Raw genomic sequence first — 288358 nt, 5'->3', positions numbered from 1 at the left:
CACCTCTGAACACTCTCTGGATGGTACCCCTTCTCAGGGTCACACACCCCTTTGCCTGCATCATCAACATTTCCTTCTTTTGGGATTGTTCCCATTGGCATAATAATATACCAATATTTTCCTTTAAAAAAAAAAAAAAAGCTTTTATTGTCTGTACCTCATCCCTTTTTCTCCAGCTGCCTACTCGTAACTTGTAACAGGAATCCTGTGAATAGTGCAGGTGAGGGAGAGCTGCCCGTGGTCATGCCATCTGGTTCCTTTCTCTCCGTTCCTTCATAAACAACCTCAGCCATGCCTCTGCTGTCTTCTGGCCCCTAAAAATGCCTTTGCCACGGTACCTGACGGCCTTAGGTTGCCTGATCCAGTGGTGAATTCTGTCTTCTTCCCACTTACCAATGCCCAGAACAAATGGTCATTCCTTCCTTCTTGAAATTCCTCTTTGAGCTTCAGGCTACAATCTTCTTCTGATTTCCTTCCTACAAAAGGGATCATTTTGTTCAACTTTCCCTGGCTTTTCTTCTCACTATGTTGGACTCCCAGAAGTCATTTTACACATATTCGGTGCTAATCCCCTTTCCCTCTCAAGTCACACTTTCCAATGGCCTGCTGTTGTCACCGTGAAATTCATAACAGTGTATCAATGAAAGAACTCAACATTTCCATTTCGCCCTTTGACCCAGAAATTACATAGCCCATCTGGCTACCACCTTGAAGCCAGCAACTAGCAAACTTGCATCTCTAGCCCTAAACTCCCCTAAATTTCTGACCCACACATGCAGCTGCCAACCTGACATCTCTGCATGATTAGGGTCCCCAAGTATCATGTGATCACATAGTCTTTGGATTCACTACTAACTGACCCCTCCTGCTTCCTTCTCAATTCAACAAACAGCAACTACATCTGTCCAGATGCTCAAAGCAAAACCTTGGAGTCACCACTGATTCCTCTTATTCTTTTACACAAATCATCCCCTTTACCAGAGAGACCTATGACCTCTGCCTGAACACATAAGCTTTCCAGCATCTGACACCTTCTCAGCTTTTGCAAAGCCTTCCAGCCAAGTCCCCTGCTTCACTCTTGTCCTCCTCACCATTCATTTTCCACAGAGAAAGCAAACGCTATTTTAAATGAATATTCCATCCTGCCACCCTCCTGCTTGGTCTCTCCAGGCCACACCACTGCACTCAGAGTAAAACCCAAGTCTTCCCCCTGGTCCACACAATGCCACCATGTCCTGCCTGCCTTCCCAATGGCAGCCCCATGGTTCTGCTTTCTGCACCAGCCACAGTTAGTCTCCTCGTGATTACTCCTGTTTGTCCAGGGATTCATGTGGCTGAAAAACTGATCTCTGCATAACTGGCTCGGTGTCATTTGAACCTCCCTTCAACATCCCTTTCTTGTCCCATTGCTTGTTTACTTGTATAATCCAAGTTGCCTGTCTCCTTAACGTTAACAGATTTAATCACTGGAAATTAAATGTGTCAAGAGTAAAGATTCAGGTTGATGTGTTTGCCACGGACTGTGCTGGGCTCAGAGTGATGCTGTGAGCATAGTAAACCCGTAGTCAAGGCTTGTTGTGTCGAGGGAATTTGAGACGCATAAACATGTACCAACTGCCCACTTCCGCTCTCCAGAAGACACTTCTACAATTTCATTATCATATTTCCTAACACTGTAATTCATTAAAACACAAGAAACACTAACTTTGATCTGCCCTCAACTTTCAAAAGTTCTGAACCATCACATCACAGATGACAGCCATCTGTGGGTACACACGCTGTGCCCCTGGGTGGCAGCTTTGCTTTGTGGGTGAGTGCTAGTGCTCAGTGGCTCAGTCACGTCCAACTCTTTGCGACCCCATGGACTATAGCCCATCAGGCTCCTCTGTCCATGGGATTCTCCAGGCAAGAATAGTGGAGTGGATTGCCATGCGTCCTCCAGGGATCTTCCCACCCCAGGGATCAAACCCATGTCTCTTAGATCTCAGCACTGGCATGCAGGTTCTTTAACACCAGCACCACCTTCAGACCTCATCAAAACATTAACTTTACACGTCCAAGTTCTAACTCTGCATGATTTACCCATGCTCAGAAGTTTTCAAGGAGTTGTATATTTCCTTAATAGGACTCAGAATGCAGCTTGTGAGCAGTCATTGTTTTTAGGAAGAAGAAAGAGGCTTTAAAGTAAAGCTAAATGAAAAGTTCTTCTCCACTGTAGAAAATGCTCCAGGTCTTGATGTTGTAACTTTCTCAATCATAAGCCTTGGACCTTTCACAGAGAGCAATTTCAGCCTCTGAAATGATGGCATGCTGTATTTCACACCAAATTCTGAAGAGGGTTGCCAAGTACAGAACCCTGGAGACCAGCCAGCTTCAGTGAAACCCAGCCCTGGGAGGTGTGACAAAGTTCTGCTGAAGTCAGCCTCTGCTTGAGACAAATACTTTGAACACACATTCTCCTTGGCATCATTATTAGGAACAAGAGTAAAGACAAATGGAAAATAGACCAGAAACTGCCCTCTTGGCTCCATCCTTACCTGGAAGACCCAGGCCCAGCCATCATTTGATTCAGAACAACTGACAATTTCACTTCTTTACTGGTAGCCCTGCCCGCCTCTGGATCAGAAGCTCACTTTATTTAATACCTTTTCTTCATTAAAGAAATTTGAAAAATATGGAAATGATAGAGAAGCAAATAAAACTATGCAATCCCACCACTGAAGCATACTCTCAAAGTATTCCTTTCAAGTCTTAATCCAAGGCATGAATTTGGGGGAAGTAATTTTGTTTTTACATACCTGTAAGCATACTCCATATAATTTTGTCTCATTTTTTTACATAATATGATGGTATAAGCATTTTTCATGTTATTTTAAACACTTCATGCTTGGTAATAACAAGCACTTAGTATATAGTTGTGGTGTAAATTAATTAAATAGCTTTAATCCATGTTATCAAGTTACTATGCATAATTTACTCTAATATGACCTGATATCTGGTCCATTGAAAGACTCTCTTTCTTTTTCTTCGATTCTTTCCTCTGTACTTACACTAATTTCTCCTAAAGTGTATTTCCTGAAAGGAACTGCTAAATCAAAGAGAATGATATGGGTATAGATAAATCTTTATACATCTATCTATAGCTTCATCTAGTTCTTGATACATGTAATGAGCCCTCAACATAGGCTGCAAAAGAAGTTTAAGTTGTAAGAAAGAGAAATTAAACTATAAGCAAGGTGAAAAGACAGCCTTCAGAATGGGAGAAAATAATAGCAAATGAAGCAACTGACAAAGAATTAATCTCAAAAATACACAAGCAACTCCTGCAGCTCAATTCCAAAAAACCAAGCGACCCAAATCAAAAAAATGGGCCAAAGAACTAAACAGACATTTCTCCAAAGAAGACATACAGATGGCTACCAAACACATGAAAAGATGTTCAGCATCATTCATTATCAGAGAAATGCAAATCAAAACCACCATGAGGTACCATCTCACGCCATCAGAATGGCTGCTATCAAAAAGTCTACAAAAAATAAACACTGGAGAGGGTGTGGATAAAAAGGAACCCTCTTACACTGTTGGTGGGAATGCAAACTAGTACAGCCACTATGGAGAACAGTGTGGAGATTCCTTAAAAAACTGGAAATAGAACTGCTTTATGACCCAGCAATCCCACTGCTGGGCATACACACTGAGGAAACCAGAATTGAAAGAGACACATGTACCCCAATGTTCATCACAGCACTGTTTACAATAGCCAGGACATGGAAGCAACCTGGATGTCCATTGGCAGACGAATGGATAAGAAAGCTGTGGTACATATACACAATGGAGTATTGCTGCTGCTGCTAAGTCGCTTCAGTCGTGTCCAACTCTGTGCGACCCCATAGACGGCAGCCCATCAGGCTCCGCTGTCCCTGGGATTCTCCAGGCAAGAACACTGGAGCGGGTTGCCATTTCCTTCTCCAATGCATGAAAGTGAAAAGTGAAAGTGAAGTCGCTCAGTCATGTCCGACTCTTAGCGACCCCATGGACTGCAGCCTACCAGGCTCCTGCATCCACGGGATTTTCCAGGCAAGAGTACTGGAGTGGGGTGCCATTGCCTTCTCCGAATGGAGTATTACTCAGCCATTAAAAAGAATGCATTTGAATCAGTTCTAATGAGGTGGATGAAACCGGAGCCTATTATACAGACTGAAGTAAGCCAGAAAGAAAAACACCAATACAGTATACTAACACCTATATATGGAATTTAGAAAAATGGTAACAATGACCCTATATGTGAGACAGCAAAAGAGACACAGATGTAAAGAACAGACTTTTGGACTCTGTGGGAGAAGGCGAGGGTGGAATGATTTGAGAGAATAGTTTTGAAACATGTTTATTATCGTATGTGAAATAGATTGCCAGTCCAGGTTCGATGCATGAGACAGGGTGCTCAGGGCTGGGGCACTGGGATGACCCTGAGAAATGGGATGGGGAGGGAAGTGGAAGGGAGGGTCAGGATAGGGAACACATGTACACCTATGGCTGATTCATATGCTGCTGCTGCTGCTAAGTTGCTTCAGTCGCGTCCGACTCTGTGTGACCCCATAGACGGCAGCCTACCAAGCTCCCCCATCCCTGGGATTCTCCAAGCAAGAACACTGGAGTGGGTGCCATTTCCTTCTCCAGTGCATGAAAGTGAAAAGTGAAAGTGAAGTCGTGTCTGACTCTTAGCGACCCCATGGATTGCAGCCCATCAGGCTCCTCTGTCCATGGGATTTTCCAGGCAAGAGTACTGGAGTGGGGTGCCATTGCCTTCTCCGCTGATTCATATGAATGTATGGCAAAAACCACCACAATATTGTAAAGTAATTAGCCTCCAATTAAAATAAATTTTAAAAAAAGAGAGAGAAATTAAAGTGTGGAGTTAATTTAAGAAATGTCCCACAAACCAGATAGCCCTTGACACCATCTCAACAGCCTGAAATTTTCCAGTAATACTTCCATGCCAGCCAGCATCTTTTCAGCTCTCACCAACCCTACACCACCTCATTGTCCTGTCAACTGCAGGAACGTAATGACACCACCACTCCTGAGACTCAGGGCTTAGCCAGCTCCCACCAAGGTGGTCAGACACCACCTACTTTGTTTATTTTTTCCTCCAAAGCCTGATGCATTGTTTGCTGTTGTGGTTGGACAGGCTGACCTTCAGTAACATCATGTGTCCAAGTGTTCAAACCTAGCTCTTAGTCCAGCTCACACACACACACACGGAACCCCTTCATCCTACTCTTGCCTTTCTAAGGACTTCCATCCTTCCAGGTCTACTTGGAGGAGCTCTGCTCCCGAGACTTGGCTTGCCAGCTGTAGAATAGACCCTTCTCCCTTCCTCTGAGTTCACGATCTGCCTGCCATCTGTCTCTTCCATTAGAACAGTTATAATATGTTTTGAAATGTTACCCACACTTCCCCATGCACTGTCACTCCAGCTAGATTGTAATCTCCAGGAAACCAGAGATTCTGCCTTGATTTTTTCTGTATCTTCCCAGCCCTTAGCTCTCAGTCCAAGGCTATGAAGAAAGATTAATCTCCTCCGAAAGACAAATGAATCTGGTCACACATTTTTCTGCTGTCAGAGATGCAGTCTTGGTGGGAGGGAGCTTTCTTTCTCTGTCTCGCTTTCCCAGAGAGATACCAGCAGGACCCCCTTGGGGCTCCTGGGCACTAAAGCCTGTGTCCCCCATTCCTTCATTATAGGAAATAGGTTTCATTCAATCCCAAAGCCCTTCCCTGAGTTCCAACAGGCAAATTCAAACAGATGCTAATTAGGGAAGGGAGGAGCAGTCTAGATAAACTTGTAGTGCAGCCTGGGGCAGATCCTGGTTCATGCTCAAGGCATCAGATCAGTTCAGTGGCTCAGTTGTGTCCGACTCTTTGCAAACCCATGGATTGCAGCACGCCAGACTTCCCTGTCTGTCACCAACTCCTGGAGATTGTTCAAACTCAAGGGATACACACCATGTATCAAGGGATACATGGCTCAAGCGATACACACAACCAAGTCTTTAAACTGTTTTGCCAATACTGAAACCCCTACCAGGTGGAAGAAGTCAACTGTGTGCTGCCCACAAGCACGAAGCCCCAGAAGGGCTGGAACTGGAAGGATTCCACTGACTCCCACTTACCTCATGCCCTCTTTGAACCATTGCTGTCAGACTCCTCATTTCCCACCCTCCACCCCCCAGTTTGGGACACACAGTTTTGAGGACAGTAGCCCACTGTGGCCCCCTGTTGCCTGACAAAGCTATAAAGGTATTCTTCTCGACCTCACCCAGAACTCAGTCTCAGAGAATTAACTCAGTGTTGGGGTACAGAGGCTGGCTTCAGCTTTAAGAGGAAGACACTCATGAAAACAGCCCTCTGGACTCCCTGCCCTTCCTCCTGCCTGGGGGACCTGATGACAGATCTAGAGGAAGATCTAGGTCTGCCCAACTTCTCTGACTGTGGAAACCAGCTGCCAGCAGGGTTCTGCCCCTCCCTGCCAGGATTCTTAGAGGCAGACCCGCTGGCGTCTGGTCAACGCAGCTCATTTATTATGACGTGGTGGACAAGTCTTCTTAATCTGAAGGTGAAATAGGAACATGACCACTGGCTGAACACCACGGTCCTCAGCAGGTTTTTCACATCTGTATCTGCCCGATTTGATTGCCTGTTTCTAGACTGATTTCAAATTTTCATGGAGAAGAGAGAGATTCATTAGATCCCTTCTGCCTGCTTGACACAACAGTGCCCACCAGCTCTTCCACACCTCTTCTGATCACCACCCCACTGTCAGAACCTCAGGCACCCAGGCCCCAAGGCCCCACGGCCATTCCTGGGTCACAGAGAGCAGAGTCTCAGGCAGGACCCTGCCTCAGGCTCAGCGAGATGAGGAGAATTGTCTCTGGCTGTTCAAGGCTGTAAGAACAGAAGCTCTCAGGAAACCTTTGGGCAGTCCTTGGAATGCTCAAGTGAGGAAACTCCTTCCTAGCCAGGGGTGGGAGTTCTCCAGCCACCACTGCTCCTCTAACTCTTAAAAAACCTCTCATCCAGCTAACTGTCTCTCCCATCTAGCATCACCTTCAGGAAAGACAAATCAATGTTCAAAGCAGCCAACCCAATCCAGAAGCAAATGCCAATGAGCTGGAGAGGGTCATTTTTTAGACTAGTTTCCCAGAACTGGCCACAGTCCTGCCTCCCCAGCTCCCTGTGAGTATCTGGGCTTCAGGAGGAAAGTATAAGACAGAAAGAAAAACTGAAACGCTCTGCAAGTGGGAAACTCTGGAGCAGAGCTCAGTGGAAATGTATCCTCATATATATTTCCTTTAAGTGAGTAAATGTTTTCCCATCGTCTAGAGAAGAAATCCTAGAAACGTCTCCAAGAATAGAGCTGATTATTTTGAAGAAAGTCGTGCAGGAAATTTAAAACAATGATTACATTTAACATCGGAAATTGGCTGCTGTTGTGCACATTTAGATTCTCATTGCATAAGAATGTTCTTTGCATATTTTGTCTAAATAAAGCACACACTGGTATGATCAGCCATTTCAACGAGGGTGAGCACTTGGGGTCTCTAATTTGAAGAACGAGCTTTTCAACATGTTTCTAAAAGTGTGCTTTTCTGGCTAGCAAATAATCTACATTTTTTTATATGTCCCCAAAATGATTTACATTATCCACCTTTTAAAAATATTGTAACTATGTATTGATATGCTAAAGTATGATTCGATTCTAATATCAACTCATATTTCCATGAAGAATATATCCTCCTTTTAAAAAAATGCAAGAAAACACAGGAAATTTACATAAGTTTTACTCTCCATTTGTGCATTTTAACTTAATCCACATATTCATTCTGAAATATAATCAGCTGATAACATACAAAAAACAATCATTACAAAACAAAAAATATATATACCTTTAATTTTACCTCTTCAGTAGTGTCTGCAATTTGGTAAGAATAAGCTTCTTATATGAAGAAACCAGTCAGGCTTTTGCTAAAGGAGGTCATATCCAGAAGGCTTATATCATCGGATTTAAGAAAAATAATAAACTTAAAGTTAGAACAGCTTCAGATTTACAGAAAGGTTGTAAAGATAGTACTGAGTGTTTCCATATGCCTTGTGCACAGATTTTCCCCTAATTAACATCTCACACGGGTATGGTACATTTGTTACAACCAATGAACCAGTATCAATGCATCATTTTAAAGAAGCATCAGTGGTTTAGTTAGATATCCTTAGACTTACCTAGTGTCAGCTTTCTGTTCCAGCATCCCACCCAGGGTACCACGTTATATGTAATCAACCACCCGTGTCTCTTTAGCCTCATCTTAGCTGTGACAGTTTCTCAGATTTTTTTTCTCCTAGACAGTTTCGAGGAGTACCTGGCCAGGTATTTTGTAGCATGTCGCTCATCTGGGTTGGGTCTGATGGCTTCATCATGATTAGACTGGGGTGATGGATTGTACAGGAGCAATAACAGGGGTAATCTTCACTTTATATCATTATTGTTTTATACTCCTGTCTTTGTTACCATTAATGTTATGAATCTAGTGATTAATAGTATCCAAGACTACCAAGACATCTGGTCAAGTAGGAACAGATTGCTGTCCAGGTGGTCCAGTCATTACGAGACTGCTGGTCTCCTCAATGAAGACAAGCTGTCCGAGTCCCGAGGACAGAAGTCACCACAAGCCAATGAGAGCTCTTTGAAGCAAAGATTGCAATTGTTTCCAGTGGTGTGAAAGGGAAAGATTCAGGAGTAGGTGAAGAAGCAAAATGGGGTTAAATGAGTGTTTCATTGTTGTTGTTGCTTAAGTTAGAGCATCGGCATGTTTCCCAACGGAGGAAAGGGATCCAGAGAAAGGGGAAACGTGAGAGAAAAGGAGTCAGAAAGGAATTCAGTGCCCCCAAGGAGAAAAGAAAGGGTCAAAGTGAAAAACCAGAAGAGTTTATCTTGAGCAATAGAGACCTTCACTCTTGATGGTGAAGCAGAAAAAGGAAAGTGACTGTTCCCCACACATACGTTTATAAAGAGAGGGTTTGCAGGTAAATGCTGAGAGAATGAGAAATGTGGCATCTTCTCAGAGACCTGGAGACAGTGATGATGATGATTCAGAATGGTAGTCACAGGGAATGAAGGAGTGAGCTGTTCAAAACAGAATTAGGTGCAGCTCCATAGCACAGAAAACCCAAAACAGCAGCAACCAAATAGCAAATACATTTTGTTGTATTTTGGACTTCCCTGGGGGCTCAGATGGTAAAGAATCTGCCCGCAATGCAGGAGACCTGTGTTTGATCCCTGGTCAGGAACATCCCCTGGAGAAGGGAATGGCAATCCACTCCAGTATTCTTGCCTGTTTACCTCTCATGGAGAAATCAATTGGAAGACACCATCCAAGGCTGGAACAGCAGCTCCATGGTCCACAGTTCTTCTATTTTTAGAAAAGATGGCTTCTGAGATGGGAGTCAGAACACAGGAACAGTCCCGTATAAGTGGTCCATCCGCTGACATTGTAATCCTGAGGGACTTCTCTGCCCCTTCAGTTTCCAATAGTACTTTGAATAGTTCCTTCCCATCCACTGATAGACAGAGCTGCAAGTGATGTTCACGTGTATCCATAGAAGCGACTCATGGTTAGTGCTGGATGTGTCCAGTGAAAATAAGAGCCAGTGTCAAACAGAGGCTAGAAAGAGAGATGCTTCTGAGACATTGTTCTGTATCAGAGGGGGTCTGTACCCTCAGCTCCCTCCTTGGTCTGCCTCACCACTCACTGTCGGGTAAGATCTACTGTCCCAAAAGACAACAATGAAAATGACGCAATTGTCTAAAACACAATGAAACGTGAAATCAGCTACACAAATCCAGAGGCGTACGTTGCAGTTCCATTTGTTCCATGAAACGATGAAAGCCCACATGTTTATCAATAGAGACATGTGTAAAAAGCATTGTTAAATGAGCAGCAGTCCCTGTGAGAAGGGACTCTCAGATGGGATTATGCCTCCCCCCACACCTGCTCCAGTAGTGTTTAGAAGGTCACCAGAAGCACCCACTCCTGCCTCAGAGAAGATGGGTGCTTGTGCACTAAATGACATTCTCTTCATTGTCTAAAAATGAGCTATTTACTTAGCTCTTGTCCCTTGATTTTAATCCAATATCCCATCATCGGTTTCAATTTTTTTGCAAGAATAATAGCTACTATTTATTGATCACATACACTGTGGCCAACAAAATACATACATTATCATCAATCTTAAAATGGTGTCATTAGCAACATTTTCCAGGAAGGCTCAGAGAGATGAAGTAAGTTGCCCAAGGTTACAGGGAAGGGAAGTAATGGAGTTAGGTTAAACCAGGCCTGCCTCTCTCCAAAGTAATTGTTCTACAAAACACAGGTGTGTATGCTGCTGCTGCTGCTGCTGCTGCTGCTGCTACTAAGTCGCTTCAGTCGTGTCTGACTCTGTGCGACCCCATAGACAGCAGCCCACCAGGCTCCCCCGTCCCTGGGATTCTCCAGGCAAGAACACTGGAGTGGGTTGCCATTTCCTTCTCCAATGTATGAAAGTGAAAAGCGAAAGTGAAATCGCTCAGTTGTGTCCGACTCTTCGCGACCCCATGGACTGCAGCCCACCAGGCTCCTCCGTCCAAGGGATTTTCCGGGTGAGAGTACTGGAGTGGGGAGCCATTGGACCTACTCGAAACAACACAACAAAAATAGACCTACTGAAATACAAAGTGGAATAACTTCACAACTGTGGTGCTTGCCAATAAATATAAGCCAAACAGCTTAGAGCATGAGCCAGTTTTGTGGATGTTGCTTATTCCCCATTGTAATTAGAATTTTTCAAAGATGCCCTCTAAATTTACAGCACACCTGTGCCCATGATACAAGTGAAGATATATCAAGATGAGTGGGTATTGACAAAAAATATTTGACATGATATTTATGTGATAATTTTTAAAGTAAATTATTGGAAATGCTGGGCTTAGGGTTCACAGAAAAAATGTTGCCATAAGACAATCAATCTCCTGATTTAGCAAATAAATTGGACCACATTCTGGTCATCTAGATATTTAAGGTCAATGAGATGGATTTCATATAGTATCCTGATTGTTAATCAATCCTAGCTTGTCCTTATTATATGATACTGCTTTGGACTTAATTAGATCAAGCACCTCCCCTTGTGATAAAGAACAGAAAGTCAAAACTTTTCATGTACTCAAATTACATGGTTTTATTATTTCAGACTACAAATTGCCCAACCTACTGATTATTTTTCCAAATTTATTACCAGAAAGAAATGTTCTAAATAAAAATCCTTAAATCAAAAATTTAGTCTTTATAAGTTGTCCAGCTTTTAAAAGGATGCTATTAGTTGTATAAAAGTAATATTTATTCATTATAAAAATCCAAGTAGTGTCAAAGAATAGAAGGACTGTGCCATTGATGGCTCCTGGCGGGATGAAGTCATGAAGAGTCTTCCTCACTCCTGTCCTGCATCCACTTCTGTCCCTGGGTCTTTATCTTGGTCAATCATTGTATTTCATGTGTGGGCTCTTGGCATCCTTTCAGAACACAAATGTGACTCATACACACATGTTATATGTGAGTGCCTGAGGTACATTTTTGGGCATTTAGTTTGCTGGCAGCTTCACATACACAAGTTCATTTAATTCCCACCATAACCCTATGAAGCGAATGGGCTGTGCATTACTTTTTAAAGTCAGGCACACAAAATAAACTTCAAAAGGGAGTAAATAATACTGCTGGTACACTGCCAACTTCAAACTTGAATCAAGGTCTCTGACCACAATTCTAATCTTTTTCTCACCACCCTTCCTCACTCACATGGGAGCACATCTGCAGAAAAGTCTCCCATTCATGACAGATGGAAACTCCAAAGATATGGAATGAGAGACACCAGGAATATCCTTTAATAATAGGAAACAAGCTACACGTAAGAACGTGAATCAAACATCTGATTTTGTATCTTGGCCAGGATTCCAAAAGTTACTGAGATGCATTGAAACTACAAATAATATTCTAAAAAATCAAAAGCTTTCATATAAGCTCTGCTATGGACTCAATGTTTGTGATCTCCAAATATTCATATATTGAAGCACTAAACCCCATCCAAAGTGATGGTGTCAGGAGGGGGGCCTTTGGGAGGTGATTAGGCTGAGGGTGGAGCCCCCATGATGGGATCAGTGCCTTTATAAGATGAGACATCAGAGCACTCCCTCTGTCTCTTATTCTTTCTCTACACCTCACCCCTACCACATGAGGCTATAAGGAGAGCTTGGCCATCTATGGACCAGGAACAGAGCTCTCCCCAGAATCTGACAAGGCTGGCACACTAATCTCAGACCTCCAACCTCTAGAATCATGAGAAACACACTCAGTTTAGTTCAGTCGCTCACTCGTGTCCGACTCTTTGCTACCCCATGAATCACAGCACGCCAGGCCTCCCTGTCCATCACCACCTTCTGGAGTTCACCCAAACTCATGTGCATTGAGTCAGTGATGCCACCCAGCCATCTCATCCTCTGTCATCCCCTTCTCCTCCTGCCCCCAATCCCTCCCAGCATCAGGATCTTTTCCAATGAGTCAACTCTTCACATGAGGTGGCCAAAGTATTGGAGTTTCAGCTTCAGCATCAGTCCTTCAATGAACACCCAAGACTGGTCTCCTTTAGGATGGACTGGTTGGATCTCCTTGCAGTCCAAGGGACTCTCAAGAGTCTTCTCCAGCACCACAGTTCAAAAGAATCAATTCTTTGGTGCTCAGCTTTCTTCACAGTTCAACTCTCACAGCCATTTTCATGGCTGCGATCATCATCTGCAGTGATTTTGGACCCCAGAAAAATAAAGTCTGACACTGTTTCCACTGTTTCCCCACCTATTTCCCATGAAGTGATGGGATTGGATGCCTTGATGTTTCTGAATGTTGAGCTTTAAGCCAACTTTTTCACTCTCCTCTTTCACTTTCATTAAGAGGCTCTTTAGTTCTTCACTTTCTGCCATAAGGGTGGTGTCATCTGCATATCTGAGGTTATTGATATTTCTTCTGGCAATCTTGATTCCAGCGTGTGCTTCTTCCAGCCCAGCATTTCTCATAATGCCCTCTGCATAAAAGTTAAATAAGCAGGGTGACAATATACAGCCTTGACGTACCCCTTTTCCTATTTGGAACCAGTCTGTTATTCCATGTCCAGTTCTAACTGTTGCTTCCTGACCTGCATCTAGGTTTCTCAAGAGGCAGGTCAGGTGGTCTGGTATTCTCATCTCTTTCAGAATTTTCCATACTGTTCTTTATAAACCACCCAATCTGTGGGTCTTTTTCACAGCAGTCCAAACTGAGTAAGACATATTTAACTTAAAATATATGAAGAAAAAGCCCTGATATAGGAAAGAGATTCTTGACCATTGGAAGATATTCTGCCCCCAGGGCCCCTTTTCCACACGACCTTTACACAACCAGGTTGAGGTACCTATCCTCAACCCAGAAAATTAAACTATTAAACTCAGTAGTTTCAAAGGTTTCATGATCTCAGTAGTTACATTAAATTATCTAACATATTCTCTTACCAGTAAATTAGTGATAGCTGAGCCAAGTTTCAAAACCATGGAGAAAATTAGAACTTTTTGGTGACTGTAACTTCAGAGGAATCTTTTATCAGAAAAAAAAAAATAGTGAAATTATGTATGTGACTCTTTCAATATATTTTCCTATTGAATCTATCACAAAGGAAGAGAAAAGGTAGCATTTGTTAAAAGAAAAGAATACTGAGTGTAGATGAAGTCTACTAAATAATGAATTCTGGTCTCCTCGTGTCCTTTTCACTTCCCCGGGAGGACATTAGTTATGGCTTTTCCCTATTATGGGAGATGAGCATGGAGGAGATGACATTAATGCAATCAACATAATTTCATCAGCTTCATTTTTCTTACTTTCAGTACCTGCTGACAAGCACTGAAAGCACTTTGAAAGATTGAGAACTTCTTTGAAAACCTTTTCCAGTTACAAATTCAAAAGAAAAGTTTTTCATTTGTAATGCTTCTCCTTGCCTTGTAAATACACTCTGCCAAGCAGGTAACGTTTTCTCCTATAACACTCAGTATTGATTTTTTTTTTTTTTTTTTTTGGTAGGGGAATGGAATTTGGGTATACCTGCACAGAGTCGGACACGACTGAAGCGACTTAGCAGCAGCAGCAGCTATGAAATCCATAACCCAGTTAGAATGATCCCTTCCTAAGTTAGAAAACAGAGGTCAGGGGACACAGCAGAGCAGGTGAGCTCACAGATTCCTGAGCCCTCACTGCATTCTCATTCTTCTCAACCTTCAGTTCCCCTTGGGTTCTCATCCTTCTCCAAACTAGCCTCTGTGTCACCTTGGGCAGCCACTTCACAATTCCAGACTCAGTTCATCTCATACAAAGCACTGATAACAAAATATAAAAATGAACATTTCAATATTTAAAGAGCTGAGACCTGTGTTTGGCATATACTAAGTGTTATATGTCTTTGCTTAATAAAATGCATAAATAAACAACCAGATTACAGACACAATCACTTCTCAGCATCAGAAGACTCTTTCTACCACACCTCCTTCTCCCATGTAGGTTCATCTTTGGTACCTTCACAGATAATGTTACTTTGACAATCTTAACTCACTGTCATCAAGTAAAATAAAACTATTGCTAGAAGGAGATACAATGAATCACATGGAGAAAAGGCCCAGTAAGAGGATTTTGAAGATGAGCAATAAGGGTGTTTCATTTTAGTGAAATGGCAAACTTGAAATAAATTCTAACTATTCTCTGTGCCGTGCCTTCTGATTCTAGCAGCCTGCAAAAAATAATACAGGAATAATAATTTCAAGATAAAGAAATAAACAATTTCACCACATTGTGAAAGACTTGAGTTATGAAATCGAAGTTCAAAGAAAATGATTTCAGGAGAAAGAATGTAACATTAAGTTAGTTTGACTCTGCTATTGTTAATACATGAAACTACCTGTTGTTCAAACAAAGTATTTCAAGGTGAGGCCTTACATAGGCTCAGTTCTGTTCAGTTCAGTTCAGTCACTCAGTTGTGTTCGACTCTTTGGGACCCCATGAATCACAGCACGCCAGGCCTCCCTGTCCATCACCAACTCCCGGAGTTGACTCAGACTCACGTCCATCAAGTCAGTGACGCCATCCAGCCATCTCATCCTCTGTCGTCCCCTTCTCCTCCTGCCCCCAATCCCTCCCAGCATCAGAGACTTTTCCAGTGAGTCAACTCTTTGCATGAGGTGGCCAAAGTACTGGAGTTTCAGCTTTAGCATCATTCCTTCCAAAGAAATCCCAGGGCTGATCTCCTTCAGAATGGACTGGTTGGATCTCCTTGCAGTCCAAGGGACTCTCAAGAGTCTTCTCCAACACCACAGTTCAAAAACATCAATTCTTTGGCACTCAGCCTTCTTCACAGTCCAACTCTCACATCCATACATGACCACAGGAAAAACCATAGCCTTGACTAGACGGACCTTTGTTGGCAAAGGTCCATAAGTAACAAATTAGTGATGTTCAATTAACAATCTCCAGAACAACTATGATGTTTAATAAAACATACCTGATTTATGCTGGGAATTCTGAGTTCAATGAGCTATTGATAAAGATGTGGCATAGTGCACTTTCAGACAATTCCATATAAGCCAGTAAGGACATAACAAAACTAACTTATATTTGAAGATTTTCCAGAAAGAAGATTCTGATGTTATGTAATTGCTTTCATTTCTGTTTTTTAAGCCTGAGGAGCAAACCAAGAGCCACAGATATATAGATGTGGGATGCTGTGTTGGCAGAAAATTCATCTATATCTGCTAAGAAGTAAAACTAATTCCTCAGGAAATCTTAAGCGAACAGTTGAGAAAAGATTTATGAGTGTCCTCAGAATTATGAGGTAGTCTATTAACTTGCCATAGTTTGTAATTAACACGCATAGATAATCAGTGTGTCCTGGCTGAAGATTCATGTCGAGGACACAAACAATAAAAAAGGAAAGAAATGACTCAACATGACCCGCTCCATCATTCTCCTCCATGAGGTATCGAAGGCTTTCCCAGACATTTTGGACCAACCTAAAACTTATTTCTCTCTCTTATACTTAAGCGCTGTTAACAGATGTCCCTGCACCGAGATGAATCCTTTCAAGGCAAAAAAGGATTTACTAAGTTGAGCCCAGCTGGCTGATAACCTCAGCAGAAGTTCCAAATACACGAATTGCACCAAAAAGGAAAAACTGGGGCAGTGAGAAGGCGAATATCTAGCTCACTCAGTGTGAGGTCTGTATCTGTAGGTAGATGGTATCAACCTTCTATTTTAGAAAAACATGACTTCATCTTAAAGACAGTCTATTTCCAGGCCAAGGGAAGTACAAAACTAAAATAAGTTTGCTTGCAGAACTGAACAACATAAAAGATAAACAATTACCCTGGGGTTAAAGTTGACGCTTATGTTCTGCTTTTTGGCTTTTTGTGTTGTTTCCTCCCAGGGGATTAACACATTTCATTTAGTTTTGAATAAACTCACCAAAATACGGAAACAGGGTAAATTTAAACTTCAAAAATAATTCCTTTTTAAGTTCTAAGGGGGAAATAAGTGGTATAAGATAATAAACCATACAAGATTAAAAAAATAGTAAGAGTGAAACATCAAAACCAATCTGTTTCTTACCTTCATGGAAGAGAAGGCACATCACAGTAAAATCATCCCAGGAAGGTTCCTCAAGTTTCACAGCAGGAAGGAGGCATCTTCCCCTCTTGGTTCCAGCTCAGACACACCCGCCATGATGCCCTGAGAACCCGGAAGTCCTTCCTCAGGAGGAGGGCTCTCCCCACCCCATCCCTGCCCACCCCGCCTGCTAGAACTGGAGATGGAAGACAAGCAGATCCTGGTGCTTGTTCTTCCCATCCATGCTTAGGAAATCTGCTGATGGCAGAAAGCTATACAAAGAGATAACTCCTTCCAGACAATTATTTCTTTCCTTATTTTGAGGCAACATCTTTTTAATAAATTCATTAATGTCTCATAAAGCTGCATACATGAACCTCACAAACCTCATGTGCACATTATACAATTCCATTTACATGAAAGTATAACTACCTGAAGACTAAAGTCATCACAGTGATGTAATTTGTTATTACATATTATATATTGCATATAATTTTGTATATTATAACCTTTACTATTGTATATTATGTAACTATATATTATTTATTGCTAACTTTTTACATATTACTTATGTAATTCTACATATTACATAACTACATATAGTTTATGCATATACTGCATATACATATTATGTGTATATATGCATATATATGTGTACATTCTCAGTTACTCAGTCGCGTCTGACTCTTTGCGACCCCATGGACTGTACCTGCCAGGCTCATCTGTCCATGGAATTTTCCAGGCAAGAACACTGGTCTGGGTTGCCACTTCCCCCTTCAGGGGATCTTCCTGATCCAAGGATTGAATGCAGTTCTCCTGTGTTTCCTGCAATAGCAGTCAGATTCTTTACCACTGCGCCACCTGGGAAGCCCTATCCATACATGACGTGTGTGTGTGTATATAAATATATATGTGTATACACACATACAGAGACACTGGATTTTCACCACTGAATCTTGAGTTGCTTCATGGTTTAATTCATAGACTTGAGGAGCCATAGAGCTACCTAAGTTAGTTCATTCAGTTCAGTTGTTCAGTCTTGTCCAACTCTTTGCAATCCCATGAACCGCAGCATGCCAGGCCTCCCTGTCCAGCGCCAACTCCTGGAGTCCACCCAAACCCATGTCCTTCAAGTCGGTGATGCCATCCAACCATCTCATCCTCTGTCATCTCCTTCTCTTCCTGCCCTCAATCCTTCCCAGCATCAGGGTCTTTTCCAATGAGTCAGATCTTCACATCAGGCGGCCAAAGTACTGGAGTTTCAGCTTCAATATCAATGAACACCCAGGACTGATCTCCTTTAGAATGGACTGGTTGGATCTCCTTGCAGTCCAAAGGACTCTCAAGAGTCTTTTCCAACACCACAGTTCAAAGGCATCAATTCTTCAGCAGTCAGCTTTCTTTATAGTCCAACTCTCACATCCATACATGACCACTGGAAGAACCATAGCCTTGACTAGATGGACCTTTGTTGGCAAAGTAATGTCTCTGCTTTTTAATATGCTGTCTAGGTTGATTATAACTTTCCTTCCAAGGGGTAAGCGTCTTTTAATTTCATGGCTGCAATCACCATCTGCAGTGATTTTAGAGCCCAGAAAAATGAAGTCAGCCACTGTTTCCCCATCTATTTGCCATGAGGTGATGGGCCAGATGCCATGATCTTAGTTTTCTGAATGTTGAGCTTTAAGCCAACTTTTTCACTCTCCTCTTTCACTTTCATCAAGAGGCTCTTTAGTTCTTCTTCACTTTCTGCCATAAGGGTGGTGTCATCTGCATATCTGAGGTTATTGATATTTTTCCCAGCAATCTTGATTCCAGCTTGTGCTTCCTCCAGCCCAGCATTTCTCATGATGTACTCTGCATATAAGTTAAATAAACAGTTAGTTAGCTCTCCTCTATTTATTGAAAATCCAAACATTTCTCATCCATAAATTAAACCTTGATATGAACAAAGACTGAGTGATGAAGGGCACAGCAGGTATAGAACCCTCGCTAAGACTGGAGGTGGTGACAGGGGACCAGGAAGAACAGCGAAAGGAAACAGATGGTAAACACAGTCTGCCACCTGCAAGGTCTGTATCCCTTGCTCAGGTGAGGGAGGGAAAGAAGAAGGCTGAACAGGAAAGAACAGCGGGGCAGAACCGTCCTGCAGAAAGCACCCTCCTGGTTTGTGCCACTCCGAAGCCCTGCCTAATCAGGACGCTTGGAAAGAGGTGTTCTTCCTCCATCTCTGGACAGGAGCTTTGTGAGAAAGAGGTGTTCTTCCTCCATCTCTGGACAGGAGCTTTGTGAGCTTCTCTGCGGGTAATTGCTCCAGATCAGGAAAAGTGTAGCCTCTCCTGGTGCACAGACTCTGTCTTCTGTTCTCATTCATTCCACATTGCCTGGCAGGACCATGAAGAGATAATCAGTAAATTGTTACTGAATTGAGACAAATTCAATCTTTTCACTGCCCAATTATGTCATGAGATCCCTTAAGCCATGTTAGCAAATTTACATTATTCTGCTCATAACGTTCTGTTTATGCATAAAAAACTTTCTTGTAGCTTAGGAGAAAGATCCTTTTCTTAGGCCAACAGTGAAATCAAGAACTTCCTTCTTACCTTTACTGATTCACAACCTTTTCCCAAAACTGACTGTATTTGCCTGCCTTTGCAGATGATGAAACAAGTAATCAGAATAGAGCTATTTCCTAATGAAGAACTCTCCTCTCACTTGTCTATACCTTGCACTGAGATGATGGGACATTTATGAATGGATACAGTTTCCTCATTAGTTACTGTTTTTCTTGAAACTATGGAGTTCACTTTTTCAAATTGTTTTCTTTGGCAAGCACGTATTTGTGCTTGCACAGAGCAAAGAAAGGGGCTTCCCAGGTGGCAGAGTTGTTAAGAACCCCCCTGCCAATGCAGGAGATGCAAGAGACCTGGGTTCAGTCCCTGGGTTGGGAAGACCCCCTAGAGGATGAAATGTCAACCCACTCCAGTATCTTTTCCTAGGAAATGCCATGGACAGAGGAGCTTGCTGGGCTACAGTCCATAGGGTTGCAAAGAGTCCAACGTGACTGAGCACACATGCATAGAAAAGGAAGGAATAAACATTTCTATTTGCAGGTAATACGACTGATCATTGATGAATCCAGACACACACAGACATACCATATTTGCTGTGGGGTTTTTTGCACAGAGGTGTAAATGCAATACAGTGGAGGAAAGATGGCCTTTCAACAAATGACGCTGGGGCACCTGCACAGCCATGAGTGAAAAAAGAAAATGAATACCATCATGTCATCTCAAGTCTCACACTTTATACAATTAACCCAAAGCAGATCACAGATTTAAGTGTAAAGTGCAAAATTATAAAAATTCTTACAGAAAAAGTAGAAAAGATTGGGGAACTTAGAACTAGGCAATGAGTTGTTAGGCTTAACACCAAAGGCACTAAAAAAAAATAATAAATTAGATTTCACTAAAAAAAATGATAAATTAGATTTCATCAAGATTAGAAGTGTTTACTCTGCAAAAGACCCTGTTAAGAGGATGAAAAGACAAACTACAGATGGCAAGTAAGTACAGGGAAAGATGTTCAACTTTATTAGCCATTAGCAAAGTCATCCTAAAACCACAGCGATATCACTGCACTAAACCACTATCTGAATAGCTTAAAACTATGTAGTAACAGCATCAAATACTGGCAGAGTGAAGGGAATAAGTGGTTCCCTCAGACACCATGGCAGGAAAGTAGAATGGTATGGCCACTCGGAAAACCAGTGTCTCAGAAAATGACACCTGGAACTATGACCCAGCAATTATATTCTTGGGCATTTATCCCAGGAAAATTGAAACATGTTCACAAAATTATCCATACAGAAATGTTTACATTAACTTGATTCATAGTAGCCAAACACTGAACACAATCCAAATGTCCTTCAACGGGTAAACAGTTCAACAAAATCAGTGGGTGTGTATCACAGGATCCTCCTCAGCAATAAAAAGGAATGAACCGTTGATACACACAACTTGATCTCCAGAGAACTCTGCTGGATGGAAAAAAGCCAATTCCAAGGCTTATGAATTAATTCCATTTATATAACATTCTTGAAATGGAGATCTGATTAGTCGTTTCCAGGAGTTAAAGATGGGGCGAGGTAGTGAGAGTAGAAGTAGATGATTTAATAAATCATGGGACAAGGGGCCCACATGGTGATGGAAAAGTCCTGTATCTTGACTGTGAGACAGATACACAAACCATGCACACAATAAAACTTCATGGAACTAAATACATACATCTGTAAATAAGTACTAGCTTCCCAGGTGGCTCAGTGATAAAGAATCTGCCTGCTAATGCAGGAGATATGGGTTTGATCCCTGGGTTGGGAAGATCCCCTGGAGGGGAAATAGAAACCCACTCCAGTATTTCTGCCTGGAGAAGTCCATGGACAGAGAAGCCTGGTGGGCTACAGTCCAAGGGGTCACAAAGAGTCGGACATGACTCAGCCCTGCATGCACGCACACATAATTAAGTACAAGTATAAATGAGGGAAATGTGAACAAGATTAGTTGATCATATTAATGCCAGTCTACTTGTTGTGCTATTACATCATGACTTTGCTCAGTGTTCTCAGTGAAGGACTCTCTGTGAAACGCATATGGGATTTCTGTTTTATTTATTACATATGCACATGAATCTATAATTATCTCAAAATAAAAAGTTGAATTGAAACAGTTTTTTAAGTATTTTCAGACAGAGCCAAAGATCTCAGATAGAGGCATATGCCAGGTAGGGATGGATGGACGGATTCCTGGCAGCTGTTGGAGTCCTGCTCCTGTAGGCTGCAGTACCGCTACAATGCGTCTCTACCCCGTGTACTTTCTACTTGGCTACATGACAGCTTGGGCTGGGGATGTGCACATGGTCTGTGCAAACGACTGTATTATGTCTCATTAAGGATCATAAATGCCAATCAACCTAGTCACAAAAGTACCATTTCTGTGTTCATATGGCTGTTTAATCTGGACGACGGTGACAAAGAGGAAGAATCTTATTCTGTTAATCACTGCATTTACTGCTGTGGAGGATGGGAGTGCATCCCTTTTGCTGTTTTGAATGTCACATCTGAAATTTTGCGTGTGAGATTTCTTTAAAAAGAGGAAACAGAGGAGAAAAGAGAGGGAGGAAGAGGGGGAGAAAGAAGAAAAGAGGGAGGGAGGGGGGAGGGGAGGGAAGGGGAGGGAGGGGGAGGGAGGGGGCGGGAAGAAAAAGCTGTCCTTCAGAAATAGAAACAAGATAAAGACTTCCCCTTTCAAACAAAAGTTGAAGGAGTTCATCACCACTAGACCTGCCTTACAAGAAATGCTGAAAGTAGTTCTTCAAGCTGAAATGGAAGAACACTAATTGGTAACATGAAGACACAAAAACACACAACACAGTGGCAAAGGTGAGTATACAGTCAAATTCAAAATACTCCAACAACATAACATGGTGATGTGTTAACCACTTAATTCTAATACAAAGGGTAAAGAACAAGAGTATTAAAATAACTACAGCTGCAATCATTTGTTGATGAGAATACAAAAGAAAAATAGGTAAATCATGACCTCAAAAGAAATGGTAATTACACGGCATTTTAGCGGTGTTAGCTAACTGCCAATGGTGATTATATTACATTGTAAAATGTATAAAACCAGCACACTGTAACATCGTAAACTTGCATAATGATATATGTCAATATGCCTCATTTTTTAAAAAGGGCATGAAAAAATAAATAAAGACTGGAATCTTTGTATGTGACCAAAGTTAATTTGTTAACAGTATAAAATGGACTGTTACATCTATATGCTCACTTGCTCAGTCTTTCCCGACTCTTTGTGATCCCATGGACTGTAATCCATCAAGTTCCTCTGTTTACGAGATTCTCCAGGCAAGAATACTAGAGTGGGTTGCCATTTCCTTCTCCAGAGGATCTTCCTGACCTAAGTATTGAACCTGGGTCCTTGGTGTCTCCTGCATTGGCAGGTGGATTCTTTACCACTAAACATCATGGTTCAGTTCAGTTCAGTCCCTTAGTCCTGTCCGACTCTTTGTGACCCCATGAATTGCAGCACGCCAGACCTCCCTGTCCATCACCAACTCCCGGAGTTCACTCAAACACACGTCCATGGAGTGGGTGATGCAATCCAGCCATCTCATCCTCTGTCGTCCCCTTCTCCTCCTGCCCCCAATCCCTCCCAGCATCAGAGTCTTTTCCAATGAGTCAACTCTTCGCATGAGGTGGCCAAAGTACTGGAGTTTCAGCTTTAGCATCATTCCTTCCAAAGAACACCCAGGGCTGATCTCCTTTAGGATAGACTGGTTGGACCTCCTTGCAGTTCATGGGACTCTCAAGAGTCTTCTCCAACACCACAGTTATAAAGCATCAATTCTTCGGCGCTCAGCTTTCTTCACAGTCCAACTCTCACATCCATACATGATCACTGGAAAAACCATCATGGTATCTATCCACAAAACAAAATCCTAAAATAGATTCCCCCCAAAAAATATATGTAAACAAAAGAAAATCAAAGCTATCACCAACTCCCAAAGGAAGACAGTGATAAAGAGAGAGAAGGAAAGAGAAAATGAAGGAACTACAAACAGCAAGAAAACACTTAGATGCCAATAGTAGGTGCTTACTAATCGGTAACTACTTTACATATAAATGGACTAAATGCTCCAAGCAGAAGACATAGGATAGCTGAATGGACTGAAAAACAAAAGACCCAACTGTGTGCTGCCCAAAATGGACTTACTTCAGTCTTGAGGGCACATATAGACTCAAAGTGCAGGGATGGAAAAAGATACTCTAGATGTTCTTCATCAACTGTGACCAAGGAGAGCTCGAGTAGTTTTATGTACATCAGACAAAGTAGACTTTAAGTCAAAACTATAACCAGATTTTTGGGGACTGAGTCTGTCATCTCCCCAGATTGCTTTCATTCTAATTAAAAGCAATTTTTCTTTCTACCAACAAAAGGAAAACAAACAAACCAAAAAAAAAAAAAAAACTCTACACAGAGATAAAGAAGGTCATTGCTGCATCACTTCAGTCGTGTCCGACTCTGTGCAACCCCATAGACGGCAGCCCACCAGGCTCCCCCGTCCCTGGGATTCTCCAGGCAAGAACACTGGAGTGGGTTGCCATTTCCTTCTCCAATGCATGAAAGTGAAAAGTGAAAGTGAAGTCGCTCAGTCGTGTCCAACTCTTAGCGACCCCATGGACTGCAGCCTACCAGGCTCCTCCGTCCATGGGATTTTCCAGGCAAGAGTACTGGAGTGGGGTGCCAATAAGGATAAAAAGTCGGTTCATCAAGAGATTTTAACAATTATAAATACAAATGCACACCGTCTCTGAGTACCTGAATATATTTAGCAAATACTAACTAGTATAACTCTTGAGAGCACCTTGGACAGCAAGAAGATCAAACCAGTCAATATTAAAGGAAATCAACCCTGAATATTCATTGGAAGGACTGATGTTGAAGCTGAAACTCCAATACTTTGGCCACCTAATGGGAAGAGCTGACTCATTGGAAAAGACCCTGATGTTGGGAAAGATTGAGGGGAGGAGGAAAAGGGGACAACAGAGGATAAGATGGTTGGATGGCATCACCGACTCAATGGATATGAATTTGAGCCAGCTCTGGGAGTTAGTGATGGACAGGGAGGCCTGGTGTGTTGCAGTCCATGGGGTCTCAAAGAGTCAGACACGACTGAGAGACTGAACAAGAACCAGCAGAAGAGGCATTCTTGTAAGTGGGATAAGTCAGACAGAAGTGTCAAATATTGTACGATTTCATCTGTAACATTAAAACATTGAACTCACAGAAACAGAGTCGCTGGGTGGTTGCTGGGGTCTGAGGGGATGGGGAGATGTTAGTCAGAGGGTACAAACATTCAGTTACAAGGTAAATACATCCCAGGGCTCTAAAAGCAGTCCAGTAGTTGGGACTTCACCTTCCACTGGGGGTGGTGCAGGTTCGAGCCTTGGTCGGGGAGCCAGGATCCCACAAGCCTCATGGCCAAAAACCGAAACATAAAACAGAAGCAATATTGTAAGAAATTCAATAAAGACTTTAAAAAGAGTCTACATTAAAAAAAAACTTTTTTTTCAAAAATGTAAAAAAATTTTTTAAAGAAAATGATATTTCTGTATTACATTTCTGTAAGAAATATCAACAAAAGCGTGCATTGTTTTTATGACTGGCTTTAACCAATCAATCAATAGACAGTCATCAGAACCACATTTTCATGCTGTAAAATGAATAATAAGCTCATATAGTTAGCAGGGCTGAGTTTGAACTCCCCTGCTCAAACGTGCAGAGTCTAGCGTGTGACTCATTTTTCCCTCCTGCACATTCATTTTCTCATTTGTAAGATAGAGACAATACCCTTTTTACAGGGTTATCATGAGGATTAAATGTGGCACTGGAAAAAAAAACACTTTGCTAATTATGAAATGCTGTAAAAACACAATGCGTTAGATTAATAAAAGGAACCTGGGCTGCACTTACGCATGACCATGCCTCTTGTTAAAATCTCTTGGAGGCAACTGTCACAATCCAATAGAATGATAGATTAATTTGGCTGGAATGAGTTTTCTAGCTCCTGGCTAGAATAATCATAATAAATATTTAATGTGGCATCTTTATAACTCTTTTTTTTAATTCACCTTTATTCCCCTTGGATCTTTACACATTTTTCTCCTCAGAGCTGCTGGATAACTTAACATTTTTTTCCACAGTCAGACCCGGGATATGAGGAAACTGGGCTTTCTTATTTCCTTTCTCCCACCATCCTTCTCCACTCAGCCTATCATATCTTCATCTACGTCCGCATTCACAACAGACTTGAGCTGTCTCTCACACTGGTCCCTGCTTCTTCTCCAACACATCACTTCCTATTTACCAGGACGACGCTGTAAGTCACATCAGATCCTGCCTCGGATACAGCGGCTTTCACACATCACTGTCAAAGTGCTTTTCATGATAACGCATTTCTCTTACTGCCAGTGACGGGAATGGCTCTTGAAGGATTGCGAGCCTCTTTATGACAGCAACTGCCCTCCAACAAGGAGCCCACACTGTACTGTGGAGCCTAGTCTCCATAAACAGTGACGGTTCTTTGGGTCAATAAACCTATACAGGGCACTTAGCACCACAAGCCACGGCCCCAGAGGAAAAAGTCAGAATTCTTGCCTTCAAGAAACTTAGAGTTTAACAGGAAAAAATAAGAATCAACACAGAAAAGTCTAACAAAGGCAGAACAGACTTCTCAGGAGATGCAAACACAGCATGATAAAAAAAAAGCAAAAAAGAAAAAAAACCTGTCCAACTGGTCCACCCGAACTCAGCTACAAATTTCTTTTCTGCATCTTTTACAAACATTAAGCAAGATCTTTTCTGAGAATAAATTACAAAGAAGTATTAACCCATTTGGATCGCCTGGATTTTTGATAAATCCTCCCATGTTTATTTTTTTTTATTTCCCTTTGAAATAATTTCAATTTAAGTATCTTACCAAGACCCTTAAATTACTTAAATTCAGTTTAAATTACTTACTTAAATTCAGTTCTTGAATCTGTTTTGTTTTTACTGGTAGAAACCCTTAATACTTATAGTATGTTATAATACTTATAATATAGAATATAGTACCTTATAATACTTAAAGCTCTCATTTTATCAGATTCTGGGTTTCTTAATTTTCATCATATTTTTAATATGTGATTGGCTTCTACTTACATAAAGATTATTTTAGCTTATTTTAACTGATTTACTGCGAGCCAATTCATCATCTGGTACAGTTACCATTATTCTTCTTAGACGTCTTTTCCCACTGTACACTGGCACTAAAAAGATTTTCCATCTTTTATTGGAACTCATAGTCTCCCTTTTCCTGGTCCTTTTCTTGTTCCTGAACATATCTTTCACATTGCGATGACCAAGGACAGTAAATTAGCACACACATTCCTATGCCATAGAATTGTTAAAATCTGTTTTCAATTATATCTGTTATTTTCTGGTGATTTTTCACACTTGAATGATATTGTATATATGAGAACACTCCCTCAACTTAAGTACTGCTTACTGTGGGCACCCTCTCCTAAGTCTCCAGGCAAGTATTAAAATTCCCTTGTGCACCCATTCACTTTAGACATGCTTTAACTAAAGAGCTTTTAGTATGATACAGTGTTCAGGAGTGTGATGTCTATGGCATGACTAGACTGTCAGGACTGGTCACTTTCTGTCAGCAGCCTGGTGACTCCCTCTGGAGGCAGCCTCTGCCCTTCCCCATTCACCCTGTGCCTAGCGCTGATCTGCACCCCTTCTCACTGGCCTCCAGTTGGACCTGGAGAAGGAGGCACCTGGAGGAGATGGAAGAAGGAAACGAACAAGGTTGGAGCAATGTCTCTGTCAGCTCCTGCTGCCATAACAGAAATACCGTAGTCTGGGTGGCTTATATAAACAGACATTTGCTTCTCACAGTTCTGGAGGCTGGACAGCCAAGATCAAGGCTTCAGCAGACCCAGTGTCTGGTGAGGACCTTCTTCCTGGTTCACAGCATCTTCTTGCTGTGTCCTCCCTTTAAGGGAGGGACAGGGAGCTTTCTGGTCTCTCTTCTATAAGGACACTGATCCCATCCTGAGAGCTCCACCTCCTGGCGCCATCACCTTGGGGGTCAGGACTCAACATATGAATTTGCAGGGGAACACAGACATTTGGTCCATGGCAAGACTTCATCCTCTTGAGAGGGTAACAGGCAGGAAGGCTAGGGGTCTCCAAATGGAGGAAATAGGCTGCAAGTGTCAGACATTATTTTTTTCTCTCTTAAGCAACAGGAGGAAACAAACTAGTGATATATTTTTTCCCCTTCTCCATACAAATTTACAAAGAGGTTTCTCTTAAAATACTGTGTTGCCATAATGACACCTGATTCCACCTGAACTTAACTCTTCTCAAACCTTGAGCTAGCCAATGCATTTTTCTTATGGAAATGTTTGTCTTAAGCTATGTTAATGTACTATGCATTTACCCCAGACTCTGTCTTCAAGTCGGTTCCTGTAAAGGCTCAGAACTGACTGGACAAACCAGTATGTTATACTCATACAGTGTTCTCTTATCTATGTTAACGAAACTATATATTTGTGTGGAAATCTCCCTTTCTTCAAGATTCATGTCAATTGTTTTATAACCTGGGATGACTCACCTGATGCCAAGATTATCTCAAAATGCATCTTGTGGGTGAGGGGCCTGGTATTATTCTCTGAGTTTTGAGACATTTCCTTCCTTTTGATTAGCAGACTGCTAGTAGCTATATAACATCCAGCTAAAGACTAGCAGGGGGGTATTTTTTCTGCCCCCTTCTGATGTCCATGTCAGAAGCTTTCTCTATCTCCTTTATACTTTAATAAAACTATTACACAAAAGCTCTGAGTGATCAAGCCTCGTCTCTGGCCCCGGATTGAATTCTTCTCCTCTGGAGGCCAAGAATCCCAATGTGTTTCATGGTGCAGCAACAACCTTTCACTCTCCCCTCTATGGGGGAACTTCCTCGCATGCCACAGAGGTTGAGTGGCCTTCTCCCTACAGCTAGACTGACTCCAAGTTAGCTTAACCCTGACCACCAGACCTGTAGATCTAGGGGATCACTGGCTCCATTCTTAAAAGTCTCTGACTGCTTTTTGTTTGATTTTTTCCATTACAATCTGTCCACACTTTTATAAACAGCTCCTTCATTAAATTCTTTCAAATACCCCATTGAGCGTTCCTACTGTCTCTTTTGGGGGACTATTTCTTTTTCTGATAGAACAAGTGACCAGCCCAGTGCCTGACAGGTGGAACTGGCTTATTAGTTGAATGAAATAAATAAAAAGACTCGTAATGTGACCATATTTCCTTGGGAAATGGATATTGAAGAAAAGAGAATAGCGTCTAGAGTCACCCTTCTACAGGATGGGAATAAGGAGATGATAGGGCAAACCAGAATGGTGCCAGATAAGCAACTTAATTGCTAAATTTAGGCCACCATGTTCTCAGAGGCAGAATCCTAAAGTAAAGAGTTGCACAATGGCTCATGCCTCTGACCTCGATTTTGCCTTTTTTAAAAATAAATCTGATCTGGAAAACATATATTTTGAAAAGTGGCCTATTTTATGACCCAGTTGGATTTCCTCAATGAACACATCAAAGACTAGGGTCAAGATAGAGAGTCTCTTCTTGACAGAAAGGGAGGGTGATATGGTCCCCAGCACAGGAGACCTTATAAGGTATTTAAAGGGCTTAATAATACAGGGCATGTCATGTTACTAATTTTAATCAGTAAATGGGTCATTAGCAGATTAAATGGTCTAATTTCACCTTCTTGAGACAAATCCTCTGTTAAGACAAAATGACTCCCACGAAGCCTGGCTGAAATGTCCTTCTCTTGGGAACCAAGGCCTCTAGATGAACAGAGCCAAGTTATTAGGGAGGAAAAAAATCTTTCCCAAGTGGTTTGTCAAGGGTCAAGATAAGAGGGCCAGTCCCATGTCTGTCCCTTGTTAAACAAAACAGTGCTTTTCCTCCCCTGGAGGACAAGGCTTCTGAAATGCACAGACATTTTTGTTTAAATTTTGTCACTTTTTTGGTAGACATTTGAAACCAATGCCATCTGAAGCCAATAGTTTTGCTTAAATAAATTACAAAGTTGTACATGTGCTCTCTTCCTTCTCAAAAACCATATTTATTTTCTCTCCATGAAACAGAGCTGCCTGGAAAGACTTGAACCACAATGGAACACCCAGAGTTATCTTCAGTTCATCCAAGCAAGGTGTCACACCCAGGCTAGAGCCTGGTGACTCTTTAAGAATCCACATATTTCTGATATCACCTGACATGGTCACCCCAACAGACTCTAAACATGTCTGAGAAAGTCAGTCACCCACTTTGAACTTCCATTTCTTCATTTATTAAAGGTTCCAGAAGCTGTGACTACATTACATTGTAGGCAAAGGAGATTCTGGTTCAGATGAAATTAAGGGACTTAATAAACTAACCCTAGATCAGGAGATTCACTTGGATTACCCGGAGAGGGGGGCAAGGATGTGATCACAAGGGTCTTTATACTTGAAAGACAGAGGCAGAGAGTCAGCTTCACCTAGTCCCAGGATCAGTGGCTTTGTTACCTCCCACAACAAAAGGAGGTTGAGGGTGTGGTTAGAGATACAGATCTTCAGATGGGAGATGCCCCTGGGCTACCTAGCAGCCATCTAATTACATGAGCCCTTATAAGCTTTACCATCTGAGCTAGAGTGATGAGACAGAGAAGGAGGAAAGCCTGGAAAGTGAGAAGGACTCGACCTGCTTTGAAGAGGGCCTGGGCCAGAAGTGCCGCAGTCCCTGGAAGTTGGGTGCTGACAGCACTGTGCGTGAAGTCCTAATGACAGCCAGACAGTGCAGTCTCTATTCAGCTGCCCTGACAAAAGGCCCTCTAATAAGGGGCTTTATACACCAGACATTCATCTGTCCCAACTCTGGAGGCTGGACATCCTAGATTAAGGTGCTGGCAGATTCTGTGTCTGGTGCGGATCTGCTTCCTCCTGGTTCACAGATGACATCTTCTCACCATGTCCTCACCTGGAAGAAGGGGCACGGGGGGTCTCTGTGGCTCCCTTGTAAGGACACTAATCCCATCCTGGGGGCTCCAACCCCGTGACTTCGTCACCCCCCCCCCAAAGCCCCTACCTCCTAACACCATCACATCAAGGGTTAGGTGTCAACCTGTGCATGTGGGGGGACACAGACCCTCAGACCGCAGCAAACACGACATACAGTTGTTAGTGGAAGGAGTGACACGTTCGGTGATGACTTCGTGTCTCTTCGGTAGATCACTGTATTTCTGTGACTTAGAACGGCTGACGACGCGTAAACCTGGTAGAGGCCCCTCAGTAGCTAATACTCACCAAAGCTTAAACAGCTGACAGGCAACAAACAGAAAACTTCAAGAGAAAAAACTCTTCAGTACAATAGTGAAGGAGCTGCCCCAAGTCAGATTCACTGTCACGTGAATGAGGCCAGCTGTGAGAGCTCTGTGGGTCCCAGGGACGCACTGTCAGCCACGTCCACAGTAATATTTGCTGAACACCCTGTGCCAACCATCCAAGGTGACCCCTCAACAGGGGTGTGCCATCCTTAGATACAGGACCACCTGACACAACTCTGTGCTGGAGAAAGCTTCTCATTAATCAGGCATTTGTAACTCCCATTCTAGGCTTGTTAACCCTAATAATAGACTCAAAGAAGTGAAGAAATTACTTATATTACCAGGTTCTGTGTGAATCAGTGCTCTCTACGTAAGACTCTTTCCTTCAACATGGTAACTGGGATAAAATAAAAAGAGAAGGAAAGCTGAGTCACTTTCTACTTTAATCAATTTTTAGCAGACTTTTTAAAGATGAATTTCAGCTTTGCTGCTTGGTGCTGAGAGGAGTGGCAGGAGAGGCTGTCGCCATGGAGATGAGGTTTTCAGCTGACTGGGACCACACTGACGTCTCTGATCACTAGGCTGCCATTAGCTTCAGCGGCTGCCTCTTTGCAGCCTTGAATATATATTTATTTATCCTGCTGTCACTTATATTTCAGAAGATCCACCACACTGAGCCTCCTCCATCTCACCCACAAATTTCCCTGAGGGTGGCCTGCCTCCTGTGCTCTGCCAACACTGCCATCGACCCCTCCACACACACACACATACAGACACACACACACACACATACAGACACACATACCCTTTCTTCTCATGTTCCAGTCCATGATAACTATAAACACTGTGTAAGTTTCACGTGTACAACATCATATTTCTACTTCTGTATACGGTACAGCGAGCTCACTAAAAATTTAATTTCCATCCATCACCCTTTGGAGGAGGAAATGGCAACCCACTCCAGTATTCTTGCCTGGGGAATCCCCATAGACAGAGAAACCTGATGGGCTACAGTCCATAGGATTGCAAAGAGGTGGACACTACTGAAGTGACTTAGCATGCTCACTCATCACCCTTTACCCATCTCTCCCTCCCTTGCCATCCCTCCCCTTCTGGTAACTACTACTTTGTTCCCTGTATCAACATGATTGATTTGGTTTTCTCACTTATTTAGGGTGTTTTTTTTTTTCTCTTGGAGCGGGGGGCTTGTTTGTTTATTAGTGTTTTAGATTCCACATGAGTGAAATCATACAGCATTTATCTTTCGCCATCTGTAAAGAATCCTCCTGCAATGCAGGACACCCCAGTTTGATTTCTGGGTTGGGAAGATCCCCTGGAGAAGGGAAAGGCTACCCATTCCAATATCCCTGGGCTTCCCTGGTAGCTCAGCTGGTAAAGAATCTACCTGCAAAGTGGGAGAACTGGGTTCGATCCCTGAGTTGGGAAGATCCCCTGGAGAAGGGAAAGGCTACCCACTGCAATATTCTGGCCTGGAGAACTCCATGGACTGTATAGGCCATGGGGCTGCAAAGAGTCAGACACAACTGAGCGACTTTCACATCTGACTTAGTTCACTTAGCATAATATCCTCAAGGTCTATTCATATTGCTGCTTTTTGTTGCTGAATAATATTGCATTGAATATATATATATATATATGTATAATTTTTACCTATTCATCTGTCAATGGAAGCAGCAACTTAGTTCTGTCAGGAAAGAAAAGACTTCCATTACGTTTATAGTTGAACATTTTTAATATTTCTTATTGATTCCATGATATTTATTTAAAAATATTCATAAATATTCTGTCTTCATTGGAGATGATCAGACTTTTTGCCTTCAACTCTGCTTTTTCCTATTTAACAATGCATTATCTTACTTGCATATTCTTAATATGTATTTGTTAGCTCTTTCATTTTTATCTTCTCTATATTATTTTCTTATATCTCTTTGCAAATAATTATCATGTTTCTTATTCCATATGAGAGATTTTGTCTTTTACTATCATTAAAATGAGTACAGCTGGTATATCAACTGTCGTCATAGTTACAATTTCAGTTTCGCTGTTTTATTTTCTTGCTATAAATTCTCACACTTTTCCTGCAGTCTGACGTGATTCTCAAGGCTTCCTGATATCCTCTTTTTGTTTTTTCCAACTTATTTGAAATTGAATTAAACTGATTTTTATCCTACAAATACATAAAGCATGTTTAAAACTCCATTTTCTACCACATTGATAATAATTGACTACACTCAGGCTCACTCTCTGTGCAGAAAACTTGGTTGTTTTATTATCTATTTCCCAAACACACTTAGAAATCCCATTGGAATAATCGGATTTATTGACCCAGTGATTATCAATATATCTCATAATATATTTATCTTCTTTGAATGATATTTATATTTGCATAAAACTTAAATTTTATGTTTACATAAATGCAATGTGAATTTTAAGATTTATTTATATTTCACACTTTTGTATATATATTTTATATACATGTTATATATTTCATAAATATAATATAAATCAGATCAGATCAGTCGCTCAGTCATGTCTGACTCTTTGCGACCCCATGAATCACAGCACGCCAGGCCTCCCTGTCCATCACCAACTCCCAGAGTTCACTCAGACTCACGTCCATCGAGTCAGTGATGCCATCCAGCCATCACATCCTCTGTCGTCCCCTTCTCCTCCTGCCCCCAATCCCTCCCAGCATCAGAGTCTTTTCCAATGAGTCAACTCTTCGCATGAGGTGGCCAAAGTACTGGAGTTTCAGCTTTAGCATCATTCCTTCCAAAGAAACCCCAGGGCTGATCTCCTTCAGAATGGACTGGTTGGATCTCCTTGCAGTCCAAGGGACTCTCAAGAGTCTTCTCCAACACCACAGTTCAAAAGCATCAATTCTTCGGTGCTCAGCCTTCTTTACAGTCCAACTCTCACGTCCATACATGATTACAGGAAAAACCATAGCCTTGACTAGACGAACCTTTGTTGGCAAAGTAATGTCTCTGCTTTTGAATATGCTATCTAGGTTGGTCATAACTTTCCTTCCAAGGAGTAAGTGTCTTTTAATTTCATGGCTGCAGTCACCATCTGTAGTGATTTTGGAGCCCAGAAAAATAAAGTCTGACACTGTTTCCACTGTTTACCCATCTATTTCCCATGAAGTGGTGGGACCAGATGCCATGATGTTCGTTTTCTGAATGTTGAGCTTTAAGCCCACTTTTTCACTCTCCTCTTTCACTCTCATCAAGAGGCTTTTTAGTTCCTCTTCACTTTCTGCCATAAGGGTGGTATCATCCGCATATCTGAAGTTTTTGATATTTCTCCCGGCAATCTTGATTCCAGCTTGTGTTTCTTCCAGTCCAGCATTTCTCATGATGTACTCTGCATATAAGTTAAATAAGCAGGGTGACAATATACAGCCTTGACGAACTCCTTTTCCTATTTGGAACCAGTCTGTTGTTCCATGTCCAGTTCTAACTGTTGCTTCCTGACCTGCATACAAATTTCTCAAGAGGCAGATCAGGTGGTCTGGTATTCCCATCTCTTTCAGAATTTTCCACAGTTTATTGTGATCCACATAGTCAAATGCTTTGGCAGTCGATAAAGCAGAAATAGATGTTTTTCTGGAACTCTCTTGCTTTTTCCATGATCCAGCGGATGTTGGCAATTTGATCTCTTGTTCCTCTGCCTTTTCTAAAACCAGCTTGACATCAGCAAGTTCACGGTTCACATATTGCTGAAGCCTGGCTTGGGGAATTTTGAGCATTACTTTACTAGTGTGTGAGATGAGTGCAATTGTGCGGTAGTTTGAGCATTCTTTGGGATTGCCTTTCTTTGGGATTGGAACGAAAACTGACCTTTTCCAGTCCTGTGACCACTGCTGAGTTTTCCAAATTTGCTGGCATATTGAGTGCAGCACTTTCACAGCATCATCTTTCAGGATTTGGAATAGCTCAACTGGAATTCCATCACCTCCACTAGCTTTGTTCATAGTGATGCTTTCTAAGGCCCACTTGACTTCACATTCCAGGATGTCTGGCTCTAGGTCAGTGATCACACCATCGTGATTATCTGGATCATAAAAATCTTTTTTGTACAGTTCTTCTGTGTATTCTTGCCATCTCTTCTTAATATCTTCTGCTTCTGTTAGGTCCATACCATTTCTGTCCTTTATCGAGCACATCTTTGCATGAAACGTTCCTTTGGTATCTCTGATTTTCTTGAAGAGATCCCTAGTCTTTCCCATTCTGTTGTTTTCCTCTATTTCTTTGCATTGATTGCTGAAGAAGGCTTTCTTATCTCTTCTTGCTATTCTTTGGAACTACATTACATTTATATTAAAATTCATGAAAGTTCAACAGTATTTTTTTTAGAATAACTTTTGTTTTTATTGGTCAAATATTCGGTGATGTCACTCCTGTATCTCACTCACCCCCAGATGAGCATCGTGATGTGTTGTCTCTGAGACAGCTCAGTGTCCCCATCTCTTATGTTACTTTTGGATCTGAGGATAATTTCCACAGCTGTTTCTTTCTGCAATAAACAATCAGCTGTTTTAATTCAGAAATCAGGTTTTTCTACTGAAAGCAGTATTTACTAAACTTAGTTTGTTCTGTTTTGATAGATGTAATATAATCTCAAAACTGAAGAGACTACAAATCGTACAGTATGCTTTTTTTGCTTCTTTATTTTTCATATTTTCATATTCTGAGGCTATTTTAGTGAGAAAGGGAAAAAAGCAGAAAACAGGGGCCCCAGCCGTCCTCTTACATCTTCGCGTCACATCCTGGGCCTGCCATCAATCAGTCTCCTTTCTCCACGAGTCCCATTATCCTAGGACGTGAACCCCAGTCCTCTCACTGCAGCTCAGATGTTAGTGTGTGCTAGCACTGCGTTTACCGGGCGCCAACTCAGTACAGGCTTTCCTTGGGGCTCAGCTGGTGAAGAATCCATCTGCAATGCAGGAGACCTGGGTTTAATCCCTGGGTCAGGAAGATCACCTGGAGAAGGGAAAGGCTACCCACTGCAGTATTCTGGCCTGGAGAACCCCATGGACTGTATAGTCCATGGGGTTGCGAAGAGTCGGACATGACTGAGCGACTTTCACTTTCATCTCAGTATACAGCCATTTTGTTCTGACCAAGCTGAAGAGCAGCCTCCTGAGTAGCCCTTAGGGCTTTCTCCATGGACTGGACTCCCTCGTCCAAGCAGATGTGGGCATAACTGGTGTAATTGCCTTTCATGTGAACAGTTCAGGGCTGAGTGACCAAATTCCTGTCCCTTCCCAACATGTACAAGTAGATTTTTCTCTCTCTTCTGCTTCTTCCCCTCTCTGGACCAACCCCAGCATGACTGGGGAGCAGCAGAGGGGTCTGGGATTGCCAGTGGAGCGGCTAAGCTTCCAGCCATAGGCGGAGGAAATGCTGCCTGAAGCGCAGAGCACATCAGATGACAGGTGATGCAGACCAAGCAGGACTCCAGTCAAACATCTGCATGAAGAAAGAAGGCAGCAAACAACTGCTCCAGACTCAGGATGGTGTCTAGAGTCTAGAAATGCACAAGATGGGCAGAGGAAGGTCTGAGGAGGACAGGCTGTGCAATGGAAGCGGCTCCAGGCCCAACCCCTCTGTGAAGGCCATGCTCTGCTCCTTCATGGGGCTGCCTTCTTACATTTCCTGCCCACTCCCCACAGATATCCCCTCCTTGCCAAGTCGGGCTGTTAGCGTCTCTGACCCTTGTTCAGACCGTGGCTCTCACTCCCAGGACAGGCTTACACCCTGATTGTGTGAAAGGCAAGAAGGCATTTGTGCCCCGACTCAAGCTTTGATGTCCTATTAAATCCACGTTTGCATTTTTTTTCGCAATCCCTCTCTGTAATACAATGTATTGATCAAAAAAGTGGTTTCTGTCCCTGGAGAGAAATGGAGCTAGGCGTCTGGCTTTTGTTTGTTTCTGTTTCCTAATGTTTTGTACTTTTGCATTATTCATGCACCCAGAGGCTCCACATGACGGCCACATTTTTATAAATCCCCCAAATAAATAAGTAATAGCCTACTTAGGAAGGCTCCTTTGGTTCACCCAGGGCTGTGGCTGCTCATGTCCGATGAGGCACATCTGGCCATGCCAGCCAAAGGACAGGTGACAGCAGTGTCCCCAGGCCTGCTCCAAACATTGAAAGTAAAAATTACAATGTCCCTTCAAGTGTCAGGTGGGTGTGGGCATTGCATGGCACTTGGCTGTCCAGCCTTCCTCCTCTGCTTTTCTGAGATATCCAGCTCACTCATGAATTCTAGACAGCACACGGATAATTGAATGACAAGGGACTTTATAAAGGCTCTTTCATTCAGAAAAAATAAAGAAACATTTTTTAAAAAAGCACTGTTTTTTAACAACTGCTTGTCATATGACCCATGAAGTTAATGGTCAATCCCCTCGAGTACTCTTGCCTGGAAAATCCCATGGATGGATGAGCCTGGTAGGCTGCAGTCCATGGGGTCATGAAGAGTCAGACACGACTGAGTGACTTCACTTTCACTTTTCACTTTCATGCATTGGAGAAAGAAATGGCAACCCACTCCAGTGTTCTTGCCTGGAGAATCCCAGGGACGGGGGAGCCTGGTGGGCTGCTGTTTATAGGGTTGCACAGAGTTGGACACGACTGAAGTGACTTAGCAGCCACAGAGACCTTGCAAGGGTTGATTCACTTTGGCAGACCGAGATAGAAAAGGAACATCATTCTCCTCGTTATGCTTTTGTTATTGAAGAAAGGAACAGAAGACGTGAGTTTGGGTGCAAATCTGATATTAATATAATTCTCTGGGAAATTCCTCAAGTTTCCATCGACTCAGACTCCACTCCATCAACCTGTCACCTTCAGAATGGATGCTTGTATATGGACCACTGCATCCCTTTGCTGTCCACCTGAAAACTATCACAACATTGTTAATCGGCTCCACTCCAGTATAAAATAAAAAGCTAAAGGAAAAAAAAAACAAAAACAAATCTGTCACCCTCCATGGCTGTGTCTCCCCCTGAGACCCAGACCACGGCTCTGATGCCCTTACCCCACGTGACTTGCAATGAATAAAACTCATTTAAAAGGATTCACACTGCATTAAGATATCTCCTTCTCCAAAGTCTATCTTAGTTCTCTAATTGCAAGGGCAAATCTCCATGACAACCAGCTGGGTTGTCAAGAATCCAGGCTATGCCGGATTCCGTGGTTCTTCCTTCACTGGCCCGCCCCAGGAGGGCGCCAGGCTCCTGGGCACTTCCGTCCCACCCCTTCTGGATGCTTCACTTTATAAAGCACATTTTATGCATACGTCCCTCACTCTCTCCTTTGTGGTGAAACGCATTAAACTTTCCCTTAGTTTCACTTTGGCTTAAGATCAATATTTCGACTAAATTCATATCTTTGATATATGGCATTTCACGAGGAGAGTATAAGAAGTCATATATTATTTTGCTCTTAAGAAAAATGGGAATCTGATCTGGAGATTACCTGCTAAGCGGTTGTGAGGATTTATTTGAATTCCCCTAAGAACCTGTTAGTGTATAATTTGCTGCACAGGATTTATGACCCTCCCAGGAGATTTCATTCACCGCGTAAGAACATTTCCCTGACATGTCAGAGATGTGGCACTGTGCCCGGGAGTTTTGTGTATTCACAATGGGGTTGCCGTGGTGCTTCTTGTGAAGACTTGGATACTCCAGGCGCACTTGCTTCAAGGTGGGGACCACACGGCCCTTCCCCACCAGGGAGCCAATCTTCGTCATCAAATTCATCAAATTGTAAAATCCAGCCCAAGTTGGCCCTGATGGTCTTTGTCCTCTCAAATCTCTACAGTGTTCATTACAACAAAAAGGTCTCTGGCAATTGTGTCCAGTGTCAATCCCAAACTCCCCAACTATCCCTCCCTGCTTCCTCCTGGTAATCACACAGTCCTTCTGTAAGTCTGCGAGTCTGTTTCTATTTTGTAAATAAGTTCATTTGTGTCACTTTTTTTTAAGATTCTGCATAGATGACACCACCCTTATGGCAGAAAGTGAAGAGGAACTCAAAAGCCTCTTGACGAAAGTGAAAGAGGAGAGTGAAAAAGTTGGCTTAAAGCTCAACATTCAGAAAACGAAGATCATGGCATCTGGTCCCATCACTTCATGGGAAATAGATGGGGAAACAGTGGAAACAGGGTCAGACTTTATTTTGGGGGGCTCCAAAACCACTGCAGATGGTGACTGCAGCCATGAAATTAAAAGACGCTTACTCCTTGGAAGGAAAGTTATGACCAACCTAGACAGCATATTAAAAAGCAAAGATATTACTTTGCCAACAAAGTCAAGTCTATGTCAAGTCTAGTCAAGGCTATGGTTTTTCCAGTGGTCATGTATGGATGTGAGAGTTGGACTATGAAGAAAGCTAAGTGCCAAAGAAGCACAGTGCTAACTGTGGTGTTGGAGAAGACTCTTGAGAGCCCCTTGGACTGCAAGGAGATCCAACCAGTCCATCCTAAAGGAGATCAGTCCTGGGTGTTCATTGGAAAGACTGATGCTGAAGCTGAAACTCCAATACTTTGGCCACCTCATGTGAAAAGTTGACTCACTGGAAAAGACTCTGATGCTGGGAGGGATTGAGGGCAGGAGGAGAAGGGGACATCAGAGGATGAGGGCATCACTGACTCAATGGACACGAGTTTGGGTAAACTCCAGAAGTTGGTGATGGACAGGTAGGCCTGGTGTGCTGCAATTCATGGGGTCGCAAAGAGTCGGACATGGCTGAGTGACTGAACTGAACTGAACTGAACTGGTAGATGATACTAGATGATATTTCTGAATCGTGGAAATCATGTGAGTTGGGCTCAACTTATTTAAATAATTATCTATTTTTTCATTTTCAAGATACTTCTGGTCTAAATCTATCCAAGGGGGGTTGAATCTAAGCCCCCAATTTGCTTCTTTCTTGCCCCCAGCTACTATGTCTCTGGAGAGTGAGACTGTCAACAGGTGGAATCTCCTGGACGGTGATGAGAAGCCCCACTGGCCTCCACTGGGGGTTCCTTGGAAAGATAAGTTCCAATAGGCCAACAACATGGCGTCAAGTGACAACACTCAAATGAGGCAGGGTCTTGTGTCCCCATGACCTGAGGGTCATGGACTAGATTTCTCCAAACTCTCCAGCAGCTCCAGGGTTAGAGTAGACACCACTCACCTGTGACCCTCTATGGGGCTTCGTGCAAAACCCAGATGTTACATGGTCTTCCTTGGAAAGGAAGCAGCCGTCCTGCCCATCCAGAAACTGCTGTTTCCCTCAGCCTTTCGCTTCTCATCAGGGTGAGAGGGACCAGGGTGCATCCCTCTCAGAAACAACCCCTCACGTTTAGACCAGAAGAAACACTGGGGAATGCGTGGATCACAGACCAGAGTGCTTGATAGACGTGCGGACACACTTGTCCAGATTGGAAAGCGCCCTGAGCTCTGGAAGACTGCCCTTGTGCTGGCCCTCACTCCATGGCCCAGCGGAGCCTCCAGAGCTCTTACTGGACTGTCCTCCTAACAAAGCAAGTGAGAGGAGAGCCGTGAAACCAGGGGAACATCAAGGATTCAGAGAAGTAGGCTCACAGGAACAAGGAAGGGCCAGCAAGACAGAGGCAAGGTCCACTAGGGAGGTGGGGGTCCCCGACCTGCATGCGTGACCCCGGGTCCGGACCCCCATTCCTCCCACGTGAGCCCCCCAGTTGAACCCAGCTGGCCAGGCTGTGATCCTGAGAAACCCAGATGCTTCCTCATGAGAGAGAGAGTACAGGACCACACCCTGTGGCTCTGGCTGCCGTGGCTTGTGCTGCCGTGGCTGCAGGCAGCTCCGTCCACCAGCTCCCGAGGTCCAGCACCGACTGTCTGTCAGGGAGACAGATGGCAGCTCTCTTCTCCACCTCATTTCCAAGTGACTTCTTTTTTTCTGTAATTCATAAATCCTTACTTTCATGTGAAGCTTCTTTATGATACTTTATCAAATGCCTTTTGAAAGCCTCTGTAGAAAATAGAACCTGTGTCCTGGACTTCCTCCTCACAGCTGTTTCCTCAGTAATGGAATCAATTTTTTAAAAGGGAGATGCGCAGCGGGGCAGGACAGCTCTCGGGTACACTGTGCCTCCCCCGTGTGGACCCCAAAGCTCTTCATGCAGACTCTGTGTAATTTACCCTCATCACGTACTCTCTGTGACAGGGAAAGATAAATTCTAGGTTCTTCCTGCCATGAAAACCTCCACTTTCCTGAAACCCTTTAATAGGAACTCTCAAAAATAATCCTACATCCCAAATTGGTAGGAAGCATAAGTTTTCTTCCCGTAATGACAAACGATGGGGCGTCAGGAAAACACCTCTGAGACAGGGGCCCTCCGCAATGTTGGCTTCTGAGTTCTTCTGCTGTCCTGGCCTGTGGAATAAGGGGCTTTCTCTTTTTTCAAAAAATATTATTTTTAAGCAGTTTTAGGTTCACAGCAAAGTTAAACAAAGAGTATGGAAGTTTCCAGGCTTTCCTGGTGGCTTGGTGGTAGAGAGCCCACCTGCCAATGCAGGAGACATAAGAGATGAGGGTTTGATCCCTGGGTAGGGAAGATGCCCTGGAGGAGGAAATGGCAACCCATTCCAGTATTCTTGCCTGGAGAATACCATGGACAGAGGAGCCTGGTGGGCTACAGTCCATGGGGTTGCCAAGAGTCAGACACGACTGAAGCAATGGAGCACCCACGCATGCACACATTGATTTCCACATACCTCCTGCCACCACATGCACACCTCCTGCCATCAACATCCCCACCAGATGGTCCATTTGTTATAACTGATGAACTTACATAGGCACGTCATCATCACCCACATCTTTTCAAGGCTTGATGGCACATTTCTTTTTAATGCTGAATAATGGCCTTTGACTGTGTGGATCACAATAAATTATAGAAAATTCTTAAAGCAATGGGAATACCAGATAACCTTACCTGCGTCCTGAGAAACCTGTATGCAGGTCAAGAAGCAATAGTTAGAACCAGACGTGGAACAACGGACTGGTTCAAAATGGAGAAAGGAGTACGTCTAGGCTGTATATTGTCACCCTGCTTATTTAACTTATATGCAGAGTGCAACATGCAAAATGCCAGGCTGGATGAAGCACAAGTGGGAATCAAGATTGCTGGGAGAGATATCAATAACCTCAGATACACAGATGACATCACCCATATGGCAGAAAGCAAAGAGGAACTAAAGAGCCTCTTGATGAAAGTGAAACAGGAGAGTGAAAAATCTGGTTTAAAACTCAACATTCACAAAACAAAGATCATGGCATCCGGTCCCATCAGTTCAGTTCAGTCGCTCAGTCGTGTCCAGCTCTTTGAGACCCCATAAACTGCAGCACGCCAGGCCTCCCTGTCCACCACCAACTCCCGGAGTTCACCCAGACTCACATCCATCGAGTCAGTGATGCCATCCAGCCATCTTATCCTCTGTCATCCCCTTCTCCTCCTGCCCCCAATCCCTCCCAGCATCAGAGTCTTTTCCAATGAGTCAACTCTTCGCATGAGGTGGCCAAAGTACTGGAGTTTCAGCTTTAGCATCATTCCTTCCAAAGAAATCCCAGGGCTGATCTCCTTCAGAATGGACTGGTTGGATCTCCTTGCGGTCCAATCACTTCATGGTAAATAGATGGGTAAACAGTGGAAACAGTGAGAGGAGAGACTTTATTTTCTTGGGCTCCAAAATCATGGCAGATAGTGACTGCAGCCACGAAATTAAAAGACACTTTCTCCTTGGAAGAAAAACTATGACAAACCTAGACAGCATATTAAAAAGCAGAGACATTACTTTACCAACAAAGGTCCATCTAGTCAAAGCTATGGTTTTTCCAGCAGTCATGTATGGATGTGAGCACTGGTCATGAAGGCTGAGCATCGAAGAATTGATGCTTTTGAACTGTGGTGTTGGAGAAGACTCTTGAGAGTCCCTTGACTGCAAGGAGATCCAACTAGTCCATCCTAAAGGAAATCAACCCTGAATGTTAATTGGAAGGACTGATGCTGAAGCTGAAGCTCCAATATTTTAGCCACCTTATGCGAAAAGCTGACTCTTAGAAAGGACTCTGATGCTAGAAAAGATTGAGGGTGGGAGGAGAAGCGGGTGACAGAGGATGAGATAGTTGGATGGCATCACTGGCAATGAACATGAGTTTAAGCAACCTCTGGGATATGGTGAAGGACAGGGAAGTCTGGCATGCTGCAGTCCATGCGGTCGCAAAAAGATGGACATGACTGAGCGACTGAACAGTAACAACAAATATTCCATTATCTGATGGATCAGTTTATTTCTCCATCACCTACTGAAGGACAACTTGCTTGCCTCCAAATTTGGCAATTATGAATAAAGCTACTGTACACATCTGTGTGCAAATTTAATTGCAGACATAAGTTTTAAGTTTGGATGTGATTGCTGGGTCATGTGGGAAACGTATGCTTATTTTTGTAAGGAACTTCCAAATTGTCTTTCCCAGGGGGTGCTCCATTTCACATTCCCACTAGCAATGAATGAGAGCCCCTGGTGCTCCACACCATCACGTATTTGGTGTTGCCAGTGTTCTGGATATTGGCCATTCTAATAGGTGTGTAGTGTTTTCTCGGTGCTACTTGATTTTGCATTTCCCTGATGACATAAGATGTGGAGCATCTTGTCACGTGCTTATCTGCCATCTTTGTACCCCTGGTGTCAGGGGTCTTCTCTTCACAGACCAGAACCATAACCTGGAGACCACACCCTGCGCCTTGCCTGCTCTGCCTCCTGAACCCTGCCTGCCTCCATCACACCTCCGTCTGGAATTTTAAATACAGCCCTAGGCAAGGAGTGACTCCCACTTGCATCACCAACCAATCGGAAGAATTCCACGAGCTGATCATGCCTTCTTGGAACCGTATACATAAAACTCCTCACTACCCCTTCCCAGGACAGGACTCGCAGTCTTGAGGGCATAAGCCCACTATGGCTACCTTTGTCTGGTATATTCTTTTCTACTTCACCCAAAACTCTGTCTTTTAAATACATTAATAATTCTATGTCAGGGTATAGAGGCTGGATTTGGCTTCAACATTCACACACAAGGAGTCACACAAGTGAGATCTTTCTCCTTAACTGTTCCTACATTGAGTCAGTCCATAGGAAGAAAGAACACTGTCTATATGCCCTAAAAAAGAAAAGCCAAATTCAAATCGAATTCATTTATCTCACACTTTGGGAAGAAATACTAATATTGAGATTCACCTCTTGATAGAGAAACTTGAGAGGATTTTTTGAATAGGCTTCTTTAAGAACAACCTCTACGTTAGCATTTATATGATAAGACCCTGGGACAACAATAGCACAGTGATTTGGGGCCAATTTTCCTTAAATACATCTCCTAGAAGGTACTGAGCCCTTCTGACACGTGGAAGCCTGGGGACTCTGTCCTCTGAAAAGGCTGCATAAATTGAGGAGTGCTCACAATGAGAGCTGATCTGGTGTCTCCCACTCCTGACGTCTCAGTGGCCCATGGTTCTGGCTGATGGGCCGTTCAGCCAGATCCCTGTCACAAAGGCAACTCCACGAGGGGCTGGCCACCTTCCCTTTATCAAAGCCCTTTGTCGGAGCGTTATAATTTAGCTGCAAAAATCAGTGTGATCCGCAGCTCCAGCTATACGAGCTGAGGAGACCTTCTTTAAAAGTCACTTAAATTTCATCTTAAAGTATTGGGAGCTTTGGAAGGTGGAAACTGGCAATGAGAGAAAATAACACTTCATCCCTTGTCTCAATTTTCTTAATCCAGATGTCTGGGAGGAAAGGCCGATATTTTTCTAAAGCGTTTCTGACTCCAGGAAAAATACCTTCTTTCTAAAATTTCAACTGTTTCTTAGGATGAAAACTCATTATTCAGAAGGAAATCCAAAAAAAAAGAGGGGATATATGTACATGTATAGCTGGATTCACTTTGTGGTTCAGTAAGAGCCAGCACAACATTGTAAAGCATCTAGACTCCAATAAAAATTAAAAAAAATTTTTGCTATTTAGAATGTATAATTGTTCATAAAGTGTCTACCCCAGCACTCCCTTATCTTTCTTTCCATTTGACAGTGTCATGACTCAGTGCTTTTGAGAGAGTCCAGGCCCCCTGGGTTGGTGTGACTTGGCCCCATGCAGCCATCAGCAGAGCCTGAGGACTTAGACAGACAGGAGACGGTCCTGACCCATGAGAAGCCCACCACCTCCTTTCATTGTTCCCCAGGGCACCTCAATTCCAGCCCCCACAGCACCCCCCTCAGCCACCTGTATACAAAGGGCTACAGGACTATAAGCTCCCAAATTCATTGCTTATTGAATAAATTATCATAAAAAGCAACAGAACATCAGGAGCCTAACATCCTCTTTACATTGTTGTAAATCAGTTATCTTTGTGCTTATGTTTCTGTCCCCACTCTTAGTTTTATTTATCCTTTTCTTTAATTTAATTTTTCTAACACTAAAAGCGTTTTGTATTGGGGTATAGCCAACTGATAGTGTTGTGATAGCATCAAGTGAACACTGAAGTGACTCAGTCATACACATACATGCGTCCATTGTCCCTCAAGCCCCCCTCTCATCCAGGCTGGCACAGAACAACTGAGCAGAGTTCCATGTCCTATACAGTAGGTATTTGCCCTTTTTTAGAGTTAGAAGGGACCCCAGAGGAAAACTTGATTTTACAAAAATCCACTCTCCACTTCACATAACACACTCCAGCTAAACAGAATAAATAATGAGAAAATATGACTCACAGATGCCGTATCTCCTTCAAGGGTTAGAAAACAGTTCACGCATATCCATTCAGGGATAAAAGTGTCTTGACCACAACTGGCCAAGGTAACATCACCTTGGAGATAATTTCTGGATTAGCAATTCTAGATGAACCTGCTTCTGGTTTGTATCCAGTCAAGTGAGAAAATGGGGTTAACCCTGCAGTCCTGGGGCCTTAGGAGTGGGGAGGCCAAGTGTGCAGTGAGGTCAGGTTTAGTGGATCATTACAGCAGGTCTGGGGGTAGTCAGTATTCAGAATATTCTTTAGAAGTAGAATTTCCTAATTACAGACTCTAGACAAATGACTCTTAGTAAGACTGATATTTAAGAGTTATTCCCCCTCTCCCGCCTTCATTCCAGCATGTCCTGTCTACAGCTGACCCCTGGAAGCAGAGACATTCCTCTGAGTTTAAGTTCTATAATTTGCATTATATTGAAAACAACCGCTAGCTGTGCATTTTTAAACTAAACACCCTTCCTGAGAGGATTTGCACCCCTCCACCCTGTCCCTTCCCAGCTGAGGTGAACAAATTAAACCAGAGATACCGCCCTGGAAACCCCCCATGACTCTGAAAGCCACCAATTAATCCTGCCCACCCAGAGCACTCTTGCTTCAGGAACCCCCCACTAACCACTAGTCACAATAATTTATTGATCCTGTAACCGAAATTTGGGCTCTGTACTCCATACACAAGCACACAGAGTTTCTTCTCCAGTCCCATGAAATGACCTGGAGCCTCATGCTTGTCCAAGGGTTTGGGGGAAAAAAAAAAAGTGTGTGCACCAGAGCAGGAAAAAAAGTGTAACGCTCATGGCAAACAGGAGGGGGAAAAGAGGAAACAGTGACAGATTTTATTTTCTTGGGTTCCAAAATCACTGTGGATGATGACTGCAGCCATGAAATTAGACACTTGCTCATTGAAAGGAAAGCTATGACAAACTTAGACAGTGTGTTAAAAATCAGAGGCATCACCTTGCCAACAAAGGTATGTCTAATCAAAGCTTTGGTTTTTCCAGTAGTCATGTACAGACATGAGAGCTGGACCATGAAGAAGGCTGAGCACTGAAAAATTGATGCTTTCAAACTGTGGTGTTGGAGAAGACTCTTGAGAGTCCCTTGGACTGCAAGGAGATCAAACCAGTCCATCCTAAAGGAGATCAGTCCTGAATATTCCTTGAAAGGACTGATCTAAAGCTGAAGCTCCATTACTATGGCCACCTGATACAAAGATTCGACTTATTGAAACAGACCCTGTTGCTTTGAAGATTGAAGGTGGGAGGAGAAGGGGACAACAGAGGATGAGATGGTTAGATGGCATCATCAACTCGATGGACATGAATTTGAGCAAATTCTGGGAGACAGTGAAGGACAGAGGAACCTGGTGTGTTGCAGATCATGGGATCACAAAGAGTCAGACATGACTTAGGGACTGAACAACGGCAACTGGTTACGAGAAGGTTCTGACCTCATGAACTCCTTTTTCCCCTAAGGAAGATAGGGATGAACTATGGGACAGTGGGGAGACTGGGAGAGAATGAACAGCCTTGATTGTCTCCTGAAGCTCTTGTTTTAGAACTGGAAAATCAAGCCTTCTGTTCTGAGTATGCCTCAGAAACTCCATGTGTCAAGTCGTAGAAAGTAACCTCCTGTGAATTACAAATTCACCACATCTACTCTTTTTGTTGACACAGAAGAGTTTTGTCTTCTACAATCTTAGATGTCTTGTCACTGTGTCCTCGTGGAGGAAGGTGGGAGGGATTCTCTGGGGGCCCTTTTATTTGGACATTAATCCCATCTTGGGAGCTCCACCCTTATGACCTCATCACCCCCAAAGACACCTCCTGACACCTGACCTTGTGGGTCAGGATTCAACACATGAATTTGAGGGGGACACAGAATTCAGTCCACAGCAGGAAATATAAAAGGGAAATAGGGATCTGAGAATATAACATCTGAGTGTAAGGGATACAGTGTTAGAAATAATTTATACTGAAATGTGAACATGTAATTTCACTGAAGTAGATCAGCAGTAGGGAAAAAAAATACTTGCATTTACAGTATTTTCTTTACTTGCTTTTTCCCTCAAAAATATCAACTGTAAAAAAAGTATCCTGTAAAAAATCTGAAAGACAGTGTCTGTGAACTGCGCCCTCTGGCAGCAGAGTCCCATAAATCTGGTGGTTGTTATGGTTCCCAGGAGAGGTTGCCAGGTCAACAGGGAAAAGACAGGACCCAGGGAAATGATGCTTTTGTCAGAACCCTGGTTTCATTGTTGTCAGACCCAGCAGGGTCTATGAGAGCAGAGCGAGCAGCAGTGGACAGTCCTCGGTGCGTGGAGGCCGAGCTCCGTGCTCCTCCGTGACCTGAAATCCTACTGAATTTCTTACTCTGAAAGCTTTCCTTCTTGCTATGTTTCAAATCTACGTCTCTGATTCATCACTGGCTTCAGCCCAAGTCCTCCCATCCACTCCTCAGTGCCAGCAATGGCCACCACGTGCCACCCAAACAGTAGCACACCGCCCCCCCCCCGCCAAGGACGGGCTGGAGATGGGAGCCAAGTGCGTCTTGATCTGGATTCTGTGCAGTTGGCACTTCGGCCTCGCAAGACACACTGTCGGCTTCTCTCTGGTACAGAGCCTAGGAGACGATAGCGATCTACCCAGAAAGGGTTTATCTGTCCTGCCCAGACGGACAAAGCTTTGTCAGTCTCCCCGGGAAAGTTTAATCAGATGTCTTTGAATATGTGAGAAGGAATACAGCCCGCTTAATAAACATGTCTTGCTTAAAAACTCTTTGTAATAGCTCAAGATTTGTTTCCTTTTCTTCCCTTCACTTTTTTTTTTTTGATGCCTTTGAAAGCCGCCATCTGAAGCGTCTGATGTCTGAACTTTCCCTGCTCTGCGTGCACACAGATGAGAAGAAAAGCCGCCTATTGTGAGCCTGCTCTTCTTTTTGGCGTGAGAGATAAGGCTCGGAGAAAGCTGCCACGCCGTCCTGAAATTTAAGAAGACATGCAACCCAGAAGCGCCCGGCGCTAGGCTTTTAGGAATGCTCTTATATTATTTATACGAAGAGACAAAGACACACACACACACACACACACACACACACACACACACAAAATTCCCCTTAGATGGGAGAAAATAGGGCACATCAACACCATGAACAAACTCATCAGCCACCGGGAGAGCATGAAAGTGAAGCAGACACGAGCTTTTTCTGAGGATGAAACTTTCAGGGCACCGGCTGTGTTGAGATGCAGAAAAGAATCATTGCTCTGGTTTGCTTTTGTCCTCCCTCGAAAACTGGAGCTCCATGTTCCCTACAAAGGTTACTGTCGTAAGAATCATGGACTGTTTATAGTCTCCCCCACCCACAAAAATAACGCACATTGTGCTTCAAAACTTCCAACTGCCCGGGTTATCCACACTCACATCCCTAGATGCATGTCATCCACCTAGGACAGCCCCTGGCTTGTGGACAGACATTATCACTGCACAGACATTTCTCGCCATCGTGTCAAAACCATAGTTTCGTGGTCCAGCCAACTTGGACAAATGTGTCATTTCATTTCACACACCTGTGACCTCGGCCTATGGACTTCATTCCTCGGCACCCCGGGCCCTGTCTGCCAACGGAGGACCACTTCACAGACCTGGGTGGATGTAAATGAGATATGAGAAGGAAACAAGAAAGGGCCTGGCACTCACATCACATCCTTCCAAATGGCCATGCGCATCAGCAATATCTTTCCTCCCTACATCCTTCCATAGGCCAAAAGGATTCCTATTTGTCTAACATCTGGCCTGAAATGATTTCTAAACAGACGGGCTCAAATGGTCTGAATAACTTCCTTTGCCACTGTCAGCTCCTCTCTGATTTACAACGCATTCTGACACATTTTTGCATCAATTCACAAATCACCCTCTAAAACAACATTCCCTGGGAAACGGTGAATTTATGAGATGCTATCCCAGGCCAAAACGACTCAGGCCGACAACGTGAAATTAATCGGCCCCCATCCATCTTTATGATAACGTCCTCTACTCACGTGTGAACCTCTGCTCTGTGAACGGAAGCTGGTGATCCTGATGATGTAGGAATGAGCTGTGAGTCCTCACTCATTGAAAAAATAGAGATGCTGGGGCTTCCCTGCTGGTCCAGTGGTTAAGAATCCGCCTGCCACTTCAGGTGACAAAGATTTGATCCCTGGTCCGGGAAGATCCCACGTGCCATGGGACAACGAAGCCCAGGCCCCACACTATGGGGCCCGTCCTCAAGTCCGGGAGCCACCACAAGAGAAGCCACCGCGGTAAGAAGTCCACACACCACACCTAGAGAAAGCCCACACACAGCAACGAAGACCCAGCACAGCCCCAAAATAATGAATGAATGAACACATTTTTTAAAAAAGGGGGTGCTGTTATGTAAAATAGCACCAGGTCTGGGGCAGTGATGTTGCTCTAGAGTGGTGACTCCTGGCCTCGCTCCCACCCCGCAGGTCCTCAGAGCTGATGCCATTCCCCAAGCCGCCCTCACACCCGCAGTGTGACAGGACATGACGCTGCCCAAGGAGACAGCTGAGGTCACACGTGGCCCGTGGTGGTTCATCTCACATGTGGACCTGACTCAGCTGACAGATACCCAGCTGCTGGTAAGGCTACTTCTGGGTGCGTCTGTGAGGGGCTCTGGAAGAGGTCAGCAGATGGAATAAGGACAACCCATCTCAGCAAGAGGGGACCAGCCAGTGCCCTGAGGGCCCAAGTGGATCAAAAAGGCATCAGGGAGTTGGCGCTCTGCCGGAGCTGGGACGGCACTTTCTCCCACCCTCGATCAGCGGAGCTTCTGGTTCTCAGGCCACTGTCAGACTCGACTGAAATCCACGACCCACTCTGCACCTGCATGGGCAATGGCGGGTTCAAGGGAGCGCTCAGTCTCCACTCGTACAACAGCCAGTTCCTGTAAGAGGCTCCTCTGCTGTCTAAGTCTATCAACTATCCACCTCCGACTGGTCTGTTTCTCTGAAGAACCTTGATGGGTACAGGATTCTAGGAAATTCTTCTCTCTCTTTTTTTTTTTTTAATTTTATTTTATTTTTAAACTTTACATAATTGTATTAGTTTTGCCAAATATCAAAATGAATCTGCCACAGGTTGATTCAAGTCAGTTTGGGGTGCTCTCCCTCCCACTTCAGGATTCTCTTGTAACTCAGTTGGTAAAGAATCTGCAATGAATCTGCAAAGAATCTGTAAAGAATCGCCTGCAATGCAGGAGACCCAGGTTGGACTCCTGAGTCAGGAGATCCCCTGGAGGAGGGCATGGCAACCCACGCCAGTATTCTTGCCTGGGAAGTCCCAGGCAAGGGATGGAGGAGCCTGGTGATCTACAGTCCATAGGATCAGACACGACTGAGCAACTAAGCGCAGCTCACACACCCTACCACTTCTGCCTCAAGCGTGGACGGGCAGCCTGCAATGGGTCAGCGTCTGCCAGCCCTGAAATACCAAATATGCACCCGACGTCTGGGGAGGCCTCCCCCACTGGACAGCAAGATCCAGGACACATTTTCGGTGCTGAAATAAGAAATGGGATGCAAAAGCATTTATGGAATTATTGTAGCTGAATACAGAGGTGTCTGTTTTCCCAAGGTGAACAGTCTGCTCTGAAATGTTGACTTACATTAATGTTTTTCTATTAATTAATAAAAGTATTCTTTTTAAACAAAACAAGGATATCCATGTTGCATTTTAGACAGTCTTAAATTCATGAATTTTTTGGTGACCTTGGGAGAGACTTTTGGGGTCAGCTGGGTCATTTACTCTTCTTTTGTTTTGTTATTTTACTAACATTTCATTTCTAAATTCAGTTCAGTTGCTCAGTCGTGTCTGACTCTTTGGGGCCCCATGGGTTTTTTTTTTAATTAGCAAATACAAATACATCATTTCTTATATTCTTAGATTTATGTTATTTTCTTCTATATATAAATGTAGTTAGTAAATTTAGCAGTTATTATGAGGGCTTTCAAAAGTTACTCATTAAATGCTCTTAAATATTTCAAATGGCATTTATGAATGTATTATGGTTTACTTATATTCCCTTCCACGGTCTAGCTTATAAACAAAAACTTCCCACATATTTAACAACTCAAGTAAATGTAATAAACTGAATTTACAAATATAGTGATTCTCAAGTTCTCTTAGACATTCCAGTCCTGTATACAAGTGTTACTAAATTATCTTATGCCTTTCAATTTAAAATAACAAGTCTAAATTTAAGTAAGCAATTACATATTTTAATTTGGAATCATGAGTCTAATCTCTTAAATACTCTGTGTGTCAGATTCTCCTAAATATTACAATTACTTCAAATACCAAATATAAACAGATTGTTCCTAACATCCACAATATGTTGATGCTCTGGGTTGGACTTATTTTATGTTCATAGTCTTCATTCTCGATCTTTACAAGGTTAAAAGCATGTGCCTGTTAATACAGAAATGATACCAGCCCAAGGGAATCAAGCACCCCCTGGCACCCCAGGAGCTGTGATGGAGGAGGAAGCAGAAGGCTGATACCCCAGAAGTTTTTACCGTGACCCCAACTGTCACTGTGAGCCTTTTTTAAAAAGAGTTGCTGCTCCAAAAAGGACTCTCAGACTGTCCCCTCCGATTGGGTGATTTTCCAGCCCTTTTTCCTCCCAATTCAGTTGCTTCTGGCTTGATTCTTCTGAAACCTCTTTCAACACCCTCACCTGAGCTGGGCATTTGAAATCCCGTGACTGTCCCCAGATCAGTGTACCAGTGCCCCAAATTCAATAACCTATTTTCCTCTGATTTTGCAGAGTCTGACCATAGTCTCTTTAATGGCAGAAATGTAATGTTTTAATGAGTTTCTTTTTAATTCCTTCCATGCAGTGAGCTTCATCCTCACTGACATGATTCCCAGGTGATTCCCAGGATGTAAAGGAAAGCTGAACCTGGAGTCTCTTTCACGTTCCCAGATGAGTTCTTCACTTGGAGTTAATTAATTTCAAAAAAGAAAGCAGTCTTTCTTCCTCTACAAAAAACTCCACCACAGTTGAGTGCTGAATAACCTCCTCCAAAATCTCTCTGGCTCCCTGCACACTCAGTGACTTTCAACAGTCCCCTGGACTGACCTCATCTCAAAAGCTGTGAAAAACGGAGTCTCAGAAAGACTACACTGTGGTTCTAAACTGTATCACATCAGTATCATGAAAACAGAACCAGCTGTGTCCCTGGAGTCTCCTACTTAATATGAAGGAGCATCTCTTCTTCTGAGTAGTAAACATCTACCTATCTACATATATATATATATATATATATATATATATATATCTCAAGAGAGAGAGATTTTAAAATATTGACTATGGTTTTAGAAGTTCCAAACTGAAAGTTTTTCCTGCTCCTCTGTAAGCTGAGTGACACACTTTCTCTGAGCTTCAGTTTCCTCATATGTAAAAAGATTAGTCTGCACTAAGGTTTTGCTTTGTTTATTACTTTTTAGTATATTGGATATGTGCTGTGCTGTGTGCTATGCTCAGTGGCTTCAGTTGTGTCTGACTTTTTGCAACCCTATGGACTGTAACCCACCAGGGTCCTCTGTCCATGGGATTTCCCAGGCAAGAATCCTGGAATGGCTTGCCATGCCTTTCTCCAGGGGATCTTCCCAACCCAGGGATAAAACCTGCAGCTCCTGCATTGCAAGTGGATTCTTAACCCCTGAGCCACTGGGTAAGCCCTTATGTTGGATATAGTTGATTCATAATGCTATGTTAATTTCAAGTGCAAAGTGATTCAGTTATACATATACATACATATATTCTTTTTCAGATTCTTTTCCCATGTAGGTTAATACAGACTATTAAGTAGAGTTCCCTGAGCTAAGGTTTCTTCCTTCTAAAAGATCACAAGTTAATGGATTGGCCAGAGAGAGCAAAAAGAACCCAGTAGCAATTATTTTTTATCACAACCATTGTAAGTGGAAAGCCAAAGAAGCTGGAATTTTCCCTTCCAAATCGCTTACTTTACGGTTGCAATATTTTCATAAACGGACCTGAACTTCCTGAGATAAGAAAAAACATGAACTTTCAGTTGACTGAAATGGAATATTGTAAGGGGAAAATACTGTGAAAATTATGCTGAGATTGCTATCCTGATGGAAATTTGGCCAGGTTCTTCTTATCCTGGGGAAGTCACTTATGATCAGACAGTCACAGAAAGAGGAGGGTTTTTTAAAAAGGACACACTACATCATTTCCTAGACTTGCTCCTACATCCAAAGTTTCCAGAGTAAATCCTCGTGTGTGATGGTGCCACAATGCACACTCAAGCAAGAGCTATTCCTCAAGGAGCCATAAGAGAGAGGAACCAGGTTTGTCAATAACAACCAGAAACACAGGCAGTGTCATTACACTGCAAGCACTGTTCTGAGAACATTTGTTGTTGCTGTTGTTTAGTCACTAAGTCATGTCCGACTCTTTTCCACCCCATGAACTGTAGCACACCAGGCTTCCCAGTCCTTCTCTATCTCCAAGAGTTTGCTCAGGTTCATGTCCATTGAGTCGGTGACACCATCCAACCTTCTCATCCTCTGCCAATGCCTTCTCCTCCTGCCCACGATCTTTCTCAGCATCAGGGTCTTTTCCAGTGAGTTGGCTCTCTGCATCAGGTGGCCAAAGTATTAGAGCTTCAGCATCAGTCCTTCCAATGAATATTCAGGGTTGACTTCCTTTAGGGTGGACTGATTGACTGAGCACATTATGAACATCATTTAATAATTCCTATGTCATTATTCCTGTGCTAAAGGCAAGAAATCCTGAGTCCAGAGGTAAAGTCCCTTCTGAGACACCAAGCTAGTAGCTGAGGGATTCAGGAGGGAACTCTCTGAGTTCAGAGTTAGGGAAGGTTTGTGGACCTCTGTTGGAGTGTTCTTCAAATGACCCTTTGAAATCAGATTTTCTCCTTTTTCATACAATGCAAGTGATTGCTTGAGGTGGGTGCTATTTATAATTTCATGAGAACAGTTTAATTCTAGACAGCAACCTACATTTCTGTTACAAAGATTCTTCTTCACCCTGAGCTTCTTTGGAGAAAAATGGGTTATCTGGAGAAAACTGCTTTAAATGTTTGACTGGGTATCTAGGGCAAAGGAGGAGAGAGGGAAGGGGAGTTCACAGAATGAACAAAGAGAGCCTCTAACACACCAGCCAGCAGTAAATAAACCAGGGGAGAAAGTGTAAAGAAAACAAAATGCTTAAATGTCATTAATGTAGAGTTCATTCACATGACTCCACTAACAGAGAAAGCTTTGAGAAAACCTATACCCAAATTTATAGTTTTTCTAATAGTTATGTACAGATATGAGAGTTGGACCATAAAGAAGGCTGAGTGCCAAAAAATTGATGCTTTTGAACTGTGGTGTTGGAGAAAATTCTTAAGAGTCCCTTGGACTGCAAGGAGATCAAACCAGTCAATCCTGAAGGAAATCAGTCCTGAATATTTATCGGAAGGACTGATGCTGAAACTGAAGCTCCAATATTTTGGCCACCTGATGCATAGAATCGACTCATGGGAAAGACCTGATGCTGAGAAAGACTGAAGGCAAAAGGAGAAGAGGGTGGTAGAGGATGAAATGGTTGGATAGCATCACTGACTCAGTGGACATGAGTCTGAGCAAACTCCAGGAGATAGTGAAGGACAGGGGAGCCTGGCATGCTGCAGTCCATGGGGTCACAGAGTCAGACACAACTTAGCAGCTGAACAACAACAAAACTTCCAAGGCTCAATATTTGGCCAAAGTGTGGTGAGTGGACCCATGGCCTTCAGCTTAATGTCTGAGGCTCTGCGAAGAGAGATCTTACAGCTGTCCCTGAATCAAGCTGTTTCTATATTGATTTATAATACAAGACTCTGAACCCATGTTATTTTAAAAAACAAGAACAAAACAGCTTTAAAATAATTTTAAAAGTTGATTTCATCAACCCTTGCTCTGTGACAACCTAGAGGGGTGGGATGGGGTGGGAGATGGGAAGGAGGTTCCAGAGGGAGGAGATATATGTATACCTCTGGCTGATTCATGTTGATATTTGGCAGGAACCAGTCAATATTGTAAAGCAAATATCTTCCAACCAATAAAAAAGGTATTTAAAAAAAATGATTCAAGTGACTGAACATTATATTAACTTTTCCTTCAGGAATTCTGAAAACTTCTGCTTTTCAAGGAAGGGATCATTCATTTTGTAAGATGGGAAGAAATTTTGTTTCATAAAAATAGCCCCTATTCTGCAGACCTGGTTCCCTGAAAATTTTCATAATCACCTTAAACGACACGAGGACCTGGGGAGCAATGGGAGGGGTGGGTCAACCCCTCCCTAACTGTCCTAATTTGCAGTCTGGTTGGCCACTCTTGCTTGACTTGCTCTGTTTCTCACTGTGCATACCTTCCCCTCCATGCACTGCCATGCCCCACCTCTCTAACCACACACACATGTGAGGACTGGGAGCACACGCATTAGCACTTCCACAGCAGACAAGAACTATGCCAATAACACAGGGCACCATCAGACACTTGATGGTAAGTCATTTGGGTGGCTGGGCTCATGGTGACCACAGAGCATTAGGTACCATTATAAACATAATAAGCATTTCAACAACTGGTTTTTTTTTTTTTTCCCACTCTTATTTCAAATCTTATTCTATCCTGAGTGGAAACCATATTTCCCAGAAGCGATTAAATGAGGCCTTCTTTGACCACTATGCCAGACATTTTTACCAACTCTATCTATTTCTATTTTATTAACTATGCCAAAGTCTTTGACTGTGGAGATCGCAATAAACTGTGGAAAATTCTGAAAGAGATGGGAATACCAGACCACCTGACCTGCCACTTGAGAAACCTATATGCAGGTCAGGAAGCAACAGTTAGAACTGGACATGGAACAACAGACTGATTCCAAATAGGAAAAGGAGTACATCAAGGCTATATATTGTCACCCTACTTATTTAACTTAAATGCAGAGTACATCATGAGAAATGCTGGGCTGGATGAAGCACAAGCTGGAGTCAAGATTGCCAGGAGAAATATAAATAACTTCAGATATGCAGATGACACCACCCTTACGACAGAAAGTGAAGAAGAACTAAAGAGCCTCTTGATGAAAGTAAAAGAGGATAGTAAAAAAGTTGGCTTAAAGCTCAACATTCAGAAAACTAAAATCATGGCATCCAGTCTCATCACTTCATGGGAAATAGATGGGTAAACAGTGGAAACAGTGTCAGACTTTATTTTTGGGGGCTCCAAAATCACTGCAGATGATGACTGCAGCCATGAAATTAAGACACTTGCTCCTTGGAAGGAAAGCTATGACCAACCTAGATAGCATATTAAAAAGCAGAGACATTACTTTGCCAACAAAGGTCTATCTAGTCAAGGCTATGGCTTTTCCAGTACTCATGTATGGATGTGAGATTTGGACTATAAAGAAAGCTGAGTGATGAAGAATTGATGCTTTTGAACTGTGGTGTTGGAGAAGACTCTTGAGAGTCCCTTGGACTGCAAGGATATCCAACCAGTCCATCCTAAATGAAATCAGTCCTGAGTGTTCATTGGAAGGACTGATGTTGAAGCTGAAACTCCCATACTTCGGCCACCTGATTCGAGGAGCTGACTCATTTGAAAAGACCCTGATGCTGGGAAAGATTGAAAGCAGGAGGAGAAGGGGACAACAGAGGATGCGATGGTTGGATGGCATCACCGACTCAATGGACATGAGTTTTGGTAGACTCCAGGAGTTGGTGACAGACAGGCAGGCCTGGCATGCTGCAGTCCACAGGGTCACAAAGAGTCAGACATGACTGAGCAACTGAACTAAACTGAGCTGAACCGAAGCTGTCAGTATCCAAAACATGACTGTGTTCCATAGAGAAAACAGCCTAGCTACTGGTGCGCAGCAGAATTGAAGAAGGGAGAAAGGGCATGTTAGGAGGGGAGATTTCATCTTGCTTGACAATAAAATCATCCAGCAGAGCGGCGGGACCCCACTTTGGAAGAAGAGCTACAGATTCATCAAGGTGAGTGTCTTCTGAAGGGACGCTGCACAGGTGAGCTCTCAAAGGACTATGGGAACTGGAGAGGAACCAAGAGAGAGAGGCTCCATGCCTAGGCCTGGGAAGAGTGGGCGAGGCCAGTGGAGTGAACAACAGAAGCCACACCCTCAGCTCCAGGGCAGCGGGTCTCCCTCTAAAGATGGGAGACAGCACACAGGATATCCCAAAACATCATCAGGAGGACTTCTGAACTGGATCCTAATCTCTTCCAGTTTCTGTGCAGATTCTGTGCCGTCACACCACTGGGCTACACAGTGGGTGCTGAACCTGGTGATAGGACCAGAAGGGTCTACATCTTATCTTATTCTCTTTCTGCAGCAACAGAGAACAGCAGTTCTCCAATCCGGCCTCAGTGCATGTATGTGTGTGTCTCGGAATCCCAAAACATGCCCATGAAAACAGAACTCCAAGGCGGGACTGACCATCCATTTGTACTTGTAAAGCTCCCTGACACATGGCTGAGGTCAAGACCCCACGCTCCATGCCGCCTTGGAGATGCAGGTGTGGACCTGGGAGAGTCCGAGGACACTCATGGGTCTAATTGATTAGTCGCACAGTCGTGTGAAGGACTGGAATCCCTCTGAAGGATGGGCACCCTGTGGCACAAACTGGGAAATGGAGGGCGGGTGGCAGGTGCTCCTGATGGCCCTGCAGAGGACACATCTCTTTCTGCCCAGGTGAGCATTACCTGCTCTCCACTGCCAGTGTGTGCAAATGAGAAACCTGCACTTCCGCAGCTCCTTTTGAGCTCCTCGATTTTGAGTCTCATGTTTCGTGAACAACCATAGCAGGAAAATCAGCTACAACCTCCCAAGCAGATGTTCACAATAGAGAAGCCTAGGGTTTTTTCTTTTTTTTTAAGAAGGGGAAGTTAAAGGGCAAATTTTAAGTAAGAAGGAATTTTACCTGGTAATTAGGAAAGAAAAACAGTTTAGAAGCCTGAAGCTAAATCTGATTTCTGCCAAGGTTTCTGACTCCTGGCTCCCAGCTTTCTGAGCCTCCGTGTCAGTTCTTGGGTATGTTCTGAGCATCCTCTTGTGGAAGGAGGAAGTATCGCCTTTGGAAGCTTGCAGAATGCCTTGCTGGGGCTGCACAGCTTGTCCCAAACCTTTGCATTTGGGATGGGAAGCGAGCCGAGGGCTTGCTAACGGGTTAGTCAACAAACACCCAGAACAAAGAACCATCTGCTTCGTTGTTCTCAATTAGGCAATTTTGCAAGAAGATTGAGCAAATTATCAATTTGACACTGCAATTACCAAAAATAACTGAATTCTGTCTTCTCTTCTTCCTACGTCAAATCATTTTAATTTACAAGGGAAAGGGAAGGAGACATTAGCAACTTTTAATTATCAAGACTGCTGATTTGTTTTTTCCCCCGAGAAACTGTGAACCATTAAAAGTCAAGACGCAGCTCAGGTCAGAATGATGGCCGCTCAAGCGGCCCCCTCCATTCAAAAGAGATCGACTTTCATCAGTACCACACTGGAGATATAAGCGCATTACGTATTCATTTCCTTTCCTCCTTAGCCTGGCTGCACTAGGGGTTCAGACTCAGGGACCCAGGGCCTGAGAAGGATGTTTCTCTAAGTGGGAAGTCTGTGTTACTGTTCTGTCTGCATGTGTTGGAAGCCCCACGGCCAGAATGATGCGACCTTGGATACAATTTCTGTCTGGTTCCTTTAAGGGGTTAGATGTTCTTAGGTCCTAAGAAGTGAATCATTTGTTGTTGTTCAATCACCAAGTCGTGTCCAGCTCTTTGCCACCCCATGGACTGCAGCACGCCAGGCCTCTCTGTCCCTCACCATCTCCCGGAGCTTGTTCAAACCTGAGAAAGTAAATCATAATAATTGACTAACCCAGACTGTTGGTTTCTCCATGGATCCCAAACATGTACCTTAAAATTCTCCCACTTGGAATCTTGATGAGTTTGTAGAAGAGACGAAACCAGGGCCTTAGGTATCACATTATTGTGTGTTTATACAATACCATCAGCAGGCTAAGCATTTCATATGCATTATCACAGGTTACCTCAGTGGAAACGTAAGGTGGATTTTACTATTATCCTTGCTTCATAGATGACACATAGAGGTGAGAAGCGGGGAGCATCTTTCCTGAGTGTCAGGAGACAGTGGTGAACGTGGGGCTCTCTTATCTCATACCCAGAGGTCGTCCTCAGTCAATCTGCCTCCTTAGAGTGTTTTCCATGTCAGAGCGCTAGGAAATAGGAGAGCTACAGCCTTAACCTGGACCGTCTGACTCAAAAGGCTAAGCCTTAAGCCCTATTCCTCTAGGGTAGAACCTGCCCACCCTCTGGGTTCTACAGACCTCTGGGATCCTGTATTCCACCCAGGATTCCTGTAAAAGTAAATGGGAAAGAACAACTCATGGTGGTGAAACCACAGCAAGATGAAGCCTGCACCTATGTGGAAAGGCAGAAGGCTGCTCCAGTTTCCTCGACTAGGGGAAGGTGAAGACTTTGGGAGGCTGCCACACAGGTGTCCTTAGTTGGCTGGCCACTGACCTGGCTTTGCTTGAGGTGAAATCGCTAAGTCTGATTCTCTCTCTACCCCCTGTTCTTTAAACTACCATTACATGCATTGTGGCTCACAGCCTCAGTGAAAAGTAGGATTTTCAGAAGAAAGTCTTCAATTTTCCTTTGTACTATTCTGTCCCTCCAGTAATTTGCTCAGTCTGTGTTTAAAGATTTTCCTAATTGAACAGGTGCAGGAAACAAAAGTAGTTGGTGCTGGATTTGTACTAAGTGTTACTACATAGCCATCACTTACAAACAGCTGTTGAGTTGTAAATAGTTATCTCATCTAATAAAACAGGTGTGTGTGTGTGTGTGTGTGTGTGTGTGTGTGTGTGTGAAACCCATGATGTCCTAAGAGAATCATGGTTGGGTAGGGAAGAGGAAGCCCAGTCAGGGACTTCCCTGGTGGTCCAGTAGTTAAGAGTCCACTTTGTGATGCAGGGGACGTGGGTTCGATTCCTGGATGAGGAACTAAGATCCCAGGCGCCATGGAGTAACTAAGCCCACGCCACAACTACTGAGCCTGTGCGCTACAACTAGAGAGTCCAAGCGCAACCAAGATCCCACATGCTGCAACTGAGACCCAATACACCCCAGTAAATAAATATTTTTTAAAATGCTGTAATTTTTTTTATAAAAAGAAAGCCCAGGCAGATGCTGGGCTACTGGCCCTGAAGGTACATGGGGACTCTAGATTAATTGAAAAACAAAGAATATATATATGACAGTATATGTGCCTTGAGTGTGTGGACTGATAAAATATATCATTTCCTAGGCTAGAAATACGACTGTCATGTAAAAATAAAATAAACACATGTCCAAAAAAGTACTTAGCTCATTAATAAATGAAGAAACAAGAGTCCAGTTCAACAGAAACTGAACCATGAAAACATACATAGGCGCTGAGAACGCTGAATGCGTTTGCTAATAGATTCAAAATGGCTAAATGTCCTATAGGCCAATAAAAAGTAATGCTTGTGCTTATACTTTCTATAGAGAGGAAATCAATTGTGTCTCTACCAGGCAAAGTTTATTTGCATTGATGCAGATAAAACTATTTGCATTATTGCCACTTTTCTGCACCAACTGCTGTGCCTGTAGCTCTATAAAATAGCCTGGTCGATAGAAAATGAGTGGAACGAGCCCTGTCCCCCCACAGAATGGGATCCCCAAGGGCCCACCAGGCCACACCCAGCTCTCCCCAGAAAGGATCCTAGCCTACTTCTTCACCTGCCCCCAAGCCTTGGAGGTCATCCCCCTGCAGATGCAGGTGTGCCATGGTCATGGGCAGGGATCCAAAGGACTGAACACTAGAGTCCAGCCATCAAGTGCACATGTCACCTGAAATTCACAACTGGAATCACCACCCCAACCTCCAGTTTGCCAACTGGAATTATTAATCATTCCCATGTGACAAATCCTTGCAGGAAAGCATCTGCTGGACTATGGGGAAAATAGAACTAAGCAGAGGCTTGAGGAGTGCAGTATTAGGACTCCAAGGGGCAGACAGCAGGAGCAGAGGCCAGGCTGCCCAAGTTCATGTCTGATCAGAGCTGACCATGAATGTGTCCAAAAGCTCTTGAACAAGTGAAGCTCTCTGCGGAGGCAGAACGCAAATTGTATTCAATCACCAGAGAAGCACTTATCTCTGATCTGAGTTGGCCACCCCAGCATTCACATCTAGAAACATCAAATCAAGGGAACGCATTTCCTCTCTGGACCATCTTAATGGTCCTGTGCCTCAGATGGAACTCAGCTGCAGATTTCTGGGAATGCCGCTGCTGAGAGACTGACCATCTGTAGGCAGTCATCAAACGTTCCAAGGTGAAAACGATGTTCAAAGATACCACCTAGCCGCAGGCTCTGTGAAAAACACTTTTTCAAGCAACTATTCTAGGCACCTCTTCCTGTTCAATCATTATTTGCTTCCGACTAGAAAAATAAAGCACGCTCATTGCAAAAAGGAACAGAGAAACGGGGGACGGGGTATGAAAGGGGGAGAGAGAGACGGGAAGATTTTCTTCTGTCTCCTGCAATTCCACACGTTCGGCCAGAGGAGCCATTAATAGTAAGGTCTGGGCACCTCTTTAATTCAGTTTTGCTGAAAGAAATGATGATCCAAATTAGCAATGTTCATCACACCTGAATTAACAGAGATTTCCACCAAATTAGGATCATTTTTGCGAGACTGGAATTGTTTCTGCAACGTGTGAGGCTCAGAAATAGAGGCATGACAGCGAATAAAAATCAGGACATCAAACGAATCGCTGGCAGAACACCGCCACTCTTCAGGCTGGGGGCCAGAGGCGGGGGGCGGGGACGAAACGGCCTCAGGAAAACTTGACTCAAAGACTGTCTTTGGGAGGGTGAATTGCACAGGAAGTGGAGACCACCGGAAGTCCCTACCTTCTCAGAGCAGAGGTCAGCACTGCGGGGGCTGATGAGTACCGACCGGCTTGCATCTCCCGCTGGCCCAGTGTGGGTGGGCACTGGCTCTTTCTCAGTCCTAGAGTTCGACTGAAAAGTAGCCCCATGCATTTGGCATCCTGGAAATACAAGCTATTTTCTATAGCATCCAATTTTAAGGGAATCCATGGAATGAATGAGTAGGGAGGGTGTCAGTGGATTTCACATGTATTTTGTATACAAATAAGTTTTTTATCTGTATCTATGTATGTATACATATATATGCAAAATCTCTTTGCAGAAATGCACAATTTTTAAATAGGTTAAAAGGGTGCCAGATAAAGGACGCATTTCTCAAAGTTGGTATGCTGTTAAAAAAAATCTTGACTAGATAGGATGCAACACCTTTCCATCGAGCATAAGTGGTGGTATCTTAAATTAGGCAGGGAAACCACCCTGCTCTGTCTGACTCCTCAGGGGGCTCCAGCCCCACTGACTGTGGGCTGCCTGACTGCGCTGATGCTTCAGACATGAGGGCACAGGTGCTGTCAGCCTAGGAAAAAGGAGCTAACTGCTTCCACTTTGGGGGGAAAAATGGGAATTTACATTATTTTCCCCAAAAAATCTGGGAAGAAAAGAGCTCAAATGTTTTAAAAGACCCTCCCCATAGAAGGTTAATGTGCACTGGAAATTAAAAAAAAATAGTAGCGCTCTGAAATAGTGGAGATAAAACAAATTGGGTGATCCATTGAAGGAATCTTGTTTAATTGTCGTTACTTTCTCGCCCTTTTTCAAAGCATGTTTTTCCACTTGCGTTCACCAATTTGAAATGGACTTGTACTAACAGTGATATATAAAGGAGAAGAAAGCTCTGGAATTGTATATTGGTTCAGTATTTGCAAAACAGCTTACTGCAGGTGTCAGGTACCGGTGTTTTTTTCTGTGTGTACGTGTAAATACATGGAATGCTTTTGTAAACTTTTTTCAAAATGAAAGAAAAGAAGGAAGGAAGGAAAGGAAGGAGGGAGGGAAGGAGGGAGGGGAGGGGAGAGAGGGAGTTCTAAATACAGAACAGTGCCCGACCACAGCTTCAGGTGCATCGGCCCCGGGAACCCCCGAGATGCTCCTGAGCCAGACCCACCCACCAACTCATGGGCAGCCCGCCGCTGCTCTGAGACTGTGTTTGCGTGTTGTCAGAGCAGGCCTTTCACGCGGTGAGACCTTCCAGTGTCCAGGCCCTTAAAGGTGCTCCGCGATGTCCCCCATGTTCTCCCTTTCCTCATGGCTGCTGCCGCTCCGTCCATCACGGCACCAGCTTTCCAAGGACAGTCAGACCTCATCCCCATGGATCCCACATCAGCAGATTCACCCAACCATGGGTCCAAAATGTGGGAGGGAAATTCCTGACAGTTTCAAAAATAAAAACTTGACTTTGCCGCAGGCCAGCAACTACTTACATAGCATTTCCCTGGTGTTAGGTATTGTAAGTCATCTAGAGATGATGAAAGTATACAGGAGGGTGTGCACTGGTGATGGGCAAATCCCACGCCATCTTATACGAGGGACTTGAGTGTCCTCGGATGCTGGTATCCGTGGAGGGTCCTGTGACCAATCCCCAGAGATACCTGAGGATGACTGCAGCCTCCTGGAGTCCATCTCTTTGTCTTTCACCTCAATCCTGTGCACTTGGCCCATATTAATAACCAGACTTTCAGATTTTTTATTCTTTCTCCAAAAATCTTATCTGTTCCTCACCAAATTAAATCTAAATCCATCTTCCCAGATTTTTTTTATCCATGACTTTTCAACTCTCCCTGTGAAATGAAGGTATTATTTTTCACTAATAACAGTTAATAATAAAGACCTTTAAAGTCATAGCAACCATTAACGTTTGTCATTTACAAAACTGATTTCATGCATATTAATTCTTTTGCCCTTTTATTCAACCCAGCATCAAAGATGCTATTTGAAACGAGTAAGATTGCCAGGTGGGGTCTGTTGTATTAAACAGAACTGTGTCATTTGCTGGTGACACAAATACGATGCAAGCTGGCCTGTAAGGGAGGGCAGAGGTATATGGCTGCATCTATAATTCTGTTTCTCTCACTGTCTCTTTTTTCCTTTCCTCTGTGTCTTTTGATCCATCAGCCCAGCTCCAGAAGATGGGAACGATGGTTGCAGGAAGCCCCCAGACTGCCTTTTCAAGGATTTGACAAAAATGAAGCAAGCATCAACCCCCTCCCCCTGACAGCATCCACACAGCTAATCTCCGTGAGAATTCGGGTCCCCACCACTCAGGGGATGTCACTATGAACAAAACAGACCACGTGAACGTGGACTGAGTGGCTGGGGCACAAGCTCATGGCTGTCCGAGGGACGGGCGGAGACCATGAGGGGAAGCCGGCCAGGACCATGGGAGGCAGGGTCCCCAAGGAGAGACAATGCCTCTCCGAGAAGCTGGACAAGCAAGACCAACAGCCACTACCTTCCAAGACCTAGACTCCTCTCTCTAAACTCATGCCCATCCCCCACAACAGCTGAGGTACTCTGACCCTCCCACGTCATCACCAGGGTTGTGTTCTAACTCCAGACCTAGAGGCTGCTGGGGACACTGGTTTGCAAGGCTGAGTATCAGAAGCCGCCTATGCTGTTGTCATCTAGGTGAGCAAAGATGTACCTGCTGCAAAGATGAGGCTACATCTACTCATCTCCATCACTGGCATCCAGAACTGGGTTCCTTGGGACCAGAAGCTTGAACTTGGGCCAGCCACCACTGCCCTGGTTGAGTGAGTCTTAGAGAGTTATTGTTAGTGGAAAATTACTCTACAAAAATAGAAACAGTCTGAAGGATTTCGAGAGGGGTGGACTCAGCTGTTGTCTTTCCTCCCAAGGCGGTTGGTCAACAACATGTGCAGTTGTGGGGAGAGAAAGAATTGGTAAAGAAAATGTCAAACAAATATTCAAGATATTTGTACATTTCTCCCAGAGATCCGAAATGTTTTGCATGACTCAGTTAATAATTCATTAACATGAATCATGTTGAGCACTTCATAGCCTATTATGTACCACCCTCTTGTCTGCCTAAATCCATCCCTTAGTCATGAATGTTTTATGCGAAGGTCACTTTTTCAGTTTGGTTTGATGTCTTACAATTCATGTAAAAAGTAAAATTGCAGAGTCACATGGGTTGATGGGTATAGGTGACTCAGAATCTGTTTTATGTCCCTTCACTATTTACTTTCATTAGTAGGATTTAAGCCTTTTGCTTTTTTTTACACTTCAATGAAATATTCAGCATTACTCTGAGCTGGTGTTATGGGAAAACAAAAGTGAGTGAAATACGGTTCTTGCTTTCAATCAGGTAACAATCTCTAGGTATTAGGACACTCTGGAAAGGGTCGGCCCAATATGCAACTTCTTAGTTGGCATCCTTGAGAGTTGAAAGGATTCTGAACTAAAAGGAATGCAGTGTTGGTATTAAGTGGGAAGAGACCCTGGGAATATTTTGAAATGAGGATTCAAAGAAATGAGCATCTGATTAGAAGTAACAGGAAAGTGCAGAAGTGCAGAAAAAAGGAAAAAGTATGATTCCAAGGTTTAGAACAGTATTTTATAAAGTATGGTCTCATAACCTCCTGCACCAATGAATAGTACCTAAAATTCTCTTTTAAATAGTAAATTCCCAAGCCTCATTACATGCCATCAGAATCTCCATGGTGTAAATTTTGAGAAGGGAATAGAAGATATCAGTTCTGTTTTTAGATATGTGAAGTTTGAGTTGCGAATGACATCAACAACAAGATATATAGCAGAAGTCCATTTTCTGCATATGAATATTTAATTGTTTCCAAACTGTTTATTGTCTCCTCTATTGCAATACTTTTGAATCTTTACCAAAACTTAATGGCGTGTGTGTATGGGTTTACTATTAAACTCTGTAGTATGTTCCATGATCTATTTTTCAATCATTATGCCAATAATAGTTAATATAAGTCCTCCAACCTTATTCATCTTATTCAAAGTTATCTTAGTTCTTCTGGGTCTTCTAAATTTCCAGATGAATTTTAAAATCAGCTTGTGAATTTCTACCAAAAAAGAAAAAAGACCAGGGGGATTTTTACTAGAATTGCATAAATCTATAGATCAATAATGGTAGAACTGACATTTTAGCAATACTGAGTGCTCTGATCCATGAATACAATATATCACCCCATTTGTTTAGTTCTTATCTAATTTCTCTCAGCAACGTTCATAGTTTTCAGTGTACAGATCTTGCGCACCTTTTGGCAGATTTATCAAGTGTCGCATTTTTTTGGTACTGTTGTAAATGCCTTTACTTTTTGAATTTCAATTTCCAGCTACTGGTTATAGATATACTGAAATGAATTAATTTTTGTTTATGGATCTTATGTCCTGCAGTCTGCTAAACTCCCTTATTGGTGAGTTGTTATAACTAGTTCTAGTAGTTTTTAGTAGATTCCTGTGGACTTCCTTTGGACTTTCCAGGTGGCGCTTGCAGTAAAGATACTGCCTGCCAGTGCAGGAGAAGTAAGAGACACGAATTCAATCCTTGGGTCAGGAAAATCCCCTGAAGCAGGAAATGGCAACCCACTCCAGTGTTCTTGCCTGGAGAATCCCATGGGCAGAGGAGCCTGATGGGCTACAGTCCATAGGGTCGCAAAAAGTTGGGCATGGCTGAAGCAACTTCACACACACTCCAGTAGACTTTCAACATGGAAGATTGTGTCATGTGCACCTGTACTTGGAAAATCTTTGTTGAATCAATTAACGATTCTGCAGTTCCAACCAAAGCTAGAAAACCGAATGTAAAAAGTGAAGTGAGGTAACATTTCTAAATAGACCGTAGTGTGAAAAAAGAAGGGAAAGGGGACAGAGAGGGAGCTGCAGCTGAATGTTATTACTGGAGAATCATGTTGGGGATGGGCTTCGAGAGACACAGGATGCTCCAGCATTTTCATTTATTCCTGAGGATCTGTTTCTTTCCTGAGTACGTGTGACTCCCCTGAGCCCTCTGTGCAGCCACGCTTCCATAGACACACAAAACCAGGCAGTGCACTTTCACACGCTATTAACCAGCAGCAGTCGTTTGGACTTGCAAGGAAGTGCAGAAGAAAGAAGTTAGAAATAAGTATCTCAGTAGAAAAAAAATTCTCCAAAACAAAAACATAGGTGGGGAAAAAAACTGATGTTTGAAGGCCATTTTCCAATAAGTTTACGGCTCTATAAGTATGAAAAGAACAACTATGACCTAAAAATTCATCAGGATGCTCCACATGTTCTTGCTATATCACTGTGTGCATTTGTGTGCATTGCTTACGTGTGCATGTGTGTGTCTGAGCATGCAGATGGGTGCACACATGTGTGTGCATGTATGTTCATTGCATATGTGTGTTTGTGTGCATACATGTGTGTGTGGGTGTATACATGCATGTGTCTGTACTTCCATGTGTGTGCAGATGGTTGTGCACACGTGTGTGTTCATTGCATGTGTGTGTGTTGCATATGTGGGGGGTGGTGTACACATGCATGTGTCTGTGCACACGTGTACAGATGGTTGTGTGCATGTGTGTGGATAGGTGTGCATGTGTTTGTGTTCATTGCATGTGTGTGCATATGTATGTGTGTGGGGTGTACACGTGTGTGTGGATGGGTGTGTGCATGTGGATGGTTGTGCACACGTGTGTGTTCTATTGCATTTGTGTATGCATGTGTGTGTGTGTGTGTGCAAATGTGTGTGCATGTGTGTGTGTGCACACATTTGTGTGTTAGTGCATTGTCAGGTGCCCACAAAATGGAGCTCTATTGTCAGAACAATGCTATTCTCACCGCAGGTATTTCTAAAGGCATCAGAAGCAGTAACAGTGTTACTTGTAGAGAAACCCTGAGCAGAAGTAGAATCAAGTATACCATGAGCCCCGGGAGTCTCCAAGCCACAAGACAGAATGAATTGCCTGCAAGTCAACACAGATGGCCAAGCAGGCGACACTCCAGGAGTCTCCCTTCAGTAGATCAGCCTGTAAACCCAAGTTCTTTCCACAGATTTGTCTGTTTCTCTTGTGAAGGAAAATGACCCTGTAGCTGAAATGCAGACTTCATACTGCAAGAAAAACAACATCTGGAGCTTTAGCTGGGGGCAAGGCAGGCTAGGCAATGGGCGAGGTCTGGTGGGGACCGACTGTGGGAGCCGGCGCTGCACCCCGTGTGCCACACCGACAACATATGTTTCCATGCTAATGAACGCCGGGCTCATTTAGAATAAATTTGCATCCATCAAAGTCAAACAGTGAGCGAATGTTCTGTGGTGTGTAAACAGCCCTCAGATGCCCGGGGAGCTTGAACCACATTTCTATCAGACTTCCAGGCACTGTGGAGGGGAGTCGTTGACCACAGTAAGAGCTGGGAGCCGCTTTTCCGGGGCACCTGGAGTGGCCTTGTGACTGATGCAGAGGAGCACTGCTGGGAGAGCCTTTGGAGGGATGGGGAAACCAGGCCGGGGGAGGAGATGGAGAACTGAGGCTGGAACCCCCCACCCAAGGAGGAATGAGGTGCCCTTGCTGGCCCCCCGGGTCAGGTCTCACTCTGCCATGGCTTCTGTGAAGCGAGGAGCAGTTTACTTCGTGTCTCCAAGCTGGTCTCCTCTTCCGTGAATGGAAAGTTCAATTAGAGGAGCATTTAAGCCACCTGCAGCTACCTAGCCCTCTGGTTTGTGGACACAGGAGGCCTCAGGAGGACCCCGCCCTGCCCACACCTCGATCTCAACCTCCAGGACTGGGAGAGAATAGATGTCTGTTGTTTATAAGCTCCCCCGACTGCGGCTTTCTGTCACAGCAGGCAGAATGGACTAAGATAATCCAAAAACTTAACATATATGTTGTTTGTCTAGCACACGTCTCCCACTGGACTGTGACCCTGTAAAGCAGAGGCACAATTAACCAGCTCACCAGTATCGCCCAGGACCTGGCTCCATGCCCACCGTGCAATAGATGCATAGCCATTATTTATCAGATGGACACATAGACAGATGGAAGCCACATTAAACAGTGAGTGGCCTGATGGTCCAGATACCTGAGCTGAACCCAGCTCTTACTAGCTCTTCTCCCCAGTAAGGAAAGAAAGCCCTTACACATCTCACAAGTCCACCTGCCATCTGCAAGTCCGTCCTCCTGGCATGGCCTCTCTGACCTGAAGATGGGCTCTGGTTTGAGCTTCTGCCTCGGTTTCTGAACACAACTGCCTTCTCCCTCCTACACCCAATGGCTCAGAGCTCAGGCTTAATTTCACACCCACAATTAGTAAGATTCATATTCCAGAAGAAAGCTAAATTGTTCATTTGCGTTAACTTTGCACTTGGGACCCATAAGCTCACTGAGAGGAAGCAAAGCCACATTTTGTCTTTTCAGAACGGGCCCTCCGTTTTGCTCCAGGAGGATCTCCCACCCTGGGGACCCAGCTCTCTGCGTCTCACTTAGAAACACAGCATTTTTACGAAAGTCATCTTTCCCGACCAGACATACAGAAATGCAAAGCCATTTTAGCATTGAAATCTTAGGAGGAGAAAAGAAAGGAAAAGTCTATGTATATTTATATAGCTGAATTTTCATTTGATTCTAAGACTGAAATCTATTTCAGCTGAAAATATCTCAGTAAGTCAAATCTCAGAACACACAAGACAGGGCTTCTTTTCTCTGATGAAAATAATTTCTTTGTTCATACTGTTGAACATATAATACTTTTTCTAAAGCAGCAAAAACCAACCTCTCTTCAGAAATGAAGATACTCAAGCTGTAATTCATATGAATAAAAGAAAGAAAAGAAGAAAGGGAGGGAGGAGGATGAGAAAGAGAAAGAAAGAAGGAGAAAGCAAAAAGGAAATAAAGAAAGAGCACAGCCCCAAGTTCTGAAGCACAGCTGCTAGATTTATAGCAAATGCAGCAACACATTCTAGTAGCTGAAATGACAGTCTCGCTCTGCTGTTGGAATCTGTGCATGACCGCTGGCCCTGTGTACTTTTAACAGCAAGTTATAAAGCCATTTGTGCAGCTACCAGACCAGGACTTTCTGCCTCATCAGCGGAGACTGAGCCCAGTGGGAGGTGACATCCTGGCAGGAGTTCTGAGGATGGGGTGGGGGGTGGAGTGTGGAGCGAGGAGTCAGTGCCTGCAATGCTTTTCTGGGATAAGCTGGTCCTTAGGATCATGGATCAATCTCATATGTCCCAGAGCCATGTATTAAAATTGGCTAAAACTCTCAAATCAAATCAAGGCAGCAGGCAGACAGGTAATTCTACACAGGTATCAGTGCGGGAAGGAATTTAAACTCCCTCACAAACCCACATGTGCACAGACACGCACACGTCTCGTCAGATTGCCCATAATGACACCTCGGAAGGGCCTTCGCCTAAAAGTGATTGCAACCGAGCCAGGTAGACGGCAGGATTCAGCAATCATGCCCACATGGCATCAATCGGCATGATGAGTCTTTTACATAATGTGAATCACTGTCTAATTGTGAGTCTGATTGCACCTAACGTCAGCCATCGAAGAAGCAAAGAGTGAAAGGAAATGACAAAAGACCAACCTTTTGTACGTTTTGAAAGGAAAACCATGCCAGCCCCGTGGATTAAGAAGCGGGAAGTTCCCACAGCTCGGCACACGGAGTCCTGACACGACAGAATGAAGGACCTACCAGAAAAGCATCTCATCCACCCAGAAGCACAGACTCTCTAGGAACTGCCACCTGCTGCATGATAGGGTGTGATGGAGACCCCAAGTGTCCACACCCAGCAGACCTGGGTTCCAACCCTGCTCGGTCACCTCCTGCCTTGTTCACCCAGGTGGTCTCATCTCAGTTTGATGTGGAGAATAAAAAGGATTAAATGAGGTCCTACCACAGATCCGAAACAAAGTGTGGGTGGTTGATCCTCAGCAAATATTAATTACAATCCTTGTCCTTTGTGAAAATTAAGTCTATTTATGAATATACTAGTCAGAAGATCAATAATAAGTTCTCAATCCTCCTCACCTCCTCTGCCGTTGAGGAAACCAAAGTCCAGTCTTTCTTTTGGTCTGTTGCAGAGGCAGTAACTTTGGGGCACTATGGCATTTGTGCCCAATTGGCACCACCTTCAGGAACCACTAGTACCTTCAGGAACCTTCAGTACCTTCAGGAACCACCACCAGGCAAACAAGATGCCAGAAGGAGGAGCAACATCATGGGCCACTGGCCAGCACCTCCCATCCCAAGCTAATACCCAATAATGGTGGGTCTGGGCTGGGAGGAAGGTCAGTGGCCATTGTTGTTGGTTCTGATTGTGTCCTGCACCCAAAGATCCACCCCAGTGGGATCTGTAGTGGGTGGAGGAGACACCAGGGGCCTAGGCAACAGCACCAAGTTTCCCACATGGTTGCCATGGAGATTTGCCCTCCAGATCCTTTTTAGGGAGGACTCTATACTCCACTAGAAAAAGTAGGGTCAGCAGGCAGCCTTAGCAATGACCTTTCCCCCAGATCACAGTATCCTGGAGGAGCCTCCATCAGGTGGCAGAGCACCCAGTCACCCAGGAAGCCCTGGGTCAAGCCAAGTAATTTGGTGTGCACTTGCTGGCCAGGCACTATTCAAGCACCAGCCAGCCACAGCAGCCGTGCATCACTGACTTGATGGCAATAATTGCACAGGAGTCCACATGCTTCATCAGGTTTTGAGAGTGTGAGTCACCTGAAGCCCAACATGGGTCAAGACCCCTGTGCTCCACACACCTGTGGGAGTCACCAAAAGAGAAATTCGATTACATACAAACAATCCACCTGATTATGTGGGTGACTTGGGTAAGATTTTGCAGGTCTTATGAGATTAAATATATATTGTTCTGGGGACTTCCCTGGCAGTCCAGTGACTAAGACTCCATGCTCCCAGTGCAGGGGGCTTAGATTCCATTCCTGCTCAGGAAACTAGATCCCACGTGCTGCAACTAAAGATCCCATATGCAAAACAAGACCTGGCACAGCAGATAAATAAAAATAAATATTTAAATTTTTTAAAAAGTATATGTCATCCTATGCTTCTGTTTCCACAGAAACATACTAAATAGCAGGATTGTGTACAGTGGTGTGTATGGGATTAGGTAACAGTGTACTAGCTGTGTTGGTGTGTATCTCAGGCATCTGGGGCTGTTGTAACACGATGCCACAGTCTGGGGGCTCATACAACAGAAGTCTGAGGCTGGGGTCAGCAGGGCTGGATCCTGATAAGATCACTCTTCCTGGTGTACCTGGCCTCCTCTTTACTGAGTCTTCAGAAGGTTGAGAGAGAAAACCAGCTATCGGTATCTTCTCTTATAAGGACACTAACCCTATTGGGCTGGGGCCCCACCCTTGTGACTTCATTCAGCCTTAGAGGCCTCAACTCCAGATACAGCCACAGGATTAGGGCTTCAGTATATGAACTGAGGTGGTGGCGGAAGGACGGGGTGGGACACGAAGCTTCAGTCCATACAGTCTATGACCTGTATAAGCTGGAACAGACAAGTTAATACCTTCAGGCTTTTGTCAAAGCTGCCACAATGTCATTTGTCTGCCTCGTAGGGTTTCTGTGAGGATCAAGTAAATATACATGAAGGTGACATTGTAACCTATTAGAATCCACAAATATCTCCTAAGTAACAATGAAAGAAGGGCTTCCCAGGTGGCGCTAGTGGTAAAGAATCTGCCTGTAATGCGGGAGACATAAGAGAACTGGGTTTGATCCCTGGGTAGGGAAGCTCCCCTGGAGGAGTGCATGGCAACCCACTCCAGTCTTCTTGCCTGGAGAATCCCATGGACAGAGGAGCCTGGAGGGCTACAGTCCATAGAGTCGCAAAGAGTTGGACACGACTGAAGCAACCGAGCACACACACAAGAACAAAAGGAACTGTCAGCTAGATACACGATGTGAGCAGCTCAGCCATGCTGGACCAGATCATTTATTAGTCAGAGTCTTTCTGCCCTTCTAAGAAGAAAGCAAATGGCTATAGAAGAAAAATCGTTTTGTTTTTTTTTAAAAAGCCAGGATAACAGCACGAACCCTCCCTCATTAGTTTCCCACATTTCCTTCCAGACAATGAGAAACAAGGCCAGACGCCCATTAAAATTCTAACAATGACAACAAAGTTCACTTGAGGAAGAGCGGCCGGAGTCGTTTCAGGAGCTTCACAACCTACATTGAGAAAAGAGGAGCTTCCATCTAATGAGGACACACAGCTAATCCCATGTCTCTGACGCTCCGCTGAGATTTGGTTATAAATACTTTGCATGTTTGTGAAGGGCAAGATCTGCAGACAGTGCTTTTGAGATCACCTCTGTGAGCATAACCTTTTTTGGGAAGTGGCTGCTTCTCAGACGTGCCCCTATCTGTCCCAGGGATTCCTCCCAGTGTCACCTGATTTGTGCATTTAGACGAGATCAGGCCTGTTTCTCACCCACGGGGCTCCATGTTCCCTGCTACAGAAAATGACTGATGGATCCCAGGAGCAAAAGGAAGCCACTGTCCTAAACCAGATTCCAGGAACTTCGGCTCAGTCTGTCAACAAGCCCAGCAACGCAGAGAGCGGGGCGGAGAGTTGGGCAGAGATCCCGGGCTACGTGCACATCTGACCCTTAAATCTGAGTCCCCTGCCTGTGCTGTGCCGGCCGCTCCCGAAAAACTCAGAGAAACTGTCCTGGTTGTTTTTCACTAACATGGAGCACCGGCTTACTTAAACAGAGTGTTACTGAACTAAGGCCCTGAAAGTAGCTGTGTTTCCCACTCAAACTCATTAGAAAGCTAAATAATTTATAAGTTATGTTAACTTTTTTTCCTGTTCATGATAATTTAATCATATTAAGAAGAAATAAGCTGGGTCCCCTATGGAACCTCTATGGAGGTTCTATGGAAGCTCTATGCCCCGCATAGAATAGATGGCATTTCGGGTTTTAGAAGCAGAGAGCAAGTTCCCATGATCCTGAACACTTGGAAATGGTATTGACTTGGGGTTCAATTTCAGTTTCAGTGAGGAAATGGGGGAGCCACGTGCAGGAGCCTCTCTCAGTCTTCAGGGCCCTGATGATAGAGGACAGAAAGGGACCTCCACTCCCCTCCCCTGCAGCCCCTGGCCCCATGGGATGAAGCTCCCTCATGGGTGCCCCAAGACCCTGGTCATCAGGATGGGTAACATTTTCACACAATGTTTTTAAAATATTTCAAAATTCAAGCAAAAATGTCCATGATGAACAAAAAAAATCAAAACTGTAAGTAAAAATAGGATCTGACAGTGCTGTTCTGAGTCGAACGGAAGGCAGAGGCAACAAGACATGAGCCCCTGTGTGTGAGTGTGTGTGTGTGTGTGTGTGTGTGCTCGCACATGTGTATGTGTTGTCAGGAATTTTTTCGGTGGTTGATTTTTTTCCAGAACCTTAAGGTAATTGAAAGCTATTGAAAAATTGAAAAGTGTGTGTGTTAAATCTCACAGCATTATGTGAAGTTTAAATGTTTTATTTACATAAGAAAAAAATGTACTAGAATTTTTACTTTCCTGCCATGAATGGAGGGCTGCCAGTGCAGGAGACCCAGGTTCAATCCCTGGGTCAGGAAGATCCCCTGTAGAAGGGAATGAAACTCATTTCAGTTTTCTTGCATGGAAAAGTCCATGAAAGAGGTGCCTGGCTGGCTACAGTCCATGAGGTCACAAAAAGTCGGACACAACTGAGCAACTAACACACATGAATGGAAGCAAGTGCATCAGTCATATTTTCAAAATTGCTTCTTTGCTTCTCTCATTCTCAATTGAGAGAATTGCCTTGTTGCCAGTTTCTCTGGACCAGGTAATAATTCCACATTTCCTTAAGCTGACTTTCATTTATTAAACTTCTTTTCCATTTCTTGAGTTAGGGTTCCACCGTGAATCATTTTGTGAAAAAAAAATTTTTTTTTTCTGAATACCGCTTCCAAATTTAGATCAGATTTTACAGGGCAGGATTCACAAATGAGTTTTAGAAGATCCAAGCATGATGCTGGTTTTATATTACAAATTATCGGCAAGGCAGGCTGCTGAAAACCAATGATTTCTGATGAAATCTGTCCAGGATTTAGCCTGTCAAGATATTCAGAGGTGAGACAGTGTCTACTTTTTGAAAATCAGATGTATTCAAGCAGAACAACTTATTTATAGTTAAAAATTCAAAATCCGAAGATAGTTGGTTTAATTTTGCATTTCTCCATTTCAATGTGAAATGAGGACATTTTATAATCTCCCAAATTTCGATTTGATAACCACGTTTCCTGTAATAATTGATGCCCTCATCTGATGAATCATACATTTCCAATCTCTTTCCTTTGCATTTATTTTCAAATGCAGGAAGAATATTCATGTCTTTTACTAAAGTTTTCAATTCATCAAACATACTTTCAAAGTCTCATTTGGTTTTATTTACACAACTCACTGGAAATGAGGTCCGAAAAGAAGTCAATTTTGATGACTTTGCTTTCATTAACACCAAGAGGTGGTGGTGGTTTAGTTGCTAAGGCTTGGTGAGATTCACACCAACAAGGGGAAACTATAATAAATTCTGGCTTGGGTATAAATAAAATATGCAAATTAAAATAATGATGTGAGTCTTGATGCTCTTAATTTTCAATATATTTTCACCTACTTTATTATTGGGGGAAAAAATTAATCGTTAAAAAAATGTATAACTCCCACGATATAAATTTCTCTTGTTGATGAATACAGCTTATTCTAATCCAACTCTCCCTGAATATTTCAGACTTAACCTATTATCCCACCTAAATGTAAGTGATGTGCTTTTACATCCTAAGGAATGAATCTCTAATGGTGTAATTTCATGCTCCATGACCCTTTTCCCCTGCCCCCCGAGTGGAAGAGAGTGTTTCCTGGGACATTCCTCGAATCCAACTCTTTATTCTAAATAATGAAGGGAAAAGGTGCTCAGTGACCTGGGGAGGTCTTGCTGGGGCAAGGACTGGAAGGAGTATTAATTTACACCACTGTATTAGTTCCCTAGGGCTGCTGTAACAAACTATACAGACTAGTAGTAGCTTATATGGAAAAGGCAATGGCACCCCACTCCAGTACTCTTGCCTGGAAAATCCCATGGACGGAGGAGCCTGGAAGGCTGCAGTCCATGGGGTCGCTGAGGGTTGGACACGACTGAGCGACTTCACTTTCACTTTCCACTTTCATGCATTGGAGAAGGAAATGGCAACCTACTCCAGTGTTCTTGCCTGGAGAATCCCAAGGATGGGGGAGCCTGGTGGGCTGCTGTCTATGGGGTCTCACAGAGTCGGACACGACTGAAGTGACTTAGCAGTCGTAGCTTATAACACCAGACACTGATGCTGTCACAGGTCCACAAACTAGAAGCCCTAAATCCTGCTGTCTGCAGTGCTGGCTCCTTCTGGAGGCTCTCAGGGAGGCTTCTTGCTGCCTCTTGCAGCTTCTGGCAGCTCCAGACATCTTTTGGCTTACAGATATATTCCTCTATTTCTGCCTCTGCCTTCACATGGCTTTTCCTCATGTGTCTGTGTGTCTGCTTTTCTGTCTCTCTTGAGAGCACCTGTCACTAGCAAGTCCTTAGGAAAGATGGCACTGGAAAGAGTCTTACATTATAGTTAAAAGGCTATCTATGCAGGGCTAGTATCTATGGTGTTCCCGCTGAGTTGGAAAGTAAGGAGAGGTGTCCACTTCTGGGCAAAATCAGTGCATTACTTTGGAAAATTATGAGCAGGAGCACGAAAATAAGAAATATTAAAGGGGTTTCCTGGTGGTCCAGTGGTTAAGAATCTGCCTGCCAATGCAGGAGATACGGGTTTGATACCTGATCTGGGAAGATCCCACATGTCGTGGAGCAGCTAAGTCTGTGCACTCCAACTACTGAGCCTGCGCCCTAGGGTCCAGGAGCCCCAGCTACTGAAGCCCATGCACCCAAGGGCTCATGCTCCACAAGAGAAGCCACTGCAATGAGAAGCCCATGAACCACAGCTAGAGAATAGCCCCACCCTCCACAAGTAAAGTCCACACGTAGCAGTTAACACTCAGCACAGACAAAAATAAATTAAAAATTTTTTGATCTTATTGTTTTAAAAAAAGGAAGCATTAAAGGCCAGTTCATGCACCACCTATGAAATACTCTTGTTAAAACGTTGGACCTGAATATGCCCAAGATGCTATGAAGCACCATCCAATGGTGCTTTCTGCAGAGAGGGAAACGGTCCACATCTGTGTGCCAGCGGAGCAGCCACTGGATTGTGTGGTTAAAGCACTTGAAATGTGGCTGAAGAACAGAATTCTTAATGGTATCTACTTTTAGTTCATTTAAATTCAGATAGCTACCTGTGGCTGGCAGCCCTCAAGCAAGCTCCCACTGATGCGAAGTATGAGGACACAGGAGCCATCAAAGGGCACAGCAAGGAAGCAGAAAGACACAGCCAGACTGCAGGTGCACCAAGGCTCTCCAGAAAGACAGAACCCAGAGGATGCGCCTCTCTAGGAGAGAGATGCGTGTTAGGAGATTGGCCCATGTGATTAAGAGGGCTAGGAATTCTGAAACCTTCAGGGTAAGCTCGCTGGAGAACCAGGGAAGAGCCACGCTGCAGTTCACATCTGAAGGGCACCAGCTGGCAGAATGCCCTTTTGTTCCAGAAAGTGAAAGTGTTCGTTACTCAGTCGCATTCAACTCTGTGACCCCGTGGACTGTAGCCGGCCAGGTTCCTCTGTCCATAGGATTCTCCAGGCAAGAATACTGGAGTGGGTTGCCATTCCATTCTCCAGGAGATCTTCCCAACCCAGGGATCAAACCCAGGTCTCCTGCATTACAGGTGGATTCCTTAACATCTAAGGGAAGCCCAGGAAGGCCTATCTTTTTCTTCCACTCAGGCCTTCAGCTGATTAGATGAGGCCTACCCAGTTTAGATTTAAATCTTAGTCTAATCCTAAAAGCACCTTCACAATAATGTCTTGATTTTAGTACATGTCAAGAGTCATTTGCATTGATAAGTGTGGAGCTAACAATTAGTTTAGAATTTTAGTTAATATTCCTTCTATCTGTTGTCCTTTTGCTCTTGTAGCATCAACAGAGACAGAACCAAATGAAGTGATTTGGCAATTCAGTAGACATTGTACAGATATGAGGCTGGCAAATAATTTAAGTGGGACTAAATATCCAGGGGTATAATTTATCTTAGAATATTCTTAATAAGCTAAATAGAAAAGCAAATGTTTGAATCTATTGAGGAAAAAGAAAACAATAAAATTGAATAAAAGCTTTAAAAAAACTCCCTCACAGACTACCCAGAATAATATTTGACCAACTATCTGGGTCCCCCATAGCCCAGCCAAGTTTACACATGAAATTAACCACTACTGGGGTCTTCTTCAGGCCAGCGGCAGGGAGGAAAAGGCAGAACTGGGCAGGTACAATTCTGGATTCAGAGAACCTTGGTGGATATATGGGTCTGGTCAGATCCTGATCAAAGAGGTCCACTGCAATAGGATACTGCTGGGACAGTGGAGGAAACTGGATTGTGGCCTGGGCATTAAGTAACAACAAGAAGCATCCTTAATTGTGTTAAGCATGTAATAGCATCAGCAGAGAATGTCCATATTGTTTAAAGATGCAGAGTAAAGTAGGAGGTGTCGTAATGATCTTCCATCAGAATTTCATTAAAATAATCCCATAAGGAATAAAACAGATAAATGAAGCAAATATGGCAAAAAGGCTTCCCAAGGGGCACTAGCAGTGAAGAACCCACCTGCTAATGCAGGAGACATAAAAGATGCAGGCTCAATCCCTGGGTGGGGAAGATCCCCTGAAGGAAGGCATGGCAACTCACTCCAGTATTCATGCCTGGAGAATTCCATGGACAGAGGAGCCTGGGGGGCTACAGTCCTTGGGGTTACAAGGAGTCAGACATGACTGAGCAACTTAGCATGCATGCACATAGCAAAACCTGGAAATCTGTTGAGATTCTGTGATGGTCTGTGAGGCTGCATGACACTCTCCTCTCTGCTTTGGGTATCCTTGCAAATTCACATAACACATTTTCAGAAGGTCATTTGAAGTGTTATTTGGACCCTGTGGTAAGAGGATCCACACTGAGCATAAATGTATTTGCTAAACTAGTGCTTTTTATCAATATCTTCATGGATCCTCTCACTGTTCTTTTTTTCTATCTGAAATTCATGACTGGAAATAGCAAGCCTGTTTTCTCTCTCTCACCACATAAAAGCAATCGGATTTGGAATTATGTTAATACAGTTTGCCCGAGTTGGAGGGAAAGCATTTGCAAATTCCCACTGTGAGAATATCTCTAAATATTAGTAAAACATTAGGTGGCCACAGAACACACGTGGAGGATTTTGAAGTGTGTTAACGGCGGGCTCATGAGCAACTGGCTACTTTGGCTGAAAGATGTTCCGGGGATATTTTTTCATCTTCATTTGTGTTTTATTCAGAACTCCAAGAATAAAAAAGCAGCACTATATGTAAATCCTGGAACACTTGGTCCTTCCCCTGAACACACCATCATTTTGGCAATCTGAAAGGGAAGTCACAGTCCTAAAGTTTCACATGGAACTGTGAGCATGAAATTTATTTTAATGTTTCTAAGTAGCATGTGTACAAATGAGGTTTGCAATTAGGGATGCTCATATTTTCCCCAAACCTCTCATTCATATATGTGGGTTTTTTTTAATGTTTTCTAATACTCTAAAAGGAAAAAAGAGAGATATTTTTCTTTAAAATCAAAGTCTCTTCTCAGTAATAAATTTTCACTTTAGAACTCAGTAGGGTTTCTCATGAAAGGAAATGAAACAGTTTTGTCTTTCTGTCTTAGTGAACAGAAGATTTCCCAAAGAGTCTACAAGTCATAATTAAACCAGTAAAAACCCGACAGTGGAAATCTATGTATACACATATCCCTGTGTTTGATCCAAGCCAAAGTTCACCAGTTAGGTGGTTGTCTAGACGTAAATGTTCTTTGTGTGGCATCATTGCATCTGGAAGAAAAACGAAAACTCTAGCTAGAGCCTGCCCAAGCAGAGGCAACTGCAATGATACTCCAACTGAGGAAGTGACACCAAAGACCCTGGGAGACACAGCCCTTGTTCCCCTCCACCCGACCCTCCACACCTAGCTGGTGACTCTTCTTTGATTGCTGCCACGTCTGGACACGGACCTGCAGTGCCTGTCTTGTTTGCATGTGGAGTAGTAATTGCTGATAACATCGCTGCAGCTGGTGAAGAGCTCAGAATTGATCACTGCCATGCCGATCCAGGCCAGTGTCCTGTTCACGATGGGCTCTGCCCCCCAGGCTGGCTCCCCAGTCTCAGAACTCAGCCTCTCCTGTGGGATGGGACTCCCTCTACGCTCTGGGGGCTTTCTTTGTTAATGGAAATGAATGCCAAACCGCTGAAAAGAGGGCCTTGTGGCATAACTCCTGGCACAGTCTGATTTCAAACTTCTAGAGAATTCCTATTGAAAACTTCTGGCAAATACCTATTGACAACTTCTAGCAAATTCCTTTTTCAAGCGGTCAGAAATCCCCTTTCGGCAGGTAATGCAGACACCTCAACCAGGTTGATGCCAGCTGCACGGAGTCCGTGAAGAACATTTAACCAGCAGAGTCAGAAAATGAAACTGAGAAGAATCAGGTCTTTCATTTGGAACACATTCCTCCTGTCGGATGGATTTTCAAACATGCGGTCATTTTTCATCAGGCCAATTTCCACAACAGGCAAAACAGATTCAGCGCCCACCTGGGGATGTTGCTGAGTTGTCCAAGAATATGTGTATGTCATTTGTAGCCTCCAGCAACGAACAGACCACTTCACTTGCTCTCCTGGTGCCTGCTGGAGGACCAGTAGAGTGAAGCAAGCAGGCTGTGCCTTGATCATCGTCCTGACAACATGCGTGGGGGAAACCAGAGCTCTCTCCCCGAGTGAGAATCGGTGGTCTGAGGAGCAGAGGCCTGCACACCTAGCAGACACAGAGGCCCAAGCACTGCTGGACTAACAGCAAGATGGAGAGTAACCTGGGTTTTAAAGCAAACCCATTGGTGCTGCTGTTGTTGTTCAGCCGCTCAGTCATGTCCAACCCGTTGCAAACCTGTAGACTGCAGCATACCAAGCTTTCCTGTCCTTCACTATCTCCCAGAGTTTGCTCAAACTTGTCCATTGATTCGGTGATGCCATCCACTCATCTCATCCTCTGTCGTCCCCTTCTCCTCCCGCCTTCAATATTTCCCAGCATCAGGGTCTTTTCCAATGAGTCAGTTGTTCACATCAGGTGGCCAGAGTATTGGAACTTTAAGCTTCAGCTGACCTCTTTCCAAAAACAAAACTGTTGGGTCACAAGCTGCCCTTTTAAAAACATGGAAACGCCATGTGCGGGTCATTCAGTCCTAGGACATGGAGTGAAGCCTGAATCGTGAGGTGTGCTAAATGGACTGCCTCTCATCACCACCCTGCTAGCAAGGCCGCGTTCCTGTAGGTGGCTGGTGTGTCACACAGAGTTAAGGGTTAAAGGTAAGGACACGTTAGGAGGAGGAGCATCAGAACAGGCGCAGGTCTGTAGTCATGGGACACACGAGCGAGGACTCCTCGCTCCCTCCCCCGGCTCTGGTTCCTCCTGAGCCAAGGCTGGTCCACCCGGGGTGCAATTGGTCCAGAGCCCAGGGCAGGACGGACAGGAGGCTGAAATGGGATCTGGACTGGGAACCACAGGGGTGCCTCAGCTCCCAGCCATCAGTTTCCAGTAAATAAAAATAAAATGTAAAGTCCTACTCCCACTTTTATGTACTCTCAAGAGCTTTCTTTTTACGGTTTTGCTTCCATCAGTGTGTGTGTGTGTGTGTGTGTGTGTGTGTGTGTGCGAGCGAGCGCGCACGCGTGTGAGACTGGAGTGTGTGAAGACAGAGATTAATGGCTCTCCTGCAGATCAAGGCCCCGCTATTAGCTCGCCTGCGCCCGAGCCACCACATCACTCATCTAAAACACCTTATAATAGTCTGATTGAATGGGAGGGTGATTTTTATGATGTGAGTTAAATGGAAATTAGGGTGATTTTTGAAACTCTAACATATGGCCCCTACTGATTACTTTTCCCAACAAATTTTTCATGTGGTCATAATCGAAATTTAAATAAGAGTCTTTGGGGGGAAAAAGCCGGTGTATGAACGCCCTGTGCCCTCAGGCCTCCTAGGAGGACAATAAAAACCAAATTTCCTGAAGTCGAAGGAAAATGCGAGGCAAGTGGAAAATTAATGGTCAGGAAAAAAACACCTCCAGAAAAAAAAAAAAAAAAAAACTCCCTGCAAATGTCTTTCCTAACAAGAGTTTTCAGCCAGAATTGACAAGAGAGAGTGGAGATTTTCTGATAAGGCCGCAACCAGATCTGCAGAGCTTTGTGAGGCAATCAGCCCAAACACTGACATAAAACGGCTTTAATTGAGGGCACGTCCCTTCTAGATCATGCCTCCTGATACAATGCATGTGGTGAAAATGTTCCTAAACCATCTACACGGTCTTTCTCAGTCTAAAACCACCTCTTTTTAAATTACAAAAGAAACACGTGCACACTGTGGGCATTTTTGAAAACGCACAAAAGTATAGAAGAAAAGATAAAAAATAGAGATATATTAATAAAATCCCAAGACCCAGAGGTACAAGCTGTGAGTAGCTATTACCATCTTCATACTCTCTAGTCCTTTTTTTAAAAAAAAATATGCCTTCCAAAAAAAAAAATATGCCTTCCTAATCTAAAGTATTTGAGATTGTGCTGCTCGTCAATGTAGTCTGCTCCTTCTCACTTAATTTCATAGGCTCCACATTTTCCAATGCTGTTAAAGACTCTTCATAAAATCCTTTGTAAAACCATAACAACACATGACTGTCCACAGTGTACACCGTCTGCACGGGTGCCACGCTTTCACGATTGCATTTGTAATTTCCCTTCTCTACCACCAAATACCTAGGACTAATTTAACAAAATATGAAAATGAAAGTTAGTCACTTAGTTGTGTCCGACTTTTGGGGACACCAAAGACTGTAGCCCACCAGGCTTCTCTGTCCATGGGGATTCTCCAGGCCAGAATTCAGGAACACATTGATTAAAGAATTTGTATTCTTTTTCTTAAGATCAGAAGCAGTTTGGTAGCTGTTACTTAAATGCCCAAATACTGGAAGGGATGGAAATTTTCAGTGTCTTTGGAGGAAGACAGGGGTCGAACACCAGGAAGTAAGTCTTAGTTTCAGGTGTGCAGCAACATGATTCAGAATATATATCTTCTTTTTCAGACTCTTATCCATTATAGGTTATCACAAAATTTTGAATACAGTTTCCTGTGCTATATAGTAGGTCCTTGTTGTTAAATCAAATACACTGTAATTTTTAAAAAATGAAAGGAAAGAAATTGTCTTTTCAAGCTATTTGGGAAGGTTTGATCACTTTAATATAGCACATTCCCAGGGATTTTAATAGATCACTTATGTAATGTGTTTTACCTGTGAAAAGAAAGATACCTTCTGTGACCAAGGCAGGGAAAGGGTCCGCGTGTGTTAGGATCCTGGAGACTGTTCTTGAGTAGGGGTTGGGGGCGAGGTGGGAGTAAGGTGCAGGGTTGGCCCCTTACTCCTCCTCAGTGACTGGGGTTTTAAAGGGCCACAGGGACCATGCAAAGGCTGAGTATCTTGCTCATCACAGGAGGTGCTCCGGACAGTCCTGCTGCTGTGGTTACAGCTGCCAATAACAAGCCTAGCACCTATCCACCACAGTGCAATGTAGTTGTTATAATAACATAGTCAATGATGGTACAGCTGCTGCTAAAAATATAGTTATTACAATACTATAGTTATTAGTGATACAATGCTAATAATAATGTCAATATTATAACATAGCTATTAATAGTATACTATAATACATAATATGCCGCTGCTGAGTCGCTCAGTCATGTCTGACTCTTTGTGACCCCATGGACTGCAGCACACCAAGCTTCCCTGTCCAGCACCAGCTCCCAAAGCTTGCTCAAACTCATGTCCATCGAGTCGGTGATGACATCCAACCATCTCATGCTCTGTTGTTCCTGTCTCCTCCTGCCTTCAATCTTTCCCAGCATCAGGGGCTTTTCTAACAAGTCAGTTCTTCATATCAGGTGGCCAAAGTATTGGAGCTTAGTTAGCAACATTTCTTGTCAATGGTGCTGTACAGGAAACAAAATGGCATTAACATTCTAAAGATTTGATTACACCTGTTCATTTTCATATGTGTGTATACATGTATACCTGTTCATATATGTGTATTAGAAATTAGATATGTGGGTGTATAAACTAGACTCCTTAGGGGAAAAAACTAGCTTTGAAAGGACGTTGGAGAATTTTTAACTCAAGATGATTTGGGAAAAGTAAGGGTGGCTTTTTTTCTAAATGTTGATGCCAAAATTGGCTATCCAGGTTGGGACAGCAATTGCAGGAAAGATCTCAGAGTAGAGGGAATGGTTTTAGTCCTGGGTAGTCTGGGAATGGAAGATGGTAAAGAGGGCTTAGGAGGAGATATAAACTAGGAGGGCCAGATCCTAGAAGGGAGCCCGAAGAAATTAATTTTGTTGGAAGGAAACAGAGAATGGGTTTCTCTAGAGGGACAAGGTCTCAGTTGCAGGTCACCAGGTCCGGAGACCCTTCCGTCACCTCCTCAGGCTGAGCATCTGCCTCCCTGCCTCCAGAAGGGAGAGAATTCTGCCATCTAAGCATCCTCATGGAGCCTTATTCAGTGAGACTCAAGCCACTGCCATATCCGACCCAGTGCTGAGACCAACACAGTAACTATTGTTTGAATCAACTTTATACCTGGAGGAAGTTTCAGGAGGAACACGTGAACCCCAAAAAAGAAGTAGAGAAAGAAAGCTGACGTAAGAAGGTGGGTGAGTCCCACTGAGACATCGCAGGGAGGCAAAGGCCACCCACCGGACCCAGAACTGGCCCGCGGGAAAGGCTCCATTTCAGCCCATTACCTGCAGGTGAGTGTTTAAGAAACCAAAGAAAAACAAAACACCACTTTCACTGGGGTTCATAATAAATCTAAACGCTTCGCTAATTGCCTGTCACCACTACAAATAATTCATGTTTTCGGGGAGTTTTTATTTTTTTAAAGCCCTGGAAATAAAACAGAACTTTTAATTCATTTGAAGACATGGAGAAAACAGAGGGGGCAGTGCTCAAGGATAACCGGGAGATCTGGAGCTTTATCTGAAAAGTGCAACTGAGAGAGGTAAAGACGAAAGCACAATGGAAAGCCAGCCAGAAACAAGCCTCCCAGACGATGGAAGTGCTGATCGTTTACGTACCATCTCTTCTAATCTGAAGATCCGGGGTAGCACTTGGGCTGAGGGAAGGGAGGTTGGAGGATGAGACAAGGGGTCGGGGGCAGCGGTTCCCAGAAGGAGTGGAGGTGAGACACCCCACCTTCTCTGCAGGCCTGTGGGACCTGCAGGTGTATGTTTACACGCTGGTTTCTTCAGCACCTCCAGATGTCACTTGTGGCTTCATGACACTTCTGTTTTTTCTCAAATGTAGAATTTAATACAGTATCAAATTACATCACTCACTGTGCCTGGAAATCACCTCTTAACTTCCACCAACCGACCAACAGAGACGGCGTGGCATCACAGGGGACGTGTCGCCAGAACATGTTTGCTGCCAGTGCACTGCTGACTTCTTCCAAGAACGGTCGTATTCAAATAAAATGTTAGGAAATGTGAATGCAGAGCTTTGATCCATGTACCGATAATAATTATCACAGCAAACTTGCTGTGGTGAATCCCCTTAGGGTTTTAACAAGAAAAATATCAAACTGAGATATAAAGTTTTAGGCTAGAAATCTAGAGCAAATTATTAGGGATGACTAGATGGAGCATAGAGGATTTTTAGGGTGGAAAAAACACCCTGTGTGACACTATAATGATGAATACATGTCACTAAACATTTGTCCAATCCCACAGAACCAAGAGGGATCCCTGATGTCAGTGTGGACTCTGATGATGATGCATCCATGTAGGTTCATCAGTTGTAACACAGGGACCACCTGGTGGGGATGTTGATGGTGGGGAAGAAAGTAAAGGGAGGGGGCAGACAGAAACCTCTGCTCCTTCTGCTCAATTTTGCTGTGAATCCAAAACAGTTCTAAGAAATTATTGTGGTTATTGCTCAGTAAGTCAGACTAAGTCGTGTCTGACTCTGTGACCCCGTGGACTGCAGCATGCCAGGCTTCCCTGTCCATCACCAGCTCCCGAAGCTTGCTCAAACTCATGTCCATGGAGTTGGTGATGCCATCCAACCATTTATCCTAAAAAATAAAGTATATTAAAAAAAATCTATAGCAAATTATTGATCAAGGCTATTAAACTTCATTCAGAATCAAACTGAGACATTCTTTTTTTTTTTTCCAATGCGACTGTGAATTGCTTTAAACTAGAAGACCTTGTATGTTTACCTGAGAAGGAAAAAGGACGTGCAAGTCCCTGCCACGGGGAGAGAGTTCGAGAGGAAGAGGTGGAGGAAGTCTGAGTCTGCCCCAGACTGCATGTCCAGCCCTTACAGAGCGGGAAGCAGACTTCCTGCTGCCTCCCACTCCGGGGCCATAGGGACCCTGTCTCAGCTTCCCCTGGCTTTCCCACCCTCTCCTCCACCAGGTCACCACAATCAAATCTTGGTGGTGGAGGACTTCTGGGGTCAAGGACCACACTCAGCCACACGGCCATCTGGATGCTGACAGGCACAGGCATCGAATCAGGACTTCGCTGATCCTGGAGCTCTCAGATGGTATTTTTGAAACATGTCAAAGCCATGCCTTCCTGGGAACTGCAGAGAGAAATACCAGGGTCTCGAACTTGGCCCACCCCCTCTCATTCATTCCTGGATTAACAGTGTTGACGTTTTTCCACAAAGCCAAAGCCTGGAGGATTTGGGACCTTAATTATTTGTCGGTGAAAATAATTAAAGGAAGGTGACATTGCATCCTGCTGTTTCATTTACAACGTGGTTTTCCAGGATCGCTGCATCAACCCTCGCAACCACACTACCCCATAAGCAGTGCTATTACTTCCTTTATATATGAGGAGACAAAGGCTCAGAAAAGCTGAGTAACACTTGAGGTCACAGGGATAAGGGGGAGGGGGAAGGTGGGGGCCTCAGATTCGACTCCCAGGGCCTTTCTTTGGCACTAAGAGCACCCCTGTTACTCTCTTCGGTTCTAGGAGCTCTGACTGCTGGAAAACGGGAATCATCTTGTTCGTAATAGGAAAACTTTTGTTTACGTATATACATAAATATATAACACATATATATAAATATATATATAAATATATAACATATATTTTAGAAAGCTTATGCATTTTTGAATAGCTAAAAAATTTGTGACATTTTAATTCCACTTGTTTGACTTAGTATGAATAGAATGCTAGATTTCTAATTTATAATCATTCAAAATTGTGATATAGTTGAATGTATTTTGGCATCTAGGATTATTGCCAAAAGTCTAGAAAATTTATTATCTTTGTGAGTAAAAAAAAATTTGAATAAGCCTTGAAATTTCTAATCCAATTCTGAGAACACAAATAAATATTATGTTTAACAAAAACAGGAAATTAACATGATATAGTATTATTAATTAAAGTAAAATTTTAAAAAGGAATGTTGGCTCCAGGTAACTAAAGTAACATCACCAATATCGCAATTAAAATGAAAAGAAGGATAAAAAAAAGAATCGTCTCTTTTTTAGATCCAATCACATCCCACAACTGAAGAACCCGTGGGACAGCACAGTCATTCCAGTATTTGAGTCCTCATTAGAGCCAATACAGGTTTAGGTTTAGCTAATAACATAATAATCAGCAGTTAACAGGCTTCCGGGGCTGATTGACCACATGTGAGTGAGTGTAACACAGATCCAGTCTGAGATTGTGTTTGTAGGTTTTGCTTACACCCACAGCCAAAAACAAAATTAATTCTCTCTTGTTATTTATTATGGAAGCATGGTAGTCATGTAAAAAAACAATAGGAAGACAGGCGGAGGCAGCAAATTTGTGGAAATAGAATTGAGGATCCACTGCCTGCATGGAAATAAAAGCCTTTCGAGCAAAACGGTGTATAAATAAAAGACAAGTAACTAGCACATGTTATAAACGATGCCTTTCCTGCCCTGTGTGTCGTAAAATGCTTCCTGAAATTTTAGAAAGTCCAGCCTGGCTAGAATGTAATGAGGAGGAAAGTAACCAGCATCAGGGGGACGTGGGGATCATGTGGCCACTGGAAATGACCAGGCTTCTGGCCTCGTGGCAGCCCTTGATCCTTAATAAATAGCATGGTAGTAAACCCAGTTAGGATATAATCTGTGCAGCAGGACGAAAATTAGTACCATGCCATCTCTCACTGCTGATTTCATCACACTGTGTATGGTGGGGGGGTGACTTTCTTACATGAGGATGAGTTTTTATGAAATATGTACTTTTCCTGACATTTTAAGGGGAGAAAAAGATGTGCCGTGAGAGGCAACGTATTTATTTAAGGAGTAAATGCCTGAATTTTTCAGTGAGATGGAGCTAAATGAAAGAAGGCTGGAGCAAGCGGGCCATTAATATGACAAGCAGCTGGGTGTCCACAACCTGAGCACCCATCGCCCGGCAGCAGCGCAGAAAGAGGAGCCTTACAGGTAGGGCCTGGGACTCACTTCTGTTCACGCTTGATGGATTTACTGATAATTCACATTAAGACTCAGGCTTCCCAAGAAAGCAGAAAAGAAAAGGAAAAGGCTTTGTCGCATTTCAATAAAGATAAATGATTCGGAGGTCAAAAAACTGGCAGAAATGGGAAATGAGAAAGCTGCTCTGTGAATTACTGGGAGACCTCTTTTAAGTACCTCCTAACTGTGTTCTCAATTTAGCCCCCATTCATTTGTCTTCCTTTCGAAAATACTGTAACAAATGCAGAATTCCTTAGGAGAATGCTTTCAACTAGAAATACAAGCAAGCACATTGGAAATTTTTAATTTTCTAAAGCACGTTGCAAAGGTAAAAGAAAACAATGAAAATAATTTTGATAACATATTTTATGTGGGTAACATATAAATATGCTTTTTGATAACATATTTTATGTGGGTATTTTAGTTTGGGTAAACTCTGGGAGTTGGTGATATGCAGGGAGGCCTGGTGTGTGGCAGTCCATGGGGTCGAAAAGAGTCAGACACGACGGAGCAACTGAACTGAACTGAACTGATTTTATGTGGCCCAATACAACTAGAATTTTAATTCAACCAGCCATTGATACAAAAATGATGTTGATGAGGTCATCACACTCTTTTTGTGACACAGAGTCCTCAAATCCGGTGTGTGTTCCACCACACGGTGTGTGGGCCACATTCCAAGCCTCCGGTGGTTTTATGTGGCCAGGAGCTGCCCTGCTGGACAGCAGAGACTCCAGATATCTGGCTTAACCAGGTTCTAGAAATTGGATGCTCTAAATAGAATTCTAATTTTGTTATAAAACATATTCGATGCTACAGCATGATTTTCTTGGCAATTAAGACGGTTTTGAAAAGAGAACAATGTTGTGGGCATTAAGTCAGATTTAAGCATATTTAAAGAGACATTCCGTGTTCCTACGTGTCTTGACTGGATGACCTCCTACAGATGAAGTGAGTCGTAGTTTTCATCATTTAGGAGTTTGGGAAGAGCTGAAGGATTATTAGTGCAATAATTCCAATCTGCTTTTAACAAGAAATGGAAGCTTTTAAAAAGCTGAAATTCATAGTATTAATAAGACAATAATTAGTGAATATAATAAAATAAAAACAGACTCACGGACATGGAGAACAGACTAGTGGTTTCCAGTAGAGAGAGACAAGGTAAAGGTAGGGGATACAAACTACTATGTTTAAAACAAATAAGCTACAAGGATGTATTTACAGCACAGGGAATACAACCTACATTTCATGATGACTTTAAATAGAGTGTAACCTTTAAAAATTGGGAATCACTGTGGTATACACCTGAAACATATAATATTGTACATCAACTACACCACAACAAAAAGTAAGATCTAAAAAAATAATAACAACAGCATAGAGCAGACCCTAGATGTTAAATCCATGGTTGTACAGTCCTCAAAAGTCTATGAAATGAGTACTATTACTAACCTTATTTTAATACTTTTTTAATTGACCCTTGGAGAAATAAATACTCTACTTAAGGTCACAGAGTAGGAGCTGTGTGGAACCTGCAGCCCCTCGACCCCCTCAGTGGGCACATGGGGGGCCCGGGCCACCTCTAGGGCAATGCCCCAACACACTGGTGGCCACATCCCCTCCCTCCAATGTCTCCGAGGCTGTGCTGTTGCCTGGGATGTGATTCCAGGTTGCCTGTGCATCCTGATGACCTCAGAGGGAAGCATTTTCTGGCAGAACAAAGAATTCAAGAAACGTAGAAAGGAAACAAAGCTCCTAAGAATCACTTTTGATCAACTTACTAAATGTTTCCAATGGTATTCAGGTATTCACGAACCAAAACCAGCCACTGCGATTAGAATATGTAATTTGGGTCCATCATGGTGAAAGTGGGCTTGCTCCCTGAATCTCTTTGTTCCCTGGATTCACAAAGCAGGAATTCTCTTAGGAACATTTAGGAAGATTGCCAAGATGAGGGAAGATGATGCACCAGAGAGACATAGGCAAGGAGGAAGGAAGAGGCGGGAAAGGGAGAAAAAAAACAGAAGGAATCAAAAAAGGACAGGATCACAGAGAAGCTTTCGGTTTTGTGTTTGCTGTTTTCCCTCTTGCTCAAGACCTGAGGAGGCTTAGTTCAGTCCGGTGCTTCCCTCTCGTGACTGAAAGGCAGAATGCACTCGTCATGCTCTGAAAAAGATTCGAAAGTCATAAACTCAGACCCTTCCGCCTGACCTGCACAGAAGTGGGTTCTTCCTCCATCCTGTGCTAGGAGTCCAGCCCCTGGACAGCCAGGCCAGGTTCTGCTCCTTCCCTGAACCAAAGACCCCCCATTGCTTCTGAAATTCCTCAAAACAAATTATCACAAAGATCCTTGAATGCAGAATCCTTCCAGACTTTTTAAAATTTCTCAGTCATATATGGGCATCTCCATGCATCAGATTCAACCGTGTGTTTTACTCTTTTTTAAAATATATTCAAGCAAAGCTTCCTGGAGAGAAGACGTCTCACCCATTCTTTCTGATCTCATGTTTCATGGGTTTACCTACTATTTAGTGAGATGACAGCATTTTCTACTATTTAGAAACTAGGCCTTATCTAATATTTAGTAAAACTTTGAAATTGTGGATTACCTAATCCTTAGCTAAATTTTGAAATGATATCAAAACAGAAGACACCAACTTGGAACCAAGTAGTAATGAATACATTGGTTGAGGCAGCATCAATGGGTGCCCAGCGAGCCATGAGCATCGGTCAGTGCAGCTTGGGCCCTGGTTGGTGCGTCTGTGCTAAGTTGCTTCAGTTGTATTCCGACTCTTTGCAACCCCATGGACCGTAGCCCACCAGGATTCTCTGCCCATGGGATTTTCCAGGTAAGAATACTTCAGTGGGTTGCCTTGCCCTCCTCCAGGGATCTTCCCAACCCAGGGATCAAACCTGTGTCTCCCATGTCTCCTGCATTGGCAGGTGGTTCTTTACCACTGCGCCACCAGGGAAGCCCCTGACAAGTGCAGCCTATCACATAGGCAGAATCTGAGAAGACAAGGTCCCCCAGGGTCTGTTGGTACTGCCTCACCCCTCCGCCAACCCTGCAGTTCAAAGGGCCTAATGCTGCTGCTGCTGCTGCTGCTGCTAAGTCGCTTCAGTCGTGTCAGACTCTGTGCGACCCCATAGACGGCAGCCCACCAGGCTCCCCCATCCCTGGGATTCTCCAGGCAAGAATACTGGAGTAGGTTGCCATTTCCTTCTCCAATGCATGAAAGTGAAAAGTGAAAGTGAAGTTGCTCAGTAGTGTCCGACCCTCAGCTACCCCCATGGACTGCAGCCTTCCAGGCTCCTCTGTCCATGGGATTTTCCAGGCAAGAGTACTGGAGTGGGGTGCCATTGCCTCCTCTGAAGAGCCTAATGGGAACCTGGCTATTATAGTCGTGTTAACCTATGATATCCCATGACCTTACCCAGGTGAACGTTCAGGAGATGGCCATTTGAATAATAATGTTATGAATAATAATGTTAATAACCCTGAACCTCTTCCTGAGTAATGGGCAGCCCATCAGATGAATCGGAGAAGGCAATGGCACCCCACTCCAGTACTCCTGCCTGGAGAATCCCATAGATGGAGAAGCCCGGTGGGCTGCAATCCATGGGGTCGCTGAGGGTCGGACACGACTTGAGCAACTTCACTTTCACTTTTCCCTTTCATGCATTGGAGAAGGAAATTGCAACCCACTCCAGTGTTCTTGCCTGGAGAATCCCAGGGACGGGGGGAGCCTGGTGGGCCTCCATCTATGGGGTCACACAGAGTCGGACACGACTGAAGTGACTTAGCAGCAGCAGCAGCATCAGATAAATGCTCTTTTTCAAGATAGAAATAGACAGGGTTGTTTCTCACTGTGTCTTATGTCCACTGAACTTGTCAGAGTATCAGGGGAATCCACAAAATATTGAACCTCTGCTTTAGAAAAAGCAAAGATGATAGATTTCCTGAATTTCAGGAGGCAGAAGCCACAAAATAACCAGCGTTTGCCAGTTCTCAGTACCAATCATTCTACGGGCTTTTGGTCTGCACGAGGTTATATCTTCACAAGGTCCTTAGCTTAATCACCCTATGTCTACATGTTTTTATGCTGAAGACTGTTTTCAAGTGTTTGAGCATCCAGTTGAAAAAGGACTCTGAGATACATTTAATGAGCTTCAGGTTTTGCCCCGTCATTATATAAATAATAACTCTTGTTATTTTTAAAATCAACTTGGGAATAAGGATGGGAGATTCTAATCCTTTATTATTTGTTGCTGTGTCATCTCACCACATCTGCTGTCAGGCCGCCAGCCCGAGGCAATGCTTGTCACAGGACTTGGGTGTGGGGTGAAGGAATTCCTTTTCGCTGATTGCCTTTTCATCAGGAGGGCTGGCCTGGCCAAGGACACCTATGACGTCCTGGCCTCCAGGGAGCAGGGTGCAGGCTCTTCCCTTTGGGGGTGGCCTGCTGGGCAAGGAGGCGGGTCTCCTGGTGACTGGTCCTGTGTTCCAGCTCCAGGCCTTGAGCCACACCACCCACTGCCCTTCCTGGGCCCCCAGCTCGCAGATGGCAGGGCAGGGCAGGGCAGGGCAGCTCAGGGCCTGCCCAGCCTCCATGACAGCCTGCCGGCCACTCACAGTAAACCTGCCTCCGCCTCCTGTCAGTCTGTTTCTCCTGCCCCTCCCTCCTCCCAAACCCCTACCTCCCACCCCAGCCCCTTCTTGGAGTAAGAGGCTCTCAGAGCCCCTAATGTTGGAAAATTGAGCCCCTCTCTAATGTCCACCTTCTCTTTTCTCTCCTCTGACTGGTTTCACATCTAGTGTTTAATTTGCACTGTTCTCACCTCCCTGTGGGGCTTCCCTGAAAGCTCAGCTGGTAAAGAATCTGCCTGCAATGCGGGAGACCTGGGTTCAATCCCTGGGTTGGGAAGATCCCCTGGAGAAGGAAAGGGCTACCCACTTCAGTATTCTGGCCTGGAGAATTCCACGGACTGTGTAATCCATGGGGTCACAAGGAGCCAGACATGACTGAGCGACTTTCACTTTCACTTTTCCCACCTCCCTGGAAAAACAAGTCATGCCACAATAGTAAAAAATAAAACCAGTAGTGGCAATTAAAAATAAAATGACCATGATCATGAAATCTCTACATTGTCACTCATTATTGCCAGGCCTTAATGGTAACTGAAGTCAGGAAACAGAAAACACATTATTACAGGTTTCTACATCTTTGCCAAGATGAAACTTGCTCTTTAAATATTGACAAAGAGCTGGTTTCCTGTGTTTAAAGACTTCTCGTGTTCTCTGAAAGGGAACTAAAATAGGGAAAGGGTAACAGAAGAGGAGGAGCGGACCTTGTAACGTGAATTACCCCCAGACCCCCTTGCGTCTGTCTCCAGCCCTCAGACGTGAAGCGGACAACTCCTCTCTGCCCATGGGGAGTGTCAGCCATTCCTAGAAGCCTTGTGTTCCTGTGTCTTCCTGGTCACAGTGTTGCTTTTGCTCTATTTTCCCTGCCGGTCCTCACCCTCCTGTGATTTTATTTTCTCCTTCCTTTTCCGGTGTCCTTTATCCTCTTCTGTAAAGTTCACCTTCGCTTTCAAGGGTAAATCCTTTTGTATGAGAAACACACACGGTAGGTTAAATGGAGCTCAGGAAGACTCCCAGCACCACTGACTAACTTCAGATTCTTCCACAACTCATCGGGACACAAAGCAGGGGGCCGCCGTCCCAGGCCCCATCATTCTGAGACGTGCACAAGCTGAGGATAGTTGTTTCCCTTTGGGATCACTACCTTTCCCGTCCCCTATCTTTCCCACCAAGTGAAGCCCACCTACCTAAAGATGAGGCAGAACCCAGAGACGGAAGGGCCGGAAGCTCTGATAGCATCAGCCCGGATCAGCTGAGCTGCATCGGAGCCACCCTGGACTTCTGGGTAGGAGTCAAAAAAAATAAACAATCAACCACCACCGTGTGTTCATCGACCTAGTTCACTGCGTTTCTGTGATGCTTGTTAAAGAGCCTTTACTAATACAGTGACACAGCCTCCTCATCCTTCCTAATTTCCTTCCTGCCATATTTCAGATGGGAACAGGCTACGTGTGGTTTACGCAACCAAGAAATCAATCGATTGCACGCAAAACTAAGTCAGTACACAACAACACTTCTCATCATGATACTTTAAAATAAAATACTGATGAAGATTTCAACCTGTATTACAGAGGACAGCAGATGCTGTATTAAAATATCTTAAATATATTTACATATTGAATTAGCTTGCTGACTCTAAATGCTATGTACATAACCTAAGGAATAGACTATGTGTAATGTTTTATTTAAAAACTATGTGATTTCAAGTCATTAAGAATATATCTAAAAAAAAAAAAGAAAATGTCTAAACTTATCATCAATACCAGAGGTTTTTTAGACAGAGTATCATATTTCTTTAGAATTCCACTGCCAAATTGTCTAACCTTAACATGTGCATGTGAGCTCAACCACTCAGTTATGTCCAACTCTTTGTGACCCCATGGACTGTAGCCCAACCAGGGTTCTCTGTCCATGGAATTCTTCAGGCAAGAATATTGGAGCTGTTGCCATGCCCTTCTCCAGGTGATCTTACCAACCCAGAGACTGAACCCACATCTCCTGCACCTCCTTCATTGGTAGGCAGATTCTTTACCACTGAGCCAGGAAACCTTAATATGCCTTGATATACATCTGAGGGAGGCAGAGAGAGAAAGAGAGAAATTGGAACAGAAACAAACAGACAAAACATGTCACTGAGAAATACGTATCTATACAGAGGGTAAATGTTTTAATAGTTTTCATTACAATGAACATATATGGGACATACAGACTGTGAGGAAAACATAATATGTACTGAACAACAATATCAAACTTAAAAATGAAACTCTCAATATAATTTTTAATTAGCCCATCTGTATACAGGTCACCAAAACACATCTCTGTTTGGAAGAATAGCCCTCTATCACTTTCCTATGGGCTAAGAGGTGCTCCTTTCCACTAGCCTGCTGATTTCCCAGAAGAAATCAGACGCAGTCTGGGGAGTGTGATCTCATTCTAGAAATTACATTTAAGAAAACACTCGGGTTTGCCTGGGACCACCAGTCTTGCAGCTGCCAGGATGAGTGTTTACACGGAATGCGTCCTCGAGTGCCATCTGAAGCGCGCATGGCCTCCGAGTCAAACACGCTGCCTGTGGTGTCGTGGGGGAGTATTTCCTACATCCGGCAGGTGCATTTCAGTGAGTGGAGGGGGCCATTCCTAAATTTTCTGCATGCATGTAAGGCTCTCCAGGGTCCAGTGTGGCTTGCAAATGTTGATTCCAGCACAAAACAGAGCTGTTTCTACCCCAAAACAGGTTTCCATTCCTGAAATGCATCGAAAATCATGAGAAGCTCTTTAGAGTCTGTTCTGATAGATGTGTTGTTTTATCATTTGCCAAAGAGAGGCTCCTTTGTATGCTGTGAATTTTATTTGTTAAATCTTTTGAGTGATTCTGCCTTCTCTTCTCTGTTCTGTTAAAATAAAAAGAGTGGTACAGAACACTTCTGAAAGCTTATATTTTATCTACTTATCAGTTAAATGCTGCCTAGAGATTTCACATTTAAAAAAGAATTATTGGAGAATAGTTGTTTTGCCACATTTTTAAAAATCCCAATTTCTCATGAAAACTGGAAGTGGTCAGACTCGGACCCTGGTCGTCTGGACTTGAATCTGTCCCCATCTCTCTCCCTGTATTCACTGCAGATCCCAATAGCTCTGTTTTCCCAAGCTGCAAAACTGAGTCAGTGTCACGTTTATAAAAATCAGCTCGCTGTGTTTGTGAAAATCCACTTAGAGACCCTCAGTTCTAGTCTACTGATCAACCCTCGTGTCAATACTACAGTGTTCAGTCACCATTGCTTTTAAGTATGTTTTAAAATCAGGAAATGTGAATCCCCTAAATTTGTTCTTCTTCAGGATTTTTTTGGCTATTCTGGGTCCTTTGCAATTTTCATATAAATTTTAGAATCAGCCTGTCGATTTCTATAGGGCAGAGAGCTGGGGTTCTGATAGAGATTGCATTGAATCTGTAGATCATTTGCGAGTGTACTGCAGTTTCATAAAAATATGAAAATTATATTTCCATCCATTGACTGTTCTTGAAAACATGAAGAAAGTGAAAGTGTTAGCTGCTTGGTCTTATCTGACTCTTTTCGACCCCATGGACAGTAGCCCACCAGACTCCTCTGTCCATGGAGTCCTCCAGGCAAGAATACTGGAGTGTTGCCATGTCCTTCTCCAGCGGATCTTCCTGACCCAGGGATTGAACCCGGGTCTCCTGCATTATAAGTAGTTTCTTTACCGTCTGAGTCATCAGGGAAGCCCAATAAAGTAAGTCATAAAAAATGTGGGGCTTCCTAGTGCATATAAAAGTCTAGTTTATACTGTAGTCTATTAAGTGTACAATACCATTATGTCAAAAAAATAACATACATGCCTTAAACAATACGTTATTACTCAAAAAATGCTAAACATCATCTGAGACTTCAGCAAGTCACAGGAGTAACATCAAAGACCACAGATCACAGATCCCATAGCAAATACAAAAACAGTTGAAACATTGTAAGAACCACCAAAACGTGACACAGAAATATGAAGTGAGCAAATGCTGTTGGGAAAACGCTACCATTAGACTTGCTGGATGCAGAGCTGACACAAACCTTCAGTTTGTGAAAAACACAATGAAGCAAAGCTGGATAAAATGAGATATGTCCGTACTTAGATTTTCTGGAGTTTCTTTCAACATTGGTAGTTTTCAAAGCACCTGCCTTGTACATCTTTTGTTAAATTTATTCCTAGTATTTTATTCTTTTTCAGGCTATTGTGAGTGGAGTTGTTTCCTTAATTTCATTTTCAGGATGTTCATTACAAGTTCATAGAAACACAATTGATTTTTAAATATTGATCTTCTATCCTGCAACCTGGCTGAACTCATTTATTACTTCTCACAATTTTTAGTGGATTCTTTGGGATTTTCAATATACAGGTCATTGATTTTCATTATTTTCTACATTGAGTAAACCTTTCTATTGTGTATACTGCTTGCCAGCCACTGTTTTAAGCCCTCTGCAAATATGAACTCACCTAATCCTCGTAACAGCTTCTGAGGTGGGATGGTTTATAGTCCCCTTGGCAGATGGGGACGCGATCCCCGGGCCATCTGAAATCAGGGCAGGGACCGTGACGATCATTCCCAGCTCATCCTACCCTCCACCCTCTGCTCACCGGGCAGCACACAGACCCTACTCCCTTTTGGTCATGATGCCGAAAGCTTGGCTTGTCTGTACAGATGCCAAATCAAATCTCAGGAACAGAGTTTTGGGTGAAGTAGGAAAGGATAGCTTTACTGCTTTGCCAGGCACAGGGAGACAGGGTGGGCTCAGGCCTTCAAAACCAAATATCCCAACTTGGGGAGATAGCAAGAAGTTTTATAGTAATTGTTTAAAGACGGCATGACCAGTCCACGGACATTCTTCTGACGGGTGGGTGGTGAGGGGGGTCAGCATGGTCAACCTTCAGGTCAGCTGCTCTGGGGTCTCCGTGCTTGTGGGCAGCCATACCATCATTAATCATTAATTTCTCCCACCTAGAGGGTTTTCAGTCTTGAGCAAAAGAGCTCAAAGACGTGGTTGTATGTATCCATTGATGGGAAACCAGGACCCTGCCCAAGGCTGCTCTTGACTGCTTCTACCTGGTCTCACCTCCCCTCCCTTTCCTAGTTAACAACTGCTTGAATCTCCCCACTGGGACTCAGGGAAGGTCGTGGAGGCTGAATAAAGGCTGTTCGCTGTAATCACAGAAAGGGGGGACACAGAGGCCTTGTGCCAGGAGCTCCGCTGGGCCCGGCTTGTTGTCAGTCACTCCATCCAGGCTTTGCTGCCCCCACCCCGCCGTCTCATGGGTGAAGCTTCTGCTCTCTGGCACCGCAGTGTTCTTGCTCCTCCAGTTTTCTCAGAGTTAGGTACCTGAGTGCTACATCATTTCTCTGGGGGTCAGCGTCAGGCAGATCCCCGCCATCTATTGGATGCAGAAGGACACAGGCAATCCCAGGAAATCAGTGCTACCGACCACGTGGATTTGAGTCCCCAGCCTGCCCTGGAGTCCCTGTGTCGCTCAGGAAAGGCTCTAAGCTTTCCGGAGGAGATGCTAGGAGAACCCATGTGGGCAAGGAAAGAGCCACCCTCCTGCTAGACCGTCCTAGAGAAGACCCAAGAGTGTCCTCCAGAGTCCAGGAGTCCACTGGATCCCAGCCCCTTGTTTGTATAGGTTTTCTGACACATGATATCCTTATTTTTTATTCTTCTCTTTTTTTAAGCAGATAATCACCTTTCAGAGAGAGTGGTTTAGCCTGTGGGATCTAAAAAAAAAGAAAATCAAAATTCATTTTGATATTTGGCAAAACTAATACAATTTGTAAAGTTTAAAAATAAAATAAAATTTAAAAAAAAAAGAAAAGAAAATCAAACTCCAAGAGTAGAGAGTGGAGGGGTGGCGGTCAAAGGGCACTCACTTCCATCATCGGGTGCATAAGCCCCGGGGTTGAGCCACAGTTGAGACTCTAGTTAATACACTACTGATTGGAGACATATTAGCTCACAGGTTTTGGTTTCTGCAAAAATCCCATGGTCAATAGTATGCTAGCAGTAGTGCATTGTATACTTGAAATTTTCTAAAAGAGTGGAAGAGTGGATCTTAAGTGTTCTCATCACAAAAAGAAAATAAAACCATAATTATGGAAGGTTATGGATGTGTTAATGTGTGTTAATTAGCTTGATTGTGGCGATCATTTCACAATGTACGTGTATCAAGCCACCACATCATACACCTTAAATAGGCACAATTCTTACCTATCAAAAATAAATAAATAAGTAAAATTTGGAAGACAAAGAATTACACTTGGACCCAGAGAGCAAGTGACTGTGAGCGAGAGGCAGTTGGAAAGATGCCGTTTAGGGTTATGAAGACAGGGCAGGTCCAGGGCTGCCCGGCTCCGCATCCTGCCTGTGGAAGGGGGTTTCTTCCTAACCAATAACTAAACTAAGTCCCAGACTGAGTAAGAAACTTGGGAGGGTGACCCAGCCAGGGCTTCGTCCCTTGGTACTCTCAGCCCGGCTCTGTGCCCCGCTCCTGGCGAGGCCCTGACCTGCTCAGTCTGGGCTCTGTCTGAGCCCTCTTGTGTGGCTGGCATGTGGGAGGGGATGGCCTGCCCACTCAGCTCTCAGCAGGACTCACTCCGCACAGAACACATGTCCTGCGTGTCGCCCGGCCAAGGTGGGGGGACCCTCAGGGCCATGATGGACCCAACCAGCTGAGACCCAGCCAGACCTGGGTACCCAGGCTTGGGATGAGGGGAGCCATGTTCTCACTGGACCAGGTCAAGGGGTGGTAACAGGTCAGAGGAGGTCTGGTGACCCAGCGATTCCCAGCGATTCCCTGGGTGAACCCTGCGATTCCCAGCAGTGGGCAGTGGGTATGCCGTTCTCCACCCTGGGCAGCATCAACCACTGCTTCCAGGCGAGAAAAGTTTGCATTTCCATAACAATTCATGGTGTTGGTCTCTTTTGCTTCCTTGGAGAAAAGAACAATCTGTTGCTGGTGCTCCTGATTTGTGCTGGCCTGAGGGATGCTGTCAGCCCAGGAGCCTGCCCGCTTCTGTCCCTCGTTCATTTGCATTTTTCTGATTAGCCCTTCATGCTGGACACAGCTGGTGGGGTCAGAGGCTGAGCCGTGGGCATCCTCCTGTGGAGGACGGGATGAATGGGACCAGGCTGTGCGTGCGTGCGTGTGTGGTCCAGCGCCATGCTCCCTCTGGTGGTCTCGTGCAAGTCTGCGCATCCAGGAAGTGTCAGGGTGACACAAGCAGAAGTGCCCAAGGTACATTATTTATCCAACAACACTGGACATGAGGAGGCCTTCACCACAGCACGTGATTCCCTGTGCTACAGGAGTGACACGGAATAAAAGGATGCAAGGGGTCATAGTTTGCCTCCAGAGCTGCCTGCCCTCTAGCGTGAAGGGGCAAGGTCTGTATTCAGCTCAATTCAGTTTCGGTTGCTCAGTCAGGTCCAACTCTTTGCGACCCCATGGACTGCAGCACGCCAGGCTTCCCTGTCTATCACCAACTCCCAGAGCTTACTCAAACTCATGTCCACCAAGTCAGTAATGCCATCCAACCATCTCATCCTCTGTCGTCCCCTTCTCCTCCTGCCTTCGATCTTTCCCAGCATCAGGGTCTTTTCCAATGAGTCAGTTCTTCATATCAGGTGGCCAGAGTATTAGAGTTTTCGCTTCAGCATCAGTCCTTCCAATGGATATTCAGGACCGATTTCCTTTAGGATGGACTCCTTGCAGTCCAAGGGACTCTCAAGAGTTTTCTCCAACACCGCAGTTCAAAAGCATCAGTTCTTCGGCTCAGCTTTCTCTATGGTTCAACTCTCACATCCATACGTGACTACTGGTTTGCATTAGTGTGAGACTTTTAAAAGTCAACGTGGATCATATGAACCAGTTATAACCACCAATGCTACAGAGTTTCATCTACATCGGTACAAAGGGTCACAGTGCATGGAGCTCAGTACCCAGAAGGAGCTCGGGTGGGTCCAGGGCTGCACAGGGCAGGTGCTACTGGAAATCACCTCATTTGATGGAGTGAGAAGCTCACGAAGGAGCAAACTCTAGTGTTCGTCCCTCTTACCGACCGGCTGAGGGAGGTTGGGCCATGGAAAATGTGGCAGTGCCTGGGTTCCGAGCAGCCTGCTGTGACAGAATGCCGACTGGGAGGCTTACAAACTACAGACATAGACTTCTCCAGCTCTGGAGGCCGGATTCCAAGATCAAGGCTCCACCTGGAGCCTCGAGGGCTAAGCTGCCAGCCCTCTGGGGTAAGGCTGGAGTCACCAGGTCCCAGCACACAGCCCAGAAGTGCAACAGAACACAGATTCAGTATCTGAACACAGATATCAGTGAGGACCCAGAACACGGATTCAGTATCCGAAAGAAAGAATTTAATGTCTCCAAGATTAATCCACCCAGAAGTGAAGTGGAAAAGACATTCAATAACTTATTCACCAAAAATTGATTTTAGGCTTCCAAGGGTACATGAGAGTAAATAAGAGAGCCTTGCGCCCTCATGTTTAGGGTATGTGGGCAGCGTAGCGGCCAGGGCTCATGGTTCAAAACCCTAAAGCCATGCACACAGGGCTAAATGCTCAATGCTGCCTCCCTGAAACTCTGAATAAGGCCAGTATTTCTCAGGGACCATAAAACGCAACTTCGATCTAGGATTCTTAAACTTCCTGGAAAACATTCCCAGTGCACAGCTGTATTTTTAGCAGAGATAATTAACACGTTGGGAAATCGTTCTGTATAGTCAATTTATGAAGCTGCTTTCAGGAACTGAAAGTATGACGTTGTCAGAGTCTAAAAAAAAACACAACATCAGGATAAGGAGGTTAAGATTGAAAGAAATGATGTCTTTTTATTATCTTGGTAAAATATACATAACATAAAGTTTACCATTTAATCAATTTTAAGTGTGCACTCAGTGGCGTTAATTCACATTGTAAACCATCACCACTGTCATCACCAGAGCTTTCTCAGCTTCCCAAACTGAAAGTCTGTCCGTCTTACTCAACAACTCCCTGTTCCCCCTTATCCCCAGACCCTGGCTCCCACCATCCTACTTTCTGTCTCTATTTACTTGATTCTCTAGGGACCTCATGTAATGATTCCTCATGGATTCATACAGTATTTGTCTTTTTGTGACTGGCTTTTTTCACTTAACATAAAGTCTTCATCTGTGTTGTAACATGTGTCAGAATTTCCTTCTTTTTCAAAGCCGGATAATATTCCACTGTATGTTTCTACCCAGTTTTGCTTCTCTATTCATCTGCCAGTAGACACGGGGTGGCTTCCATGTTTTAGCAGGCTTCCCTGGTGGCTCAGTCAGTAAAGAATCTGCCTGCAATGCAGGAGATACAAGAGACTCAAGTTCAGTCCCTGGGTTGGAAAGATCCCCTGGAGAAGGGCATACCAATCCACTGCAGTATTCTTGTCTGGGAAATCCCATGGACAGAGGAGCCTGGTGGGTTACAGTCCATGGGACTGGAAGAGTTGGACACGGCTTAGCCACTAAACCATCCTTGTTTCAGCTATTGTGAGTAGTGCTATGAACATCTGCTTGAGTCTCCGCTTAACATTGCTTTGGATAAATACCCATAAGTGGACTTGCTGGATCATATAGTAATTGTATATTTAATTCTTGAGAAGCTATCATTCTGTCTTTATGGTGGCTGTACCCACCAAGAGTATAACTGTTCCAATCTCCACATCTTCACAACACTTGTTATTTTCTGTTTTAAGTTTTTTGTTGTTGTTGTTTGTTTTTGGTAATAGACATTCTGACATGTGTAAGTGGTATCTCACTGTGGGTTTGATTTACATTTCCCCGGTGATTAGAGATGTCCAGCATCTCTTCATGGCCTTTTTGGCCACTTGTGTCTCTTTTTTAGAGAAATGTCATCAGCTCCTTTTCCTATTTTTTATTTGGATTTATTTTTTGTGTTGAGTTAGTAATGTTAATCTCTTAACATACATTGAGACCCTATGGTAACATTCCAAGTATTCATTCATGAAAGATTTTTATTTAAAGATGTCTCTAAGGGGATTCCCTGGGAGTCCAGTGGTTAGGACTCTGTGCTCCCACTGCATGGGGCATGGATTGGATTGCTGGTTGGAAAGCCAAGATCCCACATGCCACACAGCATGCCCAAAATTAAATAAAAAGAAGTTTAATAAAATAAAAAATTCTCCAAAAAACATCTCAGCTGTGAATTATGAAAGCTTACCTTTATCCAGGAAGAATTATGAAACCTCAAGCAAGTTCACACGAGGTAATGTAACATCCAGTCCATTAAATGCTTAATTCCCTGTGTATAAGGTCAAACCTATTAAACAATTTTTTGTGACCAGAAATGCTCCTTTTTGCAATACAGTCAAGACAGGGACATTTCTACAGTGGTCTCTCCCGATTCCTCACAAAGGAATTGTGAGGAAGGAAATCACAATTCACAAAGGAACTCACAGAGGAATTCCAGCACACTTTCTAGAGCAAAACCTGGCTGACTTTTTCCTAATTATCCTCATCATGGTGCATCTACCCAGCCGTACCTATGGTACCATGCTTGAAACAGCTCACACCACTTCACAGAGTCTGTCACACGAGCCACACACGCCCATCCAGGTGGGAAGTGACAGAGTGGACACAGCCTGGCCACCTGGCAGGAGGTCCTCTGCCCCACCCCCCACTCATCACAGCGCAGAGCCCAGTACTGACTCTGTGCTCGTCATTCCTGCCCCTCCCAGCTCAGAATGGGCCACCCCGTCCCGTCTTCAAAAGCAGGTTAAATGTTTGAGAAAAAGGCCAGGGTTCTCCAGAGAAATAGAACCAAAGAGAACCAACAGAATCTCCAATATATATACATATATATATATAGAAAGAGAGATTTATTTCAAGAAATTGACTCATTTGTGATTGTGGAGTCTTGGTAAACCCCCTCAGGTTGGGGGAGGCCAGTGGGCTGGAGGCCACGGCAGCTGGAGCTCAAGGATGTCTACTGGACAATTCCCTCTTGGTCCAGGGAGCTCAGTCACTGCTCTATCCAGGCCTTCAACTGACTGGATGAGGCCCACCACATTTGGGGGGCGGAAACCTGCTTTACTCAGGGTCTGACCATTTCAACATTATCCTCACCCATAAACAGTTTCACAGAAACATCAAAAACAGTGTTTGAGCATGTTTCTGGGCACATTTATTCCATCTGTCACAGAAACTGTGACACATGGAATAAACCATCATAGCCGGCTAGGAGAACAGTTCCATCAGAGAAATCACCTGCATGAAGGGGAAAATGGGACATAAAAGCAATAGCCATACAAACATGGACACACTGAGTTGTCTTTATTTATTCACCTATTTCTGTGGCCTCTGGTTTTCTTAGCTGGACTGAATGATCACAAGGAAACAAGCAGGCAGGCATTTGAAAGGAAAGAAAGACTTGGGGTTGAGAACCACCCAAAGCCACATCCTCCAAAGTGTGAACCAAGTTGTTTTTCCATCTCGGAAATGTGTCTTCCCCCAACACACACACACAGTTCTAATGTAATTTTCCATAGACTCAGGAAGGCGGAATGAGGAAGAGAAGACAGCGCTGGCCCCTCATTCCAGCAGTGTGGGAGGAGACAGGAGAGAAACTCAGTTCTGTTCCTGAGTGCAGTGAGAAGCTGTGTGGGGACAAGAGGAACTGAGGAGTCCAGGACTGAAGGAGATGCTCCCCTAGCACGGGGTGAGGATGTCCATCTGACTTAGCGCTCATTCTTTGTGTGGCATCACTGACGGAGCAGGTGGGGTGCAGGCAGAGCAGGGAGCGAGGGGGAGCTGCTCACATGACTCTCTTCAGCCACAGAATCCACACAGCGAACCTGCATCTCACCTGTGTGAAACTTGGAAATGAGAGAAAGTCATATTCTGCCCCTCTATGGGGTGGGGCTGCCCAGAGCTGGCCAGGCTATTCTTCTGGGTGCATATCTTGGGGGCAAAGACACCCTAGCTCAGCTATTAATATATCTCACTTGAATATTTACTTTTTTAATTTCTTTCATTCTCCATCAGCTGCTCTAGCAGGAGAGGAAAATAAGAACTTAAAGTCAAAAACATAAAGCCAAAAAAAAAAAAAAAACACAAGGAAATTGTGTATGAACCAACCTTGCAGAGCCTTGTAGATTTTGTGTGGACCTAAGTTACATACAAGGGCTTCCCAGGTGGCGCTGTGGTAAAGAACATGCCTGCCAGTGCAGGAGACATAAGAGATGCAGGTTCGATTCCTAGGTCGAGAAGATCCCCTGGAGGAAGGCGTGGCAGGCCCACTCCAGGATTCTTGCCTGGAGAATCCCAGGGACAGAGGAGCCTGGCGGGCTACAGTCTATGGGCTCGCAGAGTCAGACATGACTGAAGCGACTCCGAACGCTCACTCCTACACACCTTACAATGAGCAGAGTCATGCCCCGGCCCTGATCCCTGGAGCCTGTGAGCGTGAACCTAATGGCAGAAAGGACTGCATCAGCGTGATCATATTAAGGGTGGTGAGATGGCGAGGTTGTCCTGAGAAGCAGTGTGACTACAGGGGCCCTCAGGGGAGAGAAACCAGAGAGAAGGGGCTACATCCCAGCTGTGGAGAGAGAGGGGCCCGGAGCAGAGGGGAACGGGAAGGACCAGGTTCTCCAGGACCCTCAGCAGGAACCAGCCCTGCCAAGCCCTTGGTTTTAGCCCTGTAAGACCCACTCTGATGTCTAATCCCAGAACTGCAAGACTGAAATGTGTGCTGTTTGGGTTTTTTAATATTTGTTTATTTTTATTTATTTGTCTGTGCCGGGTCTTAGTTGAGGCATGTGGGATCTAGTTCCCTGACTGGGGATCAGGTCCCCTGCATTGGAAGTGCAGAGTTTTAGCCACTGGCCCACCAGGAAGTCCTTGTGTGCTGTTTTGAGGCACTGAGTTTGTGGTCATTTGTTACACTAGCAATTAGGAAACTGAGGCTCCTCTGTCCATGGGGTTCTCCAGGCAAGAATCCTGGAGTGGGTGGCCATGCCCTCCTCCAGAGGTAGCATGCTCACTCACTCACTCACTCGCCTGAGACCAGGGAGGAGTTAAACAGCTTCCCACAATCACCTGGGCAAAAAACTAGACCAGAGCGAGGACCTTGAGCACTTTGGAGCAAACCTGGTGGGGACCTCCAACCACAGCAAGTGCTGCAGGTGACCTCGGGCCGGGAGTAGACTGGACACAGTCCTAGCTCCACCAGCTGCGGCGTCACAGTACCTGTAATACCTGTGCTTACCTGCCTCACTTCTGCCTGAGAGGCAATACTGTGCTGCAGTTGACATGACCAATCCAGGACCAGATCTGAGCCCAGGTGCAGCTCTTCTAGCTGTGCAACCTAGAGGCTTGTTATACAACCTCTCTGTGCCATGATTTCACCTTCTGCAAAATGAGGAAATCAGTGTGGTCTGTTGTGGGGTCCAGCTCTTAGCCAAGTGCCTGCACAAGACAGAAGGCCCGTGGGAGCTAGGTTTTATGATGACTGAGATGATGACAGAAATGTTTCAAGGAAAAGCAGTGCTATATTGATTTAGGATCTGCTGTGAGCGTTGAATGAAATCAATGGACAACTTCTCTATTTTCAAAATCAAAGTTCACTCTTTTTCGTGATTAGAGCCTAACATTCTGGTTTCGTTTCTGATAAAGAGCATGATTTACTGCATGACCTACTTTGTGTGTGTGTGTGACTCAGTTAAACAATCTCAAGAAGAAACTTACCAGGCACCCGGTTGCTTCCAAGTCAGTCTTCCCAGGAACAGATTTACTGAAGACGCAAAGGCAAGTTTCCTTTTCTATCAGTCCTCCAGGACTGGGGATGTGGCCAAAGGCATCCTGGAAGCTTCCACCTCCCAGGCACCGGAAACAAAACGCAGAGTGAATGTGACACTCCTCAGAGTGGTGGCTTCTCTCGAAGGAACGTCTACAACCCAGTTACGAGCTCCCCAAGTCCAAACTACACCATCCCACCGTCCCACCCCCGACCAGGACCCAGGAGGGGCCGGGGTCAAAAATAATTGTAATAAAGGAAACAAAGATTTTGTTCTTGCTATCAGATCTTAGTTGGCTCTACACTGCCACTGTATTACATTTAAAGTATAAAAATGGTAATTGTTAGAGTCGATCCAAAAAGAACCCCCTTCACATGCTTGCCATTAAGCCAGACACGTAAGGTTTAACAGGCTTCACTGTCACATTAGAACATCAGATAATACCAGTGAACAATAATGACTCAGAACACCAACATTTAAATAATTTAAAACCTAAGGGATTGGTTACAGAAGGGATAATGGTATTGATTCTTTATAGACATGAAAGAACTGCTTCTTGACTTAAAACATAATCACTGCTTTGACTCCCATGGCGTCTTAACCATCAATTTTGAGAAGCAACAAGGACATTTACCTTACTGATTAGTTTAGAAGGACAATTCAAATTACTGAGCACACATCCTGTGGTTTGTACCAAAAAGCTAAAGACACAACCAATAAACCATTAGTACCTAAAACTCTGTGCTGGGTGATGGTAGAAAATCAAGTTTGCAATGGCCCCAACCTTGGAAAGCAACTAACAAACTAGTATCAAATATGACATGTACATGTTACAAAGTAGAATATAAAATATAACACCGAAAATGCTGCATAGATGTGAATGTAGTTCAGGAGGGGAAAAAAAGTTATGACCAACCTAGATAGCATATTGAAAAGCAGTGACATTACTTTGCCAACAAAGGTCCATCTAGTCAAGGCTATGGTTTATCCAGTGATCATGTATGGATGTGAGAGTTGGACTGTGAAGAAAGCTGAGCACCAAAGAATTGATGCTTTTGAACTGGAGTTGGAGAAGACTCTTGAGAGTCCCTTGGACTGCAAGGAGATCCAACCAGTCTATTCTAAAGGAGCTCAGTCCTGGGTGTTCTTTGGAAGGAATGATGCTAAAGCTGAAACTCCAGTACTTTGGCCACCTCATGCAAAGAGTTGACTCATTGGCAAAGACCCTGATGCTGGGAGGGACTGGGGGCAAGAGGAGAAGGGGACGACAGAGGATGAGATGGCTGGATGGCATCACTGACTCGATGGACATGAGTTTGAGTGAACTCCGGGAGTTGGTAATGGACAGGGAGGCCTGGCGTGCTGTGATTCATGGGATTGCAAAGAGTCGGACACGACTGAGCGACTGAACTAACTAACTAACTAAGGGGGAAGTTATTAGACTTATGTTAACTTCTAGGACTCAAGATGCAGTGTTCTTTCCTTTGAACCTGTCAGAGAGAGAAAAGATAAAATTTCTGCATCAATAGTGTATTATTCCACAAATACCTTGGAATATACTTTGAACCTGATCAAGAATATGGGACTTCCCTGATGGTACAGTGGGTGAACATCTACCTGCCAATGCAGAGGACACGGGTTCAATCCCTGGTCCAGGAAGATTCCACGTGCCGTGGAGCAACTAAGCCTGTGCACCACAGCTGCTAGGCCCATGTGCAGCAGCTACTGAAGCCTGCATGCCTAGACACGTGCTCCACAAGAGAAGCCTCGGCAAGAAGAAGCCCGCACACTGCAACTAGAGAGGAGACCCTGTTCTCTGTAACTAGATAAAACCCATGTGCAGCAATGAAGACCCAGTGCAACCATAAATAAATAAATATATACATAAATAAAAAAGTATAGGGACCGAACTTAAAAAAAAAAAAAGATGTATCTGGGGAGGAAGAGGAGACCGTCAATATGGTACCATTCCTGCTCACCCACACCCGAGAGGCCTGGTACCCAGAGATGCTGCCTCTGTAATATACAAAGGCTGGTGGACTGGAAGAATGGAGATTTTGTGGCTTGATTATTTGTGTTCACAAAGGTAGTTTCCAAAAATTCTTTGTTATTCAGTTCAGTTCAGTCGCTCAGTCATGTCCAACTCTTTGCGACCCCATGAATCACAGCACGCCAGGCCTCCCTGTCCATCACCAATTCCTGGAGTTCACCCAAACTCATGTCCATCAGTCAGTGATGCCATCCAGCCATCTCATCCTCTGTTGTTCCCTTTTCCTCCTGCCCCCAATCCCTCCCAGCATCAGAGTCTTTTCCAATGAGTCAACTCTTTGCATGAGGTGGCCAAAATTCTGGAGTTTCAGCTTTAGCATCATTCCTTCCAAAGAACACCCAGGACTGAGCTCCTTTAGAATGGACTGGTTGGATCTCCTTGCAGTCCAAGGGACTCTCAAGAGTCTTCTCCAGCACCACAGTTCAAAAGCATCAATTCTTTGGCGCTCAGCTTTTTTCACAGTCCAACTCTCACATCCATACATGACCACTGGAAAAACCATAGCCTTGACTAGATGGACGTTTGTTGGCAAAGTAATGTCTCTGCTTTTCAATATAATATCTAGGTTGGTCATAACTTTCCTTCCAAGGAGTGTCTGTTAATTTCATGGCTGCAGTCACCATCTGCAGTGATTATGTAGCCCCCCAAAAAATAAAGTCTGACACTGTTTCCACTGTTTCCCCGTCTGTTTCCCATGAAGTGATGGGACCAGATGCTATGATCTTAGTTTTCTGAATGTTGAGCTTAGGCCAACTTTTTCACTCTCCTCTTTCACTGTCATCAAGAGGCTTCACTTTCTGCCATAGGGGTTAGCTGTACTTTTTCTATGCTTTTATGCCTTGTTGTTAATATTTAATCAATTGTTATTAATAGCTCCTTCTAAAGGGCCCAAGTGCCAGGCTGGCTGGTTAGTGCCCTATCTCTAATCAAGTCAGTAGCCTGACAGGTTGGCTTATTCTTGCTTCATAGATAAGAAGACACAGAGCAAAGGCTCACCTTGCTAGCAAGCGGCTCAGCTAGATGCCAAGCAAAGTCTGACTCCAAAGCCCAAGCTCGTTATCTGTGAATTACTGTTATATTTAAAGGTGGGTCACTGTTGTGTGAGGAGGGCCTCAAGAGCAGTGGCAGAGCGTGTGGCTGGCACTTGGGCCACACTGCCCACACCAGCCTGTCCCGGAGGTGGTCTTGAGCAAGGTCACGGATTTCCGTCACTCAGTGCCCTTGCCCGGTTAACGGGAACGAACAGGACTTTGCTCACAAGGTTATGAGGATGGTCATAGGAATCAGACATGCCTAAAGGGCTTGGCTAGCACTTGGCCTTGAGCCCCAGGATCATTGGGAAACTGATCAGCTTGATGCGCCCATTGCCAAAGAAACACTCAAGTTGACAACTTGTGACTGAGACCCAGCCCTGCTGTGCTGAGCTTCTTCAACAAAAGCTCCCCAATGGGGGCAATGCCAATCTGACTTGTATCATATTAGTATCTGCACAGTATTTGTTGGCTGTGATTTATAATCATAACCAACACGGGAGGGGGAAGAAAGTTTGCAAAAGACTAAACCCATGAGTTTGTTGTCTACCCTCAATGATGGATAGCCTGTGTCTCCCAGGGTTGCAGTGAAAAGGAAAAAAGAGGAATGAGTCTTCTTTTCCTGAAAACAAAGAAAATAAAGAGGACAATCAGCAGGCCTGATCGCTCCTACGTTTTACTTTAACTGAGCCTCATCTGTAGTCTGTAACAAAGTTTGCTATCGTCCTTTAGCTCTATGTTAATTACATCCTGTATCTCGTGCTCACCTTTACAGCTCTCTTCAAAGACCACCCCTCAGAGTTCTTCTCTTTTTGCATTACAGAAAGAGGGAAGCAGTACCATACACAAAAGACAATGGATCCAATTATTGGGCTACCTGACATCAGCCTATGGCCATTTTTTCTGAAACAACACAAGAGAAGAATATAAGGTCCTTATACCTTTCTTCCTCATCACCTCCCCCTGACTGTGAGGCCTCATCTTATATAATCCCCGAGACTCCTCAAGGTATGAGGGGAGGGGTGGGGAGGAGGGAAGGGAGTAGGGGGGAAGTGGGGAGGGGGGAAGGAGGGGCAGTTGAGCCAGGAGCTTGCTGTATGTCCCCCCTCTGCCGGCTGAGTATTAAAACCACCTTTTTCTTTCCTCCAAACTCTGTTTCCATAATTTTTTATTTGGCTTCAGTGGGCAAAGAAAGCCAAGATAGGGCACAGCAACACCAGCACAACATGCAGCCCTTGTGAAGACACTTTTAAGCATACAAATACTTTCCTGGGTCAGATAAGTAGAACAGATACTTAGGAAAAAAATCTCAAAGATCTCAAGGTCAAATGTATGAGGCATTAATTCTTGTTCCACAGAGTAGAAAAAAATAAGACACAGTAAAGAGTTGTAGTTGTAAGTTCCTCTTTGTTGCTGGGTAATTTTAAAATAGCTTTATTTGTTTTGATAAGAGAATTTGAGGAACCCAGAGGCATCAAGTGAGTCAAAATGACCCTTTCCCCAAGGATTAGGAAAACCAGTCCTTTGTGTATAACTCGGAATTCCATTTGGTCCCTGTGACTAAGAGAGGTGAAGCTGAGAACAAGACCTATCAGTGTGGACATTCTTAGCTTCCCCTTCTAAAAAAAATTTAAAAACTTGAAATTAATAAATCACAAAATTCCCAATGTTTTCAATGATCACATCAGAACCCAATCACTCCTGTAACCATAAGATTAATTGTTCCTAAGCCTTGGGGTGTTCTCTGTGTGTAGTAAAGTCAAGTCTTTCTTTTAGGAATCTTTCCCCTCTTCCCATTTTAATATTTAATGAATCAATTTTTCTATAAACACGGGAACTTCAGGTCCAGAAGGAGAGCTCAGCTCCAAGATGCATTCATCATGACTCAGCATCATCTTAAAAGAGACTCCACAGAGGACTCAGAGCCATAATTAATTCATGTCTCTCCAAGGCAAATATTGCTTTCATTAGGCCCAGAGAAACACTTACGGCTGAGTAATGATGCAGCATGTACACACTGCTGTATTTTAAATGGGTAGCCAACACGGACCTGCCGTGTACCACAGGGAACCCTGCTCCGTGTTATGTGGCAGCCTGGATGGGAGGGGAGTTTGGGAGAGAACAGATACATGTGTATGTATGGCTGAGTCCCTTCCCTGTTCACCTGGAATTATCACAACATTGTTAACTGGCTATACCCCAGTACAAAATAGAAAGTTCTCTTTAAAAAAAAAAAAAAGAACACAGTATACTTATATAACACAACAGTCTCAGTCTGAAACCATCTTCCTAAAGCCCAGGTTCTGTGCAGGGGGATATTAACACAATGTTCTACATTCCTTAGCACCAGATTCTTCATTGCCAACAGCCAGTGTCAACCCAGGGCATCTAGAGCAGTTTATTCAAGTGGGAGTTCCTGAAAACAAAAAGCAGCAAATCGTTCATAGTACTCAGTGGAATATGAACCATGGAGATAAGAAAGGGATTTCGGTTCTAGTCACTCACAACTTCTCAATAATTGATGATCACGTTTATCTTCCATTATTCAGGAACATTCTCTCCTGGTCAAGGACCTGGATCTCACTTAATTCTCAGACCCCATCACACTGAGATGTCTACTTCTCCTTCCAAGGCTTCTATTCCAAAATGTAGTCTGTGCCTATAAACTTGTCCAAAGTACAGTTTGTCTATCCAGTTGATTTATGCTAAACCGTGCTTCTCTCTGGCACGCTCTGGAAGACTTGGCTCATGGCTTTAGGAATGATACAGCTCTCATCGGAGTGTGTCTTCGCTTCCCGTAAGAGGATTTGTTTTCCTCTTTCCGCTATGGCAACGGGGGTGGGGTTTTAAGCTCATTTTATTAGGAAACCACTTTTTACTTAGAAGAGGGATTGAGACTGAGCCCTTTGTTTGAGTAGCACTGTGACATGTCCTGGCTTCCCAAGTGGTATATGATTAATAACTGCCTGTCAATGCAGGGAATGTCAAGAGATGTGGGTTCAATCCCTGGGTTGGGAAGATCCCCTGGAGAAGGAAATGGCAACCACTCCAGTACTCTTGCCTGGGAAATCCATGGACAGAGGAGCCTGGCAGGCTACAGTCCATGGGGTCGCAAAGAGTCGGGTGTGACTGAGGGACAGAACACACACGTGATGAGTCCTACATGTAGGACTAACACTAGACTCTCTTTCTCTCTCACACACACACTCACACCAGTACTATTCAAAAACATTGCTGTTTATTTCGAGCTCAATGTCATGCAGGTTAAACACAATTATAAAGCATCTGAGACTTGATGATTATATTTACATTTTGGCTGACCAGATGTATAATGAGAACCAACCATTCACTAGAGGACCCCATGCAACATTATTGCTTCAGCATTACAAAAGAGAGCTGCAACCTAACCATGATGAATAACTACTTTTTTAAACAGGACAACACCATCTGTGCTGAAAAGCAGTTGACTTCTGAGTCAGGGAGATTTTTCAGCAAATTTGAAATTTAAGAATCTGAAATAAAATAGTTTATCTACATTTACAAGTGACTAATGTTCTGCATTTACTATAATAAATGCATGTCTGTGTGCATTATATGCTGCTAAGGGAAAATATTTTGTACAGATACATTATCTTATAAACATTGAAGCAATAATGAGCCATTTCATCCTCAAAGCAAATCTGTTGGAGCGTAAGACACAGAATTCCATAGCTTCAGCCTAAACTGTTTCTGTTTGAATATAACACAGGATCCATATTTTCACATTGTACAGAACATATCCCTCTCTCTCTAGGCTCATTTGCACGTATTTCCCTTGGGGAGAAAGATAATTTCTGTAGAAGTGTTTTAAAATTCAGGTTTTATTATTATTCAGGGATGGTGGGGCCAACAGGTCAGGAGACATTGTCCTTGACAAGACGGTTTGCTCCTCATGGCTCCAAGAGGAGGGGGCCCCTGCCACACCATGCAGGCTCTGAGGGTTTGGCCACAGAGGGGCCAAGAGCGGGGACTGGGGAGGCAGAGGGAGTAGGGGTACATAGGTAAGAGCCTGCAGTGGAAGGGCACGTAGATTTAGGATTGGTACTTTGAATAATTTCTGTGGGTTCCGGGGGAAAGAGGCTGGTTGTCAGATGCCTGGCCCCGTAATTAAGGCAGGGGGAGAGAGACCAGGCATATAAAAGCTCAAGAAAGAGGCGGTTTGCAGGGTGGGCTCTGAGTTGATTGGTTTGCATACAAAAAGGCATACCCTCAGACAAGTCCTTCAGAGTGTCCAGGGACAGCTACCCCTGGCCAGGCCTGGGGTAGTGGTCAGTTCCTACAGGACCCTAAGGCCCCAGATGTCAACGGATCAGGAAAAAAAGGCTTGTTTAACACACTAAGAAAGCATGAGTGTCTGAATCAATGCCTGTTAAGGACTGCATGATTTCAGAGCCTTGGGGAATAAGACTTCCAGGGATTTTAGTGAAAAGCAAATGGAAACAGAATACAAGCCCACAGCCAGGGAGGTACTGGAGGGGAACACAGAACAAACTGGCACTTCAGGACAGTATGCATGCATGCATGCATGCTTAGTCCCTTCAGTCGTGTCTGACTGTTTGCAACCCCAAAGACTGTAGCCCACCAGGCTCCTCTGTCCATGGGATTTCCCATGCAAGAATACTGGAGTGGGTTGCCATTAAGTGTCCCTCTAATGGGACAGTCTAGAATCTCTTAGACTCAAGAATATTCATGTAGATTCATACCAAAGGTCAGTGCATCAGAAGCCAGAAAAATATCAAATACTGGGGAATAAAAAATTTCATTTTCTATCACTGTCTCCTAACAATAAAAGAAGTAAAGATGGGTCATGAATAAAAGACGGTAATCCAACTTGCTGTTGTCATTGTTTAGTTGCAAAGACATGTCCAACTCTTTGCAACCCCATGGACTGCAGCCCACTAAGGTCCTTTGTCCATGGGATTCTCCAGGCAAGAATACTGGAGTGGGCTGCCATTTCCTTCTCCAGGGGAAATTCCTAACCCAGGGATTGAACCCAGGTCTCCTGCTTGGCAGGAGGATTCTTTACCACTAAGCCATGAGGGAAGGACTGGTGATCAAATACCATCTGTTCAAATACAGATAACTCTGAAATTGATTTTAAGGCTTTCTTCATCAGAAACTAAATAGTGGGGAAGGACTTTTTTAGAATTGCAGCTAGACTTGTGTGGCCCAGTAACCAGTGTCAGGAAGGAGGGGCCTGGGTGGGATGGAGGGTGGAGGACGCCTGGCAGGTGAGGCCCAGCTCTTCTGTCAGACTGTGTAGACTCTGGTTCTGACTCCTGAACAGCTCCAACCTGAAAGTTGGGAGCAGCTCTGACCTTCAACTTCCACAGCAATGAAATATGGGTCCTGAGAGCCCTGCTTTATAAGACGGTGATGAGGAAAATCATACACATGCATTGCTGAAAGCAGTGTCTCGCACACATCACATGCTAAATAAGCTTCAGCTCCCTTTATACGACAACAACATAATTCTAAAACCCTGAGGAGATTGCCTGTGTCTCTCTAGCTGTCCATCTGGTGATTCTGTCCTGTGATGAGCAGATTAACTAATGAGGAAGGGGCCACGGTGAAGGTTAATGAACTGTCCCAATGTCCCAATGTCCCAATGCTACAGGATCTGAACTAGAAAGGGGAGATCCCAGCAAGTCCGTGCCCACCGGCCCAGCAGAGCACATGGGATCTCCTCTAATGGTTCCTTCCCGCTGAAAAAAGCTGAGTATCTCCAAGAACAAGGAAGAAAAGAAAAAAGTGAAAGCTAGTCCCAAGGGCCATCTATGGATCTGGCATATAAAGGCACATTTCCTAGTTTTCATAGAGAAGCAGAAGCGGTCAGTTTCGGGGGAAGAAATTCTGTTTGTTCATGAGTTTGAGACAACTTCTGCCGTCCTGGGGAGCGTGCTGCCACCGTGAACCATCCCTTTTTGCTATCTTTCTAACAATTACTCTTTTCCCTTAGTACCATGAAGTTATTTAACATTTTACTATCTCCAAGTAGGATCTGTAGTATAACTTAAGGCTTTTCTGTTTGTTTCTGTCAGTATACAAAACGGTGCCTCATCGTAGAGCAGGTGGAATGTAACTTTCAGTGAAATGTAATTTGACTGGTGTGACCCATAAACGAACAAAACCAGTTTATGAAACTAGGAAGCTGGAACTTCCGCCAAATGTCCCCTGAAAACTTGTATCATGATGGCTTCACAACATGCTACCAGGGCTTCTCCAGTGGGTCAGTGGTTAAAGATCTGCCTGCCAATGCAGGGGACACAGGTTCAATCCTTGGTCCAGGAAGATTCAACATACTTTGGGGCAACGAAGCCTGGGTACCACGACTACTGAAGCCCCCACGCCTTGGAGTCTGGCTCTGCAATGAGAGAAGCCTGAGCCTCTCAGCTGGAGAGTAGCCTCTGCTAGTGGCAATTAGGGAAAGTCTGTGTCAGCAACAGAGACCCAAGGCAGGCAAAAAAATATAGTCTTTTAATTTAAAAAAAAGTCAACAGCTTTGATCTTCAAAGTAAAGGTTGGAAAAAATTAAGTGTGAAACATATATCTGACAAAGGACTTATACCTATAGTTGACAAACAACTCACAATGCAATAATAATAAGAAAAAAAAAAAACAACCCAATTGAAAAGTGGGCAAAAGATTTGAACAGATCCTTCGCTAGAAGTGATACACAGATGGCAGATAAACAAATGAAAAGGTCCTGAAGATTATTGGTGGTTAGGGAGATGCAATTCAATACCAGTATGAGATTCCTCCACATACCCCCAGAAGGGTTACAATGTAAAAGGCTGACTCTGCCAAGTGTTGGCAAGGATGTGAGCAACTGACACTTCCCAGGCTGCTGGCAGGGATGTAAAATGGTAAAATGCGGCCAGTTGGGCAAACAATTTGGTGGTCTATTTTAAAATTAAACATACATGTCATATCCTCCCTGGTAATGACCCAAAAGAAATGATAGCAGACTCTTACACAAAGGCTTGAACACCATTGCCTATGGCAGTTTTATTTACTAACCAAAGCCTGGGAACAACCCAACACCCATCAACAAGTGATGCCCATACAACGGAAAATTGCTCAGTAATAAAAGGGAGAATTTTCAATACATGCTAAGACGTGGTTGAATCTCAAAATCAGAATGCTCAGTAAGAAAAGCCAGCAAAAATAGTGTACATAGCTCATTACTTCATTTGTATAAAATTCTAGAAAATGTAAACAAGAAAAGGCTGTTCTTTCTGTTAGGTAGGCGGGGGGAGGGGGGAAGGAGAGAGGGCTCAGGAAAAGTCTTGGGGTGATGGACACCCCACTGAGTTCTTGCTGCACACAGACCAGAACTCATCAGTACACAGTATCAATAAGTGCAGTTTGCTGTGCTTCAATTACGCCTTAATAAGGCTTAAGAAAGAAAAAAAAAGAGAGTGCTAACAGAATGGCAAAAAATCAAACATACTTTGTCCTATTTAAGCCTTAAATATTTATGATAAAGCATTACAACATTCAAATTTAAGGTAGAGTCATTTGAAATACTGAGCTCAGAGGTACTTCTATAAATTTTGGTGTCCTAAAGAAAAAGAATAAATTTATTTCAAATCTACCCTATGTCTAAGCAAGCCTTTTTATTGAATGGAGAAAGGCCATGTGATCTAACTGGAATCTATTAATCCCTGACTACATGGGGAAAAAAATCCTGGGAAATGTATCGATTTCAAGTCTATTCTTTAGGGAAATTAGTCATTCTCTTCTAACCTTTTATTGAGGTATAACTGATGCACAGTAGTAAGAAGAATACATTCTGGGGACCTAGTGTAGCGTATGGTGGCTGCAGGTAATACTGCATTGTGCACTTGAAATTTATTGAGTAGAATTAATGTGTTCTCCTAATGTTTTAATCAGGGAATCAGTATGAGGTAGGAAGGTTGGCTTAAGTCTCTGCATCTAGGGCTCTGGGGCCGTCATGTGGCGAGGAGGGTGAGGAGATGTCAGAGGCTCATGTATCTGTTCCAGGAAGAGCACGATGAAGACAGAGAATGCTGTGGGGAATGGCGGGCATCCAAAGCTTGGGGGTCTTCTGTAAGACTGGGTGGCTTCCCAGGTGGCACAGTGGCAAAGAACCCGCCTGCAGGTGCAGCAGACCAAAGAGATGCGGGTTCAATCCCTGGGCAGACCAAAGAGATGCGGGTTCAATCCCTGGGTTGGGAAGCTCCCCCGGAGGATGGCATGACAACCCACTCCAATATGCTTGCCTGGACAATCCCATGGACAGAGGAGCTTGGTGGGCAACAGTCCATGGGGTTGCAAACAGTCGGACACGATTGAGCACACACATACAAAAAATAAATAAAAGCTTAGTGATGATGCATAAAATCACTTGAAGAATGAGGTCTTAGAACCTACATCTCTATCAGGCCCTGAGGTGTGGATTCCTGGGGCACAGATCGTGCTTTGAGCAGGGGTGCAGAGGCAGTGAAGAGAGATGGAAACAAATCCCAAAGGGTTGTTTTTAATATCTTGAGACAAATCCGAAGAAGAATGTAGTATTGCATTACATCACAGGCGCGCGCCCACACACACACACACACACACACAGTTTCTCTGACTTCAGTGAACAGCTTTGGCTAAGTTTAGATCTCAGGGTTCCCAGACAGGCTGAGCTGGAGGAGGGGAAAGACTCTTGCCAATGAAATCCCGTCTGCTTGGTCAGGATTTTACCTTCTCAATATTCCAGCATGGTAACACTTATACAAAGCTTGTTTGAAATTGCTTTTCAGGTACATATATATTCTCTAAATTCCAACCTGAGCTAGGGGATGGAGCAAAGAGGGCGTGTCTAGATTCCCATTTTTCATCACAGTAAAGATGGAAATGCACAGGTAGCTCAGCTCACACTCCGGAAGGATAGTCCAAGTCCAGCACACATGGGGACCAGGGCCCTGGGACACTGAGCACTTAGATTCCCATCCTCAAACTCCCTGTCCCCAGGCTGGGTGGAGGCCGTGAGGATGAAGGGGCATTTCCCCTGTGGACATGGATGTCCTGTCATTGTGTTCCTTGTCCTACTAAGTGGCCCTTTGGGGCCTGCCCCCAGCCTTCAGGGAGGATCAGGAAGACTTGGAGCGGGAGCGAAGGGGAGGGAGAAAGAAGATCTGCACTGTGCCCCAGATCAGCGCGCGGCTTTCAAATGATTAACAAGTCCACTGACCCAGAACACGCTCAAACCACAACCGCCAAAATCTTGGCTTTCTCTGCCCACCGCTGCCCAATAAAACATACAGAGACAGGGTTTGGAGGAAATAGAAAGAGGGCTTTAATCCTTTAAAGAAAGGGGGGCAGGCTAGCACCTCAAGAACTGTGCCCTCTCCCCACCTAGGGGAACTGGGGTCTGATGATCTTAGGGTAAATGATAAGGCTCAAAGTAAAGAAGGTCTTGCATTTTTCATGGCATCAGGCAGCCGGTAATTGGGCCCATTTGTCTCTGGGGGGTTATCTTCTTTCTGCAATGCAGACAGCTACTAGGGGTGATTTGCTGGGAGAGTGCAGGAGAGCAAATACGGGGACAGGATGTAATTTACATAGTATTAGGGAGTGCTAGGTTGGCTCCTCCTAACTGACTCTGCAAATCAGCAACAGTTAAAGCAAAAGTAGGAGTGATTAACTCTTTCAGGCCTGCTCACGTTTCTTCTTTGGCCTGTTCACTGTTCCCTTTACTTTCCTGGTTCTCAGGAGAGGAATACTGCATTTCTGCTTGTACTACAACAAAGCCATGTTTGCAAACCATGAGTCATGCCAAGAAAGGAGCCTCATCTGACCAACACACCTCTGGAAGGGTTTCACAAAGCAGCAGCTACTCTTACTAAAGGCAGAGCATTCGCGTGTCTGTCCTCCTTTGCATTAAAGGAAATACTCTGGTCACCACCACCCTCCCTCCCGCTGCCCGCCTCAAGCTGATTCCACCATCCCCTCCTCACCCCTGACACCCAGGCCCTGCCACCTGCAGCCCCTCCCCACTGCCTAAAGAGAGGCCTGAGGGACCCAGCTTTGTGACTGCAGAGACTGCAGCCCCGCCTTTTAAGAGTTCTCCTCCCGCCCACCCTGGCTCTGGAATCTGCCAACCCAACCCCAGATAGACTCCTCTGAAGGGGTCCAAGTTGCTGGCTCACAGCTCCGGGTTTGGCCCTCCTACAAGGCAGGCAGGACCGCACCCCCCCCCACCCCGGGAGGGGAGCTGGGAGGAAGCAGCAGACACAGCCTCCTTGGCAGCACTTCGCATTTTGCTCTGATGTGTTTTTCGGTGGAAAGTCACAGGCCCTCACTGAGTGACAGCCCCTATCTGCCCTGAAAAGAGTACAGGAACCCCAAGGTCTGGAAGGAGGACAGGGTGTATTAATTTCAGCACCTCACGCCCAGTACTTGCAGACCTGACAGCCCAGGTCTGTCCTGGCCCTGAGGGCAACCAGCAGGGGTGTGTGGGAACAGTTCCAGCCTTGCCAAGAAGCCCTGACTCCAGGGCACCCAGCCTAGCACAAGGACAGTCCCTCCTGTCTCCAAGGGAACCCCAGGGGCAGTTCCCTGAAGTCTAGATGCTCAGGGTCCCTCCAGGGCCAGCACCTGCCCAGTTGCCAGCCACTCTCCCTGCCTGCCCCCTCCATTTGCCCTCCCCCATCTGTCCCCCCCACCTGCTAGCTGCCTTTCCCCCAGCTCCCCGACACCCTTCCAGGCCTCCCCCTAGCACAGCACCCACACAAACCTCACTCACTTTGTTCACACTCACATCCTTCCTTCCCATGGCGTCCATCTGGCTAGAGCGTCCCCAGCCCTTACCTGTCCCCTAGTCACAGGTCACATCACCCTCCTGGGAGCCAGCTTGAAGCCCCAGAGCCCCAGCTGGACCCCCAAACTCACTACCGCTCAGCATGGTCCTCTTCCGGAGCTGCAGACCCAGAGGTGGCGGCAGAGACCAGGCAACACAGACACGGCAGGTGAGCAGGAGGCGAAGGAGGCCAAGGCCCAGGTAGAGGCCTGAGGCCAACACCTTGAACAAGGTCCCCCGATCCCAGAAAACAGGATGGAACATGGCTGGGAACAGAACAAGGGGCGACAGCTCCCCTCGTTTCAGCACCTGAAAGCTGGGGACGCAGGAAGCTTGTCGACCCTCCTGGGGGGGGGGGGGTGTGCACGCACGTATACGTGTGTCTGCACACGCTTACACAGTACTGAAGAGTCAGGAGTCAGGAAACAGTGAACCTGAAGGAGCTCTCAGGGAACTCATAAACACAGCCTAGAACCAGCCTCCTCCAGGGAAGACTTCCAGGAGCCTGTCTCAGGGAAAGAGATCTGAGGGCCCCCTTGCTAATAAGACTGGAGTCATTCCTGGAACGTCACCAGGACATAGCTAACAAAATACGAAAACAATCTCCCGTCACAGGGCTTGCTTTCAAAATGGAGAGCGAAGAGCGGATCAATTACAGCCCGAAGGTGGAAAGTTCTAGAAAAAGAGCTGCAGCACCAGCTACACCAGCCTCTCCCCAGAATGCTGGTGGTGGGGAGGGAGTGGGGTTTGGGGGCGTCTGGTCAATCGGCCAGGGTCTCTGGGGCGGAGTGATAAATTGCTGTTTCTCTCTCCCCGCCCCACTTGTCCCTTTTCCATTTCATATTTCGGTAGAAAATTCTGCTTAGATAATCCATCATCCTTCGTACTCATTTCATTTATACCAAACAGGCTCCTAATTCTCCTGCCCACCTGGGAAAGCCCACACTGCTCACAAGAGGTCCTGTTGTCTTACTTCTATGACTCCCAGTCTCTAGAAGAAAGTCTATACACTGTTGTATGGCAGAAACCAACAAAACATTGTAAAGCAATTATCCTGCAATTAAAAATAAATATAAATAAAAAAGAAAAAGAAAGTCTGTAAGACGCATTTATCATAAAGTAGGAGCTGACAGAGAATCCTAGCATTTCCTTGTTGTTTACATTTATTTTGTTTGAGTGGTTCTCGGCGGGGAAGCTCACTGCCCTGCAAGCCCCAAGCATGTTTGTCCACGTGCATATTTCATCACCTGAAATTCCCACTCGCATCTGACTCACCTTACTTTAGATGTGTCCTTTTTTTCTTTTTTTCTAGTTGCCTGATTTAAGAAAAAAAAAAATCTGAGGATAAGTTTTAAAAAGCAAGTTTCTGAACACTACACTGAGGTTGGACTCTTAGAGGCAGAGTGGGACACTGAAGCAGGGCACCTCCTGCCCCAGAAGCGACAGCCGTAGGAACAAAGGTTTCTGTGTGCGGCTCCGGTGCAGGAACCTCGGGAAGTAAGCGTGTTCCAGCCTGAGAGTCCAGGTCAGGTGAGGCTCACTCCCGCCCACTGGGGACTGGGCGTGGGGCCCTCAGGCCCGGAAGTGAGAGCTGGGATCCCCAGGATCCCCTTCCTGGGCGGATCTGAAGCTCTGACAACTGGAGCAGGGGGGACCCTGCCCTTCACCTCTGTTCCATGAGTGCTGGCTTATTGAAGACGCTGTTCTGGGGTTATTTTAACTTTTTATTTTGTACGGGGGTACACCCAATTAATAAAGACTGTTGTGATAGATTCAAGTGAACAGCAAGGGGACTCAGCCGTACATATACACGCATCCATTCTCCCCGCTCCCACCAGGCTGCCACCTGACATTGAGCAGAGTTCCCTGTGCTACACAGTAGGCCCTTGTTGGTTATCTATTTTAAATATGGCAGGGTGTACATGCTCTCCCCAGATGCCCTACCTAACTGTCCCTTCCTCCCAGAAGATGCTATTTTGAATACTGGTACTTAACCAAGTCCTCAGCAACCTGCAATGCAGGAGACGCTGGTTCAATTCCTGGGTCGGGAAGATCTGCTGGGGAAGGGATAGGCTATGCACTCCAGTATTCTTGGGCTTCCCTTGTGGCTCAGCTGGTAAAAGAATCCGCCCACAATGCGGGAGACCTGGGTTCGATCCCTGGGGAGGGAAGATCCCCTGGAGAAAAGAAAGGTACCCACTGCAGTATTCTGGCCTGGAGAATTCCATGGACTGTATAGTCCATGGGGTTGCAAAGAGTTGGACACAACTGAGTGACTTTAAAAAAAAAAATTAAAACCGAGTCCTCAGCAATGCCCCACGGCTAGATGAACTGTCTTCATGTTTCTAGTGACTAGAAAAATTTTGCCTTCTTTGCTAAGGGATTCCACCTTCAGGCTGTTTTCTGCCCTTCCTTCTGGGTCTAAACTGTGAGCTGGCAGGTATTCTCAGCACCTCAGAACTTGGCAGGACAAGGAGCATCCTTGAGGGGGCCTCAAGTCCTGTGAGTCAATAATTCTGAGTCAGAATATGCTAAAGGGCATGGAACAGATTGCATGGGACTAACCAGAGTTCCCAAAGTTTCTTCCTTCCAGAATCTCTGGGACAGAGGACATAGAAGGCACCAAACCAGTATAATAAAAATTTGAAAAATGGGCCATTTGGATCCAAGGAGAAACCTTGAAATACATGCTTATCATCTGGCATTTTATCTGCCACAAAGAAAGTCTAAATGCTAAGGTCCTCGTTGTAACTGTGAGGAAAGGAGCCCCAACACTCTCCATAGGAGGAGCCCTGGAGGACAGAAATCAGTTCTACGAACAAAACATTCCTGAAGGGCTTCATCTTCTCTTCATTTACATTCACCATTGTTATCTGTGTTCTCTGTTCGAAACCAAGAAAACCCAATTTACAGAGGGTATTAGGAGGCAGTGTTAGGAAATACCACCATAGAGTTCAGAAAAATATCAAGAAAAAGTCGAGTAATTGGTTTCACAAGCTGTTTTATTCGCTGGTTGTTTGGACCGACAGTTGATGACATTCAAAAGTTTCAGAGGCGGACCTGAGGGAACGGGGACTATTTTAAACATTTTTGGTGGTTGTCACAAGCAAACACAAAGAATGTTGTATTTTTGCTTTCTCTCTCTGCCTTTCCGTATGTCTCTCTGCCTGCATCTCTCAGCTCCTTTGTCTTCACAGCACAAACTCTCTCCCCCTGATGACTCAATGACTCCAGAAAAGGTCCTTCCAAAGGGCTCCGGGGTTAAAGGCTGGAGTTGGGGAGTCTTGAGGGCTAGGCTGTGTCCTCTGCCCTCCGGTGACCTGGACAGAGGGAAGGGGTGAGCTCCCTACACGACGTGGAGCACAGCTCCTGTGACCAGCTCCCCACCAGGCCCTGGGGCGGAGGGAGGAACAGAAAAGTGGACCGCAGGGCAGAAGGGACTCAGAACGAGCCAGATGAGAAATGATCAGCCCTGTCTGCTGCAGAGGTGCCTCATTTGCTGAAATATGGCCCTAAATGGATGGCCCATTCTGGTAATAATGTTTTATAGACTCAGTAACAGTCTGCCCCAGGCAGGATCACAGGATCACATCATCAGTGGAGGGAGAGCTGGCGCTCTGAATGATGCTTTCCAAACAGCATCGTGGGATGAGGGGTGCAGGAAGACTCCTCCAGATGCAGGACTGAGACCCCAGGAACTGGTACTCAGTCCCTATCTGGCCTGGGTTTGGCTTAGGCTCTGAGATCAGATGGGGCCCAGGGCTGAACAGGGAGCTGCCAGAGGGAGCCGCTCAGGAGGACTCAACTTTCCGTCCCTGGGACCTGAGGCCAGACTCCATCCTCTGCCCTCTGTCCGCCTGAGTCACCAGGCTTGCATAAACTGTATGCAACATGCAGGGGTTGTGTGTGTACATGTGTATGCCTGGATGGAGGAAGAGGTGTGTAGTTTATATGGGAATCTCAGACGTTTTATTCACCAAAAAAGGTCAAAACCCCTGCTACAAGCCGGCACTGCCATTGACACATGCATGGTCCTTGTGGGCCCGTCTGCAAACTGAAAAAGCACTATAGTTCATAGCTGTGTTTCTGGGTTTTTTGGCATGTTTGCCCTTGACTGCTGGCCATGAACCGCTTCAGTTCCGATGCGGGAGGAAGGGCGCTGTAAGATCTGTTGTTACAAACTTGAACATGTAAAATGCCACTGGGGACACAGGCCTGTGTGTGGACAACAGCATTTCACAACTATAACACACAACGAATGTATTTAAGCTGACTGACTTGCCAGGATTCTCCAGTGAAGCAGAACCAGCAGGACTTGTATATCTGATAACATCTGATAACATCTAGGGAGAAAGACCACAAGCTCACCTTTACTCAGATCCTCGATGGGCAGGCTGAGGCCCTCCTCCACCCCCACATGCAGAGGGGATCGATTAACTCAGTTCACTTATTCAAAATGTTAATCTCATTGGAAAGATTCAAATGTTAATCTCATTGGAAAGATCTTCACACTTACATTCAGACACAATGTTTTGCCAACTATCTGGGCACCCGATGATCCGGCCAAGTTAACACATAAAATTAACCATCACATGGCAACACTGCCAAAATCATAATTTCCTTTCCTAACTGGGAAATCCCTATGTAACTTATTTTTCAAAAGAACCATCCATCTCTCCTTTCCTCTGTTTCCTGAAGTAACTCAGCATTTACAATTACGAAGATCAGTTTATTCCGCCTTATCAGAACCTGTGCTTTCCTATTGCAGGAAAAGTGTTGGAAGTATGAGGAAGTCTCCGTGAACCAGCTTTCAACACCGCATGGAGAAGGAAATAGTTGTTCTCTGAGAGGGTCCAGTTCACATCACCAGTGACATTTCCTGGAGGGGTTAAACTCTTAATGGCCACACACTCTGCAGAAATAATGAGTCTGGCTTTCTTTCCATTTTTTTTCCCCAGTGTCTGGATATTGACTCTAATTGGTCCAGGACAACAAGGTTCTGCGTCAAGGTCTTGGAAAGCATCCAACTGTTTTATATATAATTTAAAGTTTATCTGTTGGACATAAAGCAGAATTATTTTTAAGTTTGGACAAGGACACTGAAAGACAACTGTAGGGCGGGGGAGGGACAGGGGTTGAAGGCAGCATATCCTTGTTAAGCAAAGTCTAGGGGAGAAGGGGAGAGAAGATGAGGCACCAGGAAAATGGCAGGTGGTGGTGGAGCTGTGGTTGTAGATTAGCTCGAAATTGGCTCAGGGGCTGGGACAGAAGGGAGTTGCTAAGATGAGGGATCAGAGGAGAATCGGGAGCCCGGGGACACCTCTGCAGCCTCTGAGACCTCAAGCAGAAGGCCTGGCAAAACCCGCCTGCACGCCCTCTCTGGGATGATAAACCTGTGATATAAGTGGTCATATAAGCCACAGAAGCTCGGGGTAATTTTTTAGGCAGCAGTGGAGAACCAACACATTGGAGGTAAGCTGTGACCTCAACATGGCATGTGATTCTCCCTCTTGTATCAGAGAAGCCGCTTCTAAGGCCAAACAACAACAAAAAACCCACCACCAGCTGAAGAAATACTAAAATAAACACAATGCAAAAGAAAAAGAAGGGAGAGATGGCTGTGTCTTTCCATAGACTCTGTGCATGCTAAATTGCTTCAGTCATGTCTGGCTCTTTGCAACCCTATGGACTGCAGCCCACCAGACTCCTGTCTGTGGGATTCTCCAGGTAAAAATACTGGAGAGGGTGCCATGCCCTTCTCCAGGGGATCTTCCCAACCCAGGGATGGAACTAGAGTCTCTTATGTCTCCTGCATTGGCAGAGGGGTTCTTTACCACTGCACAGTGTGGGAAGTCCCATAATAAGCAGAAGAAAGGAAAATAAAATATCTAAATTTATATATGTGTGTGTGCACATGCATACACACAGCTTAATGGTATTTCTGACTCTCCTTCATTTATTAACATATCCTAAATACACTTCCATGTAAATGGAGATTTGTCTTCATAATCATACCAGCAACAGAAGGCTATGTGTATATTTGCATCAAAATGTACTTAACCCATTGTTTGGACTCTTAGTTTGTATCTATTATTTTTTACTGGGTTGGCCAAAAAGTTCATTCAGGTTTTTCCATACCATCTTACAAACTGGCAAACTCAGTACATTACAGACAACTCAATGACAAATGGCCAATCCTCTAAATTACAAAAATGCCAATTTTTATAAGAATATAAACACTTTGGGGCTAAAATTCAAAGTGCAGAATGCTCCAGAAAGGGATGGATGATTCTGGAGCACAAACAGGAACCTGGCTCTGCTCTCTGGGCCAGGACAGTGAAGGGCAGTCTCCCGATGCCCAGTATCTTCTCAGCATCGCTGCTCAGTTTCACTCTGTGGAGCAGGTGCGCTCAGACTCCGCAGTCATCAGAATGTGCTTCGACTTGTTGAAAATACATTTTTCCAGGCAGCATTCCCAGAAACTGGGCTTCTGTGGTTCTGGTGGAGCGGGAAAAACCAGGCCAGGTGATTCAAATGACCACGAGGGGTTTAGAAGATGCTCCATCACTTCTGGTCCAGGGTAGAGATCAGAAGTCTGGCCTTGTTCATGTCAGGTGTTTGTATCTTTTCTGCAAAAAAATTGTGATGCTCAGAGAGAGGACAGGAGGATAAGGCAAGTGCCAGATAGAAGTGAGCGCACACACCGCTCTGTCCAGGGCTACTACTACTACCACTAAGTCACTTCAGTCGTGTCCGACTCTGTGCAACCCCATAGACGGCAGCCCACCAGGCTCCCCCATCCCTAGGATTCTCCAGGCAAGAACACTGGAGTGGGTTGCCATTTCCTTCTTCAATGCATGAAAGTGAAACGTGAAAGTGAAAGTGAAGTCGCTCAGTTGTGTCTGACTCTTCAGGACCCCATGGACTGCAGCCTGCCAGGCTCCTCCATCCATGGGATTTTCCAGGCAAGAATACTGGAGTGGGTTGCCATTGCCTTCTGTCCAGGGCAGCCAGGAGTAAACCACTGTCAGGCTGCTCAGGGTGTACGGGACGGCCTTGACTTAACCTCTTTTCCCTGTGTCCACTCGACGCACATCTGCTGCGCAAGTAGTAAGGGGATCCTGTGCGGTCCCCACAAGGGACTGATGATGCGGCCGCTTATGAAACTCTTTTCTAGGGGTGACCGTACCCCAAGCTCAGCGCTGTGCGCTCCGAAAGACTGCGCATCCGTCTGCACCCGCGGCAGGAACCGACGGGGACCAAGCTCCCTGTTCATTCATCACCCAGCAGACCAGACACTAGCGCCTCGGTCCGGGAGTGCCCGCCCGGCAGGGCAGCGAACATCCGGCCGGCGACCCCGAATACCGCGGCTTCCAGGGTCTTATCGCCTCGCCAGGACCTTCCTGCCCTTCCCCCGCCCCTTCCCTTCCAGCGCCCAGCCCGGCGCCAGCGGTCGCCCAGAGTCCCCGCGTGTCCTCCACGACCCCAGTCCGCCTCCTTGTCGTGCGGCCAGAGCCCCTGTGGGGACGGAACCGGCGCTTCGTCCTCGCCCGCAGGCGACGCCCACCGACTCGACGGTCCGCAGGCCAGAGGAAAGGCTGGGGCGCCCGGGCCCCGAGAGCCACCCGGGCAGGAACCCTGCGGGAACGGGCGCGCGCCTCGGCGACGGTTCGGGCCCCCCAACCGCCAGTGACCCGGCGCCCCACGTGCGGCATCCCCGCACCCCAACCCCGCCTCCTGGGCTCCCCGCGCGGGATGCTCTAGCCCACCTCCCGCGTTCCTGCGACTACGGTGACCCCGCCCACCTATAGTTCCGCCTTGCCCCCAGCACCTTCCAGTCGCCGGGACGCCCCCTCCCCGTCCCCCCCACCTCCGTGGCCTACACTCCGGCGGTGCCCTCCCCGCGGCCTACCGGGGATGCTCCGCCCACCTATGGGGCTGTCCCCTCCCACCTGCGGGGTGTCCCCTCCCTCCGAGGTGCTTCCGGCTCGTAAAGCTCCTCCCATCTGCGATGCACACCGCGCCCCCCAACCATGTGGCTCACCCCGGAGTGGTCCTTCCTGCCGACCAGGCTCCCCTGCCCCGGGAGCTCCCCTCAATCCGGCGACCCCAGCCCCGCCCGCGCCATCTCCCCCGCGTCCCCGCGCCCGCCCCAGGCCGCCCATTGGCGCGCGGCGCGCGGGCGTGGCCGGCGGTTCCCGTGGCGGCGGCGCGGGCGGGGCTCAGTGCCTACTGAGCGCCCTCCAGAGCGCGGTCTCCGGCCTGTTCACGATGGACGGCCACGACAGCCCCCAGACCCCCAAGGGCTCCCTCCGAAAATTCCTGGAGCAACTCTCCGGGGCCGGCAAAGCCATCGGCGTGCTGACCAGCGGCGGGGATGCCCAAGGTGCGCCACCGGGTCCCTGGTCCCGGGCGGGGTCTCAGGGAGGGGACCAATGAGGGGGGGTGCCGGGGAGAAAGGATGGGGGTGCCGGGGAGAAGGGACGCCAGAGAAAGGATAAGGTACCAGGCAGAAGGGATGGGGGGCCCGAGAGGAGCAAGGAGGAGAGGGGTACCAGGGGTAAGTGACGGTGGGGAGAAGCCCGGCGCCCAGGAACCTCGGAGGTGCATTCCCGGGGCGGGAGCCGGTGCAGCCTCGGAAGGAGCCACTGCGGGACCCGCTCGGAGGGCGCGGGGGTCCCTTACCCGGAAGGTCAGTTTTCCACCTCCACGTTTATTTCCTAAATTACGACTGGCGACAGGGTCGCCTGGACTTCGTTCCGAGGTCCCTCCGCTTCCGCGAGGCGGGATGAAGCCGGACGCCCCTCCAGGGCTTGGCTACAGCGCGGCCACTTCCGATGCCGCTGCGGCCGCCCTGGCTCCGTCCCAGACTCCTCACACCGGTGCGTCCCCGCGACGCGTCTGCAGCCCCGCTACCCCCGCGCGGCGCGGGCGGGGTCCCCGCTGCTGTCCCGCGGCGCGCGGCAGCGAACGCACGGGATCCCCGCCCGGGTAGCCGGGCCGCCCGGCACCGCCTCGCGTTTCCGCTGGGAGATTTTAAAAACGGTTTTCCGCCGCCCTCATCTCCTGTCTCCTTCCGGCTCGTCACTAAACCGAAAACCGAAGCGGGTCGCTAGGCCCTCCCCGCCGGCCTCCCCTGGATGGGAAGGACCAGGAAGCGGGGACTCCGGGGTGTCGCCAGCTCCGGGAGCGCGGACTCGGGCGCCGCCCTCGACCCGCGAGCCTGGAAGCTGGTCTCGGGGAAAATGGGGCCCCAAGGTTGGGGCCCGCGGACAACCGAAGCGGAGATGACACGGCTGGGCCCCTAGCGCCGGGCGCACGTGGGGGCCCGGGGATTCCTGATCCTCTTAGATTCCCTGGTGGGGCGAGCCAACCGCTAGAAAGGAGCGGGGCGCTGCCCATGCGTTCGGAACCTAGAGGACTGCAGGCCAGAGACGCCTCCCACGCCAGCTTCTGGCGTTTCTTTTACCCCCTTCCTCCTGTCCAGATGAGCTGAAAGGCCCCGATGCCTCGTTCTCACCTCATCTCACCATACGCGGTGCAGGGATGCTTAAGCGGCTGGCTCGCGCCCTAGCCTCCGCCCACGCTGCTGGTGACCTTCTCTTCGCCCTTGAGAGGGGCGGGCCGGGAGCGGGGGCTGCAGGTGGGGAGCTGTGGCCGCGGCCCCGCCTGCCCCGCGCGCGTACGTGATGCCGGGCCCGTCGCCGCCCGTGCGCCCCGCGCCCCCGACCCCGGACACCCAGCGCACGGCCGGCAGGAGGCCAGGGGACCCTGGGTCCCTGGAGAGCCCCTCCCTGTCCTGTTGAAGGTGGTGCACGCCTTATCTGTCACCGCCCCCGCCCCACAAGTCCGCTGAGCCCGAACAGGCTGGTCTAATTTGGTATTCTAGTAAAGTGGCCCCAGTGAAGAGAGAAAACGTGATACAGTGAAGACTGGGGGCGGGGAAATGGCAGAGTGAAATTGATGACAGATCCCACGTTACTTACCTGATGTGCTGGATTGGTCGATGCTGAGCTAATAGGGGCTTCCCGGTCAACGCGCTTCAAAAAGCACCTGCGTCTCGAGACGTGGGCTACCCAAGTTAGGAAGCATCCTGAGTGACTCTTAACGTGGGCTTGGAAAAAGAATAAAATGCTGGCACAGAAAAAGAAACTGGTCTCTTAATCCTCCAGCTTTCAAGGTCAGAGTTGCAAAGTCATTTAGAATTAAGGTGCTGTGTCTGTTAAAAAAAAAAAAAAAAGTAGGTCATTCACTTGAATCCTTTTCCATAAATTTGCTCAGCTACCTGGTAGCTGGTGTAAAGGCAGTTGAGGTGATGACGCAATAGACAGAATCAGCATTTTCTCTGCTACTTACCTGCTACTTATCTCTGTCACCTGTGAGCAGTTATGAATAATAGAGGTCAGTAAGTCCACACCTCTTCTCAGTGAAAAGCATACTTTGAGAATCAGAATTATATGACAACGTCAGACGGCTTGGTAGGTGTATGGTCAGGTTGATGGGAGTTGTCCTGATGCCCTGAACCAGCTGCTCTGGGTGGTCCCTGCTGGAGAGCCCCTGGTGGCCCGGCGTTTGGGCATCTTCCCTTAGGGAGAGCTGAGACTGTTATCTGTTTCTTCTTGGACTTCATGCCAAGTGCCACCTCCTGCTGAGACTGTTATCTGTTTCTTCTTGGACTTCATGCCAAGTGCCACCTCCTGTTCGATCCTATCTGGGACCTGACTGAACAGGGGCATGCATTTCCTTCTGAGAAAGCTCGCCTCGCTACGTGCACCAGGGGGCTGGTCTCCGCAGCAGCGGACTTAAGCTCCTTGAGGAGGTGATTCCTAGAGATGATTTTACTCCTCCATGCTCTGCCATTTTGTCTTGACTCTGTGTGATATCCATACTTGATTTTCCCTAAGATAAGAGAGGTTTGCTCACAGCTAAAGACCAAGGAGAATAACCACAAGTCTTAGTTTCAGGATAGTTTTCTATTCAGATGTGAAACAAAGATAAAATTCCATGTGGAGAAGGCTACAGCTGCTGGTTCCTGGGCACAGTTCATGTCCTAGGAGCTTTGTGGTTTTCATCTCCTGGCCTGATTACCGTCTTGGTTTTGGAGGTGGGGAGAGAAGTAACCTTGTTAAGGTGACAGGCTCTTAGGTGGCCCTTGGAAGGATTTAAACCAAGTTCAGCCTCAATCCCAAATGTTTTCCAGTAAGCCCTGCTCTTAAGGTTGTAACATCTAATTAATACTCAGAAGCCAAGTTTGCTGAAAATTACACAGGTGATTTTTTTTTTTTTCATAACACCAAACTTTTCATTAGTAAGGCAAGTGGCATTTTTCTTTCTATTTTGCAGATTAGGAAGAAGTAATTAATTTGCCACAAGTAAAAATATTTTCCCTCAAATTATAAAGAAGTATTTTTTAAAAAATTTCCCTCAGATTAGAAGCAAAAGAAGTTAAAAATTTTTAAAGACTCAAATGGAGTTTAAGACTGTGCTTTAACAAAGTACATTGGAAGATAGGATCACTGTGTGAAATTTCTCTTACTAAAATATATAAACTGCTTAATTGGTATAAAATGTCTTAATGATTTCCTCATGAAATTAATGAAGAAGTAAACTGTAATCATCTAAAGGAAATAACCTAAAATTTCAGATAGATACTTAAACATGAGACAAACTGCCCTACTTACCAGTCAAAAGAGAAAGAAGATATTATATAGATGATGCAGATGATTTTTAAGCAGCTTTGCAAGTAGAACATAAAATACGTGTGTACAATGATAGCATCTGGGTGGCTAAATTGACGTCACACCTGAGACTAAAGTGTGAAGCGCTTATTTCCAATGGAATTTATATTATATGATTGTTCAACAAAACGAAAATCCTCCAGCTATATTCCTGACTCCCCCAGCCCTGGCCACAGAGGAAGACTATTTCTAAGGCTAATTATTATTTTCATTCTTTGGATTGCTTTCATTGTCACAAGGAATGTCTGTAAATTTCAGCTGGTTTTCACTTTAACCTACAATAAGTTTCAGGCCAGTGCACAGACTTACCTTAACAAGGTACCCACCCCCAAAGCAAGACTGTGTCATATGCCGAAAATGCTCCTTGCCTTAGACTCAAATTGAGGGCTTCTGGAGGGCCCGGTACAGATCAAAGTGTAGAGAAATGGACCTCTACAGGGTAGACTGAACAGAAAAACTGAGTCCTTTTTGACCTATAGCAAAGTAAGCCAGTGTTTACAGAAAGCTGATGCAAATCAACCCTGAATATGTATTGGAAGGACTGATGCTGAAGCTGAAACTCCAGTACTTTGGCCACCTGATGCAAAGAGCTGACTCATTGGAAAAGACCCTGATGCTGGGAAAGATTGAGGGCAGGAGGAGAAGAGAGTGGCAGGATGAGATGGTTGGATGGCATCACTGACTCAGTGGACATGAGTGTGAGCAATCTCTGAGATAGTGAAGGACAGGAAGCCTGTGTGCTGCAGTCCATGGAGTGGGAAAGAGTTGGAAAGGACTCAGTGACTGAACAACAACAACATGTAGATGGAGTCTGTATAAGCCTTTCTGCTAATAGGAAGGGTTAGCCATAAAAAAAAGAACAAAATAATGCCATTTGCAGCGCAACAGATGGACCTGGAGATTATCATACTAAGCACGGCTTTGTGACTGAACAAGTCAGACAGAGAAAGACAAATACACAATATTACTTGTGTGGAATCTGATTTAAAAAAAAATACATAAATGAACTTATTTACAAAACAGAAACAGACCCACAGATTTCAAAAACAAATTTATGGTGCCCAAAGGGGAAACGAGGGGGGCGGGTAATAAATTAGGAGTTTGGGATTAACATACACACAGTACTATATATAAAATAGATGACCAACAAGAACCTGCTCTATAGCACAGGGAACTTTACTCAATATTCTGTACTAATCTTTAAGGAAACAAAGTCTGAAAAGGAGTGGATATATGTATATGTGTAACTGAATCACTTTGCTGTGCACCTGAAATGAAACACTGTAAGTCAACTATACTCCAATAAAATTAAAAAAAGAGTAACTAACATTTAGTGATCATTTGCTTAGCAGTAGCCACCAATGTTTCCATGCAGTAACTCATATGTTTCACACACGAGCAAGTGGGCTCTGAGATGAGCTGGCTGGGCCACGTGGTTATAGTGGGAAGCGGTGGTCCAGGACGTGTGTCCATTCACCAGGGTGCAGTGCTGGGGGCACCTGGCAGGTACCCAGATGTTTGCTGAATCTCCCTCCTGGAACCTCACCTAGAATGGACTGCTTCCTTCTGCAAGATGGAGGTGACTAGTCTGTCTTCTGGCTGTCTTTTCTCATGAAGTCATTTTGATGAATTAAGCCTTCACTAATCAAATGCACTTTTTTTTTTTTTTTTTTTTGGTGCCTTGCCACATGGCTTGTGGGGTCTCAGTTCAACCTGGGATTGAACCCAGGTCCTGCACAGTGAAAACCTGGGATCCTAACCACTAGGCTACCACGTGCGTGCTAAGTCACTTCAGTCATGTCTGACTCTTTGTGACTCCGTAGACTGTAGCCCGCCAGGCTCCTTTGTCCATGGGATTCTCCAGTCAAGTACTGGAGTGGGTTGCCATGCCCGCCTTCAGGGGATCTTCCTGACCCAGGGATTGAACCGGTGTCTCCTGCAGCTCCTGCATTGTAGGCAGATTCTTTACTGCTGAGCCACGGGGGAAGCCCACTAGGCTAGCAGGTCCACCATGGTGTCAGTGGATTGCCCAGCAGTGCCGGCAGAGAGAAACACCCATTCAGGTGTCCTGGATGGACAGACAGTCGACACCCCTCAGGGACTGGTCTCACCGGTGTCTGACACAGGGCTTGGTGATTGGACATGGCAGGGTGCTGAGAAGGTGAGGTTGGTAATTGGTCACAGGGACGCCTTCTGAGGACTGTTTGTCCTTCCCACACCTGATTTACTAAAACAGGGAAGCTTTGTGGAGGGCTGTAGTAGCAAAAGCAAGATAAACTTCATTTTAAATTTGTTTTCTGACCTGTGCTGACGTCCTCCCTTTGGTACAAAGGTGAAAACCCCGTGGTATCAGGGAGAAGCCAGTAAGATTAAGCACTGCATCTTATTTTTCAAAAGAGAATTTAAATGTTGAAGTTAGTCAGGGAGTGGTTGTAGGCCCTGAGAAATATGCAGGGGAAACGGCTCAACATGGTCCAGAAGGGCCGAGCAAGGATGTTTATTAGGCTTTTCAGACCATGGGGAAATAAAGCAGCCCCAATTATTTTATTAGAAGCAACACAATCCTCATTTCTTACAAATTGCTCCAAGTTTAAATTTTATCAGAACAGAATCTTAGAAGCCTCCCTTAGAGGTCACTGGCCTCCCCAATCAGAAAGAAGTTATCCTAATGACTGTCTTACATGCACCATGCTTTTAGTAAGCTACTTGAGGATCTGTCACGGCAGGAAGACAGTCTAACAATCCCTTCTTTCTATCACACCTAATTTGCTCACATTTCCCTCTTAGCTGCTCCCTGGGTTTTTCAAGGTTTATTTTTGGTTCCTGTAACAAGTCCAGTCATTCCCTGAGGACCAGGGTTCTAATTTTTGCGAGGGATGAAGAGGTTACTCTCCAAAGACTAAGGCACTTTCTTGGTAGCAGGATGATGGTTCCCATGGAAACAGTTATGGAGGCTGTTTGAATTATGGGGCCTGGCTGCCAAAACAAAACCAAAAGGAAAAGGAAGGAAACTGACTGTGTCTGAAGGTTTACTAAAAACAGCTGTTGGAGTGCCCTGGAACCTGGGGCTGCTCACCCAGGAGACCTCAGACAGCAAACCCAGCCTGGACCCCACTCGTGTGTCACAGAGACGGCCGGTGGAAACTGGCCTTTCCTGTTGCCTTCTGCTTATGTCCTTTGGACACTTTCTGGAAGGCACCCACCTTTGGGGCCAGTGCCAGGTAGCAGCTCTGCCCTGTGGGCCCCAAGTTCAAGCGGACAGTTGGCCTCTCCACAAACATTTACACAAGACACCGGGCCCAATGGGCGTTTTTTCCTCTAAGTTTCCTTCCTTCTAGAAGCAGTTATCAGTACAATGGTTTTTAAGTTACAATAAGGGGAAGAGTAGGGCTTACACCCCAGCTTTGCCTTTTACTCGCTTTGTTCCCTTGGCTATTAATATGTTCACTCAGGGGCTAACTCCCTCCCTGGGCTCCCAGGAGGACCAGGTCCCTAAGGCATGGTGGGCACACCCGCCCAGGTGTGCAGAGCACTCAGCCCTGGTCATCACTGAGCCCCAGGCAGCATGGCTCCGCTCAGGGCCCAGTCAGAAGGGGCCACGGGGGCTGCTGAGAAAAGCCCGCCTTGCAGCAGATTAACTGCCCTCGAATAAAAGCCCTGGGGGCTGGGCACTGAGCCTCTCAGACGCCAGGGCTTCCTCTCCCAGGAGCTTGCTAGAAATGGGTGCTCAGGACCTTCCCCAGACCCTGCCCCACGGGGCCTGCTGCAGGCTGAGGGGACAGGTCGGGTTCCCAGGTGATCCCGGGTCAGCCCCTCGGGGCGGGGCTAGCATGAAGGTGGTCCAGCCTCGCGGGCAGGGGTCACCCCAGCTTGTGTTTATTTCACTTGGGGGCCCCCAGGGTCACCTCTGACGGTCTCCCGCTTGCCATTCCTCCTGCCCTGTCTCCTTGCATGTTTTAAAATCTCCCATGTCCTCTTTATTCCTGCCTTTAGAACCCCCGCCACCAGCATCAAGAGGTCTTCAGAAGTGATGGCACTGGGGGGGTGGGCAGGAGTCCGTGTCATTCGTGCTGGCGTCCCGGTGAAGGGCTGGCGGGGCCCCAGCATTTGGCGGTCAGGCTCGATTCCAGGGCCACAGAATGAAGTTCTGGAATCACAGGGTCTGTGGGGAGGGAACAAGGAGGCGCGCTTGTCTGTGGGGTCGAGGCCTGATGCTGGTGAGATGGGCGGGTGTGAGCGCCCAGCCGGGAGCAGTGGGGCAGCCACATTTAGCGTGCATTTATTTATTTAACGTGCATTTATTTATTTAACATGCATTTATTTGTTTAACATGCATGTATTTGTTTAACGTGGATTTATTTCCAGCGGTTTCAGCTCCATGAACCTGGTAACCTTTCAAAATGGTCACCTTTCAGAGGCAGCAGTCTTATTCCACATTTCCAGACCTGGTTCAAAGAAGTCTGAAAATTTGTAATCGTCTTCTGAGCCAGTTTACCCTCCAAATACATACAAACTTAGTCTCCTTGTCTGTGGAGCGTATCCCTGGGACCCCAGCTGCCTTCACTTGTTGCTTTGTTTACCTACAGCACCGCTTACTCTATGGGCCACCTTCTCCAACACCTTTAGTCCTGATGTTTGACTCTGAAATTTAAATTTACGAAGGATTCAGATTGAAACCTTCGGGGGCCCAGGGGATATGAGTTTTCTGAGACTCAGGGTTCCCTCCTTTCAGAGAGGAATGGTCCTCCTTTCTCACTGTCCTCCTGATGGCTTCACTCATCACCTGGGGTGATGAGACACGAAATCCTGACCTGTTCACGTAGGTCTAGATTATGGTCCATTTCACAGATGGCTGCCCAGAAACGGGGCTTCAGTGGAAAGCAGAATGTGGTTCTGTTGTTCAGTTGCTAAGTCATGTCTGACTCTTTGTGACCCCACGGACTGCAGCACACCAGGCTTCCCTGTCCTTCACCATCTCCCGTAGTTTGCTCAAACTCATGTCCATTGAGTCGATGATGCCATCCAAATGGAGTGTAGCAGTTTTATACAAGGATACTTTGCACTTTTAATTTCCTTTCAGGCTCAGGGGAAATATGAAAAATGGCCTAGATTTTATCTTGGTTAGGTATTACTTATAGTATACTGGTTTAACTTGAGCTTTCTTTTAATAGGATTGTGTGATTTGTTTTGTTTTTAAGGCCACTGATTAAAATTTTATTCGTTAACACTGGCAGTGGGTGATAGTTTCTCCTCCGGAGACCAATGGGCCTCTTCAGGCCTGTTTTCTTTGAATTTGACTACCTATAAGAAAGCATCTCTCCTCTCTGTCGTTCTGCAATTGGATGGAATCACCTGCAGATTCATATCAGATTGAGGTCGCCCATGTCCCGAGTGTGTTTGCAGCAAAATTCAAAACAACCATCCCGGCTCCGTTGTGATGCTCCCTGCAGTCCAGCCTGCGACACAGTGGTCTCTGTACTCCTGTCCCCCACTCCCTTCACTAGTCCTGGGGGTTCACGTCGGGACCACTGTTCACAAGAGGAGCCTTCCGAAGGGGTGCCCAGTTTTCCCACCGTCATGGTTAGTTAACTAGGGCCTCATCAGTAACGACTGTCTGCCTTCCTCTGCAGGCATGAATGCTGCTGTCCGGGCCGTCGTGCGCATGGGGATATACGTGGGGGCCAAGGTGTACTTCATCTATGAGGTCAGTGTCACGTCTTTTCCCACTTTCTCTGCGGGCCTCATGCCTGCCCGGGGCTGCCGACCACAGGCAAGGGGTGACGGGCACACAGCGTACCAGCAGGGCAGCCCAGGTACCAGGAGAGCCTGCTGGGGATGTTGGGGTCACACCCTCTAGTCTAGATGCACGTCTGTGAGATTTGTCTTAGGGAGCAGGGCTCCTAATAAATAAATGAAATAGGGCTCAAAATGCCATTCTGACATCAACTTAGTAGAATAAGGATCTCAAGCTGGTTGTATTTATTCATAGTTCCCATCCCTATAGATATATTCACTGAAAATACAGCCTGAATGTGAATAGACATTAAGGTAAATGGGAGAAAGCTGCCTCTTTGAACTTTTCATCATAAATGTAAAACCCAGGCTACCTCCCTAGTGTCTGTTTATGCCTTGACTTCAAAACGGAGCTTCTGAAAGCAAACAGCAGGGATGGTTGATTATCCTGCTTTTGAGGTCCTGGCAGCTTAGAAGTAAGTTGTATTTGTCGGGAAGGCAAACCTGTAGCTTCGACCACATGGTTTATTTCAAAAACTATTAGAAAAAATAGCTTATCATTAGTTTTTAAACTTTAAAAATGGAAATTAGAGAATGGTTTTTTAAAATTGCTTAATTCTTCCCAAATCACTGTTAGCATTTTATTCTGATTCCTCCTAGTATTATGTATGTTAAAGACTGGAAGGAAACATTTACATTATTAACATCATAGCAAATGTATTTTGTGTATTGTATGTTTTATCTGCCACTACGTTGTAACAGTTTTCTATGTCTATAAAATTCCATCAACCTGATGTCTCATCATTTACCTCGTGTTCTCATGGCACTGAAATACATGTAGATCACCACCCATTTCTCAGCTCTCCTAACACACTGGAGATCCAACCAGTCTTTTCTAAAGGAGATCAGCCCTGGGTGTTCTTTGGAAGGAATGATGCTAAAACTGAAACTCCAGTACTTTGGCCACCTCATGTGAAGAGTTGACTCATTGGAAAAGACTGTGATGCTGGGAGGGATTGGGGGCAGGAGGAGAAGGGGACGACAGAAGATGAGATGGCTGGATGGCATCACCGACTCGATGGACATGACTTTGAGTGAACTCTGGGAGTTGGTGATGGACAGGGAAGCCTGGCGTGCTGTGATTCATGGGGTCGCAAAGAGTCGGACACAACTGAGCAATTGAACTGAACTGAACTGAACTGAACACAGCAAGCCCTAGATTAGTATTTGAAGTCGCTCTATACTTTAAATCATTGCTGTGATCCCAAGATACAGCATCCGGCCAAATTAAAAGGGATGGTTCTCCTACGGGTCCTGCCAAAGTGTTCCTTTGTTCCCGCTCGTACCCACTGACCTTTTGTTTTATTTCGCTTTGGGGTGGGGTTGTGTGCCTTAGAACTTGAGTGTGGGCCCCGCAGCCTGGGCTGACGGTTAAATGTGTCCCGGGGGCAGAGCCCCCTCAGATCTGGCTTTTCTGTTACATGTAATAATGTTGTTTCAGACTCACTGGAGATGAACAGTCCTCCAGCTTCCGGTTCCAGCATGTTCCCCAGGAAGCCTTTGATTGCCTGGCCAGCTGGCCTCCTTGTTTCCTACCTTGGTGGGTGGTAGAGGGGTGCAGTTCCGTCCCTCCTGGCATCTTTAAGACTGCCTTGACGGGAGGTGAGGGAAGTCAGTTGAGTTACTTCATTGAAGAACCCGAGGGGTTGTGGGCAGTGCACTTCCTCTGTGTCACTTCTCAGTCCCTGGCGGGCCTGGGACAGGAGCTGGTGTGCACGGCAAAGCAGTGATGGGGGGCGAGTCTCACCCCCAGGCTTTGTTGCCTTGGAGATGGTTTTGGGTCCGCCTAGGTTGAGGGGCATCTCGTGAGCCAGGGACGCTGCTCAACATCCCGCGTCCGCAGGGCTTGATCCTGAGGGCCAGTGACACCCTGCCTTCAGCTAGGGGCCGCACTGTGTCTGGTGTCACTGGGATGGTGGGCAGGGGGTGTGTGGATACTGGAACCCACACTGTAACTGGTCAACTTGAAGTCGCCCTTCTCAGGCTAACGGTTTTTGTTGTGTGTTTGTTTCTAATTGGCACCATGTCCCGCGGCTGTGTCTGTATTCAGGGGATATTTTGGTGTATCCAAACGTACACCCACCAGACTTTGCACTTTGCTTAATGAAGGAATTGAGGTACATCAGGTGGCCTGGGGCTCCACACACCTGGGCTTCCTTCAAAGAATGTGTGGAGTCTCTCTGGAGGGGTCTCAACACCCAGAAGCCGTGTTCCTCATGGGTAACGGGGTCCTCCTGATGTCGCCCTTGGGCTGAGCTCTTCATGACCTCTCGGGGTCTGGGTGAGGGGGCGCAAGGGCATGGTGGGCCCCTGGGAGCTCAGCATCCTGCCCTCCCTTGGGAGGGCTGTAAGGCCTCCTGAGTCTGAACAGACCCCCTTCACAGGACCAGGGCATTCTGCAGTTCCTCAGTCAGGAAGAAGTCAGAGAGAACCCTGGGCAGAGCTGCACTGGTGACTCTGATTCTCATAATAATCACTTTATGGGCATCTCGTCCAGCTGAGTGCTGCCTTTCAGGGTCGGCACTGTGAATGACCAGAACTTGAGGGCCTTACATTCTGGGAGAAAATAGAGAAATAAATAGAAATAGGTGGGTGTGGATGAACCAAAATCTCCTCTTTGGAAGTGATGCCATGCTTCTCATGCCACCCCTCCCCCACCCCAAAAGGAGAGCAATTCTGGTGAACGAGGCCTGTTCTTTCCAGCCCTGTGGAAGGGAGTCCTTGGGGTCAGCCTCCCCTCAGGGCCCACTTGAGACCGGAGTTCTCAGTTGGCCTTGATCCAGGGCCTGGGCACAAATGGTATCAATACCATTCCCCTGAATCCAGTCATCCCTCACTGCAGGTGTGAGGACTGTGCACCTGTAATTCTGAATTCAAAAATCTCTCAAGTTTGCCTGAGTTCATTTGGGCAGCAGTCCTTGATGGGGCTGCCTGTGACAGTGCCCGCTGCCTAGCTTGACTGTCCCAGGATGCGGGTGAGGCCTGTTCATGCTGCCAACAGCACCAGGTGACTGGGACATTTGTACTGCTGCTGAAAACCCCAGCTTCTGAGTCCCGCACATCTCTGACCTGCAGGCTAGGGGGAGCGGTTGAGGGCCCACGTCCGTAGTCAAGTGACGGGAGATCCACATGCTCACCTTCCGGGCCTGTTTCCTCATCCATCACCTTCTGCGCTTGGAAGGACTTTCTGCACAAATCAGGCAGGGGTCATCATGTTCCAGGTGCCACTGACTCTGCTGGTTGTGGCCGGTGCAGAATTGGGGGCTCGGGTGACTCACCTCATGGACCGTCTCAGGACTGTGGACATCCACTGTCTGGGTCATGTCCTGACAGACATGGCTTCCTTCCTGGCTGTAGTACTGTGGGCACCTGCAGGATCCAGGTGTGGGGAGCATGGCTGGGCTGTGTATGGTGGTTAGAGCATCCCTGCCTTAGCCCCCTGGAAGCCAGGACCACCCCCAGTCCACAGCAGTGATAGCCAGAAATGTCTCCAGAAGTCAGCAGTTGTGCCCTGGTTGGGGACCACCGTCCTGTACCCAATGGGGCTCAAATTTAGAGAATGAGTTTGTTTTTTAAAGCATCATTTGGTAACTTATCCAACATATTTTTCCATCCCTAGTTGAGTTTCTAAGTTTAGCTGGAACTTTGGTGGTTGCCAACATCAAAACAGTTAAACAGGTCCACATCAATTATTGAAATGAAGGTGCTTTGGCTTTTTCTTGGGCAGAAAGCATGTGGGAAGTGTATTGACCAGAAAACACTGGTATTTCTGCTGAGGGTCTGGCACGGACATGTTCTGTCTGGCTGCCACCGAGCTTGCTATAAGTCTGAGATGTGTCTACGTGTGGTGCATGCCAGCCCTTGAGCGCTTTCTGGGAGGGATGGGGCGGGGTGTGGATTAACTCATTCTCTCCACCTAGCCCGCTGTAGATTTGTTTGCGTGTTTTCCTTCTTAAGATAGGACTTTTCCTTAGAAACATACAGGTGCCTTCAGCTTCTTGGAGGCAGTGAGGTGCTCAGGGTGGACCGTCCCAGGTCCAGATGGATAAGAAGTGGAGCAGGGAGAGTCCGTATGTTGCCTGCTGCTCTGGTTTTGGCTGTGGAAATGGTCTAGTTGTGTTTCATTTAATATATGAGCTCAAAACAAGATGCTCGTTTTCTCGAAGATGGCTTCCCTGATAGCTCAGTTGGTAAAGAATTCGCCTGCAATGCAGGAGACCCTGGTTCGATTCCTGGGTCAGGAAGACCTGCTGGAGAAGGGATAGGCTACCCATTCCAGTATTCTTGGGCTTCCCTTGTGGCTCAGCTGGTAAAGAATCCACCTGCAATGTGGGAGACCTAGGTTCGATCCCTGGGTTGAGAATATCCCCTGGAGAAGGGAACCCATTGCAGTATTCTGGCCTGGAGAATTCCATGGACTGTATAGTCCATGGTGTTGCAAAGAGTCAGACTCGACTGAGTGACTTTCACTTTTCCCAAAGATTTCCTGGTGGCTCAGATGGTAAAGAATCAGCCTGCAATTCAGGAGACCTGGGTTTGATCCCTGGGTCGGGAAGGTCCCCTGAAGAAGGGAATGCCTATCCCCTCGTGTATTCTTGCCTGGAGAGTCCCAGAGGAGATGGACAGAGGAGCCTAGAGAGCTATATACAAGGTCACAAGGAGTCAGACATGACTGAGGGACTAACACTTTACCGAAGATTAAAAAAAGTCACCATTCTGGTTATAGCTCTTTAACTATGACTAACGCAAGAGTCTTCCTCTTTAAAGGAACTCTGAGCGGCTTGCCCTGCTCAAGCCCAGCATTTGTGAATATCAGGGTTCACCCATCATCCTCCACATATTGAAGACAAGCTGAAAGTGGAGCTTCACTTAAAGTGGCTAATCTTATTATTACAGACAATACATTCTAAGTGCATTAGGTAAGTCAGGATTTTGGACTAGAAAAGAACAGTGACATCGGAGCAAGACCAGGAATTAATGTTCTCGTCTTGCCGGCCGTCAGAGGAGGTCCAGTGATGACTTTCTCACCAGAGCTCGAGGCCCCTCAGACCAGTTTGGAGTCTGAACTGCACTCACCTGGGGCCTGAGCTTCCCAGCCAGATGTTGTAGGAGCATGAACAAGCTTTAGAGGAGCCTTGTCTCCCTTCCTTGCCTCCCTTTGACACTTTATTTTCTTCTTGGACATGAGAAACTGTCCACTTTCACAGTTTTTCAAGTGAGAATTGTCACGTTGTGACCAAACAGCAACAAAGCTTACTATCCCAGGGGGGACAGGGTGGGCCGACCTGCCCAGAAGCCCAGGCTGAGCTCTGAGCTGGGGGCTCACCCCAAAGGGGATTCGAAGCTGGAGGGAGGGGGACACAGGTGGCTGTGATGGTGTCCTGTGGTCCCGGGCCATGTGGGCACGGCGGATGGTGACGCCGCCGCCCGCACAGAGAGCAGGTTAGAAGCTCAGCTTTGGGGACACGCCTGTCCTTTTCTCTCATCCGTGGTCTCTGCCTCTGCCTGCCCCCTCAACAGTTCCCTGAAGGCCAAGGAGGTGACCAGAGTCCCATTGTCTCGTCTCCTTGAGGTTTTTACACTTCCGGTTTCTGCATTTTAACTTCCTTAAAGACAGAACTCCTTAACCACTAACTAAAAACAGCCACAGTGGTGCTGGGAGGGAGGCAGAAGCTTCTTTGGGTGGCTGAGAGGGAGGCAGTGCCGCCTGGCCCTTCGGCCAACGTGCCCCGTGCCAGTTGGTCCAGCTGGCCGGTGACCTGGGGAATGCAGCTGGAAACCCACCTTTTCGGCAGGAGGCTGACTTGTGCCCACCTGGAGTCATGACCCATCACAGCCCTGAGCGTGAAAGGGTTAGTCGCTCGGTCGTCTCCGACTCTTTGTGACCCCATGGACCGTAGCCCACCAGGCTCCTCTGTCCTTGGGATTCTCCAGGCAAGAGTACTGAGTGGGTAGCCATGCCCTCCTCCAGGGGACCTTCCCGACCTGGGGATCGAACTCGGGTGTCCTGCACCGGCAGGCAGATTCTTCACCGTCTGAGCCACGAGGGGCACCTCTGTAACCACATGCTGCTCCCTGCCAGGCTCGAGCAGAATCCTTCGTGTATGACCTGGCTTGAGCGCTGTTGGCATCGCTCCCGCGGCCTCGGACCACCGAGGGCTAGCTCTCATTTTAGTGCTCAAGTTGCAAAAATGATCATGTCTCCCGCTGCTTCCGCCCCACCCACTGATATCACTAATTAAGCATGGAAGTCACTGAGATAAGAGGGCTGGCTTCATCCTGCCATGACTTTTGGTTTACCAGGAACTGTGTATTACGAGCTTTGGCTTAGAAATCTAATATTGAGCCAGAGGGCTCAATAAATCACGTTGGTTTATTATCGGGTTTCAAAAGCACAAAGTGCAGGGCTGTGCCGTGACTGTCGCGTTCCAAGCTGCTGAGAATTTTGGAGTTGATCACATCTCACCGAGGACAAAGCCAAGGGCGTTTTCCCTGAAGCCATGAAGTCAGCAAGCAGGGGTGATGGCTGGTCCTCTGGACTGGAGTGTCCGTGCCTTTAGGACCTGGTGGGGCCTCTCAGGCCCCGGGCCTGGGTGTGGGGCGTGTGTGGTCTCAGGTTCGGCACTGACTCTCCTGTGGATGAATAGAACCGTCGTTCCTGTACCTCTAAAGCCGTCCGCGTGGAGAGCTGTCCCTGCCCACCTCTTTGGCACCCACAGCTGGTCCAGCACCATGGACTTGCTGGCTCTTGAGCAGTTCAGAGCCGACCTGTGTGCTGGCTTTCAAATGCTATACACGAAAAGCTTTATTAACGACGAACTGACTTGGGAAAGCTTCATTCTGTGGGAAACAAACGTGGGTGTTTGCTCGGGACCCCTGGAGAAGCCTCTGAATGTAGGTGGTTACAGTATCTAGGAAATACTTTGAAGCCCGGTAAGCTTTTTAGCAGTTGTTTCCTCTGGTCCTTGAAAGGCTTGCCATTCAAACTGTGTTGCTCCCCAAAGAATCTAGGATTTAGGAAAAGCACTGCCAAGTTGAGAAGACATGAGGACCCACGCAACACTTTTCTTTTAGAAAAGAAGCAGCCTAGCCTGAACGGAACAGAGCATCTTACCTGGCTTCAGTGCAGAATTGGTCTCAAATCTTATGTATAAAAGAAATCAGCTAATTCAGTGGACTACATCACTTCATGGGAAATAGATGGGGAAACAGTGGAAACAGTGTCAGACTTTATTTTTTTGGGCTCCAAAATCACTGCAGATGGTGACTGCAGCCATGAAATTAAAAGACACTTACTCCTTGGGAGGAAAGTTATGACCAACCTAGATAGCATATTGAAAAGCAGAGATATTAGTTTGCCAACAAAGGGTCCGTCTAGTTAAGGCTATGGTTTTTCCTGTGGTCATGTATGGATGTGAGAGTTGGACTGTGAAGAAAGCTGAGCACTGAAGAATTGATGCTTTTGAACTGTGGTGTTAACAAGACTCTTGAGAGTCCCTTGGACTGCAAGGACATCCAACCAGTCCATTCTGAAGGCGATCAGCCCTGGGATTTCTTTGGAAGGAATGATGCTAAAGCTGAAACTCCAGTACTTTGGCCACTTCATGCGAAGAGTTGACTCATTGGAAAAGACTCTGATGCTGGGAGGGATTGGGGGCAGGAGGAGAAGGGGAGGACAGAGGATGGTGGGAAGGCATCACCGACTCTATGGACATGAGTTTGGGTGAACTCTGGGAGTTGGTGATGGACAGGGAGACCTGGCGTGCTGTGATTCATGGGGTCGCAAAGAGTCGGACATGACTGAGCAACTGAACTGAGTGACTGACAAATAGAAGGGACTATTAGACATCTTCTCTTTAAGAGTAGTCAGAAAAATGAAGGCCAAGTTGCCACCAGGTAGAGTTAAAATACCAGTAACTTTCCTTCACCTTCATCTTTGTCTTCAATTTGTATACTTATTGCAAATAGCTTTTCTTTTTTTTTTTTTTAAGTTTTATTAAGGTGCAATCAATACACAAAAGACTCTAGATAGTAAATATCTAAAATTTGAGTCTGGGCTTATGCAAACACAAGTAATACCATCCCCACACCAAAGAAATTATACCTCCAAGAAAATAAGATAAATTAAAAATACACTTTTAGGGACTTCCTTAGCAGTCCAGTGGTTAGGACTCTGCCCTTCCACTGCAGGGGGCACAGGTTCAAGCCCTGGTCAGAGAACCAAAATCTGGCAAGCATACAGGCATGACCAAAAAATAACTTTTTTAAAAGCCAACTTTGTGGTAGCCCAAGACTGGAATTTCGCTCTGGGTCTTTAAACAGCACTCATGAGATTTCTTTTAAGAGAAAACCACCCAGGTGACCAGCTCTTACACTATTAGAACAGATTTAACAGATGCTTAAAAATACTCCTATGTGTAGGACCATCTCCTGCAGACTGTGCCTGTTTTGTTCAAACTGATCTGACAGTGAGTTAAGGTGGCTTCAGAGCCTCGGACGTGATTGGTGTGGGACTGGATCAGACAGCTGAGGGTCTCCTGGGTCATCTTATGACCAGCACCAACGAGATGGTGTTACTTTTGGTCCAAAACTAAGCGAGCTTCAAAGGTTTTACAGTTTGTTTTTCTTGTGTGAGTCATAGAACTGGCTCGGAAAGGCAGATTCCAAAAGAGAATTGTAGAAAATATTTTGGGCTCTGGCTACGTTGGAATAAGTATTCAACGTTGTAAGGAGACTTGAAGAAGCTCATCAGAACTGATAAATTAGAGTAACATCTGTGTAAAACTAGTCCTCCTGTCTCAGTAACATCTTCCATGTTAGCAAAAGACAATTTAAAACCGCAGTAGGTAGTTCTTCTTCAGATGTTCCACGGGCCTAACAAGTTTGCAGTTAACAGGGTGAGTCACTTCCTACGGCCCAGCCCATGGGCGCAGTGAGAGGGTTGGAGAGCAACACTTGCAAGCTCATCCCCTATTCCTTAGTCACTTTCTTTCTTGTGTGTATCTAGGCTGCACAAAATAACCAGACTCTTTCTGGAGAACATTTTACGTCTCAGAATGAGTGTTATGGTCTGTAGAATGGTTTTCCATGTTCTTACTCTAGGAGCAGAAGGATTTGAAGATTTTTTAAAAAATTAAATCTGTATTTAAATTCTCAGAAATCATCAACTCCCAACAGGGTAGTTTTCAGCAGCACATTACCAAAGTGTTGGAGCTTCAGCTTTAGCATCAGTCCTTCCAATGAATATTCAGGACTGATTTCCTTTAGGATTGACTGGTTAGATCTCCTTGCAGTCCAGGGGACTCTCAAGAGTCTTCTCCAGCACCACAGTTAGAAAGCATCAGTTCTTCAGTGCTCAGCCTTCTTTGTGGTCCAGCTCTCACATCCATACATGACTACTAGAAAAACCAAACCATAGCCTTTTACCGACCTTTCCCATCTATCACCTATCAATTACCTCCTACCTAGCTCGCCCATCACCTGCCGCCTGTGATCTATCCACCATCTGCTAGCTGCCTGTCTGTCCTCTGTTTTTCATATTCTGTGGAAACAAGCTCCCTGGAGTCCCTTGGAAGGGAAGAGGGCCTGGTTTTTCATCCGCTCTTGGAGCAGCAGGGTGCCCTGCAGGACAGCGCCTGCCTCAGGTAGCTGACATACCAGGACACAACTGAAATAGCACCTCTGATAAGCACTCCCTCTCCTTGAGAAGGCCTGGATCACATCACACTCAGGCTTATCACCCTCGCCTTCCAGGGTGACAGCCGCCCTGGGCTCAGGGCTTTCAATGGAGCAGGCTAAAAATGTACACCCTCTGTGGTTTCCAGAAAGAAAGAAGGGAGATGGGGACAAAAAGATAAAAGTGATCCTTGGAGTTGGCCCGAGATGTGTCTGGAGGAAATGCCACTTCTTCAGTGTGAAGGCAGGGCTGTGGGTACCCCTGAGCCAGCCTGTCCTGAGGCCGAGGGAGCATCGTCATGTGTGTAACCCTAGACTAGACACATACGTGCAGGTGTATGTGTATTTATGTACAATATTGATGTATAATGTGCTATATATAATGTGTGTAATTATACTGTCTATGATGAAATGAAAGTGTTAGTCGCTCAGTCGTGTCCGACTCTTTGCGACCCCATGGACTGTGGCCCACAGGCTCCTCTGTCCATGGAATTCTCCAAGCACAGATACTGGAGTGGGTTGCCATTCTTTCTCCAGGGGATAGAAATCCACAACAATAATTATTATAAACTTTTCTAAACAGCCAATACCTTTTCCTTTTCAGGGGTAAAATGCCCTGGAAAGTGAGTCACGTAGACAGAGGTGCACGTGAACATTTCTGTCGTTGTTGATCTTATATATTCTGTGGGGAAAATGGGCTGCATTTAGAGTTGAAAAGTCACTGTCTCTGGTCTTCCGGCCAAACGTTCATGGCTGTCCAGACCTGCTTGCGACCTCCCTCGGGGTCATGAGCTGGCACCAGCCCCAAGGTGAGGCGGATGGGGGTGGGTGGCATCAGCTGTGCCTTCAGACCCTGTTCCCGTGCCTGGAGAGTTGCGGGTTATCCGGCGGCTGGAGGCCCTCCCGGGTTACCGAGTGGATGTGTTCCTGTACTCCGTGTGGTCGACACCACTGTTCTCAGCAAGTGTGTGTGGAATCACCAGTGGTGTTGGGGTCATTCCGTCCCTTTTCAATGTCTCGGGAGCCAGTGGACAGCAGGCAGAATGCCCTGTCTCTGTAGCAGCCTGGATTAGTCTGGGCAGCATCCTCGTTACTGGAGATGACATTTGAGGGGCCCTCTCACAGTTCTGCACCTGGGAAGAGCATTAGCAGCCTGGATTAGTCTGGGCAGCATCCTCGTTACTGGAGATGACATTTCAGGGGCTCTCTCACAGTTCTGCACCTGGGAAGAGCATTTGAGGGGCCGTCTCACAGTTCTGCACCTGGGAAGAGCATTTGAGGGGCCGTCTCACAGTTCTGCACCTGGGAAGAGCATTTGAGGGGCCGTCTCACAGTTCTGCACCTGGGAAGGGCATTTGAGGGGCCGTCTCACAGTTCTGCACCTGGGAAGGGCATTTGAGGGGCCGTCTCACAGTTCTGCACCTGGGAAGGGCATTTGAGGGGCCGTCTCACAGTTCTGCACCTGGGAAGGGCATTAGCATCACCCCTGTAACTCAGGTCACGCTGTCTCCTGAGCTCCGGGCCCCTAGAGACTCGGCTCCATTGTCGCTGGCGTTTCTGTTTTACATCACTCATGGATCGGTTAATGTGTCAACTCAGTTGAACCTGGCCTTAACGCTGTCCTTTCCTCCTCAGGGCTACCAGGGCATGGTGGACGGTGGCAGCAACATTGTGGAAGCCGACTGGGAGAGCGTCTCCAGCATCCTGCAAGTGGTACGTGCTGCGCTCGTCCCGCTCGGTTCTCTGAGTTCCCTCTGGTCTGAAACCTCTCCTGCTTGTGTTCCAGGAGCACTTAAAACAGGTGAATGTGCTGCCTGGCATCATGGAAAGAATATGTTCTTAATTTTCCATTTAATTTTTTTTTGACAAAAGCTTTGCACACTGAGGAATTATTCTTGCAAGAACAAGTTGTGTTTGATGGCGAGTGGTACTTGTGGGGGATCTTTTTTTTTTTTTTAAGAGCAGATCAGTGTTGAGACAGTTTTGGTTTGTTGGTGCTGCGTGTTTAGTGGTGCATCTCTTTGCCTGTTGGGTTTGGGGTGCCATTTGGCATCAGTGACCGTGGCCTGGGAAGGCCCCTGACCAGCAGCCTCTGAGGGCTGTGGCTTTAGTGGGGACACAGCATCTCCCCTGACTCAGGGCTGACTTCTTTGGCATGTGCAACGATGAGGTAATTCCGACTGCAGGCGAAACAGCTCTTACACGGAATTGTAAAGAAGCCTGCCCGAATATGTCACGCCCAATAAATTCCAGGAACAATGCAGCTCAGTGAAGGCTCCAAGTCTTTTAAGAAATAAAGAGATTATGTGGAAAGAATGGGCTTCATGGCAAGTGTTTTACTTGCGGTTTGATCTTTTAAAATGTTTGTGTTAATATTAATCTGTGTCTTGAGTTTTTTAGAATTTTTATTGGCACACAGTTGTTCTACAGTGTTGTGCTTCTGCTGTGCAAAGTGAATCAGTTATAGTATGTATACACGGACCCCTTCTCTTTGGGGTTTCCTTCCCATTCAGGTCACCAAGAGCACTGAGTAGAGTTCTCTGTGTTATACAGTAGGTTCTCAATAGTTACTTTAAACATGGTATCAGTATCGTATATGTGTCAATCCCAGTCTCCCAGTTCATCTCCCCCTCCCTCACCGTAATCATAAGTTTGTTCACCACACCTTGTCCTATTTCTGCCTTGCAAATAAGTTCATCTGTATCATTTTTCTAGATTCCTTGTATAAGCAATACTGTATTTGTTTTTCTCTTTCTGACCTCACTCTGTAATACAATCTCTAGGTCCATCCACTTGTCTGCAGATCACATTATTTCATTGCAGCTTATGGCTGACTATATTCCATTGTATATATGTACCACATCTTTATCCATTCTTCTGTAGATGGACATTTAGGTTGCTGCAATGAAAATCTGGCGTGTGTCTCTTTGTGAATTAATGTCTTTTCCCCAAATACGCCTAGGTGTGGGATTGCCCTATCCCACAGGAACTCTGTTTTTCATTTCTTCAGGAACGTCCACAATGCTCTCCACAGTGGCTGCACCCGCTTACACCCCACCGAGAGTGTAGACAGACCCCCATCCCCCAGGCCCTCTGCAGCACTTATTCTCTGTAGATCTCTTTGGTGCCCGCAGTCCTGAAAGGTGTGAATGGCACCTCATTGTAGTTTCTATTTGCGGATGTAGAGTATCTTACCATGCTCTTTTTATTTGGTGAGTATCATTGGCTTCCTTCTCCTTCTCCAGGAGAAGGAAATGGCAACCCACTCCAGTGTTCTTGCCTGGAGAATCCCAGGGACAGGGGAGCCTGGTGGGCTGCCATCTATGGCGTTGCACAGAGTCGGACATGACTGAAGCGACGTATCAGCAGCAGCAGCAGCATTGGCTTATTGGAAGTCAGCCCTGTTGTGATCTTTTCTGATGATTTTCTCCAGGAGATATATTGAACACAGGTCTCATTTCCAGCCTCGATGATTCTTGAACATGGAGACCCCAGCAGTGCCTATTTTCAAGGTGTTGTTACAAACAGCGGTCACAAGGCGGCAGCATTTCTCCATGCCCAACGCTGGTTTCTCAGGAAGCTGACCTTAGGGAAACTCCTGTTCCTGGTCGTCCCTTAGAGTGAATATGTCAGAGGAAACACCCAAGGCTGTGTCTCCTGACTTCTCTCCCTTACCCTTTGTCCCCTGAACACCTCCCCATTCCTGCAACAGCAGTCTGGGGAGGGTGCTGTCATCCGTGGGTTGGGGGGGCCCTCAGGAAGGAGGCTGGAGGTGGGAATCCCACCAGCAGAGCCATGGAGCCCAGGGGACTGTCCAGAGCACCTGCAGCCCTGAGGCCGCCCCTTCCTGTGGGGGCAGGAGGCCTGGACTCTGCAGGAGGGACCGCCCCCCGCATCTGAGACTGCAGCTCGTGCAGAATGTCCACTGGGGAGGGCTTGTGGGCCAGCATGTCGTCATGTCGTCCCGCTCCCTCAGCCCAGGACGGTCCAGCCTGGGGACCTAAGTGCTCGGGCTCCAGGGGTGTGACCCCAGCCCGGGTCACCAAGGCCTGAGGGGGCAGAGCCTGCGTTTCTCTTTTTTTTCCTTTTTTCATGTTAATGTTTGTTCTGAATAGCGGTATATAGGTGATCTATAATGTTGTATGGCTTGTTTTTTAAGGTGTACAGTAACTTGATTCACTTGTACATAGTTATGTTCGTGTTATTCTGGGTCTCTTCCCATGTCTGTTATTACAGACTGTTGAGTAGGGTTACTTGTACTGATCAGTCGGTTTTTGCTGACTAACATAAACACACTAGTATTTATAAAATGATCTCAACCTAACTTCTTCCTGGCCAGCACCTTTTCCTTTTAGCAGCCATAGGTTGCTTTTGTAAGTCTGTGAGGCTGCTTCTGTTTTGTGAAGAAGTCACTTGTGTCTGAGTTTTGATGTAACCGGGAGTGTACACGGCGTATGACTTTCCCTGTCTCTGTGACTTCACTTAGTGTGATCAGCTCTACTTCCTTTCTCGTGGCTGGGCGTGGCAATATTTCATCTCTTCCTTGGGGCTGAGTACATTGCATTCTGTATCTGTACCCCATCTCGTGTGTCTGTTCGTCTGTCCGTCGGCACTTAGGTTGCTTCCCTTACTTGGCTGTCGTACATAGTGCTGCCATGATCACTGGGGCCCAGGTGCCTTGGTCTGGATCTCGCCCCAGCCTGGGAAAGCTGGATCACAAAGGACTTCGGTGCTCAGCTTTCTAAAGACCTTCCCTGCGGTCCCCGCAGTACAGGCACTGATTTACCTTCCCACCAGCAGTGTAGAAGGGTTTCCCTAATCCACACCCTCTTTTGCAGATTTTTTGTGATAGCCGTTCTGACAGGTGTAAAGTGATACCTCATTGGACTTTTGACTTGCATTTCTCGAATAATCAGTGATGCTGACCGTCTTTTCCCCGCCTTTATGGCCATCTGTGTGCCTTCTTGGCAGAAATGTCCCTTTAGATCTTTGGTCCATTTGTCTTTGCATATTGTTTTTGTTGTTACTGAGTTGCATCAACTGTTTGTATGTGCTGGAGACAAATTCTTTGGGGGTAATATCCTTTTGCAAATATTTTTTTTCCCAGTTTGATGGTTGTCTTTTTTATGGTTTCCTTCCTGTGCAAACTCTTTGAAGGGTAATTAGGTCCTGTATGTTGATTTTTGTTTTATTTTCATGATTCTGAGTTGTGGATCCATAAAGAACTTGCTGCCATAAATTTCAAAGTGTGTGCTGCCTGTATTTTTCTCAAGACTTCTTATCGGATCCTTACATTTAGATCTTTCATCTATTCCAAGTTAATTATCACATGCAGCGTTAAGGGATCCTCGCATTTCATCCTGTTTGTAACTGTTTAAGGACCTGCACACTGTCCGCCCTTTGGCGCTTCCCAGTGTAGGTTCCCAGCTTCCTCGTAGATGGGCTCTGTTTCCTCCACACCTTCTGCAGCAGCTCTTCTTGGCAGGCTTTTTGCCAATGGCCATTCTGACCCGTGTGAGGTGATGCCTTGTTGTAATTCTGATGTGCGTTTCTCAAAAATTTTAAACGATGTTGAAATCTTTTCTTGTGATTTTTTTTTAAACAGTGTGAGTGGCCCTTACCTCTTGTGGTTGGCGTCTTGAAGGTTTGCCCTGTGTGAATTCTATTTCGGTGACTACCCCCAGGACGTTTGTGGAGGGCAGGTGGTATTTTTTTTAACTAACAGCCCCTTGAGGTAAAAGTAACTCAGTGGTGTCTGACTGTTTGCAAGCCCATGGACCGTAGCCTGCCAGGTTCCTCTGTCCATGGAATTCTAAAGGCAAGAATACTGAGTGGCTTGCCATTTGCTTCTCCAGGGGATCTTCCTGACCCAGGGATCCAACGTGGATCTCCTGCTTTGCAGGCAGATTCTTCACCATCTGAGCCATGAGGGAAGCCTACTATTAACAGACATTTCTAAGTATAAAGACAGGTCAACTTAAAAGCAGATACATGCTTGACTTTATCTTATCATCAATAGTACATTAGAATATGTAATAAATCCATGCACCTTTTCCAAAGGAATACCCGAGACAGAAGTAGCAATAAAGTTATAAGTGACAGTCATTAATCAGGTGAAATAATTTGGATGAAGCATCTCTCTCTCTGAGAGATGGGGACTGGGCAAGCCCCTCAGGCCTGTGTCACTAAGAGCCCATCTGCACGGGTTTTGAAGTTGTTGTTACCAGGTGGCAGTATCTTCATTTTTATATTCTGTTAGAGTAGGGTTGATTTCCAATGCAGTGTTGGTTTTAGGTGGTACAGGACCTTCATTTAGTAATCATAGATAGACCTGTGTCTAGTACTCTTGCCTGGAGAATCCCATGGATGGAGGAACCTGGTGGGCTGCAGTCCATGGAGTCGCTAAGAGTCGGACACGACTGAGTGACTTAGCTTTCACTTTTCACTTTCATGCATTGGAGAAGTCAGTGGCAACTCACTCCAGTGTTCTTGCCTGGAGAATCCCAGGGATGGTAGAGCCTGGTGGCCTGCCGTCTATGTGGTTGCACGGAGTCGGACACGACTGAAGCGCCTTAGCAGCAGCGGCAGCAGCAGCAGACCTGTGTCTGTTCTCTATGGGGTTCTTTTCCCATGTAAGTTGTATTGTGTTCAGTACAGTTCCCTGTGCTCTGCAGTAGGTCGTCTTTGATCATCTATTTGATACATAGTATGTGTATGTGTGAATCTTAACCTCCTAGTTTATCCCTCCACCTAGGTTTTTATTAATAACCATAAGTCTGTTTTCTAATGCTGTCTTTCTGTGTAAGTTAGTGCTCTTGCGTGGATTTATTCATTTCCCCTGTAAAAGACAGGATCCTTGTCCTGCTCTGGGTTACATCAGCTCACATGGACATATGTACGTGTACTCATCCCTCAGTTGATTCTTGCTTCTGCTAATGGCATTTTCCTCATTTATATGACTAAGCGTACTCTATGGTGCAGAGGTTGCACTTAGACTTCATTTTTCCGTTGCTGGACCTGTTGGTGGATTCAGTGTCTTGGCTCTTGTAAAGAGTGCTGCCCTGAAGACAGGGTGCACGTGTCATTTTGCATGGCAATTTCTTGTATCTAAGCCCAGGGCTGGGATTACTGGCTCCTGTAGGTTTTCTTAAGGAACCTACATGCTGTTCTCATAAAGGCTGCACGTGTTTACACCCCACGAAGAGTGGAGGTGGATTCTCCGTTCCCCCAGGCCCTCTGCAGCATTTGTTCTCTGCAGATCTTTTTAGTGATGGCCCTTCTGACAGATGTGAGGTGAATCCTCATTGTGGTTTTCAGTTGCGTTTCTGTGTTGATAACTGAGGTGGGTGGAATCTTACCATGCTCTTTTTATTTGTGTGAGCACAGTTTACCTCTTGACATTGACTTCTTGAAAACCAGCCCTGTTGTGAAATCTTTTCTGATAATTTACCCAGGGCATTTGTTGAGGGCAGGTGTCCTTTCCAGGCCCAAGGCCTCTAGAACATTAAGAGCCCAGCAGGGCCTATTTTCCAGAGAAGGCAATGGCACCCCACTCCAGTACTCTTGCCTGGAAAGTCCCATGGGCGGAGGAGCCTGGTGGGCTGCAGTCCATGGGGTCACCAAGAGTCGAACACGACTGAGCAACTTCACTTTCACTTTTCACTTTTATGCATTAGAGAAGGAAATGGCAACCCACTCCAGTGTTCTTGCCTTGAGAATCCCAGGGACGGGGGAGCCTGTTGGGCTGCCATCTATGGGGTCTCACGGCGTCGGACACGACTGAAGTGACTTAGCAGCAGCCCCAGCAGCAGGGCCTATTTTCAAGGTGTTGTTACAAAAAGGGCCACAAGGCGGCAGCATTTCTCCATGCCCAACTCTGGTTTCTCAGGAAGCTGGCCCGGTCAATTTAGAGTTGAATGTGTCAGAGGAAACACCCAAGGCTGTGTCTCCTCACTTCTACCCCTTACCTTTTGTCCCCTGAAAACCTCCCCATTCCTGCAACAGCAGTCTGGGGAGGGTGCTGTCATCTGTGGGTTGGGGGGGGCCCTCAAGAAGGAGGCTGGAGGTGGGAACCCCACCAGCAGAGCCATGGAGCCCAGGGGACTGTCCAGAGCTCCTGCAACCCTGAGCCCACCCCTTCCTGTGGGGGCAGGAGGCCTGGACTCTGCAGCTCATGCAGAGGGTCCGTTGGGGAGGGCTTGTGGGCCAGCATGTCGTCCCGCTCCCTCAGCCCAGGACGGTCCAGCCTGGGGACCCAAGTGTTTGGACTCCAGGGGTGTGACCCCAGCCTGGGTCACAAGGCCTGAAGGGGACAGAGCCAGCATTTATTTCTTTTTTACTGTTTGTTTGAATGGGAGTATATAGGTGATTTACCATGTGGTGTGGTTTTTTCAGATGTACAGCCACTTGATTCACTTGTACTTAGTCATATATATACATATATATGTTTTTCTGGTTCTCTTCCCATATCAGTTATTACTGAGTGTTTTATAGGGTTCCTGTGCTATACAGTTGGGTTTTTTTGATTAATACATACACACCATTATTTATCAAATAACATTAACCTGCTAGTTTCTCCCTGCCCACCACCTTTCCTTCTTGATAACCATACGTCTGTGAGGCTGGTTCTGCTTTCTGAAGGAGTTCATTTGTCACCGTTTTAGAGTCCACTTGGTCGTGGTACCTTGGAGTTTTGTCTTTCTGACTCTCACTTCACTTAGTACGATGATCCTGAGATTGCACGTGCTCCTGCAGATGGCATGCTTTCGCTCTTTTTCATGGCTGAGTCATGTTCCGTTGTGTACATGTATCACTTGTTTTTATCCCCTCATCCGTTCATGGAAGTTTGTTTACTTCCCTGTCTTCGCTGTTGTAAAGCTGCTGCTGTGCCTGTCTGGGTGCATGGTTTTCTCCAAGTCTGGTTTTTTCCTCATATGCTCTTAAGAGTGGGACAGCCAGATCACAGGGCAGCTCTGTTTGTTTATATTAATGCCTTCTAAATGCACTTCCATATTGCTGTTACCAGCTACATCCACCAGCATCATTGAAGGGTCCGCTGTTCTTACCCGACAGTGTACTTCTGCGGATTTTTAATAGTGTCCTTTTCCATTTCTCTGAGGTGATACCTCATTGTCGTTTTGATCTTCTCATCTCTGATAATTTCCCATATCGAGCCATTCCTCATGTGCTTTAACATTGGGAACTGTATGTAGCTGATATTTTTTTCTTGACAGTTTGCCCTGTTTTTAATTATTTTTGATCAGTTACCCCTGGATTTTTTGAGGGCAGGTGTTACTTAGAGCCCAGCAGTCCTTCTTTGTGGATATTAAGTGTCCCTAAGCAGTAATTTTCTGGTTGCTCCTGTGGGGAATGGCCAGAACTCAGATTTCTCTCTGGCACTTGTGGTGAGCCCGACTAAGAAGGGGAGCCTTGTTACCTAGGGCTGCTGGACACGGGGTTTCTCTGGCCATGGCTTGTGACTGGCCCTGGCCCACCTTAGGCTCAGAGAGCGTGCAGGGTCCCCCCCGCCCCCCACGGGATGGCCGTCATCTTCTTGTGGACTTCTCTCTGCTCCGTGCGTTTAGCTCATGGCTGCATCCTTGTTTCCCTGCCTCACTCTGTCCCCCGTGGGAGTGGTCCTCCATCTTTAGCCATTTAATTCCAGTTCGGAGCTAAAAATGGAAAGACTCCAAACTTCCACGGTTGATCAACTGAAAAGATGAAAGGTGGGAAATCTACACCAAGTCCTGTGTTTATACCCAGCACGCACGTGTTCAGGGGTCTGTGCAGTTGGGAGGAGACAGATAAACAGGTTGTTTTCTCTTCCAGGGAGGAACCATCATTGGCAGTGCCCGCTGCCAGGACTTCCGTACTCGGGAAGGCCGCCTGAAGGCCGCATGTAACTTGGTTCAGCTGGGCATCACCAGCCTGTGTGTGATCGGCGGGGACGGCAGTCTCACCGGGGCCCACATCTTCCAGACGGAGTGGAGCGGGCTGCTGGAGGAGCTGGCCCGCGACGGTGCGTCTCTGCCGCCCACCCCTCCCCGTCAGCGCTCCCACTGCTGACATCCTGCCCCATGAACTGTCTGCATGTGCTTGTTGCTGGCGGTGCTGCAGACCTCAAAGCTGCCACCGCAGGGCTCAGATTTGTGGCTCAGACAATAACAAATGTGATTATAAGAATAACATTTATTCCAACATCCTACGTGCCAGGCACGGCTCCACTTTGACCCTGGTGGTTTTGTGCCCGCTCAGGATAACCATCTGGAGCTTCTGTGCCTATCCCCGCTTTACAGAGGAGGGTCAGGGGCTCACGGTGAAGCCACCTGGCCACGAGAGTGGCCCCGCTCACACCAGCCCTCAGACACCTTCGGCTGCCCCTGCCAGCTCCCCTGGGGTCCCTCCAGCCACTGGTACGAGACTTGGTCCTTTATCACCTCCGAAGCTGTGTAGGAAAGGATTTTTAAGAATCCTATATATCCTGTGATTTTTATCTTTTAAATGTGTTTTATATAATTCCAATTTAATGTAAAATATGACCAGTGGAAGCAAACTGAAGTAATATTAATAGCAACCTCGTGAAAGGCGTAAGCTTGAACTACAGCGACGACCCACACGTTCCATGAAGTCTGTCTGGGGAACAGAGGGTGGCTGTCACGCCAGACGACCCACACGTTCCGTGAAGTCAGGGGAATGGAGGGTGGCTCTCACACCAGATGACCCACACGTTCCGTGAAGTCTGGGGAACGGAGGGTGGCTCTCATGCCAGACGACTCACACGTTCTGTGAAGTCTGGGGAACGGAGGGTGGCTCTCACGCTAGACGACCCACACGTTCCGTGAAGTCTGTCTGGGGAATGGAGGGTGGCTCTCACGCCAGCACCAGGGGCCTCATGATGCTTCTGCACCACGTCTGGTGTGAGGCAGGTGGGCACGGTGGTGCCTTGGGTGGGGGGAGCATCGCTGCCCCTGCCTTGATCTTTGTGGTCCATTTAAGTAGCTCTACCAACCCTGGTGGTCTTTCCTGAGAGCGCCAAGTACATCTGTGAAATAATAGGGCCCCACAGGCCTGTCAGGAGTCAGGGTACCAGTTGTACCACATCCTGGAGGACGGGCTCCTGGCGTGGTGACCCGCCACAGTCAGAGCCAGGCCGCTGTCAGACAGAAGTCACATCTTTCCCCCCCGTCTCTGTGCGCTCCTTCCCTCCTCCAGCTTCTGTTCCTGGGTTGGTGCTCCTGTCTGGGCGTCGGGTGACTGCTCCCCTCTGTGTCCTCGCCTCCACCTCCGTCTGGCTCTTACGTCCGTCAGCATGCAGGGTTAGGTCCCGTGGTCGTGACGCTGTGGGGAGATGCATGTAGGAGCACGCGCTCCCCCAGGTCATCCCAGGCGTGCGGCTTGTCCCCACACAGGCAAGATCAGCACGGAGCAGGCACAGAAGCACGGGCACCTCAACGTGGTGGGGATGGTGGGCTCCATCGACAACGACTTCTGCGGCACGGACATGACCATCGGCACGGACTCGGCCCTGCACCGCATCATCGAGGTGGTGGACGCCATCATGACGACCGCCCAGAGGTGGGACGCAGGGACCAGCAGGAGGGGGCTGTGTAGACCTCAGAGCCAGCTCTGGAAAGTTCCACAAGCCTTGTCGCTTGACATTAGAAACAATTTTGTATTGGTGCAATCAGTGGTTGTCCTCGTTTACTCTTTATTTTCAATTTTTAAGAGTCACTGCTTTCTGATTGTCAAAGAAAATGTTTATTGCAGAGAATTTAGAAAAACGAAAAAAATTAGTCATCATTACGTCAAGTCCTGCACAAAGCTCCCCTGCAGGAGTGGCAGACCGTAGAGCCCCAGGTTTGCATGGCCCTGGTCAGAGCTGGGCAAGGCCCCGCCCTGCGCCCTCCTCACTTGGGGTTCCCGCCGATGGATGAGGAGTGACCCCACGTCACGGGTTGTAGGCTCAGGGCTGAACCTTTCCCATCACGCCCTCCCTGGCTCCCTCAGGCTTCCAAAGCACCTTCACGAAAGTCAAGTGAGTGAGACAGTGGAACACGTGCCTCCTTCGTGGACGAGCCCTTGTCACCGTCTCAGGGCCATGCCCGGGGAACCGTGGCTGGAGACAAACCTCAGCCCCGATTTGGGTTCCCAGGGTTACTGGTGGCAGTTAGTTTCCTGTTTGTGGAAAGGCCATGGTCCCGGGGCACAGACCTGACTCCTTCGCTCTCGTCTCCTGAGCTGATGCGGGGACATCCAGCCTATGGTTCTGGCTGGAGAAGCTTGACTCTGCCCAGTGGAACCCTCATCCTGGGAAGACCATACACGCATGTCCTGGTGGTGTGAGCGTGCCTGGCACAAGAACACAACCAGAGGCGTTCATTGCTGCAGCCCCTTCGCTCAGAAGAGCCTGAAACACACTCCCCATAGTGTTTGCTTGTGTGCAGAGTGGGTCATCTGAGGGGATAGCTGGGGCCCTGCCGTCTGCCCGGCCATGCTAAGTGAACGCTCCTCTGTCTCTCTCCAGCCACCAGCGGACCTTCGTCCTGGAGGTGATGGGGAGACACTGCGGGTATGGACACACGGACGCAGTCGGGGTGGGAGGTCCCCAGGGATCCCCATACCCCAGCTCAAGCATCCCAGGAGGGGCATGTCTCGTCTGTGGGGCTGTCCTGGGCGGGGGCACCCAGCCCCGACGCCTCGTGAAACCCTCCCTCTCTGCCTGCAGGTACCTGGCCCTGGTGAGCGCTCTGGCCTGTGGGGCCGACTGGGTCTTCCTTCCTGAGTCCCCACCTGAGGAAGGCTGGCAGGAAAACATGTGCATCAAGCTCTCAGAGGTAACTCGCTTTCTGCCCCCTGTGGCTGCCGGCCTCTGGTCGCGCTGCCTGGCCTCCGGTGTGGTGGCCGTGGGCATGTTCCATGTCAAGGAGCTTTTAGCCTGTGGAGGCTCTCTGCTCAGAGTGACTTCAGGCTTGTGGCTGTGACCTGGGGGCGTCCCATCCGTCCACCTCCCGCTGCAAGAAGCAGCTGAGCTTTTGAGCCACTTGTGCAAAGCGGGCGCTCAGCCATCCCTGGAGGAGGCCACGTAAGAGCAGGGTCTAAGGAACACAGCGCCGCTGTCCTCTCGGAAAAGAGGCAGGAGGCCAGGGAGTCGACTCCTCCCCGAGTGCCCCAGCTCTCAGCAGGCCAGGCCCTGACAGCTCGTTCCCCAGAGGGCGTCCCCCTCGCAGCGCTCGCCTCGCTGTGGGTTTGGCTCAGGCCTTTCCTTTCTTTTCTCTGTGGACTGTGCTCGTCTCACACTGTGGGTCACTGGTGTCAGGCAGATTTCGTCTGTGAGGCCTCGCAGAAAACAAGAGTGGCCTTCAGGACAGAAATCCCACCCCAGTGTGTGGACTTTCTCTTATTTTCACGACCATCTCATCACTGTTCTGTAGGCAAAAAATGGAAACCTATGGCAGAGGCAAGTTATCATATTCAGCAAGCACATGCATGCAGCCAGAACCCACGATCCATGAGGCATGGCCATCACCTTCAAGGTGATGGTTTCCAAGAGCAGATTCCCAGCAACTAATGTAAGACGCTTTGACTCAAAAACCTGTATAAGAGACTTGGTAAAGCCGTCCCTTGGCTGGGAAGTTGATCCCTAGGTCGGGAAGATCCCCTGGAGAAGGGAAGACTATAATCCTAAGATACATTTTTTGTAATACTCTAAAGTCTGCACTGGCTCTTGAATTATAGCATTGGTTGGGAAGATGCCCTGGAGGAGGGATAAGGTACACACTCCAGGATTCTTGCCTGGAGAATCCCATGGACAGAGGAGCCTGGCAGGCTACAGTCCATGGGGCCGCAGAGTTGGATATGACTGAGCAATTTGGCACACATGCACATGGAACTGGGAGGAATCACCCCTTTGAAGCTGAAGTCAGCCGCACAGGTCCCGGGGTGACCGTGAGCACGGAAGTAAGCCATGAGCTCACTGTCCCTTGCTTCTGGCCTGGGGACATGGGCGGTTCTCTGCTTCATGAAGGCCAGGCTGGGGCCCGGTTCCCAGGGAGATGGCAGAAAGCTGTCCTCTGGGGGAGCCAGCAGGCCTTGTCTGCAGGAGAGACCCGGGAGCCCAGCCTCAGGGCTCACCACTGTCTGGGGGTCCGGGTCAGAGGCAGTGGAGGCTTTTGATCTCCTGCGTCTGCCAGCCTGTCCCACCTTCTCACCCCGGGCGCCTGGACCTGCTCGTGTCCTTAGGAAGTGCTGCTGATGAAACCGGGTGACCGCGTGTCCCTGGAGACGGCCCAGTCAGTTGGGCAGAGGCCCCCGTTCAGAGTGGTTTAGGCATCTGAGGGTTTCTTCTTCCATCTCCTAGAACCGTGCCCGGAAGAAAAGGTTGAACATCATCATTGTGGCCGAAGGGGCCATCGACACCCAGAACAAGCCCATCACCTCGGAGCAGATCAAGGAGGTGAGTATGCTCCACGCCGTGCCTGCCTGACAGTGGGCTGTTCCAACACTTGGGCGAGGTGAGGTTTGGAGTGGGGTGCTGTTAGGTAAGTATTCCTGTTCTTCTTGATGGTTGAAAATAGTTTCATGACGACCGTGGCTTCACTGGCATGAGGATCTCACAGCTCCTGACTTCTAGGGAGCCCATGCCTCTGGAATACTGTCAGGAATATTCCTGAAGGCCCCAGGCTCTCCTGAGACAGAGGACATGAGATTGGGCAGGGTTAGAAGGTTCCAGGAGCCGGGGGGGTCAGCACAGTCATCCTCTCTCCTGCTGGAGCATCAGCTGAGCCTTGCTCATGGAGGAAGTGCTCTGCTGGCCTTAGTGACCGCCCCTCCACCCTGTGGGGGGGCCGGCCCCATGCTCCGGCTGCAGGGCTGCTCGTCTGGTGCTGGCTTGTCCAGCCTGGGAGGGACTGACTGGGCTCCCGGTCACCCAGGTAACTGGGCAGGTTCTGGACGCAGTGCTGGGGAAACGCCCACGGGGTCTGGTGGAAACTGCCCATCAGGGGAGACACGTTCTCAGCGTGGCTTTGCAAGTTGGCATCTCTGCCTTTTCTGCGCCCCCGACCAGCTGTTCACCTGGTGATTAAAATATCAAGAGATCTGTGACAGTTGTCCGCTGGTATTTACAGAAATAATGAGTACGATCAGAGCAAAGATTTTCTTACCCACTTAACTGAAGTTGATATTTGACTGTGGAGGATGAGAGCCGGAGGGGGACCATGGGATTCCCACACCCCAGCCCCAACGTTTTCATAGAGTAAATGACGGCCACTGGGGACACGGGACCTGGCCTGGCCACCCGGCTGGTTCTCGTGGCCCTGGCCATAGGGGATGCCTGGAGTTACTGTGTTGTGCTTTTCAAATACAGCCTTACAAATTTAAGGTGATTCATGGGAAAATTTACATTTTTATAAAGTATCCATGCTTTTAAATACAAGCTATAGAAATAGTATCTTTAAAAACCTGTTTTAGTTATGTTCACTGGCAAAGTAGGAGAGACAATGGTTTTACCTGCAGTTAAAGCATTCTTTTTTTTTTTTTTTTTTAAAAAGTGATTTTGGCAAGCTGTTGAACATTCTTTCAGGAAGTAAAATTAAGAAGCTAGGACATTCTTGCATGTAGATACGCATACGGGTAGAGCCCTTCCCCGATTCCTAGCCCCCTGTGCTGGACAAGATGACATGCCCGGCCGTGTCCTGTTTCCCCTCAGCTTGTGGTCACGCAGCTGGGCTACGACACGCGAGTGACCATCCTTGGACATGTGCAGAGAGGCGGGACACCATCAGCCTTTGACAGGATTCTGGTGAGTGAGGCTGGAGCTGGCCAGGCATGTCCCAAGGCAAGGAAAGCTTCTGGGATCGCAAAGGGACCAGGTTGCTCCAAAGACTGGGTGACATGGTGGAGCCAACAGTGAAGGGCGTCTCTGCCTACAGTGCTGGGTGGCTTTTCCCTGAAGTCCCTGGGAGACCTGCTCACCAAGGGGGTTCCTTGGCCCCCAGCCACCCACTGGGAGACCCCACCAAACATGGGGGACAACACCCAGAAGGTGGACAGGCAGTGTTCGTGTGCAGGTTTCTAGAAATGGACCCAGGGACCACAGAGACCCAGAGTGCAGTCTCTGTTTCCTGCTTTGCACGCCTCTGAGCCCCCAGCCCCAGTGGCTGGTTCTTACTGGATTCGAGCTCTTTGTTGGTGGGGGGTTAGAAGTAAGCAGGAAGGACTGAGTGACTAACAGAGACTCGGGGCAGGAGAAGCTAGGGGGAAGCTGAGGATGCAGCTGGTCTTGCCTGAACCAGGCAGGCCTCTGCCTAGGACAGCAAGCTGGGCTTCAGGCAGGCGGAGGGCCGGCTCTGAGCGTCGTGATGTTGTTTCCAGGCCAGCCGCATGGGGGTGGAGGCCGTGGTCGCCCTCCTGCAGGCCACTCCCGAGACCCCGGCTTGCGTGGTGTCACTGAGCGGGAACCAGGCAGTGCGGCTGCCGCTGATGGAGTGTGTACAGATGGTGAGTGCGGGCGCGGGCTGGGTTCACTGCACGAGTAAATGACCTTCCCCAGGAGCCCCCATCCCGGGGGGGTGGACGGCAGAATGGGGGTGTTGGCTCCCGTCTCGGTCCTGTGACACGAGCAAGCCACCTCCATGGCGAGTCTAGCCTATCCTATGGGGGGGGCATCCTCTGGGTGCCTGTGTGCTTCCCACCAGGCCAGAGATAGCCCTGCAGGGACCAGGATCTTCACAGGGCAGGAGGGACAGTCTAGCCTCTCCAGGGTCAGCCTCTCCCACCCTCCTGTCCCTGAGACCCTCGCATCTGTGATGTGACATAGGTGGGGGGCCTGTCTCAGGTGACACCCTGACGTGCAGCACCTCCTCAGGCCCATTTCCTGGTGGACTGTCCACTAGGTGAGGCGGCCGTGGAGTTACATTAGAAATTGTTACCATTTATTTTTCAAAGCCTCTTCATGACTATCGATTTATTTCATCTTCTCAGTGGCTCTGAGGTGTGTGGATTTTATAATGTGTACAGAGCGGTGATTAAGTCAAGGGACTTGTTGAAAGAAACCTTAGAAACGTACTTTCCAAAAGCCTGTGGCAGTAAATGAATCCTGTGTGTGTGCACGTGTGTGCATCTGTGTCTGAGTGTGTACATGTATCATTCATGTGCGTCTGTGTGCGCATGTGTGTGTGTGCAGGTGTCATGCATGTTTGAGTGTGCACATGTCACGTGTGCTTATGAGTGTGCACGTCATCCATGTGTGTGCACATGAGGATGTGCACGTTTGTGTCTGTGTGCATATGTCATGCCTGTGTATGAACGTGCATGTGTCATGCATGTGTATGAGTGTGCACCTGTCATGTGTATGAGTGTGCACATGTGTGTGCACGTGTGAGTGCATGTGTCATGTATATGTGTGCATGCCTGTGTACATGCGTCCTGCATATTTCTGTGTACACGTGCTATGCCTTTATGTATGAGTGTGCACGTGGGAATGTATGTGCACGTGTCAATGTACACGTCATGCATATGTATGAGTGTGCACATCATGCATGTGTATGAGTGCACATGTGTGTGTTCACATCATGCATCTGTGTGCATGTCTGTGTACACATTATGCCTGTGTGTGTATGAGTGTGCATGTCATGTGTGCGTGTATGAGCGTGTGCACGTGTTATGCATGTGTGTGCGTGTGTCGTGTGTGGAGTGTGAGGCTGTGGCTCAGAAGAACAGAACATGGAACGACGTGCAGTGGTTTACTGTGAGCACATTTCTTCTGTCCAGGCTCTCCCTGTTTGGAGACAGAGGCAGCTGGTACCACTGGCTTGTCCTCCAACGACCGGGCGTCATGGTGTCTCAGCCTGACGGTCGCAAGGCCACAGCCGGCCCCTCCCTGACCAGCTGCTGCTCGCTGGGTCTCTTCCCAAGGGCTGGGCATGTGGTCATTACTACAGACGACAGCAGAAGTAGGGGGCATTTTTCTTACCACACAGCTGAGGAAACTGACGTTCAGAGAGAGGGGTGACTCGCCTGGGATCCTGGGGCTGAAAGGGGGAGTTGGTGCTGGACCCCAAGTGCTCTGGCTCCAGGGCAGCCTGCCCCCAGCCCCGCCCCTCTGCCCCTGTCCCCGGGGAGCCAGGTGGTTTCTGTTTGCTCTTTCCTCACCAGAGACAAAGGGGATCCTTCGGAGCCTGGCCTGGGAGACTCACCTCTGGCCTTGCTCTCGGGGGCAGGATCCCTGAGATCTCAGGACCCACTTACCCTGCGGTGCCTCTAGTCCTTTTCTACGAAGCAGTCTGTGTGGTGGTCGGGTGGTGTGGGCTCGCTGACCCCAGCTGCCAGCTGCGATGTCCAATTTGAACCAACCCGGGATGGAAGGGCCCAGCTGGTTCTGTGTCCCCGGCCCAGATCCGGGGACACACTAAGTCCTGACACGTTCTTTCTTCCTTACAGACCCAGGAGGTACAAAAGGCGATGGATGAGAGGAGATTTAAGGATGCCGTGCGACTCCGAGGAAGGTGACTGTTCTGAAAACTGTTTCCCTGAAGCCTCTGTTTGTCAGCGTGTGCCCAGGTCGCGCTGCTTCTGTCTCAACATAAGAAGCCAGAAGTGAGACAGGAGGCACTGCTTCTGCTGGTGGATGGTCTGGGTGGCTAATTAGAGGGAAATGTGTTTGTTTTTTTGTTGAGGTGGAGGGGTGTTCAGAAGCTGAGATGACAGAGAGCCTGACATGTGGGTTGCTAGCATTCCAGGAAAGAAACTAGCTGCATTCTGGACGCAGCCCCCTCAGCCCCCTCACACAGCGTCCATCCCAGACTCTGGGACCGCCTGGGGCTCCTTTCCAGATCGAAAGCCCGCACCGCAGCCACCCGCGCCCCGCGCAGGCATCGTCTGAGGCCCCTTCTCCCCGGGAGAGCCCATCTGCTCTGTCCTACTCTCTAGCCTGTGGTCCGACTCCAGCCTTTTCTTCCAGGAGCTTCGAGAACAACCTCAATACCTACAAGCGGCTGGCCATCAAGCTGCCGGACTCCGAAATCCCAAAGGTAGGAGACCCTGCCCCCTGTCCTCTCCCCTGCTTCCGGCCCGGCTTGGTCCTTGCTTCGTGGAGGCCACCCTGCGCCCCTCCAGTGCGTCCCTCCCACCCCCGCCCAGCCGGACCTCGCGGCCCGAGTCCCCGCGCCAGCCTCTCACTTGCGCATGGGCTTGGGGGGGTGCGTCTAGCCAGTGACCTGCCCCGCCCCCTGACTTGCAGAGCAACTGCAATGTGGGCGTCGTGAACGTGGGTGCGCCCGCGGCCGGCATGAACGCGGCCGTGCGCGCTGCCGTGCGCGTGGGCATCTCTGAGGGACACAAGATGTTTGCCGTGTACGACGGCTTCGAGGGCTTCGCCAAAGGCCAGGTGAGTCCTGGGGGCGCCCGCGGGGAAGGGCTTCGGTGAAAGGCAGGTTCTGGATTTCTGAGGTGGTGGGTACTGCGTCTCTGGGATCCCAGAACTGGGACATTAGGTGGGAAGGGGAGCAGATGCACGCGAAGTAGTGGGGAGGTGCGCTTGGGATGCTGGTGCCCCTGACTATGGGACCTTGGGGTCCAGCTCAGGCCCTGGCTCCTCCTGCCTCTCAGGGAAAGCTGTTTCTTCATGTTTGGCAAATCCTTACAGACATGCCGCCTGTCAGAGGGGCAGACTCTGAGCTGTTTGTAAAGCCTCCTTCCCTTTACTTGTTACCTCAGCTGTTTCTCTATGTGTTTGCACCTTAGATAAAGGAAATCGGCTGGGGGGACGTTGGAGGCTGGACGGGCCAAGGCGGCTCCATCCTTGGGACAAAACGGTAATTCTCCCATCTTGATCCTGACCTGCTCTCGGGGAGCAGGGTGCCACGTTGCAGGGAGAGGAACTGTGCGGCATTCATGTCCCGTCTGGGATCCGGGAGGGAAGGGATTGGCACTAGCTCGCGTCTGGGCCACACTCTGGGAGAGACCCAGGCCAGGTGTGGGGAGCGGTGAGATGCGGCCTCAAAGGGACACCAAGCGGAGGGCCTGGGAGGGCCTCCCCGCTGGTTCCTTGTTTCCTTCGTTGGAACAAGCCGGTGGTGGCAGAAAGCCCTCATCCCATGTGGGGCAGTGCAGACGCAGGCACGTGGGCTGCAGTGACTGTGCCCTGTAGAGGAGCTAGATGTGGCTCAGCGTCCAGGGAGCCCAGCCACCAGGTCACCACCACCCAAGGGAGGACCCGAGGGGCTCCGCACAAAACCGCAGGTTTCTGAACCGTGGATGCTCCTGTTGCGGTTACAGCGGGGCCCGGATGTGTTCCCGCCGAGGCGCTGATTTAACACGAGGCTGTTTGCTCTCTCATCTCTGGGCGCAGCCATTACTGTGTGTCTCATATTATATGGAAGGACAGTGAGGGTACCTGGGCTCAGAGGGGCGTTGGATTCCGCACGAGTGGTAGCCTGTTGTCCAAAGGAATCATCCCAGCTTCTGCCCTGCCCTGAAGCTGGGCACCCTGCCACCAGTGCTTCGCGGAGCTGACCTAGGTGTCCAGAGCTCTTGTGGTCCTGTCCCCCAGCACCCTTGGGGATGGTGGTGTGATGGCGGAGCTCCATGCAGGGGATAGTGCCCCCTGGCTGCCTCCTGGGCCTCTTTGACCAACTGTGACTCTGTTTCATGAGCCCCACCCTCCCGGAGGCTGCTCTGGGGGTGGCGGGGCTGGAGGGGTGGCTGGCAGCACCTTCTCACGATGCTTAGATGCTGGGGAACCCTCTAGTCGACTCCGCGTGCACTCGTGTGTCCTGAGCACCCAGCCCTACAACCTCTCTACAGCTTCCCCTAGCGGAGCCCATCCCAATTGTGAAGCCTTGATGCCCAGGGGACACAGCGGAAAGGTTGGGGTGGGCGCTGGGTGGGCTCTCTCAACGGCTGGGTATCCTTTGCCTCCTCCACTTGCAGCCGTGTGTGGACAGAGGGTGAAATGGGTTAAGGTGAGCAGGTGTGTGTGGAGGTGACTTTGAGTGAGATTACTCCAGACGAGGTGTGTGTAGTCTGTACGTGACTTGAAAACTGGACATTTCCATCCAGACGATTACCGCTGTGAACGTGTGATAGCTTCCATGGTTCACCATGTCCCTAACCCAGGAGGTGGGATTTTCTGAGGTCCAGCTGTGAGGCAGCTGCAAAGTTTCTTTCCGTTTCCTTTTGAAAAGACCCTCTTTTGAGACCTGACTCCTGGCTGTGCCCACCATGGGTGGCTCCCCAGCCATGCTGTCCCCCAGACACGTGGCCCGGGGCGCCTCCTGCCCCTGAGTGTCATGCCGCTTGGCCTCAGAGGGTGGGGCACAGAGGGGGCCCTGCCTGAGCTCGCCCCCTTGAACCTCCCCAGCACCCTCCCTGGGAAGTACCTGGAGGACATCGCGGCGCAGATGCGAACCCATGGCATCAGTGCGCTCTTGATCATCGGTGGATTCGAGGTATGTCTGCTCACCTGCTGGCCGGTGCTGCACGTTTGAGAGGGGACCCCGTGTCAGCGCCTGTGAGCACCCTGCCGTCTGCTCCTTGTCGGGACCGGGGGCTGTGGTGCCACGGGCCTAGCTGCCACTGAGCACCGGCGATGCAGGACTTGGGGCCACTTGCGCCCCTGACCCCGTGGCTGGGCTGTCTGCTCAGTGAGTCCTCACATCTGCCGGGTCTGTGGCGGTGACCCTCTCTCTTGAGTTGGAAGCCCATTGGTTACTCAGAGAGGAGGGCAGTTATGGGGCCAGATTATTATCTTTTAACTACCTGTTGGATTGTCCACCTTCGTTTTTAATATCAGCCTCATGATGACCTTGACGTTTCCTTTAAAGAAAACGGGAGAACCTGAAACAGTCGCTCGCTCTGGGCCGACGCCCAGATGGCAATGCATGGCCACCCACCACCCAACCACCCCCCCACCTCACACACTCACCCGCAGGCCTACCTGGGGCTGCTGGAGCTGTTGGCCGCCCGGCAGAAGCACGAGGAGTTCTGTGTCCCCATGGTCATGGTCCCCGCCACCGTCTCCAACAACGTGCCCGGCTCCGACTTCAGCATCGGGGCGGATACCGCCCTCAACACCATCACCGATGTGAGTGTGGGCAGCAGGGCAGGGGCTGCGGAACTAACCTGGGGCTCCGGCCCGCTTTTATGTACCGTGTGCTCGAGACAGACTGGGCTGGGGGTCTGCTGAAAAGTTTTTCTTTTTTAAAATAAAGGGACTTTCCTGGCAGCCCAGTGGCTAAAACTCCACGCTCCCGAGGCAGTGGGTGCAGGTTTGATCCCTGATTGGGGGGAACTACAGTCCTGCATGCTGACACAGCCAAAAACGAGAAAGAAAAAAAAAGCCTGACAATCTACAATTCGACCCCAAAGCTTTCCACCTCCGTTTCCCTTCACTGCAGCTGGGGTGACACCATCTGTAGTTCAGCTGGTTTTGGGTCACAGTGATGTGGATATTCGATTAAACCCACCCCTGTTTTCTGGCTAAATTTCCCCCAAGCCCATAACACGTTATTGTGTTATTGTGATGAAACCTGGGTCCAGGGGCCCGTGCTGTGGTGTGTGAAGGTAGAAGCTGGACTGAAGATTTTGTGAGTTCATTCCCTGACCTGGATCCTTTTAAACAATTGTCCTCCTCCTCCTGCTTGTGGACTGGGGACGATAAACCATGTGTGAAAGAATACTGATGGTACTTGAATGTTTTTTTATCCCCCCTAAAGTCCATACATGGAGAAGGCAGTGGCCACCCACTCCAGTACTCTTGCCTGGAGAATCCCATGGACGGAGGAGCCTGGTGGGCTGCAGTCCATGGGGTCGCTAAGAGTCGGACACGACTGAGCGACTTCACTTTCACTTTTCACTTTCCTGCATTGGAGAAGGAAATGGCAACCCACTCCAGTACTCTTGCCTGGAGAATCCCAGGGACAGAGGAGCCTGGTGGCCTGCTGTCTATGGGGTCGCGCAGAGTCGGACACGACTGAAGCAACTTAGCTGCAGCAGCAGCAAAGTCCGTACAAAGCATAGAAATACATTTTAATTATCATAAATTTAAATCACACTTGGGAAATCACTTGGGCTTTTGAAGATCAGTGAGGATCAGAATGCATAACTCCTTTATTTTTTTTCAATTCAGTGTCTAGAATTTTCTGGTAAATTCTCACATTTTATTTTCCTTGGGAGACACAGGCCTCGTGGCTGTATTTCTAGCTTTTTTCCCTTAAACCAATGGGCATCAAATCTGTCTCCAGTGCCGGTAAATAAAAGAAAAGCTTTTAAAGTAGGATGTATGCGGTAAGCAGTGCTTGGTGCTGGTTCCTTGCTTTCCTGAACCTCTTCAACTTTCTGCAGTTTCTGTATTAAAAAGCCTCCGGCGTGGCCTTGGCTGGTGTCCGCGTGCTGGACCTCCTCACCCGCGCGCCCGCCCCTCGTGCCCCCGGGGATGCCGTCTGTGCTTCCGCTGCTGTGGGACTAACTCAGCCTCTGGCCGCTCGCTGCTCAAGGTCTGAGTTGAAAGGTCGTGTGTCATTACTGCTCCCGTGTAGCTGGGTCTGAGTCTGCTCTCGCCACGCTTGCAGTACAAGCAGCCGGAATTCGTTTTCTGATTGTCGCCTAACGAGACCCCGGGGGTGGCAGGAACTCCGGGGGCGGTCGTCGGTGGGTCCTGACCAGGGTCGTGTGTGTCCCCTGTGGCCTTTCCCACTCTTAGCAGGACAGGGTGCTCCCACTCCTTAATCCCAGGCTCCTCTGCTACCAAGAATTACTTTTCCAAGTGACAGAGATTCCCTACATGTGGAATGTTGAAAATCCGAAAACCAGGACAGGTCTGGGGAAATTCCACATGGTCCATCCTGCTTCCCTTCAAGGGGTTTTGAGATTTATTACATGGCCCTTAACATGCAGGCTTTTCTTTACTGGAGCTTCTCGGAGCTGGGGTCACCATTGGTAACGGGCCAGAGCTGCCCCACAAATTGGGGGTGCTGCTCTGCTGCTAAGTTTGTGCCCAGTGGTCAGGTGGTGGTTGGGATGACTCTGAGCTGGGCCTGCTCAGTGGGTCCTGGAGCTGGGGGACGGGAGACCGACTGGTTCCCCAGCTTGTGTGTGTCGAGCCGCAGTGCAATTGAGTCTCTCAAGAGGCCTGGGTTTGGTTGGCCCTTGGCTGGGCCGGGCACATTCAAGGGGGCGGCAGGCAGGACCGTGCTGGGGGAGGGCCCGAGGGTCATCATTCTCGAGCCTTCCCGGGAGGCAGGAGGCTCTTGGGCTTCCAGAGCCAGCTCAGCGTCTGTTCGTCTGTCCGGTCAGCTCAGGACAGGCCTCCGTGGCCTGGGATCTGGGGTCTGGATGCCGATGGTGGCAGTGCCACCTCCCGGCCTTGGGGACAGCCCCGGGTACCTCCTGTCCCAGCTGCTGTCTTCCACTCAGAGGCCAGAGTGGTCTGGCGGTGACTTTGTCCCCAGTGGACATCTGCGATGTTGGGGGACACCCTTGCCGTCAGAACTGGGTGGCCGGGGGTGGGGAGGTGGGGCATGGTGTCTGGTGAGTATCGGCCTGGATGCTGCTGACCGCGTGATGTCAGGATGACCCCGCAGCCCGGGGTCTTCAGCTGGAATATCCCAGGGGGCCGAGGGGGTGAACCCCGAGGTGCCTAGTGTCGTCAGGTGGCACATCCTCTGGACACTTAACCCCTTGTCCTCACGTCCCCTCCTCATCAGTCTGTGTGCTGAGCTTACGGATGCGTTCCTGGAAACAGATCCCTGGGGACTTACTCCATCACAAGGTCCCGGGGTTCCGGGGAGGCACTGGCTCTCAGGGCTCGGGTTCAGAGTCTGAAGCCAAAGTGGGGGCTGCGTCTTCTCCTCTGGGCCGCACGCTGGTCCCCTTCAGAGCTGCAGCTGATGTGAGCTTGGTGCTGCCCAGGCGGCTGGCTCGCTCAGCATTGCCCCCAGGGCCCTGGGCTCGTGTCCTGGGCAGGGTTCTCCTGGCTCTGAGTGTCCGTCTCATTTTCCAGAGATCAGAGGAAAAGCAGGGAGTGATGAGGGTCAGAGGGAGGGTGGGAAGAATGTACAGGTGTAGAACTGCCATCAGATTTCAAGGTGCTGGTGCCCCGCCCGCCCCCTATGCCGGGTGACCCCACCTAGAGCGTCCTGGGGGGTGCAGACAGTCTGGGAGCCCATCTAAGCACGGCGCTCATGACCCCTCCATCCAGCAGGCATTCAGGCAGCCCCACGGTGGCCCTGAGTTGCACTGGGGCTGGGGAGGTTCCCCTTGGGGATCTGGGCTGGACTGGGTGGGGTGGTGATTGAGGACGGTGGTGGGGCATGGGGCAGGTGAGCAACCCCCTGATCTTCCTCACGGCCGCTCCCTGGACTCACCCAGCGTGGGCTCACCGTCCACACATCCTAGGGCCGTAGCCCCCAGAACCCAGCCTGTCTGGGAGTCTGGGGACGGAAGAGGCAGGGCCGGCAGAGAGCCATGCTCTCCGGAAAGCCCGGGTCGTCCTGCCGGGAATTTCCCCGCACAAGGCGTTGGAAGTGGCTTCAAGCGTGAGGACTAAAGACGGGACAGAGGCCGGGTCCTGCGAGCGTCTGGCCATGGGGCGCTGTGGCCTCAGGGCAGGTGGTGGACCGGGACACTAACAACCTACTTGCACTAACGTGGAGGCGGGAGATCTGGTCCCCGGTCGTGTGCTTGAGAGCAGCCCGCTTTTCTGACATCAGAGCCCAGTGGTTTCCTGGGGATCCCGAACCCTCCAGGGCTCTCTGTGAGGGTCACACGGCCTGGGCAGAGGGGGCTCCACGGGCGTCTGCCTCCCCAGCCATCCGGCACTACCTCTCTGAGGGGTCCCAGCAGCCTGGCCCCTAAGGTCCCGCCAAATGGCCGCCCGCATCTCCTCCTGATGATGCCAGAAAGGCCTGGCTGCTCGTCCACCACTAACCTCGCGCCGCCTTGGCCCTGCTCTGCTGCCCACCTGCCCAGGCCTGTGTGCTCTGGGCCTGCACCCCAAGTCCCAGTGCTGGTCTCCTCCTACACCCTGAGTCCCCCACTGCTGGTCTCTTCCTGCACCCCGAGTCCCAGTGTTGGTCTCCCCCTGCACCCCGAGTCCTCCTGCTGGTCTCCCCCGCACCCCGAATCCCCACTGCTGGTCTTCCTCTATACCCCAAGTTCCCCTGCTGGTCTCCCCTGCACTCCGGGTCCCCACTACTGGTCTCCCCCTTGCACCCCGAGCCCCGCACTGCTGTACTCCCCCTATACCCCGAGCCCCCCTGCTGGCCTCCCCCTGCACCCCGAGCCCCCCCAGGTCTCTCCCCTGCAACTTCCTCCCCATTGGCCATTATGGATGTGGGTTCCCTGCTGACCCGCCCCCGCTTCGCTCAGGCTTTCCGGAGCTTGCTGGAGCTGTCGAAGAAACGCGACAGCCACCCCGAGTTTTGCATCCCTGTTTGTATGGTGCCCGCCACCATTAGCAACAACGTCCCAGGCACAGACCTGAGCATAGGCTGTGACACGGGCCTGAATGTGATTGTGGAGGTAAGATCTTCTCATTTGCTCAAGGAGATGGCCCGTCAGGGGTCCCGCAGGGTCTGTCTTTCCCACTCAAGGAGAATCGGAACGGGGACCTGCTGGATCTTTCAGGGCGAAGGAGCCCTGCTTCTCATCAGCTCGGGTTAGCACAGTTTCCGCCCAGCCTATCTTGGGGAGCCCACCTGTGCCGACTCTCAGTGGGCTGTTCCCTCGGGGGCCCTGGGTGAGCCTGCTCCTGCCTACCAGGACAAAAGCCCCGAGGTGCCCCCAGGTGACCAGTGGCAGTATGGTGTTGGAGGAGACAGGACGCAGAGCAAGGGGGTGGGCAGAGGGACGCAGTGCTGGGCGTATGAGAGTCCAGTGGAGCCAGGGTCACAGGGAGGCGGGGAGGAGATGCCCTTCCTTGGGGGCTTCACCCACAGTCCCTCCCAGCCCCATCCAAGTGGGGCCCTAGCAGGCTGGTGTCACCCAGGCTCCGAGGGACCAACGTTTCCAAGCCCTGACCACCTTGCATCCATCAGCACTGACCCTCACCCATCAGCACCCTGCTTGCCTGGCCTGTGCTGTGGGCAGTGGGACCCGTGTCCTCCCCAAGTGGGGACCCCCAGAGGTGCAGACCCCCCTGTGCTGGAAGGTTCCCGTCTCAGCTGGGCAGAGCCCTGGTAAACGGCAGTTGAGCACAGGTTCTGAGCTGATGGTTAGATAGGAAGGCTGTAACCAGGACCTCTGCCGTCGAGGCCAACAGGCATGTCTGGGTAGGGCTGAGACTTGGGTGCTTGGGCCTCATAGGAGGGGGCTTTGCCGGCTGGTGATGATAGCTGCTGTTCTGGGTCAGGAGGGGAGCCCATGAGACCTGCAGCCGAGGGGGCCTGTGCATCCCCCATCCTGAATTCCTGAGACAGAGGCCAGGCAGGCAGGTTTTAGTGCTCAAACGCCACGTGAAGGACCCGTGGACACCATGGCCCACCCGGCCGGGCATCCCCAGGCCTGAGCACCAGGAGGATGAGACGGGCGTGTTGACGTGGTTTCTTTTCCTGTCTGGGCTCCTGGAGAACGCGGAGCTGCCCGGCCGCTGAAGTGCACCCTGAGTTTGGATGAGATCAGTCCGTTTTGGGGGAGGGTGGTGATCCGTCACAGATGCTGGAGGGGTCATCAGGGGTGATGGAATGGGACCCGTCTGGTGATCACGTGCTTGTTCACATTTAACCCAAAGTCTTGGAGCGAAGGTCTCCCCGCTGGTGGTGGTACACTTTGGTGCACAAAGCCTTCTTCCCCCAGCGTGTCCCCGGAGTGTTTCAGGAGAGAACAGAGCAGGGACATGCCTGCTGATGAGCCCTAAGAGGCCAGGGCCCAGGGCCCAGCGCACCGCCCAAGGTCAGGGCCGGCCACAGGGCAGTGTCCGCGTCTCCTGACCGTGTCTCCTCGTGCAGACGTGTGACCGCATCAAGCAGTCAGCCAGCGGGACCAAGCGGCGCGTGTTCATCATTGAGACCATGGGGGGCTTCTGTGGCTACCTGGCCAACATGGGAGGACTGGCGGCTGGCGCAGACGCTGCCTACATCTTCGAGGAGCCCTTCGACATCCGGGACCTGCAGGTGCGTGGACGCAGGGACCCAGGGGTCGCTGACCGACAGGTCCAGGGTCTCAGGAACCACTTCCATCCCCCGCCACATCACAAACACGAGTGAGGCACTAGAGCTCCATGTGCAAGGACAGGCCAACCCCTGGAACAGGTTCCGGGGCACCTGCTGCTCGTACCCCGAGCTTGTAACTGTGTCTCTTACACACTCACCTGGGAAGCAGTTAATGCCCTCCCTGGAGGCCCTACACTTGCAGGGACACGGATGTGCTAGGCGCCTGGGGCCTTGCTGGGTCATGGCCACCACATCCAGGCCTCGGGTGCGCAGGTGGCCAGAGCTTGGGGTCCCTGTGGGTCTGAGCCGGGGGACTGCAGCAGTGGAGGACAGACCCCCGCCTGCGGGAGCCCCTGGTCCCCTGTGGCCAGGACATGGGGAGGACGACACGGGGAGGGCTGCCCAGTGCCCCCGGGGAGGCTTGCCCCAGCCAGGACGCAGCCCAGGGGAGCGTCGCCCCCAAAATCAGGACTGGAAACTCACAGTCCACCTGCTCTTCTGCAGCCGGCTTCCTCTGGAACCTGTGCTCTTGTGTCCTTGCTGGAATTCTCCTGCCTGAACGTGCCTGTTAGGCATGGTCAGGAGTCTCTGTGTAAAGCCAGGTGACAGCCGTGTTCCTCTGAGACAGCAGGCGCGGGCACTGGCAGAGCAGCCTGGGGAGCAGCCTTAGCGAGCACACAGAGCACACAGTGACGTGTCCACGGGTGGCTCACCTCTCAGGCATCGCCTGCGGACACTGAGCGGTGCACTGACGCCATGACCCCCCCGCCCTGCCCCGGCTGTGGTCTCCATGTGCTGCTGTCCCCAGTGGGTGTCACTAGCCGACACATCACTGTCCACTGTCCCCTCTGCCACGAGGTCAGCTCACAGCAGCCACACCGGCCACACTTGGGGCAGTGCCCGGCACACAGCAGGCGCCTAATCACAGTGTCCTGACTTTCCTAGTCCAACGTGGAGCACCTGACGGAGAAGATGAAGACCAGCATCCAGAGGGGGCTGGTGCTCAGGTAACAGCCCATGGTCCCCAAGCGCGGCTGCTCCTCCTCCGCGTGGTCTCGCTCTGCTCCATGTTCAGACCAGCGGGCGTTTAAATGACTCAAGGGCCATTTTTAGAAATCCAATTTTGCTTGGTCGTCAGTTTCCATTTTTAAGATTCTTTCAGTGGTTTCTGTCACGATGCCGCCGCGGTGATAAGGAGGGAGGGTGGCATGGTTGCAGGGGCAGGACGACCCTGGGCTTGTGTGTTGCAGGAACGAGAGCTGCAGCGAGAACTACACCACCGACTTCATCTACCAGCTCTACTCCGAGGAGGGCAAGGGCGTGTTCGACTGCAGGAAGAATGTGCTGGGCCACATGCAGCAGGTGGGCCGCGGGCGGGGCATGGCCTCATGCCTTATCTCACGTAGATGGCCTGTGTTAGCTGTTTTGCAAAAAGGAAGTGTATTTCTAAGTCAGTTCCACAGTGATTAGAATCAGCATCTGAACTATGTATGTTGTCACACCGGCTATCATCAGCCTCAGGAACACTTTCTGTTCTGACAGTTGAGCGGACAGGCTTTGTCAGAAAACCGTCCACTTCCATATACATAGTGACACCAGTTAAGTGGAAAGACGTGTTCAAATTAAGTACTTGATTCAGTGAGTTCAGTCGCTCAGTCATGTCTGACTCTTTGCCACCCCATGGACTGCAGCATGCCAGGCCTCCCTGTCCATCACCACCTTCTGGAGCTTACTCAAACTCATGTCCATTGAGTCGGTGATGCCATCCAACTATCTCATCCTCTGTTGTCCCCTTCTCCTCCTGCCTTCAATCTTTCCCAGTATCAGGGTCTTTTCTAATGAGTTGGTTCTTCGCATCATGTGGCCAAAGTATTGGAGCTTCAGCTTCAGCATCAGTCCTTCCAATGAACATTCAGGACTGATTTCCTTTAGGATGGACTGGTTGGAGCTCCTTGCAGTACAAGGGACTCTGGAGAGTCTTCTCCAACACCACAATTCAAAAGCATCAAATCTTCGGCGCTCAGCTTCCTTTAGAGTTTAACTCTCACATCCATACATGACAACTGGAAAAACCATAGCTTTGACTGAGATGGACCTTTGTTGGCAAAGTGATGTCTCTGCTTTTTAATATGTTGTCTAGGTTGGTCATAACTTTTCTTCAGTATCTTTGATTCAGTATCAGGCCTTCATACCCATTTAAACTGGAGTGTCAGACAGATGACAGTTCTTTGAGATCTGCGTGAAATCAGAGCAATTTGACAGAATCTTGGGGTATGCATGTCAGTGCACCCCAGACAGGGCAAGCAGTTGGAGTGGAGTCGTGGGACCTGGTCCCCTGACAGCAGGCCCTCCCATCACCACGTCTCAGTCCTTGTCTCAGGAGCTTGTAGTTCAGGGTCCACAAACTCAGTGACTGCCCTGAAGTTACACGATGGCATATGTGGTAGGCGTGTGTAGGTCTTTCTGAAAGCGAGCCCACAGAGTGGACCAGCCTCTTAAGAGAACTGTGACCCTTCCCCACGGCCTCCCCAAAACAAGTTGAAGGAGTCCTGACGAAGATGCTGACGTAAGGACGATGCTCAGGGTCTGGTTGATTAAAAGCCACCTCCTCGGGAAGCAGCGACACCTGACCGGGGGTTTTGGCTGCAGGAGTGACAGGCTTTCTTGTGGTTTGTTTGTTCCCAGTCACGTACAAGGAGATAGAAACAGACCCCCACATTTCTTAGAAATAGGACGTGAATTTTGTTCGTCATTATAACTTCTGTTCCATTTTAAAAGCTAACAGTCAGGAAGGTGCTGGTGTCTAACTCTCATGTTAACTCTGACCAACCACAGGGTGGGGCGCCTTCTCCGTTCGACAGAAACTTTGGAACCAAAATTTCCGCCAGAGCCATGCAGTGGATCAGCTCGAAGCTGAGGGAGTCCGTGGGGAAAGGTACCAATCGGTGGCAGGCGGCGTGGGTTGGGAGGGCCGTGCTCTGTGCAGGCATGTTTCTGCCCCATGTCCGTCTGGCTTTGGGCTGCATGTGACTTCTGCAGCTACTGTCTGTGACTTAGGTTATAACTAGGAATAAATGTACTTAAGGAAACAGAACGCTAATTACTGCAGGAGGCACTCCGCTCATGTAGGAAGAAACTGCCCGCTCTGAGGGCCCCGGAGCCGCCGTGACCTTCCCTGTTTCTCTGCTGTGCTGACGCCGAGTTGGCTTTTACCTAAGACACTTGGCACCTTCCATTATTCCTTTATGGCCTCTTTTTTGGGAAGACAGCAAGGGATGGGGAGGCACCTGGACGGCTTCCTCCCTGGCGGGTTTTCCCTCCAACTCTGAGCCCCTCCCCAGGGCAGCAGCCCTGCGATCCTTCCTTCAGGGTCTGACTTTGCAGGATTAAACCTTCAAAGGCTCTGGTTTTGTGGTTTACATGAGGGGAGCTGGTCTCTGCTATGGCCTGGAACCCACCTGGCCCTGAGCAAGTGGTTCCGGGGTCACAGCCACTGCCCAGGCCCAGCAAGGCCAGTTCCCCAGATCAGCCTCGCCCACCACACGCTCACTGGTGGGACCCCGCCCTCCCTGGGACTCACCCATCCATGTCACCTCTGAGCTGTTGCTGTGATGGTGGGTATCCGGTCCCCCTGTGGCTGCCGGAGGCTGACCCTCCAGGTCAGCAGGGAGACGGCCAGGCCCCTCCTGCTGGTCCAGCACTCATTTATTCTGTTACTGCTTCATGTTATCTGATTGTTTGGGCTGTGTTATTTCCTAGAATTTAAAAACATTTTAAGAATTTTTGATATTGTATGTTAGAGAAGGTCCAGGTTTTATATTCTGTGAGTCACAGGCTGCAGACATGTATCTCCCATTTGGCAAACCCAGTCGTTTTCTGTTAGGGTTATTTTTTAATGAAGAACTCAATTTAGTAATGTAGTCAGTTTTTTTAACTTTGTCCTTGAAGATTAGAAATTTTTGTTACTAAAAATTCACCTTTTACATTTGGTTTTTAGCCCATTTGAACTGGTATTAACATTTAAGGTCTAATTTTTTTCCATGTGAATAATTACTTGGGTGCTAGCCACTGAAAAATCCATTCCCCTCAATCTGCAGTACAGTTAATCTCCATCCAAGAACAGGAAGCCAGAAACTTAAGGGACTGTTTCTGGATTGTTCGGTTCTTTTTTTGGCAGTTAGCAATCTTGCCAGTGAACAATTACTGTTATCAGGTAGTCCTACCTGGGCTTTCTTCATTTCAGCTATTCCTGACTCTTTGTGTCCATCAGTTCTGTTGGATTTTTGGAGGTGGGGATTACATGTAAATAACAAATTACATAAATAACAAATAATTGGAATAAGAATTGATATTTTTAAAATATTTATCTTCTAATCCATGAACAATTTAATCTCCATATATTTAGACTGTTTGTTACTACAGCATTGTTTTCCATAAAGCTACTGACTATAAGTTTATTCCTGACTTAGTGATTTTAAAAATATATTACTGTGAAGGGTATTACAATTTCTTACTGCTGGTGTACAGAAATACAAGTTATTTTTATACACTGATGTAAATTGTAGTAATCGTGTAAATGCATCTTTTCTTGGTTTTCTCACAGCATCTGCATGGATGTGTCTTTTCTTGGTTTTCTTACACACAGCATCTGCATGCAGATCTTTTTTTTTCCTTGACTTTTTGTGGATGAGTTTCCTCCAGAGAAACCCCAACAGACGTAGTGACAGAACTCCTGTCTTGTCTCCTGGATAATACAGGGAACACATCAGTGCTTCATGACTCAGAATTCTCACTAATATTTAAGCGAAGTCTTTCTGCACCTTATTTGTTGACGGTCTTTGGTGGATACTGTATGCTCTGATGTTCGCTAAGAATTGTTTCAGTCATGAAGGTTAGGACACACTTGCATTGAATGAGATGGATGGTCCCTTGAATTTTCTTTAGCTGACTTGCTCATGTTACACTCACCTTGCCTCTCCTGGGTATACCCTCGACGCCCCTAGGCTGCATCCCCTCTGTTCCCCTCTGTGTAGAGGGTAGGCTTGGTCTAGCATCCAGGAGGCCTGGGGGTTCCCTGGGGAGAGCATTTCTAAGAGTCCTGATTTGGGATGTTTGATAAACCTCTGCCTGTGTCCCGGCTGCGCTTCTGCTGTAGGGAGAGCTGACGGCTGCATGTCTTCCACGTTTACAGACCTGCTTTTGTTTGAATCTCAAGTTTGGCATGAAAATACACAATTTACCCTCTTCTCTGCAGTGCCTACAGCTCTCCGTGCCTCTTGCTCTCCAGACCTTGGTAATTTGTGCCAATATCTAGACCTCACCTCTCATTTTCTGACATCATCTTTCTACCTTTCATAGGAAAAAAATTTTTAAGTGAGGACTCTGTGTGTGTGCTGGGAATCAGCAAGAGAACACTGCTGTTCCAGCCCGTGGCGGAGCTGAAGAAGGAGACAGACTTCGAGTAAGCGCCTGAGGTCAGGGGCGGGGGAGGCCCCCTGGGTGAGCCCCACCCCGCTCAGCCTGGTCCTCCCCGCAGGCACCGGATCCCCAAGGAGCAGTGGTGGTTGAAGCTGCGGCCCCTCATGAAGATCCTGGCCAAGTACAAGGTCAGCTTCGAGGTGTCGGATGCCAGCCAGCTGGAGCCTGTGCAGCCCCGTGGCCCCGAGGAGCCGGCTGCCATCTAGCGGCCGCCCGCCTGCTGTCATGGTCCAGTTATTTATGAGCACTTTACGCGAGCATCGTCCACGTGAAGCCTGACCCCAGGCCCTGGTGCACGGGCCGCCTGTGCTGTCCTGTCTCCTGCTTCACAACCTGCGGGTCCCGCAGAATTAAACGTTTGCTACAACCCCAGCCACTGTGCTGTCTTTATTTTACGTGAGAGTTGAAGACCTCGGGGTGTGCGGGTGGCGGTCAGGGTTCTGTTGGCAGAAACAGGTGTTTTCTAGGGAATCGGGGCTGGCCACAGGCAAGGGCAGAGTCACTGGAGGAAAAAGGCAGTGCTCTGACCTGCAACACGTGGGTGGTGCCCCGCGCACAGATGGCCCTGGACCAGGGAAGGTGGTGCTGCCAAGGGGGAACGAGGGCATGCACCCCAGAGTCTGCAGAGAAGGGGCCCCAGCCCCCGCCGTGTGTGCCCAGAGGAGGGGGATGGGGGAGAGTCAGTGTCCTTCGGAGCAGAGCCTGACTGGACACGGTTGTCCCACAGCCAGTGGGTGGAGGCCAGCATTGGGACACCTCATGCGTTTCCCCGTAAAGTCCCTAAAAGCTACTTCAGCAAATAGTCATTTAAAATAATGTCTAAAGCACAGGTAGGTCAGGGTCACCTTTTTGTTTTAAAAGGCATGCACTAGGACAGTACGGTAAAACAGCACTTAAAGCTTTAGAAAGTCTCAAGACTATATACTCTGTGCACCTCTGGCATTTAGTGAGCGATGATTTCAGTTAATTTCTTTGTCATCACTATTTCCTTCTTCAAGACAGAAGAGTGTTCATCTGACTTGCCAGGCAAGACCTCATGCAAAATTCTAAGAATGATATCAAATGACATCGTGTATATACGATCATATGTATTTGATATACAGATAACATATACAGATGATCAAGAGTTTTGTTAAAAAAAAAATAACTTAAAAGGTGAGGAAAGCAAGGCACTCGGCGTCAGGAGGCAGGGTCACCGCTGTCTTATGACCACGACGGGTCCTTGGTGATGCTCGCATCGTCTAGTCACCGCTGTCTTATGACCCATGACGGGTCCTTGGCGATGCTCGCGTTGTCTGGTCCGAGCAGAGCCACGCCGTGTGTGCTTCTCCTGGCGCCCAAGTACCTGGAGGCAGGGGGGCAGCGGTCACTCAGGTGCCATGGGGTCACAGGGACTGGACGCTAAGCACCCGGCTTCCACTCACCTGTTGCTCACGTCAACCAGGTCTTTGTGGCAGACGGCGAAGAGCTGCTCACGGTGTACCTGCTTCATCTCATCCGAGAGGCCGTACAGGAAGTGGTCCAGGCCTGAGAGTGAGCGCAGGGGATGGGATGGGGTGGTTGTCGGGACACGCAGCCACCCCCGGCCTTCAAGCCCCGCTTCCACCACAGGTCTCAGCACTGCCCCTCATGCCCACTCCTCCTGACTCGGCTGAGATGTTGTCTCGGGAGGACGAGCTCGGGCACCGTGGCTTTAGGTGTGTCTGCTACACCACACACCTTTATCTGAAGGTGCCACCGGAGCATCCACAGCAGAGAAGACTGAGAGCTTTGCCTCGTCGATGTCCTGCTGGGTGAACCTCCCAGCCTTGGCCCAGTCGATGGCCTTCATGAAGGACTGCAGTGTTTCCGTGGAACGTGGATCCCTGGAGACCAAAGGGTCAGACACTGACGTTTATCAATAAGGAACAACCAAGTATGACACAGTTTGTCCACACTTTGGGGTCATCAGCGGCTGTTTTCACACGGTACAGACACCCCAGTGCTCTGGACACTGACGAGTGGCCGCACAAGCCACCAACACTGCCCCTGGTGAGCCAGCGTGTCCACCCCACTAACTACACCTCTGCCACCAGGACAGGCACTGGCCAGAGGAAACAGAAGACACACGTGAGATGCCCCAGATGCAACAATGGCCCCTGCTGAGGCCGATCTCCTGCATCTTCCCTGAGCACAGAATCCTCCAAGGTCCTCACTCACACAGGCACGTGTCCCCAGGGCATCTGTGAAAAACGCTTGGTTTCTGTCCTTCTGGAGACCCACGGCCCCCGCACGACTACAACCACGTCCAGCCCGTGAGGAGCAGAGGGAAGCCCCTCCTTCCCTGGGGTGTCAGTCCTGCCCTCGGGCAGCGGGGCCGCAGGACAGAGATGTGAGCAGGCAGGACAGTCTGTGGCCCCGCGGACCCAGCCCGGCCCCGAGAGTTTCCAGGTCGTCTCCCACGTACCCTGGTCACCAACCCCAGAGCTGTTTCAGGCCCAGGGTTCCCAGGATTGTCTGTCCCCACGGTTGGTGTGGTGAGAACAGGGGAACGTCTTTCTGAAGTGTGCAGTGCGCTCAGACCCACCTGTACGAGTATAGTGTGAACATCCCGCCGTAGCTGAGCCGGGCGCCTCCGCCATAAGCACCACCTTTTTCTCGAATTTCCGTGTGTAAGAATTGAGCAGTCATCAACCGTGCCAGGATCTTGAGGCTGAAAAGATAAAAAGATGCACATTAACAACAGCACAGCTGGCAGAGCAGGACTGAACATAACACAGCGTGATCCACGAGGGCAAGAAAAATGCGAGCAAGGTGAGGCCTGGGTGACGGGAGCGATAGGGGTGGGCCTACTCCCTCCTGCCCTGCCGCAGCACTCGGGCGTCTTAGGGGAGTGGCCTCCACTGTGAGCACGTCCCTCCCTTAGAAAACATGCTCCAACAGGGAAAGTCTACTAGGCCCCTGCGTCCCCATGACGTCCACCATGAGCAATGACAGCGTGCTGCCCCGCCCTGGGTCTTCTCTATGGCAGGGGGGGCATGTGGAGGGTGAGCCTGAGCTGGGAGAGGTGGCGGCCCGCACAGGGCTCTGCTCCCTGGCAGGGATGGGGGTGTGGAGAGGGGGAGACCCGTCCACACGTCTTTTTTCAGGAACTTTTACTTGTGTGACATACGGGAAGTTAAGTCCTCACACCCAGGGAAGGTGGTCCCTGTCTGTTTCTAAACCCACATCTTGCTACTCAGCAGAGCCATATGCAGTCCTGCTCCTGAGGGCCCAGCCCCATGCACCTGGCGTGGTCCGGGGCTGTATACGGGGCAGTCCTGATGCACTCGGCAACGTAGTTCACGGGGAACGGAAGCAGGAAGTGCGTCTTCATCTGGCAGGGCTCAAAGGTGGGGTCCTGGGGCAGAGGCCAGGTGGTGTCAGCGCCACGTGGCCAGGACCCTCGAGGACCCAGAGCCCTGACCGTGATGCCCTGGTCGGCAGCAGCAACCCCGTCCACACACAACAGCATTGGCAAGCTCGCCCCACACGACCTCCACAGGGTGGAGGTGACACATCCCAGCCCGCCCAGAGACCTTGGCTCACCTCACCCCACTCCCTCCCAGGGCCCTGAACATGTGGCCTCGTCTGGTCACTTTCCTGGGATAAGCGCCTTTGCCTTTCCTAGGATCATCGGGGGTGGGGTGGGGGTGGGAGGTGAAGTGATCCCGGTACAGCAGTGATGTTTGAACAGAGGTGGACTGAACACGAGGCATCCACAGACAGCACCTGGTGGCCTCAGACACAGGCTGGCCGTGGAAGGGGCGGCGAAGTGGGCAGGGTGCAAGAGGAAGGGACTCACCGTCACCAGCCTCCTTATGACTGGGCAGCTCCCGCTGGATGCCTTGGGTGCAGGTTTCTGGAAGTGAAATGTTTCACAGAGAAATGAGTAAACCCTGAAACGCACGTGATGGGTCAGGTACATTCCGGAAACAGCCTGGATGCTGAGGGTTCAGGCAGTATAGGCTCTGTGGCCTGAGTATTCTTCCATCGTGAAGCTTGGGGAGCAGAAGTCCCCTCGTCCTTGGGCCCCAGGGCGGGCCCCCAGCCTCACCTCCACCACGTGTGGGCACATGGGCCTCTGCTCCTTCTCAGTCCGGCTGAGGCTCCTCAGGAAGGCCTCCACCGCGCCCTCCACCTGCGACATCTGTTGGGCAGTCGCATTCACAGAACATCTGTTTAAAACAGTGTGTGCACGGAACCATTACTGTGAAAAGATTACTGAAGTGTAAAAACATGTACATGTAAATGTACAAACAAAAGCTGAGTAAACCAAAAGCCAAACATCACAGCTGTCTTCTTTCGCCGCATGCTTTCTGGGTACAAAAAAGCCTGACCCTCCTCTCGGCTGGCTCAGAGCTCTGTGTCCCTGAGGACGAGGAGGTGCAACCTGCCAACAGTGCCTTTGGGGCCATGGTCTCAGAACACACACTGTCCAGAGGAAGATAAACCTTCATTCGAGTAGCACTGTTAAGTAGTCAGAGGGTGGTGGTAGTTCTCCACCCTCTCAGAAAATGTTTCTTTGTGGTTCCTCCAACCTCCACTGAATCAGACACTATCATAAAAAAGCATCTGACAAACACTGAGAAGACCTGGGCTCTTCTCTGCATGCCGTGGCTGCTCCCAAGCGCTCCCTCTGAAAAGCCTCTCCACACCACTCAGCAACATGAAGGTTAAGTGCAGCTGGGAGGCCAGCGTGGCCCTACCTCAGGCTGTCACAGCTCAGCAGGTGTTTCCAGATGCGCAGGAGCTTCCCCAGGACGGGTTGCAGGTCAGTCATCTCCGCAATTCTCTTCATCAGCAGCACCTGAGTCAGAGAGCCCACAGGGAGAGCCTGGACCAGACGTCCTGACACAGGGACACGGGTGTGTGGGTATGTATGGTTCTGTGCACGCATGGGATTCACACTTGCCCAGCTGTGGGCAAGGGAGCTGAGGGAAGGGAGCTGTGGACTTGAGAAAATAAGGTGAGAGAGAACATTCCCCCCACCCTCCCCCTGAAACCTGGCCAGTTCATGTTGGCCAATCTGTTAAGAGCCCTGGAGAGCCAGCCAGCCTGAGCACCTCACCTGGTCCATCCCCCCAAAGGTCTCTTGCAGGTCCCCCGCAGGTGCCAGCGTCCTGCCCGCTCTGATGGACGCATAGAGGTGGCCTGAGTCAGGGACCCCATTGGATAGCTCCTGGGCGGCCATCTTCACCAGCACACGGAAGTGCTCCTCCTCCTCAAAGCGGGGGCTGCAGTGGAGAAAGCCGTGATGAGCCCCCCGGGACACAGCCATGCCCCCTTCCCCAGTGGGAAACCTGCAGAGGGCAAGTTCTCAGGGGAGGGAAATGTCGAGACTCGACCAAGGGACCGCAGGACCAGGCCTGCAACCAATCACAACAGGGCAAGGTGCTCACAGGACTGGGTCTCCGGTGTGTCTGGGATCATGTCTTGGCAAATACTTACTTATTCAGTACCTCACTCCACAGATGCATCATGTCTGCTAGGTTTCTATCGAGGCAGAAAGAGGAGAACAGCACACCCTAAACCAGGAGGGAAGAAAGAATTCTGACCTTCTGAAAAAGAAAAAAAGACAGGGGGAAAACCAACCCCCACCAGCCTGCACCCGAGGAAATGGTCACCTGCTCGTAGGTGTTGAGGTGTGAGTCGTCGGGGAGCACCTGGGGGGCGGCAGCCAGGCCACCTGTCTTCAGCTCCACCTGCTGGGCCAGCTCCCGGTAGTCGAGGCTGCCACAGCCCAGCCTGTGCAAAGAGAGCACGGAGTCACAGGGCGGAGGGTCCTCTGGGGAGGGAGTCCCCTGACTGGGCCCCCCGCCCACCAGAAGCTGGGCTCCCCCACCCCAAGCTTTGTAGCCCATCAGGTACAGGCAGTCTCGGGGTGGGGGACCTGAAAAACAAGCTTTTCTGCACTCTCAAGAAGTCACTTCAACATGGATGACACCTTGGGAGGGAACACCCTCATCGCTGCCCCGAGTGCAATATTAACTAACTGTCCCAAATAAAAGAATAACTAACTGAAGCCAAGGAGACGACCGGGCTCTCCTGGAACCCTCTGCCGTGGAAGGCAGGCAGCGGGAGCCATACTAATGAAGGGTGGGGAGCAGTGGTCAGGTTCTGTGGGTGACCTCAGGCCTACATGTCATGTTTAAAGCTCAAAGCCTCTGAGAGGAATTATCCTCTTCATCATCTTAAAAAGAACCTAGTCAAGATAGCTGTGTATTACGTTCACAGTTTATAAATGTGTTTTAATGTACTACATTAGTACGACGTCCAGGAGGAAAATTCTCAACAAATACACCACCCACCTTTCTGTAACAGCACTGTGAGATTTGGAAAGTAAAACTGCTCACTGACAAGTGACACTGACGCACTGAAACAGGACACAGTGAACGCCCCCGAGCAACCAGGGAAGATGCGCGGGCTCTAGAGGCGCGCGTCCGCCCCACGCAGCCTTACTTGGTGAGGACGCTGCAGAAGAGCGGCACGTAGGGCCGCAGCTCCTCGGGCAGGGCGTTGAGGCTGGAGAAGGCTCTGAAGTAGACCACGCCGTTGGTGGGCTGCGCGCAGTACTGGACTGGCGTGTCCCTGGCTGCGGGAACAAGGGTACTTCTTCACATTCTTACCAGCAAAGTTTTACCCATGTAACCACCATGTAATATCTGTAAAACACTAAAGCTTTTCAAGGATAGAATTTTAAATTTTATATTAGCAAAAAAACGCTATTCATTCGCCATACATCATCAGACAACCTTCCTTGCTGTACTTTTGTTACGACAAAACCCGCAAGTCTTGAGTTGCTCTGTGAGGAACAAGAGCAGAGCAGGGACACTCTTGGGGTGTCTGACCACCTGCAGTCCAGCACCGCCGCCCGCACTCCAATCCTGGGCGTGGGGGGACGCTGGCGGCCCCTCCCACAACACACCCCACATGCCACTCACCCCCAGCCCCTCGGGCACTACCCTGTGTTCTCATTTTCACATCCCGAGCGCAGTGCCTGACCTGCAGCGGAGCTGAGCACCACTGACTATGAATCACAGCACTGACTCAATGACCTTCACTGATAAACCAGACCTGAGGAGGCGCTGACCCGGCTTCCCAGAAGCCTGGGCCAGAGGAGGGGCTTTGCCGACACTCACACACAAGTAACAACAGACACATCATGAGTCGGGGGTGCTCACGCACAGCCAGAACCCTGACTAGACATGGGCACCGTGAAGGCCAGCGCTGGGGTCAGACCTGCTCGGGCAGGAGGGGCTATCACGTCACGGCCACGGGGAGCAGCATCAGCACCACGGGCGAGGGTCCTGTGTCCAGGGGAAGCGAGCAACAGGGAGCAGCAGCGACCCCTCTGCATACCGTAAGGCAACACCCAGCGCTGTGGGCCTCCGGACCCCACGCCCTTGAGAGCCATGTGTACACACACAGTGGAACCCAGAAGCAGGGCGCTCAGCACTGCCGGACCCAGGACTAGAAACGGGGGCTCAAACGTCCTCTGAGGACATCCACCGGTGACTCTCCTCCCAGGGACACCGGTACCCGCCACTGACCTGCCTGCAGCACCTCCAGCTCCGTGACCGGGATGCGGGGCTCGATGTCCGACACCCTGAGCGCTGGCAGACACGATGCGTCTGGAGGTCGACTCTGCTGAGCCTGCAGTTCCAAACCTATGGGGGGCAGGGGCGGCAGTGAGCATCCAGGTCGGCCCTTAGAAGGCCCTGCTCAGCCCCTCTCCTGTCCCTTAGTTTCTGTAGCCTCCCCTGGGCACAGGGAGCCCCGAAACGCTGGGGTCGGAGGTTGCCAGAACCAGAGAAGGCAGCACAGTAAGCACCCAGCAGCAGTCGTCTCCCCAGCTCATCCTCAGTGATTTCAGAGGACAGGTTTGCTGGGGGAGAGGAGTCTGTGCAAGTAGTTCCCACCCTCGCTTTATACCACAGACTGAGCTTGTGGGCTGAAGTGAACTAACTCTGTACTCATTTACTTATACTTCATTTTCACTCATCTTGGCAATATGCTGTGTGATCACATAAAGTTCACAAATAAAGAAATGGGTGAACACACTTTCAGGGGCTGATCCTACATTGATGTGATGGAGGGGTGACGGGGGATGGACGGACACCCTCTCCTCGAGTTCCTGCTCAGACCAGGCAGCCCGTGGGGACGAGGTGTTACAGGGTGAAGTCCTGTCAGCCTGAGTCACCTCACCCCCACCCTGAGTCTCCAGCACCGGGTTCCCCACCTGGCCCCACGCAGGCCCAGGGAGCCAGCTCCACATACTTCTTGGAGCCCCGACACCTTCAAGGCCCCCGCCCGGCTGTTTCCCCCCAGTCAAGTGGAGCACCCCAACCGCTGCGCCTCAGACATGTCCTCACGTCCTGAGAAAGCCCCCTAGTGCCCTCTGTCCTGGCGAGCACGGAGCAGAGGCCGCAGGCACCTGCTCCACCACGGGCCCCGGCGGCCCAGCCACGCCCCTGCGCACGGCACACACGACACGGGCCCCGAACCGGAAGACTGACTTTCCCAACAAACTAACTCCCATTCCCACTTCTCACTGGTGCTCATCTGCAGACTGGACCCCGATTCACAGATTCTTTGCACTGAGTCCACACTCAAGTGACTTGTAACATGTGACCTGAGTCCACACTTACTGACCCTGACGCAATGGTAAACGCACTAGGCTGTGTCCTATGTCTCCAGACCACTCTGCCGTGATCTTGTAACCAGGGCCGCCATCCCTCCACAGGCAGGCGTGGGCTGGAACATATGAGTTTTCTTAACACAAGACACCTCCACGGCCAGGCCAGGCACCTGATAACTCAGGGAACACACGACTCTGTGCTTGGTTGTAGAATTACCTTCTGTGCCACAAACAGCTTGGAAAATGGATGGACCACATCAAACAACATGAAGAGGCTGCCTACACAGCAGGAAAGTGTTTACAAATCTAACGTTACTGGTAAGATATCCAAAACAGCCGAAGAACTCAGTAGCAAAAACCATCCAAGTAAAAAATGGGCTGAGGACTGAACAGGCATTTTTCCAAAGACAAAGATGGCCAACAGGTATAGGAAAAGGTGCCCAAAACCACTCACCAGGGAAATGCCTATCAAAGCACATGAGCCATCACCTCACAGCTGTCAGAAGGGCAGACAAGGGATGCAGCAACTGCTGGCGAGTCTGGAGGAAAGGTACCCTTGTGCACGGTGCATGGAAATGGGACCTGGTGCAGCCACCACGGGAAGCAGTGTGGTGGCTCCTCAAAGTAGTGAAACCAGAACCACCATACGGCCCAGCAACCCTGCTCCTGGTTATCTATCTAAGAAAATAAAACACTAACTGCAAAGGAGACACAGCCGCAACGTCCATGGCAGCACCGCACTGTTTACAATAGTCAGGATGTGCAAACGACAACCTAAGCGCCCACCGATGATGAATGGGTAAAAGTGCCCACACACACACAACCACGCCGCTCCACACACCCCAGAATACCACACTCAGTCATGAGACAGGAGGAAAAATTGCCATTTGCAACAATGTGGATGAAGCTTGAGGGTTACACTCAGTGAAATAAGTCAGAGAAATATCTATAATCTCACTGATATGGGGAATCTAAACAAAAAAAAACACAAAAAAGCAAGCTCATATAAACAGAGAACAGACTGTGGCTGTTGGGTGGGTGGTGGGAGAAATGGATGAAAGGGGTCAGAGCTACAAGCCTGCAGCTCTAAGTTCTAGGCAAATCATGCATGGCATGGTTACTGAAGCTAATTATACTGAACTTAGATTTGAAAATTGCTAAGGGAATTTAAAAGTTCTCATCACAAGACAAAAAATTCTAGGCATGATGATAGAGGTTACCATGTGTCTGTTACTGTGCCCACAATAAAAGACAAAAACGGCAAAGAACTAGTAGAAGCAGAAGAGATCAAGAAGAGATGGCAACAAAACAGAAGACCTATACAAAAAAAGATCTTCATGACCCGGATGACCATAATGGTGTGATTACTCATCCAGAGCCAGACATCCTGGACTGCGAAGTCAAGTGGGCCTTAGGAAGCATCACTACGAACAAAGCTACTGGAGGTGATGGAATTCCAGCTGAGCCATTTCAAATCCTAAAAGATGATGCTTATGAAAGTGCTGCACTCATATGCCAGCAAATTTAGAAAACCCAGCAGTGGCCACAGGACTGGAAAAGGTCAATCTTCAACCCAGTTACCAAGAAGGGTAGTACTGAAGAATGTTCCAACTACTGGACAATTGCACTCACTTCCCACGCTAGTAAAGTTATGCTCAAAATCCTTCAAGCTAGGCTTCAGCACTACGTGAACCGAGAACTTTCAGATGCTCAAGCTAGTTTAGAAAAGGCAGAGGAACAAGAGATCAAATTGCTAGCATTCGCTGGATCACAGAGAAACCAAGGGAATTCCAGAAAAACATCTACTTCTGTTTCATTGAGGGGTAGCTTTGACTCCTTTTATCCATTTCTCCCACCATCCACCCATCCACAGCCTTTGATTCTGTGTATCATAACAAACTGGAAAACTCTTAAAGAGATATGAATACTAGACCACCTCACCTGTCTCCTAAGAAACCTGTATGCAGGTCAAGAAGCAACAGTTAGAACCTTATATGGAACAAATTACTGATTCAAAATTGAGAAACAAGCATAAAGCTGTATATTGTCACCCTGTTTATTTAACTTCTATGCAGGATACTGCATTTTAAATGCCAGACTGGATGAGGCACAAGCTGGAATGAAGATTGCTTGGAGAAATATCAACAATCTCAGATATGCAGATGATACCACTTTAATGGCAGAAAGGGAAGAGGAGCTAAAGAGCCTCTTGATTGAGGGTGCAAGAGCAGAGTGGAAAAGCTGCCTTAAAACTCAATATTAAAAAAAAAGCTAAGATCATGGCATCTGGTCCCATCACTTCACGGCAAATAGAAGGGGGAAAGGTGGAAACAGTGACAGATTTCCTCTTCTTGGGCTCCAAAATCACTGTGGATGGTGACTGCAGCCAAGAAATTAGAATAGGATTGCTTCTTGGAAAGAAAACTATGATGAACCTAGACAGTGTATTAAAAAGCAAAAACATCACTATGCCAACAAAGGTCCATATAGTCAAAGCTACGGTCTTTCCAGTAGTCACATATGGATGTGAGAGTTGAACCATAAAGAAGGCTGAGCACTGAAGAATTGATGCTTTTGAACTGTGGTGTTGGAAAAGACTCTTGAGAGTCCCTTGGACTGCAAGGAGATCCAACCAGTCAATCCTAAAGGAAATCAGTCCTGAATATTCATTGGAAAGACTGATGCTGAAGCTGAAGCTCCAACAGTTTGGTCTCCTGATGTAGAGAGCCAACTCACTGGAAAACACCCTGATACTGGGAAACACTGAAGGCAGAAGAGGGCGGCAGAAGATGAGATGGTTGGATGGCATCACCAATTCAACGAACATGAACTTGGGCAACTCTGGGAGATGGTGAGGGACAGGGAAGCCTGGTGTGCTGCAGTTTATGGGCTTGCAAAGAGCTGGCGACGACTGAGCGACTGAACAATGACAATAGAGATTAACTGGACAAACTGTGGTAATCATCTCACAATATATAAATACATCAAATCATGTTATACATCTGGAACTAATATGATGTTATGCCAGCTACTCCTCAATTAAAAAAAAAAAATTAAGAGGCTTTCCTGGTGGCTCAGCAGTAAAGAATCCACCTGCCAATGCAGAAGACACAGGTTTGATCCCTGATGAGGGAAGATCCCACATGCCACAGAGCAACTGAGCCTGTGCTCCAACACCTGAGGGCCACAATGACTAAGTCCACATGCCCCAGAGCCCACGCTCTGTGACAGAAGATGCCACCACAGTGAGAAGTCTGAGCACAACTAGAGAGCAGCCCCTGCTTGCTGCAACTGGAGAAAAGCCCTTGCAGCAACAAAGACCCAGCACGGTCAGAAATAAATAAAATTATTTTAAAAAATAATAAACTTATGGTTACCAAAGGGCAAAGGGAGGTGGGGAGGGATAAATTAGGAGATTGGAATCAACATATACACACTACTGAAGTGCATAACCAACAAGGACCTACTGTAATAGCACAGAGAACTATATTCAATAGTCTGTGATAAACTACAATGGAAAAGAATCTGAAAAAGGAACGGAACCACTCTGCTGTACACCAGAAACTAACACAACATTGTAAATCAACTATACTTCATTTACACTTTAATTAAGAACAAATTTATGGAAGAGCTTAAAGTAACTCTCTGCATATGTAAAGAATTCAGAGATTAAACAGGTTACACATTGACATTAACTCTGTCTTTACAAAGTCAAATCACCTCAAACTCAGTATGATCAAGTCACGCTAGAGTCAGCTCCACCTGCTGACATGCCTGATAAATCCTTCGTGTAATCCCAGCCAACTTTTCAGGGGTGGGGGGCGGGTGGTTGTGTATGTGTTCCTGTGTACTGTGTACATATGTAAACGTCATACGCTACAACCTGCAACTGCTGTATAGAACCCAGTGGCTCTGACAAATGCACAGCGTGAGCAGCACACCACCATCGACAGCGGGTGCCACCACCCCAGAAGGCAGCCCCACCCGCTCTGGCCTCACGGCCTGTGAGACTCACAGATCCTGCGTGTCCAGTGTTCTGGCCCTTGTTATAGCTGAGCAGAATCCCACCGTGTGGACACCTCAGTTACCTCTCTGTGTGGACACATGTGGGGCATGTCAAGTCCCGTGTGGACAGACACTTTCACTTCTCTTGGGTGAACGCTCAGGAGTAGGACCGCTGGGCTTTATAGGCAGTGCAGTTTTCCACGTAAGAAACCACAGACCTGTTTCTGTGTTCACAGTGCCTGCACCACAGGCACCCGTGGGGGCTCTGTGAAGAATGCGAGGCTTGCATCCCCCCGAGACCTGCCACCCCTGAGCCCACAGCGCACTCCATCCCCAAGACCCGTCTGCAGTCAGCTACAGACTGCCACGCAGCACGCACCCAGTGGCCTATACAGCCTCGGTAAGGAGAAGGCGTCTGCGAAGTGCGTAAATGCATAAACCCTGTGAAGCCACCTCTCTCCCAGAATTCCTGCCTCTCCTGCTGAATCACAGGGTGTAGTTTCTGAGGAGAAGGTCAGTCTTGCTGGGGTTAACACAGAACCCTGCAGGCAGCCGGCAGAGACCTACTGGCTGAAACCAGCCGCCTCCTTACGCTGGAAGCTCGGTGGGACTGGGTGATGGGGAGGCAGCTGCCAGACCTGACCTTTCTCATAGATCTGCTGCTTCTCTTCCGGGGAAAGAGAAGTGACCTTTTGCTGCAGTTTTTCTGTTTCCATCTGTGCTTGCTTCTCGGAATACTTGTCGTCTGGTTTCATGGATAAAGTCAGCTTGTGCCGATTATTCTGCAACAACCAGAGCAAGAGAAAAGTCAATTAAAAACACGGTCTTATGGAATCCAGCATTGAGCCGGCCTCCAGCAGGGTGCACTTAGCCCCACAGTTCCGTTTTCCCATTTCTCACGGTGATGACAACAGAACTTGCCCCACGAGGCTGTGCATGCAGAGCCTGGGAGCCACAAACAATCCTTGAGGCCACCTGCTCTGCAGGGACCATGGCGTCCATACGCTGTTACCATCTGGAGCACAGTCACTGTAGTTCCTACGTCTTAACCACAAACGCGTCGACATTCAACAGTGCCTTTACACCTTGGTTGTACAAAGAAACCACCTGCACCTTTTAATACCATAATAAACCTTTGGCTTTAGTCTAAGTTGAAGATAACAGAATAAAATAATTTTTTACCAAGTCTTCATCGTACTACTAACTTCTCAAACCAAAACTAAACTCTCCACTCAGTATTTTATAAACCATGAGGACAATATAGATGCTGATCTAACATAACTTAGGTGACACTGGGCCCCTTGACTTAATGCAGCCACTAGACACACACCCACAGAAAGCTCGTGTGACACCACAGAGCGGGAGGACCACAGCACATCAAGCACCGTGTACAGAATGGCTTGTGATTAGAGATGCAGGATGAACGGCCACAGCAGGTGCCCCACCCCCAGCGCGGGTGCCCAGGACCACGACCCCACTCACCACGGGACAGTCCTCCCCACCCCCACCCACCCAGGGCAACGGGGGAGATGACATTCCCCTCCATCAGTGACGGTCCAGCAGGGAACACACACAAAGCACAAAAGCCCACAAGTCTGTGGAGACAAATGAGTACCAAAGAGTCCTTGGTAAAAACAACCAGAACATTCACACACTTGGGCAACTCGTCTCATGTTCTCTACAATCTATTAGCAAAACAGAACAAAAATATAGGGCGACCCCCTGGGGTCCAGATTGAATCCCTGGTCTGGGAGCCAAGATCCCGCAAGCCAAGAAGCGCGCTCCTCACCAAAGCAATACATGCAGGTGCTCCGTTAAACAGCTCCCCCCATACACACACTCATACACAAAAACCCACCTGCATGAATATCTGGAAAACAGAATCTTTAAAGCTAATATGACCATTTACATTTTTAATCAACAATTAAAAAATTAAATCTCATATTGTCAAAACTCGACTTACACAATGCAGAGAATATTCCTAATGTTCCCTTCATTATTATAAAACTCAACTTCAAAATTACAGACATATATTCTCAGCTTTCTTACCTTAAAATACTGTTTTACTTTTTCTTGCAAAAACCTTGGATTTTCCTCCAGGCACTTTCGGAACTGAGCCACCTGACTTCCGAGCTTCAGGAGCTCTACGGGGTCCCCGTCGTGGTTCCAGCAGGAAGCAATGTACTATTGAGGGGGCAGGTAGGAGAGTCACAATAAGCCACCGTAACCTGCAAACCCTGTGTCTGCCCAGCAAACGTCCAAGCCTGCCTTTGTATCAGGACTCAGCTTCTAGACTTAAAAATACCACAGACAACTGCTCATGAAGAAAATTAAATCATTTTTTTTTTGGCTAGAAGAACTAAACTCGTGATTTTTTCCCCCTAACAAAGTAGAAAGCACAGATTTAAAAATTACTTTTTGGAAAATATAATTATGAAGTCATGCTAAATCCCTATCCATTTAAAGCACTCTCTAAATCTATTAAAAAATAAGATATCAGAAAGCTAATGAAGTAAGCAAATAAAAACAGGAACGATGTATTACAAAATTAAATTAACAGTAATTTTATATCAGATCCAAACACCATAACTTCCCCAGTTCAAATGAAAGGTGCTGTGAATGACAATCTGTATTTTCAAGAACTACTAACTGGGCTTCCCTGGTGATGCAGCAGATAAGAATCTGCCTGCCAGTGCAAGAGACACAGGTTTGATCCCCGATCCGGGAGGATCCCACATGCCGTGAAGCAACTAAGCCTGAGTCTGACAATTACTGAGCCACACGCTGCAGCTACTGAAGCCCAAGCACCTAGAGCCCATGCTCTGCAATAAGAGAAGCTACCACAATGAGAAGCCTGCACATCACAACTAGAGAAAAGCCCACACGGCAATGAAGACCCAGCACAGCCAAAAATAAATTTTAAAAAACCACGAACTAACAAAAAAAGAGACTGAGGAGTTTAAAAACACGCACAGATGTCAGGGTGAGTCCAAAGCTGACGGACTGGTGCTTCATCTGTATTTCAATTTTATGAAGTAATGCTTCAATGCGATCCTCTTCAAATCCTTTCCTACAGAAACATCAAGAACTCAGATGCTGAAAAATCCATATGTCTGAACAACAAGGCCACAAAGGTGATATTCAAACAGCTGCCATGAAGGAGTGCGTGTGATGTGAGCCTGTGTTCGGGAATGAGGACCCAGCCCAGCCCTGCGGACGCCACACGTACTCGATGACGTCATCTAGCGTCCGGTCCACGATGTCCCGGACTGTCTGGACGTCCTTCTCTGCAATGCCCTGCAGGCCCACGCTGAAGTAGGCCTCCCGAGTGCAGCCATTGTACCTGGTATGAAAGCAGGTGACACGTCAGAATCTGCACGCCCCTCCATCGCTGGTTGAGAACACTCTTCACTGAGATCAGAGCGCCTACAGGACTCAGCCAGGAGAAGCCAGGAGGGCAGATCCTCAGGTACCCGCTGCTCAGATACGATGGCTCACACTCACATCCTTTTAGTTTTTCCAAAATCCACCACAATTAAAATTCCAGAGCAAAACAAATCTAGAGAGTTTTACCAAATGCTATGATTTCAAAGGACTTCTAATGGCCTCACTTTTCAAGCAAGCAGCAACATGCCACTCTTGGAAGAGTTACCTTGTTGGGTTTTTTTTGTCAATTGCCCACTACAGAGGACATCCACAGCTTGTGCTGGAAGCACAGCTGGGGCAGGAAGAGGGCCCTCCCCTAACCACAGGGTATGGAGCCGCCTACACCACTGACCCCTCCTCATACCCCAAGAGCGGCTAGTAACCCCTGCCCTGCAGTGACCAGCCCAGAATGTGTCCAGACAGTATCAGGTGTCACAAGTGCCCCTCACCGCGGAGTAACGATCTGATCTGACAGTGACACGCACCCAACGTCAGGAGAGAAGTCGGTGCCAAGTCCAGATTCAATGAGGGCTTTGTAGAAGGGGGCGTTGGGGCCACTGATCAGGAGTGAAGACAGAAGGCTCAGCGTGAAGGCTTCAAACGTGTCAGTTATTCTTCATTTATAAAGGCGGGGGAAGAGAGGGAAATGGTTGGCCCATGGAAATGTTTTCAAAACTATCAAAACCAAAATAAACACTTTTATTTTCCAAAGCAGCTGAAATTCTACTAGAAATTCCTCCATTTCAACCTCTATTTTAATAGTTACATGGGCAAAAGAGCATTCCTTGACTTGCCGAACTCTTGCACTGTGGGACCTTGGGGGTCTCACGCCACGAGCAGACAGTGACAGTGCGGCAGGACCCTCCCAGCCCACACGCCTCGTGCCAGGCCGCTGGGGTCAGTCTTGAGAGCAAAGGTTCTCAAGGTCAGAGTTCACAGGGCTCTTTTCACATGCAGAGGCACTGTGACCCCAATACCAAACCATTCCGATGCTGTTAGACACCCCACATCTAATAATACCACTGGAGGCCCAAATCCCCCCATGCACGTGCTCCCAGGGGCGCTCCCCACAGGGTGGGCCGCGTGAGTCTCACACACTCACTCTGGCAGGAGAAAGCTGACACTGATGGTCGTCTGCCCCAAGGGGCCCTCAGCCAGCGAGTCCGGGGCACACGTGATCTGGAACTCCCTCTGCAAGGGCACAGGCGTGCATCAGCAGGTGCAGATGGGCAAGGCACTGACGTGAAGGACATTCCCCGTGCTTCTTGTCAGGGCAACTGTGCTTTTGCACAGACCGCCGCTCTTCCGGCTGGAGAACCCTCACACCCATGGCACGCCCACAGCACTGGAAACACTAGGAACACGCACCCCACCTGCATGTCACATGCTCACAGGCCTGCTGACCTGTGGCTTGGACCCAGCTCTTACCGGCTCATCCCAGGGCTTCTGGGCTGGCACCGACGTCCGTGGCTCAATTCTCTGAAATTTACTCAGGGCCTCTTCGTGAATTTGCTTCAGATGCTGCTCCAGTGGAAAGTTACCATAAGTGAAGAACCTGAAGTTTGAGAGAGCACCTTAGTCTACATCAGGCTTTGTCTGAACCAGAGGGTGTCCAGGATCTAAGGGCCAGAACACGCCAGTCCCCAGGCTGATGTCAACTTCACACAGAACACCTGTTTCACTTAATTTAACCACAACACTGAATAGAGAGGCTTCTGCTCTTTTCTCAAGATGTGGTTCAAACAAAGCACAGATTGTACAAAAAGAATTAAATAAAATCTGGCAAAAACTGCTCTTCATTTTGAATTTACTATAAATGTGTTATAAAAAACAAATAAACTACACATTAAAATATTTAAAACCTAAGCTACAGCACCACAATAATCCATCTAAGACTAACAACAAAATTTAAAACGTCACAAACATCAAATCTGGGTCACAAATCTCAGCTCGCCCATGTTTTTAGGACAACACATTACTTACGGGGGTAAAGAGCATAGTGCAGACCTCATCTTTCTAGCAGAATGCAGTGTCTGAGCTATGATTAAGGGCCTGGGAGCTAGTATCCTACAGATCCCGTCAGCCTCCCACTCAGAGCTTAGACAGTGCAAAGCCGGCAGTGAGGAGCACCTGGCTGTGCCCACTGGTCCCCGCACGCCCGACTGGTTCAGCCCCAGGACCCCTGGAGGAATGACCACGGGTCTAGAGCAGGAGGAGGCCTGCCTTTGGGGCCAGGGCAGAAATGAGAAGTCACCAAAGATGTCAAGGATAACTATCAAGGAACTTCCTTAGGCCACCGTGGGGACAATGTGAGCACTAAAAAGTTTTAAAATTTCATCTGGTGATCACATGGTCTTAAATATATACACATATGAAAATATTTCCATGAGGTCATTATGGTCCATGAGGGGGCACCGTCCCACCAGAAAGGGTGCTTAAGGGACACAGCAAGGAAAGGCTGCCTGTGGGCCTCGACTTATCAAACATCTCAGGGACAACTGGAAATCAATCTCGGTCAAGGCATAGGTGGTTTTATTCAATCATTTATTCTGTTAAATGTGAAAACGGTGTTATCTCACATAAGAGAACATCCTTGTAAACATCTATGTGTATCCGTGTATGTCTATACATGTATACATGTCTGTGTGTATCTATACATGTCTAGTTGCCTGTTTCTACATGTATCTACTTGTCTATGTGTGTCTACCTGTGTCTATGTACACACCCAGAGGACGGAGCTACAGGCTGAGCACATGGGGTTCACTGATCTACTCCCTACACTCTCCTGGATGATTAGGAGTTTTCATAATTAAATTTTTAAAATTTTACAGCTAAAATAGTTTTGCAAATGACTTTACATGACTGCTTAAAGTATCTGTAAACTACTGTTGTTTAGTCACTAAGTCATGTCTCTTCGCAACCCCATGGACTGTAGCCTGCCAGGCTCCTCTATCCATGGGATTTCCCAAGAAAGCATACTGGAGTGGGTTGCCATTTCCTTGTTCAGGGGATCTTCCTGACCCAGGGAACAAACCTACATCTCCCACCCTGCAGGTGGATTCTTTACCACTGAGCCACCAGAGAAGTCCTTGCAAACTGTCAGCGTTTTACTATTAATCATACTTGAAACAAGCAATTGATCAGAGGTTGAATGACACAGCTGCCTCTCTGGGGGCACCTCTCCAGGACTGCGTCAGCCCTGAGAGGAGGACCACAACCTCCTGTTATACCATCAGCCTGAGGCTGAGCTGCAGAGGCAGCAGGCAGGGGCCTCGCCTTGTGGGTCTGAGGTCACGTCCACGCACAGCAGGCTCCCGTCCACTGCCCGTGGTCGTGAAGCAAGCTTCCCAAGCCCAACTCAAGAGAAGCAGGACACTGGGGGAAAGCAACCCGGCACCAGGCTTCCCAGGCAGCGTCACCTGGCGTTGCTGGGGTGGTAGTGCATGGCGTGGAACCGTCTGAGCTGCTCCCACGTGAGGTCGGGGATGCACAGGGGGTCCCCTCCGGAGACCACCGAGTACGTGTGGTCAGGAAGCAGGCGATTCTGAAGGTGCTGTGAGAATATCCTCTCATTATCTGTCTTCAAGTAAAAATACACATGTATGTGAAAACCAGCACACACACTGTTCACACAATTCAACAAAGTAGCCGCATCCTGGGAGTCCCCCTGCTGACACCCCCAAGTACCCACCCAGATGCTCCTTTCAGCCATGAAATGCTAATTAAGACGTGTACATTGTTTTTTTAGACATGGTGCCACTGCACACTTGAACTCCAGAGTAGTGTCGGGAAACAAAAACTCCCTATGATCTGCTTTCCTGCAACATTCACTGAGTGTGGTCATCTTTACCATAACTTGAGAGACACTGTATCTGTGAACCCCACCCTACACCAGGGCAGGAAAGAGCAGAAAACCAAGGTCTCAGGATTGTCAGGAACACGGTTTTCATCTGGCCGAGCCCCAAAGACCAGAGGTCACCGTGATCCCCACACCCCCGCTGAGAATTGCCATCTAGCTCATTGCCCAGCGGTGCCAGCTCACTGCACTGCCCACACTAACGCAGATTCTCACAGTGAGGATATTAAGTGACATAACAAGATGGCAGCCATCTGCAAAGACTGTTTGTACTCCAACATTTTATACAGTAGGATAATTTAACATAGCATGAGCAAGGGAAACACTCACAAATGCTCCCTTCATTTCATTGAAGACGACACCTTTAAAGACCAAAGGCGTCTGGGGGTCATTCGGGTCCTCGTGTTCCAGTCGCCATCCTTCCTGCCTGAAGAGTGACAGATGATTACATGGTAACAGTGACTCTATCGCTGAACTAAAGATCAATGAACCAATTGCTACATACCAGAAGTCCAGTTCCCGCAAGCATGGAAAAAAGGCTGCGTCCAAATACACGGACAGGAGGTTCTGGAAGTCCTTGGGGTTTTGTGTGGAAAACGGGTACAGGGTGTAATCACTAGCTAGACACAAAGAAGAGCAGGGTTTTAAACACAGCGGTTCCCCCAGGTTCACGCCAGCAATGTCTGTTTCAGCCTCACAACAGGTCCACACTGTCAGGGACACAGAGACAACAGCACCCGCTGGGGGACGGGGGGTGGGATTGCCCACAGGGTGCCTGCCACCAGCCCATACCCACTGCTTCCTGCAGCCACAACCCAGACACCAGCCCTGCTAACCGACCTTTACAGCATTATTTCCCAAAGAAAACAGTGGTCACCTTTCCCAGAAAATTCAGGTGCATTTTCTCTAAAATTCCAGGTTTTATAATCAACCCCAGTGTGGTTTTCCTAAGGGATTATGCAATAAACGGCCTCCAGACAGAGATTGGGAACTCAACCCCAGCCTCCAGGCTGCCACCCCCTCATCGGAATCCAGGCAGCCCTGGCCGGGCCCACGTCTCACCTGTGAAGGCATTCATGAATGTGGACAGCGACCGGTTCAGCATCTTGAAGAAGGGGTCTCGGCAGGGGTACCTCTGAGAGCCGCACAGGACCGTGTGCTCCAGGATGTGGGGGGCACCGCTGCTGTCGGTGGGGGTGGTGCGGAACTGCACGCTGGGGACATAGCCGCACAGTCAGAGCCCCTTGGGGTAAGGGCCAGCCGCGTCCCCGCCACACCCACGGGAGCCGGGGGGGAGACTCCCCTCCCCCGATTCCTGCTGAACCACTGCAGGTGTGGCAGACGCCCCTGCAGGGAATCAGACCCTGAGCCCAGAACACAGACACACCTGAACAAGTTGTTTCCGTCCTCGCGGGCCAGGTGCAAGTACTGTGCTCCCGTGCCGTCATGGCTGAGCTTCACAGCTGTCAGCGACAGCTCGGGGACAGGCGTCACCTGAACCAATGAGGAAATGGGGGCGCTCGACTCGGTTGGAAAGGCATGCAGCATAGGGACGCTGCGTCTGTGGGACCCGGTGGACCTGGCAGGAAACTCCAAGTCGAGTCCACGGACCAAGAAGGCAAGACCTGGGGCTGATGACAGCACCATGGTTCCCCCTGAGCGCCCACTGTCTGCTAGCATCTCCTGAGTGTGCCACAGGTGACTCCAGGAGGGAGGCATCCCACCCCACTTAAAGATGAAAACTGAGCCTGGGGCTGACGGTACAATTTGCCAAGATCACAGAGCCTAGAGTCAGACCCCTTGTGTAGCACCAGGCTGCCCTGGAAGAGAGTGGACTCACCTGGAACGCTCCACAATGAAGAAGAGCCCCGCTCAATACAAATAGAGAAAGCCCACACAAAGCAGACTCAGGACAGTCAAATAAATGAAAAGAACTATTCTATTATTTAAAAACAGCAAATACTTGCTCACCCCCTGGGGGAGGTCTTGTCTGTGAGCACTGAGTAACTTCCACTGTCCTTGGTACTGAAGCAACTGCGTCAAGGCCCCACCTATAACCTCAGCACCTTGTCACCATGACCACCACGGGGTGTGACAGGGACCTGTCTTTACTGATGCAACTTCCTAGCAGGGCAGAGGTGAAAGTTCTGCTGTCCTCAGCCTGCTCTGGGGGCCCTGCTACAAAAACTATGTGCTCCAAGTGGCCTACTGATGCCCACATAAGTTACAGCAATGAAACTGTTTACACCTGGGAGTTCACAACTGTACTTCTGTCAGATGTGATCAATGTATTAGGTTGGTGCAAAAATAATCGCGGTTTTGCAATGTTGAACTTCGCCACTTGTTATTAGAACACATTCTTAAATGCGATTACGTCATACATCATTTTAATGTGCATTTCTTGCTTCATGTTTTTTGCTAATGACTTATTACTTACTGCGTACTTTATATTTAGACTATGCAAATGATGTTAGACAAAAAGCAGATCTGAGCGATTTTCTTATTCAAGTTCAAAACAGGCATAAAGCAGCTGAGACAACTCACAACATCAACAACGCATTTGGCCCAGGAACCGGTAGTGAATGTACACAGTGCAGTGGAGGCTGAAGAAGTTTTGCAAAGGAGATGAGAGCCTTGAAGATGAGGAGCACAGTGGCCGGTCACTGGAAGTTGACAATGACCAACTGAGAGCAATCACCAAAATTGATCCTTTTACAACTACACAAGAAGTTGCCAAAGAACTCAACGTTGACCTTTCTATAGTCATTATGCATTTGAAGTAAATTGGAAAGGTGAAAAGCCTTGATAAGTGGGTGCCTCATGAGCTGACTGCAAATAAAAAAAAAAAAATCCTTGTTTTGAAGTGTCATCTTCTCTTGGTCCACACAACAACGACAAATCATTTCTCAATCAGATTGAGACACGTGACGAAAAGTGGATTTTATACGACAACCAGCTCAGTGGTTGGATGGAGAAGAAACTCCAAAGCACTTTCCAAAGCCAACCCTGCACCAAAAAAAGGTCATGGTCATTGTGTGGTGGTCTGCTGTGCGTCTGACCCACTATAGCTTTCTGAATCCCAGAGAAATCATCACATCTGAGAAGCAAGCTCAGCAAATCAATGAGATGCACTGAAAACTGCAAGCCTGCAGCAGGCAGTGGTCAACAGAAAGCCCAAGTCTTCTCCGTGACAATGCCCGACCGCAAGCTGCACAATCAATGCTTCAAAAGTTGAACGCACTGGGCTACAAAGTTCTGCCTCGTCTGTCATACTCACCTGACCTCTCGCCAACCGATAACCACTTCTTCAAGCATCGAGACAAATCTTTTGCAAGGAAAATGCTTCCACAACCAACAGGATGCAGAAAATGCTTCCCAAGAGTTCACTGAATCCTGAAGCACGGATTTTTATGTGACAGGAATAAACAAACTTATGTCTTGTTGGCAAAAAAGTGTTTATTGTAATTGTTCCGATTTTAATACATAAAGATGTATTTGAGCCTCGTTATAATGATTTAAATTTCATGGTCCCAAACCGCAATTATGTTTGCACCAACCTAATATTTAAAACCAGTCTGCCTCTGGACTTCCCTAGTGGTCCTGTGGTTTAGAACCCGCCTGCCAAGAAAGGGGACATGGGTTCAATCCCTGGTCCGGGAAGATTCCACAGGGCAATTAAGGGCACGTGATACAACTACTGAAGCCTGTGCGCTAAAGCGTGGAAGCCACAACCACTGAATCCGAGTGCTGCAACTACTGAAGCCCTTGTGCCCTGAGCCCATCCTCCGCAACAAGAGAAGCCACCAAAATAAGAAGCCTGCACATTTCAACTAGAGTAGCCCATGCTCGCCACAACTAGAGAAAGCCCAAGCATGTGTGCTAAGTCGCTTCAGTCGCGTCTGACTTTTTGCAACTCCATGAACTGCAGCCTGCCAGGCTCCCTGTCCATGGGATTCTCCAGGCAAGAATACTGGAGTGGGTTGCCGTGCCCTCCTCCAGGGGATCTTACTGACCCAGGGATTGAACTGGTGTCTCTTAACTCTAACCTGCATTGGCAGACAGGTTCTTTATCACTAGCACCACCTGAGAAAGCCCATACACAGCAACAAAAATCCAGTGCAGCCAAAAATAAGTTAATTAAAAGTAAAAATAAAACCAGTTTACCTCACAAACAGCTCTCACAGTAATTGTTTCTCAAAAAGGACCATGGTTTATTATAAACTAAGTTTCCACAAAACTTGAAACATACAGGAAAAGAATCATGCCTCTGAAAAAGGTATTATTAACCAGAACTATACAGAAATCCCAAGTCTCTTGAGACTTCTTTAGGGGCCTCACAACCATGAACCCTTTTAAGTGGTTCGGAGACCCTGCGCTGAATACCCCCTGCCCCTGTTCCTGGAGACAGATGGTGGCTCTCCTTTACTTCTCCACAAATCCATCCCCACCCTGCCTGTGCCCAGCAGACCCTCCTGTGTCTTCCTGTTGCAAACCCGAGTCCTTCTGACTGTGAGCTGCCTGCCTCTGTTTTTATTAGTGTAAAGTACAGTGTGAAACCAACATCCAGTGGACTATGTCATGTACATCGCTGTCAATTATAGCATTAAAGAAAAAAAAAAGTTTAAGCCAAACAAAACAAGATATTTTAACATAAACTAAGTACCTATAAGCCCACACAATCTCTTTTCTATAATCCTGAAACCCAAATGGCTCAAAACCAGGAAGATTTTGCCCAACTTTGGAGCAAACTTGGTTGATGGTAGGAACTTCACCTGAGTAGATGTGGGGCCTTCAGTCTTCAACACAGGTCATCAGCAATGCAGAAACAAAACCGTGTTTATTTGCTCCCTAAGCTCTGCAAAGAAGTGAGGCCTCAGGCACTCAGGGAAGGGGTCAGGGGGTCTGCTTTCATCTGAGAGTCAGGAAACCCTTTCACTTGCAAAGTCTGCTCCTTTGAGCACCTGCTGTGAAACTGAAGGAAGCGGGGCTGGGGACACAGATGATCAAGCCCACCCCCCACATCTCTGCTCTGAGCTGACACCAGAGGCGCCCCCAGGCCCACCTGGTTGACGGTGAAGCCGTGGATCCTCTCTCCAATGCGGTACTGCAGTGCTCGCTCACAGGCCTTGGTGCTCCCCCATCTCCAGGCTCGGAGGTGGGCACTGCTACATTTAAGAAAAGGAGTCAGATGATCTGCTGGAAGACTGGCTAACATAATTCAGCAACATGACAAAAACACTGCCATGTGACAAAGAGTTCTAAGAAAAATGAAAACCTGCATCTTCTAAACGCATTTCAGAAAATCGGTTTCCATTAAAGTCCTTTCAATTGTATTTCAACTCACCTAAGCCTCATAATATCAAACACTTAACATTGAAAACCTTTTATTTCTACATGTCCATAAATAACTGTAATACAATCATGTCACCAATTTCCCTTGATTCTGGGGAAAAAATACAATTCTCATGTCAAGATCACGGTATTCCAATGAGCTCAGACTACAATAAAGTTTCATCCCACACCTGCCAAATTAGTGAGAATTAACAATCTAGTGTTGTCAGGGTCTCACATGGCCACTGGGTGTGCACACTGAAGGGAGACTTCAGAACAGCCCTGTCCTTATTAGATAAGCAGTTCATTCCCCTCAACGTATGTGCGCGTGACCTGCACTCACTCCCTGGTGCACAAACACACAACAACGTGCACACCATTCCCAAGGGCCCCAAACCCAGCAGCCCAAATGTCCAGTAACAGAGAACAGATAAACTCAACTATTCAGTTGACAAACTTAGCCCTAAGAATGAATGGACAACTACATGTATCAAAGATGTGGGCACATGAAGCAAAGAAAAAAAGGTGCCATCTAACCAGGTAATACCGTAGTGTAAGACTATACAAGGATGATAAAAATTCAGAGGAAAGCAAAATTATTTTTGTAAACTAGAAGAGCAATTTCATTTGAGAGAGAGGGAGAGTTATCATGGGTAAAGGGTAAGCTTAACCTGGGTAACAGGGACACAATTTGTAGTATTTTCTACATTAATATTAAATCTCACAAAAATATTCTTTATAGAAAGTACGGGCTGAAAACACTTGACTCATTCAACATCATGCAATAGTATTCTATAAACAACCAACATTTCCGTTCTGGATTAGCCAATTCTAGAATTATGGGATAGAAGATTTTAACCCAAATACCCAATAAAGACAGCCCAACGACAGACACCCCCGTTTCCTCTCCTGAGCTAACAGCAGCTAAACTCCACCATAAACTAATTCTCTGAATCAGCATGAAGCTAAACAACTTATGTTTCTTTAGAAAGTAAAAAGTTACATTTTACAAAGTCAAAATGAATGATGCTGATTCAGTCTGAAACTAAATGCTTTCTTTTCCCATAAATCCACTCATTAAACACGAAGTTGGAGGCTCAGACAGGGAAGAATTCATCTGCCAATGCAGAAGACCCGGGTTCGATCCCTGGGTCAAGAAGATCCCCTGGAGGAGGGCATGGCAACCCACCCCAGTGTTCTCGCCTGGAGAATCCCGTGGACAGAGGAGCCCGGCGGGCTGCGGTTCAGGGGTCGCGAAGAGTCGGACACGCCCGAGCGATCAGCCCTCCACCCCGGAGGCCCCACTCTCCAGGCCGCAGAGGCGCTCAAGCCCCCCGCCCACAACCGCGGGGAAAAGAGCAAACGCCTATGGAGAGCCCTGCCCGCCGCCCCCTAGTGTCGCTCATGTCAGCCCACTTCAGGGGTTCTCCGCCTCGGAGGCCCGACCACCTGTCCGTGCTGGGTCCTGGCCGGCTTCACCCTGCCTTTGCTGGCAGCAGCTCCCCAGCCTCGGTAACCGGACAGGGGCTCCCTCTCTCCGGGATGAAGGCCACCGCGGGGCCCGCTCTGCCGTTCTCGCACCGCGGCCTGCGAGGGCGCCCCGGCTGCGGGCCAGGCTCTCGCAGCCGGAGCCCAGCGCGAGGGGTCCCGGGTCGGGGAGCCACGCCGCCCCACCCCCTCCCCGCGTCACCGTCCGCTCGCTCCCTTGCCCCCAGCCCCGCCCCCTCACCCGCCGCTCAGCCTCCGGAGCACGCCCCGCGCCCGCCAGCCGCCGCGCCACATGCCGCCAGACTAGCTCGTCGCCGGCGTGACCCCGTGCAACCCGACGTACGCCGTGGGGCGGGACCAGCCAGCCGCCTCTCAATTGGCCAGCGCCCGGAGCTACGGTCTCTCCGATAGGCTGGCGGGAAGGGGGTGGGGCCTGGTAGGGGAGAGAAGGGCTGAGCGCGGGAGGGGTGGGCTTACCCCGAGCCAGGTGACTTGCCTGGTTCTCAGGCCACAGGTAACCCCGGTCTCTGTGACAGACGTTTGGGCTCCGGCACTCTGCCAGCTCAGGCGTCCATCAGCAGCTCTAGGGCAGTGGACCGAGTAGGGCTTCACCTGTCGGGTGCCTTAGCCCTGGAGTGTGTGGCTTCGTGGATGGGGTCCGAGGCATTGCCTGCTTTCCAGGACCAGGATTCCGTGATGTCACGCTCTTAGGAATGGTCCCAACAAGAATGTCCCTAGCCAGAATGGATGCATATATATGTATGGCTGAGTCCCTCTGCTGTCCACCTGAAACCTATCACAGCATTGTTAATCAGTACCAATATAAAATTGTTTTTCAGTCGCTCAGTCGTGTCCAACTGTTTGCAACGCCATGGACTGCAGCATGCCAGGCTTCCCTGTCTTTCACCATCTTCCAGAGCTTGCTCAAATTCACGTCCATTGAGTTGGTGATGCCATCAAACCATCTTATCCTCTGTCATTCCCTTCTCCTCTTGCCCTCAAACTTTCCCAGCATCAGGGTCTTTTCCAGTGAGTTGGCTCTTCGCATCAGGAGGCTGAACTATTGAAGCTTCAGCTTCAGCACCAGTCCTTCCAATGAATATTCAGAACTGATTTCCTTTAGGATGGACTGGTTGGATCTCTTTGCAGTCCATGGGATTCTCAAGAGTCTTCTCCAACACCGCAGTTCAAAAGAATCAGTTATTCAGTGCTCAGCTTTCTTTATGATCCAACTCTCATATCCATACATAACTACTGGAAAGACCATAGCTTTAACTATATAGACCTTGTCAGCAAAGTAACGTCTCTGCTTTTTAACATGCTATCGAAGTGTGTCATGCTATCCAATATAAAATAAAAAGGTTTTAAAAAAAACTACAAAAAAAAAAAGTCCCAGCAAACTTCAGGGCAGCTCCCCACCTGTATTTGTGCCTGGAGAGACAACACAGGTAACCTTCTGGAGCCTAGGGGACTGGCCCCAAGAGGGCGGAGCATGAGTGGGTGGGCCAGGTACGTGGCGCAGGCTGGTGGGAACACTGGGGGCTGGGGTTGGGGGCACTTGGAAGAAGGCAGGACCCAAGTCTGGCCTCGGTTTCTCACAGCTTTGGCTTCCTCCCTTCTCTCAACTTCCTCTTTCCTCCCAACCCCATCCCCTGCCTACCCACTACTTCAAAGGGACTCAAATCCCATGGCCCTTTTTTCCAGGCTCTAAAGAAGGAACGCTAAGTAGACAGGTGCAGTTGGTCTGAACACATGATGCTTTTCCAGCATCCTAGAAGATAGTCAGCAAAGTCTTCAGAAACCTCTCTGCAGCACAGAGGATTCTGCAGTTAACCACAGCACCTCTTTGTTCAGAGGGGACACTCGTGGGTCCAGGACAAGCAAGGGTGATGGTGAGATGCTGCAACATGAACACTCTCTGTGCAGATACCTTTCCTCTGATGAGAATCTGGCTGATGAGTGTCACTGAGTCACCACAACTTCTCTGTGATCTTGAGGGACACAGCTGGGCATTGTTAACCCTGTAGTGATTGTGCAGGAAACTGAGGCACTGAAGGTTCTAGTATTTTGATCTCTGAAGAATAAATGCTACATAAACCCAGTAATTGCCACTTAGTAGAATGTTCCCACAGGATAAACTTCATTGATAGCAAACCTGCACATACACACTCAGTCAGTTCAGTTCAGTTGCTCAGTTGTGTCCGACTCTTTGCAACCCCATGAATCGCAGCATGTCAGGCCTCCCTGTCCATCACCAACTCCCAGAGTTCATTCAAACTCATGTGCATCAAGTTGGTAATGCCATCCAAACATCTCATCCTCTGTCATCCCCTTCTCCTCCTGCCCCCAGTCCCTCCCAGCATCAGGCTCTTTTCCAACGAGTCAACTCTTCGCATGAGGTGGCCAAAGTACTGGAGTTTCAGCTTTAGCGTCATTCCTTCCAAAGAACACCCAGGACTCATCTCCTTTAGAATGGACTGTTTGGGTCTCCTAGCAGGCCAAGGGACTCTCAAGAGTCTTCTCCAGCACCACAGTTCAAAAGCATCAATTCTTCGGCGCTCAGCTTTCTTTACAGTCCAACTCTCACATCCATACATGACCACTGGAAAAACCATAGCCTTGACTAGACGGACCTTTGTTGGCAAACTAATATCTCTGCTTTTCAATATGCTATCTAGGTTGCTCATAACTTTTCTTCCAAGGAGTAAGCGTCTTTTAATTTCATGGCTGCAGTCACCATCTGCAGTGATTTTGGAGCCCCAAAAAATAAAGTCTGACACTGTTTCCACTGTTTCCCCATCTATTTCCCATGAAGTGATGGGACCAGATGCCGTGATCTTCGTTTTATGAATGTTGAGCTTTAAGCCAACTTTTTCACCCTCCTCTTTCACTTTAATAAAGAGGCTTTTTAGTTCCTCTTCACTTTCTGCCATAAGGGTGGTGTCATCTGCATATCTGAGGTTATTGATAATATTCCTGGCAATCTTGATTCCAGCTTGTGCTTCTTCCAGCCCAGAGTTTCTCATGATGTACTCTGCATATAAGTTAAATAAGCAGGGTGACAATATACAGCCTTGACGTACTCCTTTTCCTATTTGGAACCAGTCTGTTGTTCCATGTCCAGTTCTAACTGTTGCTTCCTGACCTGCATATAGGTTTCTCAAGAGGCAGGTCAGGTGGTCTGGTATTCCCATCTCTTTCAGAATTTTCCACTAAGAATTTATAAATCATTACTTTGAGACACACCAACATAATATTAGTATTCATATGTAATCTCAATTTACATTAACACAAATCACTAATGTTCAAACTACCGCACAGTTGCACTTATCTCACATGCTAGTAAAGTAATGCTCAAAATTCTCCAAGCCAGGCTTCAGCAGTATGTGGACCGTGAACTTCCAGATGTTCAAGCTGGTTTTAGAAAAGGCAGAGGAACCAGAGATCAAATTGTCAACATCCACTGGATCATCGAAAAAGCAAGAGAGTTCCAAAAAAACATCTATTTCTGCTTTACTGACTATGTCAAAGCCTTTGACTGTGTGGATCACAATAAACTGTGGAAAATTCTGAAAGAGATGGGAATACCAGACCACCTGACCTGCCTCTTGAGAAACCTATATGCAGGTCACAAGCAACAGTTAGAACTGGACATGGAACAACAGACTGGTTCCAAATAGTAAAACGAGTATGTCAAGGCTGTGTATTGTCACCCTGCTTATTTAAAGCAGAGTACATCATGAGAAACTCTGGGCTGGAAGAAGCACAAGCTGGAATCAAGATTGCCAGGAGAATTATCAATAACCTCAGATATGCAGATGACACCACCCTTATGGCAGAAAGTGAAGAGGAACTAAAAAGCCTCTTGATGAAAGTGAAAGAGGAGAGTGAAAAAGTTGGCTTAAAGCTCAACATTCAGAAAACGAAGATCATGGCACCTGGTCCCATCACTTCATGGGAAATAGATGGGGAAACAGTGGAAACAGTGTCAGACTTTATTTTTTGGGGCTCCAAAATCACTGCAGATGGTGACTGCAGCCATGAAATTAAAAGACGCTTACTCCTTGGAAGAAAAGTTATGAGCAACCTAGATAGCATATTGAAAAGCAGAGATATTAGTTTGCCAACAAAGGTCCGTCTAGTCCAGGCTATGTTTTTTCCAGTGGTCATGTATGGATGTGAGAGTTGGACTGTGAAGAAAGCTGAGCGCCGAAGAATTGATGCTTTTGAACTGTGGTGCTGGAGAAGACTCTTGAGAGTCCCTTGGCCTGCTAGGAGAACCAAACAGTCCATTCTAAAGGAGATGAGTCCTGGGTGTTCTTTGGAAGGAATGACGCTAAAGCTGAAACTCCAGTACTTTGGCCACCTCATGCAAAGAGTTGACTTGTTGGAAAAGAGCCTGATGCTGGAACGGACTGGGGGCAGGAGGAAAGGGGGACGACAGAGGACAAAATGGCTGGGTGGCATCACCGACTTGATGGACATGAGTTTGAATGAACTCTGGGAGTTGGTGATGGACAGGGAGGCCTGACATGCTGCGATTCATGGAGTCACAAAGAGTCGGACACGACTGAGCAACTCAACTGAACTGAACTGAACTGCCATGTAGAAAAGAAAGATCAAAAATTGTCTATGCAATATCCTTTGTTACAATGATACATTGTGTTAGATTAGCAACTGGGCATTCTCAGGAAAGTGTGCCTGGGACTTAGAAAGACAATCAAGTTAACACTGGAGTGTCAGGTGTAGAATTGCATCTCCCCGTAAAGATATGCTGATGTCCTAAAAAACCTCAGAATGTGACCTCATTCAGAAAAACTGTCTGTGCAGAGGTAATCAAGTTAAAATGATAACCCAGTATGACTGGTGTCCTTATCATGGGGGGACAGTTGGCCACACTGAGACAGACACAGAATAGCACATGAAACTGAAGGCAAAGATGGGGGTGATGGGTGAAGATGAAGGCGAAGTGCAGGTGATGAAGATGAAGACTGAGATTGGGGTGATGATGAAGTTGATGGCAAAGATTGGGGTGATGATGAAGAAGATGAAGGCAGTGATGCTTCTACAAACCAAGGTGCCCAAGGATTTTGACAACACCAGAAGGCGGGGGAAGAGCTAATAGAACAGACTGGCCCTCACAACCTCAGGATGAACCAATCTGCAGATACCATGAGCCCTGAGTTCTGGCCTCAAGGACTATGAAACAATAAGTTTTTGTTGTGCTAACTCACCCAGTTTGTGGTACTTTGTGACGAAGTCCTAGCAAACGAATACCAAGATGTCAAGGTTATTTTACCTCCAGAAGAAAAACAGACAGTGGTTTAACTGACTATGTTGTTTTCCAGGATTGCATGTCATTGACAAAATGCATGCTTTTGCAAATCCTTTATTTCTGAAACCATCATAAACAGCAGTCAAGTGAGACTGCTGGAAATGCAAAGTGCCTCCGAAGTTGGCATGATTGAAAGGGATAAAATGTCAACAGAACCCAGTGCTAATAATACGCAACCAGGGGAAGAGCCTCAGAGTTATACATGAGGTTTACCCTAGGACTGCAATGCCAGCGCTCTTTCACTTTGTCACTCAGTGTTTATTCCATGTCGCTTGTTTGCCAATCACTGGACATTTCATCCAAAAAGTCTGTGTAAACCATTTCATCTTTTGTTGGGTTTGTAAAAATGGGCCCATCTGTAAAGAGAAAGAGGCCCTGATTTCCTCCCAGTTGACTTTCAACCCTAAGGTTCCATAGTTTTATCATTGTGGGTCTTAATTTTGACATTGGTCACACACTGACTTCAGCTGTGTTTTATTTTGTCTGTTTAAAATGACCCATTCAGAAATTCGGGTTAATTTGGCAGATTTTATTTCATTTCTGCTTCCAGGTACATTCCCTGACATTCATCCTGATGCATGTCACCTCGTCATTGAGCTTGGTTTAACTCTGGATGTCTTAAGTAGTTGTTTTAGAAAGCCTAAGATGTTGTTGAGATTCCTCTCGGCTAATGTCTTTAAGAATAATAATACTTATAAAAACTTTACAAATATAGATAGAACTATGAAAAAGGGCCAGGATTAATGATTTAGAAAAGGTATATTAAAATAACAATGGGACATTATCAAATGTAACAGTTTGATAAAACTCAAGGCTAGTGAGTTCTGTGAATTTAAAGGGATCAAGTATTTTTATGCTCTGGGAGCTATGTGGTACTATATATATTTTTTACCTTTTGGAAAGCACTTTGGCATCATTTATACAAATGTTAAATGCACATCACTTTGCCCACAAGGATCTATGTAGTCAAAGCTATGGTTTTTCCAGTAGTCATCTATGGATGTGAGAATTGGACCATAAAGAAGGCTGAGCACCAAAGAATTGCTTCGAACTGTCATTATGGAGAAGACTCTTGAGAGTCCCTTTGACAGCAAGGAGACCAAACCAGTCAATCCTAAAGGAAATCAACCCTGGATATTCATTGGAAGGACCAAAGCTGAAGCTCCAATACTCTGGCCACCTGATGCGAAGAGCTGACTCACTGGAAAAAGCCCCTGATGCTAGGAAAGATTGAGGGCAGGAGAAGGGGGCAACAGAGGGCGGGAGACAACTCTTTCACCAGAAATTTCCCTTTATGAAAATTAACCTATAGCTATATTCTCTCAAGGGCACAGTGATGTATGGATGTACAGGGAGACAGATACTCCTTGCAGCACTTTTTGACTATAACAAATACTAAACAATGTACAAGTCTACCAAGAGGAGTTTTCTTAAATTATAACGTATTTATATAATTAGACATTTGTTGCTGTTGTTCAGTTGCTAAGTTGGGTCCGACTCTTTGTGACCCCATAGGCTGCAGCTCGCTAGGCTCCTCTGTCCTTCACTGTATCCCTCAGTTTGCTCAAATTCATGTCCACTGAGTCGGTGATGCTCTCTATCTCATTCTCTGCTGCCCCCTTCTTTTGATAGTTAAAAATAGTGATATACATCATCTTTCACATATCTATATAAATATCTACATCTGTCTGTCTATCTACCTACGTACCTACCTACCTATCACAGACTACTAAGAAAAAAAATTCAGGGGACCCTCTGGTGGTCCAGTTAGGACCCTGGGCTACCATCGGAAGGAACACAGGTTTGATCCCTGGTCAGGGAACTGGTGCAGCATGGCCCCTTCTCCCAAAAAAAAAAAAAAAAAAAAGGAAGAAATCCAGATGCATACTGAAGCTCTCACTTGAGTAGGAAAAATATATTTGCATTTGAGTGGAATTAGTCAAAAAGGAGATTTTAGTTGTGAATCAAATATAACACTTTAACGAAAGGCATTTGATAAAGACCTAAATAAAGGGCAAGATGTTCTATTTCCATAGATAGGCACTCAGTGGGATAAGAATGTCATTTCTCTGCAAAAATGCAGTGGGAATCTAGTAAAGATCCCGACAGGTGAGGAGCACACAGCAATCCTAAGACACAGGTGAGGAGAAAAGACTCAAGAGGAGGCAAAGCAATTCTAAAGGACAGTGTGGGAAACTTACTTTAGCAGGAATTTTTTTAAAAGTTTTTTATTAAGGACTTTTAGACTTAAGTCAACAAAGCTATAGCAAATAAGACAATGTGCATTAAGCACATAGGGAGAGAAAGCAAACAGGCTAAAGGAATCTATAAAAAAGCCAGGAATAGACACCTAGAAGTAGGTCACTGGAGAACAATTTCAAAAAATCTCCTAATTTATATGGGGGGGGGGGGAATTGAATTGCTATTTCAGCTCTGCACCTACCCCAACGCCATAGTGATATTATACTTCTTCTAAGGGCTTAAAAGTTTTACTTTTCTCATTTATGCTTGTCTCTGCTTTCTGTAATAGAAAAATCCTGAAGATTAAAATGCCCTCAGAATAAGTCACTCATAGGGTGCAATTTTCAGAAGAAGTTGAGGCAGAGAAAGGACCTCCCCTACACATCACCCCCAGCGTTCACTCACTGATGCCTGAACTACTCTGGTGGGAGACAGAATTACACTTCCAAGTCAGGAAAAGGCTTAAAATGCAAATACTCATCTTCTCAAAATTTTTCTGTGAGAGTGAATGACTTGGAGAAACCAACCCCGCCGACAGCCTGATCTTGAATTCCCAGCCTCCAGGACTGGGAGACAACAAATGTCTGTTGTTTAAGGCCTCAGGTGAGATATGTGCCCCCTTTTGGCCCTAACAAACCAGCACAGAAGGCCACTGCTCAAGAGGGAAGAAACAGACTGACCTCAGAAACCCAGTCTGTCCAGAAACAGACCCAGAACATATGGAATTTCATGTGCAATAAAAAGCATTTTAAATCATTGAGGAAAAGATTATTTAAGAAATGATGTTGAGATTAAATTAGCTTAATACTGACCCATTCTTTATACTCTAGAAGAGATTCCAGATGGATCAATGAGTATAATGTAAAATGACCTCATAAAAACATAAAAGATAGGCATATGCAAAACATAACTTAGGATTTATAAGTATGGTATAAAACGGGAATAAGATTTAATGGTATAAAATGGGAACAAGCTAATGGAAACAATATTTAGGGGGTCTTAGTGTGCTAATGGGCTTCCCAGGTGGCTCAGTGGGTAAAGAAACTACCTGCAATGTAGGAGATACTGGAGATATGGATTCGATTCCTGAGCTGGGAGGATGAGCTGGGAGGATCCCCTGGACGAGGGCACAGCAACCCACTCCAGTATTCTTGCCTGGAGAATCCTGTGGACAGAGGAGCATGACAGGCTACAGTCCATAGGTCTCAAAGAGTTAGACACAACTGAAGCGACTGAGCACAGCATGTAGTACAAAAACCCAGAATTCATAAAGGGAAAACCTGGCACATTGGTCAGTATAAAATTTTAAAGTATATGTGCAAACAAAAGTATCAATATAAAGTCAAAAGACCGACAAACCATAAAAATTTTTTTGCAAACATCATGACAGAAAGAGCCCTTAGTATATAAATACATCCCATAAATCTTATAGGAAAATACCAATAATCAAAAGCTTCGGGGGACTTCCTGGTGATCCAGTGGTTATGAATCTGCCTGGCAATGCAGGCGACACAGGTTCAGTCTCCGGCCCGAGAAGATGCCACACGGCATGGGGGCAACTAGAGCCTGTGCTCTACAGCAGGAGAAGCCACCACGATGAGAGGCCCGGGCGCCACATCTAGAGAGTAGCCCCCACTTGCCACAGCCAGAGAAAAGCAACGCACAGCAATGAAGACCCAGTGCAGCCAAAAATAAATAACTACAAATTCTTTAAAATTGGGGAAGTTGGCTCAAAAATAGAATTACAAATGACCAAAAAAAAGAAAGATCCTCAAACTGACAACTAAGAAAATTAAAATTGAAGTGGGAAACCATTTTTAGCCAATCCAGTTGGCAAAGACATAGTGTCTGAGAATGATTGGGTGTCTCTGGGAACTCCTCCCACATAAATTGTGGGAGTATTAACCACCTAGGACACTTTAGAGCCGCACTCAGCAATTGATCAGATGATAAAATAATTCACATTCCTGACAGTGGGCGTTTTACCTCGCATGGCTTACCATGTGCATATATTCACGAATGAATAAAGTAGAATTTCCATCAGATTGCCCTTTATGTGGAAAAAAACTGCTGTACTGAATAAAACTTTGTAGTTAGAAATGTCTGGGGCTTCCCTGGCGGTCCAGTGGTTAAGAACGTGCCTGGCAATGCAGGGGACAGGGGTTTGGTCCCCAGCCTGGGAAGATCCCACGTGTCACGGGGCCACCAGGCACAGGTGGCACAGCTAGGGAGTCCGTGGTCTGGAGCCCGTGAGCTGCAACTACTGAGCTCCACGTCCTGCCTCACAGGGAGTCTGCGAGGTAGCGATTTGGAGGTGTGATTCTGGTCCAGCGAGAGACACGTTTTCTGGGGTCCCTCAGCCCCTAGCAATGACTGTCATCTACAGGAAAGATAAAATGATTTCCTCTCCAACAGAGCTGTCTTCGCAAAGCCCTCAATTTGATTTTCAGTAACAGCCACTAGATGGCGCCTTTTCCTTAAATTTCACCATTTCCATGGCAAGGATTCTGCTTTTGCATAAATATGTCCTTTACACGGTTTATTTATTTTCACTGAAATTGCTTTCATGACAGTTATTCACACCTACGACCACTTCAGCCTGCTTGGCTGGCACTGTAAAAAGGACAAGTGAGACAAAGCCATGGTCGCTGTAAATAAATCAAAAGTAACAGGGAGTTTAGAACTGCTGAGGATTTCTTTTTTTTTTTTAAGTTTTTTATTGTTTTGTTCTTTGATCATTTCTCCAAGCAAACCTGTCAACACAGGGACTTCCTGGCTGTCCAGTGGCTAAGATTCCATGCACCCAATGCAGGGGAACTAGATCCCACATGCTACAACTAGAAGTTCAAAGGTCACAAATAAGACCCAGCACAGCCTAAATAGATCAATATTAAAAAATAAAAAGTAAGGCCCAATTATCAAAAAAATAACCTGTGAACATTAAAAAGGACTTTTTGGAGAAGGCAATGAATATAAAGTCTATCATTTGAATGACTGTATTGTAACATATAACTTAAGACATATTTCCCAACTTTATTTATGTTTTTATTGCATCTCGGTTCTATGACAATTCTTGTTTCATAACATTAATTTCCTCCTCTTGTGTCCAAAAGTGGGTCAGAAGCTGCTTATTCCCTAGATCCATCCTCCTTTCCTGTTCCGTCGCTATGAAAGTATAAAGTGGGTCTCCATCATTATTCTTTTGGGGAATCTATCCTGAGAAAAAATCCAAAGTTAAAAAAAAAATTAAGACTCCTCAAGAAAAAATGGGGAGAGGATTCAAATAATAAGATAAGAAATGAAGGAGAAATTACAACTGACATCGCAGAAATACAAAGGATCATAAGAAACTATTACAAGAGACTATTAATACTATGCCAATAAAATGAATAACCTGGAAGAAAAGGAAAAATTCTTAGAAAGGTACAACCTTTCAAGACTGAACCTGGAAGAAATAGAAAATATGAAGAAACCAATCACAAGTAATGAAACTGAAAGAGTGATTAAAAATCTTCCAACAGAAGTCTCAGACCAGATGGCTTCACAGGTGAATTTTATTAAACATTTAGAGACGAGCTAATGCCCATCTTTCCCACATTCTTCTGAAAAACCGCAGAGGAAGGAACACTTCTGACCTCATTCTACAAGGCCGCCATCCCCCAGACACCCAAACGAGACAACTGCTAAGTCACTTCAGTCGTATCTGACTCTATGCGACCCCATAGATGGCAGCCCACCAGGCTCCCTTGTCCCTGGGATTCTGCAGGCAAGAACACTGGAGTGGGTTGCCATTTCCTTCTCCAATGCATGAAAGTGAAAAGTGAAAGTGAAGTTGCTCAGTCGTGTCCGACTCTTCGCGACCCCATGGACTGCAGCCTACCAGGCTCCTCCATCCATGGGATTTTCCAGGTAAAAGTACTGGAGTGGGGTGCCATTGCCTTCTCTGAAACGAGACAAAGACATCACCAAAAAGAAAATCATGGGCCAGTTTCACTGAGGAAAATAGACGCAAAATCCTCAACAAAGCACTATCGCACTTTTACAATAAACACATTGATAGCAGTGCTTTGTGGAGGAGAAGGGAGTCCGAGGTGGAGAAGGGAGTGGGAGGTGCACGAGGGCTTTCTGTCTCCACAGCGTCCGTGAACGTCCCTCCTGGTCCCAGTCCTGCACACACCCTCCAGCCCTCTCCAAGTGAACGGTCCATCCACTCACCCTGCGGGCCAGAGTGCTTGTGCCTCCACTGACAGGAATTGGTTCAGGAGCGGAGCAAAGACTCAAGCAACCAACTCCTTTCCGAGGAAGTTCTTGGGCCCCATAGCAGGGCATCTCCCCTCTTCAGCTGGGAAAGCTGGCAGACAGTCCCTCCAGGAAGCTGAGCAGCGGAGCAGACGGTCAGCCTTCGTGCCCAAGCTCTCTTCACTCTTGGGTTTTGACCATTTCCCATTTTAAGCCATTTCCTTTTCCAGGCAGCCCAAAGTCCTGGGGCCACAAAATCCAAAACCATTGCTGATTTTCTGGCTGTGGGGGTGGAAACGCCCCCTCCCATCCTTCACACACTCTGTGTTTCTGGGGTTCCCTGGCCAGTCCTGGGCAAGAGGACCTGGTGCCTTCCTGTTCGGATGACAGCTTCTCGTTAGACGTTGTGGACACAGGTCCACCTGCATCTCAGGAACGAGCAGGCCCATCTCTCAGACCCAAGGGCGTGAGGACTCAGGTTGCTTGTGGCAGTGCCCCTTCCCACCACCCTGACAGCTCAACATTCCACGAGAATCAGGGGTTACAGAGGCTGAAATTCATCCTCCACACGTAGGCGTGGATCTCCTTGTGTCTTTACCTCATGAGCCCTTGACTGTCAACTGAGTGCTGCCCGAAAGCCACCCTCTGTGCCTGGACTTCTTGGTGCCAGCCCAGGTCTCCAGAATGACCTGACAAGCTGATCCATGTTCCCGCCCGGTCCTCCCTGCGTCAGGGCCTGTACCTGCGGTGCCCTCACCCAGAATGCTCTTCTCCCAACACCACACCACACATCCTTACGGGGCTCCCACGGCCCCTGGTGTGAAACAACCCCTAAGCCTGACCCTTCTCCCACTACCCGTATGTTCAGCGTTTCTCCATGTACGTGTTTGTAGAGATGCGGTCAGACTCACTACTTCCGTGCTCTTTCAGCTCCTGCGGCTTCAGAAACTTGAATGGCTCTGCAGCATCAATCCTATGACCAGACTCAACCCTCCGCAGCCTGCCTGCCTTCCTGCCACCACCACGGCCACCACTCGCCTACATCAAGTTGTCTCTTAGCATATCCTCATCCAGAGACCCAAACTTCAAATTGCCATCATTTTGAGGAGAAACTATTTCAACAGGGAATCGCCAAGGGACTGAGGACTTTGGCAACGAGTTGACCACACCTGCAGACAGAAGCAGTTCCCACGCTCCCTCCCCTGTAGGCAGCTCCTCCATCCAGAGCAGGAGGCTGACAAGGCAGCTTCGTGGGTCAGAGGGCATTAATTCATTTCTCGGTTCACTTCTCCATTTGTCATGGGTAATTCATGTGAAGCACTTACATTAATCTGAGATTGGATTTTGTCTTGACTATTTTGGTGAATTGTGAATAGTTTCACAGTATCATACTTGGGAAACCATTCCTGGGAGACTGGTTTGGAGAAAGATTATAACAAGGATTGAATATTAGGTGATTAAAATTCATGAATTAACCTTTTGGTACTTAAGAGTCCCAATTAATGAAAATACCATAGCGAGTTCTGTCTCCCAGAACTTATTACACTTATAAGTGTAATAAGACTCTTATTACAGTAGAAAGTGGAGTCTGACAACACTTCTGTTTTTGTTAGCCCAGGATGACTGCTATCTCTTTTTTTCCTCAGTTATGTCTCTTCTTTTTTAAAAACACACATCAGTCCCATTAACCCACGATGGACCCTTCTACTTGAATCCGCATATTCCCACACTTGCCTGTACCCTCATTTCAAAGCTGAATTTTATTCCACAAGCAGGCAGAATATCCTAGCTCAGTCTCGGACAGTTTTAACAAATGTCTCCCCAAATCACAATAAAGTCTCTCTTGAAGTGATTTTATGAAAGCTTCCCACTTCTTCCACCTGTTCTCTCAAGCTGTTTTCCCTCCACTCACTGACTTTTCCTGAATCAATCTACATTTCCTTCAAGAAGGCATGAAATATACAGGAAGGAGGTAACATTGAGTCCCTTCAATGCGATTGCTTTGAGAGGCAAACATAAAGCAATTAATAAATATTTATGGAACACGGGCCATCTGCCTGGGCCTACACAAAGGTATTGGAGAAGGCAATGGCACCCCACTCCAGTACTCTTGCCTGGAAAATCCCATGGATGGTAGAGCCTGGTAGGCTGCAGTCCATGGGGTCGCTAAGAGTTGTACACGACACGACTGAGTGACTTCACTTTCACTTTTCCCTTTCATGCATTGGAGAAGGAAATGGTGGCCCACTGCAGTGTTCTTGCCTAGAGAATCCCAGGGACGGGGGAGCCTGGTGGGCTTCCGTCTATGGGGTCGCACAGAGTCAGACACGACTGAAGCGACTTAGCAGCAGTAGCAGCAGCAACACAAAGGTATGACAGCATCTTCATGTAGAGGAAGTTCACAAGAGGACGGTCAAGTTCACACGACCAAGTGCCAAACACGTTCCTATATTTCATACAGGAAATACATAGTTGTGGACATAAAAATTAATAAAACTCTTAGAAGCCTAGTTGATTCTTGCTTTGGAAAATTAAAACCTGTGAACATGACAGTTTTCTCTTCTGAGAAACAGGGCGAGAATCACGATCCTTAAGGGTTGTGAAGGTCAGCGAGTGGATTCACGTGGAGTCCCTGCACAGAGCAAGTGTGACTGGACACGTCTGCTCCTCCTACTGCTATCCTCATCTCCGCAGCTGGCTCAGAGACCGCCACGTCCCTGAGGATCTGAGAGTGGTCCGTGTGTTCCTGTCTATGATCAGTATTTCCTGAGACTCTCCCCCAAGCACCTCGCCTGGACATCCCCATCACAAGGGTGCTCCTCTGCTGCTCCTGGCAGTCATCTCTGTGAAATAATAATTCCAGTGGAACCAAGAATAGGCTCTGCTCACCTGGCCCCTGGCTATGAATCCAGAAATGGGCCAACCCACCAAAAATCTGTTCATGGCTGACCCATTCCTAGAATGTCCAGTTTACCAGACATCCATTTGCTGAGTGTGATTCCCATTCTGGCCTCTGTCACATTTCCGCCATTCAGTGAACTGTATGTGAGCGATTCCAACCTCAGCGTGGCTTCTGTCACCTTCTCTGACTTTCTGGGGTTTCCCAAGACCCAGGCCAGCAAGCATGGGGACACTTCTGTGCAGTGACCACAGCTGCACCATGTCTGTGGTGATGGGGACCCTGGCCGCAGGGCCTGTGGGCCTGTCATCCATGAAGGGCAGGTCCTGATCCCAGAGGCCCGGGGTGCAGGTGTCCCAGAGGCCCAGGGTGCAGGCGTCCCCTGATCCCTGACTCCCGGGGTGCAGGCGTCCCCCGGTCCCAGAAGCTCAGGGTACAGGCGTCCCCTGATCCCTGACTCCCGGGGTGCAGGCGTCCCCTGATCCCAGAGGCCCGGGGTGCAGGCGTCTCTTGATCCCTGACTCTCGGGGTGCAGGCATCCCCCGATCCCAGAGGCCTGGGGTGCAGGTGTCCCAGAGGCCCAGGGTGCAGGCGTCCCCTGATCCCTGACTCCCGGGGTGCAGGCGTCCCCTGATCCCAGAGGACCAGGGTGCAGGCGTCTCCTGATCCCTGACTCCCGGGGTGCAGGCGTCCCCTGGTGTTTCTCCTGGAAGGCCCCGCCCCCTCCCCAGGTCGGAGGAGCAGGAGAGCTGAGAACAAAGGACTTCCAGGGCTTCCATTTGGAGCCTCCCACCTTGAAGGCTGACTTTTGGGTTCATTTCATCTGATTTCACCACAAAAGAAAAGAGCCTGGCGGAGGGAGGACCGGAGATGGATGGCTCAGTGGCTCCCGTGAACCATCTTCATCCTGGGGTTGCGGGGCCCCCCACCCCCGGGCCTGGCAGCTCTGACCAGGCCCTGGCCCACCCCTCCACCTGGCGGCGAGGGACCCTGTGTGGCTGCAGAGGCCAAGATGAACGGCGGGACGCGTGGGAAGGCACTCGGGTGGGCCTCAGCTGCTCCAAGGCCAGCTCCAGCGGTTCCCCCAACAGCCGCAGTCAGCAGGGCACAAGATGGCTCAGCCCACGAAGAAGCAGCAGAAAGGCTGTGCAGGGGGTGGAGGGCGGGGGACAGAGCCAGAGCCCCAGACCCTCTGTGGAGCCCAGATACACTCCTGCTCGCTCTGTTTAGTTTTAACAGAAACCAGAGTGACCCTCCCAGAGGCAGGCAGGTGACACAGGGCAGAACAGGTGGTCACCTGTGTGCCATGAGGGCAAAGTGAGGCAGAGACAGGAAGGTCGGCCTGGGGTCCTCCCCTGCACTTCAGGCAAGAACAGAGACCCCTTCCCCACCTCGGCCCCCTCCCCATGGACACGAGGCCCCCGTGGCCCACCTCTGCTCTCAGCTGAGCTCCAGAAGCAGCCCTCCAACCGCAGGGACGCTCTGTCCAGCCCGGGGCCTCCCGCTGCTCCAGCCCAGGACACCTCCTGGAGCACATGGGTCCCCCACCGGGTCAGGCTCTGGTTCCCCAGGAACCCAGAGTCAGGCAGGAAGAAATGCTGTCACCTTGTGGCTGTTTCCTATAACAACTTTAAAACTGGCTCTTAATAGTCACAAGGCCCAAGGGGCTGTAAATGACCCCTGCCTGCAAGCACTGTCCTGGGGTAGATAACTGAAAGAGAAAGGGCAGACCTTCAAGAAGCCAGTTTCAAGAGGTAAGTTTTACTCACAGTGTTTTAAACAAAAGCTCACAGGAAAAGATGCTTGACATTGCTTATTAGCAGAGAAATGCAAATCAAAAGTACAATGAGGTACCACCTTGCATTGGTCAGAATGACCCTCATAAAAAGGTTACAAGCAATAAATTCTGCAGTTGGTGGGAATGTACATTGCTAACAGCCACTCCGAAGAACAGCACAGAGGCTCCTTAAGAAAGTGAAATCAGGCCTTCCCAGGTGGCTCAGTGGTAAAGAATCCTGCCAACGCAGAAGACGTGGGTTCAATCCTGGGTCTGGGAGGATCTCACCAGCTGTAAAGCAGCTAAGCCCGAGCACCCCAAATAGAGCATACCCCCACTCCCCGCAGCTAGAGACACTAGAAGGTACCCCCACTCCACACAACTAGAGCAAGCTGGTGCACAAATGTGGCCCAGCATGGCCACAAATGAGTAAATAAAATTATTTTTAAAAGAAGGTAGAATGAGAGCTCCCAGAGGTTCCCTGGTCGGCACCTGTCCCTGTGCCTCACTGAGGCCTCTCAGAATCAAGCAGCTGCCTGGGGCCCTGGGCCATGTGACTGTGGGCTGACGGACGCCTGCAGACCTTAGAGACCTGCACCGCCCTGTGTGGGGGCGTGCTGGGGTTAGGAGGGGAAACGCAGGTGGCACACTGACCCACACCCGCAGAGCTTTCCTCCCTTGAGTGACAACCTCAACACAACTCGACTTGTCAACAGACAACTCGACAGCAGCCCTAAGTTCTGGAGTGCCCCTGAACCCCACAGCTGCTCTTGGGGGGCACCGAGGTGGGGCCCCAGATGCCAGGGCCTGCAGTTTGCTGAGGCCCCAAGCCTGCCTTCCATGTGAACAGGACTGAGCCAGCGAGGGCTGTTTGGAGGCCCAGGGTCCCAGGCACTCTGTTCCTGGTGAGGCCGTCCACCCAGGGAGGGGCCTGTGTCAGCAGGGACCTTGCCTGTGGCTCCTGCTGCTTCCCGTCTTCTCCCCGCTGTGCCCCCTGCACCCCCATGGAGGTTCTCTCATCTTTACCACCTGCAGTGTCCAGCACCTCAGGACGCCTCAACACAAATTTGTTAGAGAATGAAACAGACGAGTCCAAGAATTTAGGTCCTGAGATCCAGAGTGGGGAGCACCTGGCCTGGGGCTGGGGCCTGGAGTCTAGCGTGGACCTAGCCCTGGGAAAACCACAAGGGGACAGTCCTCGACGTCCCTAAGGATGGAGAACCCAGACCTGCCAACGCCACGGGGAGCCCTCACTTCCCCAGCGGCAGGCAGCTCCTTCCCGGCCTCGAGGGGAACCTTCCGAAGGGCAGGGGTGTGGGGAGCAAGCCAGGAAAGACTGACTCAGAGGTCGGGGTGGGATCTACAGACAAATCTGGTCCCACTTCGCAGTGGTCTTCCAGGCAGGTGAACATGTGGAGCCTCGCGACCACGTGAAGCGCATCTGGACCGTCTGCTGTGAACATCAGGCCAGCAGGTGACAGCTCAGAGCGGGCTGAGTGGTTGGTGACCTTAGGGCAGAGCTGGTGCCGGGGGCAGTGGTACTTGGCCGGGGGGTGAAGAGGTGGGGACGGGAGGACACGGGTCAGGGACCTGCAGCACCACGAACTGCTCAAATATGTGGATGAGGAAGGGCCCCAAACACTTGGGATGGGGATGGTGGCGAGGGTTCTTTCGGACTTCAGCCTGGCCAGGGCACAGGGCACAGCAAAGGGTGGAAGAGTAATAACTGCCTATGGGCTGCTCCCACCTCTAAACAATGAACATGGGGTAGACGCACTTCTGAACATAATAAATCACTTACCTTTCCTTCATAGATTCTGTTACTCATTCACTCAATGAACACGTATGTGGTATGGAAATTTGTGTGTCGGGCCATGCATGAAGCTCTGAAAATAGACGTAAACGGGTTAGTCCCAGGTGGGGCAGCTGGTGCTCCAGCGAGAGGGACGAGCTCATCGGGGTGATGAGCCATGAGCCTGACCACTGCTCTGTGGGGGCGCGGGCTCAGTGCACTGGGAGCTGGGAAGCTTGGGGTTAACCTTGAGAGAGCGCCCGGCTCCAGACTCATGCAAACAGCACCAACGAGGACTTCCCTGGGGTCCAGGGGTTAAGACCTCACATTTCCACTGCAGGGGGTGCAGGTTTCATCCCTGGTCAGGGAACGAAGATCCCACATTGTTGGGGGCCAGAGTGAGGCACTCCACCCGTGGCAAAGGTCATGAGGAAGGAGGCTCGACATACGCAAAGGCGGGATCGAGCCTCAGGAGTCCCCCTGGAAATCCTCGAGCATCTACCCCCATAACCAGAGCCTGCCCGCTTTACTACTTTGTGCTCCCACCTACACCTCTGACTTTACCCCCCACCTCTTTCTGAGAAGGAGTTAACCTAGAGCTCCAGTTAATAAAAACTTCTGGGCATGACAAGAGTGTTTTAACCTACAAACTCCTCTGAAGGTTCTCTAGCCTGCCTGAAAGGCTTGTCCGGCCACATGTGATTGCTCACAGCCTCCCAACCGTGAGAGGCACGAGATGCTTTAAACCTTCTAAAAACAGGTTCCTTAGAAAAGTTAGAAAACTATTAGTATAAGTATAATGGGCTGATTAGAAATTGTGTTGGTGAAGGGTTTTTCATTTGTTGAGCCAATGTTTGTTGCTAAGTTTCCATATCCCCTGCCCTTACACACATTAATGAATATATAGAAAAAATAAGTATTAACCTTTGATATTAATCACATTAGACCTTAGTAAGTAAATTCTTTCCTTAACTAAAACCCACTACACCCTCACCCTATAGGAATGTAACTTTATTTGGGTGGCGTCTGTTTTAAGAATAATCACCCCTGGAGAAATAAGTGTCCTGGTTGACTGACCGCTGTCACAAGGAGAGGGTCATAAATTGTCAGCAGGCCCCCCCTGGCCAGAAGATGATGTAACACCCCTAAGACCTCTGTATACATTTGTATGAGGCACCTGACTTTGATAAAAGTCAGGACTGCTGACCCCGCGTGACTTTTGCATAACATCTCAGTGTATAAAAGTAGACCACGGAAAATAAAGAATTGGGATCAGTTTCTCAAAATACTGGTCTCCCCATGTCGCACTCTCTCTCACTCCGGCTGAGTCTCCATCTGGAGCGCAGAACCCGCCATGCTTACTAATTATGCCTGGGCTTCTAAGATCCAACTGGGGAGGCCTCAGTGTCTCCTCTCCTTCGGGAGAACGGAAGGACGCCTGCGGCCTACGTAAGTGGTGCAAACTTCTTGTCTTGAAGTTTTATTGGTCTCCCGCGTAAACCAAGCTACCCAGCCTCTTTTCTCCACTGAATTTTCCTACTGAGCTATCCTCATTCTATTACTCTTTACATCTCTAATTAATATCTAATTGAAGCTATTGTATCCTGATCCTCGCCGACGCCGTCCCCGCTTCGAATACCCTGGATCAGCCGGGGCTGGACCCTGGCACCACATGGCACTCGCCACAGCCAAAAAAAGAAAAAAGCACCCATGAGAGTGAGCTTCCTCCTTATGCTGGTCACTGTAACTCAGTGAGGCATCAACAGGCTGCTCCATCACAGACAGCCTGGTCCCTGGTCCATGCTGTCCCGCAGAAAGGACCCCAGGTGTCCTTCCATTCACAGCAGTCATGTCTGGGGCTCACCTGTCTCAGGTATCACTGCCCTTCTCACCCAGCCATCACACCCGCTCTCAGGTGAGAATAAAGCATCTTTTATGTAAGCCCAGGGGGCCCCACACAATTATTTGGAGATGTTTGCCATGACATCTGAAACACACTCATCGTTCTCTGATCTTCAAAGGACTCCAGGCAAACAGCCTGAGTGTCTCCTGATCCTGCAGGTAACTGTGTCACCCGACAGAACACGGAGGACACGAGGGCCCCGGTGACACATATTCAGTTTCACTTTAGCCAAGCTCAACTCTGTTCCCCAAAGACTCTCTTCACCTATTTCTCGAAAAGTACCCGCTCCCTTGTTTTAATTCCTGTCGCCTGGGTACACTCCATTTCCTGAAATGGCCACTAAGAAGTCTGTGAAATGAAAAGAAATCTCCCAGATTTCTTCCTCTTTGAAAAATGTTCATTGTTCTGTGTTCCGAGTTAAGCACAATAGTGAGAACGTTTCTTTGGGGCAATAACAATGGAATACCCGGAAACCTTTGACCACAGTACAGATGCAAAGACGAGGCGCCCACAGGGCTAATGCAGGAATCAGGCATTATTAAGGTGGCAGTCACTGAAGAAGACAAGCTCAACACGAAGCGTGCCCTCCTGCAAGGTCAGGCTGGGTCAGAGGACTCGACCTCCAGGAGTGAGGCCGATTAGCTGTCCAACTTTCTCTCTGCTGACGAATGCTTTCCCCCATCCTTCCAGTCCACAGAAGAACCAAACTAGCAAAGTATCAAATACTGTCCCAGAAAGAAGCTGAGATACATGCATTTTATTGAGTTTTATTAAAAACAAATACATCACCAACTGAAGCTACAGTCTTGAAACACCTTTCTTAGAAACATAGAAAGTCCTGATCTCTGTCAGCATCCAGGCAAGAATTGTGCTGGGATGTAACTGACAGCTTCCTTCTTAGCGCAGAAGAACTCTTGCAGTCAGTGATCCGATTTTCCCCTTGGGATCTTTCTGTCTCCCAAACTGAAGTGTCTTAAGGACATAAGTGAAGTGAAGTGAAAGTCACTCAGTCGTGTCTGACTCTGTGTCCCCGCGGACTATACAGTCCATGGAATTCTCCAGGCTATAACACTGGAGTGGGTAGCCTTTCCCTTCTCCAGGGGATCTTCCCAACCCAGGGGTCGAACCCAAGTCTCTCACATTGCAGGCAAATTCTTTACCAGCTGAGCCACAAGGGAAGCCCATAAATAGGGCTTAAGGACACAAACAGAAGACCTAAAATTCTGTGGTGTTAAAGGTGTGGCGCAGCCAGTACAGAACCCACAGGCTGCTTTCAGTGTCCCTGTGCGATCAGAGGGGCACTGGGCAGCGGTTGGTCACCTGCTGGGCACTGCCCGGGGATGCCAGCCTGATCTGACACACAGTGAATGCTCCGTCGTAATATAATAAATAACGCCCGCTCCAGCACCCACGGTCAGCATTTCATTACTTCTGTACACAAACTCTACACTGCTTGTGGCTGTGATTCATGGTGGTGGGGTGGCTCTAATCCTTCCCAGGTAAATTGGGAGTAAGGGTACATAAGCAGGCAGAGCCAGCTATCAGGTTAAGAGAATCCGCTGTTAGTCCATCAACATCTTCTTAACCAAAGTTTTCCTAATGTTTTCATGGGGTTTGGAGTGTATTTGTTCACCTTGTTTCAAGCTGGAAATCTCAAGAATTATTCGTGGACTTTGACCTCCTAAAATCAACTGTACATTTTTTTGCACATATCTACATCCAGACTTTTTCTAAGAGGGTCAAGCAGCTTTGATTATATTCTCTGTCATAAAAAAAAAAAAAAAAAAAAAACCCAGTGCTCTAAGGACTCACTAGGGTGTAGACAATAGACAGGAAATTTAAGTGTGAATTCCACACAATAAAAGGAAAACTAAGTTTCCAACAAAGTAGGCTACAGGGCGTCCCAGCCAGATGCCAGCAAGGGCAGGATGGCAGCAGCTGAGAGGCGTGTTAGTGCCAGCCTCTGCCACCCTGGAGGGCATCGAAGGGGTCTTGTTGGTATGATCCCACTGTCCTGGGAACCTGGCTGCCTGGCTGGAGAGGGCAGTGCTAGGACCCAGGGCACTTCCACAGTTGAGGGAGAGCATTTTCTCCTAAAAGTGAGAACTTCTAAGGGTCAGTTGCTCTGTTGTGTCTTCTTTTGCCACCCATGGACTGTAGCCCACCAGGCTGCTTGTCCATGGGAGTCTCCAGGGAAGAATACTGGAGTGGGTAGCCATCCCCTTCTCCAGGGGATCGTCCAGACCTAGGGATCGAACCTGGGTCTCCTGCTTTGCAGGTGGATTCTCTACTGTCTAAGCCACCAGGGAAGCCCATGGCACTTCCACGGCTGAAGAAAGTGATCATCTTTCTCCAAGTGGACCCCTTCACTGGAAAGCCCAGCACAGGGAGGGCCTCAGTCATCACTCTTAAGATAGCTGCTGACGAGCTCTTTACTTCTCTCAAATCTGGGCTTACTCTACAGAAAATATTATGAAACCAAAAGAGGGGATACAGAACTCCTTTCAAAGAAAACAAGCCAAAGATAAATGAGGACACTGCAATAACTTAGTGAAGAATAAAAAAATACATATGGAAAAAGAAATATTTAATACATGCCAAATCAATCATGAACCCACGTCTGCATGACTGCCGTGAGCGAGGACCGGACAGATTAGAAGCTTGTACGTCATGTGGATCAGGCAGTTCCCGCAGTGTGCCTGTGATGAGAGACACAGCAGCATTGAACCCGTCTGCTTCCTGCCGTGGCTCTAAAGGAACAGGGGATCTTTGTGGCGACGGCTAAGCAGACAGTCCAACCCAGCATCTTTCCTCCTTCTGTTCCCAAGCCCTCTGCCTCTGCACAGCAATCCGCCTCTGAGCAGTCTTCCATTGTCTTACACATTCAGGGTTATTTGTATGTTTAGCCTAGAGAAGGCAACAGAACCCACTCCACTATTCTTGCCTGGAGAATCCCATGGACTGAGGAGCCTGGCAGACTTCAGTCTACGGGGTTGCAAAGAGTCGGACACAACCAAGCGACCACCACTTTCATCTGTGTTGTTCAGTTCAGTTCAGTTTAGTCCAGTCACTCAAGTCATGCCTGACTCTTTGTGACCCCATGGACTGCAGCAGGCCAGACCTCCCTGTCCATCACCAACTCCTGGAGTCTACTCAAACTCATGTCCATCAAGTCAGTGATGCCATCCAACCATCTCACCCTCTGTTGTCCCCTTCTCCTCTTGCCTTCCATCTTTCCCAGCATCAGGGACTTTTCTAATGAGTCAGTTCTTTGCATCCTGTGACCAAAGTATTGGAGTTTCAGCTTCAGCATCAGTCCCTCCAATGAATATTCAGGACTGATTTCCTTTAGGATTGACAGGTTTGGTCTCCTTGCAGTCCAAGGGACTCTCAAGAGTCTCCTCCAACACCACAATTTAGAAGCATCTGGGATAATGAATTTCACCCTTTTTCTCCCACCACCTCTGAAATCTGAGCTCCCTCCTTCCCCACAGATACACTCTGCTCAGTTCCAAGCTTTCACTAGGGGCTTTCCCGTCGGCTGTCTTTCCGGTCGGGTGTGGAGACGGTGGTCTCTGGGGGTAGGCAGTCCTGGTCCCCAGGATGGCCTGGCTCTGTGGGTTGGCACTGCCTGTCCCGGGGTGGGGTTGGGGGGTGGTTGGTGCTCGGGAGCACCAGGGACCTTCCAGCAACACCACCTCGTCTCACAGGGGAGGAGCCACGTGCTTTGCTCTGTCATGGTCACTCTCAGTGCTGACCTGGGGGTATTCTGGAAGATGAAGCCCTCCATTTCCCACAGCAGCTTCAGGGTCAAGGGTGGGTACAGCTTCCAAAGCCAAGGGTCCTGCTCTGTTATGATTCTGCCCAAGCCTCGCTCTTCCCACGAGCTGTCTCCACATGACTGAGAAGCAGCAGCATGGCAGGAGCAGCAGCAGGAGCCGACTCAAGCGGTGCCCTGCGGGGCCTTTACGTGTTCCAGTATTTTCAGTGCAGAGGCGACACCGTGGGGCCAGCCATCACCTCCTCAGTGCTCACTGCCCCACGGAGCAGGACCTGGGTCTCAAGCAGAGGTCGGTCTCTGTGTGGACAAAACCTCTCGTGTCGCCCATCAGGGCAGGAGCGTCAGCACAACACAGCCGCGGCTGCTGCCAGGGATCTGACTGGTTGTTGACTATGAGGCCGGATCGAAAAGCTTCTGAAGGTTTTAAACTTTGCCTTTTGAAAATGAGCGTGCTGTGTTGCTCAGTCTGCGTTTCTATCCATGCCATTTGTCTTCTGAGACAGGAGAGGAGGCCTGGCTGGAGGGGCAGAGGCCTGGAGAACTGTTTTGACCGCCGTCAGGCCAGTGAGCCGCCAGGGCGAGCTCGGGGCTTCTGCCCCTGCACTGGGGTCACTGTGAGCACCTCCCAGCCTGGTGCTCTGGACCCCATGGCTTTTTGAGTCATCCCTCACCCTCAGCTGCTGCTGCTGCTAAGTCGCTTCAGTCCTGTCCAACTTTGTGCGACCCCATAGACGGCAGCCCTCCAGGATCCCCCGTCCCTGGGATTCTCCAGGCAAGAACACTGGAGTGGGTTGTCATTTCCTTCTCCGATGCATGAAAGTGAAAAGTGAAAGTGAAGTCGCTCAGTCGTGTCCGACTCTTAGTGACCCCATGGACTGCAGCCCACCAGGCTCCTCCATCCATGGGGTTTTCCAGGCAAGAGTACTAGAGTGGGGTGCCATCACCTTCTCCATCACCCTCAGAGTCTCTGTAAAATGAAAGGCGAGTAGCCGCCTCTCCAAGTTGGGGCCCCCAGGACTCCACGCAGGACTCTGAGTGTCAGGCCTCCTCAGGTCATGGGATGGAGTCCTTTCATCTTCTCAGGCCGGCTTTCCCACCCCAGGGGCTCAGATATGGAGGCAAGGCAGCTCTGGCCTGGGTTTCTGCAGGCACCTCGGTCCTTCAGAAGAGCATTATTTGGAAAAGCTCCCAGGCTCTCTGTGGGAGTAGAGGTCTCAGGTTACAGAAGGATGTGGGAGGGCAGATGGCTGGGTCTCCAGGCCCCCAGAAGGGGCGGAACCATGTCCCCTGAATTCACACGTTGAGCTCTGACCCCGTGTGAAGGCACGTGGAGTCGGGGTCTCTTGGCATTGTTAATGGTTAAATGAGGTGGTGAGGGTGGGCCCCTGATCTGAAAGGACCCTTAAAACAAGAGGAAAGGACCCCCAAGCCGCTCCCCACTGTGACAGCTCAGGGAGAAGGTGCTGTCTGCAGGCCAGGAAGAGGGTGCCCACCCACCATAACCAACCCAAGGGCACCCTGATCACACATGGCAGCCCGCCCACACTTTGTGTGTGTTATTGCGTTTATTTTAGCCATAGTCTTCTCTGCACCTGCTGTACCTGAAAACGTGAGATTCAGCGAGGCCAGCAGCTCAGGGGTGCTGAAAGGTGCAGAGTCTGTGCAGGGCCCCACAGGACCTTCCATGGGACACGTGGAGTCCTGACCCCATGGGGGCCTGCAGTTCTTTAGAGCACAGGCATACATGTGTGTACACACATCACACACATCACACAGAGACAGGTACTCATACACATAAAGACACGCACATGTATACACACAACACACACAGAGAGACACATATACCAACACACAAAGACATGCACACAACACACACATGACACACACACTTGCACACACAGACACACACACACATACAACAGAGAGACACATACTCAAAGACATACACATGTACACACACAACACACAGATACACAAAGAAACACACAACACACAGAGAAACAGACATACACACCACACACACATACACAAAGACACACATGAGCATGTGCACACACACACATGAGCGTGTAGGTGTGGGAGCCATGGCCTTTTTTCTTCTCCCACATGGAAGGGCAGCACCAGGAAGGAGCACAGGGCAGTGGGGGATAAGCTACTAAGCTCTGTTCTCATTGAAGTTGTTCCTAAGAAAAGTAATTGCAGGTCCAGGTATAATTCTATTTAGAATCAAGAAAATGTACAGTTTACATAGTTTCCCCTCTGGATTACCAACAGTACAAACATTATAAAAGGAAATCCCCTGTCACCTTATGATTTAAAAATCAGAGTAAGTACTATACAAAGTAAATAGAGCCAAGAACCAAATTACCGCCATCTAGAAACTCTTATGATGCATGTTTTTAAAAGATAATCAAACACAATCACCAGGAAAAATCTTTGATCTAAGATATGCCACTTTTTTGGCCTCCAAAGTATATTATTTTCCCCTGATTATGTTAATTAAAGAAGATGACCTTTAATAACATGGAGATATTAACCTGTGGTTCCCGTTTGCCTTGAGCACTGAGGAGGAAAGCATCCTCCTCTTTGCTTATGAAAAGTGACACATCCCCCAACCCTGCAGACCTGGGCAGCATGTACATCACGACTAAAACGCACTTCGCAACGTCCCAGCTACAGGCAGGCGGATACACTGATTTAAGGAGATGGGAGTCTGGTGTATGAGAAGACAATGGAGAACACTGCTTTCTCAATTAGGTGTAAAAATTAATGAACACTGAAGTGCTAATATCTGTGGCAGGGAGCCATCAATGAATATTGACACTTAGCTGCCCTTGTTTGCAGAACTGTTTAAGCAGCTCTCAAAACTGCGTTGGGTCGTGTATTTCTTCTCACTTGGGGCCTCTTTATCCCCATGTGACCTTGCATCCCAGCCTCTTGGGTGGCTTATACACAACAGGTGTGCATTTCCCCCAGTTCTGGAGTCTGGGGGGGTCCAAGATAAAATACCAGCAAATGGGGTGTCTGGTGAGGACCCACTTCCTGGTTCACAGACCCGGGCTGGGGTCTCTACTGCCTTGACGTTTCAGTCCTGTAACCTGAAGCCCCAGGGTTTACAGAAAGGGCTCCCCAGAGCACCCACGGCACCCCCAGTGACACAACAGCCAAGAGATGCTGAGCCAGGGATGTATTCTCTATTTTACTTGCTTTCCAGATAGTTAACTATTTACTCTAAGTTTCAGTGAAGAACGGCCAACTGAAGCAGAACCAGACCCATGGGGCCACCTAACCTCTCTCCTCTCCTCCTGTTTCTTCTCAAAAATGCTAGTAAAATTCTGTCTGTGATCAGAGAAGGGAGCCTTTGGGGAGGGGTGAGTGAAACAGAAATAAAGCCTAAAGGAAGAGCCAAGTGCATAGGCCAGAAAGTGACGTCAACCAGTCCGAGTTTGGTCATTGTGCTCCAGCTCCCAGCCTCATCCTTCATCCCAGCCTGCGCCGAGGGCCTGGCATAAGAAAGCAGGCTTCTGCGGCGTCTCTCTGACATGTTTATGGCTCCTGGTGCGCTGTTCTTCTCAGTATTTCAAAGCCCTGGTCAGCTGTCCTCGTAGTGAAGCCAAGGGCTGGATTCCTTTGAAAATGAAGCAACTCTGACTTGACCTTCACTGCTTGGGGTGAAAGCCTGTGCAGAGCCAGCCGCATGATTGGGGATGCTGTGCTTCGTGAAGATGTTCAAGGTGGGGCTGGTGGGGCGAGAGGCCCGACAGGCTGGGTGCCTGCCAAGGTTAAGGCGAGGAAGCCAGCTCTGGTCACTGGGCACAGGCACCTCTGGCCTGAACCCTGCATGGTTCTGCAAAACCCCATTTCTGTCCAGCTCGGTTTGCACCTGTGTGTACAGAGCTGTCCACAGATGGGAGGTGGAGAGCTGTATGTGCAAAAGCATGGGCTGTGTGATAATAACCCTGGTAGATTTACGGTCTGTTTAGGGCAACATCAAGCAAGACCACAACATCAGAACCTCAGAGAACCTGGAGAATCTGTCCCTTTGAGCTCAGACAGGGGCCTGGCGCCTCCACACTGCACGGGTCTGCAGGGGAGCGGAGTCTCTTGCCAACAAGCCTCCTCCTTGGCCATTGCAGGGCTTTCCTGAAGGCTGCGATGGTGTTCTGCTTATTTTTCTCATTTTTAATTGTGATAAAATATATACACATAAAGCTTTCCATCTTTATCTTTTTTTAAGTGTACAGCTCAGGGGAATTAAGACGTTCATATTGTTGTGCGACCATCACCACCACCATCTCCAGAACTTTTGTGCCATCTCACACAGAAGCTCTCTACCCAGTAAATCCTAGTTCTTCACCTCCTCTGCCCCCAGTCCCTGCCATTCCACTTATGAACATGAGTGCTCTGGGGCCCTCGTGTAACAGGAATCCCACAAGGGTTGTCCTTTTGCACCTCGTTTACTTCACTCAGCATAATGTCCTCAAGCTTCATGCCTGCTGTGGCCTGTGTCACAATTTTCTTCCTTAATAAGGCTGAGTATCATTCCACTGCATATGTACACCACATTCTGTGTACGGAGTTATCTGCTGATGGACTCTTGGGTTGTGTGCACACTTGGTGGTGGTGAGTCACGCTGTACACATGGTTGTACAGACAGACCTTCAAGTCTCTCCTTCCATTTCCACTGGGTTTTGTTTATTTTTATATGCCTCACATGCACCAAAGTTAGAAACGTTAACAAAACCAACTTCTGTTGGATGATGAGTAAAGAAATGTCCTGGAGTAGATGGTCTTTTTGTTGCTTATAAACAGAAACAAAACAACATACTGCCTCCACTTTAAGGCAGCAGAGTATAGACATCTTCTCATCCAAAGTGATCCCCAGAGAACAAGAACAAATCCAGAGAGTAGGGGCTTCCTTGGTGGCTTAGTGGTAAATAATCCACCTGCCAATGCAGGAGACCCCGGTTCAGTCCCTGGTCTGGGTAGATCCCGTGTGCCTTGGGTCAACTCAAGCCTGTGCAGTGGCAGCTACTGAGCCTTTGCTTCTGGGAGCTGCAACTACTGAGCCACACCCGCCTTTGTTCCACAACAAGAGAAGCCCCCACAATGAGAAGCCTGCACACTGCAACTAGACAGGAACCCCTACTCGCCACAACTAAAGAAAAGCCCCTGCAGCAACCAAGACCCAGCATAGCCAAAAATGAAATAATGTTAAAAAATTTTAAACGTTCATTAAAAAAAAAATCCAGACAGCAGATTCTCTTCCATGAAGCAGACAGCACAACGATGAACAGCAGTGACGGGAAAGGTCGTCAAACACGGTTTGATCAGGTGGGGCCAGGGCACAGCTGGCAGTGCCCCAGGTTTCCCACATGACGTGAACCTGGCTGGAAGACAGGAGCTGCAGACACCTCCTAGCACCCAGAGGAGCAGAGACAGCCCACAAGGAAGCAAGCAACTGCCCATCCTGAGCACCGGGCCCCTGTGTCAGGTGTCGCTCTAAACAGCACGCTACTTTACCCTCTGCTGGAGGCCATGGATCAGGGTCAGGGGTGTGGAGCACAGACCGCAGGCGGAGCAGCGCAGTCCTCACTCCCTGCTGGCTGGGGCGGGCAACAGAGATGGTGCGCACACACACACATGCACGGGTACACGTGTGCACATATGCATACACCTGCACACACACACACATACACAGGCACACATATGCACACTTGCACACAGCTGCACACACTCACACTGCCCTTGGTCACCAAGAGCTTCATTTGTATCTTGTGTAAACAGCTGGTCCAAAAAAGGCTCCCTTTGTTAAAAGGTGAATTTAACAAGAAAGACAAAAACGGGCATCTAGGAAAGATACTATTTAAGAAAGAAAAACAAAAGAGGGAATGGAGAAGTTGGATAAAGGGGAACCAACAGGCTGGGGTGAGTGCTGAGATCAGAGAAAGGCTCTCCTCAGGACACGGGGGACACTCGGGCATGTGGGGAGAGGTGGGCACTTCTGGTCCCTCTGTCCGATCTGAGGGACACGCAGGTCACTGCAGATGCGCAGCCACCATAGGAAGTGCTGGCAGTGAGGAGGAGGATGGAGGCAAAGGGCTGGAGATGGTGATGTCAAGGTCAAGATGGGGAAGAAGTCATAAAGGCAGAGGCTTAAATCAGATTGATACAAAAAGAAGCATAAATTGCCACGTGCAGATTGCAGGCCAGACACTAAGGAAACACTGATCGTGGGTGAGGAACAGGCATCTATAAAAGGTGAAGCAAAGTTCCTTTCGGTGTCCAGGCCAAGGAAACGAAGAATGAGATGTTTCTAAGGGAAATTCGGGGGCCCTCACACTCACCAACGATGCTCATTCTTGGGAGGGAGCAAAGCCGCCTGGCGCGTGCAAGACCAGGGGCTAGTCTCTGGGACCCCTCCTGGGGGCGTCTGGAACATGGCTCTGGAGGGAATGGAGAGGCGGACATGAAACATGGGCCGTGAGCCCTGAGGCCAGTTAAATGTAGGAATAAGACCGGAACCATCGTGAGGATTACGGTGACGTAGCGGAATACTACCTGCATCACTCATTTTGATGCCATGTGTGTCGACTCCAGACTAGAGCTGGGGAGAGACACCACCTGTTTGTACCGCCACCCATGCCCCCAACGCTGTCTGGGCCACAGCGTCTCACTTATGACATTCTGCTGTTATGCTGTCAACATAACATACAATAAACAAGATACTGTCCAAAGAGGATTAAGGATATCACACAAGTAGTTTAAAGCTGCAAAACTAACTATATAAAACTACAAAAACTATAAGTAAAATGTCAGGCAGTCAGTCAGTTCTGTCGCTCAGTCTTGTCCAACTCTTTGCGGCCCCATGGACTTCAGTACGCCAGGCCTCCCTGTCCATCACCAACTCCCAAAGCTTGCTCAAACTCATGCCCATCAAGTCTGTGATGCCATCCAACCATCTCATCCTCTGTCGTCGCCTTCTCCTCCCACCTTCAATCTTTCCCAGCATCAGGGTCTTTGCAAATGAGTCAGTTCTCCGCAGCAGGTGGCCAAAGTATTGGAGCATCAGCTTCAGCTTCAGCATCAGTTCTTCCAATAAATATTCAGGACTGATTTCCTTTAGGATGGACTGGTTGGATCTCCTTGCAGTCCAAGGGACTGTCAAAATTCTTCTCCAACACCACAGTTCAAAAGCATCAATTCTTCAGCACTCAGCTTTCTTTATAGTCCAACTCTCACATCCATACATGACTACTGGAAAAACCATAGCTTTGACTAGACGGACCTTTGTTGGCAAAGTAATGTAGTATAAACTAGTAGCAAGACAAAAAAAAAAAACCTTTAAATTAGCATAAAAGAAAGGACACCAAAGCACATACAAAGACCATACAGTAGGCCACCCAATGAAAAATTAAAAAACCCCAAACAGGAAAAGAAGAAGCATTAAAAGCAGAAGGCAAACTTAGAGCCAAACTCTGCAATTCCACTTCCTCCAATAAGAAGATATACTTAATCCTTTTTGGACAGTATCTTACTTATTTTATGTGGTGTGAAGTGCAAGGAACTAAAAGCAGAGTCTCTGGCAGATACTTGCATCCCATGCTCTCAGCGGCACAGTTCACAAATGTCCAGCAGGGGGTGCGTGGATAAAGGAGTGTGGTCTGTGCACACGGTGGAGTATTATCCAGCTTCAAAAAGGAAGCACATGCTGAGGGGCTACAACACGGATGAAGCTCGAGGACATTACGCTCAGTGAAAGAAGCCAGATGCAAAAGTACAAACATGATGCTGGAGGTCCCTAAGACAGTGAAAATCAGAGACAAAAATAGAATGGTGGGTGCCAGGGGAGGGGAGAAAAAGACTCAGAGTTGAATCGAGACAGAGTCTCAGTTTGGGAAGACGAGAAGTTTCTGGAGACGGTGGACGGGATGGCTGGATAACAATGTGAACGTACTTAGTGCCACTGAACGAACACTTAAAAATGGTTAAGATGGTGAGTTTTGTTATGCATATTTTACCACAGTTAAATTAAAAAAGCAAATACACACTCACACACGGGAAGTATAACATTCAATGGAGGCACGACCCAGGACAGCACAAGAGGTCTGAGTAAGAACTAAAATTCATAAATACCAATAACCTCGAAGACCTGGTGACTTAGTTGGTAAAGAATCTGTCTGCAATGCGGGAGACCTGGGTTTGATCCCTGGGTTGAGAAGATCCCCTGGAGAAGGGAATGGCTACCCACCCCAGTATTCTTGCCTGGAGAATTCCATGGACGAGGAGCCTGGTGGGCGACAGTCTGTGGGATCGCAGAGTCGGATACGACTGAGCGACTAACACACACACACACACACACACACACACACACACAGTGACCTGGAAAGACAGATCAGAACCTGGTCACGATGAGTGAGCAGAAGACACATTCGTCTGCCTGCCGACCTTTTAGAATATTCAGGTCATGTTCCATGCATCTTTGCAGAAGTATTCGAATATACTCCAAAGCAAACGACACTGTGAAAGAATGCCCCTGACACAGTTACCATAAGCTGCTAATATTATATGCTCACTCCACCAGTCTCTCTCCTTATGGTTTTTCAGTATCCAGAGAACCAGAAATAACATTCTATAAAAAACTCACGTCTTGACAGGACTGTAAAGACACTGCCCGTGTATTCCGTGAGCTCCTGGGACCACACTGATGGACGCACTTTTGCAGCATGATCCCTGGGCCTGGGCCCTGTCACCGACAGCCTGCCCGGGCGTCTGTCCATATGTACAAGCAGGTGTGACCTCTGCCACCGGCCATGCGAGGTGGCCAGCATGCTGACAGTCATCCCGGGAAAAAGGCTTTGTGTTGCAGGTGGATGGCTTTGCAGATAACTGGCTGAAGGAATTCTTTCCAACTAAAGTGTTCTACTCTATTGCTTTTTTGTGTGTAGTATAAAACTACTCTTTGGTTTTATGAACATGTTGAGATGATCCAGAGCTACTGAATACTCTCAGTTCCCCTTCACATATCCGATCACGCTGTCTCCGGGAGTGACGTACTTTGGGGTTTAGTTACGTATCACAGTGATTTTTTTTAAAAAGTTTTTTATTTTTAGAGCAGTTTTAGGTTCAGAGCAAAACGGAGAGGAAGACATAGTGATTTCCCACACATGCCCCGTTCCTGTCCCCCTCCTCCACCATCAACACCTGTTACACTGACGACCCCACATGGACGACGCATCGTCAGCACCCGTGTCCCCAGCTGCCCCTGGGGGTCACTGTGCTGTGCGTCCTGTGGGTGTGGACAAACGTCCGAGGACAAGCATCCACCATCAGTGTCACACTAAGCGGTTTCACCGCCCTGAACATCCTCTGTGCTCTGCCTAGTCATCCTTCCACCATCACTCAATTTTTTTTTTTATTCTGAATTAAAAAACCATAAGGAGGTAGATTTTTTTTTAATTTTATTTTATTTTTAAACTTTACAATATTGTATTAGTTTTGCCAAATATCGAAATGAATCCGCCACAGGTATACCCGCGTTCCCCATCCTGAACCCTCCTCCCTCCTCCCTCCCCTACCCTCCCTCTGGGTCGTCCCAGTGCACCAGCCCCAAGCATCCAGTACCGTGCATCGAACCTGGACTGGCGACTCGTTTCATACATGATATTATACATGTTTCAATGCTATTCTCCCAAATCTCCCCACCCTCTCCCTCTCCCACAGAGTCCATAAGACTGATCTATACATCGGTGTCTCTTTTGCAGTCTCGTACACAGGGTTATTGTTACCATCTTTCTAAATTCCATATATATGCGTTAGTATACTGTATTGGTGTTTTTCTTTCTGGCTTACTTCACTCTGTATAATAGGTTCCAGTTTCATCCATCTCATTAGAACTGATTCAAATGTATTCTTTTTAATGGCTGAGTAATACTCCATTGTGTATATGTACCACAGCTTTCTTATCCATTCATCTGCTGATGGGCATCTAGGTTGCTTCCATGTCCTGGCTATTATAAACAGTGCTGCAATGAACATTGGGGTACACGTGTCTCTTTCCCTTCTGGTTTCCTCAGTGTGTATGCCCAGCAGTGGGATTGCTGGATCATAAGGCAGCTCTATTTCCAGTTTTTTAAGGAATCTCCACACTGTTCTCCATAGTGGCTGTACTAGTTTGCATTCCCACCAACAGTGTAAGAGAGTTCCCTTTTCTCCACACCCTCTCCAGCATTTATTGCTTGTAGACTTTTGGATCGCCGCCATTCTGACTGGCGTGAAATGGTACCTCATAGTGGTTTTGATTTGCATTTCTCTGATAATGAGTGATGTTTGGACCACAGCTGTGATAGTTATTGCTTTACGGATAGAATCTTACCAGTCAGTCAGAAAGTGTCTGCTGTCCAGCCCCTTTGAGCCGTTGCTGCATTTATTATGAAGGGTGTCCCTGTGTTTCTGGCTCCAAGGCACATCTCAGGTTCTCTGTGCGGGTTCCCAGGTCAGTCTGGCAGGACAGCATCTCCTGGGTATTAACCTGGTGCACTCGTCTCCCTAAGGCAGGGAACCAATCCATTTAAGTCACTGGATAAAAGGCAGGAACAGCCTCATTTGAGGTTTGGCATTACATCACCAAACTCCCACGTCGTGAACTGACTGGTGGCTCAGTTTGTAAGCAGCTGTTTAACTCAGACGTTGATGGAGATTAAGATCATGGTCTCAACCACACGTTTCTGAGAAACTACACCTGCCTTCATAATACAAAGGTATTCATGGTCTAATTTTCCAATTTTAACCAGGCTAACATCTCACACATGACTTTACACAAACAATGCATTTTTCAGTTGAATTAAATAAGCTGCTGACATGTAAAAATGCTCAAATCATATAATTTAAAACTTGAAGTTCATTTGACCAAATACATTCTAAAAGCTGTTCACGTATAAACTTCACTTTGTGAGGCCCAACACAGTTATGTAGATTTTAGGATGCTTGGGGTTTAACCGAAATGAAAACTGAACTTGATTCAACTCACCCTCAGATTTTCCTGCTGGCTCAGATGGTAGAGAATCTGCCCACAGTGTGGAAGACCTGGGTTCGACCCCTGGGTCAGGAAGATCCCCTGGAGAAGGGAATGGCAACCCACTCCAGTATTCTTGCCTGAAAAATCCCATGGACAGAGGAGCCTGGCGGGCGACAGACTATGGGGTCGCAAAGAGTCAGACAGGACTGAGCAACTAACACCTTCACCTCATTCAGGATGATGATTCGAATTCCATCTTGTGTGGCTCCCACCTGTTTATGATGGAGAAGAAAGCAGATGCTCTCCTGACCAGCAGCAGCCAGCAGGAGTGGCCCGTACATCACACTCTCAATTCTGTTTACATAGAGAGATGCACGGGTGCCCACAGGGATGGGACTGAAGGGGTAACTCAAGACGTCAGCCGTGAGCCAGATGGAAGTTCACACCTTTGAATTTGGCATTGAGACCGAATCAGAACCTGGCCAGGTCCTGAACTGCACATACTGTCGTTCCTGACACCGGAGGATCAGTCTCCACATTTACAGAAGTGGGACTTCCGTGGTGAGGGCCAGAAAACTTACCCACTTGTCACCAGCACTGAAAGTGATTGGGCCAGGACAAGCCACTTTGCACAGAGATTTGAATGCACTCAAAGGTAAAATGGGCTTTTCATTCTGAATCCACTGGTCTAAGAACACGAGGTCCATCCATCTAATCCTATTGTCTTGGACTGATGAAAACAGTCAGTTATTAAAATGCATTAATTCAGATTCCAATCACATTAATGCTCAGTCAGCTCGTTAATAATGGTCCATCAAATGAAATGCAAATGACGAGAGGTAAAATTAATCATGAGTTAACAAACTTCCTCTGTGAAGTAGCTCCCAGGAATTTAGCTAATCAGTTCCAATCCGTACATTCAGACACAGACAACAGGTCTCTCGGCGATCCTTGTAGATTAGTCACGGGGGTGGATGCTGTGTGAAGTCATCACCGGTGTGACAGGCTACCTCAGAAGGTGGACTCTCAAGGCTGCTCTTCAGCACAGGTAACAATCACTATGGTCTAAATCATGGACAGACATGCAATACAAGACGGACACAGCTGGGGGTATGCGGGAAGACAGAAGTGGGGCTGGGGAGAGGTCAGGGAGCAGGGCCTCTCTGCGTGTGCCCCAGGCCCTTGGGCTCTGACTTCAGAGACAGCTGGTGCTGCCCTGAGGGGCGGGGGTAAGGCTGGAGGTCTGGATGTCAGGCCCTACGGTGCTCTGATCTGTAGGGGGGCTGCCGTGAGCTGGGGTGTGGTGAACGTCCCAGCTTTTGTGTGCTCTTCGCGGGATCCTTCAAGGGGTGGTGGCTGGAGGGACTCAGCTGGGTTGGGATTTTACCAGCAGCTGTATTAAGAGAAAATAGTGCTTACTCGCTTATTTTGTTGACGCCTCTAATAAGACAAGATACTGAAGCCCCTGTGTCCTGCCAGGGCTGGGGAATTCCAAAATTCAAGTGCACCAACCCTAAGGGGGTGGTGTCAGGAGGTGGGGCTTTGGGGGATGGTGATGGTATGAGGGTGGAGCCCCCAGGATGGGAGGTGTCCTTAAGAAGGAGACCTCAGAGATCTCCCTGCCCCTTGCTCCAGGTGAGGACACAGGCTCCCTCCCTCGGCTCTGCCCCTGACATCCTCTGAGCTCGGTGGTCCGTCCTCCCCAGCACACGCCTAGCCTAAGACTCCTGCCCTCAAGTCAGACTCTGCTGGTCAATGAGAGGCTGCTTTTGAGTTTGTTGTCACTCCGAGGGGACTGTCGCTAAATGACCTGAAACTCCAGGGCCGGCACACATCTGCTGGAGAGCAAATCCCCCCCAAATCATTCTGTTGCTTTGGTAGTCCGTGCTGCTACTCAGGTTTATTTCTGCCCTTGTTCTCAGCCCACAGCGCCAATGTAGACCCGCAGGGTAGGAGTGTGGGCCAAAATTATGGAGCATTTCTCAGCTTCTCAATGTAGCTTCGGAACTGTTTATTATTTCTAAATATCTTGCTAAGATACCAGTTGTTTGGGGAAAAAAAAAATAGATTGCTCTTAAACCAAATCAGCTTTCACACAGGTCCATTGTGGTACTACTCTAATTGGACTTGATGTTTTTCCTTTAAACGAAGTCACACGCTACTAACAACTTAAAGAAACCTTACTCTTTGGAGACGAGATTGAGATTGAAAAATGCACTGTGTGGTGAGGTTTGCTATTTAAGCTGAACTTTGTAATAGAAAAAGAAAGAAAGCAGCTTATCTGGGCTGAGTAAGACTGACCTCCACACTGGCCGGGCAGCTGTCTCTTCTCTCACCCAAGCGACAGCGGCCGGATCCTTTCCTCCATCTGGGCCCGTCCTTTCAGCAAGGGTGTCTGGGCGCTGCATCTTCAGACGTCTTTCTTGGAAAGAGAGTTCTCGCTCTGCTATCTTCACAGACTGGTACAGAATCCCCAGATCAAAAACACTGCCTTGCTTCTCCTCCTTTCTATGGAATTTAGTGTTTTGAGTGAGTCCTTGCATGGACTGGGTTGATATTCTGTCCCAAACTTCCTCTTCTCCGTTCTGTGCCAGTTATCTCAGTATCTGCTCTAAGTATTCTCCCTTAAGTATTACTGTGTGTTCATTTGTACGTGCCCCACATGATACGCTTGGGATATTGTATTCACTGTAAACTGCATGCCCTGAAATAAAAGCTTTTTCCTTTTGCTTTTTCTTTCCACCCTGGAGTCTCCCCTTGAAAGTTGTTGATCGGTAAACCGTTTCCCTGTCTTTTTACAGCCTGGCTCGTTTTACCCACACTTGGTCTCTTCCTCCTTTTCCTCTGTGTTCTCAAGCCTACTGACCAAGTGACTGGCTTAATTTTCAGCAGTTTACCTGGTTTTGGTTTTTTTTGGTCTGTGTTGGTCCTAAATAAAACTCTTGGTCCAGTTGTGTAGAGGTTATTTTCAAACTCAGGTTTGCTGCTGTAAGAGGTGCTTCCGGTCCGTTCTCGTCCCTAACGTAACTCACATTTTCCATTGCTTTTCCATCCCCCCTTTTCCCCATCACCATGCGGCCCTCTCCTGGGGGAGCTCTACCTGGGTGCTGTCAACTGAGAGGAATGCTGAAGGCTGTCCGACAACCTGCCTGTGTTTCCCTGGAAATGACTCTAGAGGTAGGACCTTCCTCTGCTTCCCACACGTGTGTGCACACACACTTCACACACTTTTTTTTAAAGGTTCTTGTGCCATTTGTTGTTTCTTTATTCACCTTTAAAGCCACAAGATCTGGGCAGAGCTGGTGCTTGTCAACCCCAGGTGCTCGACTACCAGCCCAGGTACAGGAAGCTGGCCCCGTCTGCCCGTTCGTCCCGCTTGCTGGTGGTTACTGGTCTTCCTCTCTCCCCTGAGGTTGCATCTCCATCCTCAGTCTCACTCCATTGCTTGATTCAATAGCTCTTTGAGAAAACTGTGTATCAAGACCCATAATTTCCAGTAAAACACTGTTATGAACGTTCTCCTGTTTTTGTCTCCAAGTATAGTACTGTGCAATTTCATGTCAGGGCATCACAAGCTCATGCCTGACTCCCCTGTGTATTTGCTCAAGTGCCAGGGACACTGGTGCTGCTGCCGTGGTGGCGTCTGTGACGGTATTACTGACGGGAATGGGTGGGGGTGATTCTGGTGGCATGAGTGATGGTGTTGATGATGCGGATGGTGAAGGGTTGGCACTAGGCCCTTTGACCTCAGCCCACTTTACAAAACAACACCCATGAGCACAGAAGGCCAGCTGTCCATGTACACATCTAAAGGAGTCTAATCTTAGGATTTCCTAAGGAAGGTAGACTCGGTGTTTAGCTACATGTCCTAAATAAGCATGCTCTCCAAAATAAAAAAAATAGCTGTGACCACTTAAAATTGCTTTGCAGTTGTGTCACTAACTCTGCTTTTTCATGCTCTCTCCTCCCACTGCAAAGCGCATTCCCTGGAAGATAAGAAAGACTAACTCTAATAACAAACTCTCAAGAGGAATTTCTCTGTGATCTTGTTCCAGACTGGGAATGCATCTTCCAAGAAGCGCGTTTGGGTGTATCTGTGCACGGCCCATGCCCTGTCGCTGGTGTGCGCTCCTCTGTGGAGCGTCCGTAGACCGCGGTACTGGGCTCAGCTCCAAGGAGACAATAGGGTCTTTGTGTGCGTTCTGTTGCTAAACTCACTGCTGCTGTTGTTTCTTTCCCTACTGTTCCCCTTGCTCTGATTTCACGTTTCAATTTCTTCTTTTAAAGTCCGTGAATTTTTATAAATCTCTTCTTGCAAAGGACAAAGACTTTGTGAATAACAATGGGAGGAAACCTAAATTCAGTGTCAGAATGAAGACAAAGGGACAAGCTGGGAGCAGCCTGGTCCCCTTCCATATGGAGACGCTGTCACATGGCATGTCAGCCTTCATCAGCCACACCTGCCCCAACATTTCATCTTTGCTCCTGCAAAGGTAATGGCATCGATTCAGTGTCTGAACTTGCGTGCAAAGTCAGGGATCCATGTGATCCATTCACAGGCTTTCTCTGGAGGCTGAGATGGCTCTGCTCTTTGTCATGGGGCGCACCTCATGATGGCTGCCCGGATCAATGATGGGGCTCAGAGACCACGCCACCACAGACACTCCCCTCCTTCCAGCCATCCTGACCCCTCTTCCTCCTTGTCATAGTGCTAAGAGAGCACAGTCTTCTGCTGGATAGAAGAATTCTGAGTTTCAAAAAGTTTATACATAAAGTAACAAGGACTTGGGATAAACCCCTAACAGCTAGCTTTAATAAAAGAAAAGATTCCTCCCTCACCCACCCCGCCCCCCGGCCCCCGCTTTGGCCTGCTTCCTGAACTCTTTAATGGTCTTGGACACACGGACACAGACTTTTCCCCTAATTATGTCAGGTGCTATGTTTGAAAGCTCCAGTGCTCTTACTATTTCTGGAATTTAGACAGAGTTCGGCGGTCTGACAACCTGCTCTGACAGGTCCTAAGGGGCACAGATGGGAGCAGATGGGGTGTGCTGCTCAGAGGCGGGCATTTTATATGGAAAATTGCAGACATATGTAGAAGCAGACAGAATTTTAAGCCCCTGTGTATTTATCAGCCAGCTCTCTGAATTTCCTGTTCACGGCTCACTTTGTTTCCTCTGTCCCCGCTCCGTCCTGAGCAAACCCCAGAGACGTGCCCTTTTGCCAGGAAGGCAAAGTGAAACGCCCACTGAACTAACCTGCGTGGTGCATTTAGACTGAATCCAGAACAACGCTGCCCAGCATCCCATACCCGGGTATGGTATGCACACAGCATAGCCCTGGTAACCGGAACTGCGGCCCCTGAGAAGACGGGAGATGGAAGCTCACACACGTCTGCCTGCAGAGCCAGACGTCCGGGGACGACGGGGACCGGGGGCGGGAGGAGCCGCTTGGTCTTGCCCACGGCTCTGCCCCGAATCGGTGCTGCACTGACCCTGAGTCACTGGGACGTCGCATTTCATCACCCAGAGTGCCCCCAACATTAGGCATCAACTTCAGAAACTGGGAACAGAACAAGATACCCCACCCCTCGCCTGGTCGCGGTCACCTACTGGGTGTCAATAACTGAGATGGAGGCAGGAAAGTCAGAGGAGAAGGCAGCCCCAAGGCAGCCCCACCTACTGGCTGCCGCCCTCCAACGTCACAGGGATCTGGGCCCACAGAGGCCATTGACGCCGCAAGTGACCCCGGTCCCCCCAGAGGGACAAGAAGCCAGGAAATGAGGCCCTCTTTTTGTGCCGTATGTAAACAAGAGGGACAATGGCAGGGAGAATGGACTCCCAAAGGGGGCGGTAATGGCTGATCCCACCTCTGTGCTCAGACACACAGTCCACACAGAGGACAGTCCACACAGAGGAAGAAAGAGGGGCTTCCTGGGGCTCCTACACCGGCCCTCCACCTGAGTCCTGCGGAACCACAGCCAGCACCGGACGTTGAGGGAGAGGCTGTCGACTCGCAGTCGACACGGTGCCACTTACTCAGCTCTGAAGCAGGTCAGGTACTCTGGGTCACAAGAATTGTCAAAGCGTGGGGTGTCAGCACAGGCATTCAGTCATCAGAATGTAAGCTGGGTGAGCACATGCTCACTGGTTGCCCCCCGCCATGTCCCCGGTGCCCTGGACCCCTGCAGGGGAGGAATCTCTCACATAAACTGGTGATTAGGACCCACCTAAAGGGAGACAAACTGGAGACTGGTGTCCCCTAGATGAAGAGCACAAGATGAGGAAACCCCGAGGGCTGACCCAGGGATGAGCGGGGGGAGCTGTAGAAGCCAGTCCGGGATCGTCCCTGTAAAACCCGACACCCCTGGCACAACAGGAAACAGCACCTGCTCCACCAGGAGGTCTGCTGGGCATCAACCCTGTGATACGGGGCCCGATGGGCCAGGGCCTTCCTAGACCAGGCCCATCAGCCTGTCATGTCCTGTCCTTCTGGGAAGGAGGCCCAGTGGGGAATACAGGATGGGACAGGACCTCAGGGGAGACAGGGAGGCCCCCAAGGACACACGTCCTGTGTCCCTGATTCCTCACTCCGCTGGCCACGCTGCTGGATCATGCGTTAGGTTTAAAGGATGCCTTCTTTTGTGTCCCGTCATCCTTCAAGTCACAAGAAATGTCTGCTTCTGAGTGCCAGGACCCCAAACACACAACCAGAACAGTACATCTGGACAGTGCCGCTCCAGGCCTTCAGAGATGGGGGGAATTGCTGGGGAAACTTCAGCTGAAGACCTAGAAGACTGACTTCTGGAGGAGGGAGCCTCCTCCAACATGAGATGATGTTCTGACTGCTGGTCCTACAAAGGAGGTCTCTGAGAAAGTACTGTGACTGCCCTGACCACTGACTGATAGAGGACAGAAGATATCCAGGGAGAAGCCTCAAATATCACAACCAGGGCCCCAGGGTGTCCGCCTGGGCTCCATTCTCACAGAGGGTCAGGGAAGCACACCCAGGAGAGGGAAGAAGCTGTCTGCAGCCCACCCCACACCCCAGAACTAGAGGACAGCTTAGGGGTTTCCAGGTGTGGCTGGGTTTCCCCGCATCTGGATTCCTAACTAAGGTCTAACAGCAAAGCCTCTACATGAAAAGCTGAAAGGAAAGGATGATGACTGTTTTAAATGGAAGTCAGAATTCGAAGGGGCCTTTCAAGATTGAAAAGGCAACTACTTTAGGCCCTGCCCTGGCCTCCCAGACTCAGCTAAAACTGTGACCTTCACATTCATGAGAGAAGGCAATCATCCTTGAGTGTTGGGTCAAACACTGGGGCCCCCGACTCAGGTAGTTGGTTATTTCTATAAGCAATCAGATCAAACCACTAGAGGTGACCACCTTGCCTATGGGCAGCAGCACCTGTGACAGCTTGCTAAGGAGGCTGGAGAGTGGACGTGTGGTCAGTCAGTCACTACACGGACCCCACGCTGGGTCCAGGCTTTAAGGAGTCCTGAAAACAGGACAGCCATCCCCCCAGGTTGGTTCAGGTTCAGGGTGTGCTTTCAGACAACTCAGTGGTGACCGCAAAGCCTGTCACATGCTAAATCCTGTCGTCCTGCTCCCCGCAGAAACAGGGCCCCTGGAGCATGACTGTACCTGCACACAGACATGATCTATTCTAGCTACTCCTACCTGGGAAGCCAGCATCTCCCGAGGTAAGGAGGAGGGTCCACAGATAAACAGCTCTATTATGTGAGGGACTCCCAGACCCAAGTCCAAGACTGCCTCCCCCACCCCACCCGGGGCTTCAGCTTGCAGATGGAGCTGGGAGCCCTCACCCAAGCCTAGAGCTCAGAGGGAAGTTCTCACGTGTTTCAACAGAGTCCTGCACGCACATGGGGAACCTGGAAGGAAAGAGGCATCCTACTGTGGAGAATAAACAGGTAAAACAGGCTGGCAGCACAGTGAAACTCTGAAGCAGTAGGCCTTCCCAGAAAGGGAAGCATCTTGTCTCTGGGGACCTCCCTGGTCAGGCTGTGGGCTGACACTGCTGTCTCCCCAGTTCGTGTCCAAAAGATGTTTCCGTGTCCAGCTGTCGTGTATCCCTGCCCCTGGGCAGACGAGATGAAGCTACTGCCTGCTCTCCACCCTGGGCACACGGGACTTCGGGTGCTAAGCTGGCCTGAGTAGCTAGGCCCTTGGACCCGTGTTTCTGCACCAGTGGCTGTCCGCAGGGCTGGGTCTCCCCGGGAGCGACCTGCAGACAGGCAGCCTTGGTGTCTGTTCGCCCGGACCCCCAACTGTCTGAGAATCCTGCCGTCTCCTTGGGAGAGGGGCCGGGGTCCCCTCTCAGGAGCCCACCAGCATTTCAATGTTTTTGTTTTGTTTTGTTTTGTTTTCTCTCAACTGATCTGTGTTCTCCATTTCCTCCCGTTTAGGAAAACAATTCTGGCCTAGAAGCAGGGGGAGAAAAGAGCTGGCTCTGAGATAAAAATACCCTTCCACACCTATTGTTCTCAGTCTCTACTTCCACTTTCCAAAGCCATGAGCTAGGAACGTGCCTGTTGCTGCTCCTGTGGCAGGTCTCCCCCCAGGAGGCTGAGACAACCCAGGGCCGTGTGAACGACAGAGGGGCATGAGCAGGAAAAGGTGGCAGACGTGGTCCATGCACCAAGACCCTGTCCCTCCACGACGCTTCTGTGAGCCCCAGAGTGTCCCACACATGGCTCAGGAAGGAGTGTGGAGCAGGGAGACATCACTAGTGTTTTCTAACAGGGCTTGGGGACCCCAAAGACGAGTCAGAGGGGTTTCCCGCTCAAGAACACAGCCTGGGAGAGGCTTTATGGAGGGCAGAGTAGATCCCTGCACCCTGGAGACAGGCGTGTTCCTCTCTTCGTGGCAGAGGTGAGGCAGCTCTCGTGCGAGGGTCACTGGTGAATTGCTTCAGGGGAGGCCAGAGAGCACCACCCCCCCACACCTGCTGTTGCTCAGACTTCTTCACTTGGAAATACTCCACAGGCCCAGGTGTCGTATTCTGGGGAGGCATGTCCCAGACCTCGTCATGGCGATGGACAAGCCTGGCTTAGCACCTGAACTTCAGCTTTGCTCCTCTGCCCCTGCAGACAGGGGACCTGGCTGGGCTCAGGTCGGAACAGCTGCACTAGCTGCCTACGGCAGGTGGGTGCAGGAGCCCCAAGAAGGATCCCAGGTGTTGCAGCTCAAATCTGCACGGGACAGGCCAGGGTCCAGGTGCCGAGGCCTGTGACCCCCACGCCCCGCTGGCTCCTGCATATTGAAGCCAAGCGAGGCCTTCAGTTTTCCTTGCGTCGCCCCTCCCTTTTCTCCCACACATCTGCTCCCAGGGGCCAAAAGTCCCTGGGTTTTCTAAGGGCTATGTTGACAAGTGTCTCTTTTTCACCATTTTAAGTTTATAAATACATGTGAATCATCATCCGTGCCGAGGCATGAAGGCAGCCGTTTTCTGTCAACATCTAAATAAATCCAACTAACTTCAATTCTTCTTCCATATGACAGAAATGCATTGCAAATCTTTATGTTACGGTATTTTGCAATTCATATATTCCATAGCAATAACAATTTTCCTTCGTGAAGGCAGAAAGGATTTGTATTTCTCTATCACAATTTCAGCGCTTTGCTAGGAAGGACCTTAATAGCCATAATGATAAAACAGCCCATGGAAGAATCCTCCTGGAGGGAGTTTGTGAGCCTCTGTGATCAATAGTGTGGGAGGAGGGGCTCATTATTCTATAAAATCATAGCTTTTGTGAAACATAATATCAGCTGTATTTCACCGAGTTCAGACGCCCTGGGGTGCGGGTGTTACCGTCTTGGTGGGGAAGATCCACTGAGTTCTTGGTGAGAGCTGGCCTGGGGTCAGGCCTGCAATACCTGTCCACAGGGTCTGGCTGCCTGCCCTCCTCCCAGGGTCTCTGCACAGGTTGGTGGCCTGTTACCCGGCAGCTGAGATGAGAGCGTTGCCATCATACTCTGTCTCTGTGTCTGCCCTGGGACGTCTGGGATGCTAACTCTAGAGAGGGACACAGGGGACGATGGACCAGGTGGGGTGAAGGGCCCAGAACAGCACCTGGCAAACAACGCAGATGAATCTGAACCACAAACTCCTGACCAAGTCTGGAGCGAACACAACTGAGTGCAGGTTAAGATCTGCATGTAATATCTTTCCCAAAAGCATGTCACTTAAAACTTGCTTTATTATTCCAATATTTCCATAGATGAGACACCAGTTGTTGACCTCATGTGACCCAGAGCCCAGGGAGCGGGTTCCCACCAGACGCTGCAAGCTGGTGCCTGATTCGGACCCCTGCCTGAAGGACCCCAGGAAACCACCTGCTGTCTTGTAGCCTGAAGCACTCCTTTCTTGGGGTGGGGTGTGGCCAGTGAGGGACCAGTGAACCACCTGGGTGTGACATTTAAGGAGGCACCAAACAGAGAAGAAAGACACAGCCACTCTCAGGAATAGAAATAAATACTATCTTAATGCAACATGTCAAAACATCAAAATTAATCCAGAAAAATAATGATGAACAAAAAACAAAATCTCACATAAAGACAGCTTTGTGATGAGCCATATTGAAGCCTGAGGCAAGAAAAAATCAGGAATAGTAATCCTGTCTTTATTTAATATGCTGGGTTTTTTTTTTGTCTTGTTTTGTCATGGGGTTTGCATTAATTTTGACTTTTTTAACATTCTGCATTAAAATGGCAGGGATCAAGAGGACAGGGGCTCTGGGCCCAGGCTGGGCCCTCCATTGCCTTGCTCTCATCTTGACAGGCCCCGTGGGAAAAGGTCGGGGGTCACCTTCAGAGAAGCCATGCTGTCCCCTCCTTCATCTCTTTAGGCCCAAGGTGGTGGAGCCAGGGGATGGGGAGATAGGAGGTGAGTCAGGACTCACTTGTTCTACTTCATTTACTTGTTCACCGGTTTGCTCATTTCTTCCTTCATTCATTTGTTGATTGATTCCATTGCTCATTCACTTGTTCGCTCACCTGCTCACTTTGTTGCCCAATCCCTCATCACTTTTCTCATTTGTCCTCTCACTCTTTCACTTATTTATTCATTACACAACTGTCTCCTGGCACAAGGTCAGCACCTGGTTCCAGGACTGCAGGAGGTCCCATCTCCCTGTGCCTTCTGTGACTTTAGCCTTCCCGAAAGGCCTTCTTGCGTGGCGTGGCCCCCCGCCCCAACTCCCTCGTCCACAACAGGATGCACCTCTGCTAGTGAAGGTTCATCCTTCCTGCCCTCCAGGTCTCAGGGAACAAGCTTGGAGGGACCACATTGGGCCACCCTGCAGGGTCTGGTGGGGGTGCGTCCTGGATGGCTGGGAACACCAGGTCAGGGTGAAAAGGGCACCAGCTGGAGTTGGGGGGAGTTGCTGGTGAACCACTGCCCTCCGGGGACATGGTGCCCTCCCCCGGCCTCAGGGCAGGCCCTCAGGAGACACATCTCAGGGGCAGAGGCTCCAGGCTGGGCCGTCTTCCCTCTGAGACACGAGAGCAAATGGGGAGAAGGGCTGAGCCCAGGGTGGGTGACCCACGAGACACTGGGATTTTCAAAAGGGGGATAGATGAGAAGGAGGTTCTTCCCTCTTGAGTTGGGGACCCACATTCTTTGATGCCAGGCCCCCTGGAGGTTGGGGGCAGTTATTTATAGCATGGAAGCCTTTTGTACAAAATGAGGGCCACCCAGGCTGCAGGCTGCACCTCACTCCAGGTGCGTGTTCTGCTCCTGACTGGGATCCTACTGATGTTTGCAAACACACACAACGTGAGGATAACAACGACTAGGTGTAACTTGTGTTTCTGCCACATCTCGCAGTGGAGCAGGTTCCAAGAGCAAGCTCCACAGGGAGTGGGCTGACAGGGGAGAACCTGACCGGACAGCCACTGGGGTCTATCTTAAACCAGCAGGAAGAAAGCTCAGTCTTCATGCCCTTGCCATCGAGTCTGGTGATGGGAAGGGCCACGTGGGCTCCTTCTGCTTCACTGGGAACTCTCTTGATTGTCCCCAGGCTTCCTGGCCGCTGCACTGGGTCCAGGACACAGCGGGTGGGGTTGGGGCCCCCAGGGGCTGACCACTCCCAGGACCCAGGGTCCTGCCCCACACACCTGCCAGCTGTGGAGGGATGTTTCCAGAGGCCTGGGGTGTTTCCCCTGTGATGCACCTTCGCATCAAGATGTTAACCTGCCAGCACTAAGCGCCCCTCAGGGGCTCCCTGATGGCCCAGCACCCATCCCTGCTCCAGCCAGCATCCGGACAGGCAGGTGTAGCGCTTCCCCAAAGGCCCAGGAGGTGGCACCCTCGCCCTCAGAATGAGCCCACTGCCCGCAGGGACACGGCTGGAGTCCAGCCTGCTGCTCCTTAGTGGGCAGGCGGCCTCAAGTTACTCCACTGTTCAGTGAGACCTCGCTCCTCACCTGCACAAAAGGCCCCTTCAAAGCTCACTCCGCGAGTCTGTGGAAGCTGGGCTCCTCTCTCCTGCTGTGGCTGTGGCCACCCTAGCTCTAGCTCTGACATCCTGGGCCCTGGCTCACGTGGGGGGTGGGAGGTAAGCTGTGTCCCCCACGCACCGGAGGGCAGCTTGGGGAGGGTTCCCGAGGCTAGAACGCGGCCGGATCCTGACAGTGGGAGGCCGCCTGCTGTTCTAGGCTCCCGGGAGCTCCCAGACAACCCACCAAATCTAGGTCAGTGTGGGGGTCAGACCCGGGCCCCTCGCTGCCCCTGGTGCCCCCGCCCCCGTCCTGCAGGTGACTGAGGAGAGGCCCCGTGGGCAGGTGGAGAAGATGCTCTGGGTGGTTGGTCTGCTGCGTTGAGGGTGGGGCCGCGCCGAGCCCGATGGTCTCTGAAGCCCCCGTGCGGTGGAAACCACGGCCGGCTCGCAGGGTGATGGGGTGCTTTCCGCGGTTGGATTCAGCACTTTGGCACTTGCTCCAGGGGGCTCCCTTATTTCTAAGAACCCTGGCCCAGTATCGTTAAAGGAGGCATTATTTTGTGTTTAGCGGAGCACCAAATTGGTGAAATACCGCTGCGAACCCGGAGATGAGTACCCCTGTTGCCATGGTGACCGCACCACCCTGTGTTTACCTGGAGACCCTCACGCGCTGAGAGCAACAGGTCCCCGAGGGCCCCAAACCACGGCCTTGCTCGGACAGTGCTTCATTTCATTGCGCCCTCAGGGAGCACCCACGTTCTCAGTAAAACAGCAGACGGCTAGTGAGCACCTAGCCGAAGTGGCCCTGCACTGCTGTGCTCGCCCACTGCCCACTGCAGGCCAGTCCGGGCTCAGGGACACACGTCTGCTCCCGCATGTGATTACGCGCGAATGGGCATGCTCGCACACACACGGACTTGGGAGAGAAAGAGTCACATTTGTGGGGAACAGGGCACCCTAGGGCCAGTTTCTCCGAGCAGAGGAGGCCGGGAGGAGGCCCGAGTTCTGACGTGCTGTGGTGAGGCCTGGCGGATACCGAGTCTGCAGTGGCAGGAACGATTGCTCAGCTCTGGGGGGCCTCTGTGCCCCCACCTCCTGGGGACTCAATACACGCCTTCACCTGCCAGGTGAGCTGATCCTCATCACCAACTGTGCATCAGGGACTTGTGACCGCGATGGCCACTGGAGACGCAAACCCACAGCACCGGTGTCCCTGTCCTCCAGCCGCACCCCCAGGCCCCCACAGTGTCACTCACCCGCTCTGACCCTGGTCAGGCCACATCATCAAGACGCCCATGACTGAAGCTGCTACAGGTGGCTCTGATGCACCGAGAGGGACATCTCACAGGGTTAATAAACCACACAAATAGTAGTTAGTAAACTGATAGGGAATGCTTGAGAGGGAGGGTTGAGGAAACTAATCAGTGGCTTGGATGGCTCAGGACAGCTGTGTCTACCAGGAATATTTTCAGCAAAAACAGGAAAAGCACATTTCCAGAATTGGTGTTTTGTCAACATTACAGAAAAACCTCAATACTTAAAATCGTATAAACTGAGTCAGGAAGCCAGCTATAGTGGGACCAACTAATGAGTGCTTCCCTGACACAGCAGAGCCTGGATCCCGAGGGTGGATGGACAGTGTGACCCCTGCCACTGGCCATGCGGCTCCCACCTGTCCTCCCGGGACCCTGTTTGGGGTGTGGTTAGAGGGGGCTCTGGTCCCTGCAGATGTCAGACATCCTTCATCACAGCAGAAGCTGCTCAGGCATGAGGCCCTGAGGAGTTTGCCCCAGCTCCCCGCTCCTTCCTGCCTGGTGGTGCTCAAGGGAGCCCCCAGCTTCACCTGGACTTGATAAAAGCCTTTTCAAGTGACACCCACAGACAGCACTCCAGGACTCCCCAGCTTGCTCTAAGGAGGTTTCACGTTCCTGCCTCCGTGTTATGACTTGTGTTACTGTCTGTGAACGAAGGCCGTCTCTACCTGGCTGGCCGTTCCCTTCGGGCATCTGCCATGATCGTGGTGGCTGGCTTCTTCTTCTTCAGTTGACTGGCTTGGTGATTATGCACAATATCAGCCTTCCTGCCCAGCGAAAGCACCTTGTTTATTTTAGCAAATGTTCTTAATAGCCTTAATCTTCTGTCCAGTCAATAAGGTGCTCATCGACTTTCATGATAAATGAAGTGTTTTCCTGCAAAAATCCAGATGAAGTGCTGGTCTCCCAGGACATAAAAGGGACACACTGTTTTCTTAACCTTTTAATCCTGGGTATTGGGACAGCTAGAACGAGGTCATTCTCAACCACTCTGTTCATGAGCTTTCACAGTAGCTGACCTAATTCTTACACCCTTTCAGAGAAGTGGGAGCTTAGCTGCAGAATATCAGACTCTACGGGTCACCTTGGAGATACCAAGAGCCCCAGGCAGCCAGCTTTGATGGGTCTGAGAACCTAAATGCTAACGTTTTCCAAGTGTCCCCTCTAGTGTGCTCCTTTGAACCCAAACACTAAGCCTTTAGAAAGCACTGTCTCTGGTACAAATTGCTTTCAATGTAATAGCAGCTTCTGGGTGATGGAATGAGGCCCTTGGTCTTACCCAGGGGCTGGATGAGGGCCTGGACACAGGGGTGCGGAGGCTGGAGGCCCGGCAGCCATGGAGCTCCATGCCACGTGGCCTTGGAGGTCCTGCCTTCAAGTGCGCTGGGAGGTTATGTGGGGCTAGGTCAGGGAGCCAGGAGGCCAGGGATCCTGAGGCAGTTATCCAAGCAGAGGGAAAGTTGGGACTAAAATTCCCAGTGCCAGTGATGGCCTCCTGCAGGGGCCTGCCCGGCCTTGATTTGTGAGTGGACACGGTATACCGTGTGCATGCACCTCCTGTGACCCTGGGAGGTCAGAGTTGGGAGTAGAGGCCTGGGTCAGAGCCTCTGGTGGGGGTTAAGCCTGACCCAGGGGCTTCATCACTTCTGGAAGGCCTGTCTTGCCATCAGTCAGTATAGTCTGACATGGCCAGTTGCCTGCAGTGGTGACTGCCCATGGTGAGTGGGTGTTGAGGAAGCTTGAGCGGTAGGAGAAGGCCAGGCGACCACAGTGCAGCCCCCCATGCTGGACAGGGCTGAGACTGGGCTTCACGCGGCTGCTGGGTTGACGGGTGCTCTGACACTGTCCTTGCTCAATGATCGTCCAGAGGATAGACATCAGTCAGGACCTCAGCCTCCACTGGCATTCCTGCTTCGAGCTCACAGAGACTGTGATCTGTGCTGGGGTTTGGTCTCGACCGTTCATTAATGAAAGCCACTGTCCCCTGGGAAGCAAGAAGCACTCTGAACATCCCCCGAACGTCCACGTCTGTTGTGTTATGGATTTCTACCAGATATCAGATGAAGAGACTTAAGAAAGGTTTTGTGAGAGTTGGGAGAGTGCAGCCACTTGCTTTTTCAACAGGAGGCTTCATGCAGTGTCCTAAGCACACACTGGGCCCCAGGGTCATGGGAGCACTGCTGAGGGTGAGGGTAAGAGCTCCTCCTTCTCTGCAGGAGGAGCAGGAGCAGAGCCAGGGAGATGTGGACAGAGACAGGCGCTTACCCAGGCGAGCCTGCCGGCTGCCCACTGTCCACCTGCCAGAGCCCTGGGAGGCCGGGTCGTTCAGTCCTAAGGCCTGAGGTCCAGAGCGCTGATGTCCGAGGGTGGGAGAAGATGGACTTCTCTGTACTGTTCAGCTTGGGTGGTGCCCCCCACGTTGGAGAGGGTGGCCTTTGTCACTCAGTCCACAGATTCCAATGCTGCTTGCTTCCAGAAACACCCCCACAGATGCACCCTGGACATCCCATTTCACCAGCTGTCTGAGCTTCCGTCAGCCCTGTCAAGTCGACACATTAACAGTTCATTTAAACTGTCATGGAAAGTTAAAATCCTAATGCAAGAGAGATTAGCATAGGCAATATAATACAGATGGTACAATGAGAATATGGTATAGATACATATTAGTTGTTTTATTTTTAGAGAATTCATTAATTTAACAGACATATGAAGGCCCCTGTGTTACAAGCCTTGTCTCAATTCACAAAGAGAAAAACAGCAAAATACCACGAGTAAGTTCCGAGCCGTTTGGGGGACATTCTTACATGTTTCTGTAACTGGTTTGGTCTTCATTTGACCTTTCAAATGTAAAAGGGAGTTTTATTGTTCGTCTGAATGTCCAGTAAACTCAGTAAAGTTCAGCAGTCCAATGACCATGGTCAAGAGCAGACAGAGGTCCCCCAGCGAGGGTGGCCACTCAGAATTGCTGCGCCGGCCTTCCTCTGACTTTAGGTTTTTACCCAGAAGATGGAATGGACAGGATGTAGCTGAGTGAGGCACGTAGGCAGTTTGGGAAAGTAACCATGGCTGGTCTCAGAGGCTGCAGTGGACAGCACTGTGTTGTGAAGGGCACCTTGGGTTACTTTTCTGGTCATTGTCACTCTGATTAACGCTGAACTTCAGCTCCCGAGTGAGGGCTACGGAAACCTGGTCATGTGCTCAGTGAATTTGGTGTCAAGTGTTTTAAAGTGTCATCTCCATGTCATTTGCACAGAAACACAAAATACAAAACATACCAAGCTGTTTTCCTTCTGACCATTTGAGTCACAAGTAAGAATGTAGAAATAAATGTTTTTTCCCCAGATTTACTGAGGTATATTTGACAAAAATGCATAAATTTAAAGTGTACAATGTGATGATTTGACATATGCATACATTGCAAATGATCACCACAATTCAATGAACACATCTGTCACTTCAAGTTGTAGTTCAGTCGCTAAGTCATGTCCAACTCTTTGCAACCCATGGACTGCAGCACACCAGGTTTCTCTGTCCTTTACCATCTTTCTGGAGCTTGCTCAAACTCATGTCCATTGAGTCGGTGATGCCATCCAACCACCTCATCCTCTGTCGTCCCCTTCTCCTTTCACCTTCAATCTTTCCCAGAATCAGGGTCTTTTCTAATGCATCGGCTCTTTGCATTAAGTGGCCAAAGTATTGGAGCTTCAGCATCAGTTTTTGTACTTGTGAGAATATTCACGATTTACTCTCTTAGCAAATTTCAAGTACACAGCACAGTATTGTTCACTGCAGTCACACGCTGTACATTCGGTCCCCAGACTTATTCATGGGATAAGAGAAGTGGGTGGGCCTGTGCTAGCCCGGGGTCAAGCCCCTTGTCACTGGGATTCCTGGTTTTTGTAGGTCAGGCACCTGGCGCTCAGGCACCAACTCATTCCTTGGGGTCTGCCTTTGTGCGACGTTCCTGCTGGCTGGTGATGCACCTGGCCCCCTCAGCACAGAAGGGACGCAGCTCCAGGCCCTGAAGTAGAGCGCATCACTAACCTCTGGGGGTCCTGTAAACACGGCGAGGATTAACTGAGCACAGTTGCCCCAAAGGTGGCAGAGACGGGCCAGAGGAAGGCAGCAGGGATGCTGGCTGTCCCGGGATGCATCTTGCCTGAATCCCAGAGCCAAGTTAGTTTCAGCCTGGTTTGTGCTGTTCTGCGCCTACCCTGAGCCCTTCCAGTCACCCCAGGAGCCCTCCCCCAACCCCTCACATGAACTGCGCTGTCTGGTCCACTCAGGAGCTTCCCAGAGCCTTGGAGCCAGATCAGAGGAGACCTGTGCCTCCCCTGGCACACATGCCACCACCGGCCATGACGGGGAATAATTTCATGTGAGCCAGCTTCAGCTCAGTGTCCCACCTGGAGAGGCGTTTTTGCAAACCATGGGTCCTGACCCACTAGGCTCACGAGATCAATTTAGTACGAAAGGAAGGAGAGATGGAGACACAAAGAAAACAGAATAGAACAGAATTAAGTGCACTGCATGTGATAAAGTATCATGTCACAGTGTTAAATGGTTGTGTGTGTGTGCATGTGTGTGCCTGCACATGTGCACTGGATCGTGATATAAAACCTAATTAAAAGAGTTTGCGGTCACTGAGATAATGCGATACAGTTCAAGTAACATATACATAGGGCTCTTACATCTGAATTTTTTTCCTAAAAATAAGAAGGAATTGTCCTATATACTATAAACACATTTATTTGAATTGCATTTAAAAACACCGAGCAGGATTTTTTCCATCAACTTCCTTCTTTTTCTATCTTCTATCTTCTTTTGTGACAATACCATCTAATATAGTTTTGGGTTTTTTTTTTTTTTTAATTTGGCTGCATCAGGGCTCAGTTGCAGCATGCGGGATCTTCTTTAGGGCGCACAAACTCTTTAGTTGTGGTGTGAGAGGAGAAGGGGTGGACGAGAGGGTTGGATGGCATCACCGACTTGATGGACATGAGTCTGAGTAAACTCCAGGAGTTGATGATGGACGGGGAGGCCTGGCACGCTGCAGTCCATGGGGTCACAAAGAGTTGGACACGACTGAGCAACTGAACTGAACTGAGCATTCAGTAGTTGTGGTGTGGGGACTCAGTTGCTCTGGGGCATGTGGGATCTTAGTTCCCTGACCAGGGATCAAACCTGTGCCCCCTGCATTGCAAGGCAGATTCTTAACCTCAGGGCTGCCAGGGAAGTCCCGTACGTAGGGTTGTAATGAGCAGACACACAGTGGGCGTGAGTCCTCGCGCGGTCAGCAGCTTTCAGTGAAGATTCACTTGGTCGGGCACAGACATGAGTCCGTGTAAGATGAGGGGACAACAGACCAGACGGGGAGAGAGAGGGCCAGGTGTGGTGTGTGTGCATGTGTGGGTCCTCTCAGCTCGATTTCCTCCAGGACTTTTCATGGGTCTGAGCTGCCGCATCAGGATGGCTGCATGAACGGCTGTTTTACTCTTCACCGCCCCCCCCTTACTTGGTTGAACTGCCTTGTTTTAAGTCTACTCCTCCTGGTGACGTGCCGTAAATCAGTTCTTCCTTTAAGGAAGAGCCCTTTCGTGATACACTCACATTACACAAGCCTGTGATTAGAGCTGTTCGGGAAGGTTCATTCTCCCTAGTTTTCTCCTCTTCTCTGGAGAGTGAGCAGCGGTCTGGAGTGGAGCGGAGGCAGCTCTGACTCAGCTCATCTTCTGTGTGGTTTGTGCTCCGCAATTGGCTGCGGCGGCTGGCTGTTTGCATAGAAACTAAGGCCCTGGAGAAAGTGTTGGGTGGGCGTGGAGCCCCGACCCCATTCGTGGTTCAGGATTATCCCTCCTTGATGGCTGCATGAAAAACAGTTTTTGTTTCCCAAAGATTCAGTGTTTATTTCAAAAATTAAGATCCAGCGGGAGGAATAAACATTTTCTTGTACTATTTCTTAATTCATGGTTTCTCCTCTTTGCATAGGAGAGCCCCAGGGCAAAATACTTTACCAAAAAAGGGAAAAATCAAGTTTGCGGTTGCAGTGACGAGATTTGTAAAAGACACGGTTTCCTAGTGGATAAGAAGGGAATGACGAAGTCGATGAATATTTAGTTGAGTGATCCACGCAAGTTTCCTGAAATAGCAGACCTGGCTCAGTTGAGTAAAGTCGGATATTTAGGGCCTGAAACCTCTCAGAAATACAAATATTCTGTGAGGTGAGGTCCAGCCTAAGAGATCTGTCTTTCATGGCTTGTGTTCATGTGAAAAATAGAATGTCTTCTGACATACAAGAATCAAGTGATTTAGGATTAAATCCAAGCAATAAAAATGACAAAACCAGAGGCAGTGCTGAGGGGTGTAACTGATGTTAGGTTGGTCAGCCACCTGCACTTACGGGCTGGACTTAATTTTCTAAAGTGACAAGGTGATGCTTAATCATTGGTCACACGTTTCCGAGAGAAATTTACTTAGAAAGGGCAACTGTGTTCTTCCTGTTTGCTGCTACTTTCTGTCACCCTCGTCCAGGAGCCAGTCTGCATCAGGGGTGACCATTAGGATGTGTGCGGCCCGCGATCAGCAGCAGGTGGACAACGGGCTGAGCTTCTGAAATGGCTGGAGGAGCCACTTCAGCCCCGCGGGTCTATGCGTCCCGTCACCGGAGCCCACAGTCTCAGCAGTTGGAGCTGGGGAGCTCGTGGGCGCAGTGACCAGCTTACCGTCACCAGTGTTCTGTGTTCCCCGCACTGAGGTGTGCCATGTCTCTACATTTGAGGCAGAGGACTGGGTTCTCGTGTTGAGGCCAAGGTCAGACTGTGCTCTGCGGTCTGGAGGCTTCGTTGTCATTTTGTCACTTTTTCCAGGAGCCTGGGGTCCCCCGAGGTGATGAGCTTGTCAGCAAGGCTGTGGTCCTACTATTTCCTGCTCAAGGCCGGGGAAGGGCTGAACCCTCACACAGCGCTGCAGGGGCAACAGACAGGGCAATAGACAGTGTCAAGCACTCTGATGGTGCCTCCACCCAGGAGGCAGCGTCAGGGGCTCAGGTCTTCCCTCGGGGCAGCATTCACGGAGTGTCCGGGCCTAGTTTGATCCTCACCAGGACCCCATGAGAAAGGCAAGTGGCCACCCTTATCTCATTCCCCAGGGACTGATGCCCAGAGGGTGCATGTCTTTGCCAAAACCTTAGAGACAGGGGTTAAGTTCACTCTAACAGGACCTGCGGTGTTCCCCCATTGTCAGGTATGACTCAGTCGGGCAACTGTGCCCTGCAAGGCTGAGCAGCAGAAGGGCACACCCAGAGGGCACACCTGGAGGGCAAGGCGACAGCTGCTTCCACTGAGGTGCCCTGGCTCTGGTGCCTGGGACTGAGTGTCACCAGTGGGAACGTGCAAAGGAAAGGAAGGAGCATAATATTCCGCCCATACTTCTCCACCCTAACCACCAGCGCACTCACTCTTACAGGCTGCTGAAAGCTCCGGCTGCCACCTGAGCTGATGTGCACCCCCATCTCTTCATGGGCAACATCCCAGACCCTCTCTCCCCTCCAGATTGTCTTGGGGCTGCTGAGGTCCGCATGGCTTCCTCTGCTCTCGATTCTGACTCTCAAACCACAATGGGCGTGGCGACACCACCGTGGATGCTTCCACCAGGTGGAAGGCTTGGAAGCCATCGGCCATCTCCCAATCCTGCCAGACCCAAGGCAGGCGTGGTTGGCAGGGCCATGATGATCTCAGGCTGTTCCTGCAGGAAGCAGAACCACCTGAGAGAAGATGCCACCAACTGTGACAGCTTCTGAAGTGTGGGGTGGAAACTTTTCCCCTCCTTCTGTAGATTTTTACGTAATTTGGTTTCTGATTTTTACATAAATCTGCCATTCAAATCCCATTTCCGAAGGCCTGAGGCACCTGTCTACACAGCAGCATGAATCCCACTTCCCCAGGGCTCTGTTTGCACAGCAGTGTAAACACGGTCACTGCATTGGGAGCCCACACGTTGAGAAGGCCTGTGTGTCCCTGTCTCACACAAGGTGCTACCAACACCATCTGGATCACCCATGGTTTGATTATTTTTCTTACTTGTACTTGATGACATCTTTAACATCATGGTTTCATTCTTGCTTTGCTCCACTTCAAGTTTTCATGAACTCTGAAGTTGTATTTTTCATAGATATTTACAGAAGCCTACAACATATGTCAATTTAGATCTCCAAATAGGAGATGTGCCATATATTCAAAGGAAAGATATGCAAAACAGGAAGTAAAATTTAGACTCACTATGGTCAGTGGAGGAAATGTAAAGAAGGGCTCCACAGGGCATCTCCAGTCATGCTTATACATCGGGTACCTCAGCGTCCACAGCCCAGCGACGGCTGCTCCAGGGTCAGGTGGCCTTCACTGTCACAAGACAGTTGTCCGCAAAGTCATGACATCATGTTGATAGAAAATGCACGCTTTCCGTTGTCCTTTCTGGGTGTTCACTTCAGTTTTCTTTATGCTAAACAAACTGAGACACTTTGACTCTGCAAATACTATTGTTGGATTTCAATCTCTCAGAAACAATTTGCTGTTGCATTTCTGCTGAAAGTATCCTCCACTTTCTCAGGCTGAGCACAGTCATGCCCCACGTGGGAACTTTGGAGGATCGATCAGGGGAGACTCAACCGGAAAGTGAACACAACAGAAAAAAGAGTTCCCCATCTGCAAGAAGTTTTACGGGCCCTTCACTGAAAGCAGCAGATCCAAAGTAGTGAGAGCAAAGCACGTGCAGTGACCCTTCTGACAAAAAAACAAAACAACAAACAACTTTGGCCATCAGTGATAACTTGGTTAAAATGTCTGTAGTGTTCTATTTTTAAGTTATTTACACTGGTCAGAATGGCCATTATTAAAAATCTACAAATAACAAATGCTGGGCAGGGTGTGGAGGGAATGAAACCCTCAGTTGGTGGGGATGTAAATTGGTACAGCCACTGTGGAGAACAGTATGGAGTTTCCTTAACTGGGCGCACACCCAGAAAAGAGGAAAACTCTAATTTGAAAAGATACACGCACTCAGTGTTTACAGCAGCACTACTTACAATAGCCAGGACATGGAAGCAACCTAAGTGTCCATTGACAGATGAGTGGAATAAGACGATGTCGTATGTATATACAATGGAATATTATGCAGCCATAAAGAAGAATGCCATTTACAGCAAGAAGGATAGACCTCGAGATTATCATATTAAGTGAATCAAGTCAGACAGAAATATCATATATCACTTATATGTAGAAACTAAAAAATTGATACAAATGAATTTATTCACAAAACAGAAATAGACTCACAGACATAGAAAACAAACTTATAGTTACCAAAGGGGAAATGTAGTGGGGAGGGATAAATTAGGAGTCTGGGATTAACAGATACACACTACTATATATAAAATAGGTAAATAACAAGGACCTACTATATAGCAGAGGAACCTATATTTAATATCTTGAAATAACCTATAATGGAAAAAAATATGAAAAAGAACACAGGGACTTCCCTAGCAGTCAGTGGTTAAGATTCCATGCTCCCAATGCAGGGGGTCCAGGTTCAATCCCTGGTCAGGGAACTAGATCCTATATGCCACAACTAAGATCCAGTGAAGTCAAATAAAGAAATAAATATTTTAAAAAGGAAAAAGAACATATATGCATTTGTAATACTGAACCACTGTGCTGTATACCTGAAGCTAATGTAAAATTGTATATCAACTATACTTTAACTTAAAAAATTAACAGTTAAAAGCTACTTTAAAGAGAATTATTGGTCTGTTTTCTTTTTCATATCAGTTTATAATTAGGGATAAGAGCTCTCACATCTGTGATTAATATGATATTGAGGACTTGTGACTTCTCATCTGAACAGTTGCTGACATCTTTCCTTATTAATATCTATGGTCATGCCACAGAGCAGAAACAAAAGTCAGTGCTCAGGTAATAGACCTGTCTGTCTGTCTGTCTACCTATCTGATCATCTATTGGGCTTCCCTGGTGGCTCAGTGATAAAGAATCTGCCTGCAATGCAGGAGCACAGGAGACATGGGTTCAGTCCCTGGGTTGGGAAGAGCCCCTGGAGGAGGGGCATGGCAACCCACTCCAGTAATCTTGCTGGAGAATCCCATGGACAGAGGAGCCTGGTGGGCTATGGTCCATGGGCTTGCAAAGAGTCAGACATGACTGAAGCAACTTAGCAGGCACTCAGTCATCTATTATCTCTCTATTGATTGGCAGTCTATTTTCTCTCTCATCTGTGTGTCTATCGTGTCTGCCATCTGTTGTCTAGTACCTTGTAACTGTCATCTATCATTGTCACCTATTATCTATCATCTATTTATCGTCTCTCTATATAATCTATCAATCTATCATCTACCTATTATCCCTGTGCCCATCACCTATCTCTATCGTCTATCTACAGACCATCTTTCCTATTTCTCAATCTTTCCATGAACTGAGCTCTTCAACTTTTTGTGCTGCAGAGAACTTGGTTCCTTCACCGCTTTGATTATAAGGAGGAAGCAGGTGTGAGAGAAGTTGGTAGGTAGAGAAGAGCTGAAGGCTGCACAGCTAGGATTGGAGTCAAGGTCTCCGGGCTCAATCATGCCACTTTTCATCAAGTCAAAATAACATGAGTACTTCTGTTTTTCTGAGACTTGGATTTTCAGTAAGCTACATGCAGATAATGAAGGCCCGTAATCCTCTTTCCATATTAAAGACTGTGATTTGGAATGGGGAAGCAATGGTCAACTCTTAGCTGTTCACATCCAGAAATTTTTCAAAAAATGCCAGAACAGTATCCTTTGCTGTTCCAAGCATGTACTTTCATCATCAAATAGCCTGCCTATGTGCTGCTGGTTACACAGAACAATCTCTCTCGCCTCTTTTATTATCTTGAGCTGCTTCTATTATTTTTTAAAGAGGTCAAATGTTATTTAGCAATTTATTCTCTAGGAGACAGTTTCACTATTCTCTTCTTACTGAGTTTTAAAATAATTTTGAAACATTTTTTGTTGCCTATGGATTGAGAGCAACACGCACACCATCTGCTTGGTGACAGTGATGGAAACTTTGCACCATTGACCAAAGGACAAAAACGTTTACTCAAGGGACCTGATCGTGTAGGTGGGAACAGGTGGCACCCCCTCCAGGCAGTTCCTGTGGCCTCAGACTCTACTGCTGAGACACCCTGACCACTACTTCCTCTGGCCATTCATGGAGGACAGGCCAAAGCTGAGCTCATTCTTGTGGCCAAAAACCCCTGAAATGTGGTGCATGGCCTCTGAGTGTGCAGCCCTCTCACTCACAATCTAACCCAGCGGACAGATGCCAAAGGGAGGACGGGCCCGGATCCTGGGCCAGGGGGGTGAGGCAGGCCCGTCCCCTGAGTTCCGGGCTGGGGATCCATCCCTCTGTCCCAGGGCACTTTTCCTGTCCTCGCTCTGTGCTCTCGGCATCATCAGCATCACAGATACAACAAGCAAACTCTCTTCTCTTCCAGTTCAGAGGCTGTTTCGGAGGTGAGTGAGGCCGAGCAGCTTGTGAGTAAGAATCGGCTCTGGGTCTGAGCCCACGCCCTGGGGTGTCCACAGCCTCCTTCCCACCATGGACGTCAAGGGAGGCCCTGAGGAACTGGAGGTTCCCGGAGCAAGTGGCCTCGCAGAGGTCACTGGTCCTCTCTTTTCTCCTAATAACCCGTCCCTTGCCCCACATGGCTGCAGAGTTATTGCACACCTGCCTCCTTTCTTGTTCAATAGAGTAAGCAGGGACTTCACAGGACTCCGGGCTTCCAGCAGGCAGGGCTCACAGATGGGGTGCCTCCCCCAAGTAGAGGGGCTCCAGGGAAGGAACAGAGAAGAACCAGCAGGGCTGGTCTGAGCGTCCACCTCACATAGCAGCACCCCTCCCCCCCTGAGCACCCCCCGCTGCCTGGGAGCAGGGCAGGAGCTGGGAAAATGGGTGGAGGGCACCAGGCTCCAGGCAGAATAAAGCTTGCCTTCCTTCCCCTCCGCCAGGATTCTCCTTCTGCTTTCATGGTAATTTCTGAGAGCTCTCAGTCCCACTCAGTAGTTTGAGGTGACACACCCTAGACCTTGGGCCACAGGGATCGTCCTAGAAAAGACACGGCGCGGACCTGCTCTCCATCACAATGGGAGGTGCCCTGGGATCTCAGGGATTCTGGGGAGCCCCTACTCTACTGGGTGTGTGTGATGCCTGTGTTCTCCACCAGGCCGGGCCGGAATGCCAAGCACAGAGCTGTGTCAGGCTGGTGTCAGGCGGCCCTGTCCCTCCCAGTGCCCACAGGGCTCAGCCAGGCTTCCCTCCCCTTCCCACTGCCCCCTCTCCGAGGAGGCTTCGCCTTCCATCTCTGCACCACATCTCCCAGGGGATGGAAGAAGGAGAAGCCATCGCTGGTTCCCCATCCTTAACGCTTCACACCTGTTTCCGTATTCCACCCTCAGTGTGACACAAAGCTGGTTCTACAGACAACAGCATAAGGCTCGTGCCAACCAAGCAGGTCCTGGAAGACTGGCTGACTTTGAGTCCACGGGCGGAGCTGCCTGACAGAAGGCATGGTCCCCAGCCCCTTGCCCCAGGAGGTCCAGGCCTCACTGCTCTTGGTTCTCTCAGGTGTGCGTTCTGCGCTCAGGCAGGCATTTCATTTCCGCCTCCCCGGAAGCTGCTGGCCACGGCCCAGAGATGGGGCAGGGGTGGGGGCCCGCAGGTCGCCTGGACAGGCTGGGCCAGGCCCTCCACCCAGGGATTTCTCTCACGGTCCTTGGGGACATCTGGAAAACACACAGTTATGAGGAAGTAGCACATGGCACTCACCACCCACCAGCAACCTCTGATCCATGACGCAGGGGCTTTTCCTTTCCAGGTTATGGTCGCTTGTGTACACTGCATATCTAACGTGATCTGGTTCATACCACACTGTGAGGATTATCCTGTTTTTCATTTGAGGGGAGGAAAAAGTGCCTTTTCCTACTAGTCTCCTGGGTTCCGTGAACTGAACTGGCACAAGACAGACTGGCAGGAGAAAACCACATTCATTTAGTGTAAGTTTTATTGATATAAGTGTTTTTTGGCATGCATGGTCGGGGGAGCTTCACGGGAAAGAAATAAAAACCCAAAGAAGTGGTTGGTCTCAGAGACTTCTATACTCTTAACAAAGGGCAATAAGTGGTGGGAAGTGGGGTGGGCTTCCAGGGGCAGGACATTGTGAGCAGGTAAACATAGGGGGAAATGCAGACAGTGTGAGCCATTGTAGTAAGTCTTGTTTGTGAGGATGCGTCTCAGTGCCAACTTTGTCTTCTTCTCAGTCAGCCCACCCCCCACCAAGAGCAGGAACCTATGGCATCTCATGTTCAGAAACTCTGCCTTGAGTCAGAGGATGGAGGCTCTTGGAAAGCTGTCTTCTGCACCCGCTGACTCCCAACCACCTTCAGCTCACAATGGCACACGTGCCAGAGCAGCATGTCCCAGGGCCATCTCCACACTCCCTTCACATCCCAGACGTGGGCGGGTCCACATGGAGAACCCAGACTGAGACGAACGATGTGTGCCGTTGAGGGCAAGCATAATCTTTCTGGTCTCAGTTCACTTGATCCTGGAATCAAGGCAGAAGCTGTAATAATACAGTTGACTCTGGAACAACGTAGATGTGAACCATGGGGTCCACTTACACAGGGACTTTTTCAATAAAAAAGCACTAAGACCACACGACCCAAGGTTGGTTGAATCCAGGGATTGGAACCAAGGATTCAGTGGTCTGACTATGAGAGGTGGGCTTCCATGGCTCAGGGTCCGTGTTCTTCCAGGGTCACTGGCAGGGCTCCAGCCTTCCTGGCCCCATAGGAACCACTCTATCTCCTCAGCCTCCTTAGGGGGTGACAGTCGCCGTTCTCATTTTCCTGAGAAGGCAGATGAGCCCTGAGAGTCTGGTATTGGCTGAGGCCCCTGGGTGAGCGGCCGGGGGGTATGGGAGCCAAGCCTGGTTCCAGGTCACATGTTCTGGACCACAGCACTGATGGGACCCCCTCTGGCAACTTCTGATCCAACCCCAAACTATAGAGAGATTCCAATGGTCCTGTCTGTATGCCAGGTGACACATGGGTGCCTTTCAGGCTACAAGGTAATCTGGGAGAGCAGCCTGTCCCTTTGTCTAGTTTTCCATCCAAATCTGAACAATCAGACAGGAGTCTCTCATGAAGGCAGAGAATAAACTCAGAAAGGCAAACCATGGGTTCAAAATGCACTATTTTTAAACAAAGGATAAACTCACAGGGCCCACAGGAAAGGTCAGATCTACTGAGCCAGACCAGTATCTGTTCAACTGCGCTGAATGAAAGATGATTTGGCCAAGGGACCGGGGAGAGACCTTTTATTTGATCTGATTTTATACAAACATTTCTGCACTTGGAGCGAGAGGGATGGTTTCAGAGCCATATCACAATCATCACGCGCGTCTGCTCCAAATGTCGTATTTGGACCCTGACTTACGTTCACAGTGATAACCAGGACTTAGTCTGTATTGGAGGCACACAGCTGTGGGCACATGTCTGCAGGTCTGCTTAGGTGGCAGTTTTGACTGTTCCCACCAAGGTTTGCAAATAGAGAAGACGTGGATCAAGGCTCTGCAGTGGAGCGTTATTAGAACCTGCTGGGACAGTTGGTGGTTTTTTTTTAAAATAAAGACTTCTATTCTTTATTTTTTATTTTTTTTTAAAGAATCAAGTATTTGTTATGTATTTTAATTGAAATTATTTACAATATATTTTCCTTTTAATAGAAATTAAATACAAGAAAATGCATAAAGGACAGAGATTGAGAAGAAGATACTTGAAACAAATATGACAGTGAGGGATTTCTTTTTTTTTTTAATTTAATTTAATTTAATTTTTTAACTTTACAATATTGTATTGGTTTTGCCATATATCAAAATGAATCCGCCACAGGTATACATGTGTTCCCCATCCTGAACCCACCTCCCACCTGCCTCCCCATACCATCCCTCTGGGTCGTCCCAGTGCACCAGCCCCAAGCATCCAGTATCGTGCATCGAACCTGGACCAGTGACTCATTTCATATATGGTATTATACATGTTTCAATGCCATTCTCCCAAATCATCCCACCCTCTCCCTCTCCCACAGAGTCCGATAACCCTGTATACGAGACAGCAAAAGAGACACTGATGTATAGAACAGTCTTTTGGACTCAGTTGGTGGTTTTAAACAGACATCATCTTCAGAAGGAAAGCTGGTACGTCAGCAAGGCAGCCAGGGGCTTGCGGAGAGCCTCAGGGTGCACAGAGAGCCCAAGACGAAGCCCAAGTAGCCTGGTCTCCACTGAGCTGCCATCCCTGCACCCAGGTGTCCTCAGCTGTGGTTCAGGGTCAGCATCATGATGGGGGCTTTGGTTCTTCTCACCCACAAGCAGTGGGCTCTCAGGTTCAGCCGGGAGTGGAAAACTGGCCTCTGGAGATCCTCAGGCCAGCACAGCTGGGTAAGACGATTAGCCTTTCAACAGCAGGACACAGAATACTGCACTCATCGTAGGATGGTTTTTATTTATCTGGCATTTCAGGGACCTATTCACTAGGAGACACTGGGTGTGCTTTCAGCAAAGACAGCTACGTAGGACACTGAAATAGACGCAGGCACTGAGCAATGTTCTCCTAGAGGTTGCCTACTTGCCAGTTACAAAAATAATTTTGACAAGTTTAAAATGGGCCTTATTCCCAGAATCCCAGCTTTTTCTATTTACAGCAGTTAATACTTGACCTGGATTCCCAATGAGGGTTAATATTCACAACTTCATTATTTGGCAAAATGCTATTAGGCTGCCATTGCATGTTCACAGGACAGGAGAGTTTGATGAGGTGGCTCCTTTCTGGATGAGGAAGTGCGTTCTTATTTTCTGATTAGAACGTGGAAAATTCTAAACGTCTCTCATTCAAAGACCACTTCCTCCCTGAGATTTTAAGTCACTGGGATTTAACTGTCAAGGTCTGGCTGCAGCCTGACACTGGATTTGTTCTCAAAACCATTTCTTATGTGGCCACTTGGTGCAGCCTGGTTAAGAAATTTAAACACTACTCACTGAGCGAGCCTCTGGAGAGAAATGTCTCATTTTAATGAGCCCCTCGGGAGATGAGAGCCGCTTGCTGCCTGACGGGGATTTTGTGTTATGCTTCGTGCTAAAAATAGCACACAGCACACTGGCTACCATCAATGTTAGTGCAATCACGGTGATCACAGTGTGATCCCTTGAAAATGGCAAAGTTTCATTAGGTGAAAGTAAAACTCATATTTCCTTTAAACACTCCCTTCTGTGCACACAGGAGCAAGAATAACCCTGCTGACTAGGAGTCAGAGCTCCTCTGGCTGGCTCGTGCCGTGGCTTCTTCCGCTTCTTCCTTGTTACCTCCGGCAGTTCCATTTACTAAGTGCAACCTGGGAGAGAAAGGGGCTGGTCGAAAGTGAAAGTCGCTCAGTCGTGTCCGACTCTTTGTGACCCCATAGACTGTACAGTCCATGGAATTCTCCAGACCAGAATACTGGAATGGGTAGCTTTTCCCTTCTCCAGGGGATCTTCCCAACCCAGGGATCGAACCCAGGTCTCCCGCATTGCAGGCAGATTCTTTACTAGCTGAGCCACAAGGGAAACCCAAGAACACTGGAGTGGGTAGCCTATCCTTCTCCAGCGGATCTTCCTGACCCAGGAATTGAATCGGGGTCTCTTGTATTGCAGGCTGATTTTTTACCAACTGAGCTATCAGGGAAGCCTAGCCTGGAGAAGCACGTGACTGAGCAACTGAACTGAACTGAACTGATGGGTGACATGGAGTGTCTTATTTGCATAAAAGCAGAGACTTTTCAAGGGGTGCGCTGTGAAACGTTGCCATTCCATCCATGAGGATTGACATGCCAAGCCCCCATGGGCCATGGTGAACGATAAGCAAACCCATCTGTAAACCCATCAGATTGCACTCAAAGAGTGAAGGAACAGGATGCACCAGGCTACAGCCCAAGGTCTGAGGTGGTCGGGGGGCTGTCATTTACACAAGCAGAGCAGATTTTTTCATGTGGCAATGCTTCTACGTGTTAGTGACCCTTCATACTGCTGAAACAGAGCAGGACTCTACGGTGTTTGCCTGCCCACCCCTCTGTGACCTCACCCTGCCTTTGTCTGTGGACAAACTTTAGCCAAAGAATAGGTTTAATCAGAGAAGTGACAAGATGCAGAAAGAAAGGAAAACAGTCAAAGGAGACTGAATAATAATTAAGCACAATAAAGGACCTGTAGTTTCTATTCAAGGGCTATAGATAATAGTCTTGAGCCACATTCTGTGAGCTGTCTTATAGCCACTGAAACCCCCACCAGGCAGAAGGAGTTAACTACACAGTGACTGGACTGCAATCACAATACGAGCTGCCACAGTTCCGAGAATTTGCCTCAAAGAAATGGAAACAAACTGATCCTGGAACTGAAGACTGATTGTACATAGAGCAATCACGATGACACTGGTCAGACCACTGATGACCAACTTCAAGTTGACTGTCTGAGCAGACTGTGCTGTTTCTGTATGGAGCCCTCTCCCTCTGTCTAAAAGCTCTTGCTCATTGACTGTTGGTGGGGTGGGTAGAGGGTGTCAGCCTTTGGACAGGCAGGTTGCCGGCATTCAAAATAGAGTGAACTTTCCAATCCACCAACCTGGCCTCTTACCGGCCTTTGAATGGCAAGCAGCCCCTTTGGGTGACAACCACTAATGATTTTGCAGCATAAGAAGAGATACAGAGCCTTCCTGGCATGTGAACTATCCTGTAAATCAGACGATTCCTTGTCGCGGTTCTTTGTTGCCACGTATCACACAAGTTTCATTGATGACCGGAAGAAGCAGAAGTGCTTCTGGCACTTGTGGGTGAATCAGGGCCGGCTGTGGCACCCTTTGCAATGTTTCCGAGAAGGCTTCTTGGCTATCTTGCAGGCGCAACTGTTTGCGAGCATCTGGGGACAGGCTGCAGAAAGGAAGGGAGAAAGAAAGCACATGCTAGAAAGGACCACTTTGTGCAAAAGTGAACACTTGGTAAGAGGCCAAAATTAGTCAGAGGGCTTACTCTGCTATGACTGGCATCTCCTGCTTGACTGCTCATGACTTTCGTAAAAGGGTTGAGAGCCTGTATCCTTCCATTGTTTTAATATTGTAACGGAAGAATGCCATTTGCACTTCTCCTCTCTTCACATTAACATCTTAAGTATTAGACAATAGGATGAAAGGGAATGAAAGACTTTTGAATTATTAATGGATGCTCTTAGCTTAATGTGTATATGATATCTGAAGAATAGTTATGAGGATAGTATTTGCTTGTAATAAATTCCCACTTAAAAGAATTATTGTTAAAACAGGCATGAGATACAACTCAAATAATATTATTGTAAAAAACTTATAAAATAAAACATTCCTTAAGTCTCAACTCTGTTACATGTCGATCACCCAACCCACCCTCCTTCTTCTCTCCTCTCTTGTACAAGGAAGAAAAACCCCAGGGTTGGAGATGAATCTGATCGTTATGGCAAGTTAAATTCAAGCTATCTAAAGCTGATAAAAGCTTTTCTTTGATATAAAGCTTCTATAAAGTCTTTTGCTTCTAGTTGGCCTTGGGGGGTGATCTCAGTGTGGTAAGATTCTTTGGCGCTTCACTGATTAAATCTCTTTTGTCAGGGTCCTTCAACCTGAACAAAATTTTGCCTCACACCGTCCTTCTGCAGTGTCTGTGTTTATCTGCAGTGTTTCTCGGGCACACCTGCGTTATCTCCCTCCTTTTGCAGACACCTGAAGGCTCTTCATTTTTATTAATGCGTAAAGAAGATGCGACTCTCCACAGAGAAGTACACAAAGAAATACATTCTTTTGCATCCTTCACACTCTTATTTTTAAGAATGTATTTTCTCGGTTCTCTTTGGAATTGGCCTTTTACTAAAACATTTAGGAGAACACTTTTGCATCAACTCTCCCATGAAAACACTTGGTTTTACAGCAGGCCTTTTATTTCCAATGAATACAAAGGACAAAACTGCCCTAGTGAATAAATTACATGGGTGAGTCAATGATTGCTGCAAAATCTGTCACATTGCTTCACTTGCTCTATGAATTCTCTAAGGGCTTCCCTAGTGGCTTAAAGGTAAAGAATCTGCCTGCTAATGCTGGAAATGCAGGTTCAATTCCTGGGTTGGGAAGATGCCCTGGAGAAGGAAATGGCAACCCACTCCAGTATTCTTGCCTGGTAAATCCCACTGACAGAGGAGCCTGGTGGGCGATAGTCCATGGAGTCTCCAAAGACTTAGACATGGCTTAGCAACCAAACAACTACGGTGAACCTCTAAACACAAAGCTATACCAGGGAAGACAGTATTAATAATATGCACAGTATTCTATCTCTGTACAGTGCCTGATCTTTGCAGTTCTCCTTTTGTTTGTTCTTAGTTCAGTTTGGTTTTACAACCAGTTAACATGGTTTAGGGCTTTGTTAATCCTGATTCACAGGAGAGGGAAGTGAAGTCCAAGGAGAAGCTACCCAAGGTCACAGCCTGAGTCCACAGTGGGGCCAGGCTGGACAGTGGCTGGTGGGGCATCCTCACTTTGTCTGCTTAGAGTGATGCCGAAAACTCAGCCTCTTTGCAGCGTGCTGAATCAAAGGTCGGAGACAGAGGTGGGTGAAGTAGAAAAGAAAGCTTTAATGCTTTGCCAGGCAAAGGGGGCCACAGCGAGTTCCTGCCCCCCAAAACTATGCGTCCCCACGCAGGAGGATATGGTGAGAAATTTTATAGCCAGGGTTCAAGTGGAGGGGGTGGCTGACAAGATCAGGGGGTGTGCAGGGCCTGCGTTCCTCTCATCTAGTCTCAGGTCACCTTCTTCACGAGCTTCTCTAGTTCTTTTAATTTTGCCTTAGGTGTTTTCTTGGCTGTTGTTGTTCAGTCGCGAAGTCATGTCCGACTCTTTGTTTCCTGTTCTTCATTATCTCCCAGAGCTTGCTCAAACTCACATCCTTTGAGTCAGTGATGCCATCCAACCATCTCATCCTCAGTCTCCCCTTTCTCTTCTTGCCCTCGATCTTTCTCAGCATCATGGTCTTTTCCAATGAGTTGGCTCTTTGCATCAGATAGCCAGAATATTGGAGCTTCAGCAGTGAATTTTCAGGGTTGATGTTTCTTGAACCCCATGAACAGTATGAAAAAGCAGTGGTTTTCTAGACTGCTCCTCTTTTGATTAGCAACTGTTGGAATCAGCCTTTTGGAACTTGGGAAAGGTCACAGAGGCTGGAGCCTGTGCCCTACGAACAAGAAATGGGGGGCAGAAATGCTTCCACGTCCAGGAGCCCCACAGGACCCTGCTTGGTTCCAAGGAGACAGTTTTGTTTTTTCTTTCCCAATCCTCATGCTTGTTAGTCTTAGACCTTCCTCGGCAGGCGGATACCTCTGAGATACTGGGGAGATGAGTGGAGAGCATTGTTCTTGTCTGGCTCCTGATCTGGAAGGGGCAGATTTCAACATTTAACAACATGTAGGATTTTGTTCTTTGTTCTGTCTCACTTCGTTTTGTTCTGCCTCCCGTCAAATTTAGGACATTCCCTTTTCCTCCAGGTATACGAGTTGATTCTGTGTGTCGGGTGGGGTTTGTCTCAGATTCACTCTTCTGAGACAGCGGACTCTTCTGATACCAGCACCTTGTGGTCATGTCTATCCTGTTGAAGCCCCCTACTTTGTAAGTCTCCAAACTTTAAGAGCCCATGGAGTTTTATTTCTGCTTGGCTGAGCTGGTGCCTGCAGGGCAAGAGCAGTCAGTGCCTGGCTAGACCCTCCGGTTACAGGCTTATTGTCCATCCTGATAATTACTTACCCTGTCAGTTGGTCAATAAGCTTCTTTAGAGTTGAATCGTTATTTTCTCACTTGCAAAAGGGAAGATGATCTAAATATGCTGAAGGGTCTTATTTCTGGAAACAGAAATTTCTCTGCTTAGCTTCCAACATGTAGCTTTTCTTTCCTATCCTCTCTAAAAGAAAATTTGTGAGTTTATATCTTTCAAAGAATCTTTTTTTCCCGTATTTTATAGTGGGAGTTCAAAAAAGGGCCAAAATGAATGTGTGTTATCCACTCCCTTTCTAGAAAAGTCCTGCCCACATTTTTCCGCTGTACCACAGTGTTCTTCCCTGGCCAAGGAAAACCTATGGGACTCCAAAAATAATATGGGGGTGGGGGTGCGGGAAGTCCACTGAACTGAAATCTGGAAAGAAACATTTTTTGGTAAGAAGAAATTAGCCGGGGAAATTTCCCCAGGTATGTTTAACTACATGTTACCACTTTTCAAGAAAAACAAAATAAAGCAATGTTTATGGATTTTAAAGAAACATACTCAGAGGTGTAACTGAAAAGTGGTTGCTTCCCTCAGGATAATCCCTTAGGAAAGAGGCATATTTCCCAAATGAGGCAGCCTGGGTTACACAACGTATTTTTGGACTTACTTTTTTTCTTTCCTTCTTCCTTCTTCTCTTTTCTTCCCCTTTCTTTGTCTCTCTCTCTTTCTCTTAGAGTTTAATTTTAAAAAAATTAACCTTAGCAGTACATCCTATGAAAGTGACATTGATTTTCACAACACAGCCAAAAGTTAGATTCAGTCAGGTACAGGGAATAAGAAATATCCAGTTGGCATGTCAACGTTTTGGATAATGGCGTGTATATGCCTGTGCGAATGCAGGGACTTGACTCTAAAGGATGGAAATTATTAGGAAATGCTTTCTTACATGACTGAAGGCAATTCTGAGAGGAGGCTCCCGCAGACACCCGGAAGACATCTGGGAACCCAGTGGAGACAAGGGCTTCATCCTCAGAGGTGACTGTCGCTGCCCTCAGGGCTTGGCCAGGCTCCCTCAGGGAGAAAGGTCCCTGGGACATGTGGCCCTGTGCCCACCCTGCTGCTCTGAGCACTCTCAACTCAGCTCTAATGGCTTCCTGGATGTCCTGGCAGCTTCCTATCCCTTCAGAGGGCTTCTTTTTCTTCTGTGTTGCTCTGTCTCACACACAGCTGTCTGATAATGAAAACAAACACGATGGTCTGGATGCATGGACGCCTGCTCTGCTGAGGGCACCAGCCTCCTGGGGGCATCAGGTCATTGTCTGGAGATGGACCTCAGTCATTAGCACATCGCCAGATCCATGTGTGTTTCTAAAGCTACGTTGGCCGGTCAATAAAAGTTAAAAATAATCAAAATCTTTTCACCTTGCTTATAGTTTCCTTCATTGTACAAAAGCTTTTAAGTTTAATTAGGTCCCATTTGTTTATTTTTGCTTTTTTTCCATTACTCTGGGAGGTGGGTCATAGAGGATCCTGTTGTGATTTATGTCAGAGTGTTTTGCCTATGCTTTCCTCTAGGAGTTTTATAGTTTCTGGTCTTACATTTAGATCTTTAATCCATTTTGAGTTTATTTTTGTGTATGGTGTTAGACAGTGTTCTAGTTTCAGTCTTTTACAAGTGGTTGACCAGTTTTCCCAGCACCACTTGTTAAAGAGATTGTCTTTTCTCTATTGTATATTCTTGCCTCCTTTGTCAAAGATAAGGTGTCCATAGGTGCGTGGATTTATCTCTGGGCTTTATACTTTGTTCCATTGACCTATATTTTTGTCTTTGTGCCAGGACCATACTGTCTTAATGACTGTAGCTTTGTAGTATAGTCAACCAAAAAATGGGCCAAAGAACTAAACAGACATTTCTCCAAAGAAGACACACAGATGGCTAACAAACACATGGAAAGGTTCTCAACATTACCATTATCAGAGAAATGCAAATTAAAACCACAATGAGGTACCATTTCACACCAGTCAGAATGGCTGCTATCAAAAAGTCTACAAACAATAAATGCTGGAGAGGGTGTGGAGAAAAGAGAACCCTCTTACACTGTTGGTGGGAATGCAGAAACCAACACAGTACAGCTACCATGGAGAACAGTGTGGAGAGTCCTTAAAAAACTGGAAATAGAACTGCCATACAACCCAGCAATCCCACTGCTGGGCATACACACTGAGGAAACCAGAATTGAAAGAGACACGTGCACCCCAAAGTTCATCACGGCACTGTTTACAATAGCTAGGACATGGAAGCAACCTAGATGTCCATCAGCAGATGAATGGATAAGAAAGCTGTAGTACATATACACAATGGAATATTACTCAGCTATTAAAAAGAATGCATTTGAATCAGTTCTAATGAGGTGGATAAAACTGGAGCCTATTATATAAAGTGAAGTAAGTCAGAAAGAAAAACACCAATATAGTATATTAATGCATATATATGGAATTTAGAAAGATAGTAACAATGACCCTATATAAAAGACAGCAAGAGACACAGATGTAAAGAACAGACTTTTGGACTTTGTGGGAGAAGGCTAGAGTGGGATGATTTGAGAGAATAGCATTAAAATATGTATATTACCATATGTAAAACAGATCACCAGTCCAGGTTCAGTGCATGAGACAGGTGCACTGGGATGATCCTGAGGGATGGGATGGGGAGGGAGGGAGGTTCAGGATGGGGGGACACATGTATACCCGTGACTAATTTATGTCAATGTGTGGCAAAAACCACCACAATATTGTAAAACCTCCAATTAAAATAAATAAATTAAAAAAAAGTAGCCTCATAGTGGCCCCCCCACACACAAAAATAAATAAATAATAAAAATAATCAGAATCTCCACACAGATGCTTATTTCTTGGACACTAATTTTCACTAGCTCCTATATTTAATGTCATAGGAGATATTATACATCTCTCAAAGATGAGAAAAAATGAGGAATAACTGGAAAAAGAGATGTACTTTAATTTTAGAGCAAAAGGATATAAATAAAGCCATGGAAAAATTACTTGTAGGAAAAAAAGTTTCAGTATCACACCTTTTACAAAAACTGAGTGAAAATATATCATAGATTTAAATGTAAAACGTAAGACTACATAATGTTTAGAAACCAACACAGGAACAAATCTTCAGGACCTAGGATTTGGTGAAGAGTTCTGAGATATCACACCAATAACACAACCCATAAAAGAAAAACTTGATAAATTGGACATCAAGTGAAAAACTTTCACTCCATGAAAAGCCTAAAGACTCTGTTCAGAGAAAGATCCAGTTAACAAGCTACAGATGGGAGAAAATATCTGCAAACCATATATCTGATCAAAGACTAGTATCTAAATTATGTATCTAGTATCTAGATTATTAAAAATTCTTAAACTCAACATTAAAAAAAGCTCAATTAGAAAATGGGCATGGATGCTTGGGGCTGGTGCACTGGGACGACCCAGAGGGATGGTATGGGGAGGGAGGAGGGAGGAGGGTTCAGGATGGGGAACACAGGTATACCTGTGGCAGATTCATTTTGATATATGGCAAAACCAATACAATATTGTAAAGTTAAAAAATAAAATTAAAAAAATTAAAAAAAAATAGTAAATTAAACTCCAGCCATAACACATCAGAAAAAAAAAAAAAGAAAATGGGCAAAAGACAGTAAGGAGCATTTCACTGAAAAGGGTATGCGATGGCAAAAAAGCACATGGAAAAATGTTCAACATCACCAGCTATTAGGGAGATGCTGGTTTAGGAACCATACGGGTGGACTTCCTTCGTGGTCCAGTGGTTGAGAATCTGCCTGCCAATGTGCAGGACATTGGTTCCATTGCTGACCCAGGAGAACTCCACATGCCATGGGGCAGCTGAGCCAAGGGCCACAAGTACTGACCCACGCACCCTAGAATCTGTGCTCCCCAAGAGAAGCCACCACAAGGAGAAGGCTGCACACTGCAACTAGAAAAAGCCTGCGCAGCCAAAAATAAATAAATAGATGATTAACCAGGGGAAAAAAAATAGGTTGCATTACACACCTATTATATCAGCTAAATAGCATCAACATGAAATGTAGCAACTTGACTTCTAATAGAATGTCCCTCAGCAGACGGATTGTTCAACAGACTGTGGCATGTCCATACCATGGACTATTACTCAGTTAAAAAGCAAACTGTGGATAGCCGCAACAGGAATGCATCTCAGGGTCACTGTGTTGAGTACAAGAAGCCGATCTTAACAGGTCACTGATCTGCACTGCCACTAATATAACATCACGAAAATGACAAAATGAGAGAAATGCAAGCAGATGTTGGTTGTGGGGGGCTCGGGGTGGTGGGATGGACAAGGGACTGACACGTTTGACTATGAAGAGGTGTGCACTAGTTTTCTAGGGAGTTGATAACAAATGATCACAAACTAAGTGGCTTAATAGAAACTTGTTCTTTTGCAGTTCTGGAGTCTAGGAGTCCAACACCGTGGGAGAATTTGGCTCCTTCTCTGTCTCTTCTAGCTCCTGGAGCTGCTGCTGATGGCTGTCTTTCCTTGGTTCGTGGTGCCTCATTCCATCTTCATGCAGTCTTCTCAGCGGTGTGTGTAAGTCTTCCTGTTCTCTTCTTATAAGGATGCCAGTCATGGGGTTTGGGGCTAATTCAGAATACTTCATCTCCTCTTGATTACATCTGCAAAGACCCTGTTATCAAATAAGGTCATGTTCACAGGTACTGGGGGGCAGACTTGAACACCTCATTTTGGAGGACATGAATCAACAGGGCAGCACCACTGAAGTGGTGGTGGAATACCCTGTGTATCCATTACCGCCGTGGTTACACTAATATGCACAAATGACTAAGTGACACAAAGTTAGGCACGGGCATTGTATCTGCATCAGTTTCCTGGCTTTGAACTTGTACATAATTATGTAAGGGGCAACCCTGAGAGGAAATTAGGTGGAGGATCCAGAGGACCTTCCTGCTTATCTTTGCAACTTCCTATGAATCTACAACTTTTCAAAATAAGAATTTAAACAAGTCAACATGACAGAACTACACATGTATGCTTATAGCAGCTTTATTTGTAATTGCCCCAAACCTGGAGGCAGCCAAGACATCCTTCAGTAGGCGGGTGGATAAATACTGTGGTATATCCAGATGTTAGAATACTATTCAGCACTAAAAAGACATGAGCAATCCGCTGTGAAAAGACATAGAGGAAACATAAGTACCTATTACTAAGTGAAAGAAGCCAATTTGTAAAGATTATATCCTGTATATTTCCAGCTCTATGACTTTCTGGAAAAGGCAAAACTGTGGAGACAGTAAAAAGCTCAAAGTTTGCCAGGGGCTTGGGGAAGACATAGGGATGAAGAGGCAGAGGGGTCAGTGAGCATATTCTGTACTATACTGTGTTGATGGATGCAGCAGTTATCTATTTGTCCAAACCCACAGAACGTACAACATCAAGGGTAACCCCACTGTAAACCACAGACTTCATGACGATGATGCGCCAGTGCAGGTTCGTCAGTTGTAACAAAGGCAGCATCGGCTGGGCGATGTTGATGGTGGGGAGGTTGTGGGCATGTGCGGTGAGGGTGTACGTGGGAAATCTCAGAACACCCCTTTCGAGTTTGCTGTCAGTAAAAACTGCCTTAAAAATAAAGTATTCGGTTTTTAAAAAGTAAACAAAAACCATCTCTCTTCTACCTCTCCTCTCTTCCTGCACCCACTGGCTGAATTAGGTTTACATAGCCTTTGCTGTGTGGGAGACACACTCATGCACACACACCCCATGTACACGTCTGTGTTATCTGAGGGCTGACTTGAGTTCTGGGTATCTGGGTTTCTCTGTAGAAGATGACAGCTCCTTCGGTTGGAAAAACACACAGCAGGTGAGGAAATGGTGAACACTGGCTGGAGGAAAATTCCAAACTGCTTCACAAAAGTAGAGCATTTTCATGGTTTTCCACTTGCCTATCATGTACTTGATTTCTTTCAGCATCTGGCCAGTGGGTGGACCTAGCAAGAACAGAACACTGAGATGTGCCCTTGACTGAGAACCACTAGGATTCTCCTGGCTCTGTCAGAGAGAAAAATCTAAGGTTCCTGCTATCTTTGGTGACCCTGAAAGTCATTCTTAAAATCCGGTTTCCCTCTAAAGCCACTAGCTATTTGGATCTGAAAAAAAGGCAGGTCAGTGTGCTCACAATATGTTATTGGGTTGGTTTATTTCCAGCAGTTACATTCTTTTGGAATGAACTGGAGCCACTGATTCAATCTAGAAGGAAAATGACAACCAGCAGACTTATATTCCAACTTTTTCCCTCATGTGACGAGGCAGTCACTTTCAATGTGAACCTAATGAAGACTCTTTCGAAGCCTCATCACGTGGAAATTGAAGACATGGTTTCAGCCATAAATGTATAATAGCTTTACTGAGAGAGACGCTGAAATTTCTGGCTGCCTCTTCCCTGGTTTTGGATGGCACGGAAGGCCATGTGTTTATTTCCTGTCTCATTACCGATCAATAAGCAATATGGCAAATACCTTATTCTTTATTAGTGTCATGCAAATAAAGGGTTGGAGCCTCAATGGGCGTTTTTCCTGAGCTCTGATGATCTGATAGTGCAGCCAGACTCACCATGTGGAAAATGGGACAGTTTATGAAGTTCATACATTTTCAAAACTGCTCCCACAATGCCGCTTTCATTTTGTACTAGGACTGAAATGATGGCTTCTTTCTATTCCAGAAAACTTCAGCATTGCCTCAAGTGAACAGGAAACGCTTACATTTCAAGGCCACTGACTGCAGCCCATCTACACGTCATGAGGGAACACGCGCTAGCTCCCTTTTCAGTCAAGGAAACAGTGATGGAGCAGCATCTCCTCACCCTGTCTCTCTGTCAGTCCTCCTGTTCTACAGATCAGCTGGCCTGGCTTCTGCAGCAGGATGAAAAGGTGCCCTGGGAGATGTCCCAGGGAGCTAGTGAATACCAATATTCTTTCCCTCTCTGTATGTAAAATCCCCTTTTTAGTGGACAGACCTATTAGTTGATGGAAGTATTGACATTTTTATGGGATTGCTTTTGGAAAAGGCTAACACGTAATTCTAAATTCAACATATGGTCGTGGTCAAACTGTGCTCCTACTGTGTAACATGCTTGAACAGTAACCCGTGCATTCTTTTGGCCAGCACAGACAGAAGCTCGATTAATTTCACCAGTGCCCTTAATCTCCTTCCCTGGCTCCTAGCCCATGCTGCAAGGGCTGATAAATCTCACATGCCCTGAAGATTATTACAGTTCCTAATAGTCTCATGACATTGGAAAGAAGCGAGGCTCAATGGCACAAAATGCATCCAACAAATGAAATCACATAAATAATTTAGGTTTCACAATCTAATTTTTATAGGGCACTTTTTTTTTGTTGCTATTGTTTATGGAGCATAATAAGGATAGTTGGCTTAGCCTGCAGTAAAGGAAAAGGCAACATTCTACAGAAAAACTTCATTGCTGTTGCTGTCTTTCACTGTTGGCAATTCTCAACCACCCAATTCCAGCCTAAGGTCACACACATGTTCATAAGTAATACCATCAGAGAGGCAAACACTCACACACACACACACACACACACACACACACTCAGATATACAAACACAGACACACACATCTGCTCTCCATTTATTGCAAGAGGAGCGAATTTGCTCCTTTTTCTTTTTAGAAATATTTTCCTTTCATGCTGCTGCTGCTGCTAAGTCAATTCAGTCGTGTCCAACTCTTGTGTGACCCCATAGATGGCAGCCAGTGTAGGGCAAATCTTATGCACCTTTGTCTGTTTTGAAATAACTTGTGCTGACTTGTGATCATCAGGAAACATTTTTTAAGACTCCTCTGGCTCTTAACACGTGGACTGAGCTGCTTCTACGTGCCAAGGCTTCTGCTATGTGTTACAATGGGTGTTGAGAAATCACGATGCTCGTCCTGGTCCTCAAGGAGTCAGCCCTTCATGAACATGAGAGCATTTAGGTGGAAAACACAAAAGCTTCCAAATAACACCAGAGCTGATGCAAGTGATGCAAGTGATGCAAGTGATGCAGAGCTGATGCAAGCTGATGACAAAGTGATACAGAAGAGTCTATTTGACACCAGAGGGGTAGAGCTTGGGCTAGGGTTTTGCTTTAGAGTAGCTTTCAATTAGTTCAAATAAAAATATTTGTGGTGAGCAACATGTAAAATTTCACACTGCATTTAGAGTGCAATTAGTGGACACACTATACTTAAAGGTGTGTACACAAATCTGCTGTGTGGCCATTACTGCTCACATTTGAGCTGATTGGAGGCCAGTCTGAAAACTAAAGCAGATGTTGAGGCTTCGTCCTGTTCACAGAGAGCTCAAACATCTTCTGACGCCACGTGCAGCGCTGACACTGGGTACGATCGCGGGGAATCAGCACCCTCCCTCCCCGCCTGCCCAGTGAGCTCCAATCTGTTCTAAGGATGGGAGATGGGAGGGAAGGGACAGAAGGACACGTCCACTCACTGGACACCTGCTCTTGTCCACCAGGCCAAACACCTACAGACATGTGTCTCTCACACACACATAAGGACTGAGCAAGAGTGTCCCACCCTCACTGGCAAGTGGGGGTCCTGTGGGCATCACTCTCGAGTCTGTGTTTGGTGGACAGTGGGGGGCTGGGCTGGAAGGCCCAAGGAGGTCCCCTTCCTAGGCTGGGCTCGGGGCTCCTGGGTTCCCCCCAACTGGACTGCTGTCTCCGGGAGACCAGCAGGCTTCTTGCCACGGTGCACAGGGCTCCCAGAGAGTGAATATCAATCGCCTGGGAGCTTACCCCCCAAGTCACAGCATCACTTCCACCACATCATGTTGTCAAACCAAGTAGCAAGGTGATTTGGGGGGAAGGAAAACAGACCCCACCCTGGAGGGAGGCGGGGGTCTCTGCAGACATCCGCACATCCACCTCCACGCACCACCCCCTCTTCCATCACAGGCCTTGTTCAGAGGAAGGAGCTTCATTATTATTTTTTATGTTGTTTTTTTTTAGATGAGAAGACTGAAGGTTACAGATACAAAGAGATTATTTAACTTCTTGGAGTCCTCTAAACATTCTTGAGAGTTTTTGCTAAGAGTAAGGGGCTTAGCATGAGACATGCTGGCAATTAAATGCTTCTGTGATTTACTGTCTGGGAAACGAAGGGCGATTTATTTATGGTGCCCGTAGAATAGGAATAA

General features: G+C 47.7%; 2 protein-coding genes and 1 long non-coding RNA gene across 6 annotated transcripts; 1 reads left to right on the top strand and 2 right to left on the bottom strand.

Annotated features, from left to right (window-relative positions):
• Positions 1–105377: 105377 nt before the first annotated feature.
• Positions 105378–131353, bottom strand: LOC109568097 (uncharacterized). Its single transcript, XR_002182201.2, has 5 exons — positions 130531–131353; positions 123121–128474; positions 107866–107993; positions 107387–107586; positions 105378–105992 (listed from the first exon to the last, which is right to left on the bottom strand). It is a non-coding gene; the product is annotated as an uncharacterized lncRNA (long non-coding RNA).
• On the top strand, positions 129965–183046 carry PFKP (phosphofructokinase, platelet). Of its 3 annotated transcripts, XM_070801114.1 has the most exons (23): positions 129966–130231; positions 139214–139287; positions 150687–150764; positions 158880–159069; positions 160460–160625; positions 161575–161619; positions 161776–161884; positions 163408–163503; positions 164758–164850; positions 165423–165548; positions 167490–167554; positions 168010–168079; positions 168289–168435; positions 168792–168862; positions 170410–170497; positions 170980–171132; positions 175416–175568; positions 176993–177157; positions 178142–178203; positions 178447–178558; positions 180032–180131; positions 182555–182657; positions 182733–183046. In XM_070801114.1, exons 1-23 carry the CDS (start codon positions 130117–130119, stop codon positions 182878–182880), a joined length of 2529 nt encoding a protein of 842 aa, XP_070657215.1. In that variant the 5' UTR covers positions 129966–130116; the 3' UTR covers positions 182881–183046. The 3 variants fall into 3 exon arrangements, with proteins under 3 accessions (XP_070657216.1, XP_070657215.1, XP_019828879.2); XM_070801115.1 differs by lacking the exon at positions 170980–171132 and having other exon boundaries at positions 129965–130231; XM_019973320.2 differs by lacking the exon at positions 175416–175568 and having other exon boundaries at positions 129988–130231.
• Positions 183047–183742: 696 nt separating this feature from the next.
• PITRM1 (pitrilysin metallopeptidase 1) lies at positions 183743–209769 on the bottom strand. 2 transcript variants are annotated; one of them, XM_019973316.2, is made up of 27 exons: positions 209681–209769; positions 207683–207785; positions 204008–204114; positions 203683–203834; positions 203126–203240; positions 202951–203047; positions 202184–202344; positions 200193–200319; positions 199867–199955; positions 199250–199378; positions 198568–198681; positions 198312–198408; positions 197388–197522; positions 195982–196120; positions 190246–190362; positions 189155–189287; positions 188320–188440; positions 188144–188220; positions 187764–187929; positions 187402–187502; positions 186750–186870; positions 186498–186554; positions 185941–186053; positions 185241–185366; positions 184394–184539; positions 184099–184201; positions 183743–184019 (listed from the first exon to the last, which is right to left on the bottom strand). In XM_019973316.2, the coding sequence occupies exons 1-27, from the start codon at positions 209731–209733 to the stop codon at positions 183920–183922; spliced, it is 3099 nt and encodes a 1032-aa protein (XP_019828875.2). In that variant the 5' UTR covers positions 209734–209769; the 3' UTR covers positions 183743–183919. The 2 variants fall into 2 exon arrangements, with proteins under 2 accessions (XP_019828875.2, XP_019828876.2); XM_019973317.2 differs by having other exon boundaries at positions 207683–207782.
• Positions 209770–288358: the final 78589 nt, after the last annotated feature.

This window comes from Bos indicus, chromosome 13, assembly GCF_029378745.1.
Source record: "Bos indicus isolate NIAB-ARS_2022 breed Sahiwal x Tharparkar chromosome 13, NIAB-ARS_B.indTharparkar_mat_pri_1.0, whole genome shotgun sequence".
NCBI lineage: Eukaryota > Metazoa > Chordata > Mammalia > Artiodactyla > Bovidae > Bos > Bos indicus.
Note: the sequence above shows the minus strand (reverse complement) of the source record. Positions and strands in the feature narration are given on the sequence as shown.

Coding starts and splice junctions, on each gene's coding strand:
- PFKP (XM_070801114.1), top strand. CDS start 130,117: ATGGACGGCCACGACAGCCCCCAGACCCCCAAGGGCTCCCTCCGAAAA. Junction 130,232..139,213: donor CAGCGGCGGGGATGCCCAAG/GTGCGCCACCGG, acceptor CTTCCTCTGCAG/GCATGAATGCTGCTGTCCGG. Junction 150,765..158,879: donor TCTCCAGCATCCTGCAAGTG/GTACGTGCTGCG, acceptor TTTCTCTTCCAG/GGAGGAACCATCATTGGCAG.
- PITRM1 (XM_019973316.2), bottom strand. CDS start 209,733: ATGTGGCGCGGCGGCTGGCGGGCGCGGGGCGTGCTCCGGAGGCTGAGC. Junction 187,930..188,143: donor TGGAGTGAGGTACTGAATAA/GTAAGTATTTGC, acceptor TCTCCACTGCAG/CCCCCGCTTTGAGGAGGAGG. Junction 184,202..184,393: donor GGTGGCACCTTCAGATAAAG/GTGTGTGGTGTA, acceptor GCTCACTCTCAG/GCCTGGACCACTTCCTGTAC.